A 281,906-nucleotide genomic window follows, 5' to 3' on the forward strand; every position below is an offset into this window, starting at 1 on the left:
TGGCGTTAGATTGTTGTTCATGAACCGGTTTTGTCAACCTGCAGACTTAACTTCTGCAAGTGTTCTATAAGAACTGTCTGATCCACATGTGCAGAAACCTGCTGAGACCCAGGTTGATTAGTTTAGGAATGAGCTTGCTGGGGACTGCTGTGCCGAATGCAGAGCTGTAGTTTATGAATAGCAGTCTCGCAATAGTTTATGAATTCAATATTCAGTGAAGTAGTCATGTGAAAGCACCATGTTGAAGAACGTGTTGTTGTATCCAAGGCGTACCTTGGATGCAGCACCTGCAGCAGTCAGTTCTGTGGTTCAGAGAGCTGACACAGTGATGATGGGGTAACCAGAGAAGTTGCAGATACATTTCACTGATGGATGTCTTCTGATAGAAATGGAGAAAGGCGATCAGGTCGGCAAGAAAAAGGGGTGAGAACGCAGAAAAGAGCCGCTGTGCAGAAAAACGAGTGTTTGACAGGCTGCCTGTGTGCAACTGCATCAGCAGTTCAATGCTGCAATCTCCCAAGGAGGAGGGGGTGAAGGAAAATAATTGTGACATTGGTCTTTGGCTGGAAATTGCTCCACAGCACAATTCAGCCCAGTAATCACAAAGCACTGGGGTGAATAGTCATGGTTAATCAATTCACCCATAATGTCCCCACTTTTCTGGCATGTCCTATATGTTTGTATTGTAAACACACTGGTGGAGGTCTCAGTACATTCTGGAGCGTTGGCTCAGATCAGTGTAAATCACATATGTTTTGTTGCCTGGGCTAGAGCTTTCCATGCTGCTACATTGCTCAAAGACCAGTGTGTGGTGGGAAATAGCTGTGAGGTTGCAGATTGCAGCCAGTTCAATACACTTGGCCTCATATTCACTGTGCAAGCACATAAAATATCTGACAGCAGCCTTTTACACACCTGTTATGTGAAGCCTCTTCTCTAGAGACGGTGCTGTGTATGTTTCATCATACTGCCATGATTATGGCTGTAGCATATGAGGGTGATAAAATTCAGGTAATTAGTAATTCTACATACATACTCCTTCTCTTCATATTTAGATGTGCACTCACCACAGTTCTCTGCTATATAAAGAAATAAATTACCCACATCTTTATTTGTGGATTTAGGCAGCAAGCTAACTGCTTCAGAATATCAGCAAATAAAAGTTAAACTGCCTGCACAACTGGAAAAAAATGTAATTTGAATGCATTTAACCTCTGGAACTAAGCCAAAAATGACCTCCCTAAATCTATTCTTGCTGTGTTGACAGTGGCGTACCACTGACGACAAACAAAGCTATCAGCACTGGCTACCATAACAAATTGATAATAATAAAAAAAAATCTGTAGTTTGACCTTGGTGGGTCAATTTTCCCAGCACATATATTTCACTAAATAAAAGCTATGTCCTGGCTCTCTTTGTTACACCACCTCCTATAAGTACAATACAAAAGGCCCCACAAGGGCACTCTAGTACTCACAGTGCACAATACAGCTGAGCTCTGTCAATCCTACAAAGCTGCTGGTGTTGGGAAATAGCCCCTGGAACACAGAGACCCAGTCTTCACACATAGAAGCTTAGCTTGTACCCTGAGATAAGAAAATCCCTACATCCTGGTGACTGATCTAAAATGATTTGCAATAAAGTATTGGGCCAACTAAAAGAGTTGAAACCTTTACTGATGTTATTTATAGAGCATGACATTAACTAAACACCGATTTGTTAAAACCAGACGCATTTACACAATCCACTTATTAGCATTGTCAGCAGCAGTTAGTCAGCTGACCCCTTTGAGAGGAATAGAACATTAAAAGATAATGGTGCCCAGAAGATAAATTTCCACTGAAATTGCTCCTGCTACTACCAGATCAGAAGTTAAGGAGAAATATTGGATGGATTACAATATTACGCTCCAAATGCCAATATATAGGCACGCACAAATTATTTTAATTTATACAAGCAGCATTGAATGATCTTAGTAATAAGTTGGTCTGGCAGAGGACTGCATGAGGTAGATGTTTAGAGGGTTGGTGAGTTAAGTTGGATATTAAGATGTGATCCATCTAGCCAGACAGCCAGATCTTAATTAATTCATTTTTTTCAGTCTCATTTTTATGCAGTATTTTTATGCATTTCAGCTTGATCTTATTATCTTCCTGAAACATGCAATTAAAATCTTAATTTTTCCTCGTGCAGCTCCCATTCACTTTTGTCCTATTCCCTGTCTGTTATTTCACAGTAAAAGTCCAAAATATGTGAACTTCCAATGAATTCAACTCAAGTTAAGTGTCATCCAGCCCCAATTCATTGTGTCAGAATAATTTTACTCTTTCATCAGAATGATAGGTGCAAATCATATACAATTATTTAAAAAAAACACACACATTTTTTCATATTCTACAAAATGAACCCAGAAGGTTATTGCTGGCATCTTTTATTACTCTGAAACACAAATCCTGTTTATTTGCCAATTTGCAATGACATCAAACAGACCTTTGGATGTATTTCAGTATCATTAGCTACCCTTAAGACTTATTTGTATTAGATGGGATAGTTTAGGTCCCCTAACCATTCTTTTATTCAACTCTCATTCCAGTTTCCTGGTGGTTATTTTTTTTATTATTGTAAATGTAAAGCTTTGTAGCCACACATTATCATTAAATAATTTATGTAACTGTAACTTCACATTCTGCCACAACAGGATAAACCATCTGCTTTCTTTCAGACTCTCTGAAGGATTATTGTGGAATACTAGGAAGCTGCACAGGTCATAAACTCTGGCAGTGTTAAATACTTAGAATATAAGTAATAATATAATATTTGTCACTTTGCTTTCTGTTTAAAAGGGGATAAAAAGGTACTTATGTAAAGACCATTCGCACAACAAAATATCACGCATTTGTCTTTGAGACTTGCAGTAGTTAAAGCTGCAAGTGATAATAATCGTTGAGTGTGTGCCTGAGCTTACGGGGAAAAAAATAGGCTCCTCTATGTACAGCTAAACTCCCTGTGAGCTGAGTCCTGTTGGGCGTTTACTTAGCACAGTGTTTACTGTCTGCTATGACCCAAGGTGTGGGTGGAGAAACACTCACAGCCCTGAACTCTTGGAACCAGCCGGCATGCTGAAAAGAATGTCACAGGGAAGTGGCCAGTGATTCCATGGCTGTGTGAAAATCCATAAATCAGAATTTCATTCTGATTAAAACATGAGGTAGAAGAATGAACCCAAACACTCTGCGCATTTGTCATTACTTCCCATTTCTTTTTTCTTCTTTGCTCATAGCTCTTTAATACTTGCCCTTTTTTTTACAATGACAGTTTGCTCTTTTTATCAGTACTTTTCCTGTAAGATTTTCCACATTTTTCATCCCATCTCTACACAAGAGCAGCTGCAGTCTGGAGGCCTGCCAGTACAAACAGCTTGAGCAAACCTGTTTTCAGAACAGAGTCCATAAGGTGGGATCATCTCAATGCTTAACCCTGGGCTGCTCTGACACCATACGCCCTATGTCAGGACGCACTGCACACATATGCCGTATTAAACAGCTGTGTTATTGATAATAGGTGTGACCCAGGCACAGCATCCAAAATAAGGCCAAAATACCAGCTGCATGTGGACTTCACTCCTAATTATTGGGAACACCTCAAGGTATTCTTAAAAAGAGGACAAAATGACTGTTTGTTGACCAAGTGGAACAATCTGACCTTAATCATAAAAAATATCATGTCACTGAATTTGAATAAGCTAATTAAAACAATAGTGATGGTCATTTCTGTGGTAAATAAGGCTTATTTTGAACACATATTTTGAACATGCACAAGTCCAGTCAAGTACTGGAACCATACTGGTGCTGTCACATTCACATTTATGATGTTTTAACGTCGTGACAAATAAAAGTCAGGGCTGAAACAAAAAGTTAAAACAAAAAAGGTATGTCTGTGTAGATTCTCAATTGTCCAGGTCATAGTTATCCAAGGAAGTTTTCTTTGTCAACTGGACTATTTTTTCTTCTCTTTTGAAGACGTTTCACCTTCTATCCAGAAAGCTTCTTCAGTTCTGAACCTGCTGGGGACAGAGCTTGAAAATATAGCCCTTGTGGACCATTAGCATGCTAATAAACTGGGTGATCACCTGGGAGTCGTTGGTAGGGTCATTCACCTAGTTTCAGTTGAGGTGTCTCCCCTTTGTCTGCTGGTTCACATGGTGGTGAGTCACCAGGTCTCCTGAAATGGTGTGAATGTTTGCTTTGTTGTTGGAAGGAGTGGAGGAATGAATTGTATGTGGGTGATAGGAAGTGCCTTAGCCCACCACCTCTGTTTAAGGATGGTTTTTCCAATTTGACATGGATGGCTTCCTTGACAACCCTCTCAAACCAGTACCCATACTTGGCTGTCCTCAAAGGAGTGCCCGCTCTCCTTTAAGTGTAAGTGGACTGCTGAGTCCTGATCTGAAGAGGTGGCACGTCTGTGTTGTGCCATTCTTCTGTGGAGAGGTTGTTTGGTTTCACCAATGTACAGTTCCTTGCATTCCTCCTGGCACGGTACAGCATAAACAACATTACATTGTTTATGTCTTGGAGTCTTGTCCTTCAGGTGTACCAGCTTCTGTCTGAGAGTGTTGCTTGGTTTAAACTGAACTGGTATGTCATGTTTTTGGAGGATCCTCCTCAATTTCTCAGAGACCCCGGACAGATAAGGGATCGAAATGTTGTGGCATTTGTGTTTCTCTCCTCCTCTTCTTTGCTGGGGTCTCATTTTTTTTAGTTCTTGGTGAAAGCCCAGTCTGGGTAACCACATGTTTTGAGAGCTGTCTTAATGTGGTCCTGTTCCTTCTTCCTGCCTTGGGATGTGGTGGGTATTTTGTTGGCGGGTTGGAGGTTTTTGATCACTCCCAACTTGTGTTCCAGTGGGTGATGAGAGTCAAACTGGAGGTACTGGTCGGTATGTGTAGGTTTTCTGTAGACTTCAATGGTGAGGTTCCTGTCCTCAGTGATCTTGACTGCACAGTCCAGAAAGGCCAGACTGTTTCCTTTTACATTTTCCCGGGTGAATTTTACATGCTTGTCTGTTTTGTTGAGGTGATTTTTTTTTAAAAAAGGTATGCAATCCTGATAAATCGGCAATGGGCTAAATGATTCTGTATTGTTAAAATTATTAATTGAGATCTATAGAAGTAAAACACATTCAGAATTTTGGTCACATGTTGAATTTGGAAAATTGTAAAAAGTATCTAGTCCTGGAGATAATTGTACCTCTTCATCAAGCTTTTTTTTGTATGTGTATTGGGGGGAAAGGAGGGGGAGAGAGAGTAAAGCTCAGCAATCTGCAGCTTGTCTTCACAACTAAACCTGCATCTGTGCTCCTGAATGTAACTGTGCTGTCATTAATGAAAAGTGCCCCAAAAATGAATATACTTATACCACTCAAGCTGTTTTGAAAAACCATCTCCAACAATCATGAATCACCATGCTGAACTCCCTGACTCCTGAGAAAGAGTGTGTTGGGAGGGGAAGGGAGGAAACGAGAATTTGTCACATCATTCCTGTCCTGAATTCCAGATTGTGATTATTATTTTCAATAACATGCTCCATTCTATCCTCCTCTTTCATGCATGGAGCTCTAATTCAGAATTCTGGATCTGTGTCTGACTGAATTTTCATGACGGGATGTATTCCTCTAAAAGTAGTCAGAACAATGGAGATGGTGCATCTTGTTTCATTCAATTCAATCTTTATTTATATGGCACTTTTCATACACTGGGTAGCAAAAGTGCCTCGCAGAGGATAAAAACAACAAAGAAAAACAAGAGAATCAAGAAAAAGGACACACACACAGATACACACACTCAAACACACACACCCACACACACAAACAAGCTGAGACATGGCTGGGCACCGAGACCTGAGGTGAAGGAGACGCCACCTTTGGAGGCCCACCAGGCCGAGGGAGGTCACGGTCCGTGACCACAGGTGGTACTGCCACAAAGACCACCCTGACCCGGAGAGACCGGAGGCTCCACACCAAGGCACAGAGCCCCCTAACCACCCAGTCCAGAGTCGACCACTGGACAGCACCCCCAGCGGTAGACCGGAAATATCTCCCAGCCTGGCAGGCCCCCATGAGGAAACACCATGAGGAAACACTGGAGCTAAAAACTGAAGGACTAAAACAGTAAATTGGATAGAAGGTGTGAAAGCTAAAAACTGAGAAACTAAGAACTGAGTAAAATAAGGATAAGACATAAAAAAAGCATGAGAACATAAAAGAAATTGAAAATAATCAAAAAATCAATTAAAGGCCTGATTAAAAAGGTGTGTCTTGAGCCTCTTTTTAAAAATCTCAACAGTCTCTGCGGCCCTGAGGTTCTCCGGCAGGCTGTTCCACAATCGGGGACCATAATAACTGAAGGCCGCTTCCCCGTGCGTTTTAGAGCTTACTTGTGGAATGGTTAAAAGGCCGGTGCCGGAGGACCTCAGAGTCCGCGAGGGTAGATAGAATAAAAGCAGGTCGGATAAATAAGTCGGGCCAAGACCATTAAGACATTTAAAAACTAATAAAAGAACCATAAAATCGATCCTGAAACGCACGGGTAGCCAATGCGGCGATTCTAAAACTGGTGTGATGTGCTCCCGCCCTCTGGTCCTCGTCAGCACCCGTGCAGCTGAGTTTTGTAATAATTGTAGGTTAGAGATGGTCTTTTTGGGAAGACCAGAGAGCAGGGCATTACAATAATCTAGACGACAAGGTACTACAGCAAACGCTAGTCGTGTTTTCATCATTCATTTGAGGAAAACTGTTCTGAGGAACATAAGACACCTACCCAACTACGAATTCACACTTTGGCAAGCTTCACTTTCAACAGCAGCATTTATCAAACATTTTCACAATCTCAATTTGTGTTTGTGTATCCATGTATTCATTATTGGCACTTGTCATCATAATTGTGTACAGTCACTGGTGCTGTGAGTGATTCCAACACAACTCTACAGTGTAGTGGAGCTGAATAACCACAAGGTAGTTTTGCCCAGCGATATGCCTTTCCTGTTTCCATTACACCTTAGCAATAATAAAGTACGGAGAGGGGTCAAAAAGAGAAATCAATAATGTGTTTCTACTAGAAATCAGAGTCTGTGATGAGAGAGGTTTATATTTCATCAGAATGGGGTGAAACACCAGCCCTGGCCTGATCTCTGTGTGAATTAGGCAGATGCAGGGCTTCATCTCACTCTCCCTCTCTCTCTTTTACCTAATACATAACTAATCCTGGGAAGTTTCAAAACATCAAACTTGTTAAGTGAGAAAGATTTCACATACAACTAAAAAGGATCATAAAATTTAAGAAAATCTAACTCTTTCTGAGTAACTAAATTGACATTATCCTATGCTATGTATTTTCAAAATATCTGTGGCCATACGGTGTCAGGGACCCGATAATAACCCAAATGTGACACACGAGTTTGGCTGAACACCGCTTTATTGTCGGACACAGACAACAGACAGGATTCTCCGGGGAGCGAGCAGAACAGAATAGTCGGGGACAGGCATGGTCGAGATCGGGAAGAAGGCAGACAGAGTTTACAGGGGAGCAGGCTAAACAGAATGGTCAGGAACAGGCAAGGTCGGAACCGGGCAGACAGGCAAACAGGAATACGCAGGAAAGTCATCGGGAATGAATAACGATCTGGCAGAGAGCAGGTGTGTCTCCGGGGTTTAAGATGAGCGCTCATTAAAGTCCTGATGTACAACAGGTGTGCAGGGTGAAGCGGCTCACGGGCATGATTGCCCGCAGCTGTGACAATACGGAATAAATATATTGAATGAATAGTTCTTGAGGAAAAAAGTGTATCTATTTTTTGTGACGTGACTTTGAATAAGTTGACTGTAATGATTTAAGGATGCACACATCTGTGCGTGCACACACATACACATATATTCGAGTGTATATGGTCACTGACTTTCTTTGTTTGCTATTTTGTGCTGTATTGGCAGTGTGTCCTGAAAATGGCTGTGCATAGGAAATAATGTTTACAAGACTGAAAGCAACATGAAAAAGGTTGTGTGGAGCTACAGGGAAATACAGTTTACTATTCACAGTCAAAGAAATAGATCGCTACAACATAAAACAAAAGCGATGTTGGTATAAGAAAAAAGTCTCATTGGTAGAAGAAAGTCTCCTACAGTATATCTGTATCATGTTCACATTCAGCTCTGAGCCTCTGTTGTGCACAGCAAATTAGACTGATCAGGATGTCAGCATTGCATATTAATGTTGAAAATGTAAATTTGAAAACATAAACACATATACAACTTAAGATTTTTTGTTTGCAACACTGAATACAAGCTATATTTATGGCATATGTGTTTGTGAGAGTGTAAGCGGCTGTATGCAGGTCTCTGCATGAGAAAGCAACTGCCTCCAGACTCCCTCCTTAGTTTCCACTCTGTGCTCAGTTTCACTCTATTCCAGAGTTGACTAATTAATCATGCATTATTGAGAAACAGAACCAGGGAGAAATAGCCTTCATCACAGTCCCAGCTTCGCACAGGTGCAGGTCTTAATGACTCTTCTTGGGTGTCTCTGATGCTCAAGGGCACATCAACAATACTTTTGTGAGTCACAAATTCAAACTCTCGAGATGCTTGTCCAAAAGCTTGAGTAGGAGACGTCATCAATTTATATTTAGCAACTGGTGTTATTTGATAGCCATTTCATTGTATCGGAAACTCAGCAATGCTGCTCGGCAGCATTTGCAGTCTTTTGCTCACTCACATTTGTTCATGTATTGTTGTCTGAGGTGAAAAAACCCTGTGATTGTGGTTATAAAGGATGAGTTCTTTAATTCCTCCTCTTCATAATGTTCTCTGTCTGGCTGCACCACAGGTCGCATACATTTTCTGTTTCAAAAATCCCTCTTTTATGATCTTTCTCTTTCAGCACACAACAGGACAGACGTATTACCAAAATCATACTGACAATCGCCAATCTCCGCCAGCACCCATTCCTCGTTTTCCCCTTTCCTAGGGTAGTTAACGTGGTATGATACTCACGTGCCATCAAGGCTACAGCCTCACCTCCTTACCCTTCACATAAATGCTATTTCAGTTTCTGTTTTTCGCTACGAGGACAGACTATCACACACACACACGTACATACAGACACACACAACTGACTGGAGCCAGCATAAAGGCCTTGCTTCAAGGGTTTATTTAGAGGAAAAGGGACTCTCTTCTGCTGGTTGCTGCTCTGAGAAATAAGACATAAAGTAAATGAGGTGCAGCCCATTTGGCATTCACATGCCACTTAGAATACTAATCTCAGACAAGGCAGAAATTTTGGAGGAGGCGTCTGCACATTGATGAGCAGCAGAGAGATCACAGTTCTTCTTGGATGGTGGAAATTACCTGAATATAACACAATATTAATTTTCCTGTACAGCTCAGCTATACCATTTTATTTTACTATTCAGAATATGAAACTACTTTAACCCTTCAACTCAGAATGAGTGCTGTAATATTTAGGACATGCCCACATATGCACACCTGTCAGTGTTAAACTTGCCTTTGCTTGCGTTTTTGCAGCTTTATTGAAAATTGAGAGAGTGCATAGTGATCATCCTGTTCTAAAACAGTGTGAGACAGTAATGCAGCTTTCAATAGCACTAGTATGACCTGTAAATAGTGCAGCAGGCTCCAGAGTGATACTGAGCTGACAGAGTGCAATAAGGGGGATCAATTCTAGATGCGTCATTGGAAAAGTGACCGCTCCAAAAATGCTCTGCTGAGCGCATCTGAGACGACGAGCTGGAGCGACTGTGGGGGCGGAGCTACTTGGGCCTACCAATTTATATTTGGGGGAGTTTTGATTCTAGAAAAGGAAGGGAAATAGCTTGGATTATATCATTTCTTTCATTTAGCTGGAGTGAAGGATCAATGTGGCAATCTAAATTTTAGAATCGTAACATGTGATTAAATTAAAACACTACCTGGACTCAGTTACTATATCGATGACACGTTGTACGAGAACCCCTCGTATGGAAAAACAGTCACCATAATGTTTTGGTCTTTGACATCAACTTCGAATTGGTGAATTTGCATGACCCTGCTAAAGCTTTCTGATTAAACACCATGTTTAAGAATATGGGCATACACATTGCCCACCAACACAAGCCTTTGTGACCCATTTGCCATAAATAAATCCAAGGTGAAAATAAAATGATAACATCACAACATCCATATTCTGGATATTTACTCAATATTTTTCTAAACAAATTATAGAGTTTAATGCAGTTTCGAAAACAATACTAACAATAATGTGCATTTTTCTGTTCATATAAATTTTTTAACAAATATGGTTGATTTTTTTTCTAAGATTTTATAGCTGTATATACAGTTTTGACTGTGAGCTCATGATTGTATCGAGACATGTTGTGAAACTCTTTCCTGACCTTGCATGCTGTAAGGCATACAGCTCTGCTCAGCCCTGGATAATCTGCGGGCAGGGGTCAAAAGTGAACAAAGTCAAGCCCACAGAGAGAGAGAGCGAGAGAGAGAGAAAGAGAGAAAGTTGGGCTCACGGACATGTCAGGCTCTGATTACGTGAGAAGTCAGCCTCACGGTATTTCTGTCGGGTCCTCTTCATCTCAGAAAGCAGTGAAGCAGATTCCAAATTGTCAGTGTTTCACAAGAAGATAACCTGAGGAAAGAGCATTATACTGTATGTGCTGTTGTCATTTGCCCTTATTATATTTGCTTATTATAAGTTCTCTTCTCTGGTTGAACAAAAATCTTAGGTTGAGAGGATTTCATCTTTTTCATTTTGTCCCGTAAATGTGAGTAGAGTGGGAAATCCTTGTTATCAGCAAACATTTCCAGCCAGATTTCTCTTGGGTTACAGAGAACTAAGATACTACAGACATCCTCCTCAGTCAGCTGCTTGAGCTTATGGGAGCAATAAAAGAAAAGACTCAGGCCATAAACTGGTCGGGTTGTAAGCCTAATTGAATGTGTGCAACTTTGGGTGATGCTTCAGACATTAATGAGAATATGATTGATCACATGTGGGATAATTGAAATTGATTAATCATTTGAGATTTGGAACTAAATCTCTCCAGTCTCCAGGAGTTATAGAGGCTTTAAACAGGCAGTAGTGAGATTGTATATTCTCATGCTTGCCATAGGCAGCACAACAGGTCAGCAGAGCAGACTATGATCAATGTGTGCAGACAGACAGCTGAGTTCTAGTCCTTGGAGACCTGATGATTGGCCTTCTTGAATGTTACCTATAGAGAATGCTTGATTTGATGGATGGAATGCTTAGTATGGACAGCAGAATGGCTTTTGTCAGCATACCAAACAGATAAGATATGAGTAACTCATCGTCCACAGCTTGTCGTATGTGCAACGCCACTTCTGGTTCATGTTTTCAAGGCTACGCAGTCTGACAGGAAGTGGATTAGAGTGTCCAATGAGGGCAAGGCCATATAATTTGTATTTCCACAAATTTAAAGGAGATCATGGCTGAAGCCTCCAGTTACATGAAGAGAAGCAAATATGGCAGCCATCTGTGACCGCAAAAAAGAAATATTGCATCACTAACGTTGACATGTTACATTGACTAGCATAGTGTGGCACCCTTTTGCTACAGTTACCTCTTCATGGCAATTAGCTCCGGTTTCATGGGTTTATGTCATAACACACTCTAACCATATGTTGTCTGAGTGCAAACCATAATAGCTGATGCCAATGTATAGTGTCCTCCCAGATTGTTTGAGCAAGTACTTGCATTTCAGTGCTCTTATGTTTTTTCAGTCCTCAGTCTGGTGGCAGAAAATCACACCATAGCTAAAATAAACCATTTCAAATCTATTGGCCCTAATATACCTTCTGTCGTATATGCAGACAAGTTTGACTTTTAATCTGACAGAAGAAAAATCTCATTTGAATGACAAACATTTAGCCTCCAGTACTGTAAGGTGGTGCAATAAAGCAAGGATGAGGAACAGAAGGTGGAAATCCAAGTTTGCTTCACATTCTTTTAGAAATCAGTCTGTGGTGGTTTTGTATAGATACCAATTAACAATTAAAATGCAAATTCAACAGTTTATCACAGACTTACATGGTGATGACTTGAAATTCCTCCTGTCATGTGACATCAGAGACTTTGGGGCAAATAACCTTGCCATTCCAGACAGAAATATCTGCTGGCTCATGATTTGATAAGCGAAACAACAGGGGCTCCCTGCAGGCTGCGAGCGAAGCTGTGATTCTGTCTCCTGTGCAAAAGATGTGAGGGTGAATCAAGCACAGCAACAGGGTGAGTCACAAACCTGACAAAGGCCTGTAAGGATACATAAATGATAAACTCACATATGAGGTAGGGCTGTAATTGGATGGACAGAACATGCTGCCTACCAACAAAAAGATGGAGGATGACTAGAAAGAAACATCACCTAATTCAAGCTTGTGACAGAGAAAACATTTTATTTTATGTTTAAAAATCTTTATGATGCTCTTTCCACCTGCAAAAGTAGTGACAGAAGCCTATATATTTTATATCTATATCTGAACAAGATTGAATACAGCGACCCATGAAGATGGAACGACATCATCTCAATCTCAGTGTCCAGCCAAGGATTCTTTGTGAGGAAAGTTTTTTCTATGTCTGAGCTGTTAGTTGATCAGTAAATCATCATTTTTGACAAGGAATTAATTGAAGGTATGTTTAAAGAGAGAGATGCTAAATGGTGATATATAGCTGGTCTGAGGGACTAGAGCAGTACTCAATCTTGGATTTCAGACTGTCTTCTTGCACATCACCACAGTTACCAGGTGCCTTAGTATTACAGTCAGACTTAAATTGACTTTACACACATTATTTTGTAACAGAGGCACACCTGGGTCCAGCAGTTTTGCAACAGAAGATTATTATCACATATAGGCTACAGGTTTTCTTTATATAGCAGTCAAGATTATTAAACAAGGACTAATAGATAAATGTAAAACATTAAAACTTTGTAGGTTTAATTCTTTGATGAATCCATAGCATCTTTGTCATTGTCTAAAGAAGAACATCTGCAAAAGTGAGTCATTCTCACATCTAAAGTCAAATATGTTCTCCTCACCACTGACACTGGAGTATGCTGATGTTTACCATAATTCATGTGAGGTAAGAAACCCAACATCCACGTTCCACACTCACCGTCACAGACGCACCTTGTTTGTGAAAACAACTTTCACCCTCATTACTGTGATGTGACATGTATAAAAGACATTAACACATGAATGGAGCATCAAAAGAGAAGAGTAAGGAGCCCTGCCATGTCCTCTCTTCTTCCTCCAATCTCATTAAAGCACAATGAAAAAGACATTCCTGTTGTGCGACAGACACCTATAGCACAAGCAATCAGGTTTCACTCTGAAAGCATGGGATATGATTCAGTACAACTTGCTCTTTACATTAACAAAGCTTAAAAAATTGGATTAAAAGATTTTTTTTAAGGTAGTTAGCAAACCTCAAATTTTGTTCTGTTTATATGAAGATCTATTGCACAGATCTGAAATAGATTTTGCTAAGATTGGTACTCTTTATTCAGTATTAAGCATTATTATGGAGAATTTTTTGTTACGATACATGGTGGTAGCGGACCCGAATGCAGGCCAGGACACAGAGGTGGAGAGGTCAAGGGCTTTATTTACAGGGAAGGGGAGCACACATTAACAGAAACGGTCCTCCTGGACCGCATGGGGATCGGGAGGCAGCGTCCACCCGTCCCAGGTCCATCGGCGAGTCCCCGAACCAGACGCAGTCCCCCTGGACTGCCGGGAACTCGAAACACCGGTGAGTCCTCAAACAGCTGCAGTCCTCCTGGACCGGCGAGGACTCGGGAGTCCGGTGCAACACGCTCACCTCACGAACGTGCCCCGAGACACTGGAGACAAAGCAGTCCTCCTGGACTGCTGGCGATTAGGAGGCAGCGTCTGTCCCTCCAAGGTCCATCGGCGAGTTCCCAAACCAGACGCAGTCCCCCTGGACTGCCGGGAACTCGGAACACCGGTGAGTCCTCAAACGGCTGCAGTCCTCCTGGACCGGCGATTAGGAGGCAGCGTCTGCCCCACCAAGGTCCATCGGCGAGTTCCCAAACCAGACGCAGTCCCCCTGGACTGCCGGGAACTCGGAACACCGGTGAGTCCTCAAACGGCTGCAGTCCTCCTGGACTGGCGAGGGCTCGGGAGTCCGGCGCAACACGCTCGCCTCACGAACGTGCCCCGAGACACTGAGGGCAGAGGCAGTCCTCCTAGACTGCAAGGGGGGCAGGAGCGGTCCTCCAGGAGACACGGAACAGGAACAGGAGAGGCCCTCCAGGAAAACCGGAAGCTCGGGGGCAGGAGCGGCCCTCCAGGGCAACAGGAACACAGGAACAGGAGCGGTCCTCCAGGGAAACCGGAAGCACGGGAATAGGAGCGACCCTCCAAGGCAACAGGAACACAGGAACAGGAGCCAACACCAAGGAACCCAAAACGAACAGACTCCCAACACGAACAGACACCCCGGCCCTGACAGGCAGGCACAACCTGCTTAAATAGGCAGCAAGATGTAAATTGCCTACAGGTGTGCCCACCTGCAGTGCCAGGTGCACCCAATTGTGCTCAACACCACACCCTGCAGGCCAAAGACAGACACAACCCAGAAATCCCAACATTTTTATTCTATTGGGACTGCTAAACCTTTTTAAGATGTATATTAAACCCAGTATAATCATAGGTAATGAAAAAAGAGTGTTTCCTGAGGCACGAGGAAACAAAAAACTGACCTTGTTTTGTATGTATTTGCTGGTTCGGTGGACGTCTGAGAACATCCGAGAAGAAAAAGCGCTAAAGGCAAAATCAAGCTTGTTAAATGAAAACATAAATCATCTAAATAAGGCTCATATGTCAGTACACCGATTTATGCCCTGTATCTCTCCATCAGCACCTTACTACAGATGTGTGGTTGTGTAGCTGCTGCAGCAGGATGTGTCTTCAAATGTGTTTTCGGGGATCTGACAGAGAGACAAAGGTTATGGAAAACATTTTCAATTTCCCTACAGGGATGAATAAAGTACATCTTAATCTTAATTGTTTTGTCAAATTTTACTGCATTAAGAACTCTGTTTTCCTGCAAATGCCACATATTTCAGATACTGATATTCCCTTTATGTTTACCTTTTGTTGTTTACAAAAAAGGAAAATGCCACTTGTAAAACAATAGCTGAGCATCAAAGTATCTATCTGTGCTTAGTTACTAGCTAATTTAGCTAAATTAATTAATAAGGGTATACAGACTGCAAGGGTAACCTTCAAATTTGGTTGAAGGTTTCATTGCCAAAGGTTTCATTGTGTGTGTGTGTGTGTGTGTGTGTGTGTGTGCGTGCGTGCGTGCGTGCGTGCGTGCGTGCGTGCGTGCGTGCGTGTGTACGATCTGGTAATCCTTTTGGAATTTGTCTTTAATGCCCGAGTGTCCCAGCAGAGACACAAAAAGATGAATATGACTTTAGGAGTTACATAAGAGATGTGAGGACACACACTTCATCCCACTATCACACTCTTTACCCTTTCCTCCCTCTCTCGCTCACAGACTCCTACATATGCGTAGTGCATGGGACCTGAAACACTGAGAGAGGTTAATATATTATGGCCAATCTACATTTCAACCTACACAACAAACTGAAATAGACTCACAACTTTGAGCATGTAAACGTGCCAAGAATCACAGATGGATGAATTGAAACGATTTGACTGTCTTAAGCATCAAAACTCAAAGGCAGCAATGTGTCGAACTTGAGATGATGAAAATATCTAGTATCTGAGGTCCAGTTTCATTTTGATAATTAAATGTAAAGATGGTTCAATCAATTAAGGGGTCTTAAAAATAAACAAAATACATCTTTTAAATAAAGTCACTAATAATTTGCCTCAATGGTATGACAGGTATGGGTTCTTAGCAAATCAGAAACAGGTGTTTGACAAGTTTTTAGGTTGTAAAACCAAATGAAAAGTGTGACTGATTAAATATAAAAAGATACAAAAGAGCAATGATACTTCATCCTCACCTATCCAATGTTCGGCATGCTACATTTTATAATTTGTCACAAATATATACATTCAATTTTACAGTAGAATAACTTTCTTTAAAAATTACAGAAATAAAATTCAGTCTAATTTACAATTTATAAATCAATGTAATCTGCATAACGTTGCACAATATAATAGTTTCTACTAAAGTTGTGGAGGAGTGAAAGTTTAAAGTAAATTAAAATGATGTCTTCCAGCATAAGCAATTGTAGTTTTTGCTCCGGTTTATGTTCTGTCGTGTGCGTGTGTTTGTATGTCTGGTTGAGGAGGGGCTGCGACCCCACCATGGAACAAGGCAGCACAGTGACGTTGTGAGCCTCTTACACAAATCCATTAACCACACACATACACAGACACACACACGCGCGCACACACACACACACACGCACACACATACGCGGATTAGGTATCATCACGTGGGGAGGCAGCTATTGCAACTGTTGGAATTTGGCCTGGGATTCCTCATCTGAGGGGACTTAAATTAGAAATGAGCATGAAAGTCAGGTGGGGCTGAGGCTGAAAGGTCAGAGATATGAGAGAAGACCTCGCAGTAAGGCTGCTGCCCACACCCAGAGCAGCAGCACCTTCGAGTCCGGGGGTTGAATGTCAAAACATGCCAAAGGTCAAATCTTATTTTTTTGGAAGCACCATGATGGGAGATCATCAATGATCTTAACAGAGAGTGCGCTCCTGCCACTGGTGACAGCAGATTGGGTGGAGCTCTGATTACAGCTCTGTTCTCTGCATGTCTGCTCCTGCTTCAGTGCAGCCGCGTCTTTGCCCGAGGTTTGATGTGACATTAGGGATTTTCTCTGCCTGTCCAATATTTGTCTTTTTTCCACTATTGTCAATTTTTAATTTCTTTTCTTTTTTCATCACTTACAACTAAGTCAAGGCAGTAAAGCAGGATCTTACACCTTCTTTGTAGTGATAGTAGTAAATGAGTTTCCACCCACAACAGTCATAGGAAAACATACACAGTGACACCTGTACTGTTTTGCTATTGATTGGATTTGTAAATTTAAGTTTCAAGTAAGAATGACTCGATGACAAATTTAGAATTGTTATCTCTTACACCACTCGCCTCCAGCTAGATCTTTACCTTCATTGTCAGCATATGACAGAACTACAGGATGACAAGTTATAATATTGGATCAACTCAATCTGAAACAAATTTCCAACAGGGAGAGGGGAATAAGCTAGCTGTACTTTCAGACTACGATTACCCGGACCTGCCAGATGTTTTTTACAAAGAGATTGCTCTTTTAAAAACAGTACCGGTATTTGATTGGATGGTTGATTTTGCTCCAGGGCCAGACAGTGGCCTTATTATCAGTTGAACTGACAATTTTGGTGGATACAAGCTACACAGTTTCACAGTTCATCAAAGGTTCACATACATCTACATGATGTAAAAGTGCCAGTATAGTATAACATTAAAAGCCTGTTTTAAAAAAAAACTAATTACCTGCCAGTTTGCAGGACACCTCGAATGCCATGAAATAAATCTGTTGAATCTAAACTATGTTGAAAGTAAACAGTAAAATGGGATGTGAACAAACCTTCGCACACCCTCCCTGTTGAATCATATACAGTATAAGCTGTCACCCTCTCTAACCAACCTTTCAACTTAACCAAATATTTTATAAGTAGTGGCATAGACAAAATGATGGCAGTCATGCCATCTGCTAATAATCGCCCAGAAAAATGAAATTGTAACTGCAAACGTAGATGCTTATAACTGTGTGTAGAATTATTAATTTTTGGTTAAAAGAAAAAAAAAACCTCAAGACAAATTTAGACTAGAAAATGAAGCAGCCAAAAAATAATATAATATTACTATTGTAATCTTTCTAACATCATAAATGAATAATGCTGGAGTTTATGTGGCAAATAAAACAAAGCTGCCTCTGCACGGAGTGTAACAACTAAATGGAAAGCTTGGCATTAACCACAGCAATAGCACCATAACAAGCTAACATGTCTGCCTGGAAGCCACCAAGATTCACAGGTGGATACATACTGTTGAATGATACATTTTCCAAAATAAATTTTACAATAGTTAGAATGAACTACATGCCTTGATTATCAATGATAAAGTTGTTCGGGTTTTTTCTCCTTTCTGTTTTTCTTCTTTTTGTATTAACAGCAGGTTTAGATGCTTTACTGCCCTGCACTCCCAGGACACATTTTCCACCTTAAGAAAAATGAAAAAGGTCTGCGCTATCACAGTGTTTTCGACTCGGATTACAGCATTCGGTCAATTCAGTTTCCAAACTCCCACACTGAGAAAAACTGATGCAACTCCATGGTTAACAGAACATCTGACATGTTGTGCACAGTTCCGGGTGGCTTAGTTAAGGGAAGCACGGTGGTGCAGCTGTGAGCACTTTCTCCTTACATCACATTGGATTGAGTTGGTCATTTCAGTAAAACAGGGTTTATATTGTTAAAATTGCAAACACTGTGTGTGACATCCAATAAGGTTCAAAAGTTAATTTTATCACATGGACACAGGTTTTACTGAAAACGAGACTAACTGTGGCTGATGCTGAAAGGAAATAAAAACTACAGCTTGTGCTGTACCCCTGTTTTGCCCTTTTCCCTCGGCTCTGCTGTATAAACAGAATATTGGTGGGTAAGGGGGAGGTACTACAGCACTCACACGACTCCTGGAGGACAGAGCGAGTCCATCTCATTGCTTAATTACTGTCATCTCAGAGACCCAGCCGGCTAATAACTGCTTCACTAGTGCGGCAAGCTGGAGACTCCACAGAGCCCGAGCAGATGGAGAGAGAGGGAGCAGCTCTCAGCGTCACAGCCAACAGGAACAGATAGGGCTCAACTAGGCCTTCCTTGACCATCTGGGCTAATATGAAAAGTACTGCTCATACGCACCTACGTGTACTTACTTTATTTTCATAATAACACGGGCCGTGCTGCACCCTGTTCCGAGTCAGCGGTGATTTGTAAGAACATTCATCAACATAATCACCTTCGGTTGCTTCAATTAGAGGCAACCTTGTCACAGAGCCAGCAGCTCAATACATATCTGCTAGAGAAAGTACTGTACATATGCTGCCTGCTGCTATGTATTCAACAATATCAGGCATTAGCGCTAGGCCTATTAGTGCCAATTGTAACGGAGAGTCAGATAAAGCAGTGTTTGCACTGTAAATAGCAGCATGCTACTGTAAATACACACAGCTTTAACCTCGTGAGGAACATATGGGCTGATGAGGATCAATTGCAAATATGGGCCAGTATTAGCACAAGCACTAACACGGCTAATTGACCTAACTTTATAAGATGGATTTCTCTGATGCATGCATGCATGCGCACACACACACGCGCGCGCGCGCACGCACGCACGCACGCACACACACACACACACACACACACACACACACACACAGTGGGCTGACCTCAATCTGAGACAATAGATTCAAGCTAAAGCTTCATCCATGCCTGAACCAACACAAGCAAGCATGAATTGATCTTTTAATCACTAACAGGTACACAGTGTTTGTGTCAGAGTGCATCATGTACAGAATGAGTTAATATGTGAGTTAAAAACAAAATATTTCAGCTTAACTATCAAGGATTTTTGAAATTGTCAATTTATATTTTTATTTAATGGACAAAAAGACCCTTTTCTTTCCTTTTGCCTCTTGTTTTATTGCTGTACAAAATTAGTAACAAGTGGAAGTAAAGACATTGTAGCTCAAAGACATCTTGGACAGACTGTCACACAAACAGAATAGTGTCTTTTTTTATTGATCGTGCATCAGAGGAATAAAACATTCCAAAACTTATGCTACTAATCATTGCAGACAATCTTTTAATTTTTTCCACCTTATCCAGACATTGCTGGACCACTTGGGTTTATACAGTGCCCAATTTTTTGGAATAGGGTTTGTACTCAGTCCAGTAAGGTTTATGCTGTTGCGCTCAAGTGAGACATGAAGCTTCACTGCAGACAGCTCACTTCAATCTACCTCCTGCACAGCATCCCACATAAACATTAGTAGTTTGGGGTGCATGCAGATGAGTCCCATTAACCTTTGTGAACTCATTTTGTATCCCTGAGTCCACACTGTCCTTCACGCTCTTTCCACCTCTCTCATGAATGTTTGATGGTGGTGCCAGCTGCGCTGTAGATGTGAGGGCAGCACGTGTTCTGAGCACAGGCCCGACATGACTGTTGCCCACAGCAGGCTGAAAACAGCAGAGTGTGTTTGTGCTATAATAAATGTGCTTTTTTTTCTGAAAGGTATTTTATAATGGGGGAATAATACGAGTCACACCAATGACTGCCCTGCAACGGAGCGCCATTATTTAGTGTCCTGATGTGATGCCTCATTTCAAAAATCTATCACAGATGAAGTGTGGTCAGATTGCCCTCCAATATAAATTACCCTGAGTGTATTTTTGTGCACAGATGTTTCATTTTCTTCAGCCTTCTATTGAAGGTTTTTTGTTTTGTTGTTTTTCCATGAACAGTGAGAACAATGAAGCATTATCTACTGTATATCTGGTTACACTGAGAATGTGTATGTGTGTATGTGTGTGTGTGTGGGGGGGGGGGGGGGGGGGGGGGGCTTTGCTGAAACATGATGCATGACAGGAAATGTCAATAAAAAAAGAGCAAAACCTTACATTATTGTAAAATCTTGCAATCTAAAAAAAAGAGAGAAACTCCTATGGCTCAATATTGTTACACAGTCTAAAGACCATCATGTACTTCTCTGTGTTTAATACTGACTAACTGACAATACCTATTTTATTATATAGGGGTTTTCTTTTGTACTTTGAGTGTGTGTATTTTCTTCTATATAGCTAACCCTGTAGAGGGATGGCATGGGAGTCATTTCTGGTTCGAAGAGAGGTGCCAGGGCATTTCTTTGTCCTTGAGCAAGATAAAGAAAACCCCAACTCTTCACTATTTATGAAGAGTAAATGAGGTTTTTACACCACGAAGAGAAGAGAAGTCAAAGCACTTAAATAAGTGCATGCAAATAAAAAGGTTGTTGGCATGATTGTAAGTCTTCTCCAGTTTTTATTTGAAGCAATTCAAACGCATTTGCTTATGTTACATGTCTTGTTCTTCCTTGCTAATGTGCACCATGATTTAAGAAGCAAGGAGCAAAGAAGACATATTTTCCTCACAAATGTTCATTTTCTCTACAGTACAGTCTGTGATGTCACCTGTTGTGGGTGTCTAGTCATTTTCCAGCAGTGTCCAGGCAACATGCAGGCAGAAGTAGGGCACCAGCAACCTGAGGCCAGCAACTTCCATTACTTCATCTCCATGGCACGTATCTCCAGATCTTGGACATTATTCAAACACTTTCTGATTGCTAAGAGTAAGATAAATAACAAGTTTCTCTCACAGCCCAGTAATCACTTAAATCAAATTAATTTATTCTTATAATTCAGAATTATGATGCTAAAATGCTAAAAATTCAGAATTGTGAAATGAACAGGATTTTTCTCACTGTGATGTAGGCAGCAGGTCTGCAGTCATTTGTGGCCACATTGTTAATGCAATCTCAGAGCCCTCAGCAGAACCACTTTATATAAAATTGCTGACATGCATTGATTCCTTTTAAAATATTTATAACTTAATATGGTTAAAAAATAAATACTTGAGCCTTTTACACTTCATTTGCAATAATTCGACAACTTACTTTCTTGTGAAATTCTTCTTTCTGAGGCCCAGAGGACCACAGTGACAATGATTTACTTCTTTCCTATCTTCCTTTTCATTTAGAAATACAAGAAAATGATGGTTAATCTTAACAATTTCTAATCAGGCCTTAATTTAATTCATTATTCATAAACGGGATAATGGGATAAAGTTTCATTATTATGCTGATGACACTCAGCTTTATTTATCCATGAAACCAGAGGAGACAGAGAAGTTAGTGAAGCTCCAGACCTGTCTTAAAGACATAAAGTCCTGGATGTCTTCAAATTTCCTCCTCCTTAACTCAGAGGAAAAACTGAGGTCATGGTGTTTGGTCCTGAACCTCTCAGGGATAGATTAGATCAAATGATCACTCTAGATGGTATCTCGTTAACATCTAGTCTCTCTGTGAGGAATCTTGGAGTAACTTTTGATCAAAATCTCTCTTTCAACTCACACATCAAATTAATCTCTAGAAGTGCCTTTTTTCACCTGAGGAACATCGCAAAGATCAGGAAGCTACTGACGCGGCATGATGCTGAAAAGTTAATTCATGCTTTTGTCACTTCCAGGCTGGACTATTGTAATTCTTTATTATTAGGGTGTCCAAACAACTCTTTAAGAAGCCTCCAGTTGATCCAAAATGCGGCAGCCAGAGTTCTGACAGGTATTGATAAAAGAGATCACATTACTCCTGTACTGGCGTCTCATCATTGGCTGCCCGTTAAATTTAGAATAATTTTTAAAACCCTTCTTTTGACCTACAAGGTCCTCAGAGGCCTAGCTCCATCCTACCTGGAGGAGCTAGTGATACCTTATCAGCCCAATAGACCGCTCCGCTCTCAGAATGCTGGTCCACTTGTGGTTCCCAGAGTTTCTAGGAGTAGAATGGGGGGCCGAGCATTTAGCTACCAGGCCCCCCTACTATGGAACCAGCTCCCTGTCCAGGTACGGGAGGCTGACTCCATCGCTACTTTTAAGATCAGACTTAAAACCTACCTCTTTGAAAAAGCTTATTGTTGCTAATTCTGTAGTTCCAGTTACTATCATAGATAGACAAATTATCATACTTAGGGGGTCGTCTAATCGTTAGGTCACATCTTAGCTATGCTGTTATAGGCCAAGGCTGCCGGGGTCCGGAAACATGGTCACCTGACAGGCCTCTGTCACCCCACTGGGTCATGGTTTCCTCTCCTCTCCTCTCCTCTCCTCTCCTCTCCTCTCCTCTCCTCTCCTCTCCTCTCTCCTCTCCTCTCCTCTCCTCTCCTCTCCTCTCCTCTCCTCAAGACTAGTTATGCTGATTCCTGTGTAGTTTTTCTGCTTCTCTCCCCCCTCTCTATTTATTTACAGGTATCGCCGCCTTCGGAGCTGCATGATGACCTCCGGCCCCGCTGACCCGTTGTATAGTGTATTTTTGTGTGTGTTTCTGTGCTCTGTGCCTCTCCTCTCCCTCTCCCTCTCCTTCTTCTTCTCCTCTCCTCTCTCTTTACCCAGCCGGCCATCAGCAGGAGGGTCCCCCTACATGAGCCTGGTCCTGCCCAAGGTTTCTTCCTGTTAAAGGGGAGTTTTTCCTTGTCACTGTTGCTTGTCTGGGGTTAGGCCCTGGGATTCTGGAAAGCGCCTTGAAACAATTTTGATTGTATAAGACGCTATATAAATAAAGATTGATTTGATTTGATTTGAAAACCTGACTAAAACGTTCACATCAAACTTTAACTTCAGTTTTTATTGTGTCAAATAAAAAAAATAACCGAACAATGCAAAATTAAGATTATCTGTCAGTTTGTGCCAGGAAATTTCTAATTTAATTTTGTCAGTTATATAATACATTATAAATTACATCTTTTTTTCTCGTCCATCTTTGCTTTGTTTTACTAGTCTGCTTAACTGACAAAGGGGAGACACACCAAGTGAAACTAGATGAAAGACCCTACCAACGGCCCTGCCAACGACTCTCAGGTGACCACCCAGATCATTAGCATGCTAATGGTCCACAAGGGCTATATTTTCAAGTTCTGTTCCCAGCGAGTTCAAAAATGAAGAAGCCTTCTGGATAGAAGGCAAAACATCTTCAAGAAGAAGAGAAGAAAAACAGTCCAGCTGACACAGAAAACTACGTTGGACACAGAACATAAATTAATACAGAACATGAAATCCCTGTATCCAAATATTGCTTTTCCAGACACACACACACACACACACACACACACACACACACACACACACACACACACACACACACCAGCTGCTCTGTGGTGTCAGCTGATTTCACAGTTTTGCCTGATGTTAGATAAATACACCGCTGGATTTTCCTCTGATTCACACACACCTCACATGTTTCTGTCCTCTCATACTTTCTCATTGATCTTTTAGTTTGTCTGTGACCAATATAACAGGTTCACACAGATTCCAGGGTGATTGACACTCTTTTTCTCTCTCTGCTATTCTATACTTCCCTTTTCTACACCCCCCTGCTATCCTATACCCCCCCCCCCCCCACACACACACACACACACACAGTCACACTGTTGAGTGGTATCTTTGAAAAACACAAAGTAGCTCACAGTACTCGTTTGACTGTTTCTCCCAAAGTGAGATGACTGTTAAAAATCTGTCATTATAAAGGACATCTACTGTGGTTCATTGCACTGCATTAAGTCTGCTTCCAGGGCTCAGTGTGTCACAGACAGTCTACAGTACCAGAGGGCAGATCAGTGAATAGGTCAACATGTAGAGTTGAAATGAATGCACGTATTAGTGGCTCCATGTTGAAATCAGCCTGAGGTCTAAGAGTTCAGCACTCTTATTGTTGAGCCTCAACTGCTCCCTCAAGATGCTGTTGTGTGTGCTGTAAAAATGCAGAGGCAATTGTGCTTGCCCTCTGATTGTGTTACATAAGTTATGGCCAAAAACAAAATTTTCCTGAGGATTAGCCTCAGCAACTTGACATTGGTTGAATGTGGCTCAAAATAAAAGGCTGTAAGAGCCAGAGAGGCTAGTTTTCTAATCAAAAGTGACGGGGACAAATGTAGTGCTTTACAATGCTGGGAGATTGCAGCAGTAGATTGGGCAAGCCTCTGCTGAGGACATGTCCCAGCAATGTAACTGTAAAAATTACATCAGTGCAGGTGTATATTAGTGTCATGAATAAGTCTTTTCACAGCACTTTTCAGTTTCTATTCTAGCTAGCGAAGTCTCCACCAATCTAGAGAATATGTTGGTTAGCAGTTGTTAAAATGGTGTGTGTGTGTGTGTGTGTGTGTGTGTGTGTGTGTGTGTGATTGATAATATTAATAATTGATATTGATATTTTATTATTTTTTTGTCCCCACAGCTTTTGTTTAAATTTATGGAATCATTCCACTTCCTGTAGTTGTCTTATAGTGTTTGGCCAATACCTGTATTACACTGGCTAGAGCATCTCTTCCATTATATAATACAGATTTACACTGTGCCATTTTAACTTCATTTCAATTGGAAATCTTTGCATCTCGCAGCCTTAAATTTAGGTCTTCTTTGTCTGCAGCATGAGGAAGTAGGTGGCTGTTGATCATGAGAAATGTGGAGCTCAGGCTGGCAGCTGTGCAGCAGCTGGCAGAGAAAAATAGAGAAAATGCTAAGGTTCATTCATCCTGACAGTGTTCATGGCACCAGACGGAGAGGACAGTTGGCAACTGCCAGCCGACATTTCCTCCTCCAACTCTGAAGCTTGACTCCACTTTAGAATTAGATGGTTTGAAGATGTTCTGAAGGCCCTAGTTTCCTCATTTGGTGTCAGAATGACCAGTCTGTGACACACATGCTTTTCCTATAGGCGCTGGATAGTTTAAGTACCATTAGTGGTCATTATTTAAAAAAGAAAAAAGAATCAATAGTTACAATAAATTATTTAGTATAATGTACTTTTAATCCTTTTTCTGTTGCACTTCAACTAATGTAATGACTTCCAATGAAGGTACCTATTTCAATTCTAGTAAGAAAATGGGGAGTATAGAATAGCAGAGAGAGAAAAAGAGTGTTAAGAGTGTTAGTATGAGAGGACAGAAACACGTGAGGTGTGTGAATCAGAGGAAAATCCAGCGGTGTATTTATTTAACATCAGACAAGACTGTGAAATCAGCTGACACCACAGAGCAGCTGGTGTGTGTGTGTGTCTAGAAAAGCAATAAGCAAATCTGTCTTCAGAAGGTGAACAACTGTTCCTGGTAAAAGTGATCAGGGTCAGCATCATCAGCATCCAGCTCATTACATCACCTTGACCTTGTGTGGAATAAACAGAAATATACAAGGATGCACACAATTAGAACAAAATTGTATGATTTATGGTGTGTTATTTTTATTTAGTGCACGTATATATAGTGCTTTCAACACTGGACACTTAATTTAAAAAAAATAAATAGAAGAATTGGCGTTTTGTCTTGGATTTTTTTAGCTTTTCAATAAAAAAAACATTGGAAATGTAAAAAAATAAAAATAATACACATACAAGATTGTTTGAAAGCCTTTTTTTTCCATCTCAGTTTTTTAGCTCAGTTAACTCACAACATCCAATAATTCTCCACAGGACCAAAAGGTCATGGTAGTTTGAGGTCTTGAAGCCCCTGACATACCCAATCCACCACCTGGAAGTCTTACATAACTGTACATCAAACAGACCTGACTAGTCCACATTTTCCTTTTTTGTGAGCAAGGCTGGTACAAATGGTTAGGTTTTAACCTTTTGTGTAGCTGCAGACAGTCTTCTGTAATAGACAAAGAATTCTCTTCTGAACTTTGAATAGAAATACTTCAAACTGATAACATTATTTAAAAGACATTCAAAGTATGAGTGGTTCAAGGGTTTGTGGTCTTCTCAATTGCTCAGAAAATTTCTCTAACATCAGCCTTCAAATGGAGAGCTGTTTTTATTATGCTGACACTCTGCTAGCCAGAAGACTCAATCAGTGCTTCAAATCATTTTGCATTAAATCTCCTCCTTCTAATCTTACCTAAAGATGTTTTAACTTACAAACAACAAAATAACATTCCAGTCACTGTCGTGATTTCATCATTTTGCAATGACAAAATGGGTTCTCTATGGACTTTCGTCATTTTTATAGTCAGTGTCGATCGAGTGCGCCACCTAATGACAACATGCAACCATGACATCAGATTGACGTTCAGAGAAACATGATTGATTGACTTGGAAGTTTTTTTTTAGAGAGGCTGCAGAACAAAACTTCAAACAGATGAATCAAGTTTTAGGACAGTAAAAAATAAAAATGGGCAGATTTCAGATTTTGTATGCAATTAGTTCTTATTACTTATAAATCCCAAGAGAAGTGAGAAAGTGAACTTCAACTCAAACAACTTAATAACTGAAAAACAGTAATACATAAATAATTCACTATCCTCTCAGATTTTAATAGTCATTTAATAGTCACATCTAATGTTAAGGAACTATAAAAAACTAAACCAAAAATTGACATTAGTCTTACTATACTACTATATATGATATAATATAATATATATATAATAATAATATATATAATATACATCCACAATTTACAGGCTGGCAGTCATCATTTACAGCAGAGAAAAACAAAATGATACCACGGAAAAGTTTTCCACAAAAGTTGCTTTAATTGACTTGTTTGAAACAGGTAAGGCCAGAGATGCTGCGGGAACAAGATGGTGTGTTTACTGCCCTGATTCCTGCTGAGTGAACAACAGGCATATGCAGAATAGTTGGTAGATGCAGACCTGCAGTAATGTAACACTTTCTCCCAATATGAGGGATATTACATTTTTAAAAATGCATCTGAAGGTCATTGTATTAATAAAGGGCCGTTAATATTGTATCAGCTGGGGGAAAGAAGGAATTAGTTGCTTTGACTACAAAGTGCCAGAACATTTTCAGAAGCTAAAATAAGATACTTGATATTTTTAACCACTGGGAAAAAATAAATATAATAGTTGGAAATGTATTGAATAATTAACTGTTTTGCACAGAGCCATTTTTACCTGGTGGCAAAGAAATAAAAGAACATCCAGAACATCTAGGACACCAGACCAAAGTGGGGAGCAACCAAAGCAAAAATGTCTCAAACAAGACTTTGGTTGAAGGGGGTGAGGGGTCACTCATTCTTCTCACACAAACACATCCCACATCTCTCATACCCAGAATTTATTTCAATCTCCTCATATATGAAAGTCTAAAAATATATCTTATCCAACACATCAGTTTCTATTAGAAAAAATGTGCATGTGAAATAACGTGGAGGCAAATTCATGCATGCTGCCTTAAAATGTCACAACAGCAGCCTGTGATGCAAAAATATCTGTCATAAATTGTTTTCTTGCTTTGGTAGCTTCGAGAAAATAATAAATATGTAGTTGCACTTGGCAAGGAAGTTAGTCCACACCAACCTTCAGATACAATTACAGTGTCTATAAATTTTGTCTAAATTAGAGACAAAAGAGAGTAGCCGAGATTATTTCAACACTGTAACCTCAATGAATTCAAGGCAGAGGCGGGATGGGGGTTGGGGGTATATTTAGAGTGAGGTTTGCAGCTGTTCCTGCCTTTCATTTCATAAGGGCAGGTTCTGTGAAGAGATACAGCGAATTAGATTGCTGAAGATGTCTTCCATTAGTGCTACCTGAAGCCAAGCATTGAGTCACCGAGCCTATAACGCACTAAAAACAGAGTAAATACTCGGTGATGAAGCTGGCTTTCAGCAGAGGAATGATGTGACATGTCAGCAATAATGAGTGTTAGTCACATGAGAACACTGGCAATAATGCAGTTATAAATCTGGTGACAGCATAAGTAGAAAAAGTCAGATGTTTCAGTTGCATCCTCAGAAGCTTTCAAGGTTTTCAAAACGCAGCAGAGCAACAATATGATTTATTTTAAATGCTTAAATCCAGTTGTGTCTGAGAGGCCCTTGAATCTGACTAGTTTAGCTCAGATATTACAGAATCAAAGTTTTGGATGAAATGCTACTTGAAAACAATACAGAACTACGTTTCTTTCAGGCCAACAGGCCAAGTCAGGGCCACAGCTGTCATTTATCTGTGATATATAAAGAATTACAGTATATATACAGTCATCCTCTGGATATATGTCCAGCAATCAATACATTGTTACTGGATATAATCACAAGGTCATTTCTTAACATTTACACCACATGAGCTGAGGAAGTGAGCAAACCTGAAAATGTCAGTAGGAAAATTCACTGTATCTGCAATGGGAACATGAACAAAAACATCTGCATATTGCAGTTTTACCTTGGAAGAACGAACTTTGACATTAAATTCATTATATCAAATAAAAAATAATTACCGTAAAGGAAGGAAAATAAAGCAATACCATGCAATTTGTTCTTAGAGCAGTTTTGCTTGCCTTAAAATGTATTGTTCGTTTCTGAGGAAGAACAAAGTGCTGAGTGAACTGTGCTGAAGAGAACCATCCAACTGGGACCCCCCCCCCGCATCAACTCGGTTCAGAGAAAAGGCAATTCTGGCTTCCTGATGTCAGTGCTTAGTCCTCTCCCATCATGAGCTGCCAGACAATGAGGTGGCTGCGCTCAGCTTTGGCCTGCAGTTTCATGGGGGCGTCCTCACTCTCTTCTGCGTCACCGTCTTCATCACCTAAATACAAAGATCTGTCTTAATGACTTCTGTAGTGATTAGAACAACATTCTGTTTCCCTCTCTGTCCCCTAACTCACCCATTCTGAAGTCAATATAGCCTTCTCCTCCACTCATTACCAACATGGACTTGTTTCCTTCCTGAGTTGAGAGATCTGTTGACTTGTCACCTGATGGTTCTCCTCCACCTATGGATGGAGATGCATGACCTGGACACAGGGTGACAGCTAATAAATAAGTAAATATTGGATTCTCCATAGACAGACACTCCGATGACATATTGATTTAACTTTGAAATCAAAAATAGAACATTAAAACCCGAGCATTCATTCTCTGCACAACAATCAGCCTTTTCTGTCATTGATTATTGCTATTGATTATATACTATTGTTGTTGAGCTGTCCTTTAGGTGTCTTCTGTGTTGTGTTTTTGTGTGCAGTGCCTAACTGTATCACAATTCACGGAGTGCTATGATTGGTAATTGATATATTAAACAATTTCTTATGTTAGCAGTAGGTTTTCTTAACTTTGAAAAGAAGGCAATGAATGACTTATTAAAGATTGAATGCAGAACGATGCTGTTTGGTCCATTACCTGGAACAGCTGTGAAAAACTTGACAGCATCTCTGTGACCATGGAAAGATAGCTGAGCGTGAGCCATAGAGCAGTATGGCACAAAAGTCCCAGCTGTCACTTTGTCACTGCTCTCATCACCATAGACACGGATGACACTTCCTGGTTGACTACCTGATGCTTTGGTTGCCTTGTTGGCAGCTGATAAACAAACATGGATGATCCACATTAACATTTCAAATGATATGTTCAAATGTTAAACTTCCTTTATATATATATATATATATATATATATATATATATATACACACACACACACACACACACACACACAGACACACACACAGACACACACACACACACAATCAAAAACCCACTTTCTGTCAGGGGGATGGAGATGATGACACCATTTCCGGTGCCGATCCACAGACGTTTACATGATATCATAAGAGTTGTGATCCTTACAAATGAGAAACCCAGTTTGCCCGTACCTGTTGAAATGCAAAAAGGCCAAAATCAAAAGCAACTCTTGGACAACCGAATGATTGTCTGAATGAGGGTTCTGTAAAGATTTGTGGAAATCCTGCAGACAGCCTGACCCAGCATCTTGCTGACGTAAGGTTCAATGTCGACATCCTGAAGGTGCTGAAGGGTGTGAGCGTGGAACAGGCGGAGAGTAGAGTCCAGTCTGATGGACACCCAGATACCATCACCGTGCCAGGCCAGTTGACGTACTTGGCTGTCCTTACGAGGGTGTGCATCAAACGACTTCTGCAAAATAAACAATGCACAAAAAAAGCCTTGACAGCCAAGAAATAATAAAAGATCTTGTAACAACAGATAAAAAGCCCTCATAATCCCTGTTATAGACCATGTGATTACTGTGAGAAGTTCTTTTACAGATTAGAACTTTGAAAGCTGATTAAATCTGTTTTAAGATGCTGTGGTAAACATAGAGAATGAGCAAATCTGAGACTAATTTGCATGAAGTATCACAAAAAGAATGCACAAAATGCTCATTTTCATTTTTTTTTTCCTCATACTATATTACTAACTGAAAAAGCATCTCTGCAGGTGCAGCATTTTCTCTGTGCAAACAAAACTGCATTGAAGTAATCAGGTGGTTTAGTCTTATCATACCTCTATTTTCATAGCTTTGGGTTGCACCACATAGATTTTGTTCTTGTAACCACACCAAACTTTGTCGTGTACAACTGTCATGCAGCGGATGGAGTGGTTTGTTTTGCCCAACTCTATCTGATGGTAGTTGTTTAGATCCCACTGCCCATCTGCCACAAGCAAATAAGAAAAATCAGCAGCTACATTAACAGAGAATCTTCATACCAGGTAGATTAAAAGCAGCTAGGTTCTTACCAACTCCTCGATGAAAAATGGCTAAAGACCCGTCGGAAAGGCCGACTAGCACGCGTCCTTTCACATGTCTGCAGTTTTTAAAAAAAGTAAATGAAAATAAGATTTTAAGAAACATCACCAGCCTGTGTGAAACCTCTCTTCAATTGTCTTACACTATGCCGAGTACAGCGTCCTTTAGCTTGATTGAATGCAGACATTTCTTCCACTGGGCCACAGACGAGTGAACGTACACACTAGAACCAGACATCATTCTTTTTTACATTATTCTGCACACAGAAATCGTGTGCAAAAAAACGAAAATTTCAAACTCACTATCCATTCTGGGCCCCCAGCCATATAGTCGGCAGAACACTGCTCATTTTCTGGGCTTCTTCTCTCATCAGATCCGGATCCTCTGCACTGAGGTTTGAACTCACTCCATCTTTCAACAGGTCACTTTCCCTGTACATCAAAATGTTAACAGTAAATAATTTTCAATTTAAATATGCAGAAATAAACAAGCTAATAAAGAAATCCTTTTAGTTGCAAATTGTCTGTACTGCAGCTCTGCAGAAAATGGCTACGGGCAAATGGTTGTGATATAATCAAATGGATGTGTTAGCTAATGGGTCTCTTGATGTTACCTCTGAGAGTAGCCGGTAAGTGCCTCTACTGTGTGCTGAGCTCCCAGAGGATCAGTGAAGATGTGTTCAGTATAGGCTCCTCTCCCACTGTCCTCTGTCACCACAGTAACACTCTCTGTTGGTCTACATTCTGTACAGAACATTATTCCTTAGTTGACACAGCATGTTGAGGTAATATGGATAATGTAAATAGTGTGGGTAATGACTGCAAATTCCTAAGTCTAAATTTCAATGAATGTCAGAAATCTATCAACTACGGTAGTATCTTAATCCATCTTTCTTTTCCACCAGCATCTTTTTTTTTACATTACCTTTACCTTCCAACAAAATCCTCCATTTCTGACTAAATGTTTTCAATATGATTGATTAGCAAATACAAATATTTTATATATATTATGATGTAGTAGGGAAAAGCATTATATGTGGCAAAGTTCCTTAAATCAGGATTTTATTTGAGCTGCTCATGGTCTCATCCTGCACTTTAGGATTTCTTTTCATTCAGAGATAGACCTTACCAGGTGAAACACACCCTTAAAAACAGAGGTCCTTGGGTCTGACAGGCACTGAAATCTCTTCTTGATACTTAGTTGTATTTAAGTGAATTGTTTCTAATATGCCTAGAGGGGGAGGGGCTTTAAAGTGGACCCAAAACATTCCCAAAACTGGAATCAGCCTTATATTTAAAATTTGATGCTGCTGTTGCTGACCTGTGTACACATCATCTGTACCACCTGCCATCTGGGCTACAGCAGTCATTCCTTCAGCTTCACAGCCAACAACAGTAATACCTCCTAGCACGCCATCACCCCCAGCTGAGATGCTATTGCTTGAGTGGGAGCTACCATTCCCTGCTGGTGGGACCTCAGCATTTTGAGTTACTTCCTCACCAGCTGGGTAGTCTGTCTCTCTGGCACCTTAATAAAGACCAGAAAAATATAACATACCAACACTTTCCTGCTGAAATGCATGTAACATGCAATGTAAAGTTACTGACCTGGTACACTGGCAATGCAGAGAACATGGGAGTTACACACAAAGAAGCGTTCCAGAATGTTCCCAGGCTGGTTGGCGTCAATGACCACAGCTTTACTGGTGGACTTGGTACTTGTGCAGATCCAAACTAGTGAGGATATTTCATCCTGATGTCGCAGCTCTTTCTGCTGCTCCTGCACACAAAAGTTGATGCTAATATATTATTTCCTGTAGTTTTAAGTTATTTTTAAAACCTCAAATTACACAATGGAGATTACATGTGTGTACCTTGAGTTCTTGATCAAGTTTATCCAGACTGCTCTGCGATCCTACTGTCTTTTTTGGACTATCTGGTCCAGGCACATCGCTGTAAAATACGCTGGCGCCTACGATGGAACCACCATCTCTGGTTTTCCCTCCAGAGATGTTGACACCAGCAGCACACCAGAGCTGAAGTTACACCAGGCAAATATGTTGAGACATACAGGTGAATGTAGCAAGAACAAGTCCACTGATAACCTGACAGACATACCTTCATAGAAGCATCTTTCTCATCTAGTGGCCTGAGAAAGACAGGAACAGGTAGATTCTTCACTTTACTCTCTGCCTGTCCACCGTTTGCCTAAAATAATAATAAAATAAATAAATAAAAAAAAGCCAATGAGATATATGTAGCTTCTGTAAGAATTTCTTTCTACGCAATTCAGATCACTCGTGGTCTTACTTTGGATTTCTTTGGCAGACTCCAGCCATAAGCCTGCACTCGGCCATCCTCCTTCTGAACATGTGCTTTGACCTGCTGGTACTGAGCCCTCTTTTGTTCTCGCCGGGACACCACATCAACAGCTGGTGTTCTGCAGGACAGAAAAGCAGCTCATTGAAAAACATTTACAAACATATTGTATCTTAGTTGAAAATGACAGACACTAAAATACTGGTTGAAGCAATTTGGTATATTCTCATTTAGAATATGTGGTAGGTTCATGTTTAAAAAGGCAATGTCAATGCCTCAAAGAAAATTAAATGTTTAATATCTTTATAGTTAGCAAGATTTTTTTATTAGGACAATGCACATTAATCAACATTTAAGCAAAAAGCATCAGAGTAAATATGAATGTTCCAACTTTTCGAAAACATAATTGGTCTACTGTTTACTTTAAAGATTAGGCCCTGTTGATTGCTTGTTTTTTCATGATTTAAAAAAAACAAAAGATCCCCCCCACTGCTATTTTGACTACACACACCCTGTCAATTAGTACCATGTTTCACTGTCATACTCACTCCTCATTTAGGAAATCAAAGGCTTTGCTCTTGTCACTGGGCAGCTGCTGCAGAGTGCTGCTCTTCTTCTTGATTGATGGCTGAATCTGAGCAGTGGGTGCATTATACTTTACATTCACAGGTGCTTCCACTGCCGCAGGCTTCTTGGCTGTCCCACCCGACGAGCTGAAAAGACGGCTGAAACTGGAGGTTTAAAGGTGGGGAAGTGGAGAGGGAGAAGAAGAAAGCACACAGACAAAACGTATAGAGGGGTGGTAACATTCAGCAGCTCAGGCAGCAAAGGCAGGGTTTTAACATGTAAGGGTAATTTTAACCATGCCAACACACCATGCTAGCTGTCACACAGGTAGCTAGCGGGCATTCTTAGACATTTATTTTTATTGACAGAAAACATAAACTCATCCTTTAAACAGCAAAGCAACAGAGCAGATGTGCTCCTCCTGGGCCAAATTGCTGGGTTAACACTGAGTGCTGCTTGGGACGTTAGTCAACAACATTGGACAAAGTCTGGACAATAACACTCAAGTTCCTCATAACTATAAAGGACACTGCATTCATCAAGTTACACCAGCCTTTTCTTTTATACAGTGAAGCAACTCTAATTAGCATCTAGCAATGCATAGTCTATGGCTGATACTAAGCTGTACTCATTCTCTGCTCATTCTGTAGAAATTATAAGACAAGTATCTATGACCTGTTTCTCGATCACAGGTATAAACTACTACTAATGATGTTGGTTACATCTGCACTGACTCATGACTCCCCATATATAAACAGAATTTTTGCAGCCAAAACAAGATAATTTGGTCTGATATCTTAATGAACCACACTCAACAACCAATTTTCATATGAATTCCCCCAACACACCTCCTGTACACAGACAAGACATCAGTCAGAATATAGAGAGACACAAACAGTAGAAATAGGGCAAGAGAGATAGAACACTTCTCAGATCAGATATTCTTACACAAATGCACAAATGCCATATCACTGTCACACAGAAATATAATGAAAGCTTGCAGCGGCGATTCATTGCATCCAAACCAAACTCATTTGTCAAAGACAAAACAAAAGAGAAACAGGATAACTGAAATTGTTGCATGATTCTTTCAGATAACAGCTCCACAACCTTAATTCTCTGCCAAGCCTCTAAGAACTGTGTTTAATGATAGTTATTACAAATAAAACAACTGTGACAGCAAAGCAGCTTCAATTAGACATCCAGGATCTGTTTTTATGATCCTTTGTTAAGTTTTTAGATTAAAACAGTTCATGTTGAGAGTAACATTGGCATGTCACTGATTTACCTACATCCTGGAGAGGAACAACCATACCAAATACAATAAAAGGAAAGCAGAAATGACAGGAATAAATAATACAATGTTGTGGCACTAGGAAGAAAAAATAATTTAAAAGAGAAACAAACTTACAACTGCCAGAGGCTGGATTTCTTCTTCTCTTGAAGAGTTGGAGTTTCCATTGAAGCACTGTTAAAACAGAATTAAAAATCAATGAGATTATCTGTTTCAATTTACTGCTCAAACCACATTTAGTATTGCTTGAACAAAAAAAGATCATGACCCAATTACAGTAAAGTTATAATCAAGTCGAGTTCAATGTAAGTAATAATTTTTTAAGCAAGTAGGACCATACGTGTTGATTTTGAAGCTGGAAAGGAATCTTAACTGTTTAATACTCCAACACTACAAAGAGATCACATTTAGCTAATTAATGAGCTTAAGTATAAATGCAGGAATCTGAAAAAGGTCCAAACCAAAAAAGTGACCTGTGCATTTATAGATTTGAGTGAGTATAAACGAGTATAAGGCAGACAGAGAGAATGATAATGTCTATTAAAAAGCCTACTTTGCCAACAGTGTTTCCTACCGAATCATCTCTGTCCATTTAATGGCCTCTTGCAGCGCCATCAGTCTTTCCTTATACTGATTCCTCTCCATAAGAACTCTGGCCATCTCCACCCTGGTAAAGCGCTTCCTTTGTGCTGTGGGCACGTCGCTCTATGCATAGAATAATTTATAATGTTTTCATAACATTTTACTTTCCTCAAGTTATTGTTGATTAGGCACTCACACAAAACAGACATAACTTACATCATCCTCATTTTCATTCTTAACGTTCTGTTTGGCATCTTCAAGCTCAGCTCGAACTCTGCAAAAGCAAATACAAAGTCCTTAGCAACTTTATCAAAGCACACTGAAGTAAAATGAAGACTGGTAGGCGATCAAATGCAGCTCACCTCTTCAGCTCCTCCTCTAATTCCTTATTCTTCTCTTCCAATTTGGTCTTGGCTTGAGTTATGGCATCTAACTCACCTTGAAGACCTTCCTTCTCACAATTCAGCTCATCCATACGTGCTATCAGATCATTTTTTACCACATTCAAAGCATTTCTGGAATCAAAAGCATATAAATACAAGAAATGGGCGGCTGCACTGTACAGCATGTACAATTAGTAAATATACTGTATTCAATACTGTCTTATAATTTGACAAAGAAATCATTTAACAGTAAAAACAGAGAACATGATGCTAGCAATTGCCATGAGATTGAATGTAAGAATATCTTAAGCTAAGTGAGGCAATGGAAATTGTTTCAAAAACATGACATAAAAATGACATTGAGGGGACTGAAGGTAAGTTTAAAGAATCATTGCCACTTGATACAGAATTTTATTGAAGCTTTAAGTGCTTTCTAAAATTACCTGTAAACTTTTTCCAAATTACGATCATTTCTTTCTGTTTGTATTTATATTAAAGAAGACATTTTGTTTTATGATCAATACTAACTTGGTCTCCAGCAGCTGTGTGTTCTCATGGATAAGATGTTCCACTTCCCGACCCATACCTGAAAACAATGATGCTCCTTTTATTTTATTATGGCAGGGACAACATCCACCCTAATCACACAAACACAGGCATTTAAAGCCTTACCGAGAAAGCTGTAGTCTGATAGACATCCAAGAAATAATCAAATTGAATTTATTCCTAAAATATTTTTCACAGAACTTTTTGCACCATAATACTTTTCTTACTGCTACAACACAGCAACTCCAATGACATCTACATTGAAATCACAGACACAAATGGAACTGCAACTCTACAGTACAGAGATTTAGAGGACATAGGTTAGGTGCAAGGACATTAAGTGATACACACCAGAAAACTCATCTGTGAAATGTAATGATAAACCGATAGCAAAAAAACAGATGTAAGGGATGAAACATGTGATGACAAGATGAGAACAAGTCCTTTTAGAAGAAGGCCACATACCCAACAGGTCAGCTCCTTCATCCATATCTCCAATGAGGTCATTTCCGGCAGATGACAACTCCTCAAACAGAGAGTCGGTGTTACGATCAAAAGCTAGATTCTCAATGCCGCCTTTTGTTGGTGTGCTTTGTAAACAGATGAAGGGGAGAAAATAAGAAGCAGATGAGGAATGCAGTCAACAGATACGCTGAAAGAGGAGGAATGATACAGCATTTTTAATACAACTAAGTAAGAACCAAAATATAATTTGATTTGATAGTGAGTGCTTCATTGCTAGATTGTGTCTCCTCAGTTTTCCTGTTTAACATATATTTAAATAAGCATATGAAAAGCAGAAAATTCCAGTTTCATGGCAAAATAGCAAATATGGAGAATCACAGTTTCTTCTACTTGTACAGGTGGTGACTGCAGAATTTTCAATGTCCAATAAGTCATTCAAAATGTTTTCTTCTCCAATAAAACCAAAGTTATACCCAGCATGTTCCATATAGACAGAATACCTAATCCTCAGTATTCTACCTTGTTCCTCTGCAGCTGCCAAGGTCCATATCCAGCTCAGGAGTGGATTCTATAATGGCCTGTACCTCAGACTTTTCCAGTTTGTCCTCTTTATCTAAAAAGAAAGAGAAAAGAAATCCAAAAAGCAAATGAAGCAGAACATTTAAATATTGGAAAATTCATGACAGATTTGCTAATATAGAACAACACTGACCATCACCATGTCCAAACTGAGACTGCTGTACTTCTTGCACAGCTGCAATGGTCTTATTGCTCTCTGGTTTGTCACTGTTTCTATCCAGGTTCTTATTGAGTGGATCTAAAACTTCCTGGTCCCGTGACGGTGTGTCTTTAGTCTCCATGGCTACATCATAAGCAGCAGACAGGGGTGTGGCAGAGGCAGATTCACTTGACATCGGTTTCACTTCATCATGAGAAGACAGTGGTGCGTTGGAATGAGAACTGTTACTGTGTGCATTAGCTTTAGCAGTAGCAGACCGACAGGACACAGAACTGTTGGATTTGGACTGATGAGTTCCAGTCTTTGAGCCTCTGTGGTTTGCATGGGATAATTCATCCTTTGGAAGAGAGATATGACAGAAAGAAGAGAGTCAGAGAAATAAAAAGGTAATTACGGTAAGTAATGCAGACTGCTGGGTCTAATGTAAAGAGGTTTAAGAACTACTACAAATTTAACTTCTTCAGGATTCAGTTCCAGTTCCTTACCTTCTTGAAGAAACTCTATCCTCTAGAGAACTGCACTAAGTTTAATTAGGGATGGGCAAGTAGCTAAAAAGGATTTCACAAGTACTATAGGTAGCTATATCGGTATCGATGAGTACCCAAGCGTGAGTACCGGTACTCAGTTTGAAAAAAAAGTGGTATCAAATATCTCTAATTTTAATAGACATCAATCTGTCCCAGTGTGAGCTTTGCATGCAGCTAAAACAAGTAACAATGCACACTCCTTTACATCCTTTCCAAAGCCTTTGTTCCACAAGTGACCAAAAACCATCATGTGAAATGCAAAATTATGCATTTGTTTTTCTGTTAGTAAACATCCAAATTGTTTTGTTCCGAGTTAAAATAGATTAATGGTATGAAAAGGTCACATCAGGGACATGCAATCTCCTTTACCTATGGGGTAGTGTCTCCATCTTAGTATTATTAATCAATGTGTGAGTCTGCAGCGCTAACATATCTTGATGCTTGGCTTAGTTTCTTCACAAGCAGCAGACAGGACTACCTCATCCTGATCAGCCTTCTTGCCAAGTGTATTCTCCTGTGCAATTTCCCCATCCTTTTGTTTTGGGAAGTGCTGATCTTCAGACTGAGAGATGTTTAGGATATTAATGCCAAATTAAGACAATGAAAGCTGAATGTTGCAGAAAAGTGGTAGAATAAAATCATTGAAAAAACTGATCTGAACATGTCTGAGCCAAGGAAAAACCACACATGATACAGTGAACGTTATCATTTGCTCCCTCTAGTACACCATATGACCTGCACAGCACAACACTACTGTTTAAATTAGATTGATGACAATTTACTTAATTTACAGTTCCGGCACTGTTTCATCAGCTTTTCCTCACCCTGTTTTGTGTAAATCTGTTAATTCCTGTTGCTTCAACCCTATAAATAGCACTGAACCAGATTGAAAAGAATTAATCTAATAATTGCACTGGTGGGAATATTTTTCTTTCAAATCTCCTTTCTGCATGCTGGTGTCATTCTGTTGCTATAGTAGCACTGCCTGGCCAATAGGAGAAAAGCCTTCCCAGTGCTGCTACTCTGCAGATAATGGCTTTCTCTCAACCCCTCCACAAGCATTCAAACATGCCATTTCATGTGGGGAGAGGCAAGGAATTGTTAACTGAACCTATAGTAAATATCAAGACAGACCCCTAATCACAATGGCACTGATGTGGGTCTTTATTGTGATGCCTGGTTAAAGCTGCATATGAATGTTTAGTAGAGCCACATAAAGATGGAAAGATCCAAAAGTGGAAAAAATAATTTTTTTTTTTTTTGAAACAACAATCATTGTCATCTTGTCTTTCTAACAAGTTGAATCAAGATAAAGAATCTTTTTCTTGAAGAGTCTCATAAGTAATCAAGAATCAAACCACTTTTCTTGTTCTACAACTTTCATGTGACCCAGTACAAGTAGCTGAATACTTATCAGGCAACCATTAAAATTCATAGTGGAACCCTTCCTGCAGTATGCTCTCTTAAAGCAACAATGTGCAGACACAGTGCTCTCCCACGAGTTTATAAGGGGGACCTCATATGGTACCACCTCCTCGACTGACTGCTATCCTGTTACACATTCACACAGGCTACTAAAAATTCTGGACACAGCGAATCAGCAATCTATTTGGTGTTTGTTGGCATTGACTGTTTCTACTTTGTTTCCACAGTCTCTTGAGTATACTAGAGATGATGTCACCAGTCTAATCCATGGGAAGTTCTACCAGCCAATAAACAGTGACAAAGTTGGATCGTTCTTTTTTGGTCAGATGAATTCAAAGCCACATGTGAGTATGTCATACCTTCAGGTTGATGTTAGACCGTGGATGGCTGAGGTTGTTGAATCTCCATGGCTCAGAGGGGGTGTCAACCACTTCCCTCTGGATGTCTGGGGTCATACCATCATTACCAGAAAGTTGGAATATTCCCATGGAAAGTGGACGCTCCTTTCTGGAATGAGATTAATGCAAGAAGGAGGTTGAACAAAAGCATCTAACAACTGTGGTCTGTTGGTTAAGTTCCCGTTATATAATTTAGATAGACAGAAAAGCTATGCTAGCATTGTGAGAATACACACACACACACACACACACAGGTGTACAAAATGCAGTGAAAGTCTATATTAGAGGCTGTCAGTTAAAACATGTGATATACAATTTGGCTATTGGATGTTGAAACAAGCTGTTGGAATGAAATTCACATAATCTCATCCTACTGACAAAATATGGTACACTGTGGATGGAACAAAGGCTCCCACGGTGAATAGGGCAGCTGTGACAGGAACCGATGAAAAGCAGCAGCCCAAAAACAATGGTCACACCACCATATTAAAGAGAGGTCACATACAGGCCACTGATTGTGACCAGTGGTGTCTTTTGTTATTTGGACTGAGGAAGAAGGGAAAACACATCATCACTATGAGTCTACTTCTATTGTTTAAATTTATAGATTATATAATTCAAAGAATAAATCCAAATAATAACTGATGACAATACCGAGGTGGTGGTGCAGTCTTTCAATTATGACTGCCATTTTTCTCCTTCTCTCTTGACCTACTTTCAATCTGCAGCCTCATACTGCCTGACGGCAACACGCCCACAGAGCAGCAACACTAACAGTATGGATTCAAACTGGCACAAACTGTTACACATTAACCACATATAGAGAAATAAACATATGGTTATACCTGTTAGATCTGGGTAAGGAGGGTAAGGAAGGCAGGGCAGGTAAGCCACCAGTAGAAACAGAGTAATGAACAAGCAGCAGCACTGACAGAGACACCAGCACAGCCGAGTTGATGACCACAGCACCTCCTACAAAGCCAAAAACAAACAGCAGCATACACCCGGGGCTCATGGCCCCCCAGATCCCGGCTTAATGTCTCAGGAGGGACAACGCCAGAGGTTAGGATACACAGAAGAATAGGCTCAATGAAGAGTCTCAGTCCCCCAGGCAGACTTCTTCAGTTGTTGTCTGTGCATGTAGAGGTAAGGTAAAAAGGCTCTACTTGACCAGCTGAGGGCTCTGTATCACACAGCTGAACATGGAGTGAGAGCAAGCACAATCGCGGTGCTTCAATACAAAAACTACAAAAACATTTAATGTCCATCCACAAAAAAACACAAGGTGCCTTCCTGCAGCAGCTCCTGACCGGAGCATGCTCCTGTGTTTTGTGACTGTGCTGCTTCTGCGCAGTCTACATGCCTCTAATGTGCCTCTCTCTCTCTCTCTCTCTCACACTGTGCAAACGTCAACCCTCCCTTTGAATCTCCCCCTCATGTTCTCTCACCTAAATGCTGAAGCAGCTAGTTTCATAAACTCCACATTATCTATGGCAGCTATTTATTGTCTGCAGACTGTGTGCATGAGAGGAGGGTCTGTAAATATTCTAGTACTCATTATCATTGAAATTTGTGTGAAATGATAGTGATACATCTGAATGACCTTTGACTATTAATCAACAACCAAGATTAGAAGATGTGGTAATAGAAACAAGTAGCAGCAAAGACAATGGATTGAATTTTGAATTAATTCTTGGAACCACTTTGCACACCGATTACACATAACATTATAAACACCACCCTGAAATTAGGTTAATCTCGCTTTTGCTGCCAAAACAGCCCTGACTGGTTGAGGTATGGACTCAATTAGACCCCCCTAAAGCGGTACTATCCAGCTCCAAGATGTTAGTGGAAGATACATTAAGTTCTGCAACTTAGGAAAAAAAAGTAGGTCCTCCTAGGGAATGAACATGCTTGTCCACCGCATCCCAGATACACCAAGATTGGCATGATAAACAGATTTTGTTTGCATATGTTATCATTTGCAGCAGACACCAAAGTAAACAATAACACGTAATGAGTAACCCAATTTAATGATTCTTTGCAGGACATCAACCTGTTTCAATGCTAGCTGATGTACAACGATGATTCCACATCATAAAATGAATGATATAATCTGTCCTAGAAGTGAGCAATCAAGCACAGAGCCCCATCATCCCATCATAGTACATTTTCATTGTTATGCTGATGACACTCAGCTCTATTTATCCATGAAACCAGAGGAGACAGAGAAGTTAGTGAAGCTCCAGACCTGTCTTAAAGACATAAAGTCCTGGATGTCTTCAAATTTCCTCCTCCTTAACTCAGGAAAAACTGAGGTCATGGTGTTTGGTCCTGAACCTCTCAGGGATAGATTAGATCACATGATCACTCTAGAAGGTATCTCATTAACATCTAGTCTCTCTGTGAGGAATCTAGGAGGAACTTTTGATCAAAATCTCTCCTTCAACTCACACATTAAAATAGTCTCTAGAAGTGCCTTTTTTCACCTGAGGAACATCACAAAGATCAGGAAACTACTGACGTGGCACAATGCTGAAAAGTTAGTCCATGCATTTGTTACTTCCAGGCTGGACTATTGTAATTCTTTATTATCAGGGTGTCCAAACATCTTTTTAAGAAGCCTCCAGGTGATCCACAATGCCGCAGCCAGAGTTCTGACAGGTATTGACAAAAGAGATCACATTACTCCTGTAATGGCGTCGCTTCATTGGCTGCCCGTTAAATTTAGAATAATTTTTAAAACCCTTCTTCTGACCTACAAGGTCCTCAGAGGCCTAGCTCTATCCTACCTGGAGGAGCTAGTGACACCTTACCAGCCCAATAGACTGCTCTGCTATCAGAATGCTGGTCGACTTGTGGTCCCCAGAGTTTCTAGGGGTAGAATGGGGGGCCGAGCATTTAGCTACCAGGCCCCCCTGCTATGGAACCAGCTCCCTGTCCAGGTACGGGAGGCTGACTCCATCGCTACTTTTAAGATTAGGCTTAAAACCTACCTCTTTGAAAAAGCTTATTGTTACTAATTCTGTAGTTCCAGGTATTATCATAGACAAACAAATTATCATACTTAGGGGGTCGTCTAATCATTAGGTCACATCTTAGCTATGCTGTTATAGGCCAAGGCAGCCGGGGTCCAGAAACATGATCACCTGACAGGCCTCTGTCACCCCACTGGGTCATGGTTTCCTCTCCTCTCCTCTCCTCTCCTCATCAAGTAGACTAGTAATGCTATTTCCTGTGTAGTTTTTCTGCTCCCCCCCCCCCCCCCCCCCCCCCCGTATTCATTTACAGGTATCGCCGCCTTCAGAGCTGTATACTGACCTCCGACCCCGCTGACCCACTCAACCAGCAGCTTATTCAATTCAATTTAATTCAATATAATGTATTTTGTATGTATTTCTATGCTCTATGCCTCTCCTCTCCATTCTATCCTCTATCTGTCCTCGCCCTTCTCCTCTCTCTCTACCCAGTCAGCCATCATCAGGAGGTTTCCCCTACATGAGCCTGGTCCTACTCAAGGTTTCTTCCTGTTAAAGGGGAGTTTTTCCTTGCCACTGTTGCTTGTCTGGGGTTAGGTCCTGGGATTCTGGAAAGCGCCTTGAAACAATTTTGATTGTAAAAGACGCTATATAAATAAAGATTGATTGATTGATTGATTTATTCTGACAGCTAAATTGCTGCCCACATTCAGCCATTTCAAAGCAACCTTGATCCCATTAAAAGCAAATTGTAATGGTTTAAAGTCTTCATTTTTGCCACCTAATCCCAGATGTCTCATCCATGGATTACTGGATGCTTTTTAATTTAAAATAAAGCATAGTAAAGGATTATCATGTCTGTAGGCTGTGGTGAAGTCAGTGTATGCAGGGGTACTGATTGGCTTACCGTACTCTGCTGACAGATGACCCTGTGTCCAATGGCTCTCCTGCAGGTGCTGCGTTTTGGTGTTTAGTTCGTTCCAGATGCTCCATATAATTGTGAATCATCTAAGTAACACAGATTTAGTATTCCTTACTGTTGTGCATGTAAAACATGTATAATTACAGTTATACTATCACAGTCCATCTATCCATCCATTTTCAGTTAGCCAGGGATCAAAGTGGTGCAAGGTACACACATATCATTCCCTCAGAGTTAAGCAAAGTATAGCTTTAAGCAAATATGCATGTGATTGATAGAATAAACCAGAGAAAGAAACAAACATACAAACAAACACGAAAAAGCAGACAAAACATGAAAACTCCATATAGAAAGTCCACAAACCCAGAAACAAAATCAGAATATTTTTGCTATAAAGCAACTGGTCAGTCTAACCCAATTATAAAAGTATTAAAATTACCTAGAGACATTTTTTCTTTTTCATTTTACAGGAATACATTATTTTTATAGTGAGGAAAGACCAAGATCTCACCTCGGTGTGCCTCTGATGGAGGGCATTGAACTCCTTCTTGAGCTCAGCCTCTCGCTCCTCAAATCTGCTTACTGAATGAAGAAACATTACATTACAGTAAATACACAACACAAAAGAGGAGCAGTAATTATAATCAATACATTAAAGCAGTGGTTCCCAAACTGGAGGATGCCAGTGAAACTGCAGGGGGTGTCAAAGAATTTCCTGCTATACACTCCAGTCCAGTTGAACATTGAACATGAACAGAGAGTGGCTATTTCCAAACAGCAACCCCGCTTTGAAAAAATTTGCAAAGCAAACCCACACCAGTCACTGATTTGATATGTAGCACTTGTAGCACGAATGATGTTGATGCAGATCTGGTTTTCATTTCAGTTTGAAATTTGTTGGTGTTGCACTGTTCCTAAATTAAAATGTTAAAATATGAAGTTAAATTTACTTGTCTGAATGCTGGATGAATACTAGAATTCAATTTCAGAAACAAATATTAATTTTAACTGAGATGCCAAATTCTGGTTAAAACTGTGTTTGTTATTCTGGATTCATTCCAGTGTTCTGGATCAAATCTGGTCTGAAAAGGTGAATTCAGTTTAAATTCCTCACTGCTGTTCAACATGGTAGAGAGTAGGGAACTCAGTGAGGAAGAAGAGTCCCAGTTAAAGCTCTTCATCAGGATGGAGGCTCTCTGCTGCTATGATGTGAGCTCTGTATATAATTATATTTTCAAATTGAGTTGAAAGTTTGTTAGTATTGCTATTTTTCAGCATAACAAACAATAAAAACTGTAAAATTGAAATGTGAAGTGATATGTGCATATTTTAGAAAGAAAACATCTTTATGTATTATTATTGTATAATTAATTCAAAACAAAGGAGGTGTGATTGATTTGGGGTGGGTGGGATCGGGTGCAGTGAGGGGTGGGGGGCTTACAATGTTCTTATATCATCAAAGGGGGGCTTGAGAAAAAACGTTTGGGAACCACTGCATTAAAGTGTTCCAGCATTACTTGCACCTTTGTCGCCACATCATATATTATTAGTGGGGCAAAGGTTGACTGTATTATCATCTTCTTACCACAAGAGGGCCATCATAAATCAACAAGCAACTGGAGTTACCCTGAGCAGCAAGTTTATTTCCCTCAAGCTCAGCAATGATATCAAAATCTAATCAATCATTTAATCCTTTTCTAATAGAAGAAGACTGAAGAAGCCTAGGATGAAGAATTACAATGTTTGGTGGAACCATAGGTATGATACCAAAGTGCACTCTTCTCGAACAAAATTTAATTTCCTCTGGATTGGCCACAAGATTAAAGCAGGAATTGCACAATGTTGCATATTTGTTTAACGGATATTGTCTTGTTAATAATAGACCTAAATCTAAAACTGACTACCGGTAAATACAAAATGTATTTAAGGGAAACTGAACTGTTACATGCATGCATACACTGGGTTACATAGCAAATTCTAATCTGAATCCAAATCCTATGCACAATTTGTGATGGGACCAAAATCTTTGAATCAAGAATTGTAATTTAGAATACTGCCTATTTATTAATTTAGTTCTTTTCCATGCCTTTTAGTATTTGGCATTCGTTTTTAGATTGTGTTACTATTGGATTTCAGTTAGGGGAAGCTCTGGAATTCATATTCCCTCAAGGACATCAGGAAAACATATAGCCACAAGAAATCCATTCTGATCACAGGACTTCTGATGCCTGTGCATGTGGGTGCTTCTTTTGCATAATACAGATGATTCGGTTTAGCCCATGTCAGTGACCAATGTGCAGTATGACAAACTTACTCTGATCTGCATAGTTTTTCATTTTGAGCTCAATTTGACGTGTGTGACACTCCGTTGTCAACAAGCGACACTGCAGGTCCTTCTTTTCGCCATCATGGGAGTCTTCAAAGGCAATGTACCTCTAGGGAAAACAAAAAATGCTGTATTTATCATCAAGCCATGCTTAAACCAGCACAAGTAATAAATTTGACAAATTTGAGATTATTTCATTTAAACAGCACCAGGAAATTGAACGTCCATTGGATCAGGCACTGAATTACCTCAAAATAATCATCATTTATGACAAATTGTTATAGATGAAAATGATCCAAGACTCCTATGTAGATATAACAAATGAAATCAATGCATTTGGGAGGATAATAACCATTCATGCTAACAATGTTAATATCAGTGTCTCAATTTTCTTATCAAAGTTGTCTAACCTCTCTGCAGAACAGGTGTGAAAGAACACATCAGGCTTTGTGTGCATTTTTTCTTTGGGAACTTAGTAACCATAGATATCAATGTCTCGTTTGTTTTGTCAAGCGTTACAGGGCAGCTGTTGTCCGTAAGTACAGTCCTTCTCTCAGGGGATGTTAGACTAAGAGTTTACTGCACAAATATTCTCTTCATACATTATATGAGGAGACACTGTCATACAGAATGGTCTTAAGAACCTAATCTCATTGTCTTAACTGCTTTATACCTTTTAGAGTCATGGGGAGGGTGCACAGTCCTTTAACAACCTTTTTTTTATATATATATACCGTATATAAGATTCGATCGCTGAATCAATGGCTAGTGTATTTAAAGCCTCCACACTTGAATTTGCAGAATCTGAGGTTACTCCAAAAATATTGTTACATTTACACTTCTGCCTTTACTTTCTTGATATAGCCATTTCTGATTTGAAAATGTGTTTGCATCTCTCATAACTGTAGCTAATCTGGACATAACGTTTACCAAAATTGAAGGCCTCTGTACTTTTCCGAGCTCTACAACACAACATGTTTATTTTTAATGGCATAAAAACTAATTAACAGAATAAATAAATGTCAATGTAAAACAAAGAACCATACCCAATTTAGTAGATTTGAATTGAAAGACAAAGTTTTGTCATCTGTTTTTAAGCCCGTGCATTGATAACACTGCTCAGTTGAGTCAGGTGTCCGATAACAACTGAATATTTTGGCATTTGTCTAAATATGTAGTCTTGTGATGTAAGTGCTCAATGAAAACAGCCTTGTGGCAGGGGGTGGGTGTCACCTGCACGACATGAGGATAATCACTTGCCTCTTTATAAATGGCCTGTTCTTCACATGCACGTCACACTGAGGTTGAAGGTGTCTAAAAAAGGTGTTTGTTTCAGATATTTTAAGATCTTAGCACTTGTTTGTGGCATTTGAAAACTAAATTCACTCAGTCATCTTAAATGTTTTCCTCTGCCTTCTCAATTTTGGTGTTGCTATATATTACAGAATTCAAACTATCACAATGTTAATACATTATATTAAGAGAGGAGTGCTTTGGTGAAATAAAAACTACCTTCTGCAGAATGTACAAAACTTCTTCATGGTCAATCACCAATCCTTTTGCATTTCTTTTAATTGGCCTGTCTTATTTTTGTAAGCCCTACTAATTATACAAAATAAAATTATAGATACATCTTTGAAAATCAATTACCTGATCTTGCAGGCCTGTTACCAAATACACTGAACAAAAATATAAACATTTTTATTTTCACTCTCATTTTTCATGAAATGAACTCAAAAGATATTTTCTTTGTACACATAACGCCTATTAATCTAAAATGTTGTTTACAAATCTGTCTAAATCTGTGCTAATGAGCACTTCTCCTTTGCCAAGATCATCCAGCATGATTATTCACTTATTCACAGCATGATTATTGCACAGATGTGCCTCAGGCTGCCTACTATACAAGGCCACTCCAAAATGTGCAGGTTTATTACACAGCGCAATGCCTTAGATGTAGCAGGATTTTGTGGGAGTGTGCAATCAGCATGCTGATGGCAGGAATGTCCACCAGAGCTGTTGCCTGTGAATTGAATGTTTATTATTTATTATTTTTAATGTTTAATATTTATCTACCATAAGCGGTTTCCAAAGGCATTTCAGAGAATTGTGCACTATATCCAACCAGTCTCAACCATAGACCGCGTGAAACCACACCACAATATAGAAGAGATTTCCTTTTAAAATCTGAACTCCATCATCACTCCTCCAATTTTTTTTGTATGCCGCCTTTCTGAAATTTTGTGATTGATTATGTGAGTGCATGTCATTTCATATTTTCTTTGTATAGGTATAATGTATTAGTCATCTGAATTCATGCATGTCGCTTCCATCAGTGAAAATAAGGGTGAGGCATGTGTAGTATCTAATGATCAATTAATCAAGGCTAGTACATTTCCCATTAAAAATTTCCCATTAAAATGTACAAAGAAGAGGGTTCTGATGCATGGTACATGCAAGCAGTAACAGAAATTCAAAAGCCTCAGTTTCTAAATTCAATATCTATTTTATAAAAGTGTTTACAGCCCCTTCTGCACACATTAACACATTCATTTAACCAGCTCCAGTCATCTTTCTCTCCTACTCATCATATGACCAAGAAGATGTGTGCATATGACTGTGCTCCAGAGAATGACTGTTCGTTCCACCATCCTAGCATGCAATCTTCCCCCTTCAATCCTGACAATGCGCTTTTTGTCTCCAAGTGTCAACACACACACACACACACACACACACACACACACACACACACACACACACACACCACACACACACACACACACACACACCACACACACACCACACACACACACACACACACACACACACACACACACAGGGCTCCACTGTATTAGAACTCAATTGACAGACAGGGAGACCAATTCATTTAAGCATTTTTGGCTGTGATCGATACTGCTCATTTTTGTGTGCATGATCTTCCAGACACAATAAAATGAACATAGAAGAATTGCATGTCTGGTGCGATTACTTTTGTAACAAGTATGATATGGTGAATGACATGGATTTTAAGAACCAACCATTTGGGGCATGGAAATAATTTTAGGAAACAGCTATGCTAAAAATGTGTTAATTGAATTAAGCTCACATAACTGGTTGTGAAATTCCTCTCTCAGGAATTTAATTCTTCAGTGCTGGACAGTGGTGCAACAGGTGTTTTATCCATCCCGTCATCCATCCAACATTGTCTATATTGTCCATGACTTTTTTATGCATAACTGTTGGAGTACAAAATAGTAGTGCATTATAACTGTGAAACCACAATATGTGATTACTAGCTCTCAATGTAATGTTGAAAAAATGACAAAGAAAGAAAAAGGGCGATCACACAGGAAGACATGCAAATGTTATGGCTGCCTTGTGCAGTTTGTAGCTAACAAGACATATGACAAATTATCCCTTCTTATCAATCAATTGTATTATAAACCAAAACAGCAGCATGGTTTACCCACTACTGTTTATGCAGTAATGGCACCAAGTGTTATGATTGTGTTAAATGGGACTATGATGCAAAATTTATGCTGTTTAAAAGGATTTCTTTTTTATGATAAATTTGGCCAGTCATATACAAATAAATTTTAGTAAGCACACAGCTGACAAGACAAAAGAACTGAAAGAAGTGCTATTTTATAAACCAATAATTTCTTGCTGATCCTTTTCCTCTCTGCTCAGAAAAACTTGTGAGATGCCATAGGTTCTTCTCAGAGGTTGAACATGTTTATCAAGATGCGCATTTTTGTGAGGCCTTCTGCCGCACAAAAGCCGATTTACTGCTCTTGAGTGTTGTGTCTGATTTATGAAGTTGAATTTCTGCCTGGATAAAGAGACAAACAAGAATCTATGCAAAATCAAAAGACAACTCAAATCATTTGTTGTCCAACTGCCCAATCTCCAATGTTTCTGTTTTTGTCTTTTCTTGTCTGTCCTCAACTGCCCTTTTTTATGCAATATTGTAATGATACTGTGGCAATTACAATGAACAACTCTGTCATTTAACCACCTCCTGACAGTCACAAGTTCCCATGATTCTGACATCTTCACCTCTCCTTCAGACAGAATGTGAGATCATCACAAAAGCCCTGTGAAAGGCAGCATGAGTAACCTGTGTATGTTGTGTAGAGGCTGAGGTATTTCACACACAGATAACAGACAAAAGAGAAATTAGACCAGAACACTTGACTTGAAAATCCTCATCTGAAAGCTCTGACAACATGTTGCAACATGACATAAATTATTAAATCACCCCCATGCTACCTGTCATGCTGGTTTTTCAACATTTACCTGTCAAGTCAAATGTCAGTGTCTCAAATATACCCAAGTGCCTGTGCATACATCGTCTAGTGATTTCAAACCCAAGCAATACACAGAATCATAATGTGTTATCTTCAGACATTTACACTGTTTAAAAGTTAAAATTTACAGTATATAAACAAAAGGTTACAATTAAGTCAAATCTTACTCCACCTTGAGGAATGCCAGGATTACTTGGATTATATATTACAGCCTGAAAAATATTAAACCATCCTAAAGGACTGCTATGTTTTACATTTCAGATTACAAAAACAAACTCCTCCATAACATCTCTTTGAAAAACAGCTTTATGGTGTGTCTATTATGATACTGTTTATCTGTCATCCATCCATCCATCCATCCATCCATCCATCCTCTACCGCTTATCCAGGGTCAGGTCGCGGGGTCAGCAGCCTAAGAAGAGAAACCCAGACTTCCCTCTCCCCAGCTACTTCTTCCAGCTCATCCGGGGGGATCCCCAGGCGTTCCCAGGCCAGTCGAGAGACATAGTCTCTCCAACGTGTCCCGGGTCTTCCTGGGGGTCTCCTACCGGAGGAACATGCCCTGAACATGTCACCAGGGAGGCGCCCAGGGGGCATCCTAACTAGGTGCCCAAGCCACCTCATCTGGCTCCTCTCAACGCAGAGGAGCAGTGGCTTTACTCCGAGCTCCTCCCGGATGGCAGAGCTTCTCACCCTATCTCTAAGGGAGAGCCCAGCCACCCTACGGAGGAAGCTCATTTCGGCTGCTTGTACCCGTGATCTTGTTCTTGATGACCCAAAGCTCATGACCATAGGCGAGGGTAGGAACGAAGATCGACCGGTAAAGCGAGAGCTTCGCCTTTTGGCTCAGCTCTCTCTTCACCACTACGGACCAGTGCAGAGTCCGCATTACTGCAGACGCCGCACCGATCTGTTTATCTGTCACATATCTTTTAAATAAGTAATACTAAACAATAAATTCCTCAGAAACTTGAATCAGTGCGTTGTGTGCTTTGTGTCTTTTATGCATTAATGTTTGTTTATATTCATTTAAATCTGCAAAGCAGTTACTGAATTTGCAGGTCAGGAATACAGCATCAAAGAAAGAAGAGAACAAACCCTGTATTCATTAGTGTAATGGCATGAGCATGGCACATGAGAAGCCAATATTTCATCCAACATCATCTGCAGGGTCAAAGATGTGATGCTTCACTGATGATTTAAGCTAACAATTTCAGCTCCATTATATAACACATAATGCAGAGATTGCAACAACAGGTTAGAGAGGGATATCAGAGCCGTCAACATACAGCAGACACAAGTAAAGTTTTGAAATGAACTAAAGGATGTTGACAGTCTCTGTATATTGGTATTTGGTTGCAAAGACTTTTATATACCCTTTACATATCTGTGAACTCTGTAAATACAAACATATAGATTGATATCATAAACATATATCATTGTGTGTATATATTGTATATACTCATCACAGTTTTATTCGCTACTTAAGCACTTCTGGTTCGATGCTAACTGCATTTCGTTGCCTTGTACTTGTGACATGTGTAATGACAATAAAGTTGAATCTAATCTAATCTAATCTAATATTGTTGGGCCTACTACAGTTTGATGAGATATGTTGCTGTAATGCTTTTGAATTGCATGATGTGTATAGAATAAAAAATTCTATGTACACATGTTTTGTTATACTTAAGTTACTTAGGCTATGGAACAGAGGGACATTAAATTATCAAAAGGTATAGGTAATGGGAGAGAACCTCTTATCAGTCTCCCAAATTCAAGGCAAAACGTTTAAAATAAACTGTACATTACAAGCAAACAATAGATTTTCCATCCTTTTGTGTGAAAATCATATGATATGAATGCAGTGTTTTGCGTTCGGCCCACAACTGCAAATCTATCACTGTGACCAACACAGCAGACACCACTGTGGTTATTGGAGCCAGGACTGTCATTAGTCATGATGATCATAATTAATGTTATCATTTAGATTCGGATTCGTTGGACAGAGACACCTGATAACTAAGTGTCTGCTTTAGTTGTTAATCATATTCCATGACGTACAACTATACATTCCAATTCGCAACGTAAATGGTCATTTAGCGTCTTTGGTGTCAGATATTTGCAGCAGTAAAGTAATATTGATAATATACTTAGCGTGATTTGTAATTCCAAGTACGATGAGTATAGTATCAATATTACTTTACTATCATTTGGATAACGTGTCGATGGGGAGCATCATGTCATTGCCAGATACGAAATAGGATCTGCGGCTAATCTTTTTGAAACTAGGCAAATAACATGGTATAATCCGTAATCCGTGTCAGAAATTAGTTTGTCAGTCGTGCGGGGAAACTCACTTCTTCTGCGTGTTTTCGCAGAGCTTTCTCTCGTTCATACTGGGTGACCAGTTGCTCGTTATCCTCCTTCAGCAGCTCCAGCTCTACTTCATGCTCTTGGTTGACAGCGGACGCCGAGTCCAAATTCTCCAGGACGGCTACGACTAGCGGCATCAGGTCCTTCACCACATCTTCGTCGTATTTCTCAATTAGCCGCTCAAACTCTCTGTATATTGAGCTGGCCAGACCTGAGACCCGCTCGGACATAATGGCTGAGTTGCCAGAGTCATCCGAATACAGGACAACGCCGTCTAGCTCCATTTTCTTGCCTCCACTTGCGACTATTCCCCGGCTAACGTTAATGAGCTAGCGACAAGCTTCAGCTGTCTACAAGCCGTCGCCCTACTACGTTCAGCGAAGCAAAATAGCCTTTCTAAAACATAGTTTAACGCTGTGTAAAATATATAAAAGACATTGAACTTTTTGTCTGTGATCCTGGCTTGTGTAGGGCTAAGTTTCAAATATTGCTAGCAGAGCAGCTAGCAGTACCGAAAAGTCTTAACTTGGCTTCTGATTAGTTTTTTCCTGTCCAACAGATGAGCCCCTGCTGCTGCGTTCAAGTGCTTTCGGAATAAAGGAGTGAAAAAAGGTTAAGCCGTATCGAAAAAGTTATACGCTACATAAAAGTGATCTTACTGTTTACAGCATACTGTATTTTTGTGTAACCAGGTAAGAATTAAACGGCATACCTTCACCAGATAACAGTGATGTAGCTAAAATCTCGATTCAATCGTGTAAATTACTTTTAAATGGGTTATTCTCGTGTGACGTTTAGGGTCATTAAACACACCATACTGTAAAATAATTTGCATATTTTCAACATACTGTAAAAATTTTACAGTATGTAAGATATAAAAATTAAAGATGAAATCTAAAATGGCCCTTGTGAATACTTTGGTTCTTAAACAAAGGTACAAATAATTACACGTATAAAACAAATACGTGTAAGCATATATACGTAATCGTAAATATCATATGCACTATGATATTTATATGCACTATATTCGGTATAATAAACACTAGCTGAAAGCAGTTAGTCATCCTTTAGGCTTTACAATCACAATGTTCTCTGAAAATGGCAATTTACTTAAATTAATTAGACATTGAAATAATAATAATGATACAACTGGGGAGGTTGCTTGAGCCCATTCCAGCTGCATATGGGCAGGGTATACGCTCAAATGTGTGGCCAGCTCATTGCAGGGCCCAATTTGAGCATTTACCTTGCTCAAGGGTACCTCAGCAGTTCTCTGAAAGTGTCCTGACACCTCTCACTGCTGCGAGAACACCCTCCAAAACTGAACATATTTTATCTTAAAGCTAAAATGCTTGCATTGGATCCTCAATAGTATCTATGCATTTTTTACATTGTTAATGAAATTCTTTGTCTATTACTTTGTGTTTGAGCAAAGTTTATATGAACACTAGATTTCCTGTGGCTAACAGAAACGCGCTGTGGAATAAGCTTTTATATATCATTCAGAAAATACTGGAAAATATCTGGTGTTTGAAAATCATAATTTATGAAGATTGTTAGAAGTGGCCATGCTCAAGAAGGGATTCCACATTTAATACACCTGCTAAAAAGAGGATCAAAAGTCTTTATGGTGTTAATTAGTATTTACTGTATGCAGGCATCAGATGAGTTAAACTCTAAATGACACAACCTGAAAAAGGAAGCATTATCCACAACCCATTCCCACAAAATGTGCAATTGTGTTATCACATTTCCAAGGTAGTTTTCTCTGTCAACTGGTCCAGTTGACAGAGAAAACTACCTTGGAAATGTGATAACACAGTTAGTCATCCTTTAGGCTTTACAATCACAATGTTCTCTGAAAATGGCAATTTACTTAAATTAATTAGACATTGAAATAATAATAATGATACAACTGGGGAGGTTGCTTGAGCCCATTCCAGCTGCATATGGGCAGGGTATACGCTCAAATGTGTGGCCAGCTCATTGCAGGGCCCAATTTGAGCATTTACCTTGCTCAAGGGTACCTCAGCAGTTCTCTGAAAGTGTCCTGACACCTCTCACTGCTGCGAGAACACCCTCCAAAACTGAACATATTTTATCTTAAAGCTAAAATGCTTGCATTGGATCCTCAATAGTATCTATGCATTTTTTACATTGTTAATGAAATTCTTTGTCTATTACTTTGTGTTTGAGCAAAGTTTATATGAACACTAGATTTCCTGTGGCTAACAGAAACGCGCTGTGGAATAAGCTTTTATATATCATTCAGAAAATACTGGAAAATATCTGGTGTTTGAAAATCATAATTTATGAAGATTGTTAGAAGTGGCCATGCTCAAGAAGGGATTCCACATTTAATACACCTGCTAAAAAGAGGATCAAAAGTCTTTATGGTGTTAATTAGTATTTACTGTATGCAGGCATCAGATGAGTTAAACTCTAAATGACACAACCTGAAAAAGGAAGCATTATCCACAACCCATTCCCACAAAATGTGCAATTGTGTTATCACATTTCCAAGGTAGTTTTCTCTGTCAACTGGTCCAGTTGACAGAGAAAACTACCTTGGAAATGTGATAACACAGTTAGAAATGTGATAACACAAACTGGTCCAGTTGACAGAGAAAACTACCTTGGATACAATGACCTGGATGATTGAGAATCTACACAGACATGTTATCACATACATCAAACTGTGTACGTTTTAAACAATTGAATAAACAGCACAAAAATTTGACCTGTTTTTTTGTTTCGCATAGGCACTCTTCACCCTGATGAATTTCAACACAATTATACAAAAAATGGTTCAGTCAACATGTTTAGCTAGACACTACTCATCACTGGTAAGACCACTTTTAAAAGGCATCCCCACAGATAAGAAAGACTATACAAGATACATTCAAGACCAAGTGGCCTTGATCACTCACACAACCATGAATTACAGGACAGACATTACACGAAAACTGGAAAGTATATGTACACAATGCACATTCAAATACTGTTCAAAAGATATTTTATGTAGTTCATGGAAAAACAAAGGGTATCATAATTAAAAGTGCAAAATTTCAAATTAAGTACATGCATTCAGTGTTAATAAATCAGGTTGCTTTATAATAATGATTGTTTCATAATGAATACTGTTGTAAGGAACTTGAGGTCAAAATGTCAGTGGATGAGAAGTTTACATGCAGTTGCTTTGTGATAGCTCGTGTTAAATGTTTCATGAAAATTTCCACAAGCTCCGAATCAGTTTCTGCAATTTAGCTCTCCTCCTGAATTGAACAATGAAACAGAAAGAGGGCTGAAGTACTTTTTGCACACACATTTTTCCCACTTTTTTTCCTATTCTGGTGGTAACCACTACCTTCCCCTTTAATTGCATCTAGATATTTACTCCAAGTTCCTTTTAATCTATAATCTTACTTATAGCAGTCTCATCAGTGTGTTTTCCTTCTTGCCAGTCAAGATTTCTAATGATATAGGCGATTTTCCATTGTGTACATGCTTTCATAGGACAGAATCTCCCTGCGAGACAGAATGTGTCTCCCTCCTGTGCAAAAAAGTTGTATGATTCCAAGCAATGAAGCAGTTGGAGGATTAGCTTTTAAAGGCACAATCAACGTAAGATTATTGCATGTAAACCTCTGGCCCACAAGAATTCTGAAAGAATAAGGTATGAATAACTAAAAGGAAAAAATGCCTAGTGTTGCACAAAAAGTAAATATGATAACTAATCTAAATTAATATTTGCTCTAACAAAAATGTTTGGAGTGTTTTTTTGACTGAGCACGTAAAATCCTGCTGTAGCTCTCTGTGTTCATGAGACAGTAAGGAAGCACATTCATAAGGAGGCATAATCGTCAGATCACATTGTGCTGGTTGTCACTGAAAGACGACGGGCAGAGGGAGAACGGACGGTTGCTGATGAGAGTGTTGAGCGCTCGGAGCACGCAGTCAGGCATGTGATCTACAAGCATCCTGGGGCTGATCAGGATACTCCTGAATGCCATTTCATCCGACCAGTCTGCACGATACCGGGGTTTTGAAAAACAGGGTCTGTGGGAAAAGGCAGAGCAGACATTTGGCGGTAGATATGTTTCAACAGGGATTTAACCATGAGATTATTGAGAAGACATTTTTAATCTATGTATTATTAAAATAATAATCACTTCAATAAACAATGAATAAACTGACAATAGGAAAAGACATGTATACAACTTTGTAAAAAAAAAAAATTTTTTAAATCACTCACATAGTGATTAAAAAACACATGTTAACAAAATAGTAACCAAAGGCTTGAATGAAACACGGCATAAGGATTGCGAAAACATTATAATTTCAATATCTATACTTACATTTCTTTCAAACAGACCTACTATGAAGTAGTTTCAAAAGAACTATGTCCAAGTTTTGGAGAAAAAAAATAACTGCATTATCTGGGGATACACATTATCAGTAATTTACTGTAAACTGTGTGTTGTGTGTACGCACCTGCGCGATGGCCCATCTTCTGTAATGTAGAGAACACGTCCAGGCAAGAACAGTGGTAAGTGAACAGCTGTGTGTGCAGGCGAGTCATCCGAGCCCAAGCTCTGATAGGATGAAGAATGGCGAATGATCAGCGACTCCTCTCCCAACAGTGGCTGACTAAGCACCTCCTCCCTCCTGTTGTCCATTTCAGTTGGAAGGTCATTTGGATCCCCTCCAAACAACTCGTACCACAATCCCTGAATGAGGATGCGGTACTATGGCAGAAGCCAACATAAAAAAAAATGCATTACTGCCTGTGACTGTCATACACAGATGCTAGTGTTTTGAGTGGTCTTTACCTTTGGTTTATTGCAATTTGAGACTATTTTTAGTATACGTCTCTTCAGATCTTCCATATTGGGAATGCTTAATCTGGGCAAGGAAATGCAGATGGGTTTAAGGAAAAAAAACTGGAACATGAACAGAAAGCTGCACAACAGAGTAGACTCAAATATAGTCTCCATTACACTGTAATCTGTACAGCATATTCATATACTGGACTGATGAAGAGTCTTGCTAGCACACAAATTAAAAACTTTAGTTAGGTATCCATGTCATAATTTTTTTGTTTTTACTTATACCTCTGTACAAGTAAAAAACTACTTTATCAAAATAAATCTACGGAGCAGGATAAGTGCTATTTGTGATATATCTTAAGCAATCACCATAAAATCTCACTTTAATCAAACAATATACAACTTAACACTTAAATTACCTGGGAACCAGATCCTTTCCCAGCACAACAGAGACAACAAAGTCTTTGGAGTAATCAGCTAAAGCCTTACTGTAAATAAAAGAAAGATATAGTTCTAGTACAAATTCAAAGTATCATTTAAAAAACAAAAATATCATAAAATCATTTCAATGCAGCAGCCTGAAAGTGCAACATTCCATAAACATGACAAGAACTAGAAAAATAAAATATTTAATTTAATCCTATCAAAGCGCTATTTCAATTTGTTTCCTTTTGAGCATCATTAGCACAGTACTACTCAGCCTGGTTTACCTCAAGAGTCCCCCTGGTGGTGAGAAGGCATAACACTGAAGGGTGGGAAAGGAAGTCCGTAACAGAATAGCGAGCACCGAGGCAGTCCCAGCACCCAAACTGTGTCCAGTGATGACAAGCTTATACTCCTGTAAATGCACAAATGCAGAATTCATCATTTTTGGTATATAGGTTGTTTGTGGTATATATCTCTGAATCACAAGGTTCTGTTATTTTTTTGTGACAGTATGAGCTTCAAGAAATCCTATATAGCAATATAAATTTACAACTAGATCAGTCACAGCCACAAAAAACATAAATTACTTTCTCCTTTTTATAGACTAACAATAAAATTTGTGGTTATACTGTGCATCAGGACTAATACATTTATCGATACAATAGCAATGAAAAATATAGCTCAGCCACACCCCATGCAGCTGAAAAGTTGGACTCCTACCGGTACGATGGACAGTGCCTGGTTTAGTATGCCATCGTTCACCAACTTCTTATAGATGTAACCTGCTGCCTGGGAAATGCCCTGTAGTGAAAGGAAAAAATTAACCCTGATTAATTAGGTCTGTGTGAGTAATGGCCTGCATACATAAAGAAAGCGTTTGAATGGACCTTGTGAGCATAGCAGGCTCCAGGAACTCCCTCTACTGGCAAGTTCTCACATTCAGCAGACAAGTCTGTCAGGACATCCTGCAGAAAAGACACCTACACATTAAATCCTAGCTCACTTTAAGATCAAATGCGATCAAATTGCTTTTTGTATCAAATTTTGCTGTTTAGGACTTGCAAAAATAAGATGGATGAGTTGGGAGTAAAATGTAAATTGAACAAAGCATGAGTGATAAGACTTGCGAAACCAAAGGTTATCTTAAAAATAGCAGACAAGCAACAAATCAAATGTTGAAAATCTAGATGTGGTAAAAATGTGAATTTGAAAATGAAAAGTATTTAAATATTACAAAGCCCACTAAAGGTGTGAAAATATATACTAACAATTTTTAAAAAGTAAAGAACCCTCCTAGGTCACCTTTAATGACAGTGTTCCTCTAACAGCCACCAGAACAGCTTCCCTCTTATGGTCCAGAGCCACAAAAAAGGGGATCTCATAGATCTGCAACATAAAGTCTGGCTCAAAGACACTGTTTAAGATTAACTATAAACAGCAGAAAGAAATCACTAGTGAGATTCAGACCTGGTTGTGAAAGCTCACGTAAACGAAGTCTCTGTACTGCAACCCAGTCGTTTGTAGGATAGAGTTAAAATGGCAACCCAGATGGTCTCCCCCAATGATGTCGTAGTCAGCTCCAGAACTCTTGCAGCTGGAACACGCATAGTTTGATAGGGGTATGAAAAACATTAATATTTGACTTTTTCTAAATATTCAGGGGCCATGACTGATATTGCTGTTTGTGTCTTACCAGTCTCCACAGAGTTTGCAGGGTCCAGTGAACAAGTTTGAGTAAATGTACAAAGGCCAGCCATATGCTGCTGCGGCAAACTGCATGTAGTGAGCAGCCTTCTCCAGTTCCACCTCCAAATCTTCTTCCTTTGGACAATAGATAAAGTCAAAAACTCAAGATGTAATGGATATGTAAGGCTGCATCTACTAGGTTGACTTTATCCAATGTCAGCATGCAAATGCATTTTATTCTAGGCTTCAGGGTTATGACAGTTGATACTACAAGTTGATACTAAGATCCCACTGATAAACTTTTTTAAGCAAACATTACAGAAGATGACAACAAACTGTAAATGGAAAACTCTGCATGAATTGAAAACTAATTAATCTGGAGTTGACAAATCACAAACTGCTGACCAGCTGAAATCCTGCATCAAACAAGAATAGGAAAATAACATGCTCTGAATCATTCTTGTTTTTTTATATATAAAAGACAATAATGTATCTGGGTTTAATATATTTTTTCCCACTATCATCACATTCCTGTACTTACAATGGGAGAAGATGGGCTGTGTTCAACTATGGTTTCTGGATCTCGGCTTCTCTCCATCTTGTCCTGGTCTTGGTGCAGCAGAGCCAAACCAGCTGCAATGTCACTGGGAACCAGGTCAGTGTCCTGAAAAAGAGACCTACAACTTTGTAACAGTTATGTATTGTATTTATTTTATATTTTTAGTGATACCTGTATTGATTTAATTCAAACCAGACTGAAACCCTGAGAAAAGGTGATACTTACAGAGAAGAATTTGCTAAAAAGTTGGGCAATGCTTGAAAATGCAGCACGTTGACTTTCGTCTTGTGGCAGGCAGCAGCACAGTAGACGTAGTCTGCTCTCCCACACTTTCACAGCCAAGGAACGAGCTGTGGAGAAGAACTGGGAGGCCCTGTTGCTCTCCATATCCTGTACACCAAGTGGCTCCATGGCAGGTGGCTGATGGCGGGAGTCCCCCAGTGGGTCAAATACAAACACCACGCCCAACCCGGTGATCAGCAGAATGATCCAGCTGTTGTGAGAACAAAAATGAAAATGCTCAGACAAGATAACTCATTAGATATTAAAACAATGAAGCTGGAAACTCAACCTACCTGGCAACCACTGCTGAAATGACAGCACCTACGGTGGCAGGATTGCAGCCTCGGCTGTCACCAGACACCCACAGAGCTCCCAGAGATGCCCACACCAGTTCAGGGATGTAGAGTAGAGCTCGGAGGTACACTAAGGCAGGGATGGAGCGACGGGGACCTGGGTTTGTGATGGTACCTAAAAAAACCACAACAAAACTACATGTAAGCTTTGGCTGAGTAGCTAGAAGAAGTAGAAGTAGTTAGAAGTAGAAGTAGTTACAAGGCTTCATAGGAATACAGAGTCTGTAAGGGTAATGAATGCTAGGACTAAGTCCAACTCTATTCTAAAAAAAGACCTGAAAATTATTTTGACAATGAAGTAAAATGAAAACAACTTCTCGTTAGTATTACCTTAAACTGTTTAAATGCCATAAAGCTGTTGGAAAAATTACAAAAGAATTTAAAAATCCATCTTTGCTCAGCGATTAAAAAATGTCAGCTTGTAGAAACTTGACTTGAAGGAAGGTGCATCTCTCATTGTTATGTATGAAAATGAGTCACACTGAATAGAATGTGTGTTGTAATATGTTTACCTACTTCCTGTATTGCAAGCAAATGGTGTGGCCAGCATTACGTGAAACATGTCACACCCATCCAAATGATGATGTTTAATTGTGTTTTATATGGTGAAGTGCCGGTTGCTTATCTGTGCTGCAACAGATGTGTAAAATTGCTTATCTGTACTGCAATGGACACACCCCAGTATTAGATATTGAAAGCCTAATGGTGACTAGACGAGATACAGTTTCACATGTCAACAACCTAACCTTTGCAAACAATTATTCCAGTTATTGATAGCTATAAGTACCTACCAATAAATATTGGGCTAAGGTAAATCTCTTTAATTTGCAGTGTGCCTAGTACAGATTAAAGATGTCTTAAACTGGAATTGATTCTATTTCTAATATACTTGCGGACATTATTTTTGTAATCCTTAACTGAATTGTGAAGAGATGTAATGGCATGTGCACGAATGGAAATACCTTTCAAAACAATTTGTATACAGTATAGGTGGACTGAAAAAAACTTGCCTTGGGCACTGACATAGACAATAGCACATAGCGACAGGATGATGAGTCCCAGTACAACCAGCAACCCAACCAGATACGTGCGGAGAACTGCACTCCCGTTACAATCAAAATTACCCTTGTGGTAAGTAAACAGGATCATGGTGCCAATCCACCTAAAATAAACACAACACAGATGGTGAAATTGTTATGTCCCTCTACATTGTGCAAATGAATTAATTAATTAATACACATTGGTTTACATACCAAAGTATACGGATAAACAGTTCAAATAAGCCGGGGAAGACAAAGTCGTCACTTGCTATCCCCCAACGCCGATTAAACACCACGAGTCCAGGCATTTTTCAGGTAGATTAGGCCTAAATATCACAAACGATGTTGCCGTTTCCACAACTACGAAGCAGACCTCCTACTTTTAAACAACGAATAGTTTAATTTCTGCATTTCTCCCCAGCCAAAACAGCATCTACAGTGGATACAACCAAACACCACATGTCGTGGTCGCCTCCCCTGCTGTAACTGTACATTGTACTTCCCTGTATTGCGCAATGGAAGTTAGCACACTACCTTTGGTTGCAATGCTAACGACGTGTAAACCTTCAGTACCACATTCAAACAGACACTTAATCCAATTTTGCGATTAATAACACCCAACTGAATTTAGACCTTACAGGTCTACAGTTAGCTAATACAATTAGTTAGCTAATACAGTTAGCCAACCAACGGTTATCATATGAGGAAGACAGACTTCCTCGAAAGCTGAACTCAAAATATAACTAGCCGAGTATACAAAATGTATCTATATATATATATATACACACACACACCAACGACTCGTTACCAGGTAAACAAATGCAATTATTCTAACATTGATAATCGGAAAATTCAGGGTCTGCTTTGTTTTGACCAGCAGTATCCGTCTGCTAAATGTATCCTCAGGAAACAGGAACCTCTTCATAACCTCTGTTCCATCTTCCCCACCTCCATTTTCTCTACTTCAACGTGGTATTACTAAAGGTATTACGCTGCATCATTTTATTAATGTTTTATATTTTGGCATACATATTTTCTTTAATATGTTTACTTTGTGTGGTCTGTAGGTGTATCATTTGTCTACCTTTTTTTTATTTGGCTGTGATCAGAATTCAGATATGATTAGTTATTTATTGTACTAGCAAATTTCGCCCTACGTCCGGTTCCATGGTGTAATGGTTAGCACTCTGGACTCTGAATCCAGCGATCCGAGTTCAAATCTCGGTGGAACCTGCAGGTAATTTTTTCTGCGTTTTATCCCTATCCAATTTTTCAGCACTATTTGTGTTATATTGTCTGACAGGACAGAGAGATCAATTTAAATTATATACGTAAATATATCAATTGAGCTTTTACGCATAACACACAGAGGAAATCAAGCAAAAATGTAAATGAGAATGTAGAAAATTAGGGAATGAAATCCCAGTGGAGGGAGACATTGAGTAATTCGGACAAGTTTGCAAGTATGCATAGTCAAGTCTCTTTGGATGATACCCACTGACAAAAGAAAGAGAGGATTCTACATGAAAACAGAGATGTGCATTCAAAAAGATCACTTTTAGCAGGGGGCGGTGTGCCCCGTTAAAGTCATGGTTGAAACCCGCCAATGAACAGAAGAAGAAGAGCGCCGAGCAATATGGCAGCACACATTGCAAGATATTTGTTTTGTCGTAGAGCCGGATTGAACTTAATTCCTCAGCACATCAAACAACTGACTGATCAGTGTTTGATGGTACATAATAAGAATACTTCACAGTGGAGTGTGGGTTGCAGCAGTCGGGGACCAAACTCAGTACAGGTTAGTTTCCTAATTATTAATGGTCTTTGATATGATATAGCTAGGGACATGAGACTAAATCCCTATTTTTTTTTATTAAAGTAAATGCTTAAATTGCTACTTCTTATATTTTGCAGAGTGCCCAAGTGCAAATTCCAATCGGTAAATGCGCAAGACGAAAGCAGAATGAATATGTTCCGCAATATTTTTACTTAAATGTTCATTTTATCCTTGGTTTCAGAACGTCTGACAATATCCTACAGTAGAAGTAGTGGACCAGGGGGTCAACATGTCAATAAAGGTACTTTTCAAATTTGAACTGTGATATTACAAAAGGCGATATTTATCATATCCGTATTATCTGTGAATGGTATGTTATGTACGTTTTTTCTTCTATTTCTATCTTTATAGTCAGCACAAAAGCAGAAGTGAGATTTAATGTGCACACAGCAGACTGGATCCCAGAGGATGTTCGACAGAAAATCATTGAAAAGGTTTGTCCTGGAGTCATAAACTATGTTTACAAATATTTTACCTTAATTCTAATCTATCATTTTGAAACCATGAATACAGTATATAACCAAAACCCTCTGTGTTAACCTCCAACATTCTGGAATAGAACAAAAACCATATCAATAAGGCTGGTGAGCTTTTGGTGACATCAGAATTGAGCCGGAGTCAACAGAGAAACCTTTCAGATTGTATTCAGAGGATTGCTGCCATCATAGCTAAAGCCAGTGAGAAACCACATGAACCAACGGCAGAAGACGTAGCACTCAGGGCCACCAGGTATTACCATGCAATTAATACAGCATTCCATACAAGCTATAAAAATACAGATGTTACTTCATGAGTAAAAATAAACACTTTGGATATTTTTGAGTGCTGTGTCTATCCACATGAATTAGATAATTTCTTAAATTATTATTGTTGTTGTATTGTATTGTTATTATTGTTATCACCAATAATTGCAATAATTATAAACAAATAATTCAACCAGTTGTACATGTTTATGTGGTGTAATAATGCTTTTGTTGTGATTTTCTGTGTGTGTGTTGCTGCAGATTGGAGAAAAGGAACAAGGACCGTCTCAACCAAAAGAGGATGAATGCAGTCATAAAGAAGAGCAGACGAGTGGATTTAGATTAACTGCTGTTTTGCTCCACAGTACATCAATGCTGTTGTTTTATCTTTCTTATCTTTTTGTTTGTCCACAGTTATATGTTTAATCGGTACAATGCGAACTACAAATTTTATTAATTATTAAAAATTGTAAAATGGAAAATGCTAGCAGAGGATGGTTTCGATCCATCGACCTCTGGGTTATGGGCCCAGCACGCTTCCGCTGCGCCACTCTGCTTACTGTGCACAGAGACTTCGGCTTACTTACTAAAACGTACTTACTAAATGTAGAACTACTTAAAATTGAGAATTCTTTGTTGAGCAAAATTTCTTAGCAGAGGATGGTTTCGATCCATCGACCTCTGGGTTATGGGCCCAGCACGCTTCCGCTGCGCCACTCTGCTAATTTTAAATGTTTTGACGAATGATAACTTGTCATAGCTTAATACTTTTTAGCAGTTACAGAATAGCTATATTGAATCGACACCAAAGCAATTAAAATTAGGATGTTTGTCTTGAAAAAATATATACATACAGATATTATTTTGTATAAAAAGCGACCACGAAGGGACTCGAACCCTCAATCTTCTGATCCGAAGTCAGACGCCTTATCCATTAGGCCACGCGGTCACATGAGAAGACCTCACACTGCAGTCTACTCATTATTGGCTGTGACGGACTGATCGACAGTCAATCGACAATCGATTGATTGATCCCAAGGTAAATAAGGACACATTATTATTATTATTATCGACACATTTATTATTATGATAAGATATTGTAATGATGAACGAATGGATGGCAAAGCACATCAAGCTTTGTCTTTTTAAACGCAGGCCACATTTAAACATGTATTACAGTTAAATCAAATGGAATATGTTCATTGTCACAAAGAGTCTTTAACAATAAAATATAGGCACTGATAAAACAGACATTCACAAAAATAATTATTAACTAACATATATAGTTGCTAAATAGATGAGGGAAACACTTTCAAGTGCAGAAGGTAAGACGTTACAGAAACTTCAACATCTTCATGTCCAGAAAAGTCAAAAACTATTCCATACTGATTAAGACACATTCCCATAAGATTTTGGCTGACACAAGCAATGTGCTGTTACATGCTGACACATGTAAGGTTTTTGAAGCTTGGCTTTGTCTTAAAATATAAAGTCAATACCATACATACAAAAAAGATTTATGCAGAGGGGATAATTGTTAATTCTATTACTTGGTAAGACTGTTGGTGAGAAAGCCCTGGTTTAAAGCCTACCTATACTAGCTTAGAAAAACTCTCATATGCCTAGTTAAAGAATATGACTTAACATTTGTCTACCTTTTTTTTAGTTGACTGTGATTAGAATTCAGAAAACATAAAAATAAAGTTTGTCCAGATTGTCCTACAAAATAGCAGGACCGTCATGCCAGCATTCTGAACTACAGAAAATAACTTTAGCACACATAAACTAAAAAAATGTTCCCTTTTCCCAATTGAACAACAATGTGGACATATATATTAATTGTTTTATTCCCAATTACAGTGCTATCTATATGTAAGTTGCATAAATATTGTCGCACTATCTTAAGAAACATTAAATGTAATTCAGTTATCACAAAAAGGACCAAATTTGTTTAGACTTTTACTTGTTTCCTGTTTTTAATAGTCTTCAATATTAATTACATGAATAACTTCAGCACAGCGTGGTACATTTTAGACCTGTGTATCTTGTTCTGGTTTGCATTTTCACTACAGTGTGTAATGATGATCCATTTAAAACTGTGTGTCATAGTACTGCAACATAGTGAAGCTTAAACAAAGTAGAACATGACAATAAGGAAGATCTTTTTGTCATAATGCTACATTCTGCCAAGTATTTACTCAAATGAAACATGGACAACCTTGAATCCCCACCCTCTGTGTTAACTTCTTCCTAATTAATCCACTGATTGTGATATGTCTCACTCCATCTGTAACATTCAACTTTTTTACTCGTACCCAAAACAATACAAATCACTTTCATTTGAAGCATCCTGACTTTTGATGGTACAAATGCAGATAAATGCGTGAACCGAACTTCTTGGAGGAAACACACTGCTTCAGAGGGAGTATTTCTAATTTTTGAAATATGATCTATGCAATTCTTTTTGGAGATAACATGCACATCATTATCAAGGGTATTCTAGAGGATTTAAGTTTTGGGGAAAAAATTAGGAACTGCATTAATTGTTGAATTAAGTGTTTTTTTAAGTAGCATCCTCTTTAAGAATCTTGACACTGATGCCCTTGTCACAAAATTCTGCACTTGAGAATGAACGATCCCATCCCTACACATCATGGTTTGCTCGACTTGCTAGATTTGCCTGACTTACTGACTTTAGCAGCTTTGGTAGCTTTGATGTCCATCTTGGTCTTCTGAATCCGAGAGAAGATTTCCTTAAAAAGGGCTTTGTACTCTGGAGTGTTCTGTCCCAGCCGCTTATCAACTGCCTCCACCTGCTTGCTGATGCTCTCAATTGCCTCAGGGGTGGAAGGGGACTGGACTGGGGTTGGGGGTGGTGCCGGTGTGGGCCCCATTGCACAGTCCTTCATGGACGGGTCTCGTGAGACAGGTCTGGACGTCTGAACACCAGTGTGGCACAGGCTCTCTTCGTGACGCCTACACTTCCCCAGCAGCTCCTCGTACTTCTCCAGCAGAGCGTGGTACTGCTCATCTACTTCCCTGAGAATGGACATTCCTCTCTTTCTCACACTGTTGGCATGGAGAGCGTAACTACCTCTCCTGCGGCCAGATGCATCACGGGCCACAATGGCATTGAGTGCTGTGTCACTGCAGCTTTTCCTCACTGGGGTAGAGTCAGGGAGGACCTCACCTTGGATGCTACCCCCACCTTCCTTGCATTCCCTCACACCACCTCCAGTCTCTTCAACCTCCACCTCCAGGAAGGTGTCAGTTTCTGGTGTGCTATTGAGGACGGTCTGGGTAAGAGTTACACCATCGTCCTCACCACCTAGCAGGAAAGTCCGAGCGCGGCGTAGCTGCTGCAGCTCTTGAAGCTCATCCTCCAGCTCCCGAACTCTTTCTTGGCAGTTCTCTGCATCCTGAGAACAAACATACACATTCAATGTATTGAAATTGAATATCTTAATAGAACCAGATTGAGTCATTGATTGAGTCTAGTCTTTTGACCCATCCTGCACCTTACCTGAACTCGGGTCTGAAGTCGGGAAAACTCCGCTACGAGCAGGGTGCATTCCCTCTCCACACCCTCTCTACGCCCCCTCTCAGTTCTCACTGCTGACCGCAGAGCCGACACTGCCTCCCTCAGATGCTGGTTCTCCTCTTCAAATGGCTGAGGCTTTACATCAATGGTGAAGCTTTCAACTCTGCCCACAACAAACTCGTCCTCATACCTGTCACATACAAATTTATACAGTGCATGTCAGGAAGAGCAAGTTAACTCCTGCAAGACAATAAAAAAAGAGTACTGTACCTGGGAGCTGTACAGAGCTCCCTCAGACAAGGAAAGGAGTGGATGGTCTTACGACGCTCTCGCTTCTCTCTCTTGACTCTTAGCTGTTCCATGGAGCGGAGTTGCTCCACCTGTTCAGACAGAGACCGCACCTGGTTCTGCAAAGTGTCAATGGTTCCTGTTAACCTGGTCCAGAGGGAAAGACAGAAAGATATTTGGAGAACAAGCGGAGACAGATAAAGGATTGAGTGTTACGAGAAGTCCATGTCTTACTCACATCTCTATCTTTTGCTGTGAGGCCTTACTATCCATCACCAGCGTGCGGTTAGTGCTTTCAAGCTCTCTAGCCGTCCCATCCAGCTGCTCATACACTTTGGCATGCTGCTCATTCATTTCACGAAGAACATCCAGCTGCTTTGAGAGGTACTGTGGGGAAAGGTTTTCAGACAGTCGTTAGTACGTGACATTCACAAATTGTTAACACCAGCCAAGATCCAAAATGTGTTAAAACTCTTGTTTTCAATGGCTATAACCCTGTCCCACACTTTCCAATCTTCCAACCTGTTTTCTGTGTTCCATCCTTGCCTGACTGAGGGCAGGTTTACCTCGATCTCTTGCACTTGTTCTTCATTTGTGATGTACATCTGCTGCAGGGAGTCTTCCAGCTCCTTATTCCTTTCCAACAGAGTCTTTCCCAGCTCGGCTGCCAGGTGAAGGTCTAAGAATCAGAAAGAGAATAAGGACACAAACTACTCTGAGTGGATAACAAAATGATGTGGCTGAATGGAGACAGGCAAACTGATGTAGCATAGGAAAAACTGAGGAAAAGGCAAAAAGTTTTTTAAAAAAAAAGACTTTTGGAGATTAAGATAGAGCATTATGCAGTCGTATTTCAGCTTCAGGATTAATTTGGAACTTATTCTATTTCAGGCAAGGCTATAACAGAGTCCATCAGATTGTCTCAGACTGCAGTGACTTCAATTATGGACAAAAAGTTGGATGCCCCCCCCATCCCCTGCAGATTCTCTTCTCTCTCTGCCAACTGAATGTGAAGGTCAGAGAGAGATGCCAAGAGGCACATCTCCATTAAAATATGAAATAAATGGGTTAAAAGTGAGTAAGGGAGACAATTGTGCTTAATACCATGAATAGCAAGGTACTGTTGATCAAAAAGAAAAAAGAATATTACATAGAGCACATAATATGCAGGTGAAATTGTACGATTAGTCTAACACTACAATGAGTCAGCAGTACTAAAAATCCTGGCTCTGTCCTGGTTAATACATCAAGTAATTACAAGGATGAATGCCAAGTTTGGCCTGTATGACAGCCATATATCAAGTATGTTAGGGCCTGTGAGGGTGTATCACAGTAAAAGACTCATTACTTAAAGAGATGATGACCCAGCTTTTCCATTATTCCTTAATTCTTGATAATTTACACAAAACTGGTAAATGAGGTGTTTTGTGATTATTGTCAGGGCTCAAAAAATGAATGACATAGCAAACTTCATCCTCATCCTTCAGCCTCAACAATAAGAAAATAAAGAAGTTGGAGGAGATTTGATCAATAGAACTAAGTGCATTAGTAAACAACTTAGCGAGTCAATCCATGCCATGAAACGTGGTGTGTTTATTGCGCACAGACCGGCGGCCTGACCCACAGGGAATGAAACCACTGATACCGGAACTCCAGCACAATCAGTTTTCTATTAATGTGTATGGCAGATCTATTTCCTGTATTTCCAGAGGACAGCTGCATCCAGCCTTGACTCCCCTTTGAGCATTTTTAAAAACATCAAGCGTGTCATTTTTAGTTTCTTAGAGTGAAGGGAATGCGATGATGTGTTCCAAGCCCACTGCTTTGTTACAACGTCCACAAGATTTGGAGACATGTGGAAAGCAAGACTCTTGCTTTCTCTCCTGTGCAAGACGTCATGCTTACGTGGCATTAGCAGAGAATCAGAATTTGAGCGGACTAAACAGACGCCTCTCATCAGATGTACGCCAAGCCAGAGGTTTAGAGCAAAGCCGTGAGCAAGCAAAAGCTCTGAGTGACACACAAAAAGCCCAAACTAAGATGGATCACAAATGTGAAGACCCATGCCGTCTTCTCCATGCATCAACAGTTACCGGTAAACTATTACTACCATTACTATCACCAGAAAGACAAGCCGTTTTTCAGCTATTAAGGTTCATTAGTATTCTTCCTCAATTGCAAAGTATGTAAAAAAAACAGTTTTTGCTCAGATGGCACAACATTCCAGTGTTTCCTGTGTGACAAAAAGGCACTGCAACATAAAGGCATCAGTGCAGTCAAGACTATAAAGCCAAGAGAGAATGCGCCATCTGACACAGCTGTACGAGGATACCCTCTTGCCTGTTCCCTCTGCTGCTCGTACGTGGCTGCAGGTACAAAAAGTCTGTTTAATAAATAATAAATACTGCATTGACACCATTTTCTTGCTATAATTAAATTTTACAGACAAGAAGTGATGTGTATAATTGCTTTTATCCACATGAGCCTATACAGAATTGCAAATGATAATAACTAATCAAATAAGTGATTCATTATTAGGAGGTGAGATGGATTAGCTAATAATGTTGGGCATCTTTTGAGCAAAAATTTACTTTAAGAATTTGATTGATTAAAATATGGAATTATTTCCATTTTTTCCAATTGGTTGTAACTGGCACCAAGCTGGTACTTATAGCTGGTACTTATGTCCCAACTGGACTCGTTGTGGCAGAAAAAGACTAATTCGTTAACATTTTTACCTGGAATTGAATATAAGCTTAAATTACACACATTAAATCTTCTGGTGTAAATTGATTTTTTCTTTTAAATGAAGGAAACAACATAGTCAATTGTATATTATTTATGGACAGACCAAGAGATACATGATACTCGCCTAAAAAATGTGCATAGTCCACTTTTAATAAGGAAGCATATCTGCTCATTGCCGGTTTGATTTTCCATATTCTAATTTCCCTGTGTGTCTGATGATCCGAGCGTCTCCTTGCTCACCAGGCCCTGCTAGCAAGTTTTCACAGCATTCATTAAAGATTGTTATATTTTGTGGCCTGCCATTACTAGAATCTATTTAGTCTTTATTTAGCTATCTATTGAATCTATTTTAAACATCAGTGCCACTGCATTAGGAGGAAATTATCTATTTAGATAACAGTTAATCTTTGTTGAGATAAGACCACTTTACGCAGTAGCTGACAGTGGAGATGCTGGAGGGAGGAGGATGATGCCTTACCCTGTTCCAGGTCCTGCTGGTCGTACCACGGCTCTTCCTCTTCGGTAACGAATTCCTCCATTGTCCCTGAGCTCAGCATGGAAAAGCAGAGAAACAGGCTGCTATGTGAGAACAATGGAGCTCCGGCGGGCTGGCTCCTCCAGCAGGGAAAAGGCGCTTCTTCAAGGCGGAGCTGCAGAGAGGCTGCGTCCGGTCTGGGAGAACTGTGTTGTGAATCGACGTGTTTCCTCTTTGTGTTCACTCCCACCTCACACGTCTCATACGCCCACCTCCCAGCACGGGCCCATCCCGGTGCTCTGACCGGCTGCAGCCTCTGCAGCTGCAGATGAGAGACGTGGCAGCAGCGGTGTTGCAACAACAGCACTTCCTCTATCATCAGCTGTGGGCTCACGGTGCATTCACGGGATGCTCAGAAACGGGAGCACTTCTTTCAAACCCCACGACGTTTGAATGTACTGTACCAAAATCATATCCAGGAGAAATCAGTTTAAATGTAGCCAAGATCCTTCCGTGGAAGTTAATATTTACATGGCTTCTACACTTAGTCTACCTTGGTGTCCATAAATGTATGGAGTTTTGTGGGGGAAAAAAATCATATTCAGTTCATTAGTCCACATTTTAATATTGGAAGGGCCATGATAGAATAGATAAATACACTTTGTTTGGGGGTATTTTTTTATACAAAATTAACAAAAAAAAACAAAACACCATTATTCGCCTCACAAATGCAAATATATAATTTGTATTTCATGACTTTAAAAATGTATTTTATTTGATCTGTACTGTACTGTACTGCGGGACCTGTACTTTACAATGGAGTTCAACTCAAATTTGTCCTGGGTTGCAGAGCTTAAATTGACAACCAGGGGACACTCTTTAGCGCTACACCTGTCACCAGTTCATATCCCTCTTGTCTACAGTGAAAATCGGCGTCTCAATTTTTCTTTCAACGGTTCCAACAACTGATTTAAAAAGTTGGGAGCACGTTTAGCCAGAACGTGTCATTTTCATGCAAGCCACTAACAAGGGATTTCTAGAAATTATTTTTATTGTGTTCTATATAAATCGGTTCTTCTGGAGATTTTCATATGGGAGTTGTATAATTGTATAAATGAGTTGTATAAATGAGTTGTGTAATGTTGTACTGTTCCACTTGTCATCAGATGCCATCTGTGCTAACCTCAGAAAATACGCTCAGCATTAAGCAAATCAGTTTCTCACTTGGTTGTTTTTTCACGTGTATTTCTTGCCAATAAAAATAAATTAGAAACAGAAATTTGAAGAAGCATTCTGATTCTGACAGGGGTCATCATACATCATTATACACTTATCATCAGACTTCAAATTTTTTAGCTGTCAGATGTCTGCCCACTGATGAATGTGCTGATTAATAGATGAGTGTGAACATATGCACACATATGCACGCTATTGTCTGAAGAAGACTACAGTACATTTGTGTAAGTTATGTATGAGTATAACAAAGTAACAGTACAAAAATCATGACTTTTTATAACATAAATTCACAATGTTTTTTAGTTGTTGAAAAAGAAATGGAATATTGTATGCATACAGTAATTACTCTTGATAGGGTATAACAACCATAACATTATTTTCTACAGTGGTCTGGAAGGTACATTTTTAAACAAATTTTCAGTCATGAGCCTATTGAACAAAACTGCTTCAGGTTAATGTTGATTCCTGTTGATCACATAGAAACAAAAAAGATATTCTAATGACATCAGTTAATGAATCCTGAAAAGGGTGATTTAACTACAGCTTAACCTCATGCTCATGTCTCTTTTTTTTAATTTTAAAGACATGGCCTCATAGACCTTTATTTCATTTGGCTACAAATCAGAAACAGGTCAAATCTGCATGACTACGCACTGCATATGTTTTTTTTTTCAGGCCAGGTAATTCTTCCTTATTTAGTGATTGAATTATTTTTGAGGTTTCAAGTAAAAGGTCTAATTTCTGGTTGAATAATCATCAAATCAAAAGAGGAATAAAAACTGGCTCAGACATTAAAATTTTCTTCCAGGTGACAAAAATCTCAAGTAACTGATTTAATTTACATGAAATAGTAAAATGAATAAGAAAGTCCAAAAACTCTATAATACCGGTGGTATAAACCCATGCCATCGACGTTGACCAAAGTAAAAATGAACTACAGTGTATTTGTGAAAATACACAATAACAAAGAGGAAGGAAATGTCTCATTGTTCTTTAGCGTGTTCTTTGTGAGACCCTCTCTGGAGGAAGACTTCAGGTTTCTAATAGCAAACACACATACATACAATGCACATGCAATCCTGAGGAACATGGAAATCAGCTGGCTCCACACCAGATGGACCCCTAAACCCCCTTCAATACACACACTCACACACACCAAGTCTTTTTGGCAGGAGCTTCATCATCATGGTAACAAAACACAAAAAAGAGAGGCCCTGGCACAGCTGGTCTATAGCAACCACAGAGAGAGCAGGAAAAAGGAGAGAGTTGTTCAGCTGGACAGCAGAGGCTTGGGGGGAGGAGAGCATGGGGAGTGACGGAGCGAAGAAGGAGGGACACAAGAGCAGGACTTCATGCTCAAAGTTTCAAGAAAGCATGAAACTGTTTTCAGTTTCATGCATTTTTTGTGTGTGAATTGGATCTGACCGAGTAGGACGAATCTGAAATCAGCAGGCAGCACAACTTCCATACCAGTGTGAGAAAAGGGGGCGTACAAAAACAAGAAGACGAATGTGCAGCATTGTGGGGACAGTTGTAAGTACAACAGGGTCTGTTTCTCTTCAAAGTCTTAAAGTCAAGCAAGCTGCAGAGGTAGGAGCCCCTTCCTGACTTTACACAAGCTGTTGGTTGTCAAAATATATCCTCGTGGGAAAAAAGGACAATAAATCTGCAGAATACTAACAGAAATCTGCAGCATTATTCTGGTACAGGTTACTGGGGTCACAAGCAAAAGGCTTCAAGTATTAGATAACAAATGTTCATCTAATCTGAAATTATTTACTATGATACTACTACTATTTGCAAATACTCCGATCCTATAATTTATTTTATAATAGGAATAAGAAACTAGTATATCGAGATCCTTCCACATTTGCTTTTTTCCTTACCTGATCTAATTCTGATGGATTTTCCTTATCCCACTGAAAACAATTCATCTGACCCAGATACAGAATATAATATTTAATAAGCAAAACATTCATGTAACTATATTTCTGCAGAAAAATTCTGATAACAGCCTCAAAAATATATAGGTTCATAAGTTTAAATAAGCCCTAAATCAAATAAACTAGAGTATATTAAAAATAGTTAATATCAAGGTAAGGTATTACATCAAAGTTATTGTAAAACTAGATTGATGTGGATAATAAATATTTAATACTGTGAGCATCAATAATCATTGTCATTATGTTCCCTTGACCATAGTCAAGGTTGAAATTTTAAATGAAATAAGTAATCATATATGAATATTATATTTAAACTAGAAATGATATTTAATTAATATTACATATATTCTCTGTGTAAATTCTCATTCATCCATGTTATAGTTATCCAGGTCAAAGAAATCTTACCTTACCCAATATTGTGTTGCTCAGTGCACCTGATTTGGTTTATGAGTTGAAATTAATAATTAAAATAAATTGAACTTTTTGATGTTACATTAATTAGAATAACCCAAGGAATCTGTCACATTGGCAAGAAATTTTGTTATAAATAACGGGGGCAGTGAAAATCAATTTGGGAAGGCATTTATCAATTAGCATAGCTGTAGGATTATTTTAATATTATAGTAAATTAAAATAATTATGGGGACTTTTAAATCAGTTGCTTCTTTGGTTCATATTTTCAGTGGTAGGATATAAATGGAAATTCATTAAAAACATGTAGATGCTCTTAAGAATCCCATTAAACATCTTCAGCTTGTGCATGAAGCAGAAATAATATCGAACAAGTCTAAAGTCTAAGGATCAAAGAGACTTTCACACTCATTCAAAGATTAAAAAGGCCAAAAAACTATTGATTTCAAACCAACGTACAATAACTGTTAATGAATTTCAACTGATCTCCAGTTCTGGAACCAACTGACTTCATCAGTAAGTGACTATGGAAGAAATGCAAAATACAACAAACTTCTTGAGTCAAAAAGAGTTAAATTGAATGTTGCGTGAGTTACCAAAACTCCAAAAATGTTTAAAAAGAAAAGTATAATGTCTGGCAGGGTACAGATCAAATTTAAAGTTTTGAGGAAATTTGAGGTGCTCATCAAGCCTTGAAACCTCAAAGGCTTTTTGATAGTCCCACTTTAGAGTCCCTCAGAAGTACAACAAAATTATTGTTCAAGCTGTTATGTGAAAAGGTACAGCTGTTGACGTTTACCATTTTAATTAGCCACAAATTGGTTTGTCACTCAGTTCTCTGAGCAACAAGTAAATCTGTACAGTCACAATTTTAAATCTGCATTAGTTTGGCAACAGCAAGGCCCATTAATTCAATCTATATATATTGAATATTCATTATTCACACTATTTTTGTCATATTTTATCATATTTTTATTTTTATCTTAATTTAAGTTTTGGTTTTAGGTTCTTCAATAACATTGTCTTTTTTGTGTCATTTTTACATATTGGTACATTACAGGTCAGGGTCGACTGCTAACAAGCATTTCCTTGAGACTTTTGTTGATCAATATGATTTTTTTACATGGCAGTTCAGCAGGGGGCTGACTTTTGTTCCAACCAGTAAGTGTTCTCATGAATCAACTAAGCCCCGGAACAGATCACTAAGTCACACATGTCCATTCTGAGTATATCTCCATTTATCTTGAGCGTCTCTCGGCATTTCTGTGCAGCTGGTCCCATATCAGCCTGTCACCCAAACACAGCTGCTGATGAGGACAGACTCAGGTCTTCAAATGACAGGCCTGAAATAGTCTCCTTTTAAAGTTAAACATGTGCGATAGAGCGACCGCTGTGCAAATATAAGCACACGCAGGTTGGTAGACCGAATGACCATTAGTCACACATTCCTCCATACACATGGTGGAACAGGAAGTTAATCAGTGGAATAACTAGCGGTGCCATGGTGTAATAAATGCTGACTCGTGGAACATGGAGTTTTAAAGAGCTGAATGGTTTGTATTAACAAGAGCTCTGGGTTAATTGCTGGTAAGACGTTTAAAGTAAAGTTTGGAATTTGAAATGAAAATAACTTCACTTCTACAACATAATAAAAACATTGACTGTTGCTTTTTCTTTTTACAGAATAAGGCCTAGAAAACCAGAGGAAACTTCTCACAGCTTCCAACGGAGCACTCAAACTATGGATGTGAAACAGGAAATCATGGATATAATTCAGAAGGTGTGGACCAAATTGCAGGCTCTTCCACAGGCTAAACCTCTAGAAATTGGAACTTTCGCTGTGGTCATCCTGTTCATGGGTCAGTACAAGCCTTTATTTTCATGCTTATTCAATTTATTTGTTGGAGATTCTACAATTAATCACAAAGGAATTTATAGTCTCCAGTAAAAATGTCCTTTCCTGCTGCAGGTTGCCTTTATTATGAATATAGAGATGTAGAGAAAGGCCTGATTCAATTTTCAAGAGATGCTTCATCAGTTATGTACATCAGGAAAGAAATGAGTCTGGATTCCTGAGATTTAATTCAGAGAATCAGGGTTTCATGACAGAATCCTATAAAAAAAAAAAAAGATTTCCTGTGGCCTCGTTCTACTTTTTTGCATCTGTAATCGCACAGGAGCAGAGAGCAAATGCCTCAGGGCCTTTACTCAGAGTGCTTTTAACAGTTGTGTTTTGTCTGAATACAGTTTAGAAAATTTGTATGTAGTAGTGTGATTGAGTGCAATTCTATAGTATTTTAATGGAAAAATAAGTATCCAACTATATTCTGTCCCTGACAGCCACGGTTGTCTTTATGATACTTCTGGCCTGTATTAACTGCTGCTGCTGTGGAAAACCGAAACATCAAAGCTCCAGAGTACAGCCTCTACACTCCTGCTGACAGCAAGGCGGACAAACCAGCAAATACGTTCTTCCTGATCACCCACATGATTTTCACAGGCTTTGCAAAATGGCCCACTGAACTGTTGTGAACGGAAATGAGATCTGATTCATTCCAGAAGGGATTTGAGTTCCGTCAAACCAGAGTGATGCTGAAATTCACAGATATCAATGACACATGTGGAATCAGGACATTCAAGCACTGTGATGACTTTTTCAAAACATTTTACAGTGGCCAAATGGATAAAAAGGAAAGATATTTTTGATTGAATATCACACCCAATCATTTTTTTAACTTGGTGGTGGTTTGTTGATATCAGAAACGTGGAAAACTTTAAGGTTTTTTTATTTTCAGTTGATCATTACTAAGTGACGGCGCTCTCTGTTGGCTGAGCGAGGTACTGTAAACACGTTTTTATGGCGCAATACTGTATAAAACTACTTGTATGTAACTAAAAAACAAAAAATCCATAGTATATGATGATAAACATTTTTAAATCAGTTATATAATTATCTATCCATTGTCTTTTGCTTATACGAGATGTGCAACAAATCAAGCAAAGACCCCCAGACTACTCTTTACTCGGTCATGTGCTCCCGGTCAGGGTGAAGATATAATCTCTCCACCTGGTTCTGGGCCTTCCCTGAGGGCTCATCCAGGAACACCTCCTTATTAAGGTACCATGGTGGCATCTTGACCAGGTGCACCTCAAATGACCTCTTGATATACACAGGAGCAATGGTTCTATTCTGAGACGCTACTGGATGACGGAGAGTCTCACCCTATCTCTAAGAGAGACCCCAGTCACCTCGTGGAGAAAAGCTCTTGTATCCACGACCTTGTTCCTTCAGCCACGACCATTGGGGAGGGTAGGAACAAAGATTGACTGGTAGATTGAGAGCTTTTCCTTCTGGCTCAGCAATTATTTAATTGTGGTGTTAAAATAGGGTTAAAAAAGACACCACCATTGTTTGGGGGTATTTTTTAAAGTTTAGCTCTTACGGGTCTGTATGTTGAGTAAACAGTTACCAAATTCCTACTTTTATGTTTACCTGTCCTCATTACTGAAACTAACCAAAATGAGCTTATGATAACACTGCAAGAGCCAACATTGGGGCTAGCCTGTAATGTTTGAGCTTTGTGTCCACATAATGCCAGGGCAGTGACTGCATAAGAAAGTGAGCTTTAAAAATCCACACACTGCAGTTACTGAGCTATGAGGTGAGAAGGTAATTTTAGTGGAGCACAGCCATGGCAAGGTGAGTTACTCTCAGTAGGAGTGTGTGGAGTGGCTGTTGTGGCTAATGATCAGATTTATAACATGAAAAAACTACACCAGATTTTAGTTTAGAATTGTTCCCAGCTGAAAACATGGGTCCAAAGCATTTCTCTAGACAAAGATTGCAGTTTTATACTGATATTATTGCAGTTGCTGTCCAGCGCCTGCAAAGAAGATAACAAAGAAGAGAGATCTGATTTATAAGGGATGGAATTGATACTCATTTTTCCAGCCTTTCCAGCCTTTATATAGTGGCATTTTCCACTATCATAGATCTCCTGTTTTGGAAAGTTGTTACCCGGCCTTTTTCTTTCAGTAATTGCTTGGAAAAAATATTTTACATGTTTTACCCTTCCATCCCTAATGTGATGGTCAGCTTTCTTTTTCTCAGCCACTATTAAAATGTTTTTCCATTTTCATTAATCTATTGGCAATGAATAAGAGGCATTGAAGTAAATACCTTCATAGACAGATGGATAAATTAGTTTCTGATGTCCAGAGGGAAATTTTGTTGTCACAGAAGTCCAAGAACATACAGTACTATTAATATGATGCATATAGCTTCCTGATTTAGAGTAACACACCACATTAGCATAAAATCTATGATGAAAACATGATTTAAATTTGTTACTGAGAAAATATGGCATGAAATAGAGTTACATTTTCTTGTGTATTGGGCTATTTCTTATAATAAAAAGCTTAATAAAAAGCTCAAAAGTGGTTTTAGGCATCTGCTTGTGGTCAACATAAATCTGGCAAACAAATACATATGCCATTTAAGATAATATTAATATGCCTGCACACAAACCAACTGCTGGTAATATATACTGCACATTTGTGAAGACAGACTTTATTAGAGTTTAATAATCCAAAAACACATCAAAACACTCCACCGCATTCCTTGACCAAATAGGGACCACTTGAAGGACGTCAACAAAAAGTGTAAAAGTTTGGGACTCAAAAAGTAGACATGTTGAAACAATTTCAAAGCTGTCTCAGCTGAGTGACACTCATCCACAGCTGAGGACGAGTTCTAATCTGGACCTCTGAAAACTGCAAAAAAAGAAAGAAAAAGAAAATGTTTTTAGAAACTGGGACCATTCCAGTCTGCTTTTTATACATGTTAAAACTTTATGGTGAACAGAACACTTTATGGCAGATGACAAACTGGACGACCAAGAAAATTTGGCACATGCATCAACATTGCATGATAAACTCATCGTTGTAGTTGTATATTATTTTGCATTACATTGTATTTGTAATTAATGCAATTTTTTTCCCCACTATTATAAAATCTGAAATTAGTATGTTAACCAGCATATGTCCATATCACATATCATTGATGAAGTTTTGTGCTCCTTTTTTCAAGGGCAAGATTGTATGATATTCAGGGCAGCATAAAATACACTTCAGTCCGTTGTTTCTCTTCTGGTGTTTCATATGAGATCCACGACATTGTGTCTTATTCCAAACTGTCATGTTTAATGAAGAAGGATCTCTCTACAGTTATGCAGAATTTCTTACAAACTATAAACCCAAAAAATGTGACATTAATGTGATATGTCGTTTTTGTGACATGAACCTTGAAACTGTTACCAGTATTTCTTTTTGTCTTTTAATTTTACACACAAACTCTGAAAACAAAACTCACTTTAGCGGCACTATTTTTCAGACTTTAGTCTAAATTACCATGATGGCTTTTTATTACTACAGTAAGTAGGACAAAGTGAAATATTTTCTAATAATTTAATTTTACCTTTTTCAATCTATCTATGTTGTATTATTATATATACATCCTTTTATATATATTCTCTATTCATATTTCAATTTTTTTCTGCGTGCTTTTGCTGCTGTTGCGCTGTAAATTTTCCCGTGTGGGACAAATAAAGGAATCTGAATATGAATCGTGCAACATACAATGCAGAGTAAAATTTGATTTCAACATGCTTGAAAAAATTATGTGAACAGAGAAACTGTGATGCTGGACTGTTGAAAAGACATATTTGCAAAATATGTTTGTGCAATACAGTATTTTAATTTTAATATCCAGTGGAAAGCATGTGGAAAAATGGCTCTTTTTAATCCTTTGCCTTGGTTCTCAGCAGGGATGCTGGCCTAATGGCTGAGGAGATTTTTTACCACACGTACTGTATGTATCTATTTGCTTTTAGTTATTTATTTTTGTCAAAGATATTTATTCTTTTGCTTTGATTACAAATGCATAATGTAGTTTTTCTATTTTAGCTGAAGTCTTTTCTGCCTTTTGTCTTACTCATTGAAAGTGGGAACTACTTTCATTGAAAGTGGGAACTGTCCGCGCATGCGTAAATGTTTGTTTGCGCTTGCGCAGAAGTGATATGGAGCAGTTCAGGATTTGGGTGCAGATTGAGAACGCTTTAAGTTATGGCGAGCGGCAAAAAGAGTGCTCTTCTTTCTTCTTTAGCAGACTATGGAGATGATTCAGAACCGGATTCCGAACCCGACATAGAAGAAATAGGTATGTTATACTACAAACAATTATCTCCTTAAAACTGGTAGAAAAAACAGTCTATTGCAATTCAAGATTTGGCCTAATCAGGCTAGCATAATTTTCAGGAATCATGTAGCCCTGGTGTTGTTTGAGTACGACGATATTAAAACGCACAATATAAGCCGCTACAAAAACATTTAAATAACTTTAGGTCCCATGAAAAATTTGTTGTTTACGGATCACTGCAGGAAAAACAACTTTACGATATTGGGTTGTTTTCCCCCTGTGTCGGTAATGAGGAAGCATTGACCCATCATTAAAACATACAAACGGAAGTTTGTTTAAAAGTCGGGTAACTATTGAAACACCGATTACATTCCAGAATATATAAATGTATGCTATGTTCGAAACTCAGTACATAGGGGAGTTGGATTGAGTCTGAATTTGAAATTCCCTTTAGTACAATACGCCGGCGCAGTTTAAATGACGTCATAGCGTCGCATAATAAATACGAACCCGGTCGCGGCCAGGTCTATTATTTTAACCCAATCAAAATAAAAAACACACATTTGTTAGTGTATTAGTCCCCTATAAGGTAACTTGATATCAATAAATAAAATACTAAAATAATTAAAGTCCAGTAACATTTTTGCACATTGACGTAATGGTATATTCTCAAGTAGTCTTCCACTGTCTTCCAAAATTCAAACCGGCTTTTGATCTGTTTGTCATCTTTTTAAAAAAAATATTTTGAGATCCTGTCCTCTGGCACAGAATCGACATTTCCTTAGAACTATATTTCCTTTGTGATAAAGATTTCATCAAATTGAAAGTGACAGAAAAAACAACAATGGTTGATTATGGTTTTTATTCCCACCTTTATGTTGAAATATTTTAAAATGACTGAACTGCACCCCTTCTGAAAAGAATTGTAAACTTCACATTGATTTCGCAATTGCTGGAGTCTGGAGGTGGGGTTTTTAATCATTTTTAGACTAGTAGGTGCAAGAACCTTCTCAATTCCATGCTCCACAGCCATTGACATCATTCATTTTGTCTCAGATAAAGTACTTGCCCTGAAAAAATATCCAATTATATTTTCTATAGGACAACCTGACGACAATTGCTGCAGGCTTTCAATGCCCGGCTGGATCACCAGCTTTTGCCAAAGTGGTGGCCATTATAGATGGATGCCACTTTAGGATCAAGACCCCTGGTGCAGAAGCTCAGTGTTACTTTAATAGAAAACTGTTTAATTCTATTAATCTTCAATCTACATGTGACCACCAGTGTCTGTTTGTGGACCTATTCACTGGATAGTTAAGAGGCCTGAAACACAGCCCTGTGTATGTTCAGGGACTGTGCCCTCCTGAGGGTTATTGCATCCTAGGAAATGTTGGTTATCCCTGTATCTTCCTAGAAAACAGGTAGTCATTCACCCAGCTGTGGATCAAACTTTGGACATCATCATCACCTAAAGAAATCAGTTCAATAGATGAGCCTGCAGTATGTTTATATCAATCTTAACAATATCTTAAATCTCCATTTAAAGTGCAACAACTCTAGTAAAGTATAATTAAAATGGTATGAAGGAAAAACAAGCTAACAATGCTTATAGTTGCATAAATTCTAATGTCTTTATGGCAAAAACAGATTAGGCAGGAAACATCAATACGTCACTAAAGTGAAAGAAAATTTTACACTTTATAGTAAGTAATGTATCAAACACATATCTGACAATACTTATATTTATATAACATCTCTCAAGGCCCCAGTTCCCCAGCCATCAATAGGTGGGACATATTACCCAAGTTAGGGTGCATCAGTTGAACACTACTTTTTGCAGTACATTGTGGGATCAAGTGCACTAGGGTACAACGATGCTCACTGAGCATTCGCACACTACTTCAATATGGCATACAGACTGCTGAGTGCACTGCATAGGTGAGTACCGGTAGTTTCAGACACGGCATGTATACATACAGCTGATACAAAGCTCAAACTTAAGCAGACCCGCACAAAAACTCAAAATATTTGTCCATTTGTTCCATTCAGCTGTTGTATTTACCCCATGATCTTCAAAGATCATTGTAAACTGTTGGTTTTATTGATTGTAAGACTTTTGGGGTCAGCTCCTTTTTTCAGAAGAATTTTGGGATTAAGGTTTGCGCATTTATAGCATTTGGGTAATTTCCCCATTGTCTTTAATTGCATACATTGGTGATTGTAAAAATGATGACTAAAAAGAAATGCTTGGTCAATCCTGAATTTCCATTGTGATTAATAGATTTAACTTTGTGCCTTCTATTTATCCATCTGTGGATAAATAGTATAGAGAAAATGCTAGAGATACACTTGAGGCATTTGTACAACCTGTGTTGTACAAAAGTTATATTAATTTTGTAAATAAACCACAAATTACAGCACTTTGAGTTGCCAAATTGACACATCTGCTTCTCTCTTATGTGAGTATTGTGTTTTTCTCATTTTCTGACTTGACTGTTGTCTGTCACTTGTAGGGCCAGGGGGGAGTCTGGTGTACAGTTATGGCGATGATGACTTGAACCGGACTGAGGGTCCTGATGAGAAGGAATCTGGAGATGAAGAGAGCAGAGAGAGCAACTCGGTCAGTATTTCCCTTCAGAAGCCACTGTTAATTGGATTCTTTCGACAGCTGTGGCCAGTTCAGAAAAAGTCTGCTGCTTGAGAAAGCTGAAACCTGATATTTGTTTTTCAGATGTGCTTTCTATTGACATTTTAGGGAAATTTTGTGGTTTTACGAACTCCTTGTTGCACCAATGTTTGATACTCTTCAAGGGAAAAACTACTAAAATGTTGGCATTTAGGCAGTTTAAGTATGGAGAGAGAAAAAAGTAATTTGCAGTATGTTTTAATTCTGTTTGGTTGCTCCACAGGTTAAAAGCATAAAATTTATTGAATTTTATGTGATAGACCAACAACATATTGCATAATTGTGAAGTTAAAGGAAAACTTCAGAATCTGAAGAGAGTAGTGTGCTTGTTTATTAATCAGTCATAACAAAATAATCTCTTACCATTAAAACACCAATATCACTTAAATGTTATCATTGTCACTTTCCTACAAATACTTGATTTCAAGGAGACAAGTTAGAGGTCCTTGCATTTCAGGCTCATTGTGGATCTTTCCTAAACCAAACAGCATGACACATGACTGTAGCAATATTGCCAGTCTTTTCTACCTTATGGCTCTTGCCTGTTTGCCTCTACTTTTTTAACAAAGGACGTGTATACGAGCACACATGTATGAACCCAGATTAATATTTGTATTTATATTTAAGACTAAAATGTTTGTACTATTCCTTTAACAATCACTAGTTCTACAGTAGAGACATTTTTGGACAGTCCTGCAGTCCTGATAGGTGATGGATGTCATCTGGCATCTGCTGCTAAGTCTTCTCTTGATCCTTGGGGTGTGTTAACCTTGTGCATTTTTGTTTTCATAGGAAATGGACGAATCTGAAGAGGGGAGGGACACAGATGATGTTGAGGTATTTGGTGGATCTGATTTGGACAGGGGTTACAGCTGATTAATTCCTCACTTGTTTTGTTAATAACCAAAAGACATGTGCAGCACTGGCCCCACATGATGTGAAGGCACATTCTCACTAGATGGTGCTATGTGTAGATCACTGGGACACTTGACCGGGAAGTGAGGCACTTGGTGTAGATAAGAGGAGGACCTTGAGTTTATTATTAAGCTTTGCTTAACTGATGTATTGTACAGTGAGCTAAATCAATGGTGTGGTTAGGTCTGTTGAGGTTAGCTTGTAGGCACTGACTGCTAGTGGAATAATATTGCTTTATGTGTATGTAGAAGTTTTTTTTTCTTGTATACATGTTCCCTTAATATGGTCCATAGTTGTTCTTCTGGTTGTTGAATCATAGCAACTGGACTGTTTGAGTTTCATGAAGATGTTTCACCTCTCATCCAAGAGGTTTCATCAGTTCTTGTGCAGGGCTGTCACCAAGTGAAGTTAATTAAGTTAAAAACACTATAGAAGAACAATGTACTGGATAAAGAAAAGGGAACAAGAAATGGTTATGAAAATATGAAACAAAATTGAAGATTAGAAAAATATTCTATAATAATTAAAATTGCATATTATAATAATGGATAGCAGAGCCATGGCAGATAAACAGCATAACAGTATATACACATAGTAAGTTACTGCATATAGTACCGGTAAGTAGGGTTAAGGTTTTGATGTGTTTTTGTACATTGAGATATCTTTAAGTGTACATATTTGTATTCAGCTGTACCCTGTTTTGGCCATCATTCATACTGTGGCAGGAAATAAGCTGATAAGAAATTGTGTTGTTTGTCGTGAAACTTTACACTCTGCAAACATGTAGCAGGTGTGCAGAGCTACTCTGGCTACTACTAGTAGCAGAGGTAACCTTTGCCTTGCTAGTGTCACTTATGGTGTGCTTCAAAAACAGGGATGTAATGCAATTCTTCTCCATGTTTTTGAAAATGTAGTGCTCACAGTCACATACATTCCAATGGGTTTTGCTTATATATTTAATCAGTGGACCCCCTGCAATCACCACAGTGATGCGTTATTTATTATTGCTCACTCGTAGTTTGTTGTCTGACTGTTTTTATTCTTTGAGTGATTTGTTGTGTATGATGTTTTCTAGCCAAAGCCCTTCTCATTAAATCCAAAGTGGCTTACTGTAAATACAAGTAATAAATGATGCCACTGTTTGTTTTGGATCTATATTTGGGAAGTTGCACAGTGGATAGTCTGCTAAAGTTGCCCTACCTTCTACTGTTTTGGTGGGAAGTTGCAGAGCCAACCTGAAAATAGTCCTCTGCAGGTGAAATGAAAAACTCATCTGCACAGGAGATAGGTTCATGTTCCCAGCAGGCTAAGTAGAAGCATATTGAGACCTATGTCGTTGATGATTTGTCATTTAGGCTAACAGCTGTTTGTTTTTTGGAAAAGAGTCATCATAGGAACTTATAATCACATATGAAAACATAAACTGGAGTTAAAACCTGTAGGCTGATGGGGAAACCTCCCTCTGTATTCACACGACTTTCATTGTGTTACCAATGTATGATCGGAAATCATTTTCATCTGCATATTTCTTGTTTTTGTGGAAAATGGTCTGTAGCACTGTGACTTTGCCGCAGACAAATATTAATTTTGCATGTGCAACTGTAAAACTCTGGTATGTGTTCAGGTGTTTTTTTTTCATGTGTGTAGGTAGGTAGGTCAACATGGAAAATGAAAACATAATTTTGATTAGTAACAATTTATTAAATGAACATGGTCCAGATGTGTTCTATAGAAAAAGTAAACTGAAATGACCTCTGTTCTGATTTGGTGTATAAAATTAAATTATGATAACTTGACTTTCAGGGGCCTACCCAATCTAATGGTAGGAAAAAACTACTGATGCTTAACTGGAGACAATCAGTCCATGCCTTTATTTGCACCTAAGCTAATATTATTAATAAAGTAATCAAGTCCACATTTCTTAACAGGCATTGTATGGCTGTAAATAGGCTGTGGTGATTCAATATCACCTGAGTAAAATGAGTCTATTAGTAGTCATGAAATGGTCAGTGCTTTACATGTTTCTCTCTTTTACTAATCATTAACACCTTTGCAGATCTGCAGTACACTGGAAAGCCAACTAGTTCTTTTACTCTTCATGTTGATTGAACAAAGGGAAGACTGTGCGGAAAAATATAGGGTTCTCTTTAGTGTGCACTCATATTTTTCCCCCTCTCTCCTCCCCTTCTCTTCTTTGTGTTTTGTCCATATTTAGCACAATTCTCTTGATGTGTTTGTGCAGCACCTTGACGAAAATGATACGATGCCTGTGAATAACAGTACTGTTCCTTTGTACTGAACCTGTGTTGTGCCCGCAGTACTGGCACAACAGACAACATAGTTTAGATGCTGTGCTATAATTCCCCTTCTGCTGCAGTGCTCCTTACAAAGCCTGGATTTGCTCAAGTGGCCTGTTTTTTTTTCTCCTTAGAATGCCATATATTTGTACATTTTAGGTACAGATGGGACATTTTGACAGTCAATTTTCTGAAAGGATGCTTTATTGAAATATATACTTTCAAATCAGATGAATAGCTCTTGCTCTGTCCCTCTCCTCCCTTTTCTGTTTCCTTTTCAGATCCCAGAAGAAGAAAAAAAGGACCCCAGTGAGTTAGTTGGTGAGTACATAGCATGACTTAAATCATGTGCTACCACCAGTGCAAATCTAGCATTCTCATGCTGCAAACTATATTTTTTCTTTAAAAATTTGTCATTATAACCAAAGTATAATACTTAAATAATCAATTGTACAATGACAATTCTCAGGTAGGCTCTGACATTTATACCAGACCCAGAGTGTGCTATGAAGTTATTGTCCACAACATTACACCACCCCCAGCAGCAGCCTGAACTGTTAATTCTAGGCAGGATAGAGCCATGCTTTTATGTTGTTTATGCTAAATTCTGACCATAACAATCAAATTTGTAGCGGAATTCCAGACTCATCTGACCAATCCTCTCTTGTCCATTTTTGGTGAGCACTCAGTTCTTAGTTGATTTTTGTGGCAACTGTTTTGGTCATTTTCTACTTCACAGTTTGAGGCATTGAGCATGTATAGAGTGGTTCTTTGAGTTACCGTACCTTTGCCTTCTCATCAGCAGATGGTTTTGCAGAAAAATCCAGTAGATCATTAATTTCTAAAATACTCCGGCAGGTCTGTTACAGTTACTTAAATCATCTTTCTTGCCCATTCTGAGTCTCTTTGAAATTCAAGAGTTTGTCTTGACACATCATTTTGACACTTAGCACTTATTGAGCACTGTGAAGCTGCAGAGAGCATGGTGGAGTACAATCCCTATATAGCTATATGCTGCTATGTTGCATCTTCTAGTGTTTCGAGCATCATTTGTTGTAGAACAATGTTTGGAGATTGTGAACTTTGTCTTTGATGCAATGTAGAGGCACATTACTTAATGCAACGTCATTAATAATTGTTTTAGTAATCGCTGCTTCTTACTGGTATACACCAGAAATTAGTTTTACTTTGGCATTATTGTCCAACGCTATTGTTGGAATTAATTTATACCTTTTGAAAGTTGATTGGGTGTTGGTGCAGGAAATGCCTGAATCAACAAGTAGACTTTGGTAATGAAAGACTCACTGTGGGAGCTGTCAGTGGTTTGGTGAGTAAGAAATGACGTATACAGGTGTGTCTGAACACCAGATCACAGCAGGTGTGAGTGATAGAGGGAGTGGCTTCCGGCAGAATCCTACAACACAACCTTCTGCTGTTTGCCTTTATGGGCTTGTAGGCTGATTATGAATACATAGTTGATTCATTTCAACACTTGCTTGGTAACATTATAATGTTAAATAGTTTGCACTGTAAAGGTGGATTATGTAAAGTAGTCCTTTATTATTTGTTATACGGTAATTTTCAGAGAACCGGAAGTGTAATGTGTGTCTCATAGTTCTAGAGTTAACATGTTGCTGGTGAAGTTTGGCTCATCAGTCATGAAAATCAGTAAATGTCACAGTGCTTTGAGCCAAAGGCCTCAGTCAGCAGGCTGAGCATAGCTCTTTGTCTGCTCTGTGAAGGGGCAGACTTTGTGTGTCTGTCCAGAAAATTCCCCTAGGGCACAGACTGTGACTTTCTCAATGTTGTCCTGGGAGACAGATGGTGACTTTTCTAGACAGTACAATCTTTCCTCTGTCTGCTTGTTACTATGGCTCTATGTCCTTTCTGGCATATCTGGAGGTCTTTCTGACAGGCCTTCTGATATGCTTGATATGCCTCACTTCAAAGTGCTGAATTAGATTTGTTTGCACTTCTACTTCTGTGGAGTTTATGTTGCTCTTTATACTCAAGTTAGTCACCTAATTCCACCTAATTCCTTGTTTAGAGAGGATTAGCAGACTCCCTTGGTGCTAAATATCTCTTAAACCACATATATAAGACATGATTGAGTGTCTGCACACAAGTGAAATAGAAACGATTCCTCAGCTTTGTGACTCAGGCATACCCTGTGAGGGTATTGTCTTGTTGCCATGTGCAACAAAAAAACCTATAGCCAGTCTTTTTTTTCTTCAGTACTGCAGACCTCACTCATTGTTGTTGAAGATATGCAGAGCTTAAACATGCTCACTCTTAGTTATACGTCTTGCCGGCTCAGGCAACGCCCTGCTCCTCATTTTCCTTGGTTGCAGAGATGACCCAGAAGGAATGTGGTTCTGCTCCTGCTTTGAACTCTACAGACATTAGGGCAATGGTGTCAGGTCACAAAGTTATCTCACCTGTTCAGCAGACAGTGGAGAAGAACAAAGATAGCAGAGGGTGTAAGGCACTTCAGGAACAAATCCACAGACAGGCTAGTTCACTGTAGTGCATTTTATCATTCAGTTTGTTATGGAAAGTAACTACTATGACCATGTGAATGATTAAAATGGTGATATTTGGAGTGCATTTAATGATGGAAAATATGATGTATTGAAGACTTTTGTTCATGTTGACCTTCATTTTTCTTGAGTATGAGTGCAAGTATTAGAGTTGTTTCCAGCCTTCAGCCTCACTAAAGTGCAGCACTTCAGAAAATGATCTTATTTTCAGTCGTGTTCATACTTGCTGACTAGCTCTCAGGTCCTTCATACATGAATACACACTCTTGCATATTTTGCAGCATTGACTGAGATCTTGATTGATGGTAGTGAATGACAGTAAACGCTGTGTCGGAGAAGTGAGCGACAGCCAAGGAATGTCTACCCTGCAGGCAGAAAGAGACAAGAGGAGAAGAAAAACATAGTGGGTGGGATGAGAGAGGAGCCTCCCTTTTCAGTTCAAGCCCAAACAACAAGCTCCCTCGCCCTATTGTACATTTATACTGAACTTGTAGCTGCAGAACTACCAGGCAAGGGGTAGAACTTTGAAAGTTATATTGTGTCAGAGCAAATACACAGAAATTTGTTAGTAGTTGGATAAAATCAGGCATAAAATTTTACAACTGGATGGAAGAGAATTCAGGCCACATAAGTAAAAATGAAAAATGCTGTGGAATTTCCAGGGCAGTTTCTTTCCAACTTCAACAGTATACAGAATGCTTACTTGTTGCTTACTTATTGAAAAAAGCATCTTTATTCCCACAAAATTATTTTACATTTGAGAACAACGTTTTAATAGCTGAATCACAAAGTCAGAAATGTTTCATGTCACATGAATATAATTGAAAATACTTCAGTTCCACCACTTCCTAATTCATGATGTTATCCCTCATCTAGCATATAAAGACTTAAAGGTGAGATGTGATGGGGAAAAATAACTTTGTCAACCTGATGTGCAAGTTTCTGACTTTCTTGCAGCTCTGTTCTCGGAGAAGGTGAGGAACATGTCACCAGATGAGATCAGGATCCCCCCAGAGCCCCCTGGGCGGTGTTCTAGCCAGCTGCAGGTAAACACACCTCCACAGCTGTATGCTTATGTTTGTCACTGTTAATGCAAAGTAGTGCATTGTCTGATAATTAGAACTGAGGAGGTGCTGAGTGGGTTGGCTGCTGTTTTGTGTTCGCTGTTGTGTAGTTTTACTATAATTTTCCTACTTCATGAAGACATGCTGCTACGAGACACAGAATATTTCATGTGCAGAGACTCATGTGCAAGGTCTCTTCCAGTTGCCATTTTTAGGTTTGATAACCTGGATTGCTTTCAGGGGCTTATGTTTAACTTAAATTCACCCTGAAGCAGACAAATGTTGCATAAATTCTTCAACTCCTGTAATTACCCCAGCAGTTGTTTATCACACTATTGATTTCATGCTACAAGCACCAGCTATGTCTGCTGTATGTTTCTGCAGTAAAGTATGTCCAGTCCACAGGGGAGGCAGGTCAGGACAGGAGCCTGACTCAGAAAAGAGCTCAGCAGTAATTCCTGCTGCAGCTGGCACACCTCCATGCCTATCAGGCCAACAATGAATGATTCAAATGCACCAGAACAGCCCTGGTATCCATGCCCTACAGTTAAGAAGGTTAGGTCTGAAAGAAAGACAACAATAGTGCTGGTCTTACATGTAGTTGGTGCTGTTATAACAGATTTAATTTAAATTGCCCAGCTTTTGGTTTCAATTGACTAGTTTTCAAAAATGTTGGGTTTTATTTTTTTATTTTTTTTTAAACGTGCCGTCTAGATGTTGTGACTATAATGATGCTGTGTTGTTTCCGTCATTATAGGATAACTCAGAGCAACGACTGAGTCATCCAGGTTGAAGAGAATTCCTGGATCCAGTGGAAGTTTAATATATAATGTATACTATCGTATTTTGGTCCACTTCTATCACAATGGATGACCAATGCTATATCTGCCAGCTCCTGGCCTGGTTCACCCTGGTTGTCAAATAGTTTCTAGATTTTACTTAAAATTGGTCCATTTACAGCAGCCCACACTCCAGCGTGTCATACTGCATATCATTTGTGTTTGTGACAGACACAGCAGATGAAGTCAGGTCTTCATAAGAGGGAGAATTCTTTTTTTTTTTTTAAACAGGAAAAGATAAACAAGCTTTTTGAAAGGAAGACCTATGAAGACTTTGATACAAACAACCACATTCAGAAAAAGAAAGAGTTTAGAAACCCAAGGTATGGAGCCTAGCTGAAGAATGGCATCACATTCATCATTAAATGCATTATTTTCTTTATTTAAAAACTATTTAATTTTCTTTTTTTAAAGTATATATGAAAAGCTCATTCAGTTCTGCCAAATAGACGAACTTGGAACCAACTACCCAAATGATATGTTCGACCCTCATGGCTGGTCAGAGGACTCCTACTATGAATCTCTTGGTAAGTGGTGCCACTACTTTTAACAATTGTGTGATTAAAGCTCACAGATGTTTTTATCTTTGCAGCCAAAGCTCAGAAAGTGGAGATGGACAAACTAGAGAAAGCCAAGAAGGAGAGGACAAAAGTGAGTCTAACCAAAAACAAACAAAAGAATATGTCCACTTTGTACTTTTGTACAATGGACTAGTTTACAGTAGCCACATTTTCCTCATCAGTAACAAACTCAGACCAAACTTTAAATCCACTGTATTTGCATGAACTATGCATCAGTAACTATTTTGTTGAATAACTTTTGATTATATAGCACAAATTCATGTCAGTGGTGGTCCTCAAAGTCGGCTTTCTCATAATAACCTGGGCAAATGAAACCCCAGCAAAGAAGAGAAGAGAAACAAATGCAAATCTGTCCGGGGTCTCTGAGAAATTTAGGCGGATCCTCCAAAAACATGACATACTGGTGCAGTTTAAACCAAGCAACACACTTGGATAGAAGCTGGTACACTTGAAGGACAAGACACCAAGCTATAAACAATGTAATGTTGTTTATGCTGTACAGTGCCAGGAGGAAGGTAAGGAACTGTACATTGGTGAAACCAAACAGCCTCTCCACAGAAGAATGGCACAACAGACAGGCCACCTCTTCAGATCAGGACTCAGCAGTCCACTTACACTTAAAGGAGAGTGGGCACTCCTTCGGGGACAACCAAGTACGGGTACTGGCCAGAGAAGACCGCTGGTTTGAGAGGGTTGTCAAGGAAACCATCCATGTCAAAATGGAAAATCCATCCTTAAACAGAGGTGGTGGGCTAAGGCACTTCCTATCACCCACATACAATGAATTCCTCCACTCCTTCCAACAACAAACCAAACATTCACACCATTTCAGGAGATCTGGTGACTCACCACCATGTGAGCCAGCAGGCAAAGGGGAGACACCTCAACTGAAACTAGGTCAACGACCCTGCTAACGACTCAGGTGACCACCCAGATCATTAGCATGCTAATTGTCTACAAGGGCTATATTTTAAAGCTCTGTTTCCAGTGGGTTCAGAACTGAAGAAGCCTTCTGGATAGAAGGCAAAACGTCTACAAAAGAGAAGAAAAACAGTCCAGTTGACAAAGAAAACTACCTTGGATAATTATGACCTGGATGATTGAGAATATACAGACAACCTGGGCAAGTTGTCAAAAACATGCTATCATAAGCTGCACATGATGAACTAGACCTGAATGAACCTACAAGTTTAACAACTACAACACAAAGCATACTGCAGTATGACTTGAAATAAAAACAGAAACTTTTAATAAAGTAGAAAAATAAATTAATTAAATCACACCTTTACCAGCTCTAGTAGTTGAGTCACTTTTGTGAAATCTGTTTTTGGTCCACAGATCGAGTTTGTCACAGGAACTAAAAAAGGCACCAACCCCTCCAGCACAGCAGCCTCCACCGCCAGTAGCACCAGCACCACCACAGCCACAGGTGAACAGCCACCAGTGTGGCACCCCCCAGTGTGACACCCCCCACCATCACGAGTCTGTTGATTGTGACCCCTGATGGTGGAAATGACTGACAATAGTTACAAACATGGGCTTGCATATGGGTCATGATAATCAACTGACATCACTTGATTTCTGTCCCCATCAGATGCTCAGAAGAGGAAAAGCAAATGGGACTCTGCAATCCCAGTGACCCTGGCCCAACCTACTATCATCACCACTACCGCAACGCTGCCCGCTGTTGTCTCTGTGACAACCACTGCCACCGGCACCAAGACAACGGTCATCTCTGCGGTGGGCACCATCCTGAAGAAGGCCAAGCAGTGAAGAGGCCAGAGTCCGAATGGTGCATTATGAAGCTGGAAGTGTTGTGCCATCATCATCATCATTATATATCTAAGAGGATACAGAGAGGGGACAAACAAACTGATGGACAGTTTTAAAACTCACCCATGAGTCCCCTTCAGACATGCTAGACTAAAGGCGGCACTGCCTTCATTTTTCCGGGATCAGCACTGTAAGAGGAAGCCTTTTATCGATCTGTAAGATGTCTACAAATCTTACACTGGTGAAACGAGACAGTTTTTAAATATGATGGCAACATAAAAACTAGATCACAAAATGGTCACTGGGACACCTGATAGGATTACCTGAAAATCTGTCTATTTTTCTATCTGTAGTTCTGGTTGTGTTATGTTGGTAGTGGCATGTGTAAACATTTTTTACTTGTTTAATTTTTCTCTCCAACATATTCATGTTTCTAATGTAAGATTTTTTTTACACTTGTACAGACATGTCAATGAGGTAAATAAATGGTTCACATGTTGCCTTTTACAAAAGTTTTTTTAAATTAGTTTTCAATTTTATTGTATCTATCTCTATCTCTATCTCCTCCTATCTATCGCTATCTATCCATCCATCCCAGAATTCCAAAGCGGAAACCCAAAACTGATTTTCAGAATTGAATTCTGGAATTAATTACATTGGTATTGGCACCCAATACTGAATCATATCGGCCCCACCTTGATTGAAGACATTGATTAGTTATTTATAAAAAAAAATCTACTTTCTACAGGCACGTGTATGTGTTCTGGTAGACATGTGTTTTTCTATGGAGTTTTGCATGTTTGTATTTTTCTGAAATTACTCAGCTGAGATTCAGGCTGACCAGTTCACCATCCCATGTGTGCTGCAGGTGGAGTTGGAATGTTCCACCTTCACATCTGACTTCAGTCTAAGGTTGCATCATAGGAGCATATGAAAAAAAAGTCCCATGAGCCAGGGTGGGAGGAGGGGGAAACTGGAAGGCGGGTTAGAATTCCTGAGAGGAGAACAAGGTCACCTGCAGCTGTCAGTCCAAAATGTGACGAGCAGGAACCCAAGATCTTTCTTCTGGGCCATAACCCTCCCAGTCAACGAGATACTGAAGGCCTCTGCCACGAACACGGGAGCGGATGATGCGGCGCAGGAAGTGGCTGTAGAAGACCAGACGGGGCCTGATGAGAAGACTTGTTCTGGTTGCAGGTAGGGCAGGCATTGACATATTCCCGGGTGTCCTCTAACGAGGGCCACCAGAAGCGTTGCTGGAGGACGTCACAGGTTCTCTGGATCCCCGGATGACAGGAAATCCTAGAGACATGAGCCCACTGGAGCACTTCTGACCTTAGGGTTGCAGGCACATGCAGGCGAGACAGTGGCAAGGAAAAACTCCCCTTTAACAGGAAGAAACCTTGAGCAGGACCAGGCTCATGTAGGGGGACCCTCCTGCTGATGGCCGGCTGGGTAAAGAGAGGGGAGAAGGAGGGGGAGGGGAGAGGAGAGGCACAGAGCACAGACTCACACAAAAATACGCTATACAGCGGGGCCGGAGGTCATCCCTCAGCTCCGAAGGCTGAGCTCATTTACCTGTAAATGAATGGGGGGAACTACACAGGGATCAGCATAACTAGTCTGCTTGATGAGGAGGAGGAGAGGAGAGGAAACCATGACCCAGTGGGGTGACAGAGGCCTGTCAGGTGATCATGTTTCCGGACCCCGGCAGCCTTGGCCTATAACAGCATAGCCAAGATGCGACCTAACGATTAGACGACCCTCTAAGTATGATAATTTGTCTATCTATGATAGTAACTACAGAATTAACAACAATAAGCTTTTTCAAAGAGGTACGTATTAAGTCTGATCTTAAATGTAGTGATGGAGTCAGCCTCCCGTACCTGGACAGGGAGCTGGTTCCATAGCAGGGGGCCTGGTATCTAAATGCTCGGCCCCCCATTCTACTCCTAGAAACTCTGGGAACCACAAGTAGACCAGCATTCTGAGAGCAGAGCGGTTTATTGGGCTGATAAGGTATCACTAGCTCCTCCAGGTAGGATGGAGCTAGGCCTCTGAGGACCTTGTAGGTCAAAAGAAGGGTTTTAAAAATTATTCTAAATTTAACGGGCAGCCAATGAAGCGACGCCATTACAGGAGTTATGTGAGCTCTTTTGTCAATACCTGTCAGAACTCTGGCTGCAACATTTTGAATCAACTGGAGGCTTCTTAAAGAGTTGTTTGGACACCCCTGAATAAAGAATTACAATAGTCCAGCCTGGAAGTAACAAAAGCATGAATTAACTTTTCAGCTCCATGCGGCGTCAGTAGCTTCCTAATCTTTGTGATGTTCCTCAGGTGAAAAAAGGCACTTCTAGAGACTAATTTAATGTGTGTGTTGAAGGACAGATTTTGATCAAAAGTTACTCCTAGATTCCTCACAGAGAGACTAGATGTTAATGAGATACCATCTAGAGTGATCATGTGATCTAATCTATTCCTGAGAGGTTCAGGACCAAACACCATGACCTCAGTTTTTCCTGGGTTAAGGAGGAGGAAATTTGAAGACATCCAGGACTTTATGTCTTAAGACAGGTCTGAAGCTTCACTAACTTCTCTGTCTCCTCTGGTTTCATGGATAAATAAAGCTGAGTGTCATCGGCATAACAATGAAAATTTATCCCATGCTGCCGAGTAATGTTCCCTAAGGGAAGCATGTACAAGGTGAAGAGGATTGGTCCAAGTACAGAACCTTGAGGAACTCCATGGCTAACCCTACTGTATGAGGAGGGAACACCATGGACATGAGCAAACTGGTATCTATCAGATAAATATGATCTAAACCAGTCTAGTGCTGTCCCTTTAATCCCAATCACATGTTCCAGTCTCTGTAACAGGATGCTGTGATCAACTGTATCAAAAGCAGCACTGAAATCCAGCAGAACCAGCATAGAGACCAGTCCATGATCTGAAGCTATGAGAAGATCATTAGTAACTTTAAGAAGTGCTGTTTCTGTGCTGTGATGAGCTCTAAAGCCTGACTGAAACATCTCAAACAGGTTGTTCCTCTGCAGGTGCTCCAGTAACTGAGTCACCACCACCTTCTCAAGAACTTTAGAGATAAAAGGAAGGTTGGATATTGGCCTATAATTTGCTCATACATCAGGATCTAGTGATGTTTTTTTAAGCAACGGCTTAATCACTGCCACCTTGTAGGACCGGGGTACATAACCTGTCACTAAAGAACCATTGATCTGGTCCAGGATAGGACTGCCTATCAATGGTAAAACATCCTTCAACAGGGGATGGGGATGGGATCTAAAAGACACGTGGTGGTCTTGGATTTCTGAATTAGTGATGATGCCTCAGAAAAATATATAGGGGTGAAGGAGTTTAAGGGCTCGTTGGAGAACCTGTATGTTCCCACAGTCAGCACATCTGGTGATGGTCCAGTTGTTGGGATGGCCTGGTAAGCTTTCTCTGATAGCTAGAACTTTATCAATGAAGAAGCTCATGAAGTATTCACCACTAAGGGAAGAAGGGATACGTGGATCTAAAACACTGTGACTCTTAGTTAATTTGGCCACAGTGCTGAAAAGAAACCTGGGGTTGCTCTTATTTTCCTCAATTAAAGAAGAAGAATAAGCTGTTCTAGCCTTGCGAAGGGCCTTTTTGTAAACTAATAGACAGTCTTTCCAGGCTACATGATAGCTGTCTATTTTACAAGAATGCCACTTCCTTTCCAGTCTTTGCACTTTCTGCTTGAGGGTCCTGATATGTGAATTATACCAGGGGGCACACCTCCTCTGATTTACTATTTTCTTTTTCAGGGGGGCAACAGAATCAAGCGTGATTCTCAGTGAGGTTGCTGCACCTTCCGCAATAGAGTCAACCTCAGCAGGGCTAAGATTATAATGATTTATCCCTGGGGAAACACACGGTGGTCCTGGGATTAGCACAGGGATCGCTTCCTTAAACTTAGCTACAGCATTATCTGAAAGACATCTGCTATAGTAAGACTGTGCTCTGAGCATAGAAGAATCCTTAATCATAAATGTGAAAGTGATCAAAGAATGGTCTGACAGGAGTGGGTTCTGAGGGAACACTGACACATGTTCTACCTCAACACCATAAGTCAGAACTAGATCTAGGGTGTGGTTGAAGTTATGAGTTGGTAGGTTTATCTGCTGGAGGAAACCAACTGACTCAAGTAATGAAATGAAGCCATTTCTAAAGCTGTCATTTACAACGTCTACATGGATATTAAAGTCTCCAATGATAATGACTTTGTCCGTTCTAAGGACCAAGTCAGATAAGAAATCAGAGAACTCAGACAGGAACTCTGAATGTGGCCCAGCAGGGGGCCGATATACAACTACAAACAGAAGTGGCTTTTCTGCCTTCCAGTTCAGATGAGTGATGCCAAGAGTCAGGCTTTCAAATTAACTGGAGCCATATTTTGGTCTAGGATTAATTAATAACTTGGAGTGATAGATTGCTGCCACTCCCCCTCCTCGACCAGTAACACATGGAATATGATAATTAAGATGAGTAGGAGGAGTAGATTCATTTAAGCTAACATACTCCTCCTCCTGAAGCCAGGTCTCAGTAAGACAAAATAAATCAATGTGATGATCCGCTATCAGGTCGTGTACTAACAGGGATTTACACAAAAGAGATCTAATATTTAACAGTCCACACTTAATTGTGATATTAGTTTCTCTAACTTGTGCTTTAGTATTAATTTTAATAAGATTATGGTGATTGACCGCTCCCCTGCTCTGTGCTTGGTGAACTTTTAACCGTGGAACAGAGACTACCTCTATAGTGTTAAATATATTATTGTTGGTGGATGAGGGTTCTATGAAAGCAGCAGAGAGGTGTGTAAGACTACAACTCTGCATCCTGGTCTGGACCCTGGATTGTCAGGTCACTTTGGGTCTAATAAAATTAGCCAAATTACTAGAAATAAGAGAGGCACCATCCTGTGTGGGATGGACACCATCTCTCCTAACCTATGTCTATTGTCATTTGATAAAGTGTAATTGTTCCACGTAGAAGCAATGTGGGTTTTCACTTGAATCGCGTTTGACCACTGAACATTTACAGTAAACAGCTGGTAAACATTGATTAAACATTGGGATTAAAGGGACAGCACTAGACTGGTTTAGATCATATTTATCTGATAGATACCAGTTTGCTCATGTCCATGGTGTTCCCTCCTCATACAGTAGGGTTAGCCATGGAGTTCCTCAAGGTTCTGTACTTGGACCAATCCTCTTCACCTTGTACATGCTTCCCTTAGGGAACATTACTCGGCAGCATGGGATAAATTTTCATTGTTATGCCGATGACACTCAGCTTTATTTATCCATGAAACCAGAGGAGACAGAGAAGTTAGTGAAGCTTCAGACCTGTCTTTAAGACATAAAGTCCTGGATGTCTTCAAATTTCCTCCTCCTTAACCCAGGAAAAACTGAGGTCATGGTGTTTGGTCCTGAACCTCTCAGAGATAGATTAGATCACATGATCACTCTAGATGGTATCTCATTAACATCTAGTCTCTCTGTGAGGAATCTAGGAGTAACTTTTGATCAAAATCTCTCCTTCAACTCACACATTAAATTAGTCTCTAGAAGTGCCTTTTTTCACCTGAGGAACATCACAAAGATCAGGAAGCTACTGACGCGGCATGATGCTGAAAAGTTAGTCCATGCATTTGTTATTTCCAGGCTGGACTATTGTAATTCTTTATTATCAGGGTGTCCAAACAACTCTTTAAGAAGCCTCCAGTTGATCCAAAATGCTGCAGCCAGAGTTCTGACAGGTATTGACAAAAGAGCTCACATAACTCCTGTAATGGCGTCGCTTCATTGGCTGCCCGTTAAATTTAGAATAATTTTTAAAACCCTTCTTTTGACCTACAAGGTCCTCAGAGGCCTAGCTCCATCCTACCTGGAGGAGCTAGTGATACCTTATCAGCCCAATAGACCGCTCCGCTCTCAGAATGCTGGTCTACTTGTGGTTCCCAGAGTTTCTAGGAGTAGAATGGGGGGCCGAGCATTTAGCTACCAGGCCCCCCTACTATGGAACCAGTTCCCTGTCCAGGTACGGGAGGCTGACTCCATCGCTACATTTAAGATCAGACTTAATACGTACCACTTTGAAAAAGCTTATTGTCGTTAATTCTGTAGTTCCAGTTACTATCATAGACAGACAAATTATCATACTTAGGGGGTCGTCTAATCATTAGGTTAACATCTTAGCTATGCTGTTATAGGCCAAGGCTGCCGGGGTCCGGAAACATGATCACCTGACAAGGCCTCTGTCACCCCACTGCGTCATGGTTTCCTCTCCTCTCCTCTCCTCTCCTCTCCTCTCCTCTCCTCTCCTCTCCTCTCCTCTCCTCTCCTCATCAAGCAGACTAGTTATGCTGATTCTTGTGTAGTTTTTCTGCCCCCCCCCCTCTATTTATTTACAGGTATCGCTGCCTTCGGAGCTGCATGATGACCTCCGGCCCCGCTGACCCGTTGTATAGTGTATTTTTGTGTGCGTATCTGTGCTCTGTGCCTCTCCTCTCCTCTCCTCTCCTCTCCTCTCCTCTCCTCTCCCCCTCCTTCTCCTACTCCTTTTCCTCTCCCTCTCTTCTCCCCTCCTCTCCTCTTCTCCCTCCTGATCCTTCTCCTTCTCCTCTCCTCTCCTCTCCTCTCCTCTCCTCTCTCTCCTCTCCTCTCCTCTCCTCTCTCTTTACCCAGCCAGCCATCAGCAGGAGGGTCCCCCTACATGAGCCTGGTCCTGCTCAAGGTTTCTTCCTGTTAAAGGGGCGTTTTTCCTTGCCACTGTCTCGCCTGCATGTGCCTGCAACCCTAAGGTCAGAAGTGCTCCAGTGGGCTCATGCCTCTAGGGTTTCCTGTCATCCGGGGATCCAGAGAACCTGTGACGTCCTCCAGCAACGCTTCTGGTGGCCCTCGTTAGAGGAGGACACCCGGGAATATGTCAATGCCTGCCCTACCTGCAACCAGAACAAGTCTTCTCGTCAGGCCCCGTCTGGTCTTCTACAGCCACTTCCTGCGCCGCATCATCCGCTCCCGTGTTCGTGGCAGAGGCCTTCAGTATCTCGTTGACTGGGAGGGTTATGGCCCAGAAGAAAGATCTTGGGTTCCTGCTCGTCACATTTTGGACCAACAGCTCCTCCGTGACTTTCATCGGCAGCATCCAGATCAGCCCTCTCACAGCATGGTCGGGGGCGTTCCTCGTCGAGGGGTGCGTGCTGTCGGCCCTACTGCGGCTCCAGCTCCTGAGCCAGAGGAGGATTCCCGGTCGCAGACGGGAGATCTGCAGGTGACCTTGTTCTCCTCTCAGGAATTCTAACCCGCCTTCCAGTTTCCCCCTCCTCCCACCCTGGCTCATGGGACTTTTTGGGGACGTCGGGAGCCGTCCCTTGAGGGGGGGGTTCTGTCGCACTCTGCTCCAGCCCATGGACTCAGTACCTTTCCACTGCCCTGCTCACACCACACCCTCTGATCACCACACCTGCTATCAGTCACTGATCACACACCTGCTCTCAGTCACTGATCACACACCTGCCCTCACTCATCAATCAGCTCACCTACCAGTATATATTCTCCAGTCTCACACTCACTCAGTGCCAGATTGTTCTCTGCTATGCATGACTTTCCAGCGTTTACCTGCCTGTCTTCCCGGTATCGACCCTGCCTGTGTACGACCCACCTGTTCTGCCTGACCCCTGGTAAATTAACTCTGTCTTCCGTTTTGACCACGAGCTCAGCCAGTCTCCCTCTGGATTGTTTGCCTGATTCTGCCTGCCTCCCGGTTACTGACTTTTTGCCTGCCTCGACCAAGTCCACTGCCCCGCCCTCGAACTGTTCTTTGTTTGCCAGATTGCAGTTAATAAACCTGTTAACTGATCATCAGTTCATTGCCTGTTTTGTACTGCACTTGGGTCCGTACCATACTCGTCACAGCCACTGTTGCTTGTCTGGGGTTAGGCCCTGGGATTCTGGAAAGCGCCTTGAAACAATTTTGATTGTATAAGATGCTATATAAATAAAGATTGATTGATTGAAACAAGTGCCCATGGCTCAACACAGTGCAAAAAACAATAATTCACCAAGAGGCAAAGCAGCTGGGCACATGAGGTGGAGATGCAGAGGTAGGAGAAAAAGCCACCAAATGCTGAACCATGTGGGGCTTTATAACCTGCAGCTCAATGGCCAGGTGCTCCAAATAGGTTAGCTCCACCCTGCTGGAAACCCGCAAACCAGACAGCACACAGCAAGACAACGCCACAGCTCAGGGGCCCGTCACACATCTAACATAGGCCTTTGATATGATGGTCTATTTTGGCACTTGGTCAGTATTCCTTTCATACTGTATATCCAAAATATTCTCATAAAAATCCATAACATAACAATTAAGTATAATTGTGACTCCTGATCCTAATTTGGCCGATTTCCATAGTGTTAAATATTCAGGACAAATTTGTCTTTAGATAATCTTTAGATCTCTTGAGATAAAAAGATTGTAATGGGCAATTTAGTTAAATTCTTATATTTTCTTTTACATTTACACTTCTGTGTAATTGATTTTTATAACTAAGTTTTATTTGACTCATTTCTTATATAATATTTTTAGATTACTTACTTTAACCCTTCAGTGATGATTGTACTGAGCTAAAATCACGTGGAAATGACTTCAGTGACACTTGTAACGATGATTTGTAAGTTATCATGTCTAAACGTTATAGTAGTGTGCAAGCAGACACACAGATTTTCCTGATGAATCCTTCTTCCTCTGACTCACTGATGTTACAAGATCTGCTTCAGGTGCGTGTTGACTTGAGGCAGTTCTACCCAGTACAGTCTGTTCCAAGCAAGTCAAGACTTTACTCCAACTGTCCCTTGGCGCCACACAGCAACACTCAGCTGCTGTTTGTCAAACATCATTGAAAGCTGATAAAGCAATTTCTAAAAAGAAATTACTCCATGCTAGATGCTATAACTTTTGACTATTTTTGGGATATTTAAACTGTCATAACTTGTTTGAATTACCTTGTCTGAACACCTAGGTATCAGAGAGAGCTTATAGTCCATAGTCGTACAGTTACTAATTCTAGCCATACTAATTTTTTTTGTAGATTTGTTTTCTGTCTCTCTGCAAACCCCATAGTTACAAAATGGCCTGTTGACTGGCCCCACTGACCCCCTCAATTTTTGTCCGTTATAACTAATGCATGAAATGTATTGTTTACATGTCTCCTCCCATCCTGTCTGTTCTCTCCCTTCTCCTACTCTGTGCTACCCATTAACATGTGGTAAAAGGGAGTTTTTACCTGTTGCTTGTTTTGGGGATCTGGGTTTCTTTAAAGGGCCTTTACAATTTAGATTCTAAGAGATGGATCATAAATGAAGTTCTATTGATTTGAATATACTTTTTCCACTTTGGTAGGCAACTCCACACAAAATGTATTATTTAATTTTCTTATTTGCTAAATTGATAAACCATTATTACTTGTGCTGTGATCTACATCACCCCCTCAGACTTTTGGAGGTGAAATTAAAAGAGGAGAGGCCCTGAATGAACTCACTTATCCAAAAACAGCAGTTTTTGTCATGCAAATGGGGGAGCAGCTGGGCACTGGCTGAACTCAGCTCAGAATGAGCTGAAAGGGAGATGAGGGTGGAGGAATTCTGTCTCCAAAAACACATGCACTGTTGGTTGGGTGGGTGGGGGTGGGTGTGGGGGAGGGTTATGTTTTTGGTTTTCCACAGCAGATTTTCCTACAGGTCAGATTTTACTGCTCATAAGTTCAGCTGAACCAGCCAGCATCTTCCTCTAAGTAAGTACTATGTTGCATTTGTGTGTTTTTCAGTGAGAGGCAGTGAAGTGTGTTGATCCTGGAGGGGTAAATATATGGAGCATGTTCGATACTATTGATAATGTCAACAATAATGACAGCTGCCACAATAGCATGGAAAAAATGAAAATGATTAATATTATAGCCATTGTTGAGGGCCGTCTTTTTCAAAATATGATGGATACAGCTTGTTAAAAAGCACTGTGAAGCTCTTATTTCCCAGAATCCTCTCTGAGTTGAAAATGTCTCCACCTCCCATCAGTCTGTAGAGGAGCATTAAGATTTTGTTACAAAGTTCATAGAGGTATTATTGTTTAAAAAAGAAAAAACACATGAATGTTTATTCTTCCACACAAACTCCTCTCCCACACTTGGCTGGTATTCTGATTATTTTGGGAGAAAGAGTTGGGTTAAACGGGGGTGTGCCTTTTCTATTTCAAAGTTGTCATTTTTATGGTCAGTACTTAAAAATTGACCTTTTTGTTTTGATTTAATTGTTGCATTTTAATTGTCATTTAGATCACTTCCACTGGCCCTAGATTAAAACTTAAAAATTACATTACAGTCCAAATTTCAGCCAAGACAGCAGTGTTTGGGGCAACAGTGGTTTCCTCAGAGCTTGTTTTCTGCTCCACAGGCTGCCCACATTGTATCAAAGGCAGATCTGGTTGCCAGGAGCTGAACTGTCAGTTAAGACTGCCCTGTGTGGAATGTACAGTGGCCTGAGAATAACTGGGTCATTTGGTTTTGGGTGGATCACATCCACCCCGGTCAGCCATTAACACCTGATGTGCGGACTGGTGCAGGCCAAAGAAATGTTCTTTGATAACCTATTTCACCCAAAACTGAAGTAATAAATGACTCCTATGTCTTATACAGAATAGATTTGTGATGATACTGACCACATATCTGAGCATCACTCCAGTTATGGCCTAGAAACCTCTAGCCGATGCACCATTGACTGCTGGGAATATTTAAATAGTCGATATTAGGATTTTCACAATATATTGCATGAAAAAATGTAAAGTAATATAAAAAAAAATCCCCCAGAGAACCAGGGACCAATCTCCTCTTCCTGTACCGCCAGCAACAGTATTTCCACTAATCCGTTTTTGATTTCAATTTGTTTTTGTTTTTTTTTGCCTCAGCTCTGTTCTAGAAGCTTCACTGTCCAGTTTTAAACTGAAATGGAGTAATGACATGAAAGAGCATTTTAATTCCTTAAAAATGACTTCCTGTGATTTATTATGTGGCCACAATTTATTTTTTTCCATCTTTTTTAGATTAAGTCTTGGTTTTAAAGAGAGACGATGAATTTTAAAATATTTGGAACAGAACTGCAAATGTTGCAATAGAGTGTTTTGTCTTCCTAAAATATTGGTGCCCTGGGTTTAAGAAGACCAAAAATATTATATGTGATATTTGGTGAAGATGGTATTGAAAGAGTAAGGTGTTCCGCAAGGAACCATTTTCATCTTTAACACACACTGACCTTTGCCAGGAACTTTCATGTGTTCTAAAGCTCTCAACTACACAGGAATAGAAACAAACCAAAATACAAATGAATTTCAAACTAAAGAGTTTGATCTGGAAAGTAAAAGAAAAAAACTTTATACCAAAATGTATCCTTTGATCCTTCTTTTGAAGAATGCATAAATAATCAGCATAACAGCAAAAATCTTTAAAACCCAATAAACCGAGATGTTCTTTTTTTTACACTGAAATTGTGAGATCTGCCTACTAACCCTAAACCCTAACTGATTATAGAAAAAATGACAAATTACATGCTTGGTACGACTCGTGTAGTTCTTGGTTGCATCTCCTTGAGGACAGTTTCATCAGCTGCAGTAAAGCACTGCTTAAAATGTGTTGTTCGGTGACATTTTGATATTGTTAGTCTATGGTGAACCTTCAACTAGAGATATCCTTGATTCAAACCTCTTTCTGAGGTTTTGGTTGCTGTTCAAACAATAAATACACCTAAACTTCAGAGGTGCTTACTCAGAAGAATTTGGTCAATAATTTTGATACAGCTGTTAATATAGTGAATAACTCATTTTTAAGTAAAGTCTTGATTTTATTAAGATGGTTGTACACATCATTAAAACATTAAACACAGAAAATGATTGCTTTCTCTCTTGAAACAATTGTTGAGCGACCTTTAGTTTAGCACCATCAGCACAATTGACTGTTGCTTTGTGGGAACAGAATTGAAAGTGAATGCTAGGGTCACCCTGACACCGTGTTTCCTCAACTTAGGAATGCAGATCATACTGCAACTTTATATCTTCTTTGAAATGAAGGGAGTGTTACTTCGTTAGATGCAGAACATATTGCGCATTCGCATGAGTAGGAAGTGGGCCAGCTAACATGAGCACACAGTTGTGTAAACACTAGAGTCACAAAGCTGTTTCCTATAGCCTGCGGGCACTTTTGCGCTGTGTGCCACTCCCAAGAGTCTGGGAGGAACTGTAGCAGGAAGGAGGGGCCTGGCATACACACAAGCCCAAACAGGTGAACTATGGGGTGGAATGTAGCAGAGGTGGGGGGGGGGGGCACTGACACACAGAGGTGTGGTGCTATTCTAACAGGGTGGAGGACTGCTAGAGGTACAACAAGGGAGTTGACCCTATCAGAGACACTCACCTGGTTGTGGAAGTCATACATGCATGTGTGTGTCTGTGGGTGTAAAGTTAAAGGAGGGACCTAATCACCGCACACACATAGTAATCTTCAATCCGTTGCTGAGTCTCACTGATTCTCCTTTGACTCTCTCTCTCTCTGTTCCACACACTCAAATCCTCTCTCTTGTCTCTCTCACACAACTCCGCTGAGTCAAATAAGTCAATATTTGACCAGACTGGACATTACAGGAGCAGAAGAAACCACAGACACTACAGCTGAACTGGAATTTTTCCCACCTCCTCTCCTTCAGGGCTGTGAACCTGGAGACGAGGACTTGACGGAGTTTTTATTCTCTGCAGGTGGAGAAAACCTTGTCTAAAGCAAGAAGGCTTGTTCCATCTATTCTTGGACTTTTGGACTTGGGCTGGGCAAGAGCACAGTAAGAGGTTTGTTTGATCAGTAAGCTCTTTGTCTCTGGCAATAAATGCCCAAATGGTATTCTCTACTGCCGTTTCACATTTCTCAACATTTAAGTGCTGAACGAGGAGGCTGTTGTTGTTTTACTGTTAATTTGCAAAAAAGACTTATATTAGCTTTATTAAGAATCAAACCTCGCATGTAAAATTACTTTTTTTAAATTTCATTTAAGAGCTGAAGTTTAGATTTTACTATTAATGTTTTATAGAAATCCATAAAAGTCTGAAATTCTCCAGGTGTGTACAGTTGTGATTGAACTCAAAGGAAGGTCACTCAGCAGGACATCTGTCTCTCGGGTGTCTTCAGGCTGACTGTAAACTATGGATTAAACAGAAATGGCTAGAATGTTACTTACTTCTATCATGTGTCTGAAAATATAAAATAATATTATGAACACATTTGCAATATTCTGAGATTGAGGTAACCAATTATTATTGTAGAATAAACGCTACCTTGTTCTGTTTTGTTTTTTCACTGCTCTTTGTGATTTATGAAACATTATGACCTGGAAACAAGTACACTTGGACACCTGTTAGTCTGGTCACAGGGATGTGCGAAGGTTATGTTCCCCCAGTGGTTTGCAACTGTGTTTTTTAACCTGGACAGGTCATTCTCTCACCTCAAGGAGAAATTCCACGCACACACTCAGTCTAGATGTGTCATGGTACACGGAGCTCTATGTTAACTCTGCACCTCACACATGCAGGTTGATCATGTTGATGGCATCCTATACATCAGATTGTTCTCTATCTAAAACCCTTGTTTGAGATATCAGCTCAACATGCCACTGCAAATATTTTCAGCCAAATCTGCCCATCCTGTCCTGGGGTGACTGTTCCATTGCATTTTATTATGTTTGCAAATTACTCTTTTTAGTCTGTAATTTAAAGCTCCTTACACATATGATTGAAATAGAACTGGAAAAAAAAATCAATAGACATGATGTATACAAAGATGAATATATCTGCATCTCCAGACATTAGATTACATTTTGAACTATCAGAGTTTGATTCAAGTGTGAATTTTGATCCTTTGTCCTATGGCTGTTATTGAGCGGTTGAGGTGTTGTTTAAGGAGTGTCTGGCATCTTCACTTTCTCTGAATTTAATTGAGGGAAAGTACAGGTGGCTCAAATTACCCCTGTGATTTCACCCAGGGAGGAGCTATTTTCCAGCTCAGTGGAGAAATGTTATTCACATGCAGCATTTACGGGATTTTATTGTACAGATGTATGCAAATACATTTGTATACGTTTGTGTTCCAGGAAGGAAATGGAGAGATGGAAATGTCATCTCTCTGTAGGGCTTGGGCTTCTTGCCATCCTTTTGAGCTTGTGTCATGCTGAAGGTAAGGGATTATTGTTTATAATTTGAAATGTGGGTATTTGAGGCTATGTTCGGAGGTGCCCACTGCTGGGCAAATCTGCTCTCAAGATGTTCTCTAACATCTGTTCAGTATTACTGCAGTTATTCTAGATATGTTTTCTGGGATTGATTTGCCTTTCCTTCTGATGCCCCCTCTTGCCCCACCCTACTGACCCCACCCAATCTGCCCTACCCCCACAGAGAACTACTGCTTCAGTTCCAGGGCCAAATCCTGCTCAAAGTGCCTGCAAGCTGGAAAAGGCTGTGCATACTGCTCTGAAGAGGTAAGAAGACAAAATAGCAGGAATGAAAGTTATGAAAACAGGGTTATTGGCAAAATGCTACCCTTCTTGAGTATATTGATAAGTGGGGATAGTAGCTAATCTTTTGCAATTTGACTTACATACATTAAAAATAATTGAGTCTAACCACTAGGAAAAATAAATAGGTCATTCATAAAAGAAAAAGAAACTAATGAACCTACTGGCTCAAACAGACCTTCAATGGCCCTCGTTGTGACCTGCAAGAGAATATACTTGCTCATGGCTGCAGTGCTGCGGCTATGATCACGGCTCAGAGCAGCATGAAAGAAGAGAAAGTAAGTCTTCAATATCTTCATTCCACCAGTCTTATGAGCTAATGTGTGTATTGGACTGAATTTTAACTTTGTCCTTTTTCTCTAAGAGGGAGCAAATCAACATGCAGCTTCTGAAGTCTCAAGTCTCCCCACAGCTGATGAGCATGAGTTTTCTGCCTGGAGAGGAGAAGATGGTGGATGTAGAGGTGTTTGCTCCAACCAAAGGTCCCCTTGATCTTTATATTCTTATGGACTTCTCCAATTCCATGTCAGATGATTTGGACAACTTGAAGAGAATGGGCAAAGAACTGGGTTAGAAACTCAAAAGAGAAAATGCTTTGCAAGGAAACATTTGTTTTCATTCTAGCATTGATGGGTAATGTGGTTTCTTATAGCTTCATTAGTGGAGCAGCTGTCAGATGACTACACCATTGGCTTTGGAAAGTTTGTTGACAAAGTTATTGAGCCTCAGACAGACATGAGACCTGCAAAGTAAGAGACAAAATGTGACACCATTACATTGGATGAAATTATGCTTTTGTGCATCTGACCTTATTATTTCTTCAATTTTCTCAGGCTTGCTAAACCATGGGCAAACAGTGACCCTCCATTTTCTTTCCAAAATGTCATCAATCTGACAAGTAACTTGGAATTCTTCAACACCAAGCTCAAAAATGAAACAATATCTGGCAATCTGGATGCTCCTGAAGGAGGTTTTGATGCTATATTGCAAGCTGCAGTTTGTGGAGTAAGTAGGAAACACATATTTTTGAGCAGAATATCTGTAAATTCCAAATGCTTATTATGAATTTAAACATTAACATGGCGTTAATGTTTTCAACCTCGTAATGCCAAGTGGATAAAAAATTAACTAGGGCGAAAAAAAATTGATTTTCAGATTATAAATTCCTTTATTCTGTTAAAATCTGCACAGTTTGGATGCACCTGTTGAATTGTAAATTTTTAATGCAGGATAGGATTGGTTGGCGCAGTAACAGCACGCATCTACTCGTTTTCTCCACCGAGTCAGCCTTCCATTACGAAACTGACGGTGCTAACGTGCTATCGGGCATCGTAAAACGCAATGACGAGGGCTGCCACTTGGATCCAGCCGGGAAATACACACAAGACATATATCAGGATTACCCATCCATACCCACACTGGTCCGTTTACTGGGCAAACATAACATAATTCCCATCTTTGCTGTCACCAACCATTCTTATACATACTACCAGGTTGGTAAACTTTCCAAATGCGCTTTGGTTAAAATTTTACCATAAATTTCAAATTTTTTGTGGTTACTATGACTATATTTTTTCCTTTTCCCCCCCATAGAAACTCAAAGAGTATTTCCCCATTGCTGAGGTTGGTCTGCTGCAAGAAGATTCATCTAATATACTGCAAGTTATGGAAACTGCCTTTGGGGTAAAATTACATCTAATTTTGTGGCATTTTGAATAAAAATGTCTCAGACTGTTTGGTAAAGAATTTATTTGTCTTCTCAGAGTATCCGGTCTAAGATGAGCATCCGTGCTGAGGACAGACCCAAAGCTTTTGAAGCACAGTTTTTTTCTTCCAGTAAAAAACTTTCCAAATATGGAGATTTTGATTTCAAACCTGGAGAAATAGTAAGAAAAAGGTCCTCTCATTAAAATTTGAGGTTACAGCCAACAAATGAATATCTTGAACATGTTTGTTCACAGGGAAAGTTCAAAATGAGACTCAAAGCTCAGAGAATGATCGACGATGGGCCTGTCTGTCAGACTGAACAGAATGAAAGAGAGGGAACAATAAGAGTCAAACCAACAACTTTCAATGATGCTGTCAATGTTAAAGCTTCAGTTTTGTGTCCAACATGCGAGTGTGAGAAGGTATGCGCACAGATTGTAATTGATGGACAACAAATGTTAAAAAGAGGATGCTTTAAAAATCATAACATCCCATTCACAGACAGTTGTCCGAAATGCTACCAGGTGTCATGGCCAAGGTGACCTTGTATGTGGGAAGTGTCAGTGCCACGATGGCTGGTGAGAAGTACACACTGATCATTCTACTTGAGTTATAATGGAAACATTTTTAACATCAGATTCAAGAAATGTTTCTCTCTCCTTCAGGCTAAGTACATTCTGTAACTGCTCAGCTAGTGCTTCGGCTCTGGTCACAGGCCAGTGTATAGGCCCAGGCATGACAGAGCCTTGTTCAGGCCGTGGAGACTGCATGGAATGTGGAACCTGTGTATGCTACAACCCAGAACAGTTTGAAGGACCCTACTGTGAATATGACAAGACCCAGTGTCAGAGATATGGAGGTTTCCTTTGCAATGGTACAGTGTTTGAGTTGTTAAAATAATATATTTTTTAATAAGTTGCATGTATTTATTGATAAATTGTTTAAAGTGTAATTATAAAAGGCCTTTGTTTTTATCTGTAGATCGCGGCTCTTGTGTTATGGGTAAGTGTACGTGCACAGAGGGATGGGAGGGAAATGCCTGCGAATGTCCTAAGAGCAACCAAACCTGTCTGGACAGCAAAGGCGTGAGTAGAAGCAGAAATTGTTCCCTGGGCTAAGATGGGCCTTGGACAGTGCTACCAGACATCTGAGTTTTTGTGATGTCTTTGTCTGCACAGGGTGTTTGCAATGGCCGAGGTAAATGTTTATGTGGCCGCTGTGCATGTCCATCCTCTGGTATTGAGATGACCTCAACCTGTGAGCCAAATTTCCAGGTGTGTGTGTGTGTGTGTGTGTGTGTGTGTGTGTGTGTGTGTGTGTGTGTAATGTCGAGGTATGTTAATATCCGGCTATTCCAGACCATCTTCACTGCAGGTATATTTGGTGTTATTCTAGGCTCAGTTGGGTGCATGTGAGGCTACAAGAAGTTGTGTCCAGTGCCAGGCCTGGAAGACCGGAGAGAAGAAAGACAAGAAAGATTGTGACACGTGCCCCTTCACAGTTGTCATGGTTGATGAACTTAAAAAATGTAAGGACTGAGTCCAAATCCAGTCACTTTCAATTGAACAAAAAAAAATACTTGGGAAAAACAGCAGAACCATTCTGATGGATTTTGATGGACTTGTTTCCAGCGGACCAGGTGCTTGATTCCTGCAGCTTCCGTGATGAGGATGACGACTGTACATACCACTACACAGTTGAAAACCCTAAAGATAAAGACTTGGAGGTCCAGGTGCTCAAAAAAAGGGGTGAGCGGCATGTTTTTTACCTGGGAATTTCAAAAATGACCATAGTTTATTAAGGATTACAAATTTTAAGCATGTAATTCTAAATTTTTAATTTGAATATAGCTTAAGTAGACAATTCTATTCCCAGTAAAAGCAACATCTTTATTTGTCATGAATACACCACACAACACATTGTCAATATTTATTATCAAGACTGCTTTATTTAAATCTTCATTCTAATCTAACATTTTCCACTATAAAAATAGTGATATGTTAAATGTACTGCAATTGTTAATTGGAAGATAACATGATGACTGGGGAACTGTTAATTTTCTGTCTAATTTTCATTTGCAAATTATTGTTTTTATGGCCTGCTGTTAGACTGTCCCCCTGCCAGCCTCCTGTGGTTGCTCCCTCTCCTGTTATTCCTCTTGTTACTGCTGGCTCTTCTCTTGCTCTGCTGCTGGAAATACTGTGCCTGCTGCAAAACCTGTTGGCAGGTATGAACACTTCCATTCACACCCAGAAAGGATCGCTACTTATGCAGTATTTATCAGATCACATAAAACCTTCATTTTGTCTCAATACAGAGTTGTCTTGCTCTACTTCCGTGCTGTAGGAGAGGTAAAACACAGCTGTCCACATTTGAATCTTTTGTACTCTGATATGGGACTATACTGACTTTTGTTGTGTCCAGGACGGATGGTCGGCTGGAAGGAAGACGAGTATCTCTTCCGTCAGTCTTTGCTCACCTCAGATCATCTGGACACACCGATGGTGAGAACTGGCCCCCCGAAAGGAACTGATGTCGTTCGTTGGAGGGTCACCGATAACGTACATCGAGGACCCAATCACCCCCAGGCTATAGTAAAGCCCAACCCTAAAGAGATGAGTGAGTTATCAGATTTTGCTGTTGAACAAAGGTCCTGTTCACCTCTTGTGTTTTTCAGAAGTCAAAGAAGGAGTGGGAAGTGTTTCAGTGGTAACTCAGGCTATTAGGGAACTGGACTGAGAAGCTGAGGGGTCTCAGTTCAAGCCCTGCTACAGACAAAAACATGGCAAAGCATGGAAAGTGTTCTGGTAGTAGAGGGGAGTTGAACACTTTCAGAGCACTGCCGAGGTACCCTTGAGCAAGGTGCCGAACCCACAAATGCTCACATATCATATCATCAGGGCCCCTGTGATGATCTGGAGATCCATTCAGGGCAGGACCTTTTGCCCATGCGTGCACCCTCCCTGTGACCCAAAAAGTGAAAAAGCAATTAAGAAGACAGGAATAAATTTTCAGCCTGTTTCTTCTTTTCCTTTGTAGTCCCCTTCCCACTTTCCCTCCGGCTGGACAAGCTGTTTTTTGACAACTTAGCACACCCAGAATCCAAAGACGCTGAACAGCTCCGCTCTGAAGTGGCTGATAATGTGAGTGTATTTTTTTCATGGCAGGTATATAGTATTTTGCATGTATGACATGCAAAATACTAATAAATAAAATACTAATAAATTAATTAATAAAATTACATTACATTATGTTGCATTTCTTATAAATATGTAAATAATACATTTTGGTAAAATATTTATACAAGACAAATGGCTAAATGAAAAAAGACAGACAAAATAAGTCATTACTGTTTGGCAGACCGATCTGGGTCTGTGACTCTAAATGGAAAATGGAAATTTGATTCCACTATGTTATCCATAAAGAATCGAAGTAGGAAAAAAAGCACATGGATAGTGTATACCCCACCAAGCAGGTCACTTCTCCACATATTGTGGTTTACACATGTAGTATATACAGTACATAGGCTGTTATTAAAAAAAAAAGAATAACATAGAAGGTTGCTTAATGTTTAAACCCCCTTGGGATTTGATCTTGGTCTATGATCTCTGGAAAAGCAATGTCAAAGTCCCTCTGGAATCCAAAACATCACCAAAATGTAATCATCTATTTCTTGGCCCCTTGTCAACATTTCCTGAAAGTGTCATTAATATGTTCACAACATTTTGAGTTATTTTGTTCAAAAACCAGACAGCTGGCTATCACACAATCTTGGTGGAGATGGCAATGGTTATTTGTTGAAAAAAAATTCTTTAGTAAAACAGCAAAAATTCAAAGATGACACTGTTAAAAAAGTGCTGTGTTTATTTTTCCAACCAGCTCAATGAATTATACAAGCAGATTCCTTCCGCCCAGAAGGTACAGAAGACTGCCTTCAGGTGAGATATTTTCACATTGTCCATTTGTCTGTGACCTGTTCTTCAGTGGACCTTCTTGTTTGTTTTTGTAACAAAAGAAATGCAAATTAAATGGATTTTATTTTTGGACTTACAGAATGCAGAGAAATGCTGGAAAAAGGTAACACTGTGATTGAAACAATGCTATCCAATTTAAAACATTAGAGGATTAGATTTTCTAACCTTGTTCTCCGTTGTGCACTGCAGGCAGGACTACACAATTGTAGATACAGTCTTGTCTGCTCCTCGTAGTAGCTTCCCTGATATTGTCAAACTCACTGAGAAGAATGTCCAGTCTGGGCGCATGCATAATCTCAAAGTGGTTCCTGGCTACTACACCGTGGAAACTGACAGAGGTAATGAAGAGTATGCAGTTAAATAAATAAAACCAATGGATCACTGTCTGATCTCTTTTGAACAACTCATAATATTAATCATTATTGCGTTTTTACGGCAAATTTCCCTCTGCAGAGGCTATGGGAGCCATAGAGTTCCAAGAAGGTGTGGAGTCACTAGATGTCCATGTACCGCTTTTTGTTAAAGAAGAAGATGATGACAAGAAAAAGCTACAGCTGGAGGCAGTGGATGTGCCCCTGGGAATTGCTGATATCGCAAAACGCTTTGTCAACATTACTATCATCAAAGATCATGGTGAACAATCTGAGATTACAAGGATTTGCAATCATGAATTCATTTTTACATCTACTCGATTATGTATATTTCTCTCCTCTTTTCCAGCCAGCAGCATTTTCTCATTCCTTCAGCCGGCCTACACCTACAGCAGACAGGATGGTTTGGTCAACATACCAGTAAGCAGAGAAATTATCGAAGACGGACGTACTCAGGTGACTTACCGCACACGGGACCTCACAGCCAGGGATAAATTGGTAAGTTCATATAGTGGGATATCCTTGTACCCTACAAAAAAACGTTTGACCTTTTACCTCCCACTACCACAATCCATGAAGAAGTTAGTCAGCGAGATAGGAGCCACAACTAATTTAACGGCAGCAATCAATTAGATTATGCATTAATACTTGGCATACTGTTTGTATTTGGAATTCTTTTGGAGCACCGAAAAGTCTGGTCCGGTCCGGTCTGACATTCGGACTACTCTGGGCTGATTCTAATTTACCTGCTGCATCCACTGAGGCAATTATATCATAGTTTTGGTGAAATAATAATAATAATAATTTTGAGAACTGCAAAAGGTCTTCACTTGGCTGGACCCCCATCTGCAACATAGCGGCGTTTTAATCCAGTTCTTCTTGTGTCTGTTAGGACTATGTGACAGTGGAAGGGGACTTAAACTATGGTCCTGGTGAGACCCAGAAAACTGTGCCTGTTCGTCTGCTTGAACTAGGTGAGAAGGATGGCCTGATGGAAGACAAGCAAATCAAACAGTTTGTCATGGATCTCAGTAACCCACGAGTCGGTGCCAAACTGGGACGTTACCCAAGAACCACTATCACCATCGCAGATGAACCGGGTAAATTCCACACAAAGCACTTTACATTGTTACATTTTTGGAACATTTTTCAACATTCACATTTCACATTCTATCTTGTTCCACCCAGAGCCCAGTGTGATTATGTTCCAAAAGAGTACCCAGAATTTCACTACATCTGCCCCGACCTTCACCATACCTGTGGCCCGCAGTCGTAACCAGGACAGCCCAGCTACAATAAAGTGGCGCACCAAAAAGGCCCAGCGCTTTGACCTTTCTGGTACACTAAAGTTTAGCCCTGGAGAAACTGAGAAAAACATTCTGATTGATCCAAAGACCCTCCCTGGGCAAATCCAACCAGAAACCTTCCAACTAGAGCTATTTGACCCAAGCAACAATGCTTCCATTGGAGAGAGGAAAACCACCATTGTCAATATCATCGATGGAGGTGAAACAAGATGATTTATTCTTTTGCATGACATGTTTTCTGGAGGTCCTAGTAATGAATCAGATTGTGTGGATTTTTCTCTAGGTCCAGAGATTTCCCAAAAGCAACAGAAGGGCTACATAAGCCCAAAAGCTAGTTTACCTGGTGGTTTTCTCTCTGCACCTTCGAACCCTAAAGCCAAAGCCACTGGACCCAGGAGCATCCACCTAAACTGGGACCCACCACCTGGTAATCCGATGGGGTACAAGGTAAATCATATCCACATCTATCGATCTTTCAGCATGAATCACAAGCTGTCATTTCTAATCAATGCATTTCTTACCTGTGTGTTTTTTCTCCCTGGAGTTTAGGTCAAGTATTGGATCTATGGTGACCCAGAGAAAGATGCTCAAGTGTTAGATGTGAAGAGTCCTCGTGCTGACTTAACAAACCTGTACCCTTTTTGTGATTATGAAATGCGAGTGTGTGCCTACAACACAAAGGGTGATGGCTATGAAACAGACATTGTTACCTGTCAGACACTGGAAGATGGTAATTGCTTTAGGTGGCTTGATTAGAATATTTATATTATTATCAGTAATTTTAGCCATATCTCCCCTAGTGTGAGTCCAATCTTTTATCTACTCATAAAATACATTTTGTTCTCTCTGTGGCTTTTTTTAAAACTAACTTTTAAAAACCTAATAAAACTAAAAGGTTGTAAGTAGTCTAAATCTTTTACCGAGTTTATATTTGCATAATGAATATATTGATGAATGCCCTGCTAAGGAACATTTCCTTTTACATGTCCTGCAGTACCTGGTGAACCTGGACGTCTGGCCTTCAATGTCATAAGCCCAACTGTCACTCAGCTGAGTTGGGCGGAGCCTGCAGAAACCAATGGAAACATAACAGCATATGAGGTCATATATACACCCATTGATGATGAGCTGAGTAAGAACCTGACCCCCCAAACAGAGAAAAAGTTATAGAAATATTTACATTTCATGGTTCTAATTCTAAGCATTGTTCTTGCAGGCCCCGTGGGTCCTCCAAAGAAAGTACAGATTGACAATCCCAAGAAGAGAATGCTATTAATTGAGAACCTTCAGAATGCCCAGACTTACCAGTACAAGGTCCGAGCCAAGAACAGTGTGGGTTGGGGCCCCTTCAGAGATGCTAGCATTAACCTGGCATCACAGCCTAATAGACCGCTGTCCAGTAAGTCAAAATATGAGTGACAGGTCCATCTGTATTTATAGTGAAGATCTAATTCCCCTTCTCTTGCTTTTTCTTAGTACCCATCATCCCAGATATTCCTATTGTGGATGCAGAGGCTGGAGATGAGTATGACAGCTACTTGATGTACAGCAATGAAGTGCTGAAGTCCCCAACTGGCTCCAAGACTCCCAGTGTCTCTGGTGATGGTGGGTACCCAGAAACAAAACCACACTGTGACAGATTACTTGATCTGTATTGGAACTATTTTTGGAACCATTAGGATTAGAAAGATTAGCTTTGTCACTCCCTGCCTTTCTCATTTCCAATTCTTCTGTTAAACACATTTCCATGCAACATCAAGTAGTAGCAGTATGATTTGACTGGTGAGGGGATGTAAGCTCGCACATTTTAATGTCATCGTGGTTTGATAAGTGAGTATATGTATGCGCTGTACATGATAGTATATGGTGTTAAGCACTAAGTATACAATAACCACTAACAATGTCATCTGTAATCATCCATGACTACTTGTGGCAAAGTGGAATTCCTGATGCTGCAGGATATCTTTTGCAAAAATGTGTTTTGTGGGGAAAAATATTCCTAGAACTAATAGTACCTAATTCCTGCCTCTTGTGGGACAAAAAACGTCATCATTGATCATTAAGAAGACAAAGATAAATGCACCAAATCAGTCAAATATTGCGATATATTTATAGTTTTGTACTCTTTATGGAGTATATTCAATATACTATTAAACTAATGATGAATATTAGATTTAGCAATTAGTCATTAATTTTGTATATTTATTACGTAATTATAATTTAATTAAAAAGATTTGTGTTTACTAGAATTTAAATAGTCTTTGGCCTGCTTGCTTCTCTCCGACCCTAAACACAAGGCTGGGAATATGTCAAGTTGGTGGGGTCCAACCTGGATCTCCGTAAGGTGGCGTGGCAAAAGCGAGTGGACATCATCCCCAGTCGACTTAGCAAAGACTCGAGCTCAGACGAAGCCCCCCACCTCAGCCATACCCCCACATTTTTGCCAGGTGAAGATTGCGCTATCAAAGCCACAGATAGATAGGCAGGAGACTGGCATGCTGGCTGGCAGGTGGCATTGAAACCATCCAGTGTTTCTCTTCTGCCCAGCTTGATTTGATCCTTTGAATATTTGTCAAATCATGTAGAACCCCACCGGCAGCTATCCTATCTTTCTTCCCATCTGCCAGTTAGGACCACATCCGAGGTTGATGGCGAGTTGCTTTTCCAGGGGCCTATCTCTCTATTTTCGCTTCATCCCACTGGGAAGGCAGTGAGCATGAACCGGTCTTCAGTGTGTACAGGCTTAGTGGCTGTGCAGCTGTAAGGTAGTAATAGTTTTGCATCTCTACAGGGCAGTGAACAGGATATGCACTCGGGAATTTGCATATTTCTGATTCCAGGGGGTTAAGTTGTTGCTTAGACAAATACCAACACACAAGCATATACACACACGTGTTTGCGCGTTCCCCATGTGTCGTGCGCAAAATAAATTTCATGGAAAATCTGTCTTTGAATTGTTTTTGTGACGTGCCAGATCTACAGGGCACATTACAAACAACAATTGCCTTTTAAGTAGAAATAAGTATGTGCCAGCTTAATCAAATTTCAAAGAAATATGCAGCAAACAGTCACTGTTATTTATAAGGACAGGACAAAGGATCCTATCAGGGAGTCTACAGTGTTACAGTTACTGAAAAAAGAATGTTGGTGCAACAGATATGCAATGATAAAAACATAATGTTGCAGTGATAAACTATTCAAAAGACCATGTTACGTGTGTAAATTATGTATAGTCAAGATACAGTTATAATTAGCATTCAGTGAAGTCAACTGTAGCTCCTGTTTTTCCAGTTGCCTGTAGATGATGCAATTCTAAACAGTTACTTTGATGTGTAAGTGGTCAGATCTCCAGGCCTGAACCCAATGCTGTGACTTCTGTAGCCTGGCTGCGCTTGGTCTTGGGCTGCTTGACATCATCCGCCCTACATGGTTCAAATCGGAATGATTCAACTCTTAACAGTACTACAGTGGTATGAGAAAGTTTGGGCACCCTTGACATTTGGCATTATTTTTATTCACCAATCATTGGCTGTTTTAATTCACAACTTAATTTTGATATATCAAATAACTGATGAACACAGTCATATTTCAGCAGTGAAATGAGGTTTATTGGGTTAACAGAAAATGTGCAATATGCCCAAAAAAACAAAAAAAAAGGCCTGTGCATAAATTTGGGCACCTTAATAGAAAAATCATATTTGTATTTAGTAGAGCCTCCTTTTGCAAAAATAACAGCCTGTAGATGCTTTCTGTAGCCACCAATGAGTGTCTGGATCCTGGATGATGGTATTTTGTCCCATTCCACCGAGCATGGACAGCCTGCTTCAAGTCATCCCACAGATTCTCGATGATATTCAAATCTGGGGACTGGGTACTGGCCACACAGCCCCACAGCATGATGGAACCTCCACCAAATTTTACTGTGGGAAGCAGGTGTTTTTCTTTGAATTCTGTGTTCTTTTGCCGCCATGCATATCGCCTCTTGTTGTGACCAAACAATTCAATTTTTGTTTCATCAGTCCACAGTATCTTATTCTAAAATGATATTGGCTTGTCCACATGTTCTTTCGCATACCTCAGGCGACTCAGTTTGTGACGACTGTAAAGAAAAGGCTTCTTCCGCATCACTCTTCCGTACAGCCCTTCCTTGTGCAAATTGTGCTGTATCATTGACCGATGCACAGCGACACCGTCTGCAGCAAGATATCCTTGCAAGTCTTTGGAGGTGGTCAGTGGTTTGTTTTTAACCATTCTGACCATCCTTCATCTTTGCCTCTCTGCAATTCTTCTTGGCCTACCGCTTCTGGGGTTAACAAGAACTGTGCCCGTGGCCTTCCATTTCCTCACAATGTTCCTGACAGTGGAAACTGACAGCTGAAATCCTTTGGACAGCTTTTTGTAACCTTCCCCTAAACCATAATGCTGGATAATCTTGGTTTTGAGGTGATCAGAAAGTTGTTTTGAGGCTCCCATGTTGCAGCTCTTCAGAGGAGAGTCAAACAGAATGAGAACTGGCATTTGGCCACCTTAAATACCTTTTGTCATTAAGTTCAAGGCTTAATGAGCTCACCAAACCAACTTTGTGTGTCCAATTATCTTGTGATGATTAGGTACAGGCCACCAAAGCAACAAAATGACAAGGGTTCCCACATTTTTGCACAGCCTATTTTTTTACATTTGATTTAATTTCATACAATTGCATACTATGAATACTTAAAATCTGTGTTTGGAAATCAAGCTAACACTTGGCTCTTATGGGCAAATGAAGGACATGCCACCAAGATAATTTTGTGTGAAGTCAGAGTCCATTATTACACAACCTCAGGGGGGGTGCCCAAACTTTCTCATACCACTGTATATTCTCTAGATTAACAGAGCTGGCTTGTGGTGTTTTACAGATTTCTTCATGAATGGGAAGTGGGAACAGAGCCTCCTTTCGCCGGGGGGATCGGGTATCCGCAACCTTTCAGCATCATCCTCTCCCATGTCTACGCTGAGCTCAAACTACAGAGGGGCTGGTGGATCTTTTAACACAGAAACAACCACCACTTACTTGTCTGGACCAGGTAGGATTTGCATAAGACGTTTGTGCAAATGGAGTGAAATTCACCCAAAATGTCAGGGTATGATGTTCATTATCCTTTATTCTTTCCTCCTGTGGTAGGAAGCTCTCAACGAACCAACATGAGTGGAGGACTTCACACATCAGAGGTGACCATGAGGAAACGCTCAGAGAACAGAGTTTACACAGATGAAAACATTCGGGACTCTATCGTCATGGGAGAATTGTCAAGCAAGTTCCCAGATTTTGGTAAGCTTTAGGGGTTTGGTTCTTTTCAAATGACAGAGAACATATTTGGGCTATACAAACAGCTGGAAGGATAAAATTCCTCAAGAGTAGGAATGAGCAAGGGTTTGGGGCTTGTGGCTAGCTGGGTTGGTGCTGTTCACTACACAGAAAGCTTACCATTGCTGACTTTGTGGGTGCTCACTATCACTGTTGCTTCTACCATTTCCCTCCTCTTCCTTCCCTTTACCACCTTCACCTGACCCCTACCAACTGTGTCTTTGACTGTCTGCATTGTCTTCCTCGCTTCTCTTGCTTAATGCGCCATCAGGTGGGTTCAGCTACAGTAGGATGCAGAGCAGTCCTCAGAGCCCCCACAGCTACAGTCTGCTTCAGGGTTCAAGGGAAAGGACCCAGTCTTCAGACGTCAATGAAGCCCTTTTTAATCTGGATAGGGTGCTCCATGGTAAGTTTGTAGCATATGTGCATGGTTGTGTTTACTGGCTGTGATGAATAGGCCATCCTTCTTTGGTGTTTTGAATCCAGCTCCGGTGTTTCCCTTAATACTGTTATTTGCAATTTAGTATTGAATGTGTCACGTTTAAAGCTTGGAGTGTACATATTGTTTTTACCTATATCCAAGATTAATTTTTGCTTACTACTTACTGAATTACTTATTTACTCCTTACCTATTAGATGCACGTCTTTCCCCGGGCGTTCCTGACACCCCAAGCAGGTTGGTGTTTTCTGCTTTGGGTCCGACCGCCCTGAAGGTGAGTTGGCAGGAACCCCACTGTGAAAGAGACATCCTGGGCTACTGCATTATATATCAGCTACTTAACGGAGGTGAGCTTTGCTTCTATTAATATAACGGTTCAAGAATTATTTTATTTGCAGTTATTCTTAAAAAAAATTGGTCACATTTCAATTTAATCTTCAGTGACATTTCATTCCTTTTTATTTCAGGCATTTAGAGAGATTAAATCCGTAGCTAATCTTGAAATGTTTAAAAAATACTCAAGTAATGCAAAATTCAATCAAATCAGTTTACTTAAATAAACTATATGTTTTTCATACATTCACTAAATGTATATACTTTCACAAAAAGATGTTTGCTATCAGAGGTCCATTTAAAATGTAATATACTCAAAATGTTTTTTTAAGGGGAAATCAAATTTAACATTTGTTTTAATGTTTTGGTGTTAAACATCCATGTACGATCTCCAGGTGAGGTGAAGCGCATTAATGTGACAAACCCAGCAGAGAACTCGGTGATCATCCAAGACCTGCTGCCCAACCATTCTTACCTGTTTAAGGTAAAGGCTCAAAGTCAGGAGGGTTGGGGTCCAGAGAGAGAGGGCGTCATCACCATCGAGTCTGCTGTCGACCCCAGGAGTCCACTGTCCCCCATGCCAGGTACAGATTGTGCTGAACTCTTTTGACATCCTCTTGGAGGAGCCATGTCTGTCATCTTATCCTTTTATTCCTGAAGGTTCCCCATTCACACTAAGTACCCCCAGTGCTCCGGGACCCCTGGTCTTCACCGCTTTAAGCCCAGATTCCTTGCAGCTCAGCTGGGAGAAACCTCGTAAACCAAATGGAGACATCCTTGGCTATGTTGTCACCTGCGAACAGCTGCATGGTGGTGGTAGGGCTTGCGGTTTTACATAATCATTACAGATGTATACATTACTGATTTAACTTAACTATAACCTAATTATAGTTTTCCCTTTACATAATTTTTTCTTGGTTTCTTTCAGGAGATGTTCGGACATTCCAGGTGAATGGCGACAGTACAGAGATGAGTCTGACCGTCCCAGACCTGGTTGAGAATGTCCCCTACAAGTTTAAGGTCCAGGCTAGAACTACACAGGGCTTCGGTCCAGAGAGGGAGGGGATCATTACAATTGAGTCTCAGGATGGAAGTAAGCCAAATCCCACTGATACTGATACTCCGACAGATGCACATATGAATAATAATTTAAAAAAACTCCATATGCTTTGACAACAAACAAAAGCAGGCTGTCACATTTTAGCAACTGTATAAGGCATCCTAATGTGTACTTTTTCTGTTTATAAATTTGTATAATTATAAAATCCCATTTTCTCCACCAGAAGACATCAGGGTAATTACCAACAGGTAATTTAACATGTCTGTCCACTAGAATGGCAGCCAGAAGCCCAATTTGTTGCAGATTTTTTTATTCATCTGTTTGAAAAACTTTCCGAGGAGACTTGGAATTACCTTCTAAGAGGTCTTTAGACCTTTTTCCACTGCAGGAACTTTTGGTATTCCCTCAAACTTCTTTCCACTGAAATTACCTGTGAAAATTTTTTCCCCGACCCCAAATAAAAGTACTCACCAGAGGGGTAGGACTTTTCTGAAGGAAGATTACAATTTGAAAGTCTATGGAAAAATAGCTGACAAGCTGGTGCAGTTAAGAAATGCAAGCAAACTTAGTAGAAGCTGAAAGCCCACAACAGGCACAGTGGGTCCAAGCACAGTACCACTCCATCAGCTTAATCTGAGTAAATTTTCTTTGAGGTGAAAACTTCAAAAGCTCTGAGGTGCTGTAGAAATAGAAGTAACACAGATTACCGTACCTGGAATGTTCTACCCAAGTGCTAAAATTCCTGGAAATAAAAGCTGGTTTAAAAGCTGGTGGGAAAGGGGTCGTGCTTGTGGAAACCACAGCGAGCACATCATTTTTGGGGATAAGATGGAGGGCATAAGAGCCTATTAATCAGGACAAGGTATTTTTTTTGTTTTACCATCAGTCATAGAAGAGTAGGGGAATTACCACACCATGCTTTTTAACATTATTTTACAAAACCCTTTAATCATTTCTAATGTACCGGTATGTCTTTTCTTGCTCCCTGTAGGCGCTTTGTCTCAGTACAATAATCAATCAATGGTGAGACGAGATGTTTTCCACATGCCAACAGAGGTCAGCACACGAACTAATGTGTCTCACACCGTAGTCAATGATCCCTTCTTCTCAGGTACAAATTAAGAATTGGTTTAACCTCCATTCTGCTGAAATCCAGAACGTATTTACACACGTCTGTTCACATGTCCCTTCTGTTTGTCGACAGAAGGGATGATGATGACCACACAGCACATGGAGACAAGCGGCACGGTCACCCGTCAGATCACCAAGGAAGTGGTTCAGAGAAGCGTCATGGGAGGAACCACCATCACCAACAAGATGTTTTATGAAACTTAACATGAACCCAATCAGCAAAGATCTCAACAAATGTCAAAATTTCATAGCATTCAAACATGAGAAAAATGTCTCTGTGTGTTGTGCATGTGTGCAGGTGTGTGTATGTGCGTCTGCCTATATGTTAGCAAAAAGGTTTCCATGTAGTGAGTAGGTAGAAGGCCATTATGTCATATCTGTTACACACTGTGGCCTCTATTTGACATGTATTCGCACATTGTCTGCTATCTTTATATTGGTTTCTGTATAAGTGAATCACATCTTGCTCCTCTGGTTAACACAGATAAGATGCACAGGTGTTTTAAACCAGTGCAGTAATCTGACTTCAGTACAGTAAGCTTGAGTGACCTCTTCTCTTCTATTCGTCTGTGTGCCAGCTGATCTTATCCTGAGTCATCAAGAGCGTAAACATTGATTCTGTGCTTTTGTTGATAGATTTGTATTATAGTAAGAGCCTTTTAGCAAACATATTTAATACTTTTAAAGATATTTTTACTTAAAAACAGCAAGAATAAATCACAGGCAAGACCATTTCAAAGTAATTAATAGAATAGAGCAATGGATTTTAGAGTATTTAAGAAAAATATGCAAGTCAGAAAGATTGTTTTCCCAATGATCTATGTTTTGTAATACAGTAAGATTTAAAAAAAAATCACAAACACTGGGTAAATGGGCTACCTTCTCACCAAGAAAAAGAAATACACACATGTTTTTGTACTTGAGATCATTGCTTTCTGTATCCTTTACATATTTGCATGTTTCCCCTTTTATTCAGTCCTAATGCACTTAATAAACTTTTAAAATAAATAGCACAATTTCTACTACTGTATTTTTGCAGTGAAGACAAGATGAAATATTTACATTTCATTTATTGATAAAAGAGGTAAACATAAACAAAGCTCACTCATGACAGATGTTTGCAGTAGGCTGAGACAAAGAATAAATCAGAATGAAATCTAAGTTATACCTGCACTCATCTAGTTTGACTCATTAGTCGACTACATGCATCTATTGCATTTGTGAAATATTTATATTTTCACATTGAAAAGTTAAAAAAGGTCATAAAAATATTTTTTTTAGGCGCCTGTAATAACCCTGAAAATTATTCAGCTATAAACATGGCTGAGTTTTAAGTCCCAGAAAAACAGACTTAAAATGCTTATTTTTACTATAGTCAAAAACACTCTTCATGCAGATTTGCCCACATGTGGGCATATGGGGGTAGATTTCTACCTAGCTGCTCATGAAGGCAAGTAACAATCATATTCATGCAAGATTAACTTAAAAAATACAATAAAAATGCAGATGTGGAAATTGATTTTAAATGTATTTGTCTATAAAGATTGTAGAGTTCCAGAGTTGTATCTAAATTGTTTTGCAGTCACTTTCTCAAACGGAAAGAGGAAAAAACTAACATACAACACAAAACAAAATAAACCTTATCCATGTTTTTATGCTAAATGATATTGGTAAAGGGAATCCTTCAAGATGACACCAAAAACACTCTCACAACGAGAAACAATGCAGGGCCAGAGAAATAGATTTTATACAAGGAGATTTGGTCAGCTCAGTTTCGTACATGATCATAGAGTTCTGACCCATTTATTTTACTGCTGACATAAACATGCCCATTCACTAATGTTGTTAAAGGAGTCCATTAACTTTCATGTCACCGTTGTTTATGAGCATTCTTGTGTCTTGTTATGAGTGAAAGACATTTTTTTCTTTGTTAGGTAAATTTGTGATTGAAAGTTGAATGCAGATTGATCTTGATCCAAACAGAAAAGGCAATCTGCAGATTGGGTTTTTGATTTCACTGAATCAAGAAGCTTATAAAAGCAGGACCAGGTTGTTGCTGAGGGTCTACCAGTCAGGTCCAGAGGCAGGGCCCGGGGCAGAGGCATGGCTGCCGGACATCAGCAGGTCGAACCACCAGGTCATTGAGCACCTCCACAGTTCCAAACAGAGGGTAAAGTTTCTCAGTGAACTTCTCATTGTAGGTGTAGAGGTGTGACCGTTTCTCCACATCATAGAAGGACAACTGGCCTTGTTCGTAGTCCAGGAGCACCCCAACTTTCCTCGGTGTTACCCTCTGTGACAGCTGGGTGGTAGGAACCGTCAGGGCTTTCAGGTCTGTGCCCCTCTCCAGACGTAGGGTCAGGTATCCTGTATCTGTGTTGAGGGAGCGGAAGCCCTGCCTTGCTGCTGATTCTTTTGCCACACCGAGCCGCCAATCCCGCTCACCTACCTCCACCTCCCAGTAGTGGCGCCCACTGGTGTAGCCCACCTTGCCCACAGCACACCACCAGCCATCAAAGCGCTGTCGGCCCTGTGGGACTTCCTGTAGCTCCAGGCCACACCGCATATGCTTTTCATCACTGGAGATAATCAAGTTTGCGTTGGCTGAATTGCTGTCCAGAGTCACATCCTCTGTGAAGAACAGATTAGATACTGTAAGTGGTAATGGATTACAAAGAAATAAGTCCATTTAGTAAAATATTCATGGTATATAGCACATAGCACACTGTACTGCTCATGAAATTACTTCCCTTCATAATTAATGTAATTTCACAGTTTTCATACCTGCAGCATCACAAATCCAGTTCCACACTGTAAAGATTGAGCACAATACATTGTTTGAAGCATGTATTTTTGAATTGGTAGTCTAAATAATATAAACAAGTTGTGTTGTTTACAGCGTTTCTGCTGCCCCGTGTCAAAGCTGTCAATGACACCTTTCAATAGCAAAAACTCACTGAAATCCTGAGTCAATCCATATCTACCACTACAGATTTGCTGCTATTGCAGATGTCTATATATCTTCGAATTTGCTCTAAACAACTAAGTGAAAGAAGATTACCCAGCCTAAAAACTAATTAACTTGTTTCCTTGATTGCCACCATCATTATACAATTTGACATTGCAGTCAAAGCTGTATCAAACACAGGGATTTCATTTAAGGACTCACCACTGTGAGGTATGTAGCGGAGGGCATCTGAAAAAACAAAATGGTCCTTTTGATTGTATCAAGAAGACTGACAGTGCTGTTGTTTGTCTGCATGAAAGAAAAGATAGACCCTTACCAACAAACTGTGTCCTCTGTTTTCTTACCAGCCACTGCTTAGTCACATCCCTCTGTGCACACAAATGCAAAAACATACACACACATAAAGGACAATAAAGACAAAATAGGTCAGGGTGAATTTAAGAATCAAATGATACATTTCAGTTTTTACACCTAAAAGAATGAGAAGTTCATTGAGAATTCTAAAAGTATTAATGTGACATCCCAACCTTGACAGAGCTGTCTGCATTCAGCACAGCCAACATGATGAGCTCTACAGCTGGAAGCAGGTTTGGCAGATGTCCCCGCTTCCACTGGAACTCCAGGTCATCCAGCATCATGAGCACAGGCTCGCCGGGCCACACAGTGGGCTGTAAGGAGAGGATGAGCAGACACAAAGACTTACTCCATTGTTTATTTCCAGTGCCGAGGTGACAATGATTAGGGAGGTCAGGGTTTAGCCTAATCATCTTTATGAGACTTTAGGATGGAAGTGGGTCACGCTTTAATCAGGCAGTGTCCTTATTGTTCACCTATACACTTACCTGAGGTCTGCTTTTAATCTCCCGTGTCCAGTCCATTATCGTCCTTTTGTGTGACACGATGTCATGCTCCCCGCCTGCCTCCAGCATGCACAGCAGGTGTAGCTTCCATTCTTTCTTCTCCAGCTTTTCACACTGGGATTCATACTGGTCAGTTCTTATCTGAACAAGAAACACCCAAATAAATCAATTATTATCAGGTTATAAAAAACAAGCCATTAAGTGAAACGTCTGAGCAGAAAAATAGATTTGGAGCTGTAAATTTAAGACCAAAAACTAGTGTCTAATTATAGGTGACACGAGTACGTACCTGGACCCTGTTCTGTAACTCAGCAGCCCATTCCAGGATGAAATCTCGGCACACACTGGCTGGCCAGATGTCTTCACTGGTCCAGATGTGAGAGAGGATGTTTGACCTCTGTGGTACAATGACAGAATTAAAATACACTAGTGCGATTCGTAAAGTGGACACTTTCAGTGAAATGTCAAAATATAACTAGTAAAATGATCAAGTTTTAATATTCCCAACTGTTTTTTTCCCCATGTACCTTGTGATGTGTCCTACATCTATATCTGTATAGTGAAGATTCAAAGCCGTTGTCTAAGTGAAATAAAGAAAGAGAAGTCTTACCTGGCATACTTTGTTGAGCTCTCTTGAAAGCTCCATAATAAATAACTGACTTTCCACTAGTGGCTCCTTCTTCTGAAGTTTCACTTGTTTACGAGATTCCTGAAGCAAAGAAAAAATGGGGAATTTTCCTCCAGGAAATTGTGATTTTGCAAATCAATAACAACACAAAGTCATTAGATCACTAATTCCTGTGATGTTTGTGACTTCTAATTTTACTCAATACTCAAATTGGAATACTTAAAAAAAAAAAAAAACAGATCAGCAATTTAATTATTTGTTGTCCAGATTTAATTGAAAAATCTAAATTTGCAATAAAACACAAATGTTATGCTGCAAAAAAGGGCACCGTCACAAGAGAACTTAAGTACAAAGCTAGTTTAGTCGGTTATTTGTCAAACCTTGAGTCGTATCTTGAGCTTTTTGGCCGGTTCAATAAGGAACCGCAAGCACTCCTTCATCATGGTGGTAGTTGGGGAGTGAGAGAGAGGTCTTGTGATGATGAAAAGCTTTAGCCTGCTGGCACACAGTCGGTCAAAGCTAAAACAGCTGACTGGGTTCAAATCTGTAATTTATGAGAAGTGGTGAAATGGAAAGTGAGAAAGAGAGGAAAAGCACTGCAGAACTTTCATCCCAGCTCTGCAGAGTCCACTGAGAGCTCATTAGAATCTGAAGCTGCAATAGGAGGAAGCAGGCGCCCACAAAGCAAACCTACTCAGTAAACACACGTTAGACCAAAGCAAGCAGAATAGGCAGCATTAATGCAGAAGAGGGGGATTTGCTGGGATCCGTGGGTCACAGAAATGGTAAAATCATTCCTGAGGAGATCTGAGGCAACAGTCTTTTTTTAAAACACTGCGGAGGGTGCGGGGGAATGTTTGGAGTACTTTGCTGTTGATTCAGCAGTCCGCCTCTGCATGTTTGCTGTTCTGAAGGGATTTGCTGATCCTTCTGGAGTTTAGGGGGTGGCAGTTGAGCTTGAGAGTGCTGAGACTGACAGTAAAGGATGAAAAATGTAAGTGCAAAAGCCTGATACTCTGAATAGGCAATGTAGACTGTCAATCTGACTGATTTGGGGCAAAAATAATGGATGGATGTTTATCTGTTGCACACAAAAAAGAATGATTAATCATTAAATCCCAAGGGAGGGGTCAGGGGAGTACTGTGCCTGGGACAGGCCCCATGCAGTATGGGCCAGCACAGCTTTTGTAATGTTAGTGTATATATTCCAGTCATGGCATTAGTCACACGTCAGTCAACCAGTCAATCATGTGTCTACACGAGTGCTCCAGGATAACGTCAGCTCACTATGAGTTTGTTAACTAATCAAACATTACAGCAAGTATCACTTCAGTAAAAAAAAAGAAAAAAGAAAAAAAGAAAAAGAAAAACGTAGATACGTTTACTAACCTCTTTGTGTATGTAGTGTGTGCAGGGTATTCACACAGTTGTCCTGCTGTGTTTTGGGTTGCAAAGACACGCCGTGGGCAAAAGGAAGCAGATAAGATTAGAGAATATCCAGGATTATCACCGGTGTCACTGTTGTACGAACCCAAGAGGTGGATTTCTATTTTGGGACTGACGGACAACCTCTGCCTGTCAGCATCCAAACAGAAAAACAGCCGTCGCCATAATGAGAACGAATCATTAGAAATAAGTACGCTGTAGCCATGGCTGTTGTCAGGAAATTAGCATTTAATATAGTAATATACTGCAAAAGAATTAGACACCTACAAATGCAAAACGTAAATAGTATGCAATCCAGTCACTATTATTTCAGTATCATAGCCTCCAAAGCAGCACGATTATATGCGTTTCTCTGATTCAAGTTGTTGCTATGCAGAGAAAACATCGATTCTGACCTGTTCCTATGGGGATTTTCTAGCGGCGGATAACTTTGAGCGGCTCTTCTGTTGCCTGGTCAATCATTCAGTCCTCCGCCATCCCGCAACTGCTGCTCAACTGCGACACGAGACACCGTGCGCGAGATAATCTGCGCCCGCGCGACCTGCGTGTCGTAAGAAAGACCGCGGGAGGTCGCTGCTGACTCGTTGAAAACTGGGAGAAATCTTCATGATGGCGGATAAACATTGTTGCAATTCATAGAACGCTTCCAAGCTTCCCCTGATTCTATTCCCTTCCATAATGATTTCGTTCAGGCTCTTGGTTAGGCTTGGTCTTATTTTTAGAAAAATAAACAGAAAAACTAAACTACAATCTATTCCATACTTCGGTGTGTTGCATATACCGTAAATTTGTTTTTTGCTGCATATATATTTGTTATTCCACAAGTCTGTTTCAGTGATCCTGACGGCTGTTTGAATATGTTAACCATGTTTAACACTGTGTTGTCTGGATATGGGAGCGTGTCACGGAAGTGTGACGACATCAGGCGCTGTGATCGCCGATAGATTATGAACGCACCTGTGCGCCTCAATATGGCACCAAAGGACCCTCTGCTCGGCACCCTCAAAGGTAAAGATCAAGAATAATATACGTTTTTACACGCAGGATGATTCCCGCTCCGTTTACAGCTGCTTCCTGTTTTTTCCGCGTATGCCGCGGCTCGTCCACGGTATTTAATCTTGAACACTGTTCAGATGTGAGATGATGGAATAAAATCTCCTGTCTACGCTTGTGTCTCCCCTCAAAGTGTGCGTGCTGAATCTGCAGGCAGATGGGGACGCTGTGACAGACAGCAACCCTCACCTCGCATCCTGCTGTCAGCTGCTGGAACTGCTCCTCAGGAAGGGTCTACAGCGTTAGTCACACACAAAACCTTTCACAATATAATCTCTTCTATATTTATGTGCATATTCGTGTGAGGTCATTGCGGGGCGCCACATCGGTAGTCGTGTGTGTGTGTGTCTGTGTGTGTGCGTGTGTGTGTGTGTGGTGTGTGTGTGTGTGTGTGCGTGTGCGCGCGCGCGCGTGGGTGGGTGGGTGTACGTGCGGGCGTGCGTGTTTGCCTTCTCCAGAGCCAGTTCTCAGTCTGGTGCACAGAGATTATTGGCAGTGTTTTGAACAGATTACCCACCAAGATGCCTGTGGCAGGTAGGTTTTATAGATGTTCCTGTTTCCTATCAGCTGTGTATATAATGCATTTTAAATCATACAAACTCAAATAATATATATATTAACAGAACCAGTGAGTAGTAAAATACTAGAACATGTGCCAATTGCCTTACTCATTTCCAGCTGTAGTTTCCTGACAGGTTCAGACATTTAGGAATGCACAAATAAACAAACACAATATGAAATAACAATGTGAACTATAGATTTATTGATTAAAATAAAACATGTAAAAAGATCGGCTCAAAAATTGCTGAAACCACCAAGTTTGTGGTTAGGTCATACTTAAGTTCATGCTGATATAGGTATTTTATATGCTAATATATTGATATACCATATCAATGCTAGTGTAAATTTCACATAGCTCCGTCATTACAGATTTGCATATTAATGCATCACTTATACATAGAACCTCAAAAATCAGATTTGACCTCTGCTTAACGCCTATTGTGCCTCTTGAGTTGCAGGTTGTCTGCTTTGTCCTTGGCTGTGGAACAGACCAAAGCTTGCAAGAAGTTGATCTCTGCTCAGGGAAGAGGCCGATTCCTGCTCAGGCTGGCCCTCAGCCGCAAGATTCTGCCACAGTTCATTACACACCTGCTGCACACGCCAAGAGTCCTGGAGGTCTGGAAACATTAATATATATGATTGTGACATTCTCCTTAGAATGGAAGATATTTCAAGAGCTGGCTTTACTGCTGTTTCTCTCTTCATCTGCCCTTCAGTGGTACAGTCCAGCCGTATCCATTCTCAGAAATGAGGAGTTTTTAGGTGAGGATTTCAATTTATTTAATCTCACATGTAGTTTGTAATAAATGGTATTGAGAGTCCAACTCAAATTGTCACCTTTCAGAACCTTTCATGTCACTGCTGCTCGTCTTGTCTCACAAAGAGTTCAAACTGGTCATGGAGGTGAGATTAACTTCCTTATTTAATATTTTGTTTGGAAATTTAATGCTGAAAATATGCTCTGATAGTCATCAAATATAACAGCCACCTCTGATCTCTTGCAGAATTGCAGTTTTCTGGATGAGAGCTGGCTCCTTCCAGTAAGACACTGAAACAGTTACTCATAAACTTAACTATACTCACTCCTAACACAGTTCAGTTCTTTGGGCTATCAGCCCAAATTGTTTAATTTATAGGATGAATATGTATTATTTTTATGGGAGAGGAAACAAATGTAAGCTGTGTGTTTTATTTGTGTTATCCTGTGTATAAGAATCTTGGTTTCAAAAAAATCTTAAAACTTTGGAAATTAAAAAATATAAGAATTATAAGAAATCAACAGTAACAGAAGATGAGACTACCAGATGCATTATCATTCACACTTAATCGAACAGGATGTCAACAGAATTAAAAAAGCTTTTTTGCTTTGGTTTTAATGGAATTTATAGGTATACGAGACTTATGATGTGGTGCCCTGCAGAGATGTAGGGTTAGTTTTAAGGTTTGTACCTTTTTACATTTAAGATTGGCACATTTTCATGAATCACTCTCTCCTAAGCTTCTACCTTACCGTCTTTCTTCTCAGGTATCTCAGGGGACGTGTCTTTGTCCTTGACCTGACACCTGGTAGTCAGGCTGACTTTGACAAGTTCATTTGTCGTGGCGATGTCATTGATGAAATCAATGGAACATCATTGAGGAATTCCAAAAGCGGACAGGTACTCTCAAAGGTGTAAACATTGAAACACTGTTGATTCTCCCTCTGTACAAAATCCCACTCTGTACTCTTCCTTCAAGGCAGGTGTTGTTCTGTCACAGCTGAAAGGCTGCCCACTGTCTTTGTCTGTCGTGCGATGGAAGGCTCAGGATGGAACAGTTTTCCGGCCTCTCATCAAACTTCTGCAACTACTGCGGATGGAGAACCCTGATCTGCAGCTAGGGCCAACCCCACCCCAACATCCATCCTCCAAGGGACAGATTAGCTCTCCGACACAATGTCTTAAAGAAGGGAGGCAAGTTGGATATTGGAGCTTTATTAATAGTTTATGGAGCACTTTGAATAACACAAACCTCCCCTCGACAGAATTGTGTACATAGTGCAGTTTATGGGGAAAGCAAATATTGGAATGGTAAATAAGCACTTTTTGCCATCTATCTGTCTGTCTGTCTGTCTGTCTGTCTGTGTATGTATGTATGTATGTATGTATGTATGTATGTATGTATGTATGTATGTATGTATGTATGTATGTGTGTGTGTGTGTGTGTATATACACTGCTCAAAAAAAAATAGAGGAACACTTTTTAATCAGAGTATAGCAACCTATCAGTCAAACTTCTGGGATATTGATCTGGTCAGTTAAGTAGCAGAGCGGGTTGTTAATTAGTTTCTGCTGCTTTTTTATTAATGAAATCAACAACAGGTGCATCAGAGGGGCAACAATGAGACGGCCCCCAAAACAGAAATGGCTTTCCAGGTTGAGGCCACTGATACTTTTTCCCCTCCTCATCTCTTTTGGCTGATTTCTTACTGACTGACTTTCTACTCCTGTAGTTATTCATTTGGCTTGGATCAACATCTCTGTTAATAGCGATGTTTCGGCACCAGGACGCTACAGAGGTTGCACAAGTAGTCCAACTCCTCCACGATGGCAAATCAATACGTGACGTTGCAAGAAGGTTTGCTGTGTCTCCCAGCACACTCTCAAGAGCATGGAGGAGATTCCAGGAGACAGGTGGTTACACCAGGAGCTGGACAGGGCCATAGAAGGTCCTTAAAACCTCAGCAGGATCGGTATCTGCTCCTTTGTGCAAGGAGGAACAGTATGAGCACTGCCAGACCCCTACAAAATGACCTCCAGCAGGTCACTGGTGTGAATGTTTCTGACCAAACAATCAGAAACAGGCTCCATGAGGGTGACCTGAGGGCCCGACGTCCTGTAGTGGGCCCTGTGCTCACTGCCCAGCACCGTAGAACTCGATTGGCATTTGCCAGACCACCAGAATTGGCAACTACGCCACTGGCGCCCTGTGCTCTTCACCGATGAGAGCAGGTTCAACCTGAGCACATGCGACAGACGTGAAAGGGTCTAGAGATGCCGTGGAGAACGTTATGGTGCCTGCAACTTCATTCAGCATGACCGTTTTGGTGGTGAGTCAGTGATGGTTTGGGGAGGCATATCTATGGAGGGACGCACAGACCTCTACAGGTTAGATAATGGCACCCTGACTGCTATTAGGTATCGGTATGAAATCCTTGGACCCATTGTCAGAACCTACGCTGGTGCAGTGGGACCTGGGTTCCTCCTGGTCCACGACCTCATGCCCAACCTCATGTGGCTAGAGTATGCAAGCAGTTCCTGGAGGATGAAGGAATTGATACCATTGACTGGCCCCCACATTTACCTGACCTAAACCCAACAGAACACCTCTGGGACATTATGTTTAGGTCTGTGCTGTGTACACTTACACGTCGTCTCATTAGGAGCATGCCCTGATGTTGTCAGGCATGCATACAAGCATGTGGGGGCCACACAAACTACTGAGAATCATTTTGAGTTGCTACAATGACATTTTGGCAAAATGGAGCAGTCTGCTGAATTATTTTTTCACTTTCATTTTTGGGGTGTCTTTGATTTCCCTCCCTCTATAGGGTGATCATTTTCATTTCTATCAAATTATGTGGCATCATTTTGTGACTAATACATCACCTACCTTTTATCAGAAAAGATATTCAAGATCACCCCCCCCCCCCCCCCCCTTTAGATCTGATGTTTTCGAAGAGTTCCTCTAATTTTTTTGAGCAGTGTATATGCTCCAAATAACAGAACAAAAACTTTTTTTTTTAAATTTATCTTTACAAGTTTGGAGACAAGGAGGTGCTGCAGCATGCTATTCCTCAGGTGTTGCAGAAAAACCTGCAAAGCAAGGTAATAAAGCCAGTCCTCTTCCTGTAGGACAGTTGCATTGTCAGTATCAATATGTCATCTCCTGTTTGTCTTCAGGAGGTGCTTCTGGATTTGAAAGAAACACATCTGACTTGCACAGAAAGAAGCAGCAAAGTGGTTAAGTATTTGAGTCTAATTATTATCTTAATATAATAATTAATCTAAAATGACATTGTGATGCACAAAAAAGTGGTTGACTGTGTTGCTAACATCAGTATTTAGACAATATTAAGCTTTTGTGAAGTGAAAACACCTAAAACCTAGCTGTTTAATTATAGTAATAACATTTTACAAATAAATTTGTCTGAAATTCCCATTCAGGACCTGTTTGTGCATCACTATCCTGAAATCTCATGCGTTGGCAGATTGAATCAACCAGATTACACAATATTTGCATTCTGTGTGGCGTAAGTATCTAAATTTCCAACACGCTGGCTAAATCTTGCATGTGCACCTATTCAGTGAGCCATACTAGCTGCAGTTTAGGTCTCTCCCTGCCGATGCAACGTGCGTCATAACAGCTGTGCTGCAATTGGCTGGATCCAGATGTGATTCTAGCTTGTGATTGGTTCTGTTGGCAGAGACTCCCCAGAAACCCCCTGTCGACAGGCTTCTGCTGTGTGGTTCTGAGAGCCCGCACCATCAAGGAATGTGAAGAAATAGTCTGTCGCATTGGTGAGATACAATTCAGGTAACATTTTTAACATGAATATTATATTTATCATGTTTTCCCTTTTGCAGCCACTGGCTTTAAGCACACAGAGTGGTTTGTATGACTTCATGATTTTTATCTACCTGTAAATAAATTATGCTCCATTTCACCAGTGTTTTTTTTTATATATATATATATATAAAAAATTAAAAAGTACAAAACACCAAGGACTCTACTCATAAAGACCTTTAATAGAAAGACATGTGACAACAATTTCATAAATAGTATTAAATGTAGCTGCCAAGATTTTGCATGATTAAGATGTAAAAAGCAGTCCAGGAAAGTACAGGAAGGTCTGTCACACTTCTGGCCAGTAGCCACTGTGTATGAGCCACAGTAGCCATAACCAAACACAAGTAACCAGTTGAGTGAGACACCCTGGCATTTTGTGGTAGATAGTGAGGAAATCCTGGACCACCAAAAATGTTGCAAGTTTATCCTTGTGCAGAGACAACTCCATCCAAGGAAGTCCAAAAAGGTTGTGACGGCTAAAACACAATGAACCACGACATAGGCAGGTACTGCTACTGCACAAGATTTCCGACTACCCTACATGTACTTGGGCTTTTGGAATGATGGTGAACTGTCCCAGTCTAAGATACAAAATTCCGAAAGAACTGGAAAAAAAAATGTCCACAAAAATGGTTAAGTATGATAAATAGGATTTTCTCTTGATCATGCTGTCACGAGCCACTTAGGCCCTCTCTCCTCTTATCCTACGAGCCAGCTGGATGTCTTTGGGCATGATGGTGACGCGTTTGGCGTGGATGGCGCACAAGTTGGTGTCCTCAAACAGACCCACCAAGTAAGCCTCACTGGCTTCCTGCAAGAGGAGGGGAAGTGCATTAGTTTAAGTAAACAAAACCACCCAAAAGTTTGATTTATTTGTGTATGTATTCTTACTTGGAGAGCTCCAATAGCTGCACTCTGGAAGCGCAGATCAGTCTTGAAATCCTGGGCAATTTCTCTCACCAGACGCTGGAAGGGCAGTTTGCGGATGAGCAATTCGGTTGACTTCTGGTAACGACGGATCTCCCTGAGAGCCACAGTACCAGGCCTGCAAAGAGATGTTTTCCATTAAATATGGTTTACAAACAACAGGGCATGTAGGTGGTGTTCTTTGGCCTATTTGTAGAATTGAATACCTGTAACGATGCGGTTTCTTCACTCCACCAGTGGATGGGGCACTCTTCCTGGCGGCCTTGGTAGCCAGCTGCTTCCTTGGAGCCTTTCCTCCGGTGGATTTACGGGCAGTCTGTTTGGTACGGGCCATGTTGCAGTTGCTAAATACAAAAATGTAATGGAAATCACAGATTATAACTCGTGGTTACTTTGACATAGACCAAGTTCTGAGTGCAGAGCAAGCAAAAGCCGCTACGGTCAGCGCTCGATATAACGCCCCTCCCCCCTGTATAAACTAGAGCGTCGGAAATGGTATAATACGTTGTATTATTATAGACTTTAGAAACATTAAGAACGTGAAAGTGAAAGAATGAGGCGAAGTCAATTCAAAAGGCACAACAGCTTTCAGATGCTCTCGATACCGACAGCGAGACTCTGGGCACTTGGCGCCTGTTCCAACTATTAGAACGTATAGTTTCTGCTATTCGCCATTTTCAAAAGCTGCCTCCACCGGTTTTCGAAGCGACATTACCTCGGTACACCTCAAATACAGCTTTGACACATTTACGAACGCAAGCACCAGCCTCGTCAGGTAGTATCTGTCGAGATTATGTTGACTTTCGGTAACAGGATGTAACATCAACACCAAGCAACGAGATTGACGTAGAAATCAAACACTCGACGGTAAAGGTCTCTATTGTTCTATATTTAGCTAACGTTAGCAAGTGAACGTCTGAACGTCTGTCCATTAAGAGGCAGTACAACATACGCAAATTCGATCGTCTGAGATATCGATTTTTTTAAAGCAAATAACCGCTAGGAACATGATAAACTCACAAGAATTCAATATTACCTTTAGGATAATCCCGCAATGATTCTGTAATCCCTATAAGTATTTGCGTAATCGCTGAGAAGAAATGTGTCGGGAGGACTGTTGAGGTCGACTATTAATACTTTTTGTGACGTCATCTTCTGTGGCCATAACACAATCATTGGCTCCCTTTCCAAAACAGACAAGCAATACAACCAATAGAAAATGTCTACCGAAGAGGAACGCGAGAGAAGATCAAAACAAAGAAATGGCGTCGCGTATTGTTAAAACATCAGTATTTATAAACATACGATGGGCAATGTTATAAATGTTTTAATTTTAGGCTCTATTATCAGTATTGCTAATTGAACTTCATAACCCATAGTTCCGCGTTGTCCAGAGTGGTCCCCTTGCGTCTACTTCCTCCTGCCTTGCGCAAGCTCACATCGTAGAAGAATGCGGATTTTGAAGCTAACGATAATAGCTAGCCAGTAAGCTAAAAACAATCTCCCCGTTATTGGGCGTGAAATTGATAAAATGTCTAAAGCACATTCGCAGCTGCCATCATGTTCGGCAGCGACGACTACCAGGGGACCCTCCTCGTCCTCTTCGTCTTCGCCCGCTGGAGGTTCGACGTCTCCTGCAACCGTTTTGAACGTGCAGCCCGAGAAACCTCAGCATTACACGTACGTCGCTAGTTAGCCGGATTAGCTAAGTGTACACAACCTCACATGTGGTTACCTTTACAAGACTCCAACTGAATTTTTCGCGTACATTTAAAGTGACTAAGACATGTTAAAACCATTTCGAATGACTAAACAATGAATTTTAGGGGCTATTTTATACAGTAACTGGAGTAGTCTCTAAAAGAGGCCTATGGTTGGCCAGTGAGTCTTTGTCAGTATATCTATCTATCTATCTATCTATCTATCTATCTATCTGTGTGTATATATATATGTATGTATGTGCGTATACACACGTGTGTATATGCACACGCGGGAAAGCTTTGCAGTTGAACCAGAGTAATGTAAAAACAACTAAATCCACAATAAAATAAGACAAACGAGAAACCTCTTAAGAAGTTTTACAAAGATATATTTACGTTAAAAAAATGGTTATGCCTTTTACATTTTTGCATCCCTAGATATTTGAAGGAATTCAGAACGGAGCAGTGCCCTCTGTTTGTACAGCATAAGTGTACACAGCACAGACCTTTCTCCTGTTTCCACTGGCATTTCCTGAACCAGCGGCGGCGCAGGCCCATCCGCAGACGTGATGGGACATTCAACTACAGTCCAGATATCTATTGTACCAAATATGATGAAGGAACAGGCACATGTCCTGATGGTGATGAGTAAGTAAACTTTTTAATTCCACCATAATTGCACTTCATTATTTTTATTCATAATGAAGGGGGTTGTTGGACCTAATGGTAGTAATATTGCTGTTGTTGTTTCCTAAAGGGATATTATTAGTTGTTGTACACATTATTGTATAACTAGTTCCACTAAATTTGTGCTAAAAATTGCATCAAAAAGATTTTTAAAAAAATAAAAGTTACTCACACAGGAGGTAAAACACTTCACTATTTATCTGCAACAGACAAAACCTTAATTGGATAGAAAGAAGCACAGCTCCCCCCTCTATTTTTTCACATGGAAATTAAGAAGTTCAACTGAACCACAATGGTGCAGAATATTGTATGTGAATCTTTTTCAAAAACAGTGTTTGTCCCTGTCATCCATTAATGTGATGATTAGGGTCCACTCATAGCTGCCTCTCTTAAAGACCTGCTTGTCCTTGGCCTGTTTGTTTTAAAGGACAACAAGTTCTTTAGTGACAGTTGGACATTGGAAACGTGAATACTCCCCTGGAAGTTGATTGAATTTGAAGCTGGTTTGTATTTTATGCATTCATTTATGCAAGATGATGTGTGAACATTTGGTTTAATCCATCTTGCTGCTCTCACCTTAGAATGCAAAGCTGACGTTCAGACCTCTTGTAAATGTTTCGCTGTAAAATATAAACATTTTTAGTCCTAGAAAGAATTACCCATAATTAAATTAAAGACTGTATTGAATAATGCTAATCTGAAATTAATTGATATTTGATGGTAAATCACAACTTTGTGACATCTCACTCTAATTTTCATCTCAGTGACAATCAATCAATCAATCTTTATTTATATAGCGTCATTTACAATCAAAATTGTTTCTAGGCGCTTTACAGAATCCCAGGGCCTGACCCCAAACAAGCAACAGTGGCAAGGAAAAAGTCCCCTTTAACAGGAAGAAACATTGAGCAAGACCAGGCTCATGTAGGGGGATCCTCCTGCTGATGGCCGGCTGGGTAGAGAGAGGAGAAGGGAGAGGACAGGTAGAGGAGACAATAGGTAGGAGAGGAGAGAATAGGCGTTGATCATAGAAAATACATACACAAATACATTATCTTAAGTAAGATTAAGATGTACTTTATTCATCCCCGTAGGGAAATTGAATGTAAGTAAAGTAAGCTGCTGGTAGAGTCAAGTTGAGTGGGTCAGCGGGGTCGGAGAAGGATTCACAACTTTTTGTGCTTATTTGTAATTTGATTGTAAATCACTATGCAGTTCATTTTTTATCAGATTAAAATGGTAAAAATGAATGCCTGTAGTAGCTACTGTAGTAATGCATGATCCCAAACAATAACAAATGTTTATTAAATGGTAATTTTTCTCTTTGTGTTACAGATGTCCTTTTTTACACCGGACAGCAGGTGATACAGAACGCAGATATCATCTTCGTTACTATAAGACTGGATCCTGTATCCATGAAACTGATGCAAAAGGACACTGCAGCAAAAATGGCTCCCACTGTGCCTTTGCACATGGGTCACATGACCTGCGCAGCCCTGTTTATGATATCAGGTGCAATATCAATTTCTATACTAATTGGAAAAAACAGTCAAACTTTGGTATTGTGCGTTTGTGATTACCAATCTTAAAAACTGTTTTGATTTTACAGAGAAGTACAGGTAATGGAGTCTCAGGGAGGCGCAGGGGCCACAGAGGGTGATGGACAGTCAGGACAGGCAGCGAGTACGGCCCTCATAGAGAAGATACTGAGTGAAGAACCACGCTGGCAAGGTATTCAGTGTTTTAAAATTCACCTACTGAGGGGTTGTGGTTTGAGTCAATATTGATTAAAGTACATCCATTACACTGTGTAGGAGGTTATTCTGTCCATTTTCTACCTTATTTAAACTGTCCGCATATTTCTTTTTAACCCTTTAGATCACAACTATGTGCTGTCCCACTACAAGACAGAACTCTGTAAAAAACCTCCTCGTCTTTGTCGTCAAGGTTACGCCTGTCCATACTACCATAACAGCAAAGACAGGAGGCGGAGCCCACACAAACACAAATACAGGTGCTTGTTATATCGTGTTGAAATTTAGCCCACTGCAGATATATTTAGTAGTTTTCCTGCATGTTGTTTCTACAGAGCACTGCCATGTCCTGCTGTGAAACAGAGTGAGGAATGGGGGGATCCAAGTAAATGTGAGGCAGCCGAGGGTTGTCAGTATTGTCACACCCGAACAGAGCAACAATTTCATCCGGAGGTTTGTCTCTTTCTGCAGAGGTCTGAGTCAAACTATAGTCCAAGGTGTTACATGTTGATTTCTCTTTTTAAAGATCTATAAATCCACTAAGTGTAATGATATGCAGCAGTGTGGCAGCTGTCCCAGAGGGCCGTTCTGTGCCTTTGCTCACATTGAAAGTAAGTTAGCATCTATCTAAGCCTTTCTTAGCAGTTCATTTACATTACAATATGATTGTTGCATTCTTATACAAAACTGGATTTTGCTTTCCTTTTTAAACTACCTCCAGAGCCCCTAGTTTCAGAGGATCCTCCATTCCCCACAAGCTCCCCTCCACCTTCCAGACCTCCAGAACCAATCCTTGCACCTGAAGATTCCTCAAGTCCCAGCAGACACAATATAGGGCCTGTATCTGTATCTGGTTGTACACCAGACCCATTCTCAGTATCAGGAGGCTCATGTGCAGAGGAGCAGGGACTGCTGGGAAGTGCTCTCTCTTTTTGTGATCATGCAAGTGGAGGAACGGAACCCCCATCACCGTGGGCAGGAGAGGGAGGGTATTGCAGGGCACCTGGATTTGAGAGGGAGGATCAGGTAAGAAACCAAGACAAAAATTAATTAGAGTAAATTGTGAAGCATGATAATTTAATGAAAAGTATTTTGAGATAAGAATTCAAAACTTAATTTTTTTTTTAATTCTGTTAAAATTTGTTGATTGTACTTTTCTGAGGAAAGTTTTCAGTTTGTTTCTTCAACCATAATGCTCTCTTTAGACTATTTCTATAGATATATAGAAAAGGAAACATACCTTTTCCCTTTGAATGTATGGAGACCTCCAGACCATTCCATTTATTCTTTGAACTACATTTTCAGGCTAAGCAGAGGTGTTTTGCACTTGAGTATCGGAGCAGGGAAATTGCTTCAACACAAAGCAAACAGGTATGATTTTACCTCAAGCTCACATTTAAGATTTATTCTCTCAGAAAGAGGACTATGTATGAGTACGTAACAAATTGTTCATCTTTCAGGATTTGTTAGTGTGTCTACCTGTTGGCAGCCCTTTGAGTCTGTCCTCCAGTGTCCCTTCCAGTCTCGCTGCTACACCACCCAGTCCTGCCCCACTAGGAACACCTGGATCTGGCATTTCATCCGGCATGAATATTAATGCGCTGCCCTTTTACCCTACCAGTGAGACTGTGGAGTCAGTTGTTGGTAGGTGAAAGTGTATAGCTCTTCACTAAGGTCTAATTCTAAAAATAATCATGTGATACCTCATTGTGTTGTATATTTACAGAATCGGCCTTGGATGATCTCGACCTGAATGACTTTGGTGTGTCGGCGTTAGAGAGGAGCTTAGAGAGCAGTTCAAATTTGTCCAACGTGGGAGTGATGCTTGGTACTTTAAGTTGACTTTAATTTTAATTTGACTTTAACACTTTTGGAAATCAATATAAGTTACAATTTTTGTGTCTTTTAAAGGAGGGAGCCAGTTCCAAAGTTCTGCTCCAGTCAACATCCCAGGATCCTTCAGCAGCTCTGCTCCTTTCAGCTCCCCTTCACCCTCTCCTCCAATCAGGCAGCACACATCACCATTCTTTTCTTCTCACCTGTCTCAACCCAGCCAATCAGAAAGTACCTTCTTAGGTCCATCACATAATTCTTTAGGTCTGTTGGATTATATTTATGTCATTGAAAGTATGTGTACACTGTTTTATTACTTTGCCATTTTTTTCGCAGGCTTAAATGGCATGAGCCCCAATATTTGGGAGCATTTTCCTTCAGGCCAGGGTTCTCCTGGTACACCACCCACCCTTCTGGCCTCTGGCCTCTGTGCTGAGTCTTCTCGTCTCAAACAAGAACTGGAGGAAGCCCAACGAGCATTAAAACAGTGGGGTCACAGCTGGAGACACACAGCTCAGGTTGGTTACTGCTGGGGCATGTTATCTTGACAATAAGTTAAGGGTGACCTTGCACAGTCACATTTACCTTTTGACAAGTATGACCACCTTCATGATTTGTAGTTTCACCAGTCAGAGCAGACCATACAAACCAGTCAAATATGATAACACTTATGATCTGTGTATTTTTCCAGTATTTACAGAAACACTTTATTGTTTATACTCTGTGCCTATTGTAGTCTTGGGCAGCATTAAAAGCAGATGCAGAAGAGTCACGTGCCCATGCAGCAAGGTTAGCCATGGAGGCAGAGAGAGCCAGACAGGCCGAGGAAGAGGCTCAGAGGAAGGCTTCTCTCCTGCAGGAGGCGCTGGAGAGCTTAAGGAGTGGAGACAATCCTCATCTAGCACTTCACCAACTCCAGCTACTCCACCGGCTTCCCTTGGAGTCCATACTCAGTTTGCAGGCTCAACTCTGTAGCTGCTTACAAGCTGTAGAACAGGTAACTTTTATACAGTTCAAAAAAATATTTCATCTTAGAATCAGCAGCACACACAAGGCTGGTGTTAACCTTCATGTGGAACACACAGAGCTTGAATAATCATGTTTTTTGTAGGTAATGTTTGAGGTGTAAATGTTTTGTGTTCCAGGTAGTGTACAGGAAGCAAAGGCGGCAGTGCTGTGTAACTTGTGGAGAGCAAGGCTCAGTGTCGCTGCCCTGTGGCCATGGACTCCAATGTGATAGCTGCTCCACAGCCACAGAGTGCCCACTCTGCTCTGAACAGACCCTGGAGCAGCCACTTTCTTGACTTCACTACCCATTGGGATCACAGCTGTTTCCAGCCCTTAGAGTCCTGAATTCACAGATACCAGCCTTCCATCTAAACCATTACTTAACATTGACATTAAGGTCAAAGAAAGGTCTTAGATTGTTGTTAATGACAAAATGAGACATGGTTTTGTATTTTTATTGATGACGTTCACTAATGTTCAACTTGCTAATCCAGCGCAGGTCACCAAGTGAAAAGCTCTTGTCATGAATTTTCAGTGTTTTGGACCACCGGTACATTTTACAAGCAATTGACTAGGAACTCTTTTATAGATTGTAAAATGTATTTTTATAATTGCCATGATATTTAAGTACAACTTGTATTTTAATGTGTTAAGACATAACAATATCAAATAAGAACGTACACTCACCGCCCGCTTTATTAGGTATTCAATTGCTTGGTAACAAACATCAGCCCGTCACGCGGCTGCAACTCAATGCATTTAGGCATATATACGTGGTCAAGACAACTTGCTGTAGTTCAAATCGAGCTTCAGAATAGGGAAGGGGGAGTTAAGTGACTGAATGTGCCATACAGGCTGGTCTGAATATTTCAGAAACTGATGATCTACTAGGAGTTTCACACACAACCTTCTCTGGGGTTTACATAGAATGGCCTGAAAAACAGATAATATCCATTGAGTGGCAGTTGTGTGGATGAAATTGCATGATTGCTTTGAGAGTTCAGAGGAGAATGTGCAGGCTGATTTGAGATGAAGGAAAGAAAGGCAACAGTAACTCAAATAACCACTCGTTACCTCCAAGGAATTTAGAATACCATCTCTGAAGGGTCAACACAGCCGCAGAAGACTACATACACCGGTGCCACTTCTGCTGGCTAAGAACAGGAATGTGAGGCTGCAAATTGAATAGGCTTGCCAAAATTGGACAGGAGAAGATTGGAAGAGCATCTGGTCTGATGAGTGTTGACTTCAGATGTGACATTCTGATAGTAGGGTCAGAATTTGGCTTAAACAAAATGAAAGCATGGATCCACGGTGCAAGCTGATGGTGGTAGTGTAATGTCCCCACATGTACAATGTACAAACCCTGTTTGTCAAGCCCTTTATGACCACAGTGGATCCATCTTCTGGTGCCTACTTCTAGCAGGATAATTTTGTTGCCAGTTCTCAATACAATAGCACACATTTGGGATGTGATGGATTGGGAGATTGCCATCATCGATGTGTAGCCAACATGTCACTATGGATCAAAATTTTTGAGGAATGTTTTCAACATTCACAGGTTCACATGTTGCAAGTATGCCACAAAAACTTATGGCAGTTTTGAAGGCAAAATCGGGTCAAACCTTTTAGTAGCAAGGCCTCTTTATAATGACCGTTGAGTGTATTTCTGCTGTCATCCACCCTTAAAAACAGTTTCATGATGCAGTGTTGTTAAAAGTCAAAAATCTTGTTAATATTAATATATTATTATATTAATACCTGATATTTCAGTTTTTATTTTACTCACATAATTCCACCCAGGCTGCAGCTAATTATTGTATTGTAATTCATTTATCCAAAGAATTGTCTTGATTTGGCCCTTCTTTAGTCCTGCCACATGGTTTTCAATTGTAAAAAGCCTATTTAAACCTATGTTTTAAATAATAATAGAATATACTAAAAAATACTTTAATTTCCTTAGTTTTTGAAAACCACAGTGGATGATGGGAATGCTAGTTTGATATCTGATCATTTTATTTTTTTAAACATTTAAAATAAACAAATCTTGTATAACATTGTTAACATCCAGGTGGTGAACTATGACATAATTCATATGAACATTAGAAATTTTAACGGTCATAACATGCCTGCAGCTACAGTGCTACCCTCAAAATTCTGAAATGTAATGTTTTTTTAAAAAATTCCACAAAACAATTAGACTTAATTTTCAGCTCTCTTTTAATAGTAAGACAACATAAAAAATAGATGAGCTTTCCCTTCTGAGAAAAGAAAAGTTAATAATTATATAAGAATTACTGTAATGTTGATACTGGAGTGTGTGCAGTACTGAATATATATTAAACCAGATGTGAGAAAAAGTGCTGATCAGTATGAGGCTCTGTTGCCTCATTCAGATGCTCGTGTGAAAATGCAGGTCATTGTTCCGTAAACTGCGGATGGATGGTGTGGGTTTGTTCTGTTTAGAGATTAATTGTTTCAACAAATAACAATCAACATTTTCTAACTGAAACCATCCACATTAATTATTTCTGATGCCTTTATCATCACAGCCAGAATACAGCTGTCATACCAGTCAGGTTATAAGTTTTCCTATTTTCTAAGATGAATATATATTGAATCTTATCAATTCTCTTAAGAATGAACAGAAAACATTTTTAAGAATGTAGTAATATTTGTCTAAAGTGGCAAGATTGGTTTCGATGAAAGCTCTCAGGTTTTCTGTGGTATTCTACACAAACTGAAAGGGGGAAAAGCATGTTAACACAACCAAACAAATGTACTCAGATAAGATGTGTAGTCTTTTTGAATTACATAATCCGTATTTTTACTTTAAGTTTTTAATGTTAACACATTTTTTGTCCAGGGTCATTTTGATAAGTTTATTATTGCAGCATGAGCACAATTTCTCTGCCAAAACTTTTTACATTTGTAGTAATCTTTTACAGCCCAGCGTGTCAAATGTAGTCTCCTATATTTTATATTGACACATAGAGGATTGATATGATACCATTATCTGGTGCACTGAGTAGATTTAACATCAGGAAACGGACAGTTGTGTAATATACAGGCGTTGGAATGTTATCACTGTGATGCTCAGCATATTGTGCACACATGCTTACAGCTCATTCAACGCCAGTGTTTCTATCTTTGTTTTTGGTACAGATCATTAAAACAAATTTTATATTTTTGAAGATAGAAGGGGTTTGAGTCTTCATTACACTTGCTTGCTTTCTTGGGACTGTCTTTCTCTCTGTCTTCGTTTCTTCAGAAAAGCTTGACTCGCACGCTCACCTTTTCTGGATTCCAGCAACCTCAGAAAGCTGTCCTCTAGAAGAAACAATAGTCCTTAGAATTAGAACTCAACTTTAAAAGATGAAGAAAAGTGCAAAAAATATCACTGTCTAAATTTATTTTTAACTTCTAATAAATTAATTTAAAAACATTCTTTAATTTAAAAAAATCATCACTCCTCAGGATTTATGGAAAAATAAAAAGCTATTCTGGCTTTAAATTCCAATTTGCTTACTATGATAAAAGCTTTTATAAATTTTAGATAATTTTTCAGATTAAAAAAATCATTAATCATTTTGGTAATATGCTTTTGCCTTGTAGCATTTGTCAGGTGTTCCATGATGGATAATACTACCATTTGGCTTGGGATGCATTAGCCTCAGTCGAATCTGTTCTGGTTTAACATCTGGCTGTGCAGGGACTTCATTCTCTTCCTTTATTCCTCTGACCCCTGGAACATCCTTGAGGGCCAGGAAGGCCTCACCTTCAAAGTCATCTCTCTTCAGCTTGTCATGATCGAGAACTGTCACAACCAGACAGGCCCCGGGAGCCAGGCACTGATCCGGAAAAACCATGCTGGAGCATCGAACAGTCAGATTTTAGATCATAACAGGAGGGATGCCTGAGATCTGCATAAAGCCAAAACTTACAATTCAAATTCTTCATCAAACAGTGGGTTGAGATCGCATCTTTTGACTTGAGTGCAGCGGGTCTCCACCATTGGAAAAACATGGTTGGGCTCCAGACACAGCTGCACGAACGGATCACTGAGGCCTGACAGAAGCATTAGACACAGTTTGTTATACCAACGTTTCACTACCATAATAATCATATGAACAACAGTGCTGTGGGTGTTACCATTAGAGTCCATTGGAAGGAGGTTGACTGCATTCAGTACTTCAACATGGAGCATGTAGTCTGATTTCCTGTAGGATACGAGAAGGGTAACAGCCCCATATTTCTCTCCACTGTAGCCTTCCTGTCATACACACAAACAAAGCATTTGAACAACTGCCTTGTGTTTGTTGTAGTGTCATCCTCCAACCGACTGTCTCACCTGCTCTGAGATTTTGTTCTCAAGAAATTTCTCCACAAGCTGCTGGCTGCTCAGGCAATTGTGAGTCAGGTATGTTTTGAGGGCCTAAAGTTGGGAGGGAAACATAAAATGTTCCATTACAAGCTGATATTTGCTACAGTGACCATATTTTATGTCCATGAACTCACCTTGTAGTCTTCAGAGTGCAGTGTGTTCAGAGTTAGCCCATTCCCTTCAGCGTAGAAGCACTGCTCCATACACTGATGTTCATACAAATTAAAAGAGCACCAAAAATATGAATTTTAGTTTTTCTAGTTACACAGATTCCTCCACACATTCCTCCATTACAACAAGGTCACAAGCCGAAAAAAACCTAAACATATTGTAATGAAAATAAAATCCGTTATAATATAACATGTTATCAATTGATTTATCGGTAATAATATTGAACACAATAGTTTATAGAAACAGTTAATTCACATTAGTTTTCATGTATGAATGTTCTCAAATTTCTGAACTGTTCTATTATGCTGCAATTAAAACTGGGCAACCAAAAAAGAGTTGTTTATCTTTACAGTGGTATGAGAAAGTTTGGGCACCCTTGACAATTGGCATTATTTTTATTCACCAATCATTGGGTGTTTTAATTCACAACTTAATTTTGATAAATCAAATAACTGATGAACACAATCATATTTCAGCAGTGAAATGAGGTTTATTGGGTTAACAGAAAATGTGCAATATGCCCCAAAACAAAAAAAGGCCTGTGCATAAATTTGGGCACCTTAATAGAAAAATCATATTAGTGTTTAGTAGAGCCTGCTTTTGCAAAAATAACAGCCTGTATGAGTGTCTGGATCCTGGATGATGGTATTTTGTCCCATTCCACCTGGTAAAACCTCTGCAATTCAGTGATGTTTGAAGGACTCCGAGCATGGACAGCCTGCTTCAAGTCATCCCACAGATTCTCGATGATATTCAAATCTGGGGACTGGGATGGCCATTCCAAAACATTGTACTTGTTCCTCTGCATGAATGCTCGGGTAGATTTTGAGCAATGTTCGGGGTCATTGTCTTGTTGAAACACCCATCCCTGGCGCAACTTCAACTTTGTGACAGACTCTTGAACATTATTCTCAAGAATCTGCTGATACTGAGTGGAATCCATCCGACCCTCAATTTTAACAAGATTCCCAGTACCAGCACTGGCCACACAGCCCCACAGCATGATGGAACCTCCACCAAATTTTACTGTGGGAAGCAGGTGTTTTTCTTCGAACTCTGTGTTCTTTTGCCGCCATGCATATCGCCTCTTGTTGTGACCAAACAATTCAATTTTTGTTTCATCAGTCCACAGTATCTCATTCCATAATGATATTGGCTTGTCCAAATGTTCTTTCGCATACCCCAGGCCACTCAGTTTGTGACGACTGTGAAGAAAAGGCTTCTTCCGCATCACTCTTCCGTACAGCCCTTCCTTGTGCAAATTGTGCTGTATCATTGACCGATGCACAGTGACACCGTCTGCAGCAAGATATCCTTGCAAGTCTTTGGAGGTGGTCTGTGGGTTGTTTTTAACCATTCTGACCATCCTTTGTCTTTGCCTCTGCAATTTTTCTTGGCCTACCGCTTCTGGGCTTAACAAGAACTGTGCCTGTGGCCTTCCATTTCCTTACAATGTTCCTGACAGTGGAAACTGACAGCTGAAATCTTTTGGACAGCTTTCTGTAACCTTCCCCTAAACCATAATGCTGGATAATCTTGGTTTTGAGGTATCAGAAAGTTGTTTTGAGGCTCCCATGTTCTTCAGAGGAGAGTCAAACAGAATAAGAACTGGCATTTGGCCACCTTAAATACCTTTTGTCATTATTGGATGCATTTGTCAATTAAGTTCAAGGCTTTACGAGCTCACCAAACCAACTTTGTGTGTCCAATTATCTTGTGATGATTAGTTACAGGCCATCAAAGCAACAAAATGACAAGGGTTCCCACATTTTTGCACAGCCTATTTTTAACATTTGATTTAATTTCATACAATTGCATACTATGAATACTTAACATCTGTGTTTGGTAATCAAGCTAACACTTGGCTCTTATGGGCAAATGAAGGACATGCCACCAAGATAATTTTGTGTGAAGTCAGAGTCCATTATTACACAACCTCAGAGGGGGTGCACAAACTTTCTCATACCACTGTATAAACCCAGTCAAACCTGGAGTTGACAACCAACCTGCAGAGTATACAACAGCCGTTGGCAGTACACCATGAATTGCGCCTGTTGTGGATGCTGAGTAGCCATCTGGTGGAGGATCCTCACAGAATTTTCCCACAGAGGAGTCAATAGACTTCATAAAAACAAAAACATGGTTGTTCAAAACCACATCCTTTTACATGATTGTCACCAAGACAAGTTGTTTGAATTTTTTGCAGCTAACTTCAGTTATAATTCCAGCCAATAAAGTGGATGAAATGCAGAATGAATTATTCCACTTATAAGTCATTATTTCAGCATATCAAGCATTTACTTTTAACACAACTGTTTTTGTAAAAAGGTATATAAATACTTTATAACAATAAGACTAGTAACTGAGCTGCACGGTTAGGTCTCACACCTGTTGAAGTTCTCCTGAACCAGGTTTTCATTCATGTACCCCAGCTCTTTCTCTAGATGTCGCATCAGTGGGGCCACAGCCTAAAACAGAACAGAGGATGGTCATCATGTGCACACTACAATATTGTGTTTAGATTAAATCACACTAATTCTCACTTACATCCTCTGTAGACATGGAGGGAAGTCTCTGTCTAGTGGACATGCTTCTTACATGGCTCTCAACATCTGTGTTTAACTGATAGGCCAGTGCAAGAGGGCTAATCATAAAGATTGTTCCTTCACAAGTATTTTCTGACTGTGCCAAAGCGGATGGTTGATGCCATACCTTTTTTCCAAGTGTGTCTAATGCAGAACGAATCTCTCGACAAAGAAAACTTTGAGCTTGCTCAAGCTGCAACGGCAGGGTGTTGTTGAATTGGCTCTCTCCGATCACATTTTGGGTCTGGTCTCGGAGCACTGCCCACTTCAGCTCTGTAGGGAGTCTGGCGATCACTGACCGTAGGTACTCCAAGTCGTTCACAACTACACACAACTGCACGAAATAATGATTAACAAAAGAAATCCTTGCTTTGTGAAAAACATTTTCCTCTCACTTCGCACTCACCATGTTTATAGCACTGCCATGGTCAGAGTTCTCAGACAGTAGCCAGACCTTGCGCTTTAAGATTTGACAATAGTTCACCACAATCTTGCACACATCCTGTGAAAGCACCAAAAAATCTGTAAGTGCCATACTTTCAGAAGATGAACTCTTTTTTGTGCGTGTAGTCAGGAGGGGACACATTACAACCATTCTGAAGGATACACTTACAGAAAGGACATTTTATTTGGGTTTATTTACAAGACATCTATTCTAAATGAAATTAGTGTATTTGCACATTGTGTCAAATACTAGAAAATCAATTGCAGTTCATTGTATTTTGTTCAGTTTGGGAGAAAAGGAGGGATTTTGTTGAGAGATAGTAGCCTAGAGTCATTTCATGGTTTTGTCTCTATTAAAAAGAATTCTATCTTAGAGGTTATTGTATAGTGCCTATCTACTCCATAGGTACATTAGAGAACATTCCATCTTTTTTATCCACTGGTAAGTGCATGCTTTTAAGTTCCATTTGTAAAAAAGACACCTTAGATGGGACTTCAGTATGCTTTACTTTTACAAAAAAGGCACCGGGGGACTTGTGGTATTCTTGGAATAATGTCAGAACTTGGATTTTCCTGACCTCAGTGATTTTGACCATGAGCATGAAGGCCTCCTCAGGATCAGGCCAGGAGAGCTTCTCCCACAGTTGGCAGATAGGCTGGATACATGACACCAGATCCACAGCTGAAGAGCTGTGTTTTATTGGTGTAGCACCAGTCTGCAAAGGGTGGAGCTGTAAAAGAAAGAAACAAATTGTACAGAAAGAACTGCAAAAGAAATTTAGCGTAAAACTTCAAAAAACTTACCTGGTCTACTTGCACGGCCCTCTCCACCCTCTCCTGGGTTGTACTAAATTCCTGGTTCAGCCAGTAAGGCAGAGCCTCCCTGAAGTCCTCCTGAAAGTTTGTCAGCTCAAGAATTCCTCTGAAATCACAAACACATTGAGGTTTTATCGTCCACTAACTGATCTGATTATGAGTGGGACTGATATCATTTATATCAAATGAAGTGTGTCATTACTGACCTCTTCTGTAAGAAAGCCTTGTCTTTCTGGATATTCTGAAGGCTCTGGTAAACAAGAAACAGGCTGTTGGCCAGCTTCTGTTCCATATGACCCTTAATCAGGGACAGGTTTTCCCTCACTTCCTTTGCCAGCTGTGCAGAACAAAATGAGTTAAATTCAAGTTAAATTGAAAAAAATTGTATTAGAAAAGCTAATAGTTGTGAAAAGACTCACTGGGTCTATTGGGAACTTACTAAAGAATCCAGCTTCTTGTAGATGACAGTAAATGAATCCACCTGCACAGCACTAGGATGATGATTAGAATATGATATTTGATTTGCAAATCACTTTTTGTAATAGTGTAACATTATAAAACCTCAGGGGAAATGTGGCTTCACAGAAAAAATCTATGTAACTACATTGGGGCAGGCAGCATGCTGGGTAGTAAAATTAGCTGTGATCATTGTAACACCATCAGGTCTGTGTCTTTGAAAGAAAAACATTGTCTTTGATCCATCATACCTGACAAACACCCGATTCCAGACATCCTTGTTGTGTTTGACATCTTCCTGTACCTCTCCTATAAACCTGGAGAGAGCATCCACAATCTCCGACAAGTCCTATGAGTGAGTGGTTTGTAAATACACACGCTGTCACATGCACGCTCACATCAAAATTCTATAAAAAACAATATATTTACCTTGGTCATTGGCTGATGTAAACCTTTTTTAATGGAAAACCACTCCTCTGTTCCTGTCTGGCATAAAAATCCTACAGTATTTCATCAAAGATCATCACATGTGCAATCACGTTGTGATGTTACTAACCAGTACGGCCTCCTTGACTTCATCACGGAGGTCAAATTCAGCTGGATTCATTTTCTGAAATGCCTTGGTCTTACAGATCTGGGCCAATATTCTAAAATAAATGTGCAAAAATAATAACTTAATGACCCTTTTAGGAAACCTACAAACACCTTCAGTGCACATACCTGAGCAGTGTGTACAACTTTGGTGTTGCAGTGGATGTTGGAGGGAAAATATCTCTGTATTTGGCGACCAGACAGAGACCATACTGCAGCAAGCCATGAAGCGAGTCACCAAGCTCCTGTTTCTGTTCACAGAGAGAACGTTTTCCTCAGAAAAATCAACAACACCTGGTTTCAATATTTTAGTACACAGAATGTGAAAGACTCTCCAAATCCACTGAAAAATATTTTTGGTACACAAAAATTTGTGAATCTCTATACCTTCTTTTGGTGCAAACGAAAGAGACAAGAGGTGTAATAAGGAGTTAAACAGCCACAACTCACCTGTACAGCAGAGCCTTCTTGAGATGATGCAAATGTGATGTCTAATTGATAGCATAAATGGTTGAATTCAGTATCAGGCTTACCTGTAGATAGGGCAGCTCCTGCTGATGCCAGTGGTATTCTATGCTTGTTAGTTGCTGAAACAGGACAGAAGAGTCTACCTCCAATCTCTGGTAAAGTTTGCTGTAGGCCACCCACTTCCTGTCAGAGACAAATATTAACAAAAATGAGCAGGACAGGGTTTGTGGTTACATCGCTAAATAAAATGTTCCAAACTACAGTCATCACAGTTTTAGCAGACTGAAACAATTACAACATTGTATCCAAGTAAAGTAATATTGTCATTGATGGATAATTTAAGCTAGTGATTTTATAGAAAGTTGATGCTCAAACTTGATAACTTGTAATAAGTAATATGTGATGAGACCTAATCTGTGATGCAGTCAGGGTTATTTTTATTTATTTATTTATTTTAAATCAACTGAATCATCATTTTTTTCAGAACACTGTATACAATTTCATAAAATCACATGCTGAGTTGCCACGGTGCTTACGCTAGGTCCTGAAGAAAAGGTGAAAGGTCATTCTGTGTTGCGTAGAACTCAAGCAGGGTCTGAGCTTCACCACACAGTTCTCCTTTCCAAGGACCAGAGGTCTGAGGGCCCAAGATAGGAGAGCAACATGAAAAAATCATATTTGGAGATTTTTTTTTTTAATTCTAGAGGGAATATATGCTTATTCTTTCCTGTTGCTTGGTGATGTAGGCCTGGACAAACTGCTGCAGAATGCCTGAATAGTTGATGTAAGCGCTACGACCAGCACTCAGGGACCCATCTCTCTGTCAGTCCCCAAAAACAGAACAATCAATAAACCATAAAGAGAAATGTTCCATTCTGAAGTAACTTTAATTCAGTAACAATCAAGTAAATAAAGGGATTTGGATTTTGGTTTTTTTTAAGCTGTATAGGAAAGCATTTTTACCGATTTATGGATGAACTTAAGTTGCAAGTGGCACTGTCCCCGATCAGGATAGGTCTCTGTTCTGGGCTCCAAATCGTACCAATTATCTTCAATACAGTGAAGCTCCTTAAGTAAAAAGAATATGGTTACTGACTGGAATCAGAGAAATATGAAAAACACATCCTGTAGCGTATTACCTGTAGTTTCAGGACCACTTTTCCCAAAAAGTCATCAGTACCCTTTTCCTTTGTTGCCTCCTTAATCACTCTAAAAACACACACATTCAGCGCTTTTGCTTGGCTACCTGGTTATGTGTCATTGCTTACAGACAGTGTGATACCTTCTTATACTGGAAAGGTGGCCTTTCATCTCCTCCAGTATATGAGTGAGGGAAACACCTTCATCTTTATCCCTTAAACAGAAAAAAATCCCTGTTGATATGGGTGCAATGAAATGGGAATGTAGCAGCTTTAGTTCTGGATGGATCCCTCACCATATTTCAAGGTGAAAGCTCATCGCAATGATGTCATCAAATTCTCTAAATCAAAAAGAAATTTAAAAATGCTTGAGGACACATGACAGACAGATAGATAGATAGATAGATAGATAGATAGATAGATAGATAGATAGATAGATAGATAGATAGATAGATAGATAGATAGATAGATAGATAGATAGATAGATAGATAGATAGATAGATAGACTTACAGGATGAAGGTCTGGTTCCATATAGGGTTCAGAGTCTGGACCTTTATGTCAGTCTGGTAGATTTTTTCCACTGAAACAGCGTCTTTTACGACAGATTTAGACGGCTTAGTTCTGGAAAGGTATGTTCGACTCTCATCTTCATCCTCCATTATGGTTAACAGACAGTAAGGGTCACTAAAACCTATACAAAAAAATATAGAACATCATTATGTAACACCTATATCACATTTTCCCCAAATTATAAAGGAAGAACAAGAATGGCTCAGGTGTATGCAGGAGCATAGTCACAAGAGGGCATTTCTTTCCAGCATGCTGCACTTGATGCTGAACTGGGCAGTTAAGTTGTGTTTGGTTCCTTTTTTCCATAGCGTCACTGTAGTTGATAAATGTTTCCTGTTGATGTTGTATACCTCTGCTCATGTATTGCAACATGAGCTTCTCGACCAATGTGACTACTCACTCAAGGTTATGTGAACTCCCACAGGATTGCACAGTCCAGGGTTACCCACTGTAGGTGGGGCTCACCCATCAGCAGCTTGTGTCTTTGTTTTGCTAGCTGCTGTTAGTTATATTCCAGAATATTTCTGGAGCCTGCATTCTGATCCATTAACTAATATACGCTGGTGCTGTGCAATTCTTCCTCTCTGCCAGTATTGCTCACTCTTGTATTGAGCACTTGTTTCAACTCTGTTCTTTCTCCCCTGCACCTTTCTGTATAGTTCTGGCTCACTGCTCTTTGTGGAGGCTGGCACTTAGCCCCAAGCTTTCTTCAACATAGGGGGCACTGCTCCTCTCTTATGTTCATGTAATGTCAATGCTCCTCTCTAATTTCTTGTACTAGATCTATAGAAAGTATTTGGGAAGCCAGGCTTGCTGCTGTTATTTTATTAGTGCTTTACTAAAACATAAATCTGATAATCACTATAAATGCTAATGTTGGCTGCTTACCACTAATGTCTTTTCCCAGAATCCCCTTGGCTTCCTTTACTGTGGCCATCAGGCAGTACACTGGAGGCTGTAAAGGGTTTATTTATGATTAACTGCAGGTTATCTCTTATTAACAAGTAGCAATTAAAATGATCTATTGGTTGTTTTTAAATGCACATGCACTGCATCAAACTTTTCCTACCTCACTGTTTTCTACTTTTTTGAGAAGCGCATCATGTTCTTGCTCAGTCATTCCAAAAGCCTAGTAGGAAAATGGAAGGAGAGATGTTAGCAGCTCCGTTGGTTGTGGTGGTGGTGCAAGTGCAGAGCTGAGCTATTTACCTCCTTGATGTATTCATGAAGCTGGCTGTCGGTAAAAACGTCACCTGAGGACGGGTTGCCCAGTTTATGAATGATGGTGTACAGCAGCTCCTTATACAGAGGCTTCAACTTTAAACACAGATAAAGTGAGAACACAGATGGTGAAAATAAATCATTTTCCTCATCTAGAACATAGCACATAATGATTATACCTCTTGTTCCTTGTGTCTCCTGGCTTTTTCTTCAGGATTTTCATTTTCCATAAAATCCTGAATGAAAAGTTATTTCCTCATGAGATGCATGAAGTCAATTATGAGCTTTGATGATTGCATTGTAGGTGCCACATACCTTCCTTATTCGTATTTTTCTTATCAGTGCTATTCTGCGGGCATGCCCAGGACAGCTCTTCCCAAAGAAAGAAAATAATTTAAACCCTAAACAATCACTGTATATTGCCTTACTGCTCATTTCTGAATATGACCTTTTTTTTAGTTGTTTCTACAGTGTACGAAGTAGAGTTTATTTAAAAACAGAGAGAATAAAAACTTTGATTATTGCAACTGAATTATTCTTTTATCTGATGTAGAATAATTCAACAGCTCTATACTAAGTTAATCAGTACACATTATCCTAATGCAGTTAAATTCAGCTTTATCTATATCATGTCCATTACAAATTAAACTTTCTTTGCAGAATAACTATAACGTAATTATGTCCTTCGTTAAGCAAATATGTTAAACATGTTCACCAAAGTTATTGTTATTTTAAGAGTCTAAAATACAGTAGAAATAGGATTTATATTAATGCTATCCCACTGTAGGCCGATTGGAATTATCTTTAGATATGATGTTTCATCACTCTTGAGAGTCACTGCAGATGGTCAGAGTCATCCACTGTTTGCATGTATTAGAAATAATACTAATTTGCTCCCTCAGTATATGCCCTAGGCACTACAACAGATATAAAAACAGAACACATGAGATAAAATTTGAGATTATTGCATGACTCATTCATCTGTGGATGTTTTGCTGAACCGCCTTCCTGGAAAGCAAAGATTAAAGTGTTTACATTTAATAGGGAAATAACTATTAACACCAGCACATTTTTTCTGGTTTGATGCAGTTTGTTGGGAGATTTGATTGATGGGTGGAGGGTCTGGTCTGGGCCCATTGTGTAATCATGCCTAGATCACATAGGGGCCTGTGATGAGCTGACAACTCATCCAGGGGGGGTACCCGGCTTTCGCCTGTATGTGCACCCTCCCTGTGACCATGAAAGGGATAAAGTGGTCAAGAAAATTACACAAAACCTGACAAATTATCCTATTATGTTGTTACATAATATACTAGAGCCCTTTGGAAGGTCAAAGGTCAAAGTATGTCCAGAATCTGGACATCACCAAAATTTAATTATCTCTTCCTCCTTCGTCCATGATTAACATTTCCTGAAAATTTCATTAAAATACAGTCTTAACTTTTGAGTTATTTTGCTGACAGATGCCAGCTGTCACATAACCTCCTTGGTAGAATGCCCCATCCTAATAGCAATTACTGTTGGGAGAAAGCCCTTCATATTAAGGTCCAATGGCAGTGCCTACTAGTGTAAGGAGAACTGCAAATGAAAATGCCACATGAACAAATAGAAACATACATGACATTACGCAGAAATAGGATCAAACATCAATATTACAAACAAAGGATCTGAGGGACCTTGTGGTTATTGATCTTAAAACAACTGTGTTTGCAAGTAGTCTGGACGAGAGACCCTAAAATCCTCTGTGTAAAAACAAATTTGCATTTATGATATCTATTCTCTCCTGTTCCTCTCCCTTCTCCTCTTTCTTTACCCAGCCAGCCATCAGCAAGAAGTGTCTCTTCTCTCCTACTTCTGTCCTCCCCCTTCTCCTCCTCCTTTGCAGGGAGGACCTCTCATATGAGCCTGGTCCTGCTCAAGGTTTCTTCCTGTTAAAAGGGAGTTTATTCTTGCCACTGTTGCTTGTTGGGGATCAGGCCCTGGGTTTCTATAAAGTGCCTAGAGACTATTTTGATTGTAGCATATACGCCACAGACCACCGAGGCATACCCCGAACAACCGGTAAATGAATATCCGCATCTAAGATTAACGCGGTAAGCCTTTTACTGTCAGCTGGAGGACTGATTTTCGTCCGTTAGCTGATCTTCCTAGCTGAGACACTGGCCTACAGATACATTCAGTGGAGTGTTTTTAGGCTGCAATGACTCAAAGTCACTGCATCTTTAAATAGGCTCTGGACCAACGTGACTCAGAGCTAACATCTTTTGATGTGGCGTTTTTACATAAATGCAAATAACAATTTATAGTGCTTAAGACCTAAATAGAAATGACAAATAAAAGTTTATTTTTAAAAGTTAATTTTCAGAAAGCTTTAAAATCCCCCTATCACAGTGGTGTCATGCTATGAATGTGACAGGAAACCAAACCGGAACGAATATTTAGTAAAATTTTTAAATCATCCAGAAAAAATATTTTCTCGTTACCTTTTCAGGTGTTTGCTGTGGCTTGTCTTCAGCGCTCTGATGCTCATTTTGCATGGACATTATGATTTATATCCAGATTCTGTCTGGTATAATACTGTCGTGTGTGTTAGTGTGCCTCTGTGGTATAGGGAAGCGTTGTCTTGTAGAAAGATCACATAGAAGCCGGAAGTGATCACTTCCTCCTGAAGGTGGTAACATTAGTGGCTTCAAACACTTTCAGACATTTCTCTGGCACACTTGTTTTATCACATTAATATCATCATTGAATAGAATACTCTAATGCAGCTGATTTCCAGTATTCAGGTTTGCATATTAGTAGACTTAGCCTGTGTTACTTTTTATATGTTCTGTTAAGAGGCTGTCTGTTGTGTTTTATGCCGTCTGATGTGGGGGGTTTTTTAAGTACAGAAGGAAAAACTGGCCTGTCATATAGTGCAAGTATTTATATAAAATGTTTTACAATGCAGAAATTGTAAATAACTCTTTTGAGTTGTTTTTTTTAAAATCCTGCATCCTGAATATAATTGTGCTTTGTCTTGAACTACAAATGCATAAATGTTGTGACACAATTTAACACCTTAAAGGTATTGTTTGTGAGCAATCATCCATATAACAGTTCATCTATATTGCCATCCCAAAGAGGAAAATAAATGTATCCAAGATTTAGAAAATCTACCAGCTTCTAAGGATCTAAACTTATTTAAACTAAGTGAATTAGAAAACTTATCATTGAATATTGTTCTGTTTGATATCAGTTTTTGACAAGGTGTCAAAAACAGCATGTTTTTAGGGTACATACCTGCAAATAGCATCATGGTTACCCAGCACAGCCTGCTTAGACACACACACACACACACACACACACACACACACACACACACACACACACACACACACACACACACAGCGAGTATATCACAGGGTCTGTTGATTATAGACCAAAACTATTACCAAGGTAATAAACATAGAGCTTGGCAGTATACGACGTTAATGTTGACGTCTTCTGTTACGTCATGTGGGGGCGGGTCTTAACGTAACGCGGAAGAGCAGGTGCAGTAAGACTCAAAACATCCCTTCTGTCAGCGCAGAGAGGTCCGCTATCGGAGCCTTGGCTCGAATTCTGGATAAATTTTCCTGATAGAAGACCCTCACAGCCTGTATTGTTGTTAAAGAACCCTGCGACATGTCTCTGAACCAGAACAACTCTGAGTCCGGTGGAGTTATCATCAACAACAGTGAAAGGTAACGGAAATAATAAGCTAACTTAGCTAACGAGTCAAGTGTCCACTTTCGAGCCAGACTCCCCCAAAGCTTTAATGTAAAGATAGAAGCGTGCATCTTTTCTATTTGCTTATTATAATAAAATGAATTAACTAGCGATTATCTTCGTTATATTACATCATACAGGTGACGAAACAAATAGTACCACATAGATCATCACCAATATTAAACCAACGGAGATTAAAGGGAAGACTTTACAATAATGAATTGTACTTTTTCCTAAACAAAATATTGTATTGTGTCTAACAAGGACTTCAATGTGATATATCATCGACACAGTCACCTGCGATTACATAAATCTATATATGGATATTTAGAGAGAAATGCTACTTTATCAGAGAATTTTAAAATTAATCAGACTCATGCTTGCTTGTATATAGGCCTCTTAAACTGTAGAAAATGTGTTCCATAGCCACAACCACAGTGATCCTTCTACAACTTGCATAATAATTAAATCATTTTAGGTCAACCTGCACCAGTCCTTACACCTGTCACTAGATAGTCTAATCCATTTTCCACTATACTATTTAGTTCACGCAATTAATGGCTCCTGTTAAGGCACTGGATTGAAATCTAAACCCAGGGATCTCATTTTAATTTCAAAGATATGACATTGAATTTTGATTCATTATGAATATATATATGTGAATATATATATATATGTCGAATGTTTGTTTTTTTGTTTTACGTTTATAAGCTGACAAAAAGATGTAGTGTAACAGGAATGCCTTTATAGACAAAATCTTTAGGCAGTTGAAATGCTTTGTTTTCTTTGTCTGATCAGTGTTTTGATAAGTCGTGAGAACGTGGAGCTGGTTCTCTCCGATGCGGACAGTTTGCCTGAAGCTTTCAGAAAAAGCAAGAAGGGCAGCATCTATCTTACTCCATACAGGGTAAGAAACCAGAAACTCTAATCATTTACCCAGATGAAGATGCTAGCTAAATCTGTGACTGATGACATATCTGCTGGACTTCTCTACTTATAAGCAGCTTTTGTTTTCTCCGTGTCCAAAATGGAAGGCAAAAGAAGCTTTGGCTTAGAGGCCTATATGAGATCTAACACATTCCGTCTTTCTCAGGTGATTTTTCTGGCTAAAGGGCGTGATGTGCTACAGTCCTTCATGATGCCCTTCTACCTAATAAAAGGCTGCGAGATCAAGCAACCTGTACTAGGTGCCAATTATATTAAGGGAACAATCAACGCGGAGCCTGGAGGTACATTTGTGTTCAGTTATACAACTTTTTTGAAATTATTCACAACTTTGTGGATAAATTTCAAATACAAGTTTAAGGTTTGTGCATCACACAACACATACATTGATTCCTCTACTCTGACAGGTGGCTGGGAGGGCAGTGCGACTTTTAAAATCGTCTTTCCTGCAGGTGGAGCAATAGAGTTTGGACAGTACATGATGCAAGTTGCATCTCAAGGTATGTGGGGTTACATGCCAATGATGAAATGTGATATACTTCATTAAAACATTTTTCTTAATCTTTCCCCTCCATCAAATCAAATCAAATCAATCTTTATTTATATAGCGTCTTATACAATCAAAATTGTTTCAAGGTGCTTTCCAGAATCCCATGGCCTAACCTCAGACAAGCAACAGTGGCAAGGAAAAACTCCCCTTTAACAGGAAGAAACCTTGAGCAGGACCAGGCTCATGTAGGGGGACCCTCCTGCTGATGGCCGGCTGGGTGAAGAGGAGAAGGAGAGGAGAAGGAGAGGAGAAGGAGAGGAGAAGGAGAGGAGAGGGAGAAGGAGGGGGAAGAGGAGAGGAGAGGAGAGGAGAGGAGAGGAGAGGAGAGGAGAGGAAAGGAAAGGAAAGGAAAGGAAAGGAAAGGAAAGGAAAGGAAAGGAGAGGAGAGGAGAGGAGAGGAGAGGGGAGGAGAGGGGAGGGGTCCAGAGGAGAGGAAACCATGACCCAATGGGGTGACAGAGGCCTGTCAGGTGATCATGTTTCCGGACCCCGGCAGCCTTGGCCTATAACAGCATAGCTAAGATGTGACCTAACGATTAGACGACCCCCTAAGTATGATAATTTGTCTGTCTATGATAATAACTGCAACTACAGAATTAACAACAATAAGCTTTTTCAAAGAGGAAGGTTTTAAGTCTGATCTTAAAAGTAGCAATGGAGTCAGCCTCCCGTACCTGGACAGGGAGCTGGTTCCATAGCAGGGGGGCCTGGTAGCTAAATGCTCGGCCCCCCATTCTACTCCTAGAAACTCTGGGAACCACAAGTGGACCAGCATTCTGAGAGCGGAGCGGTCTATTGGGCTGATAAGGTATCACTAGCTCCTCCAGGTAGGATGGAGCTAGGCCTCTGAGGACCTTGTAGGTCAAAAGAAGGGTTTTAAAAATTATTCTAAATTTAATGGGCAGCCAATGAAGCGACGCCATTACAGGAGTTATGTGATCTCTTTTGTCAATACCTGTCACAACTCTGGCTGCAGCATTTTGGATCAATTGGAGGCTTCTTAAAGAGTTGTTTGGACACCCTGATAATAAAGAATTACAATAGTCCAGCCTGGAAGTAACAAATGCATGGACTAACTTTTCAGCATCATGCCGCGCCAGTAGCTTCCTGATCTTTGTGATGTTCCTCAGGTGAAAAAAGGCACTTCTAGAGACTAATTTAATGTGTGAGTTGAAGGAGCGATTTTGATTAAAAGTTACTCCTAGATTCCTCACAGAGAGACTAGATGTTAATGAGATACCATCTAGAGTGATCATGTGATCTAATCTATCCCTGAGAGGTTCAGGACCAAACACCATGACCTCAGTTTTTCCTGGGTTAAGGAGGAGGAAATTTGAAGACATCCAGGACTTTATGTCTTTAAGACAGGTCTGGAGCTTCACTAACTTCTCTGTCTCCTCTGGTTTCATGGATAAATAAAGCTGAGTGTCATCAGCATAACAATGAAAATTTATCCCATGCTGCCGAATAATGTTCCCTAAGGGAAGCATGTACAAGGTGAAGAGGATTGGTCCAAGTACAGAACCTTGAGGAACTCCATGGCTAACCCTACTGTATGAGGAGGGAACACCATGGACATGAGCAAACTGGTATCTATCAGATAAATATGATCTAAACCAGTCTAGTGCTGTCCCTTTAATCCCAATCACATGTTCCAGTCTCTGTAACAGGATGCTGTGATCAACTGTATCAAAAGCAGCACTGAGATCCAGCAGAACCAGCATAGAGACCAGTCCATGATCTGAAGCTATGAGAAGATCATTAGTAACTTTAAGAAGTGCTGTTTCTGTGCTGTGATGAGCTCTAAAACCTGACTGAAACATCTCAAACAGGTTGTTCCTCTGCAGGTGCTCCAGTAACTGAGTCACCACCACCTTCTCAAGAACTTTAGAGATAAAAGGAAGGTTGGATATTGGCCTATAATTTGCTCATACATCAGGATCTAGTGATGTTTTTTTAAGCAACAGCTTAATCACTGCCACCTTGTAGGACCGGGGTACATAACCTGTCACTAAAGAACCATTGATCTGGTCCAGGATAGGACTGCCTATCAATGGTAAAACATCCTTCAACAGGGGATGGGGATGGGATCTAAAAGACACGTGGTGGTCTTGGATTTCTGAATTAGTGATGACGCCTCAGAAAAATATATAGGGGTGAAGGAGTTTAAGGGCTCGTTGGAGAACCTGTATGTTCCCACAGTCAGCACATCTGGTGATGGTCCAGTTGTTGGGATGGCCTGGTAAGCTTTCTCTGATAGCTAGAACTTTATCAATGAAGAAGCTCATGAAGTATTCACCACTAAGGGAAGAAGGGATACGTGGATCTAAAACACTGTGACTCTTAGTTAATTTGGCCACAGTGCTGAAAAGAAACCTGGGGTTGCTCTTATTTTCCTCAATTAAAGAAGAAGAATAAGCTGTTCTAGCCTTGCGAAGGGCCTTTTTGTAAACTAATAGACAATCTTTCCAGGCTACATGATAGCTGTCTATTTTACAAGAATGCCACTTCCTTTCCAGTCTTTGCACTTTCTGCTTGAGGGTCCTGATATGTGAATTATACCAGGGGGCACACCTCTGATTTACTATTTTCTTTTTCAGGGGGGCAACAGAATCAAGCGTGATTCTCAGTGAGGTTGCTGCACCTTCAGCAATAGAGTCAACCTCAGCAGGGCTAAGATTATAATGATTTATCCCTGGGGAAACACACGGTGGTCCTGGGATTAGCACAGGGATCGCTTCCTTAAACTTAGCTACAGCATTATCTGAAAGACATCTGCTATAGTAAGACTGTGCTCTGAGCATAGAAGAATCCTTAATCATAAATGTGAAAGTGATCAAAGAATGGTCTGACAGGAGTGGGTTCTGAGGGAACACTGACACATGTTCTACCTCAACACCATAAGTCAGAACTAGATCTAGGGTGTGGTTGAAGTTATGAGTTGGTATATTTATCTGCTGGAGGAAACCAACTGACTCAAGTAATGAAATGAAGCCATTTCTAAAGCTGTCATTTACAACGTCTACATGGATATTTAAGTCTCCAATGATAATGACTTTGTCCGTTCTAAGGACCAAGTCAGATAAGAAATCAGAGAACTCAGACATGAACTCTGAATGTGGCCCAGCAGGGGGCCGATATACAACTACAAACAGAAGTGGCTTTTCTGCCTTCCAGTTCAGATGGGTGATGCCAAGAGTCAGGCTTTCAAATTAACTGGAGCCATATTTTGGGCTAGGATTAATTAATAACTTGGAGTGATAGATTGCTGCCACTCCCCCTCCTCGACCAGTAACACGTGGAATATGATAATTAAAATGGGTAGGAGGAGTAGATTCATTTAAGCTAACATACTCCTCCTGAAGCCAGCTCTCAGTAAGACAAAATAAATCAATGTGATGATCCGCTATCAGGTTGTGTACTAACAAGGATTTACACAAAAGAGATCTAATATTTAACAGTCCACACTTAATTGTGATATTAGTTTCTCCAACTTGTGCTTTAGTATTAATTTTAATAAGATTATGGTGATTGACCGCTCCCCTGCTCTGTGCTTGGTGAACTTTTAACCGTGGAACAGAGACTACCTCTATAGTGTTAAATATATTATTGTTGGTGGATGAGGGTTCTATGGAAGCAGCAGAGAGGTGTGTAAGACTACAGCTCTGCATCCTGGTCTGGACCCTGGATTGTCAGGTCACTTTGGGTCTAATAAAATTTGCCAAATTACTAGAAATGAGAGAGGCACCATCCCGTGTGGGATGGTCACCGTCTCTCCTAATCAGACCAGGTTTTCCCCAAAAAGTGCTCCAATTGTCTATAAAGGCCACCTATATAAAGGTTTTGTCTATAAAGGTTTTTGGGGCACCACCGTGACAACCAGCGACGAAGCGACGACATGCGGCTAAACATATCATCGCTGGCCACTTGCTTTATCCTCTTTCAGCCTCAAGAGGTTGTCCTGTAACTGCTAGCTTTGATGGATGCCCTTACATGGCCAATGGGGCCTGTGCTTATCCTCCTCCGCCTGCTAATGAGATGTACCCCTGTGGTCCCCCACCTGGATACTCTTATCCCTGTCCTCCTGCACCAGGTAGGAACTGTAAACAATCCCATCCTAATTGCTGTTTTTCCAAATCGAGCCATGCAAAAGTGCACCTGTCTCTACTTCTGCCCAGATGGATTTTATACAACCCCCCCACCATTTGATGCCTCTGCTGCCTACATTCCCCCACCTCCTTATTCTGCTCCTCTTGGTCAACAGCCCCCTCATGACCCAGACCTCCCCTCTTCAGCAGCAGGTGATTCTCTTTTGTATCTACTATTAACAGAAGGTTTTTGCCTTTGTTCTTACACATTTGGATTTTTATTATTTTTCATTTTTTAACTCTTACTAATCTTTCCATGGAAAACTATCCCCTGGACCCTTTGAGAGAATTACAACTTTTGCTAAACCATGTAAAAAATGCATATGGTTCCCTCAATGAAAATGCTATGTTCAGGACAGTAGTTTACAACTATCTTGAATGTATTGCTAATAATGAAAGATGTGGATCTAATATTTTCATGTTTCGTTACTTCCATTTTTCTTTGAGTGCTTATTTATGACTTTATCAATTTGACAGCCAATTAGATTGCGCCATCTTGCAAGCCTGATTCATTTGTGGGGAAAAAACAAATTTAAAAAAACCCAATAATAATAATACGCGTAAGCCATCTCTTTTCCAGCGGAGGCCAAAGCAGCTGAAGCAGCAGCAAGTGCCAGCAGTGCCACACTGCCCCCTACACATCTGTACCTGCCACAGGTGAGCTGCCTCTGTTAGTCTGGTTAATATCAGGCCTGATGTTTTAGCAGATGTTGTCATTCTAGCATTGATTTTGTGCTCAAAAATTGATTTTTTGTTTAGGAAAATTCCAGATGAATTTTCTTAAGCCCAGCATTAGCTTCCACTTGGATGACAGAACATTCATCAACATGCTCAAAAATATTTCTACAACACTTTTTACAGCAAAGTCCAATATTGAAATCACTAAATGTCAACACTTGGAATATCTTTGCTATTGCATATCATGTTCTTTAAAATTTGTGTATAATTAATATTTTTTGGCAGTGGGAGGGCCATGTTTACTTTTCAGCCACAAGATTAATTGCAGCTTTGAATAGTTTTTCGATTACGGTACTGGCTGAGGAAGGACTTCAGCTGAATTTCCTGAATGTATTAAATTCTTTCAGCATGCCCATTTTAGTCCCTGGACTGTCTCATTACTACTGTTTTCTACCTGCTTTTGGGTTCTAAGAATTTCTAGGAGAGATGATCTGGGCATTTTATTGAAGTCAACAATATAAACAAAAAGTCAACAGTCTGCTTTTATGCTGTTTGTACTTTGAAATGATTTGCTGCTGTCTTGAAAACTGTTCTCACAGGACAAGCCTCCTCCCTACTCCCCTCCAGAAGATAAGAAGAACCAGTAGAGCTGCATGACTTCATTTCATTCTTGAATCTCCATCCTAACAGATCACCTTGTTTCTCCAGGGAAACCAATTTTCCTTCAATATTGTCATGTTCCCCTTTCCTATCCTACTCTTAACTCCCTCATTTGGCACCTATTGCATTCCTTTACTGTAATTCAGCTTCAATGTCATGAGAAGTATTGAGGATATTTGTGACAAAAGAAGCCAGATAGTTGTGACCACATTTGGAAGTTTTTTCACTGTTTCCCCAAGAATTTCAGTATTTATCTTCAGCTGCATTGAAGCTTCCTAATTTTCTATTACGGTACTGAACCAGGTGGGTTTTAATCACTTGGTCGATCTATTCAGGTGAGTGCAGTGATTTATTTTTCTATGATTTGTGTGTACAGACATTTATTAAATAGATCCAAAAGGGAAAAAAGTCTATTTTCGCAGGAACGCTAATGTGGAGAAGTTTTCACAACAGTAGATTTCTTTAATATGATTCTGCAAGACGAGAAGACCATAAAGATTAGAGCCCCAGGAGCAAATCCTTGATTCTGGATTAGAGCGGAAGGGAACAACGGACTGGAGAGGATTATCGTTTTAATGTGCAGTAGAGTGGAGCAGTCACCCAATGATGTCACTTCCTGTCTCTGAACACTTAAGAACAGCACTCAGTCTACTTACTCTTCCTCTTTTTATTATTTCTGTATTGTCTGAGTCTCCAGTTCTTTCTTACGGCCACCTGTCTGTACAACGTATCTAGTCGTATCATAATGCTATGCACCCGGCTCCTCTGCTCTGTCATGACTGTATGTAAAGCTATATTTATTATAATCTAATTTATTGAATATCTAACTAATTATTATGAGGTGTACATTTGAGTTTATTAAATTTATCTTAATTCATGTAAACCACAATTGTTTTTTTCTGTTTTTTTTTACAACTTTTGCAAAGGGCAGCAATTTTCCAAACATTATTGCATGTTATGTAAAAACAAAAAAGAGAAATCAATTACACCCCCTTAAGTGCTTCTGGCACACAAAGAAAATTACATATGTACAGTCAAGCAAGTTCATCACAAAACACTTTAACAGGCTGAGTGATCAGTTTTTTGCAATGAAGTTCATAGTTATTCATCAATAATTTATCAGTTCCTTCTTTTAACCACACGTTGCGAAGGAGAACAAACATATTCTGTGGGAGTTCATGCCCACATAGCTAAAATTGTACACATATTAGTGTAAATTCAGCATTTATATCCAGCTTCAACATTAAAATGCTAAAAATTCAACAGCATATTGCAAATCTATAGATGCTTTACCATATTCCACTGTAAAAGGAAAATTATTACAACGCTGTAATGACTACTTGAAGTCTCCCTGCCTTGACCAGAAGTTCATACATTTCAGTTTTGTATGAAAGAAGTTTTTATGGAACATTGGTAATCATTTGAATGGATAGCGTGATTCCTGAAGTCACCAAAAAGATTCACATTGATTGAGCTTTAAAGTTTGCAAAGACTTAATGATACCAGAATGCTACCTGTATTTACATGTTTAGTGTTTTAAGATGAGCTGTTCAGCAGCCAAACCTTTTCTTGAAAGCACACAAGAGTCAGCCTGTGAACATGTCACTGAATAGGCTGCAGTAATGTAAGTCTAGTGACAGCTCATGTGCCAAAATGTTAGACAAAACTGTGATATCATCCCAAATGTGGCGGTTCATGTAGGATGAATGTACCGTAGACAGGTTCTTCACAAATGTTTTTTTACAGTTAGGGTAGTGTACAATCCAAGAGTGATTTGATGCATGATTTTCATTTTGAAGAAACCAAAATAACAAATTAGCGAAGACATGTATAAATATTGACAAATATCACCACTAAATATCTGGCAGGATTTCAAGTCAGGTCTGAGAAAGTGCTTCCTGTAATTTCATTATCTATCAATCAGCTTTATCTGGGTTAAAAAATGTTTAAGTATTCTGCTTTTTTTTTTTTAAAAAAGAACCCAGAAAATACTTATACCGAGAAGCTAAAATCTGAAAATCTTTACTTTAAAAAACCTCAAATCCTTTAAATGATTATCAACACAGTGATTAAATGAACAGAGCCATTTTCCCTTGTGGTAGCAAAAATACTATCAGCATTTTCAAGGTAAATCAAATATGCCATTAGTCAGCAACACAGCCCTGAGTAATATCAGACCACAGTTTGTAATTAATTTTCAGGAGAAGTTTGATGGAGCATGTGTATTTCACCATCAGTTCTGCTTCCAAAAATCCAGTCATTGTGCAGCGTTTCAAATGAACAACCAGGGGGTGCTTCCGGGAGGCTACATGATGATGCTCCACTCAGTCAGCTCATTTGGAGCGCAGGGTTATGCTAACTCCCTCTCCTATCCAGCAGGCAGGGAACAGCTCCTGTGTGAAGGCACAGTGGAAGGTGTGGAGTCGGGTCTGGCCATCGCCGTAGTAGGTCAGCGTCCCTGCTTCGTAGTCCAACAGCATGCCAATGCGACTGTGCTGCGTATTGCCCACCAGAGTCTCGTGCTGGCCATTGTGCCATGCACTGAGTTTGTTATCGTCAAGCTGCAGGCTCCATGACAGCTCGTTCATACCCACCATGCACCTCTTCCCCTTCTCCTTCCTGGGAATGGTCTCGTAGGTCACCTGTCGAAACAATGCAGCTGGATTCATTGGTGTAATATTTGAGCATTTAGGTACGTCAGTAAAAGTAATGTTGAGAAATGTACTCTGGTGAAATTCCAAATGACCAATCCAGTTTGCATCCAGAATGTAGTAGAGCAGAAGATTAAAGTAACAGATAAAGGAACTATTGAACTGTAGTCCAAGTACAACCTTAAATTTATGTATAATAGTATATATTTTGTTTTAAATATTATGTTGTGCAGCTAATGTGGATGGATGAAACGACAGTGGTGACTGTTTACCCCGAGGTAGGCCCACGGCTTGGACAACTCCAGCTCCCAGTAGTGCTGGCCGTGCGTAAAACCTTGAAAGCAGAGCACCTGCCATGTGTGATCGAAGCGAGCTTCGTGTGGTGGAACAGGGCGAGGCCCAGATGTCAGATGCTCTGCCCTGCAATTCTCCTGGGAAAGGAACAAGTTTCCGTTGGCTGTGCGGGGGTCAAATGTCAGGGAGCATCGGTCTGTAAAGAGACACAGAGAACAACGGAAGTGAGTTACACGGTTCAGACGCAAACTGCAGGCATCAGAGAGCAAAGATCTAACATCTCACAGGCACCGAGACCCTCTTTTCCGCCAGGGTGACTTGGGGCAGCTGGACTGGGAACCACAGCTAAAACTGGCCTCTTATCCTGAGGAGAACCTGGAGAACAGTGTGAAGCTTGAGAAAAAAAAAATCAGATTTAGACTTAAAGTGTAAGTATGCCTTTTCAAGAGACTGACTACCTTCCTTGTCGTGACCCTCAGTGGAGCTCACAGCCTTGTCCAGGTCATCAGATACCAGCTTGGAGATGCGGGAAAGTATCTCTGTTACGGCATTCAAATGATCCTGGATATTCGGCTTTACATTTGTGGCAACGCCCTTCAGACGTGGAACTTCAATGACCACTGATTCCTGTTGAGAATAATGGTAAATGTGACCATTTCGTTTACAGTCTGAGAGCAGAAATATGCATATAACGTTGCATTAGGCTGTAAATGTTGCTGCATTTAAACAGAAAATCCACAAAAAATGTTCTTAATCAAGCACATCTATTTACTTTTTTAAATTTTAGCCAAATGACAGAAATATCAACGGAGGCACCAACCTTGATGAGCTTTGTGTCAGGGAGGTTACGTACAGCCATTAAGTGGGCCTGGCTCTCTTGCAATATCCTGCTGTGTTCTCGGAGCTCGGCGAGTCGAGCCTCTGCTTCACTGACAGTGATTTCTTGCTGCTCCTTAATAAAGAGCTCCGTTGCCTTCTGCTTCTCATCCAGTACTTTTATCATGCTGGAGAACTTGATGTTGACCCATGTGGATGTCTGCTGAAAAGACACCTGTTAATGAAGAACACAAATTATTAGATGGCTGTTATGAACATGGCAATGTCGTAATGGATGTCCATTTCGATAAAATGTCTAAATGTTCAAGAGTAACCAATAACCCTTTAGTTTAAGTTGATTTTCAGGATGTTGCCAATATTATCTGGCATTAATTACTGACACACAAAACAAGTACAGATTTCCATTCGAAAGGGGAAAAAAGATACAAATACACACAAGTAATACACGATTATTAGCAGCACACAAATTAATGACAAGTTTTAATTGAAAATTTAATGAGAGCACATTTTTAATAGATAAATTATGGATTATAGCCACTGTGATGCAACCTACAGTACACAAAGGTTTTATCCTTCTCCTACTCAATAATTTTCATTCCATGGCTGTTTCACTTGTTTTATGAGCTAATTGTCAGACAATAGGGGACTTCTGGCTGGAATTCACCTTGGTTTGACTAATGTTCTCTGTTAGGCTGATGATCTTTTCCTCTGTCTCCTTGATAAGTTTCCCAACCTCGTTGCTTTTTCTTTCTAGCAGAAGCTGCAACACATGCATCATATGAACACAGCAAAAATGTATATTGTGGCACATGATCAACCTTAACATACACATTGAAGGGGAGAACATTGGAAAGTCCATGCAAAATATCAGCCTTCAGGTGATAAAAAACTAATTTTTCCAGAGTTGTTGGAACTTTAGCTTGGTGAAACTATATTGTCGTATACAATATGTTAACATACCTCTTGATTTTCTCTTTCCGTCTCCAACAAGACCTTCTCGTGATTTTTGCAATCAAAAATGCCACACTCATGGCACACAGGTGTTCTGTCCTGTTTGCAGTAATAAACCAGAGGCCTTTTATGGCGATCACACAGCTGCATGGCCTTCACTCCATCATTTCCCCTTAAAAGTGACTCTCTACAAGTGGTGCTGTTTGCAGCCTCAGCAAGGCCAGACATGGACACATTGCACTTCAGCATGGGTCTAGTGTCAAACTTGGTCTTGCAAAATGGACACTGATATTTATCAGATTTGTTCTCCCAGTATTTACTGATGCAGGTCTGACAGAAAGTGTGACCACAGGGAATGGTTACAGGGATTTTGAAACGTTCCAGACAGATGGCACAGGTCAAGTTTGAATTTTGAGAATCCATTTTTAACCATGAAAGTGACACACCTATGGAAAAATGAAAAAAGGAGGATAATCAAGATTATAGAACTAAAAGCTACCTATACATTATAACCTTATCACAAAATTACAGTTATGTCACTTAACCTTCCTTGATTAGACAAAAGAATAACAAGAATAGATAGCTAAACACTCTCAAAAGTCACATTTTTTTGATGCGTCAGTCATAAAGCTTCAATATTAACAAACAAAATATCAGTAAATATCTCGGTCCAAACAGCGACATTAGCATGAAATTTAATAACATTATTTAGCCAAGTAAAATAAACGCTAATGCTAGCTAACGTTAGCTTTTAAACATTTCAGTCTACATCACTTATAGATCAGCAATAATCAGAACATAGGGGCAAACTGATCTATGTATTTTCAGTTCACGTTTGTATTCTCCGCTTATCAACACCAAACTATTTACTTAATACCGATGCTTACCGCTTCAACTTGAAATCTATATTAGTGGACAGCATCTATAATTAAGCTGAAAGCCGTCAGGCTGGGATAGCTTCACTGATGACGACAATATACAAAAAATGTTGCCTTCACGTGTCGTCGGTAAGCGGTTTTGTAACTATTTATAGTGCATTAAAATGTCGTGGCGACGAAACAAACTAACCAACACCACACGCTGTTGACAGACATATGTCACGTAGTTAATATCATAATTCAAGCACGTCTTATTCACAGTAAACAAATAAGTTGCAAAAGAGACAAAATAAAAGGAGTAGTGTTCTCCCTTTCGGCTACCGTATTTTTTGGAACTCCCTCCCCAACCCCCGGAACTCATTCCAAGATGGCGCTGCGCATGATACGTTCTTTTGCTTTGCGAAATGCAACAGATTTAGTTGTCAATACTGCGAGGACACTTGTTACTACAGGTATTGCTACGATTTATTTTTCAAATGATTACATTGAGTTAAATGTGAAAATTTAGTTTTCGTATTTGTATATAAGCATGTCCTTGCACCATTAACTAGCATGCTGTCGCAGTAGCGTGTCGAAATCGAGATAAAACGTGAAAAGTCAAACGTGGGTGAAATGTTAAGAAAAGAAAACATGTGGTTCGAATTGTGTCAGACTTTATTGTTGTCGATTAAACGGAATTTGTGGAATCTTTTGTTTTAAATTCCAATAAAATATGCAGAAATTAGTTGGATCCTAAATTGGCTATTATAAGGCGCAATTTTAGTGATATAATTGGACGAGCTACTATTTTGTAGGTAGTTTTCCGACATGTATACGGGCATTTAATTTTTTTTTTTACTATCAGACATTGTATGTTTATTCTCTGATTTAAAAATGTGGAAAGTGTGTAATTAAGCATGTGATTCTGTTTCAGAATAAATTTGATGAGATTCCAAGCGGCCATTTAAAAACATAACATCTGTGCATACCACAATTGATTAATTTTAAGGAATTTTTCCATATGCTAGCAATTGTCTGTAAACATACTCCTCTAGGACCAATGCCAAATGATGAGATTGACGTGAAAAACCTGGAGTCATTGGAGAAATACCGCAGCTACACTCCTTACCTGAGGCAAGCAGAGGAGGCTAAAAACAAACAAGTGTGGTGGAAGACCTACAGGGGCTATTTGGAAAAGGCTGATCCTGTAAATGGTGAGGAAGAACAAGGGATTTTCTCCTTCTGACTATATGAAACTGTTATGAGCTATTTAGTCAAGGCTAAACTTTCAAAAATTCACAGAAGGTTATTGTTGCAGATGTTGAACGAGTGGACATTGGAATGCCATTTTATAGACCCTGCAGGACCATTCAAGTGAGGGAGAGGCAGAAAATCATTAAGAACAACAAAAAGAATGTGGAACTGGAAAGGGCACTGAGAAGGCAAACTTGTAAGCTGACCATACACTATCTAAAAGGAACACTTCATGTTTAAATCTATAATTGAGTCAAATATGCTAACTTCATTTCTTTCACAGTCAAAATCCCTCTAGATCGCGTACAAGAGACCTGGGAACAAAGCAATGGCCCATTTCAGATAAAGAGGCTAGCAGATCATTATGGAGTTTTCAAAGATCTTTTCTCAATGGCCTATTTCATACCACAGGTCCCACTCCACATCTGCTATAACCAGGATAACACTGTTCACGTGCATTATGGGAATCGACTGACACCAACCGAAGTATGTTGAGTTAGTTGCAGTTCATTGATGTTCATGGAGTCAAACACATAACTGCTCTTAATATTTCCATGAAGGCATTTAACCTTGGGAGCCTTTTTGAATTTGTAGATATTCACCATTATCCTTTGCTTTTTTTTTTGCCCCCATCTAGACTGCATCTCTACCTGAGGTTAGCTTTGATGCAGAGGAGGGCTCCCTGTGGACTCTTCTGCTTACTAGTCCAGGTCAGGATGAAATTTTCATCCAGTTTTATATAAATGAAGCAAGATAATTGGTGGAGTTATAGTTATTCAAAATTTTATACATAAATGCATGTTTTAATATTCAGATGAGCATCTCTTGGATAATGAAGCTGAATATATCCACTGGCTGGTGTAAGTACGTCTTTAATGTCATGTTGGATGATAAATCTTTATTTTAGAACAAGTTTTTGTTATGGTTAATGTATCTAGATTGCTGTGTTACAGTTGATGTCATGTTTTCATGTTGAGGAAGATATCTTTTGACCTCCATTTTTGCTATACATGTTTACCACAGAGGAAACATACCAGGAAAGGCAGTGCAGGCTGGTCAAGAGCTGTGTCACTACCTTCCACCCTTCCCTGCGAGAGGAACAGGTTTCCACCGCTACATTTATGTCCTCTTTAAACAGGACGCACGCATCGACTTCAAGGAGGATATCAGACCATTGCAATGGTAAGCAAACATACCTGATTATCATTTACAGCATTCCAACTTTGGTGCATTGAAAGGAAGTATGTACAGATGTTTGGTCACAAAATTGTTTTCTGTGAATTGTGCAAAAGACACTGAGCCGATGTCTCTCCTTCAGTCATTCCCTTAAAGATCGTACATTCAACACATTAGAGTTCTACAGGAAGCACCAGGACAGCATCACTCCTGCAGGCCTGGCCTTCTTCCAGTCCCAGTGGGATGAATCAGTCACCAAAACTTTTCACAGCACGCTTAGTGAGTCAATTAATTACATTCTTTCTTGAAGTAGTAGAATTTCAATGAATAATATGTCATTTCTCGCATTGATTCTTGATCCCTACAGGCATGAAGGAGCCGGTCTTCGAGTTCATCAGGCCTCCAGTTTACCACCCTCCACAGGTCAAATACCCTCACAGACGGCCACTGCGCTACCTGGACAGATACAGAGATGGAAAGGAGCACACATATGGAATATACTGATGATACATACTTACCATAATTAAAGCACCCTTTAACCCTGATGTGATTGCATTGTCTACTTCTCAGTTTTTCTAGTACACAAGTACACAAAAAAAAGATGTAAAAAAAAAGGGAAACCAGGCTAAAATAAGACACTAAGTCAGCTGAGACTTTTGAGATACATTGGTTCTGGTCCAGTGCTAAGCTTTTTTTTGACATCTCTTCTGACAACCTACACACTGCAAAATTTCTTGATACGTCTTGGAAATTAAAGAATCTAATGTGTCAGTACATTAGGCTGGTTACACTACTGGAACCCTTAAAAGATAATCACTGCCTGTTGCTAAATTGGCTTAAAAATAATGACCATAATTCTCCCCTTTTAGAATGTTAAAAACACCCCCCTTCTCACATAAACACACACACACAAACTTATTGTAAAAATAAAAAAAAGATTATATGAAGGTGACCCAACAATGCATACATCAGTATTTTGGACATATAAGTATGGACAATTTTTGGTATACTGCTGATGACATGAAATGACATTTTAATGTAGCTGAATGTAATCCGTTCAGTATACTTTAACCAAAAATAGTCTCAAGTTTGAACTTTTCTTTTTTTTCAGGCATTGATGGCTAATGTGAAATAAATGCACGTTTATCTTGAGACAACACCCAAACAGATTAAGAAATTTTATCTATTCTTGTGAGATTGAAAGGTGCCAGAGACGGGGCTCAGTCACAGTGAGGGCTGACTCATGAGGATCAATTTGAGCTCATTGGCAACAGCTGTTCTGCCTGAAGGATGGGCTTTAAAACATGACATCTGAGGCAGAGAGTCTTCCTTGGGACTGGAAGCTCTTACAATGGAAGTAGTTTGGACCAGGTTTATGTCTGTTCTGGCTATTTGGCTGGTCACAGGTGGGTGTATTATTTTTGCATTTTGTTAGATTTTCAATACTGGTAATTTGTAACTGCACTCATTGGGTGAGTAATGGACTCTATAGACTTCAAGACCATATCTGGTGGATACAGCCTTAATTAGCCTGTTTATTTTTGAACAGAACATTAAAGGACTTGTACTGGGAAACATTGGGCACTGCCAAAGTATTTCTTAAAGCTTATAATACAAAACTGTCTAGAAAGCTCCTTGGCTACCTAGATGAAGATAACTTGGCAAATTATATTAAGGTGACGGTAAAAATTGTAATTGAATTGGACTAATATAATTGACACACAAATCGCCACTACAGCCATATGACTGGAGAGATTTCCTCTGGAAAAAAATGCAAACTCCTCATAATTCAAAAATCTGAATGGAGAGGACAACCTACATGCTGAAGAGGCTGTAGAAACTGTGGCAGCTCATAAGAACATTCTGGAGTTGTCCTATAAGTAGCTTCAATGAAGTCTTTGAGTAGGAGTTTAATTTCTTTTGTTTATCATCCTACCTGGGTAATATGTACATAGACTTGTGAAAGAAGACTGCTGTCAAAAAAAATCTTCATGCCAGCAAGCAAAAAAGTCCTAACAAGATTGCTTAACACAATGCCTCCTGTGATTAATCAGTGGGATGGCAAGATGAAAGGCATGTAAACTATAGAACTAACCCTTAGTCTCAAATTTCAAAGTTGTTTCCCTCTAGGAAAATGTAACTATATTGCAAGAGGTGATAAGATGCCTGAAATTTTTAAACATTTTGGTTAGAAAAATACCTTATGCATTTTATGGTGGTGACTTCTTTTGACCCCATGTTTGTTTCTGTGAAAGTATCATGACAAAATGTGCACAATTGCATATGTCTATTAAATATACTGATGCTGTCCATGTTTTTGTCCCGACGTCTTAAAAAAAAAAAAAAAAAAAAACTTGGCAGCTGCATTTGGGGACATGTTGGCACACTTCAGACAATTTAGGAAAAGTTGTTTATGCTTTCAGAGCCATATTCCAAAAGAAACTAACAGCCATTTTTAATGTGCAGGTTCACCATCAGTAGTTGGGGTAAATGGAGAGGTGTTGCAGAAAAAAGGTAAACGATTGCACCCAAATTAAAATGTGTAGTATAATTGTTCCATGAAATTAAAGTTAATTTTGCTTGGGCTTTAGACTCATCTCCCAAAGACCTTGGTTTAGGGAAGGTCCTTGAACTTCTCCAGTTAATGGAGTCCAAGTTGGAGAGAAATGCAAAAGAAGGTTTGATTCTATTCTGAATGTGACTATTTAATATATTTGGCATTAACTGCCAATCACAACTATGCTCTATTGCAACTGAAACTCAACTGTTGCACTGAAAGTGTTTGCAGGTTGAAGCTCAAGTCTAATTTTCATGCGACGAAAGGTCAGACTTAAAAATGTGAAAGGAGTCCACTATTTCTTTCAGTACAAGTGGAAACCATTGAAGTGGAAACACGGGCTTCAATCTTAAAACAACGTGTTGGAAAACTGGCAAACTCATTTGAAGACCACAAATGTAACGCGACCTACGGCGGCGGGCAGCAGGCTGACGCGACCAACGCGACCTACGGCGGCGGGCAGCAGGCTGACGCGACCAACGCGACCTACGGCGGCGGGCCGCAGGCTGACGCGACCAACGCGACCTACGGCGGCGGGGCGCAGGCTGACGCGACCAACGCGACCTACGGCGGCTGGGCGCAGGCTGACGCGACCAACGCGACCTACGGCGGCGGGCCGCAGGCTGACGCGACCAACGCGACCTACGGCGGCTGGGCGCAGGCTGACGCGACCAACGCGACCTACGGCGGCGGGGCGCAGGCTGACGCGACCAACGCGACCTACGGCGGCGGGGCGCAGGCTGACGCGACCAACGCGACCTACGGCGGCTGGGCGCAGGCTGACGCGACCAACGCGACCTACGGCGGCGGGCCGCAGGCTGACGCGACCAACGCGACCTACGGCGGCTGGGCGCAGGCTGACGCGACCAACGCGACCTACGGCGGCTGGGCGCAGGCTGACAATCGGGACCGGCGTGCGGCGAGACAGCAAACTTGGACTGTTGTGTACTAAACATCGTGGGACTTAACATGTACTTCTGGAAAGTTTACCTTTTCCCCCCCCCCCCCCCATGGGTATTAAAGCAACATGGTGCCAACAGATTGGTGTTATCGACCTGACATGTTTCAAATTATTGGACTTCAGGCATTGGCAAATGTCAACTTGAATACTCAAATTTCAGCTCAAGCTTTTGAATCTTGCTTGGCCTACTGTTACACTAAATCTGTCAATAGTGGTACATGCAACATGTCATGTTAAACTTTCTAAACCATGTCTTATGGTACACTTTGGCCAGAACCCAGCATGTAGAAATCAGTTAAATGTTGTAAACAAAAGTATAAAGGACATTTAGTTCATTACAATAAAATACAGCAGATATCCATCAATGCACCACAAACTGTTTCATTCACCTGTAGGTGCTATGCTTGCTTCACTTATGCACAACTTGGAGCATTTCCTGCACAGTTAATATTTTTTCTCTGGGTTTTCCAATGGCTTCACCCTTACTTGTCTCCACACTGTCAATCTTCTCCCAGTCTGAGAAAAGCACTGGTTTCACTCCTGTAGACACAAAACAAGTTATTTCCACATACAATATGTCTGTGTAAATTCTCAGTCATCCAGGTCATTGTATCCAAGGTAGTTTTCTCTGTCAACTGGACTGGGTTTCTTCTCTTGAAGACGTTTCGCCTTCTATCCAGAAGGCGTCTTCAGTTCTGAAATCGCTGGGGGGGGAGAGAGCTTGAAAATATATAGCCCCTATGGACCATTAGCATGCTAATGATCTGGGTGGTCACCTGAGAGTCGTTAGCAGGTTCGTTGGTCGGGTCGTTCACCTAGTTTCTGTTGAGGTGTCTCCCCTTTGTCTGCTGGATCACATGGTGATGAGTCACTGGGTCTCCTGGAATGGTGTGAATGTTTGTTTTGCTGTTGGAAGGAGTGGAGGACTGCATTGTATGTGGGTGACAGGAAGTGGCTCAGGCCACCACCTGTTTAAGGATGGTTTTTCCAATTTAACATGGATAGCTTCCTTGACCCCCCCCTCTCTCCCCAGCGATTTCAGAACTGAAGAAGCCTTCTGGATAGAAGGCGAAATGTCTTCAAGAGAAGAAACCCAGTCCAGTTGACAGAGAAAACTACCTTTGAATCCACATACAATAGTTTGGAGCCACAATCAAACCCTTGAAATTCCATAGGAATACCTGCTGCTTGCTATTTTAACATGCAGAGCATAAGGTTCCAGTGCAGATTCTGGAAAAATGTGATGTAGTGAAACGGAATGAGTACCTCTCTTTTCTAGAAGACCAGTGATGCTGTGAAAACCAGCTTTGGAAGCAGACAGATCCACTGTTCCTGAGGCCATGTCATCCAACAGTGATTTTGCTGTATCAAAACTATTGTTCATGGTGGTGGCTATGACACCAGTGGGACCAGTTTTCAGCCATCCACTACAGTATAAACCTGAAATGAAACATGGCCTCACTGCATTTGTTTCTGCTTAACTTGCTTTTTGTATATTTTCTGAATACCTGCCACTTGCTGCACGCGGCCATTGATGTTGGGGACGATAGCTTTGTGTGAGTCAAATGGTACTGACGGATCAATGAGGGTGCTCTTGTAGCCTATACTGCTGATGATCAGACCACATGGAACATCTTCGAGTTCTCCTGTGAGCACTGCTTGTGCTCTCTCACCTGAACCCTGAAAACAGAGACAAGCTGAAACATGGAAAAACTCAAGTTGTTTCAAGTTTGATTTTACTCCTGTATATTTGACTTAGAAAGACTGCTTAAAAGCCCCCCTTTTTATTTTTTTTAACAAAGGAAAAAACACTTGTGCTGTCAGTTGTCATGTGCATACAATGTGGGAAATGTCACATAATGCACGGATGGCTCCAACTATAATTTCTATTGCCCAGCTGCCACTGGTCCTCACCAATGTTTGGATCATTTCATATGTAAAATGAGAGGATAGACTAAAATATCTGCTCTATAATGATCTCACCAACAACATGAGACTTTATCGGTTAGTCATTGTGATCACAAAGTGTTGATGTTGGTTCTGCCTATCCCGAATGTACTACTGACTTACTAAGCTTATTCTGAAATAACAGATGTATGACTTCACCTTTGTTAAAAGAGTAAAAAATTTATAACAAAACATTCATATTTTGGTAGAACTACTGTTAACAGAAGTGGGGAAGATGACTATAACTGTGAAACTTTAGTGGTGATAAACTGAAAAGGTTTACTTTCAGACAAGAAATTTATCATTTACTGATTGTCAATAATGTATTTTGTATTTATTTGGAACTGGATAATGCTGGATAAATCTATAATAGTGATAAGAGTTAAAAAAGACCATCTAATCACACATGAAAGAGTTCAGTTTACCTCGAGCCTGTTTACAGCCAGTCGGATCCCAGCTGTCCTGGTCTTGTCTGGGCTGGCCAGGACTTCAACAGGGCTCCGGAAGAATTGGAAGGCCCACACACGGGAGGCCTTGCTTCGTCTCTCCTGCTCCTCCTCATTAGGCACCTCCAGAGCAGTCTTCAGCAGAAGCTCTGTCAGACGCTTCCTGGGTCTTGGTACATCTGACATAACAGATATTGTTTATTCCTTGTGTGCCTCCATAATGTACTAAAACTCTTCCAAACACAATTATCATCAGGAAATATGAAATCATGACCAATAGCTACTTATCCTTATTAATAACTGGATGCTAGCACAGCTACCTGTGCATCTCATCGTCCAGTCATTCATCCACTAATGGATGGACTCTACTGGAGCACTTGGATAGACTCTTACTCGATAAGAGAAAGGAATACCATGTCACTAGTCCATCACAGTATACCTCTTTAACCCCCACTCCCAGTTGAGGCCTCCTGTCAGTCTTCCTAACATGCATGCTTTTGGCCAATAGGATGAAACAATCTTGGGCGAACTCACACAGGCATGAGCAGAACAAACTCTCCATAGGAAGGCCCTGAGCCCTGAAATGAACCTGGGACCCTCTTAATATGATGCAGTGGGGCAAACAATTTAACAACAACATTATCAGCAAAAAGGCTGTGACATATTTGGTTTCTTTTGAGTTTAGATGCTAAAAATTGTGTGAAATATTATTGGACATTCCACATTAAAAATCGGAGTCAACAAAACATAGTAATCAAGGCAAGGGAACTTTTATCATTTAACATTTTGAAAGGCAAATGGAATTTAATCCACCAAACTTCATAAATCCACACTTGTGCAGAATTTCACATGCTACATCAGAGCAAACACAGTTCCATATTTTTAAATGCACAGCACCTAAAGCTCAGTCATCACTGCCTGCTTTACACAATGGCCTTTAACCATTGCCTGTTCATGCACTGTTTTTGATGTGCGTCTGTAACCACAAACATTTGCCATAGCATCGCTGTCATCACACAGTCTCCAATAACAGCACTTTCTGCTTTATCACAACATTTAACACAGATGGACAAAAGTTTTATCACCCAATGTCAGAAGAGCTCAGCACCCTCAATCAACAGCACCCTTAATCAATGTCACTTTCAGCCAAGACAACATCTTTGCACAATGGAACCTACAGAGCATTTACCAGCTGGTGCATGTGCTTTTAAACAGTTTCTGCTCATTTCAGCAATTATGAGCTACATGTCATTTTTGGTAACAACAAAATGTTTCTTCCTTCCTCACTACATCTTGAACGGCAACTGCTTCATTCAAAGGTCACATAAACGTGTACTTTAAACATAATTCATAATTATTATGTATACAAAACAAATGTAACCAAGTACAACCTTTGGTTAATATATTGGAAGTGTTATGCATTCCACATTGTTCCAAAGCCTTTGTTGAAAAAATTAGTATGCAGATTAAATGGTGCATTTTTAAATAAGGTATTTGCCAAAGTTATTTTTTTAGGAGGAAAATGCAATAAGAAACAGATTAAGCTTCATTGCTTACTTTTAAGAGCCTCCGTGATACCGTCGAAATCTGCAGCCAACATCTCGGGTCTGGTGCCTGGGAGTTTTGCCATTTCTCTGAGCTCCTGTATATTGAAGAAACCCATCATGGATTCTAAAGACAGTTTTTGCTTAAAACTTAACTAGTGTAACATGATTAATACTGCTGCTTTATGCCAATACTATAGACAGACAAAACATTGTGGATGGCACAAATATGTCAGAAGAACCATTCATCTATAATATATTAACAGCATAAAGCACTGTTGGCACTCTAGCACTCTATGAAATGTATGTAATAAATTCCCTTTGGTAAAATATGCTTGTGAGATCATCATGCTGAAGACAATATGCCAATCTGGAAACATCCTAATTTGACATCTAAAGCCCCTGAACTTGCTCTTCTCAAAATGTTCAAGTCAATACTTACCGTAACATAACACCTCCCTCACAAAACCTGTGAGGGAGGGTGAAGTGGGTGTAATATTAGTGATATCAGTAAAAAGTCGTTAATGCAGAAAAGGCCCAAAACATGAAAAAATGTGCAGATGATTTGTTTGTTAATAATACCTTAATTGTGCAGGCTATCTGGATAGGTCCTCTCCTCCCAACAATCAGCACCCTGCGGACCTGACTCTTTTCCAGGGCCTCCAGGGCTGGTTGGGTGATGTCAGTTTTCTGCAGACAAAAAGAATGATCTCAGGAGTCTCAATCTTCAATGACTGTTAGAGATGCCATAATCAAATGTTATTTAAACCAAATTTCAATTCATTGATTAGGGTTACATTGGGGTCCATTGGGTTTATACTGTATCTTAGGTATATTAGCAACCATAATGCTTATGATTGCTTCAGGGCCATCAGTTGCAAATAGGATCAATGTACGGTATATAAATTATGTATATGTTGAGAATTGGTCTTATATAGTGTCATAGCTACATAGTAAAGTAAAAATGGATGAGAATTGGCATTAAAATAGTTTTTCAAGTTGAAAACATGCAAAAGCCAGACAGTGGGAGCATAAAATGAACTTATCTAAAAGTTCCAAAAGTAAGATGTGATTTTTAATAATCAGAGGAATGTATGAGGGAATCCATTTATTGCCTTTAAGCATTTGATGCATTGTGTTGTGGCTGCAGTATGTTTACTTGAGCATTGCTCACCTTTAAAATGTTAATCGGAGACAGCAGGATCCTTGCTACATCCAAGGCCACATTGCCTTGACCCAGAATGACTGCTGTATCACAACTCAAATCTGGATTCAGCTGGACAGAAAAAGCAGAAATAACCTTGAATTACATCCTGTCATGTTGTTATGCTTCTTTACACACATGCAGGCACACATGCACAGACACATACATACTTTTTTGACATTTTACAAGTCTCTATTTTTAAATATCACACCATCAATATAAGGTTTGGTCTGCAAATCTTCCACCTTTTGACAGCTGGGCAATCCATTGTACCAGCCTACAAAGTCTTTAGCAGAGTAGACACCAGCCAGATCTTCTCCTGGAATGCCCATTTTCCTGTTATCTTCTGCCCCATAACTCTGCCAGAACATTCACAAAGAAAACATTTGTGTGGATGCTCACACCAGTTTTCTTCAATACATTTTTTTTGCAGTGTCCCATTCTTACCAGTACAACTGCGTGGTAGGCCTGCTGCAGCTCTTCAACACTCACATCCTTCCCTACGTTGATATTGCCATAGAAGTTACAGCGAGAATGTTTGGCTGTTTGGGTGAATGTGTTGATGACATTCTAGCAGGAACAAAAGATCCAATTTATTCAAAGAAAATGATTCAAGAACATTTTATGGCTCTGTCTAAAGGTGAGATGACTGCTAAGAATACTTTCTTTATCTTGATTTGCTGTTATTATTGACTGCTTATACTATTTATTTTAGATAATCAGCTTCAGTGTAATGATAATTCTAAAGACTAAAATGGAAGATCCCTGTAGCTTGCTGACTCATCTTGTTTTTACACTGTCTTGTCCTTACATGTGTGTTTAGCACTCTTAACACTCTTAGCACAGACCTTAACCTCAGGGTGATCAGGGGCCACTCCGAACCTAACTAGGCCAAAGGGGACGGGCAGACGTTCATAAATGTCTACCTCCACATCTTGGCGGGCCTGATGGAAAATGAAGAGAGAGCAAGAGGGCAGTGAGTGTGATGATCATAAATACAAAGATATTAGTGCAACAATAAATATGTCTGAATACTTGTATTACTGTAAAAGTGAGACAATTATATTTATTCTGACAAATGTTTTATCAGTTGAATAATGAAAACTGTCTATCTTATCAGCTTTTAAATAAGATCAAAGTGTGTAGTACGCAAATGCATGTGCTCATCATAACTCTAAACCTGCTTGTCTTCTTGTAATATTCTTTTTCATTTATAAAATTGAATTTTGAGGGCTTAACTTTGAAAATAAAACCACTGTGGAGTTTGTTTTTTTTTAAATGAAATTCTAATTTTATATTAGTGCATCATCAGAGAGTACTCTTATTATTTAAATAAGTAACTAAGCACTATAAAACATCCCAAAAATATATAAAAAAAACATACAAAAATGTATACCCGTGCTTCATTTACTTCATTGTTTCCTTCAACTTCAGCTGTGTAAAAATACTTTATTTATTGTTTCATTGAAAAAAGTGTAGTACTATAGATTGACTGAGCCTTTTTTTTAAACACAGCAGTACCCACAATCTGTTAATATACTGTATACTGCTTGACAGAAAATTACTTTTAAAGGTCTAATATAATATATGTTTTTACAGTTTGGCACAAAGTATGGAATTTGAGTAATCTTTATACATCATATCTTCAAAATAGCCTAATATGATCAGTGATGATTCAGTTGTATTTTAAACACTATCATTGCAGAAACTACCTTGATGACATGGTGAGCTGTGTAGAAACCAGCCGGACCGCTGCCAACGATGCACACCTTTGGGCTGCAAGACGAAAAGGACGCCTGACCACGCCCGTTTATGCCTTGGGAATGAATAAATAATTACAATGTGATTACTTCTGAATAAACACCTGATACGGTACTTATTCTATGTCAAATAAATTCAGCTGTATGTTAATACTGAACAGTCTACAACAGCCTGAAGAAAAGAGTCCTATTATACAACTACCATATTTGGAGAACAAAGCCACTCGGCAATAGAAGTTTCCCAAAACATATTTAGAGTTAATTTTGAATTGTATTCGTATCCCAGTAACCTTTTTTAAAAGACACGTGGGTTAAAAACGTCTCACCTTCATTGAGTCGATTAATCCACCGACTTGCAGAAGTCCTTAACCCGGAAAACAGTAATTTTTGACCGATCATGTTTTCACTCGGAGATAGGAAAACTATCCAGCTTCAAGAAACTCTTTAGTCCAGCAGCGTCTCACTTATTTTGGTGAGCAGCTGCGTATATGTGAGGGCTGAACAGAGCTGGAACAAAAAGAGCAAAAGCCAAGGTAAACGGCGTTTGTCGTTCTGGGCTGTGTTCCCAACTAGCTAACTGATGCTAATAGATAACTATTTTCTAAGGCACTTTCCTTTTTCATAACGCAAACACTGACTTAACCAGGAGTGTAGAATATTACATTTTCGCATAGTTAAGGATGAACTCACTTGATTATCAATCACAATATAAACATGTTTTCCAAAACACATTTTGTGCTACACTGAAAGAAGTCCGTGGCGCACGATACCGAAGATTCACTAATTCAGTTCCATAGGAACCTTAAAGTATATGTTAAAAATTTTATTATGGGGACACTTGCACTATCAAACTATGACGTTTAATTTCCATATGTTTACATCAAATGTATACCAAAACCGGATCACTTTTAAAATGCTTTACAGCTGAAAATGTATCCATAGTGGTGAACTAATAATGAAAAGGCTTATGTGTTTCTGTTTTAATTTAATCTATAGGGCTTAATCAGCGCCTGGTGTCTCTATATAATCAATACCCGCACACATGTTATTGAGGACAAGTGACTGGAAAAAGTGAGCTCTTCAGTGGCAAAACAAAAACCTATTACCAGTATTAAAGTTTGAATTTTTCAGATGTATTTAGATAACTAAAGGACAAGACCTTTTGTACAATCTCCACACAACATATCTCTTATTGTACCCATGTTTATTAATGTACATGTACTATATTGATGATTTCCTGGAAAATGAAAATTATTCAATTTTTCCAATATAAAGACCAAGAAGCTAATATAAGTTAAGACTTTGTGATCGAGGCCTTCCAGTCATGGCTGGATCTAGAAATGAGCATCCCATCCCCAGTCTGCTGTACCCCAGCTCTGATGGTTATATCTACTCTTGAGCATCTCATAATTGCTGCTCCAGTGAGGAGCAGCAAAACAGCGATTGCTGATGTGGTCAGACTAATGAATATGACTGTCCAGATTTGGATCCTGCATTGTTCATGAGGACTTTCCTATGTGAAGAAACTCATTCTTTTATTTATACTAAATATACTCCTTCTACCTCTCACCATGATAAAGGTGCCAATAATGGTTTCCATTCCCAATGTCTTTGAAATCTAGATATAGCAAATTGCAATAATACCAGTTGCTGCCAGGTAAGTCCATAACCCTCCTCTGTCCATGGATTTTGGGATACCTGTGTTCGGCCTGTTAAGTCCACAGATGTAGTCTTCTTGGTGACTTGTCCATTTTCCATTTGCAGTAACATTACATCCTTGTCATCTTGGAAACACCTGTGCAGGTAGACCCCCCATGGAGTCAGATTGTAATATAAGGCATTTGATTTTTGTAGATGAGTTGACACACACTAGAGAATAAAGGAGAAATGGTTAAAAATGAATCTGTTAAATGGTTAGTCTTTCCTAAAAACACTTTAAAAGGTCTGCCATTTCATTTTTTCAAATATAAACTTTTGGAAAATATGAAGGTATATTTACAGACATTCTTTGCTTTACATACTAGAAGTATAAAGAATATTTATACTGCTTTGCCTACCAGTCTAAGAAAGAAATTTGTCATTTAAAATTGCAACCAAAGGGAAAATGAGTTAAAACACACCTCGTGCTTAAAACCTCACAGCAATTAAGTATAATTTGTATAAACATTTTATTACTCACATAAAGTCAGTAAGAGGTTTCTTTTCTACACATCACATAGTTACTTAAAAAGCATACAAACAATTAATTGTTATAGTGTCTCTTTTCCATGAGTAAAGAATGAGTAGAAATCATTTGGAAAGAGAAAACAGAATAAGCCTTGAAGAATTATAAAATTAGACCTTTTTTCTTTATCTCATATACACTTACCTGTCCAAGAGTCGAGGAGTACCTCAGCAGGCATGCAGTTTAAAGCCCACAGACACAGACTCTTGTTGAGCTGTTTCTGCTGCATGGGATAAAGTGTAAATGATGCAGGTAGTGTATATGCAATGTGGTAATTATACAAAATCTGTTTTAAAAATATCACGGTTAAAAAAATATCAAGGGTCAACTGCCCCTCAGCAGAGTTCAAAACCTAGCATGTTTCTGAAGGTGTATTTTAAAAGAAAGGGCTTGGTTTCAGCTGGGCTGTATCTAGTAGGAGTCTAGGTGCAGTATGGGGAATGTGTCACACCTGAATACATTCAAATATAATGTGAAATATTATAGCATACTATGAAAATAAAAATTTCAGATGTTCACAGCTGAAAGACCTAAGAGATAAACATTTTTCTGAAAATATTTGAAGATATTGCTGGCAGTGAAAAACTTTTAAAACAATGACGTTGTTTCAATATTTAAGGCCATTCAAGAAAGAAATAATCTTTTTCAATTACCTTTAGAAACAACCACATTTAAACTCCACAATAAACCCCATTAATAATCACATTTTTCTGTTACCATTTGTCATTGTAACACTCAATATCAAATTAACTAATAAAGTCAATTTACATTTACATAATTTAAATACAGCTGATCACTGGGTCTTATTTACAGATATAGACCAGATATCTGCAGAGTGTTTTTATTAAAGAGTTAGCATTTTTGTTTTAACAAGTAGCAAATTTAATATTTTTAAAATGAGTGTGTAACCGGTTCTCATTCATCCTAGTTAATATGTAAAAAGACAATATACAAAAGTTCCAAAGGCATTTTATAAGTCATGATTTATGATATCTTATCACACCAACGGGCAAAAAAATATTTTCAGGAAGTAAAATGTTCAGGTGAAGTAGTTTGTAGAGCATTTATTAATGGAACGCAACATACCAAACAAACAATGAAATTATTGGAATGGAAAGATATTTGAACTAGGATGGATTACAGATCATGTAACTGACTGTCCACTCTGTCAGGTAATAGGTGACCTTTAACCTCTTGTTCACAAAGCAGCTGTTTTCAATGACAGCTGAGTAAACCGCACCCTGTTGCATAGTTATCATAGAACACATTATCTTTTCTGAGAATAAGTGATTGTGTTAATATCACTTATTAGCTTGGACTGAACACGTGTGACATACATCCGATACACTTATGCATACAGTACATTCAGCGTACAGGTTCAGTTTGTCCGCTCCAGTACGGTAGTTGTATGATGTGGATTATTGCTCTAGAAACTAACACAAAATGTTCTTGGTTGCAACAGACATCTTCTCTTTTTAGAAGGGCTACAAAAGCATGTTATATTCATGTTTTTCAGTCTGCATAAAATGTTAAAACGTGTTTTTTGGATTCATTGGCCCGGTTTCAGTTTTGACAAGCGGACTCCATAGCTCAAATAGACATCATCCTCTTGTGGTCCTGCAGAGGAGCTGCAGCTGTGGTTTGAGCTTGACAATTTTTTGCCAGCAGAGTCAAAACATTCAGGGTTCATATTTAACTTTCCATCAATTCTCACCACTGCATGTGTGGGGGCTGTGTTTGGCTCTGAATCTGGCTTTTGTATTGGGTGTGCAGAAGCATGTTGGCCTGTGGTGAGTCCTGGCCCTGCAGCCAGTCATGATAGAGGGTGTGCAGCGCCGGGGTGACCTCTGGGAGATGCACTGGTAGACTACTGTAGACCTCTTCCATCTGCTGGATGAGATTTTTATCCAGCTGGCCCGCCATGGTTTCAGCCTGACCACGGCCGCTTATGCAGCCTGAGTGGAAACACAAGAAAACATTCCTTAACAACTGCAGGAAATTATATTTGAATATTCTTTAAAACCATGTTGCGTTACCTCCGGGGCAAGACAGCACCTCTACCAGCTGATATGGCACACGTCCCTTTCTCATTCTGTGAACTAGTGTCTGGATGTTCCTAAAACCGTAGACAGCAGCAAACTGTAGCAGAGTTTCCCCATCCCTCTCTAGAGTCACTTCTTGGAAATCTCTGTTCCTAATAAAGGATACAAAATTTACCTGAAGAAATAAGATGCTAATCAAAACCTGTGAACACTCATTTGAGTGATACAAGTACTAAAAACAGCAGAAGCTATTTTAGACTTAGATTTAAAATATATATATATATATATATATATATATATATATTTGCCATTTACATTAAGTTTAAATATTGAAAATGCTATTACAAAATATAAAGCGACATGAACATCAACACCTCCAGTCTGTTGCTTTTAAGCCTTCAAATTTTTACAAAATAATCAATAGAAAGAAATCTCTACGAGAGAACAGAACAACAATGTGTTTCAAAGGGTGGCTCACCTGTGGTTCTTATATGTGATCTCATGAACATCCAAACCAAAGAGCTCTTTGGCGGCATATTTGAAAACATGTTCCAAGAAGCCTTCAGACACTCGACCCTCATGTCTCATTAGCACCGCATCTCCAGAGTCTCCTAGTCTGAATTAAGAACACAACCGGGTATTTTTTAGGGAGTTTGGGGACGGTTAATTTTGGTGGAAGAGTAACAATTTTTTCTAGTTCCTGAGTAAATGAAAAAAGTTCCTGTCAAGCAGAAAATGTGGAAGTGAAGAAGTGTGGCACTCATCTGAGACTTGGGAGTGATTCATGCAAAACTATATATTTATATATATTTTAATATATTACCAAGAAGGAGAAAGTAGGTGTTGAAAAGGATGGGTAAAGGTTGAGGTTGGTGATTCATTACTTGAAAAAAATGGGCTACTAAAATCAGTAGAAAACGGTTAAGGAGCCTATGATGAGAGATGACTATAGTGAGAGATCTGGAGATCACTGGCGATCTTCACCACAGCTGTATCAGTGCTGTAAAGTGGACGAAAACCAGAATGAATCTCGGTAAAGATTGAGAGATGATTGTGGGTTGATGGAACAGAGACAGAGGGAAAGGAGGAATGTATGAAGTTAGTGATGAGTGGGGACAGAATAGAAAGAGTTTGATAAGATTTAGTGGTGGAGGATGTAGACTAAGTGCACAGGATTTTGATTTCTTAAGTTCATTGTTATTTCAAAAAAAAATTGGGGATAAGAACTACTTACACATGGTCCAGTGGAACAGAATCCAGCTCATCAACTGAAACCCTCCTCTGCTCCATCAGGCCAAAGATCTCTCCTGTAACACAATAAAAATCATCACTACACTAAAATAACACACCAAATCAGGTGGAGCAGGTGACAATAAATGCTTTTCAGACCAGGGACAATAACGGCAAGCCGCCCTGCCAGAAGTACAGAGTTAACTCGTCTCATATATTCATGGTTTATTGAGGTTCTTGAGCTAACAATTTCCTGTAATTTTAACAACCTTAAGCTTACAAGAATCTATAAATACAACTTAGAAAACAGGTTTGTACATATAATTCTAACACCACATTAAAGCAAAAAAGACCTGACGTAAGGACACAGTCCACATCTCTGGCCTCAAGCAGGCTGTTGTAAAAGTCTTCTCTGACAGCCTCCAGCTTCTTATCAAAGCAGGGGGCCACCAACATGTGGTAGATTTTGTCTGGACTCAACTTCTGCTGGGAGAAAAGAAAAAAAAAAGTCCACTTCAGTAAAGCACATCTCACTTTTGATCTGAATAAACCAGCAGATATACTGTATATTTATTATATGTGATGTGAATTCTCAACTGACTATAAATCATCATTTAATCTAACAAATACTGTTGTGATAACAGCTAAGAGTCTGTCGTTTTCTGACTACAAATAAATAATAAACGGACCAATGCAGATGAGTGAATCTGACACCCACCTGCTGTTTACAGAAGAAGTCTTTGACCAAACAGCCCATGATCTGCTGTGGAGACCTGGCTGTGCAGATGTGAGGAGTGACCAAACTGCCCAGCACACGCTCTGAGTAGCGGATCCACCCTGTAACACACGCGTGCAGAATAGAATCCAATTCATATCTTGCACAGTCTGGCACACTTCTTGATATAACCGGCTGCAAACATCCACATTACTGTCTGTTAATAATAGAATAAGAAAATGAAGCAGAAATGCAAAAACTGTGTTCAACAACATAACAGAATTTAAATTTTAACTGATGAATTTATTTCTCTCTTTTCCACATGACTAAGGGATGTACACACAGCTGTGCATTCTTTACAACTTCTGCTGATAGAGGGTGACAGTGAGAAAGAGAGAGAGAGCATGTAGGAGTGAATAGTAGAGAAAGACTAAAATTATTCACTCTTGTGATTCATCTTCAGTAAAGGGAGTGGTTAAAGATACATGTTGTATCTTTCCTCTGCAGTACCCCTGCTGCTATCTCAACTTCTCCATGTATTCAGCACACAGCATGAAAATGAACTGTGTGCACATTTATCAGCCTTAGAAGAAGCAGCGGACAGACAGAAGAGAATTGCCACCAGGATCTAGAATGTGAGGAGGAAGAGGGCATTCCAGTGGGGCGGAAGTCAATGTTACCTGGGCAGGAGGAGGTGAACATGGGCAATGCATGGGAGTCGTGGTGCTTCCTGCGATACCTCTGAATAAATTCCTTCTGACACTCCAAGATGCTGAAACCTGATGCTAGATTGGTGTCAAACACATAATGCACTCCTGCAGAGAAATCCATACAATAATTCTTAACATATTTATTGAAGGATAACAGCACATGTTAATCTCTTTTAACCCTGTTCACCAAAGTCATTTTTCAGAATAACAAGTGGGATTTTAAGTATGAGTGTTGGTTCGATTCCAACACTTTTGCTCACCTAAACCTTTGAGAAAGCTGCAGAGCTTGTGTGCTGCCTCTGTGACTTCCATTCCAAACTTAACTGCAAAGAAAGGAAGTGACTGTGGACAAATCGATGCCACCAGGACCTTGTACTTTGACGCATCACATTTCTGTCAAATGAAACACCGGGCACAATGTCAGGTTTAGCTTAACATGATGTACTTTTTTTTTTAATATATAGATGGCAGTGTGTTTGCGAACCTTGTTGAGGGCTAGGACATGTTTCACTTCCTCCAGGCTCTGCTGAGAAATCTTCACATTCTCATCATCAGAGAGACAGCCGTCACATGATAAACAGGCACTAAGCAACAACTGGGATCCTTCGTTCACCTGAAAGGAGGGAAAAAAGAATAGTTTGTTTTGTATCTTGTTGACTGAGCAATGTGATGCACTATTTCTGGCCGCAGTTTGATGTGGAAAACATGAATAACAAACACTTTTGTAGGAAGTGACTTACTTTGTAAGGCACAATCAAGCCACCACGTAATGGATACCTATGTGAATAAAACACTACCTTACAGTCCTAAACTATGTACGGTAGTACAAGGGCAACAACCGACACTACAGAGCTACGGAGAGGGGGTGAAGAGGGATATAAACAGGAGAGAAGGAGAGAGGACGTGAGGGCAAAAATAAGTGCTGTTGGAAGAGCAGTCGCTTTAGGAAGAGCTGTGTCTTCAAGAGCTTTTTGAAGGAAGAAATTGTCACCTCTGCTCTGACAGAGCTCAAGATGCCCTACCACTGGGGAACAAGGTCTGTGAATGATCTGAATTACTGTGCCTTTCTTAGCCCCGTAGATGCTACTTTGATAGTGGCTGAACAGGCAGTGTCAAAAGCATGAAGAAAAAGTGAATGTTGACCAAAAGGGGCATAAAGGTAGTTCGAGATTGAGCGAAAATAGAAACAACGCATATAAATTCTGCCAGTGCCTGCATGAGCTCCTCACCGACTGGGATGATATAAATTCCAGTCAGTCAAAGATGATTTTCCCCACAATTCCATCCACATTGCTAACAATGTATATAATGAATAAAATACATATAAATAAAAAATCTTAAAAGATTAAGGACCTCAATAAACAAACAAAAGGCAGCAGAAAATGTAACATCAAAGGTGAAGGATTAAACTCTAACAAGATTTAACAAGCCATTCTAAACAAATACATAACAACTGATCATTGCTTTTAACGCCACTAGATTATTTAAGTAATTAATTAAGTTTATTACAAGTAATTCCAGAAGTAAAGTGTAGTAAAGTCATAAAACATCAACGTAACATAATGAATGTTCAGTTGCAACAAACATTGCTGATCAACCGCTTTAAACACAATCATAAATATCTGAACTCCATTCTAAACCATACCATGAAACAGTACAGATGATAAAAAAATGGGGCTATGCATTTGGAGAAATTGGAGGTGTGAAAGTAGACATCTTAACTCCAGCATAACAAATAATAATCAAGCTAAACAGCCAAATAGGTGATGGAAAAACTTTTATTATGCTAGAAGTGTTATTCAAATAATTTAAATTATTTACATCATCCCTTGTAACGTAAATGTGACAGATGTTATGGATTTCCACTCAAACCATCTAAATGTTCTTTAACATCGACCAAAGCTAATTTAAAATATAATATAACTTTTTTCCCCCCAAATAGCATACATAAATTAGTCAGGATTTAAATTCCCAAGTCTTAACAGTGAACTGAATGTACCCTTTTATTTACCTGTCCACCGATTTCATCTTTTTCTTGAAGAGAGCCAGCCCCATCATCGCTGTTTTTCTTGTTGCACTGTAAAGACAAGGACCAAAACCAAGGGATGAACACTGTAACTCATGATACAGTCATGCTGATTCAGAAATTTACCTGTTTGGTGCAGTTCTCACACTTCTCTTTGCGCTTTGTGAGATTGACCTCTGACATTTTCCTCCTTGCAGATTAAAGGAAACATATACTGTGTAGGATTCTCAGTCTGCCCCACCCTCCAGTCCTATCACAAGCAGTGCGCTAATCACATGCAACAGCTCAATCATGCTGACATCATGTCATTAAAACAAACTAAATGGATAATTATATACACAGGGACAGAGGCAATTAAAAGATTTGTAAAAACAATAAATTGTGCTGATGTTCTGCATATATTATTGCTTCAGGTGTTATTATTAGGAACAGCCGTATATCTGATAAAACATCCCGTATATCTGATAAAAGGTGTCCTAAGTCAAAATGTACACATTTCCATTTAGCTTTCGTTCAATGAAATACGCTACTGCGTCACAGAACCATCTTGCCGACAGTGTGCCATTGATTCAACAGTATGCCAGCGTCTGTGTTGACATTACAAGGTCGAATTTTGAGGCAACTCACCGGACGGTTCCAGACAAAGACGTACAGAGAAAACTACAGGACAGTGAGGACAGCGGACAGCGGTAGCATGTGAACGCAACAGCAGTTACCAAACGCTCGATCACTGGCGACTTATGTCCTCTGTGAGTCAGTGCTCGCTTCAGCCTCGGCGGTTATGTCGCTATGAAGAAACTGCCGATTTTAACACGCTAAGCTTTTAATATTCACCCATAACACACACAGGTCAGTAAACGTTCGACTCCATTGGAGAGCCCGGCAAAGGCAAAGCGCATGCGCAAAACTCTGAAGCGAGGAGAAATCCATCTCGCTAAATTGAGTCAAACCATTTGGCTCGTCTGTGCATTTATTTCAGCAGAGGAGCACCTGTGTGCAGCTGTATAATTTATCTGACATTCTCCTTTACATCATCATTTTATGTTGTTAGGTGTAAATACATATAATTTCCCCCTACAATTAAGAACATTAGCTAAAACGCGTTTTTTTCCTTTAAAATTTGTTTAGTTTTTAAAACAATAAAATAGAAATCTACTAAACTCGAGTTTATATGACATTAAATTGGCAAAGTTAGTCTGACATGGCAGAAACAACACAATATTCACAAAATATATGGCGGATGATCATAATCGGTAAACGATCCAGTACGAACGACTCATTCGAGATTCGCTCATATAGATTTAAGAAACATAGATTTAAGAAACGCTTTTTAAAAAATGTATTAGATAGACGCAAACCAATAAACAAAAATGAACACATATAAGATATGCTGTCTCTAAAATAGAGCTGGGCGATTTCTTTCTTTCTTTTTTTAAATACCTTTTGTGTTAAGTTTTTATTTTATTTCTCAGACGGAAGTGAGGATGAATCTATCCAATCAGGAAAAACCAAACCAGGAAGGAAGTATCGCCCATTCACAACAGTTGCAACAACATCAACTTCCCTGTAATTTAATGCTCGCATTTCTTCGTATAGGAGTTATTTTTTGTCTTTTTAGTGATTGAGAGACATAAGGGCGAATTGGAGGTGAGTGGTAGTACAGGATTATTGTTCGAATCTTTACATTAATTGGGCAGTTTTGAACAACTCTCTTACATTATCCTTTTCTATACAATGTGAAATATACTTCAAAGTTAATTAGATTTCGGGAGACCGACAAAAATACATTAAGATTCAAATAACAGAATCTGAATTAAAATGGTCTATTAAATCTTAGAGTGCAATTCACTTCTTCTGTGTTTAGATGGTTTACATGACAGTAGAGGAGCACAGCCTCAACCTGCTCCACCTGAAGAGGTCGCCAGGTATTCGCTCCTGGTCTCTCCTTGTTGGTAAGCACTGGAACACATTCTGGTTGTACTGCATTCCCAATGAAATGATCTGAGATAGATCTTTTTTTTTTTTCTTTTTTTTACTGTGTATTGTTTGCAGGTATTGCATCTGTTGGTTTTGCAGCTGCATACTACAGCTCAGGTGTGCAAAATTTATTTTACATCAGTTTGAGTATAAATTTCCAGATTTTCTTTCTGAAACTGTTTTTGTCTTCTTATGTGGCGATATAGACAGCATCTTCTGGAAGCTTTTCTATATGACCGGCTGTCTGTTTGTGGCAATGCAGAATATGGAGGAGTGGGAGGAGGCTGTGTTTGACAAAACCAAGAATCTGATTGAGCTCAAAAGTTTCAGTTTGTATGCTTTCTTCCTGACATTATGGAGGAAAGGTCATGAAAAAGGTTGGTGAGATCAGTTTCCTCTCAACAATTAGTCTTGTTGATTTGGTAGCAGAATATTTAATGTTTAATATTATGTCTTTTTTTACTCTCAGTTGTGTTGGATCTGAGGCAGCTGTGTGACATCTGTGTCCAGGAAGAGAGGGTTCGCTATTTAGGAAAGGGCTATCTGCTAATGCTGCGGTTAGCTGCAGGCTTCTCCTACCCCCTAACTCAGAGTGCCACAGTTGGAGGACGGAGGTATACCTTTTGGTGCTAACAGCTTAAATTAACATCCTGTTGAGTAAGGTATTCTACATCCACAGAAGTGCTTCTGCACAGTTCTCCGGATCTGCTTGCAGACATTAGTTTGGTTAAGCTAAAAGAAGTATGAATGTTTGTATAAGAACCTTTTTGTAGTAATTGATGGTCCACTTTAATGACATCACTGTCAGCCTGTTCACCTCATTTTACTGTTCCTGATGTCGGTGTGTATGCAACCAAGTCAACCTATGGAATGGAAAAATTGCTTCTCAGAAGGCAGCAGCCTGGCTAGTTTTAATAGATTTTCCCATAACTGCGTATTGCCATAGACTCAATGGTCAGTCACACAGAAACACAAATGTAACTGTTAATTTTCTCCAAACTGTGGGAGCTTTATTTGCGACACTGCAAGCGATGCCACTGTATCAATCGGAACCCTTCTCCACTAAAAACCAAAAAATTAAAATAACTTCTTTATTCAGCATTTATTGATGCCAGGTACATAAACATTGATCAAGAATCAGAATCTAAATTGTCTAAACATTACCATGTATGCAGCTTAAATGACTGGTTATGTTGGCAGAGGGGTTTCTGTAGAATTCGAAACAATCCAACAATTCCAGGGGGAAAAAAATCAGAAATTAAAATTCTTTAGTAGTTCTTACCTCATTCTTTTTTCTCTCAAATGTTATCTTAAAGATCTCAACTCAAGCAGCTCAAAATCTAGGGTAAACAATGCAAAAAAGACTTATACATTAATAGTCATTCTAAAACACTGCAGGACTAATGCAGTTATTAAGATGATTTCTACCCTTAAGTTATTGTCACAATCTGTTTTTATAATCTATTGTGATGTGAAACAGATCTGTACAAATTAAATTACTAAATGAAAGAAGCATGATTTGCAGAATTAAAATAGGAATTTAAGTTTTCCTCTACCTACTGTCAGTGATGTGGAGGCAGTGGCAGCTTTGCTGAAGCGGTTCCTGGGCCTAGAGGAGATGCAGCACCGCAGGCAGCAGGAAGAAGAGGCTGAGTCTGGAGAGGAGGAGGAAGACTCTTTTGACTACAGCAGTGACTCTGGTGATGAGGAGATGAACTCTGAGTTTACTGTGACTGACAGTGCTCCTGTAACTTTTTGTGGACTAACTAAAGAGACATAAGATCATAAGACATTACCTAATGTAATTTGTAATTTTTACATGCATGTTGGATTGTTGGCATGTGCTTGTAGAATATGGAATATATTTTCTTGGGAGCCTTAATTTGGAAGTGGGCTACCAAATAAGAAGAATGATAACAATCTAAACTGGAAAAACATAAGATCCCCTTTGAAGATTTACCATTCAAATGCTCTAATTAAAATTTCTAGAATTGTGTTAGGTAGTATGAAAAGATGCATTTGCCATAAAGGTTCTTCTATTTTGATCTAATTATTGTTTAAAAGTACACTCCATTTTACAATTTTACATACTAAACTCGAATACATCAGTGAAAAGTAATTTGCCCACTATTCCCTTGAACTACACAGGTGGAAAACAAACAAAAATTCATCTTGTTTACCCCAAATACAGTCTGATCCAGGTGAATAAATTGTAACCAAACATGAAATATTTTTTCAGTTTAGTTCATGTTCATGTGTGTGAAATGTGCTACTTTGCATCTGATTTGTCTGTTAAAATGCATGTACTTTTTGGTAAACCAAATACTGAATCTCAGGTAACCCTTTTTGTGATTAATGTCTGATGATGAATTTTAGTGTGTTCTGTGCTTTAAAGAAAAATTATTTTGGATTTTACATTTTTCATTGTACCTTTAATATAAACACTTTTACAGGGATTATACAGATGACATTTTCCACATCATTTTCTTCATGCAAGTCATGGCTGTCAAATAAAATGCTAAGATTTTTAAAATGTAAATAAAAGTAGTATGTAATTAACACTGGAAACATTGCAACCCCATATTTAACAGCTTATACCACAAAGATAACACCTGGAATTTGAGCTGGCCTACTTTTATTCCCAGTTTATCCTATGCTGAAAATGTTACATTATGTACAATTAAAGGTTTTATTCATAATCTCTTGGTTAAAAAAAAAAGAAAGAAAAGCTACAAAAGAATATGGCCCTCTTTGTCATTCTTAAAAAAATGCTAGTAGCACCCCCCCACAAAAAAAATCAATGACAATATAATCAACTATATCAACTAAATCTACAGTTTTAGTGTGACTACATTTTAAAATTATTAATTTCAATATCATAGCTGATGTCCAAGTACTTCATATTTTAAGGATTTGCAGGAGACAAAATATAATTTCAAGGCACCATTTCCTTCACACATGCCCTAATCTCCTCTGTTATCCTTCGTAGAGGTGCCATTACAGGATGGACGTGTTCCTCCATCCACTCTTGAACTGTTGCCTCATGGAAAAGACACATCATCTCCTCTCTCATGGTGTCCACCTTCTGTTGTAATGTGGTTAGAATCCTGAGGAGGCCAGTTGAGAGAAAAAGTCAGTTCAATGATCTCTGACAAGATTTCACAGAAGTGTTCCTTTTATATAACCGATCTCACCCCGAGGCTTTGCTGTGAACCTGCATGGTGATGAGGGGAGTTACCAGCTTCATCCGCCGATGGTACGGGCTGAACCATCCTCTTATGAACCTACAATACCATGTGAAAAAGTAAAGCTGATCTATGTTCCTCAAAACAGAATTCTATTGTAAAATGCTACAGATGTTTAGAGTAAAAGAGCTTCTAACTCTCACCTTCACATACAGTATTTAATATGTTCCAAACATTCCCCCAAAAAACCTTCAAAACACTTTTATAAGCCCTTGGTGGTTAAATGAAAGTAACCACCAAGCAATTAATTTTTTTTGCAATGAGGAAAAAGTGATGTAATCATTGAGCTACTCTTCTGATTTAGCAAGGAATTGCTTCTGCTTGAATGTCAAATTGTTTCTACAGGTCTGTGAGATGTTGATGTTATCACAGCTCACATGTCATTTTCAAAGAATCGTATGTCGTCAGAGTTCAGTAGCGTATTGAGCTCCACAGTCAGCTCGGCCAGCCTCCTTCCTGGGAACATTGAATCAACCGCAGAAGACCTGAAGGGCAGCATGAAATATAAACCTGTTAGACTGGAGATGCACATTTTACTTTGATGGTGGTGTGTCCAGATCTCACCTTCCTATTTCCTCTACCTCAACTGAGGAAATGCCCAGCTTTTCAGTAACTGCAAACTGGGCCTCAGAATTGAAATGACCAAGGAAGAGCGTTTGGAGACACGATGCTAATGATGGAAGGGCTACAGGCATCAGTTCACACAGCACTGACAGGTGGTCATACCTAAAATAAGGACATTTTGCAAACTCTTATTTATTCGGTGTATTTATTCATTCCTTATTTATTTTTACATGGTAAAACTAGAAAAAAGACCCACATTAAACAAGCAAAACAAAATCAGCATTTATTTGTTGGTATAAGAGTAAAAATGGATTTATAAAAACCATCATAAGATAGAAACTAAGCAAGACTAGTGTGCACATGCACGGTTTGGTATGTTACACATTACCTCCCATTACCCACTGTCTTAGAATCAAATTGAGAATAATCACATCTGCCTTCTACACATACATCACCTAAGAACAAACACTGAGATAAGACTTTCTTCCAACTCTTACCTCTGCCAGCCTGTGATAGCAATTCCCTGCAGGGTTACACCAGCAGATAAAGAAGCAGCCACCCTCAGCCACTGCAGATGATTATCCACGTGTCTGACCGTGCTGGGCACGCATGTGTAAACGTTGGTGGAGCCTTTGAAGGAGCTGGCTGCCCATAGCTCTGTCATTCCAGCACTGTGGTACTTCTCCAACAGAGACACTGAAGAATGCAGGTGAAAAATAAATATCACACCTAAAGCTCTACAAAGTGTGAGTAACCAGTAATTGGGACTACAGAATTCTAACCTGTGATTTCCACATCCAGGTCAGGGGTGTAGTTCCACAACATTGGCTGGACCAGTCCCACTAGATCACTAGCTGTGATATAGATGTTATACATGGTGATTAAAATAGTAATCCAAAACTAGTCCAAATGCAGCAAATATCAGAACATTTATCTGCTATAATACAATAACAAACTTTTGGTTGCTATTTCACCTTTAATTAAACAATACTAAAAAAATGCTAAAAAAATCTATTAATAAATAATAGAATGTAATATAACATATAATATATTTTACTGGGATCTACTAGTATTTTCTACTGACCTATTAATGTTTCCTGGCTCATGCCTCTCATCATGTCATCCCACATTATGATGGTCATGTGAGGCCATTCCTCCTTGATGGCCCTGGCCAGCTTCGTCACATGACTCAGGAAAAGCTTCTCGACTGTACGGTTGGGCAAAGCCAACCACAATTTAGACTCATCCCCCTCACCAAGGGTGTACACCTTACAGGTTTGTAGAGAGTGCTAATTAGTCATTTAAAGCTAATGCATCCTTTTTAAAAGAGGAGTTCAGACCTCATCAGCTCCAATGTGTAGTGTGTTCAGGCCTGGATGAAGCTTCACCACTTGTCTCAGCATCTCCATCACTAGCCTAACACCCTCCTCTTTGTGAGGGTTAAGGGTTCCCACACAATATGGCACCTCTCTTAGATTCCACAACGATCGATGCTTCAGCACAAACTAACAGACAATGCAGGAAAGCAGAGTCAGCACAATGTTCAAGAAATTCTAAATATGAATGAGAAAGGTTTTAGCTTCACCTCCATGTGACCAAAAGTCTGGACAAGTGGAATTATTTCAATTGCCTTTGATTTCGCAAATTCCTGCATAGAGAGTACCTCCTCTGGGCTGCAAAGTGCACACACTTACATTACATGCTTACATTTACATACTCTTTTTAAGCATAATAGGAAAACAAACAGAACTACAATATGTTTATTTCCAGAAGAGCACCTGTAAGCAGGATGCGTTGTAGCCTGCAACAGCTTCAGCTCCCTCTCATATGGAAACGTGTCCTCATACTCCACCAGCAGGCCATCTGCTCCCAGTTGAGAGAACAACTCGATCAGCTGAAAAGATAAAACACACCTCACTGGTTGCAAAACACAACAATGAAGCAAGGTCAACAGAGCTGAAGCGGATGTGATCCAGCAGCAGCTCACACTTGATCCTACCTTATGAAGGTACTCTACTCTTGGAGGGGCTCCTTTCAAATCAAGATGAACTAATTTCTTTCCTTTAGGCCAAGGCGCACACGCCATTCTGTTGTTTGCCAATACAGATTTTTGTGGGCTTGTTTATTAGTGTGGAATGGATAAAAACTGGAAATAATCGGCCTCGCTTGGGGAGTCGAGACTACGAAAATACTACAGTAAGCTGATATTTTGTATGACTGACGCCGCGAACAAGGTGGTACTGTTTAACCAGTTCACTTTTCTGAACAACACCCATTTCTCTGTGCCGCTTCCTGGTTAATCGTTCGAGATGGTCGATTAGTTTAGACTGGCCAGGAAGATAAATAATTGTCGGAGAAATTGGCTGTATTTTAAACCGATTTGAACTAAATGCATTTAACGCCTATAATTTCAAATACGAAATCGAAATACATAATGTTCATTTTTCAACGATTTCTTTTTTTCTTTTTCTTTTAATATGTCTCATAGGAAACTAGGAACGTGGGCCAATGAAAAAACAGTTTCTCTTCCGGGAAGCCAATGGTTGGATTGAAATACTATTAAAACCAGGAAGTGAACGAGATTTCAGGCAGGCAAGCCAAGTTGTTGGCGTGGTGTCCTCTGTGACCAGTTATATCCATATAAAACTGTGAAGTATGAATGCTACGCTGTAGGTATTTATTTCCAAATGGCGCTGTTGCGACAAAGAACTGCACAAGGTTCGAATGCCGCTGAAATAGAGAAAAAGATTAAAAGGTAACCGAACTAAATTGTGGTTGTTTTTTTCTTTATGTGACAGCCGGCGTTTGTCTGTCTTAACAAGATAACCCAAAAAAGTTATAGATTTAGATTTTTAATGGAATTACCATGAAATGTGGACGGTGGACCAAGGAAGAGCTAATTACATTTTGGTGATGTTCTGGATTCTGCAGGGACTTTGCCCTTTTGATCGTCCAAAAGATCAAAGCCAAGGGCCACGTAATGCTACTGTCTATATAGAGTATATGCTATACAAAGGGTGTAAATCAAAATATGTGGGGAGATGGCCACATGTTTGGAGATGTTTAGCACAGGTCTGCACACTTTTGTGCGGAGTTTTTTCCCCTTGGTTATCTGATTGTCATTGCATAGATATATGCAAATATTGTAACTATCTTGTCAATAATAGTTAATTTGAATTCAGAATTTTCTTTGTTTAATAACATGAAAGTACAATCTGCTGCCAGACTATTCAATTGCAATGTCTAAGATACTGGACTTATTTACTGCTAAATCACTTAAAATCAGCATGGCAACTTTTATGCTACTCTAGACCTGTTCAATGGGAATAAGTATTGTGAGACTATTAAATGTTCACCTTATTTTATCTCACCTTATATGATATGTGCTGGATGCATGTGTGGGACTGTCTTGTGTCTTGATGTCTTGACCATTTGTTTTCAATGCAGAGTTCTATAACTCTTTTTTTTTTGTTTTAGATTTATTGTCTCAATATTTCATTTGTAGTCATTACTATCATTAAAATTCATCTGTATGCCAATTAGCACAATTTACAGAATATCCAGGTCAGGTATAGTGCTACGTATCATCATCATAAAAACCTCTTTCTTTCCTGCTTACATTCTTATTTCAGACAGCAGAGAAAAGGGGCAATCCATATAATAATGCACAATAGTCTGAGCAATGATACATGTACACCCTTTTCTCTATTTTTGTAGAGGAAATGCACTACGCCAGGGGTCGGCGTGGAGGGGCTCCCGAGCAACTGCTGCATTGCTCTTGGTCACTGTGTCAGTATTTGTAGCAGCTTTATGGCTGTATGTGACCTCTCTGGACAGTGATGTCACAGAGACGCTGGTGAGCCAAGCCGAGTTTGTCTCTCCACAGCCCAGAGTTTACAACATTCAGTGCTCTGAGGACTACAACAACTACAAGCGGTATCCAGGTGAATTGTCCTTGCCATGTAAAGCATTAGACAATCAGCTGTTAACTTTTAATGTGTTAATCTGATTTAAACAGGAAAAAGGTATGTTTATTTTTTTTGCTACCTATCTGATGTCCACTACACATTTACATGTATAAAGGGGGGCGGGGAGGGGGCTATAGAGTTTACACAAGTGGAGCTAAACTTACTATATAATAAGCTCTTAATCTTCAAAATCAGTGCTTCAAATATGCCTGCCAGACTAACCTCACACAGACAATGCAGGAAATGTATCAAGTACTAAATTATATATCACATAGATTAATCAAAGGTGTAGAACTTAATAATGACCCCCCCACCAAAAAAAGGGATAATAAACATTTCAATTGCAACATTGTTAAAAAAAAAAACCCTGACTCTTTATTCATAATACCTGCTGTGCTGTTTTCACATAATTTAAAAAGTAATTGTAATCAATGTGTGTCATTCATTACTTCTGACTTCACCTTTTGGGTTAATTACCTCACCAAGGAGGTTGTTACAGCCAGCATATTTTGCATGTCTCTCAGCCAAATAAGAAAAGGTTATGAAAGGACATGGAAAACTTTGTATTACTATACTACAGGTGTAAGTCACGTGGGGATATTACCTGTTTGGCATTTAAAATGTGCAAAATAGTTTGAAGTTTAAACAGGCACTAAAAAAATGGCAAAAATTTAATTGAACTGAATTCTTGATTCTTTTGTGAATAACGTCCTTACTATTTTAATTAAGACATTTTACTGTTAAACTTGTTATTTTATTCACTTCTGCAGAAACTATGCATTTACACAACCCTAATCAATTGAATTTTGTTTTTATTATCTGTATTGGCTACAGAGTTCTATTTTGGTTTGTCCCTGGTGTCAGGGAACAAAACAAGCTTTTGAAGGCTTAGACAGTTTCAAGGGATGGTAGTCCTGATTATGCTGCTGTTAATTAGAAGAAATTCTTTAACTTTTGCATTCCCTGAGCCTAAACATTAGAGCCCACCTCAGTGAACTTAGAAATTCATTGTGTCTGATTCTTCTCCGTCCTAGGATGCACTCCTCAGAAGTGTGGCCGTGCTGTCATAGATGCAGTGGTGTCACGGGAGGAAGCTCAAAGCCTGAAGAGGTTGACACTGCCATATAAGCCATATGTATAATCAGCACTCTGCATCACTGTTTTTTTACACTTGTTTCCAGTGCAGCTGTACCATTCTTGCATTCTTACTATATGGTGTCTGTCTCTGACTCACAGACTGGCAGAGAGGGGCCTGGCGCTAGCTGGTTCAGAGGGAGGAGTGAGTATTCCATCAATTTCAGGACAGAACAAAAAGCATAAGTGTTCTTTGCAGTTCAATTTTTGGATGTTTCTTTCTTTGATGTATTTATTACATTTATTTATATACTTAATACATTTATATTTATTACATATTACATTTATACATTTATATTAACCGAAAAATTATCAAATTTTTCCAATAGCAAGCTGACAAAGGTGTTTTGATGTATTGTCACCTAGTGGTCAGTTTAACTATTTATTCTATATACACATCTTGTCTCCCTGGTGTAACAGACCTCTCTTAACACTAGAAAGCAGTGTAATACAATAGCAAAGCTCAACCTTGACAAATGCCAGGTAGAATAGAGTGTTTTACATGTCAATGAAGGCATAAACCAGGGCAGAGAACACATTCTACTGATGCCACTAATTGACGTGCAGTTTATTTTTCTTTTTTGATCCACGCAGGCTTCAATATTGGACTTGCATTCAGGAGCATTGTCGATGGGGAAACAGTTTGTCAATATCTACAGGTAGAAGAGTTGACAGCAGAAATTCTATCCAACATACTATGTAAACATGTATTACTTCCAAAAAAGTGACTTGTTCATCAGTCCTTTATGATGATCCTTGTGTAGTGCAGCCAGTGACTCCTCACAGCATCCATTTATCACTGCCAACAGAAACCAGATTTATTTGAATCATCTTCTCCACTGTGTTTGTCTCTTTCCTCCTAAAGTATATTCCATTATTTATTTTTCCTAGCTTTACCCCTGTCGTTGTCTCACCATGACAGGCAGATGGCTGACACTGAATTCTCAGGACCATTCTGAAATATTTTAATCAGGAAATAATGGCAACAATGCTCCCTCTTTTTATCCCCTTCAAGGGGCTTCCCGGTGTGAAGCAGCCAGCTGGTTGCTATTTGAGGATAGCTGGTTGTCACATGCGTCTGGTGCACTGTGTTGTAGTATGAAATGTACATCTACAGTATTCTAACAGATCCTTTTTCTTGGTGTGTTTTTCTTTTTCTACTGCATTTTTGTTCATTTGACTTTGCTTTGCTTGTAACTGCCTGTTTAAATATGGCCGTAGATATTTTGGTGATCATATTGGGGATGTGTTCACAGAAGAGGATTTTCAGCTTTATAGGTTAGTTGACTTACCGTAATTGTGTAATGCACATTTTTTTCAAAATGATAATTAAATATTACTTTGTGCTTCCATTGTTCATTTTCATCTGTGTTAATGTGTCTGGAAAGTTCAATCACATTAATGAAATATATGGTAGATGTCCTTACTTTTAGCTTGCAATCTGACACAGTTTCTCTGTTTTCCATTATTAAGAGCTGTCCGTGGTCGAATCCAGGCAGTTATTGCTGACACGTTTGGTTTGGACCCAAAACTGATGTACCTCACCAAGCCCACTTTCTTCTCCAGAATCAACAGCACAACAGCAAAGACGCAACACGATGAGTACTGGCACCCACATATAGATAAAGTAAGGCACATAATGTGATTATTTCTTTTGGATGACTTCCAGAATCTTACTAGACATCTTTGGGGTGTACATTATTCAGAAGTGTATGGGAGTATGCACATCAGGAGTCAAAGCTGTGGAATTGGTACTTGAAGAAATTAATTCAGTATTGGCCACAAGGCCATCTGTCCCCATTACACATCACTTGTTCTGGCAGCAGTCATTTCTATGAGTTGCTACCTTCATGAGGTATGGCAATGATTGAAATAATTCAGTTTCACATGTAAGCTTTTTAAATTTTGCAGGATGTCTAGAAAGGCAGTCATGTAGGATCAGAATTACTTGTATACTATTTTTTTTTTTTTCATTTATGGAATTTAAAAAAAAAAAAAATGATATGAGAGAAATTCGGTTCCTCTGGTATTTTGTAGCCCTGTTGCTTTCTCTGGACCAATGTTTATTGCATTTTTGTGATGATGCAGTACATTTTCTTCAACTATATGACATCAATAAGTAGAAACTGCCTCTCACAGCCAATGTGTGTGAGATGTCATCATCATGTCACACTTTTCTTACTTGACTGTCCAGAAAGTATTCACAGCACTACATTTCTTCATTATTTCTTGTTACGGCCTTATTCCCAAATAGATCAAAATAATTTGTCACCTCAAAATTCTACACATTGACTTCTGTAAATGAGCAGGTGGGTTAATCTAAATGCCCATGTGCAGAAGAATAAGTGGCATTCAAACAATGATATCAAGATCTCTCGTGGTGACAGTCAGATCTGAGAGCTGACACTGGAAACTGACACATTTAGGGCATTTTCATGAGTTTGTTCGCTCCTGTAATCATGCCGTTTGCTCTGGCCACACTCCATCACTCATAGAGAGACATTGCCTAATGATTGTTCTCTCAATAAGGGAGGTTTGTAGCACTTTCTTGAAGGTTGACATACATGTTTATTTCACCTTTGGAGCTATGATCAAATGAGATCACTGTGTGTGATTTTTGTTTTTGTTTGAAGAGACACCACTTGTTCCTTTTCAGCTGTCTTTGATGTCTCATTAAGGCTGCACCCTGTGAGCATCAGCCTCTACAGCTGTTTAAGCTCTCGCGGGGTGTAGAGCCTCTGCAGTGCATGACTGCTTTAATCATATAAATGTTATAAGTACCCAACTTGAAAGTGTCTAATGGGTATATAATGTGATCTTTTAAAAAAGCATGATAGCACTGACCTACCTGTGTTATTCTCTGTTAGGTCACCTATGGCTCCTTTGACTATACTTCACTCCTGTACCTGTCTGACTATGGCTCTGACTTTAGTGGGGGACGATTTATCTTCATGGACCAAGATAGCAACAGCACAGTAGAACCACGAGCAGGTAACTACCAGCTGATAAAGGTGAAATTGTATTTTTTTTTAAACCACTTTAGCTTCAGTGTTGATAATAATATTTGTCGTGACTATCAGAGGTAATGCCTTTATTTCCTCTTCCCCTAAGGAATTCCATGAGTAAATGTAGCAATGTATGTGTATATGTGGCTGTAGTAAATAATCTACACAGTCAATATGGACAATTTAAAGTGTCTCACAAATGTTAGAACACAATTTTAAAAACTCAGCCATTGTATATTCTGCCAAAAACATTTGACGGTTATATTACATATTTTGATTTACACCCTTTGTATAGCATATACTCTATATAGACAGTAGCATTACGTGGCCCTTGGCTTTGATCTTTTGGACGATCAAAAGGGCAAAGTCCCTGCAGAATCCAGAACATCACCAAAATGTAATTAGCTCTTCCTTGGTCCACCGTCCACTCTCAATTTGATTTAATCATTCGGAAATATGGTTTAGTTAAAAATAATTGATGTCCGCAGCTCTGGCACAGACCAACTATCTGTTTAAAGTACGATATGGATTAGCCTAAACCTTTGATGATTAATGTTGACAGGCATTAAGAAATCAGCACTGTCTTCATTTGATGAAAGCAGGATTGGTGTTTTTTTTGAATACGGTAAGTTTGTAGCTGAGCTTCCCATTTAGAGTGCAGATTTGGGCCCAATCCGAGTAGTTGTATAAGCTCTGTACTTGCCCTGATGCCTAATTGCATTACAGTAACAGTTAAAAAAAAGTTGTTTGCTCATGTGATTGTTTTCTGTGACTTTTCATGTGTTTGAGGCAATATATCAAGTGTAATTTGCATTAACTTCAGCCTCTGACTTGAATCCTATGGTGCTATATATTTCACCTGCTGTGTATGGCACCGGTAAACATTGTTTCTCCTGAATGAGTGAAGGCTTAGTGAGGCTGTGTAATATGGAAAATCTCTAGAGGCTCAAACCTCCACCTGACAGCCTTGATGCCATTCTGTCACATCTGACAGCCAACCACCGCCCCGCTGCCTCAGTCACCTTGTCCCTATTTCCTATTTTTTTGCAATCTTTTCCCCTTTAGTTTTAACCAATGTCCATTGTTGTCAGCTGTTTAAGCCAACTCCTCTGTCAGATTTAAGCAAAATTCTAAAAGGCCATCCTCTGCCCTTAGTCTTCAACTTTCATTTTCGCTTCAGTCTCCTTCCTTTCCATGCCATTCATCTCAGTTGAGCTTTGTTGGACACCCTGTTTGCCAGACAGAGGGCTCTTACCCAGTCAACAAAATGTGAAACGGGTCCTGGGTCAATATTATTTCAATGGAATGATGAGGAGACACAGTGAGTGAAAGACATTACAAGGGCATGTTGCTTTTCTGTTTTCCAGGGAAAATGACAAACTGGGAGAAAGTGTAATCTTTATATCTGGACAGATGCTTAGGTTGCTGCAATAATCAGGGCTTACTGAGATGGTAACAAAAAAGGTGCAATTATTCCAGTCAGATAACATTTAGGGCCTATTTCTTAGAGTGCACATGAACAGTGGCCTTCCTTAGATGTAGAGGAAGAACTAGGCACAATGGACTTCCTCTGCATGCCAATTTTACCTAGTGGTTACTCATGATAATGTGGAAAAAAATTCACGTGGCCCAAACCGTTTCCCCTTAGGTTTACATTGAAAAAGAGACATCTGTTAAACTGTGGAGAGGACACCTTCTGCTACTAACGTGGTCAATTACTATTCCTTGTATTCTATATTTTTAAGTGTTGGACTTTTTCTTTGATAAACTTTTCCAAAGCTCTGAAAATGCATATTGCATGACAGCGCTCTGTACAATGATGAGCACTGCGCGATCAAGTGATATTGCAAGAAAAAACATTCTTTTAGACAGAGTGAATAGACTTACTTTACACAAAGACACTCAAAGACATATGATTTTTTGGTTTGTATCACATTTATTGGCACTTGGTAATCTTTGTTCTTGAACATAATTATGTTTTTATCAAGATATTATTCATGGAATGAATTAAGTGATATTAGAGTTGTACATTGTTAAACATTTTTTCATAAACATTTTTTTTTCTTTAATGCATGGCAACAAAAAGGCTGTTTTACTCACTATTCCATAAAACAATAACAGGTTTTAACAGAGAAGAACCAAATGTCTTTCCCGGTGTTCCTGAATACAGGTATATACTGCCCATACTGGTACAAACAGACAAAACAGAAAATACACCTGGATCCTTCAAATATGATAATATACTTTCCATTGTCATATATTTGAAGTTCAGAAAAGTCAGATCAGATCATTTCCAGTCATTTACTGAATCTGATAACATGGTGAAGTTGTTATCATTAGAATGACAAAAGAATGCCCTAATAACTTTTCCAATAACCTTATTTTGAGGTGTTAAGATGTGACATTTTGGATTTATATGCATTCTAAAGGATTTTGAAATCTCTATTGTGGGTCTCCCATGGCAATTTAATTCCATTTTAGAGTTTTAATTTTTCATATTTATAACACTAAATTTTTTTTACCCAATTGTGATTTGGGTTGACTAGTGAGTAAAGATTTCTGATAGCTAAATCATGTACAAACTAAATATTTCCATAATTCAAATATCTGTTTTTTTCTCTCCTGCCAGCACCTTTCCTGTTGAGATAATGAATTATTCATTTAGAATTTGGGATTTATGGAAAAATAATTACTTTGACTTCTCGACAACAGCGGTTTATCGCATGATAAAAATGTTGCTTTTCCATTACACTTGCAGAAATGGCTGCTAAATTGCTTCCAGACTTGTTACATGTATATTATATGTAAATATGATACATTTGAAAATCTGTCTGCTGGTGCCACAGCATAGCATCATATCTGCGCAGCAGGATCAGATTATTCATTTGTGGCTCAGTAATGATGAACATGAGAAGGGTTGTCATCATTTGCAGGGATCAGGTGGGTTTTTCAACCTGTTACTAAATATAGTTCTACAACAAACGCAAATCAATCGGTCAGGAGATCATACTTTCTGACAGGTTCATGCCATGCTGCTGATTTTCATTTCTTTGGCTTCTTTGTAAAATTGGGGAAACTATTCAACCATTCATGTTCAGCCATAGGTTGATCTCAGGCACCAAGACGCCAGATGTTGATTTTATCTTTTTCTACGTTCTTTGATTTGCCGACAATACCATTGGCAACTATATAATGGGTGACAGTACTGACAGCTTACTGAAAGCAAAAGATGAGGATGCTAGCTATTCTGAGCAGATTAGACATTGATTCTGGAAAATCAATACCCTCACATGTTCTAATAGGGAAAGTGATTGGCAACATGTAATTGGTGTTGTTGGTTTTTGTCAGAGCAGAGGTCTGATGCAGGTAAACACTTGTTTCTTAGGGAGGCTAAAAGATTCGAGCATTTCCTGAAGTGATTTGTTTTTTGGTCAAAAGACAATAGTTTGAAGGATACTCTATAGAGAAGCAAAGGAGGAATTTTTTGCCTTTAATCCAAAAGAAATAAGCATTTTTTGTTCAAACAAGTCATACTGTTTCTACAGGGATCTTAGTGGACACGTAAAACCATAGGCTCACACAACCTCGTTCAGCTCTGACAGACTTTCTTTTTTATTAAAGATGATGATTGATACTTGGAAAGAAAGAAATTGTTTCCTGTGAGCACAGAAGAATACACTTCCACTTTGTTCTAGCCTTGGTTAAAAAAATGTCTTGGTCGCTTACTGGGATTTTCAATTTATTTCACTTTGCTCTCTCGCACACGTAATGGAAGCATATACCAGCTCAGAACACCCAACTCCTTGTATCCAACAGGCTCAACATTCTCACATCTTTGTACCAAGTTAATCTAGAACCTTGCTGGATTAAGGAACATTTTTTTCCCAGCTGTCATTTTGAGTCAGAAAGGCTCAAAATTCCATCATCTCAAGAATTCCAAATGTTTTTTTGTTGTGATTTCACCCTGTCCAACTTCACCAGGAACATTCTTCTAGGATTCTTCGTGTGGTGTGGCTAATTTCAACAGGCAAAATCAGTGATTCTTGGTGAGAAAGTACAATCACCCTGGCTATATGATTCCAGATTTTTAATGCTGTTTAATCTAGGTGCTGACCCTTTTACAAAGGCAGTTTCATAAAAAAGCAAACCTGAAAACCACTTTAAAATATAAATCCCTGAATCATGGTCACAGCCACAGAGTGGATATATATCTGAATTTGGATCAGGTTGTATTTGATCAGACTAGCTGTTACATAGCAAAAGCTCATTAGCTGGCCCAGTGGAGCAAATCTTTTGATAAATAGAAGTACCCTGAGCCAACCTCTCAGTTTGAAATTCAGAAAATAATCCATTTTGGCATTTGCTAAATCCAAGCATAAATCGAGCGTGTCCTTACAGCTTCACAGGTTCAGGCCCCTGTCTTGGTTCTTTGTATACTATATTTGCACCTTATCTGATTTCTTTCAATGTCCAATGCAACAGGCCTGAGTACACATAAATACATTTCAGTATTTCCAGAAAATCATTTTATTTTTATTTTGAAGAATATTCATCCTTGCTAAAATGGATGAGCATTAAAAAAAATTTACAGGCTGTTACTGGCAATGTTATAATGTTTATTTTCAGTGTATGTTTACATTTCACTGTAAGGAATTCATTTTAAATTTTTAAAGCTTCAACCATTTTATGGTATCAAGAAAAAGATTATTAGCATCAAATTGAGTCACTGGTGGGGAATGAGTAGTCTTACACTCTTACACAGTATGATGGGTGCCAAAGATGTGTAAAAGTGGCAGTTAAATAGTTACCAGACATGTTGGTTGTACTAAAGAAATATACTGTATATGTCCATGTTCACTATATATTTTACCAACAATGCTAATGCTGAGTATTTAAGAAGTACAATTTAAATTGAAAACAATTTTTCAAAAATGAAAGATTTTCATTTTTTCATTTTTCAAAAATGAAAGATTTAAAAAAAAATCTGAATTTTTATTTTTTTCCCCCAATACCTGTAGTTACCAACAGATATTTACTGATGTCCTGTAAAGGTACATTGATGTTACAAATGTTTATTAGCATTAAACAAGCTGCATTCTAATCAGAAGACTCACACCCTGACTCTTGCCATGCACATTATGTGCGCACAATATCGATATGAGTATTTCCCTTAGTGTTCTATCAGTTTGTGTTATTTTGAACCATGTTTGTTTCCTCGGTCATTTCTTCACACAGGACGGGTTTCATTCTTCTCCTCCGGCTCAGAGAACATCCATCGAGTGGAGAAGGTCACATGGGGGACACGCTATGCCATCACTGTGTCTTTCACCTGCGACCCTGAATATGCCATCTCCGACCCAGCCCTGCACTGAGTCACCCATAGGCGACGCTGCTCCCCACTCACTCAGACAAGCCCTGTAACAAAGACCGGGAGGGTTTTATTAGCCACGATAGTCATTACCCAGAGTTTTTTCACCACTTTTAAAAGTTTTAACTTGCAGATTGTGCAGTAAAAGGCTACTGCTCACAACATCACCTCTGAAATTGTTTTTGATGATGTAATTTAATTTAATTTCTCATGAACACACAAGAAGAATGTATAATTTCCCCTCTGCATTCCCAACAGAATATCTTTCTTTTTTTAATCAATAGATCTTTGGTTTGTTTTGTCAGATTTCTTTTCTGTTTGAAAACTTCAGCTGCCATTCTCAGGCTTTTTTTAATAAACCGATGTGTACCATCTGACACTGTTGAGTAATGTCTTTTGGACAATCTTTCAGTTATATTTGAATCTGTTTTAAAGTTAAGTGGTCAATAATAAACACTGCCACATTTAAAAAAAAACTATTAAGTTCTAATACATGAGGCATGTCTGGAGCAGGTTTTGGTTCCAATTGTTACTTATTAGTACAGAATAAATACCAATGATAGCAAAAGTTAAAATAATTCCACAATATTACTACACTCCATTCAATTTAATAACATTTCTAAAGTAAAAATTAATTTGCCATATTCGATAAGTGACATAAGGATACAGGTTTGCAAATAATCCCCAAAATGCTTTTTGGCATGACTGAACACGAGAAAGTGTGTATCGCCTGTTAAAAGACAAACGCTTGATGATGGAGATGCAATTCTCTTCTCAGCTCCTGGGAGAGTTTTTAGTGCATCCATTAGCTCTGACAAAGATAACAGCAACCCTCTTTAGAGTGTCAATAACAGGTGAAACATGTAGATAGTCATTCCTCCACCATCGATCTTCCACTTTATAGTAAATGTCACAATTATTAGGTGCCCAATCCAGCTCCTTTACAGTAAACCATATAGGTTCAACGTTCCACATTTTCTCCAATTTGCATTGAAACCCCAACTCAAATTTACCGTGTAAATGTACCTAGTTACCTTCCAACACCACTTTCTTCTAGTCTCGTATGCTGGTACTGGACTCCAATTGTTGACTGTTAATGAGCCCAACTGGTATTAAAGGCCAGTATTTATCTTTTCTTGTATTTCATTTGTGAAAGAATAGAGTCCCAGGTGAGCAAAATAACAAATGTTCTCTTTGAAATACACGTACATCCTGTTACTGCTTTATAGATTCTAAATTAGCTCAATAAATTCAAGGATCATTACTTTTAAGCCCTAAAACTGACCATCAACAAACTCAACTCATATAGTTTTAAATAGAGATCAGTTAATAAAATGATTTATCTTTTTTTTTTTTATCTCTGCTGGATCCATCATATTGACAAGCTGCTCTGACATGTGACCTGTTGTTTAAAATGTCTGAAGCCTGCATAATTGAAATATCTGTCTTTACAAACGTTTCACTGACTTGTGTTAATTGGAGTCACTCAGGAGACCATTTTTTCTTCAGTGAAAGTCAGGCATGTTTTTGGTTTTTCAGGATAAAATTAGAATATGTTTACAGTCAATTCAAACTATCATAATATCATTAATGATATCACACATCATAATTTACTATAAGAAACAAATTTCTCCAGGGCGGTGGTAGCTCAGTTTTTTGGGAACTGGGCTGAGAAGTGGAGGGTTCTCAGTTCAAGCCCCAGTGCAGACAAACCATGGAAGGTGTTCTTGTACTAAGGAAAGGTGCCAGAACACCTTCAGAGCACTGCCAAGGTACCCCTTGAGCAATGTAACAAACCCACAAATGCTCATATAAGGCCCTGCGATGAACTGGCAACTCATCCAGGGATGAACCCTACCTTCACCCATTGTGTATCCTCCCCATTGGTCAGCTTTTAATTAAAAGTAGCCACTACAGTAAAAATCAAATGTGTGCCAACAGAAGATTTCATGTGGTCAAATTACAACTGGGTGCAGGAGGAACTCCTCAGGACCTTTTCTGACTGTGGTGGCATCAGCCTTTTATGGAGCAGTCTCTTGTAATAATGGCCCCCTTGGAGCTGGAAGCAGGAGACTGAACAGATTGTTCCAGAAGGTCAGCTTTGTGGGTTCCAGGCAGTGGTTGACCGCAGGGTGTGAAACTATTACCCCTGATAACATACACATCTCACTATGAGTCAAAAGAATGTTGTCTTTTGACTCATAGCCTTGTCCAGCATAATGTCAACCATCTGCAGTATCTTTATACACACAGCGCATCTTAAATATCTCAGAGACAGCATCGTTGCTAAATACCTAAATGCTGAAAAAGTACTTTGGCTAAATTAAAAAGTCAGCCATTTACTGATACCTTGAAGCTTATTCCAAGGATCATTGGATTTCACTAGTCTCTTACATATACTGTAGAATAAAGGCTGGCTTAGCATATAAGAGCATATATAATTGAGCTAGACATATAAATACATATAGACAGCTCATCACTACATGGCACACACACCTAAGGTGGATGTTTTTAGAATGTGGGAAAACACAAATTCCACTTGGATAGACCCGAGCCACAATTGAATCTAGGACTAGTGTGCTGCTGAGTTGCAGTTGGGAGGCATTAATAATAAGTTGTCTTGAGAATCCTTGAGTATCTCTGCTGCTGAGGAACCAAAGTCCTTTGTTTTGTTCACTCTCATAATTATTTAGGATATAAAAAAAAGTATGTGCCTGACAGTTTGACTTTGAATTAAAATTCCTCATGAGAGCAATGTGTTTCGGAGTTGGGAATGCACACGATCCATAGAAAAGTTGGTCTATAGGAGTGTTGGACGAGCACTTACAATGCCATAATTTCAGCAAGATATCGTTAACCTTTTTTCTAAATCTTGAGAAACCATTTGGCTGAAAATGATTAAATTGTCCCCACGGACGGACGGACGGATGGACGGACGGACGGACGGACAGACATATAGATAGATAGATAGATAGATAGATAGATAGATAGATAGATAGATAGATAGATAGATAGATAGATAGATAGATAGATAGATAGATCCTTATTGGAACTGAATACTTTGTTGTCAGGCAATGACTTGAATTATTCAAATTTGCAAACACATTTTCAAATTTTACCTGGAACTCGGGGCTTGCTTGTGCATTTATAAGAGAAATTAACACTGACGGGAACATCACCTACTCTTCTCTGTTGAGATGATAATTTAATTAAAGAATCAGAGTTATAATTTAAACAAGCATTTGCTACTGCAAAAATGCAACTGTCCTCTGACAGACACAGATATGAATAACACACCTGAACCGTTGTGTGTAGGAGGGTGTGTACAAATTTAGTAGTCAAACTGATCAATCGTCTTTTGCCTCATCAAGAGACATTTATGGAGAATGGATTGGAAGTAAATGAGTTTTTCTACAGGGTGACAGTGGAGTCTTCTCCAAACAGCCAAAGCGGAGTCACATTTTGGAATTTGGTTACTTGCCATGATGTTCATTATTTATACTGATTAAATACACTTGCGTCAGACAGACTGAGTAGGTGGGTTCAGCATGGTGGTGCAATGCCGCCAACACAAAGGGTAAAGGTTCTGTGTTTGGATGACAGGTGGAACACCTTCAAACAAGAGGAAAGGAATCCATTTGCAAATGCCTGAAGCACTTAGCTACTGTAAGATGGGTGATTGAGAACCTACCGCACAATAAAAATTAACACATATGTTTGTTGCATAACCTATACCAACCTATACCAAACTAAGTTAATACTTTCTACTGCAACTACCGATAGCATGAGAATGGTTGATTTAACTCAATCGTAAAAGCTAAGCAACCTTTATTCTTATTTTCTTAGAATTTCTGTCTGATTGCCTTTCTAATTTTTTAAACATAGAAATCTTCTCATGTAGCTTTCTATTTCCTTCTTACTTGCTTATTTCTGACTGGACTTAAGTTGCGCTACCTTTAAATAAATCCTATCACCTGGCAAGCAGAGGTTGTTGCTTTGGAATAAAAAGCATCATGGGCGTTTGTGCGCAAAAACCTATGCGTATTGGCGGTGCGCAGCGCGTACCTGTTGCAGATCCAGTAACTTTCCGCTCTCTTCTTTCCGCAAACGTCATTTCAGCATCCCCATGACCAGCGTCTCGGAATTGAACTCGAACTGGTTACTGGAGGACGCGGACTTGCCCCAGGTGTAGAGGCTGGGCGGCCGCTGTTTGAACGAGGAGGTGTACCTGTAGAAACTCCGGTGGCGGTTCTTCAGGTACTCCCTGTAGTTCTTGGTTAGCAGCGTGTAAAGGAAAGGGTTAATACAGCTGTTGCTGTAGGTCAGGCTCGCGACCAGGTAGTTGATGCAGGTGTGTGTCTGCGAGGCCAGGCTAAGGGGCTTGGTATGGTACAGAGGTAGCAGCTGCCAGATCCAGAAAGGCAGGAAACACGCCCAGAAAACTAGCACAATTGTGAAGATCATGATCAGCACCTTCTGTTTGGGGGAGCGCTTCCCGCCTTTCCTGATCACAGAGTTGTGCTGTGACTCCAGGTAAGTGCGCGCCAGCCTAATGTACAGGTATCCAATGATGATGCCCGGTGCCATGATGCTGGTACCAAAGAGGACGGTCACGTACACTTTGTAAGCCGAGGGCGCCCATGTGGGAGCGCACATCCTTTTCACGCCCCCATCTGGCGTAATCTGGGTGGTCTGGGTTACCATGGTCATCATTGGCACAGTGAGGACCAGAGAGAGCAGCCAGACGCCCCACGCCAGAGCTTTGCGGTAACTCTTAGAACGGCTGACTGTGTCCAGCGGCTTCGTGACGGCCAGGTAGCGCTCCGTGCACATGACGGTAAGGGTGAAGATGCTAGCGTGCATGGTGAGCAAGTCCAGGCTGAGCAGGATGCGGCAGCCCACATCCCCGAAGTACCAGTCCTTCAGGAAGTAAGTAGACACCACAAACGGGATGGTGGAGAGGTAGAGCAGGTCCGCCACAGCCAGGTTGATGATGGAGATGTACATGGAGGTGGCGAGACGGATCGAGTGGCACATCACCACAAGAGTGTAGACGTTCCCCGACACCCCGACAGCGTAAACAACCGAGAGCAGGGTCCCAAAAGTGGTGGTGATGACGAGTTCATGGTCCACGGTGCCGAGGCTGCCCTGCTGAGCGGGACTGGTGCTGAAATACGTTGTTGCAGACAACGAGTTGTTCATCCCGTCTGATTGTCGGACTCGCTTTTGGAGAGCTCACAAGTTTGGAGTGATGCGCAACGGCACAGGTTGCGTCTATGTCGTCTAATTCTTTGCTCTGCCTTCGGCTTTGGGCTCCTGACGTCAGCAGTGTCGAGACACAGATTGTTTCACAAACGCGTCCAGCACAATTACTACAAAGTGAATTGCTTTATTTTTTTTGCTATATTTGAAACGGCCAACGCATTGTGCACACAAATACTATATTTTACCACCCAAGGGGTAAGTCTATAAGAGACCGTTGTCAAATTAAAAGTTATTTTTTAAAAAGTGAATTCACAAAGGAATGTTAAAGATTCTATCTTACTCTCAGTTTATTAGAATTTTTATTTTTATGCATGATATGCAATGCAGTCAACAGAGGGTTAATTATAATTTCTTGTGTGTATAATCAATAAATAGAAATTTCCAGTACTCTTAATGCAGCTTCTGTGCAATATAGCATTTCCCTCTTCACCACTTCATTCAACATTTCTTTCACACTAGACCCAGCCTATGCAATTTTGGCCTATGTCCCACCACGGTTTGACCAAGTTTATCATGTTTAAATTAACATTACACATTTTTAGCCTGTTGTGAATCATATCACTAAACTGGCACATCCAATCAATAATCTATTGAATCAATACAGGATATTAAATTTACATTATTGATTACAAAAACAAATCACGATGTGTGTCCCTCACACAAATTATGTTAAAATTTTGTTTTTTCTCAGAAAAAAATAAATGGGTCAAGAGCCCTGCCAAATGTGAAACTGTTCAGATGTGCTGCTTAGTCGACTCCATTTTCATTGTTCTAATCCTGGCTGTGGAATTTCACACATATGCAGTTTAGAATTTCTTTGAGATTGAAGGAGAATTTTTCATCCTGGCAGATGATCATAGCTCTCGCATATAATATCCCATGCCAGAGGGAGACATGACAAGACCACATATTTCTGCTGTTTCTGGATTTCCTCAGATTCTCTGCATGACTTGTTACATCACACAGCCGCATGTTTGTCCTTCACATGCTGCAGGTGAAGAAGAGCACTTTCACTAACACACTACAGAAAAATCATGCATTTGCTGTTGTGTAAGGGTTTTCTGTACTGTCTTCATTATTTTATATTTCAAGTTTCTCACAAGAACACAATATTTTGTCTGTACGTTTTTCTTTGAGGTACAACTAATGTCTCTAAATAATAATAATTCATATCTAATATATTAATCTATATTAATACTATTTTCAATATATTAATAATCAATAATCATTACACACACACTTTTTCTCTGTCTCTCTCTCACTCACACGCACACACACACACACATCTATCTATCTATCTATCTATCTATCTATCTATCTATCTATCTATCTATCTATCTATCTATCTATCTATCTGTCTGTCTGTCTGTCTGTCTGTCTGTCTGTCTGTCTGCCTGCCTGTCTGCCTGTCTGTCTGTCTGTCTGAAAAGAGATTTTATTTTTTACTATTTATTTTATTAAATATGTATTCAGATTATGTGTTCATATGATAGGAAATTTTGCATACAAGATTAGAATTGCATGCTGTTGTACAAAAAAAATGGATATACTGCAGTCAAGATTCAACCTGTCTCAGGGTCAGGAATAAAGCATTTGTTGAATTTTAGTAATTAGTAAACCTATGAATGATTGAACCTATAACAGCTATAAAAACAAGCCAATGCCAGCTAAAAATAGCTCTGATAATGAAAATTACATCGAAATTGTTTAATCAACAGACAAAAGCTGAATAAAATTAGGTCAACACTGGAAAAAGCAATAGTTTTGAGATTGCATGTTTATTTTTGACAGAAAAAGAAACAGAGCATTTAAATAATGTTGCACACTAATTAGATTTAACTTGAATTGATCAAAACCTTCAACATCAGAGATAGTTTGGTTGCCTGCAATGAGGCTGAGGTGTAGCTGCTAATGGTTTTTAGACAAAAATGTATCACTAAAGGTTACCAGTTCCCTCAGTGTGAGTGGGAGCATGTTTATTATTTATCATCTGTAATTTTACACTCAATTTTGGATTTCTGATTGCAGTTCCTATTGCTCATCTCCTCCAAGCACTTGAGAACACTGAAGTTATGCTTCTTGACCTGATTTTAAACCAACTTACACATTTCTCACACAGTTTGGGACTGACAAATATTGCTGCACTGCAAATGTACATACAAGTTTAGAATCACATTTTAAGAACATTAGGGCAACAGAGACCTGCTTGCTTTTTACAGTCCACTCTGGGAGATGTACCTCTGCAGCTGCATAAGAAGTGTCCTGATGATAGCAAGACCTCTTTCAAATGGACTGAAGAGACTGGCTGGATCTGGGTTTCCACACATCATCATCTTCATCTCCCAAACTGTAACATCTGTCTTGGTTTGGCATGGTTGTGGTTCTGCTCAGCCATTTAGGTTCTGGCTCTCGTCGATTACTGCTGCACTGGAAATAATGGACACACTGAATTCACTGTTAGTTCTGATATTTATACACTTATATTAGACATTAATAAACTCTTAAACCGCAATGTAATTGGGCAATGTAATAAAAAAAAGGAAGATGAATAAAAATGTTCCCCCTTACTAGCCTACAGTTCATTTTTACATTTCAGTTCCTAAGTACTGTCTTGATTGGATCTCCATCAGCATTTATTTGGCTCTTCCTTAGTTTATTCCCAACCTCCTGACAGTTTAACTGAAATCCTTCAAGCAGTTTTGTGTCATTCTGCTGGGAAAACCAGAAGCTTTTGGTTCACAATACAGACAGTTGGAGTCAAATGAATAGAATGTAATGCAGCTGTGCTGTTCTGACTTGTGCTGCATTCAGTGATTTACATTTATGTCATTATATATTAACAAATTAATTTCAGTCTCAAAATAGTTTCTCTTAAAACTCTTCCCTTATTTTGAACAGCTGGTCACACCACACAAGTGTAACTTCAGAAACCCACAATTCTGAGACCAAATTTAAGGATTTAAAGGAATCCATCCTCATCATTGCCAGTGCTGTGACAGCTATTTAAAGCTGTCCTGTAGCCCTGTCATTTAAGATTATAGGATTACCTGCAAACTTTTAGTAAGGTAATAACACTATGAAGTTATTTGTGGCAATAAACTTTAGGTACAATTTATATATAACGGATCTGTAGACTCAGCTGTGGTTTCAAATTTAAAAGTTGTGAAAAATGCAATTTTTTAAGAGTTTAAGAGGTCGAAAAGAATGTTGGATCAGATATCACGGGTGATTATGGAAAATGTAAATTATTACGTGCACATTTGAAATAAACAGGGAAAAGCACAGCATATGACAAGACTAACAGTCAATTAAAGATAAAGTTATTGTCTGCAGCGTTCAAATGGTTATTAATTAGATCAGGAAGAGGTGATGTCAACATCCAGCTCCCAGGGTCCTTTATAGAGTCAATGCAAACTTTCATTTCTTTCTATCTTATCCTGTTTGACTAATCCTCAGTGTAGATGAACTTGACTTTGATCTGAAAACGAGGACTAAGTTTGTCTGACATTGTATGATTAACTGTAATATGCTGTCTGAATACACTGTGGAGATCTGAGAGGCAGATGCCAGATGTGAAAAAATACATTCCTCAATGTGTCACTCACTTTTGGCTCTGTAATTAGGTCGAGGGGTTCGGCTGCTCTGCCTTTCAATGAATTATCTGTGTTTAACATAACAGCTGCCTAATTTAACTGGTCATAGCTTCCAGAGGACTATGTGGTGCATTGGACTATGTGACATCTAAATTAGAAATGTCTGCATACCAAGCCTTTTATGCTTGGGAAATCATCATTCTTGGCACAGAAAGAACAGTTGTCCACTGAGGGATGGCTGCTTGCTCTGAGATCCCAGCAGCTGGCATGCCTAAGTTCCCCTGAGCAACATACAATCTGTGCAGCAAAGCATTCATCTGCAGTCAAGACACAGCATGTGACACACACCACCAAAAACTAAACAGCAAATCCTCTGAGGACTTCTATTAGTCCTCCTCAGGCTTTCGTTCAGTATTGGTGAGAAATAAGGAAGTCTAAAGCAGGGGTGGGGAACCCTTTTCATATCGAGGGCCATTTCAATTTTATAAAGTCCTCCGAGGGCCATACTATTATGAACACATACCTAGGGATGCAAAAAAAAAGACAAAAAAAAAAAGTCTATAATTACTGTGTTACTAAGTCTCATGATTGCTGCATTTGAGTTTGAATTATTTATTTAGCACACATGCATATAAAAATCACCAAAAAAATAGAATAAAATGACAAGTAAAATATGTTTTCATGATCATACAAAACAATAAAAAGAGGTACAGAGTTGAGGCAAGAGACCCGTAAGGGCCTGTTCGAGGCCTCTACTCACAAAAACTGCAATACAACAAGATAATCAAGAAAATAAATGAAAAATAAAGAAAGATAAAGACAATAATAACAACAACTAGAAAGCACTCGGAGAGCGCAGACCTCCGCCAAGCGCAACAATTCCTGGCATATTGTGATTTCCACCATAAATATTAGTCCCACATATACTTTGACTACATATTTAGATTCCTTGACCATAAAAACATACCGTTAGCCACTGGAATCATAACAATATATGTCTTAGTTCAATAGTTATTCACGAAAAAAAATTCACGCTTTGAAACAATTTCACTTTGTACGGCGCGAGCGCCTCAGCGGCGGCTACGAGGCACGTTCACGAACTCTCCTTCGGCGTGAGGTTTCAGCTTCGTGGCTATTAATTCAGTCACCACAAAACTTGCACGCGTAATATTCTGTCTGTCGGTACATGGTCGTGTGAAAGCTGCTTGTTGAGCCTCCAAACTCCGGCGAAGAGCGTTAATTTTATCCAAACTCATCTGTCCTTTCAACTCGTCGAGTTTAGCGTGTTTCGCTATGCATTTTTCGTCCGTGTCAATCAGTCCAGCCCACTACGTACATCACATGCTGTGTTCACTGACCCTGACCTTGACTCGGACATAACATAACCGTCTGTTTTATCTCAGAAAACGGGAAAATATTTCCTCGTTACGAAAGAAATTTCAGGATACGAAAGGCAAAAATACGCTACCGCTGCTACTCGCGGAGTTTAGCGAACGGTCCCACTGTATAAGTGCACATATAAAATATAAAAATCTTATTGCGTTGTGGGCCGGTAGAAATGGTCTCGTAGGCCATATACGGCCCGGAGGCCGGAGGTTCCCCACCCCTGGTCTAAAGGGATAGTTCAAATATCAGAGTACCCCTGAGGCCAAAGATATGTAGATGTCTCCTCGTTTCTGTCACACCTCAGTTTTGCAGTTTGACCTAAAACAGTTCACTAGATCATCATTCACTGTTGGAAGAATTTTGTGCTAAAACCATAGAAAACATTCTGAGGAAAAGCATCAAATGTGAGAAGACATAAATGTAGTAGGTATTAGCTGCCTACACAATGCGCAACTGGTACACTGACAGTTTAACTGTTAAATAAAACACAAGGCTTATATCTCTTATTTACTAAAGTGTGTCATCCTGCCAGGAGCTAGCAACATTACTCACTGAGAAAGTTAAAGTGTTGCCATGGTTACCATTTAAAATTGTGAATTATAGCACAAACATCATGACATTGTACACTGGCAACATGTCTAAAACTTTGCATTGAATGGCACTGTTTCATTTGAATGCATCACCCCATTTTCATCTCGCTGTGAGAAGAAAAATCAATTGATATTAATGTCCTGCCAGTCACTTTTGTTTTTCTGTATGCAAGGGAGCTGAATATACTGCTAGCCCCCCTGTTGGTAAAAGATGGCAGAAGTCATTTAACTACTGCCCCAGTAAAACAACAGGCACATAAAGTATGTTACGCTAATGAGCTCAGCAAGCATCTTGAGACCAACATTTTTTTTTAAATAAGTTTCAACAGGATCTTTGTGAAAGGGCTCCTTCTTACATTGTTGACAACTGATGTATCAATACAAGACAATTAGGTGACAGACTATGATCAGGTTGACATGCACCTTGAGTCAGCGATGCTACTGTCCTGCTGCCAAAAACAGTTTAGCTTTGCCTTTTAAACAGATCAAGAAAGACCAGACAAACTCCAGTTATATTTTAGAGTTTCTCTTTAAGATGATAAAATTCCTCGGTAGTGAGGAATTTTACTTTAGTTGGTCAATGTTGGGTTCTGGGAGCTTGGTTACAGTTTTCTTCCTGCAGGGGTGGAGCTTTTCCCCTGCCGCAGCTGGAGCCGCAGGCAGACGCACCTGCGGGCTATCAGTAAAAAGGATAAAAAGGATAAAAGACTTTATTGATCCCACATCGGGGAAATTGCACGTTACAGCGGTAGCCCGTGGTGTACAATACAGAAAAGTACTAAAATAAAAAATAAAAATAAAAGACTCTTATATTATGTACACTGCTATGTACATTGTACAGTATATACAAAAATTATAAAAAATTATGTACAGGAGGAGTGTCGGACAGTGCGAAGACAAAAAAATAGGTGCAAATGAGATGTGCAAATAAGACATACCAGAGGTAGGATGATTTGTTAGTGCAAATATGCCAACCCTGGGTTATTGGTGCTACAATTAAGTGTTGTGCATGTTGAACAATCTGACGGCAGTTGGGATGAATGACCTGCGGTAACGTTCCCTTTTACACCGTGGGTGTAACAGTCTGCTGCTGAAGGAGCTGCTTAAGGCCCCCACAGTCTCGTGTAGGGGGTGAGAGGGGGTGTCCATAATTGATGTCAGCTTGGCCAACATCCTCCTCTCTCCCACCTCAATGGAGTACAGAGAGCAGTCCAGGACTGAGCCAGCTAGTCCCCTATTTAAAGGCTGTACTCCTGTTTGCCAGTGTTGGAATGTTTTGTCCCTTCTGCGAAACCCCGACTCTTTGTGATTTTGCCTTTTGTGATTTTGACAATTGTGATTAGACTATCGTGGTGAGTTTCCCCTGTGGACTGTTTGCTGGATTCTTCCGAGGTCTCGGCGCCTCTTGTGGATCATTCGTTGACCTGTTACCCAACCAGGATGGACCCGGCGGATCAGGACACAGTGCGCCGTACGTTGGAGGCTCAGGGAAGGTTGCTGGGCCAGCACGACCAGCTTCTTATGGACATCTGGACCTCGCTTCAGACCCTAAATGCCAGTGTGACGAACCCGCTTTCCTCTGGACCATAGGCGTCAAACTCTGGCCCGTGGGCCAAATCTGGCCCATAATTTAATTATATTTGGCCCGTGAAGCCATACCAATTGACTATTAGAGCTGGCCCGCCGGTATTATCGCTTAAAGCGCATGTGCTAATACTACAAATACCAGAATGCTTTGCTGTTGTTTTGGTGTGAAAATCCACAGTCCACATCAGTTGGTGGTGGTAATGCACCAATATGTGGCTTGCTAACCACCAAGAAAGAGGAAGTAGTCATAGTGACCTTATATGCTAATGCTAATTCTGGCACTACCCCTCTGAAAAATGATTAAAGGAAAAGCAGAAAATAGGACCTATCTGAACAGGTAGGAGGCAGAATATCTGTTTAGGTATGTAAAAGACAGACCTGTCTGTCTTGTATGTGGAGCCAATGTGCATTACAAGGAGAACAATAGATGATGCTATAAAACGCAACACCAAGACAAGCACAAGCACCTGGAAATGACTCAAAGGTGCCAGAAAGTAAAAGAGATAAAAAGGCATTAGATTTACATTACATTAACTTACAATGGCAAAAGATTACTGTTGGAATTTAAAAGAGAATTAATGAATGCCAGTGATGTGGTTTTTTTATTTGAATTTTGATTTTGCATGTGCGCAATATATATTATATAGATATTGTATTGTGTTAAGCTTTGCTTGTTCCATGCTCAGTTGTTGAGCAAAACTAGTTTGGGTCCATACCAAAAGGTTCCGTGTCAGAGCTGGAGGAAGGTTTTTTTCAATAAATATCAATGTTGGCCCATGACTTTGTCCCAGTTTTGAATTTTGGCCCACTGATTATTCGAGTTTGACACCTCTGCTCTGGACGGTCGGAGCAGGGTCCGCCTCCGCCACCCGCGGAGGCGCCGAGAGTCGATCTGCAGCTGGTGGCCGCACCGCGGGAACCCCACGTCCCCATCCCGGAGTGGTATTCTGGTGAGGCGGGTTCCTGCGCCAGCTTTTTGCTCCAGTGCTCCCTAGTTTTTGATCTCCAGCCTCCCACCTACCCACCCGACAGGGCAAAGGTCACCTTTGTCGTAAATCTTCTCTCCGGGAGAGCGGCGTTATGGGCCACAGCCGTTCTGGAGAACCAGACGCCCGTTTCCTCCTTTCCCAGCCTTCACAGCAGAATTAAAACGGGTGTCCGACCACCCTGTCCAAAGCAGTGAGGCGGCCTCCCAGATCCTGACCCTGAACTCGTCTAACCCTGTCAGAACATCAACACCGGCGCACGACAGGTCTGTGCCTTTACTGTGGCCATGCGAGCCATTTCCTCACTGACTGCCCGGTGCGGACAAAAGATTAAGCTCGTCAACACCGGCAGGAGTGTTGGTGAGCGGATCCTCATCCTGTTCACCTCCAGCCTGCCTAACTCTATCGGGCACGCTCCTTTGGGGTCAAGAGTCTGTTTCTGCGGCCTTCCTGGTGGACTCGGGCGCTGATGACAACTTTATCAATCTGGATCTGGCCCGGCAGGCCCGCCTTCCCATCGAGACGCTGCCTGAACCGAAGACAATTCTGGGTCTCGACGGGGAGGTCCTGGCCAGGATAACACACCGAACCCAGACGATAACCCTCGTTGCTTCTGGAAATCATCGGGAACAGATCCGGTTCTACATCATCCGTTCCTCTTCTTCCCCAGGAGTCCTCGGATCTCCGTGGCTAGCTTGACACAATCCTCTGATTGACTGGTCAGCCGGGAGGCTGGTGAACTGGAGTGTTGCCTGCCACACCAGTTGTCTTCGTGCTGCGGTCACCCCCTCTTCAGCGGTCCCGTTTCCCGCCCAGGAGACCTCCAACCTGTCCCGGGTCCCAAAGGAATATCATTGCCTGGGCGAGGTCTTCAGCAAGCAGCGTGCACTTTCCCTTCCGCCCCATTGTCCATATGACTGCGCCATCAATCTCCTTCCCGGAGCCGCCTTACCGTCAAGCCGCCTGTACAACCTCTCTCGGGCAGAGCTTGAGGCGATGGAGAGCTATATTGGGGAGTCCCTTGCATCCGGACTGATTCGGCCCTCCTCCTCTCCAGTTGGGGCCGGGTTCTTCTTCATCCAAAAGAAGGATGGTATGCTGCACCCCGTATTGATTATTGGGCGTTGAACGAAATCACTGTTAGAAACAAGTATCCACTGCCCCTCCTTGACGCAGCGTTCGCCCGACTCCACCGAGCCCAGATCTTTTCCAAGCTGGATCTTTGCAATGCCATTTGGTGCGGATTCGTGAGGGAGACGAGTGGAAAACAGCTTTCAACACCCCGTTGGGACATTTTGAATATCTCTTTATGCCTTGCGGACTTACCAACCATGTTCCAGTCTCTGGTCAATGATGTCCTCCGGGACATGTTAAATAAGTTCCTGTTTGTCTACCTGGATGACATTTTGATTTTTTCTGAGTCCGAGGAGGAACACGTCCAGCATGTCCGGCTCGTTCTCCAACGGCTCCTGGAGAACCGGCTTTATGTCAAGGCGGAGAAATGCGAGTTCCACACCTCCTCCATTTCCTTCCTGGGGTTTGTGGTGGCGCGGGGACAGCTTTCACCGGACCTGGCCAAGGTGAAGGCAGTGATGGAGTGGCCAACTCCCTCCTCCTGTAGACAATTACAAAGCTTCCAATGGACTCCCGAGGCCGAAGCCACCTTCAACAAGCTGAAAGGACTGTTCTCGTCGTCACCCGTCCTTGCTCATCCCGACCCCAGTCGGCAGTTTGTGGTAGAGGTGGACGCCTCTGACGTGGGAGTCGGGGCCGTCCTGTCGCAAAGGAGCGGGGAGGACCAGAAGCTCCATCCGTGCGCCTTTTTCAGCCACCGGCTCTCTCCCGCGGAGCGGAATTACGATGTGAGAAACAAGGAGCTTCTGACCGTGGTCCTGGCCCTACAGGAGTGGAGACACTGGTTGGAGGGCGCTGCTCAACCTTTTGTCGTTTGGACAGACCATAAGAACCTCACAAATCTCCGAAACGGCAAGAGGCTCAATTCCCGGCAGCCTCGGTAGGCCCTGTTCCTTGAGAGATTTCAGTTTACTTTAACCTACCATCCTGGCTCACGGAAACAGAAGCCTGACGCCCTGTCCCGCCAGTTTGCCTCCGACCCAGTGAGGACAGACCCAGACCCCATGTTACCCCTCTCCTGCATCCTTGGGGCCGCATCCTGGCAGGTGGAGGAGAGAGTCCGTGAGGCCCTGCAATCAGCTCTGGACCCAGGTGGAGGCCTACCAAGCCAGCTGTTCATCCCAGAGGCAGTACGTTCGGAGGTCAAAACAAATCAAATCAATCTTTATTTATATAGCGTCTTATACAATCAAAATTGTTTCAAGGCGCTTTCCAGAATCCCAGGGCCTAACCCCAGACAAGCAACAGTGGCAAGGAAAAACTCCCCTTTAACAGGAAGAAACCTTGAGCAGGACCAGGCTCATGTAGGGGGACCCTCCTGCTGATGGCCAGCTGGGTAAAGAGAGAGGAGAGGAGAGGAGAAGAGAGGAGAGGAGAGGAGAGGAGAGGAGAGGGAGAGGGAGAGGAGAAGGAGAAGGAGAAGGAGAAGGAGGGGGAAGAGGAGAGGAGAGGAGAGGAGAGGAGAGGAGAGGAGAAGGAGAAGGAGAGGGAGGAGAGGAGAGGAGAGGAGAGGAGAGGAGAGGAGAGGAGAGGAGAGGAGAGGAGAGGAGAGAAGAGGAGAGGAGAGGCACAGAGCACAGAAACATACACAAAAATACACTATACAATGGGTCAGCGGGGCCGGAGGTCATCATGCAGCTCTGAAGACGGTGATACCTGTAAATAAATAGAGGGGGGGGGGGCAGAAAAACTACACAATAATCAGCATAACTAGTCTGCTTGATGAGGAGGAGGAAAGGAGAGGAAACCATGACCCAGTGGGGTGATAGAGGCCTGTCAGGTGATCGGCCTATAACAGCATAGCTAAGATGATGGTTCCCAATCACAGTCTCTCTTGGGTGGCTCGCCACGACTACTGAACCTCCGCTCTACCTCTACAGAACAGGAGAAATCCCAGTAGACAAAATCTTCTTGCAGGCCTTGAACTCAGGACTCATTCAGAAGAACAGAAACACACATATATATCCACATACATCACAACCTTGGCTTTCAATTTTCCTTACAACTATCCTTACCGTACATCAAATTATCTGAACACATTTCTCAACATTAATATTAAACAAATTGACTGAATCTTAACTCTTATGTTACAATTTCCTTTCTTTGAACGCCACTCACTCTCACAGAAAAAAAAAGAGTGAGGGTAATGTAAATAAAATAGTTTCATATAAACAATTTTCTTTCCGTTGCCAGGGCATGAAGTCTCACAACCTAACTATCCCTTGGCCCAGTTTTTATAGAAAGACATATGTAAATTATTGATGCTAATTTAGTCCAATCTAGTCCTTCTTCTTGGGTGACCTCATCATCTTCTTCCTGCCTCATTTGGTGTTGGTGCAGTCCTTCTTCTCCATTGTCTTCCCAAATGGCCAGATCAGAGGTCATATTCCTGTGCAGGAACTTATCAATCACCAGTAAATTATGCTGTCATATTTTACGATGGGGGTCTACTATTTCCTGTCTGCCTGGCTCCAACTGTCTAAACAGTATTCATGTCAAGGAAGGGTCAACTGACTTGCTTATGTGTATTCCTACTAAAGATTATATACTATCCCTAAAGTCTAAACTACCTGAAACATAAAACAAAAACATATAGTATAACACATGCTAATAAGATAAAAGATGCTAACAAGATAAAATAATTCTCTTCAATCCCCCTTTTGGCCTAGCCTAAGCTAGGCCAATATAACAATTCATTGACCGCTCCCTTAGCGGGAGGGGCCCTGAATCTGGGGGCCTGGACTGGGCAAACGAGTTGAATTCCTTTTTCAACAGATTCGACTGTGCTGCCCCTCCCTCTCCCACTCATCAAAGCCCAGACCTGACTGTGCTGTCACATCACCATCCCCCCTCTCCCCCGGTAACACCTCCAGCACTGGCAGCCCTCTCCTCACACCACGCCACCTCCCTCCACTCCCTGCCAGATCGACCCCCACAGTCCAATCCTCGTCCTCACCCACCAGGAGTCACACCTCGCCTCTCCATTACAGCTGATCAGGTGAGGAAGGAGCTGAGGAGGACCAAGACAAGGAAAGCTACTGGCCCTGATGGCATCAACTCCAGACTACTCAAGGACTGTGCAGATCAGCTCTGTGGAGTACTCCTGCACATCTTCAACCTGAGCCTCAGTCTGGAGAGAGTTCCACTACTGTGGAAAACATCATGTGTGGTTCCGGTTCCTAAGACTACACACGCCAGGGAGCCCAACCACTTCAGGCCAGTGGCTTTAACCTCTCACCTGATGAAGACCATGGAGAGGATTGTTCTCACCCACCTCCGACAGCTGGTGGACAGCAAGATGGACCCTCTACAGTTTGCTTATCGACCGGGCATTGGTGTGGATGACGCTGTCATCTACCTGCTGCACTGGTCACTCTCACACCTAGAGAGCACCAGGAGCACTGTGAGGGTCATTTTCTTTGACTTCTCTAGTGCCTTCAACACAATCCAGCCATCATTGCTGAGAGGGAAGATGGAGGGAGCCGGAGTCGACTGTCACCTGGCTGCCTGGACCACCGACTACCTCACCAACAGACTACAGTACGTGAGGCTCCGTGACTGTGAGTCTGACGTGGTAGTCTGCAGCACGGGGGCCCCGCAGGGTACAGTTCTCTCTCCCTTCCTCTTCACTCTCTACACATCGGACTTCAGCCACAACTCGGACAGCTGCCACCTCCAGAAGTTTTCCGACGATACAGCCATCGTTGGACGTGTGTCGGAGGGGAACGAACTGGAATACAGGGAGGTCATCACCAACTTTGTCGCCTGGTGTGAACTGAACCATCTGCGCATCAACGCCAGCAAGACAAAGGAGGTGGTGATCGACTTCAGTAGGAAGGCTTCTCACACTGCACCCGTGAACATCCAGGGAGCTCCGAAGGCGGCGATACCTGTAAATGAATAGAGAGGGGGCGGGGGGAGAGAAGCAGAAAAACTACACAGGAATCATCATAACTAGTCTGCTTGATGAGGAGGAGGAAAGGAGAGGAGAGGAAACCATGACCCAGTGGGGTCAGAGGCCTGTCAGGTGATCATGTTTCCGGACCCCGGCAGCCTTGGCCTATAACAGCATAGCTAAGATGTGACCTAACGATTAGACGACCCCCTAAGTATGATAATTTGTTTATCTATGATAGTAACTGGAACTACAGAATTAGTAACAATGGGCCAGATTCACGAAACGTTCTTACGAACAAATTTGTTCTTAAGTCCCACTTACGAACATTTTACGAAGATTGTGGCATTCACCAATTTCTTCTTATCCTGGATTTATGCGTAGGTAAGAACAAATCCTACGAACACTCAGTACTCTTACGCACATTTCAGTGCCGACATGTTGGCATGGTTGTGTTTTCTTCTCTTGTGCAGTTCAATAAAATTCAATATTACAATGATAATTCTGTCATATTTATTTATTTATTTGTTTATTTCCTATTTTTGGTGATTTACGGAGAATTTTAAAATTACGTAAATGTGCCAATGACTTAACATTAATCAACCAAATTGGAAACCATGCCAAAACTGTCTTTTTATTTGATTTTATCTTGATTTATTTTATTAGGGGATCGAGGATATGCTCTGGTTGTTGACACCACTGACCAACCCTCAGACTCCACAGGAAATTTTATTCAATCAGATGCATGCGCGCAGTCGCTCCACCATTGAACGCACCATCGGCATGTTAAAGGGGCGCTGGATGTGTTTGGACACAGAGCCACAACCCCGTGAGGATGTGCGTCCTGACGCAATGATGGGGCCAGACTGCAGGCACGTGGTTCACGTTCGAGCGCGATTAATGTGAATAAAATGCATTATTGTCACAATCCGAGCACAGCTTTTACACGTTTATTTTTTTTTACATTCTTATTTTTTTTTACATTCTCGTTGATTTCTTTAAGCGTGTTAGCTATAGTCATCAGGGTTGAGGCAATTTTATCAAGCGTGTTAGCCATCCTTTCTTGATTGTTCAACACGGCGTCAGAAATCAGGCGTGGAGAGGCAAGCTTTGGGCATTTTGCTGCTTTTTGCTCTGTCAACAGGGCCGTGCTACAGTTCCTTTTTATGGGCATTAGTGGGCGGTGACTTATGCTAATCGTATGTTAATTAGACTCACCTGGCACGCGCTTTCAATTTACGAACAGATGGCATTCATCAATCTAAGAACACAGCTGCGAACAATTCTGGGGCTTACGAACGCGTTGATGAATCCGACGTAGGGTTTTCTTAAGAAACTTCTTAAGAACAACTTAAGAAAGAATCTAAGAAGATTCTTAAGAACATATTGGTGAATCTGGCCCAATCTTTTCAAGCATTAGTATTCTCACAGGAGAATTGTTCCTGCAGCATATCATTGATGGAGGAGTGTTTGACTTAAGATAAGATTTGATGCCACGTTTTGAATGCATTGGATGTTGTCATGTTCACACATGTGGACTGCGACAGTGTATATGATATATCTTTCTCTCCATGGAAACCATCTAGAGAATTACAGATTTCATCATGCTGCCACCCTTCACTTGCAATTCAATCACTTATGTGTTCCATTTTTAAAATAGAAAGGATAGAAAAACAGCCAAGGGAGGCTTCAGGGGTCAAAACCAGGTCATTAGGCTAAGAGGTGATCTGACAGAGGTACACGGTCATGGGAATAAACCAACAAAACAGAAACAAAAGTAATAGGAACACAGGATAATAATTTTAAACACAGGATAATCAAAGTAATTCAAAACACAACAGAACAGAGGAAAAAATATCCAAGTCCTGCATTCTGTCAGGTGTTTGAATGTTTCCTACTTCATAAGAACACATTAACAGCATCTGTAGCTTCAGGCTTTTCTTCCACCAAGTGTTAGCTGCCATATTTGATACACCCAATGTTCCCCCACCTGTTCAGTATCAAGTAATCACATCCTGTCCTTGTTCTCACTGCAGCAAATTGTGCTCACTTTAATGAGGTGTGGACACAAAGAGGAGAACAGCTGTCAGTTCAGCACAGGCCAACATTTGGCAGTCAATAACTATTCAAAAATAGGCTTTCATCAGCATCATCACCATCATTAGCAGCAGCAGCAGTGTCTGGTGCTTCTGCCTCCAGAATTATGAAGAATCCGTGTTAAACATTTTTCTGTTTAAAGAGCTGGAATAAATGGTACAATTTGCTGTTTGAAATGTTTCTATCAAATTGAGTTTTGTCAACACATTGTAAATGTCCAAGTACAGGAGGCTGACTCCCACCCTGTTTTAGATTAAATTGACTTAATCAAAAATCGCTAAATCTAAAGTTAGTCAGTCTTATAGTTCTATTAATGGACATACTTAAAACAGACAGTCATCTCAAGTTTATCCATCATCTTAATTTTCCTGTTAAAGGCATTTAACAGCTTCTCTCATTTGTATGTCTGTTTTGTGCCCACACCCCCCCGTCTCTCTTTCTCTCCCTCCCTCCCTCTCTTTATCGATCTACAGCTTGCACTCTGGCCTCTTTACCCCCCTCAGTTTTAGCTCTTCAGGATAACAGGCTATGAGAATTACATGATGAATGTCATTTCTTCTCTTTCTATTCTTCCTCCGTGTATTATCTCCCCCTCTCTACCACCTTTCTCTGGCTATCCAGTAGCAGGAGTGTCCACGCATATGAGCCTGGTCCTGCTGCTAATTGAACATTAATCAAATGTTCTTGATTCTAAAATTGAATAATCCATGTATTTCACCAAGCACTGACTTTGAGGTGAAGGATGACATCTGGTGAATGTGAGACCTTGTATACATCTTCAGTTGGGATACATAACAGCCGTAAATCTGTTTCAATCAGCCTGATATGTGAGTGTTTTTCCTGTCTCACTCCAAATAATTTGCCTACCGTACCTAAATGTCAATGCTCAAATAACCCAAGGTGGGTTTCTTTAGACAAAGATATAAATATTATACATTTTCTTTGTGCTTGGTAGATGCCAAATAATTCTGTTTCATGCATTTCTGATTTCATATAATCATTAAGAGTCTGATATGCTGCAAAAAGCATGTAAGAATCTGAGAAAAAAGTATTACAGTCAATGAAATTAGAGAGCAATAGAAAGAAAATAGTGAGCATGGTATATTGAGCAGTTCTGACTGAACTGCTTAGATCCATTATTCATTGTTAGATGTCTTTAGAGATACTAGTTCCATCTTCTTATAAATTCTCTGGTCCATGTTCTCTACATCTGTAACTTCTTGGAAAGCAATTTGTTCCCCAGAATGAGAAAATTAGAGCAGGCACATTTTTTGAATACAAACAAATGAGAATCTCATTCGCTCTAATCGCTTTACTTCACTATATGGGTTAAGAGATAAACAAAACAGCTATTTGAATCAAAAATCTGATTTTGAAGTGGGTTCTGTCTAAAGGACTGGGGCCAAACTGACTGTTGTATATCCACATTGTTCTCAAACATGTTTTCCGTGTTTAATTTGGTATGTGCAAAACAGCATTTCAATGTTGCTTTTATTAGCTAGCATGTGGAGATTACAATTATGATAATCCCCACATGCACCATGAAGGCATCATGATCAGATAAAGGAGGAGCAATTAATTTGTTATTAAGTAATTACCTGTAGGGTTATGTCTACGATACCATCCAGACTAAATAATGTGCTCATGATCTATATTTTAATGTTGATATTCTTCATGATGGTCTTTTTGAGTTGAGAGGGAACACCTTTAAATTGAGTTAATTGTTGACTGTATTGCACTTAAATGTATTTTAGGCACTCTAGCACATGCTGACAAATCATATCTTAATGGTGTGCTTGGTCTTTGCCATGGCAGTGTCTTGCGATTTAAGATGATCTCCTGCATTTAGCAAGAGCCAATACATAGAAATGATGGAACTCCTACATTGTAGACAAATTATACTTACTGATCTGTAAAGACAACTCGGTGAACATTTAATTTTTTTTGCTGATTTCAGTCAAATAGCAGTGATTGATTGATGTGCTGGGCATGGAAAAAAATACTTCCCCCCCCCCACAATAGTAAAGTGAAAAAAAAGTTATATTTTTTCTAATAGCATTTTCTAGCTTCTCTCCTGCTGAAATCTTTTGTTCTGTTGGAGTGAAATGAAATATGTCTAAAATGAAATTTAAAAGTTCAGACTTAATAGACAACAAGCTTTATTTTCCACAGTTCCCATAAGTTTAAGGCCCTAATGTTAGAATACAACACACATATTAGTCATTCATTGATAATTAAAAACAGTGGGGGTGGGGTGGTGGCACTTGGGAACAATTCCAGAAAGGGGGGAACAAACAGAAAGGGGTTCAATTTGAGAACAAATTGAGGGTGATTCCAGACCTGTGAAGAATAAAATCAAGGATTTGTGAAGTCTTTGGGACCTATAGGGCTAATCCCCATTAGCAAGCCCTTAGCCTTTGTCTTACTCCTTAACCCTTTGTTTTGTGCATTCACAATGAGAAAAGGGGTTTCCTAATTCTCCATAAGGGTTAAGGGATAAGGCAGAGAGAGACGTCTTCTTGTTGTTGGGAGAAGGAGCTGTTCTACCCGTGTTTCTGTGAAAATCAATAATTATGCTCCATTATATTTATGTTTTTTGTCTTCATGTCAGTGGGAATATCTTGAAAAAGTTCTCTACAACAAGAATTCTCTAAAGAAGGTTGGTAAAAGCTTCCCAGCACCTCCATAGAATGGAGCTGCCATCTACGCAGGGGAGGTACAATCAGCTAGGAAGGCCAGTCATTTTGTAATTTTTTTCTAGAGCCCAAATGCCCCGTTACCCTCCCGCACAGACTGAAGTCAGTGAAACTTGTGTTGCCCTGTGTAATTATGTTCCCAGCTCGATCAACTGACTGTTTAAGAAGTCCCAGAAAAGACCCAGTTTTACCCTGTCTGTAGATACATTACCAAAGCACTAACTTTTAAGATTCAGGCCAATTATCTCTTGACTCTCAGTTTCACTTGTGTTGAGTTAGAATTGGTTGCTGTTTCCCTTCAGGATTAGATCACTACAGACACTCAAACCATGATCCATATTCCTCCTCTATTATTTATAGGTCTTGCCTTCCTCTCATCTACATGTCTTATACACATTTCTCTATTTATAAATCAGGCTCATGAGCTTCAGATGAATCACCTGTCATCATGTTTGACATCTGCAAGTGTCAGACTTAAGAGATGGGACACATCACCTACACAATTTGCGCCAGGAGAAAAAGTTGTGATAGATGATTGCCACAACTGTCTCTGACAGCTTTAGTTTGACACTTGATTGACTTTGTCAAGTCCACTGCTGCACCATTGAAGAGATCTCAGATCACAGAGGACCTGTCAATCATGTACTTACAAGGCAAAAATAGCTGATGTCAGCTGTTGAATCTAACTCTTTGTGAAAAGAAATTATGTTATTCAGCTTTTTCCTTTCCATTATAGGTATTATTGTATATTCTCTTAGTGTCCAAATGAATGAGGTGAGCGATAAATGAGGTTCCTGTTGACACCTTAAACACAGATTGATGGTACCTGCTGGAATCAAACACTTTGAAGTACACAAGAACCCTAATTTTTTCATTGTTTTTGTTCTCTTCAAATGCTACATTTTAAAACATTACATTTCCAAGGCAACACCTCTAGAAGGAAAATAACTGCAAATCTTTACAGAACACTGAACAGATGAGACTCAACTGTACAACACTTTACATGCAGTTAGTTTTTAGGATTTTATTTTCCCCATTATCATATACGTTTAGACTGCTCAAAAATGGTAAAAAGCAAATACAGTTGGTTGTTTGACCTCAGTCTTATATACAGCTAATTAATAATCCATATTCTGGCTGCCAATAACTGATAATTACTAAATACAGTTGCAAAAAAAGCAATTTATCAGGATTGCAGAAGAATGTTTTCTTTGGTTTGTTTTTAGCATGGAGTGTATAAATGGACAGAGGGGTTCTGGTATCCTGGGAAGTTGTAGTGTGTGACTTCAGAAATCCAAAGAATATTACCTTTTCTTATTCTCTCCGCTGATGGTAAAACATAATATGCTATCTTCACTCTGACCTTTCATTTATTCAGCCAACCTCTTTTTATCAATATGGAATCAATAATTGATCAGAGACCCACAGAAGCAGCAAGGATTTCTACTAGCTATATCTGTCTTTCGTTGTCCTCAATTTACATCGTTAAAGTCTGTCTCTGATAATAATAGATGGATAAAGTTACCTTTCAACAAAAGTACAAAGTCTTTTGAAGGCCTTTCATTTTTCTTTCTTCAGGAGGTTGAAGTTAAAAATTTACCTTGTCATAATTCTAATAAGTTTCCCCAGAAAGTTACTATGGTCTTCTTTGACGTGTGTTTTATGTCCTTGAAAAGACCTGTCCAATTTCTTTTTCCATTAACTGATTTATTAATGTTTAATGACTGATGGTTGCGACAATTATAATGTGTCGTATTGAATTGATAGCTGGTGTGTCTGTGACAAATGAAACTGAATGTAATTGATGGTAATGTTGCTGCTTATTTTGAAAGCATTCATATACGTGATTGTCCGCCCCCTGAAAAAAAACTCTTTTGGAGGTCACTTTGGATGGCTTGAGGATTTTTTTCATCTGCAACGGCCATTTTGAGAACAAAGTAATATGAACCTGTTCAGAATCTGGACCAGCACAAATAACTTAGCAAATATTGCATTGTGTAACACTAAAATGGCACCAAATGTGAACATTTAAAGACAGTATGCTAAAGCTTGCATTAACATAATAAATGAGTTAAATTAAGAGTTACAGTAGGTGAAAACATAACTAAAAGCTGCAGTATAAGTCATGATGCTTAAAAGCAGGAAGAGAGAAGTGTGGCAAACACCTTTTTCAATTAATTGATCAGCAGTTCTGGTTGACTCTGATCCAAATGAAAGATTACTTCTTGTTTTGCATTTTCCACCTCAGCATTTGGGCCATTCCATTGTGGTAAAACCAAAAAACTGGTGTCTACTCTCTTACATTAATAATCTGTGGTTTGTACACATTGATTTCTTTTTGCACAAAAAAATGTATGTTGGATCTTATACTAGCTGCTTTGTCCAGTCGATTTGTTTAAGGTGGACTGGTACAAGAAGTGAATAAAAGCTGTTTAATGGCTCCTGTCATTCAGAGATTACACTGACATGAGCCTTGATCCAGGTTTTGCAAACAGATGTAAAATATTCCCTGACTAACAGAGTTCAATCATGAAATCAGGATATTCAATGTAGTAAACATACAATTTGATTTTGTATGTATATTATTCTGTGATCATATAATGCAAATATTTCTTACTTGTCTTATTTTATAGTAAATTCTAAAACTTTGGGAGTTAAATTTTGACACAATATACATTTGTATGTATAGGAAAAAGTGTGGGTGGACCTATGGTCTTAGACATACAATGTGCCATGGGGACTCCTCCCCATTTCCTGCTTCTTTTGAAGAATGGATGGCCTATTTGGTAAAACAATGGACGGAAATGTGGAACTGAAATAGGCAAATGAATGTGTGTGTGTAGTTTATAAACCTTTGTCTTAATTCTAAATTAAATCTGTCATAGTTCAAGGATGATATGATTGATGAAACTTAATCTGTATATATGTATAAATTAAGAAATTTTAACGAAAACTTGGAGATTCTTTCTCTTTTGTAGAAATGTTTCTCGAACTGAATGTTTAAGTTCCCAAAATAGATATTGATCATTTTACAGATGAGTGATGGTCACAATCAAGTCAATCCAGTGATGGTTCATTTAGAATGGCAGCTTAGACTCCTGCTCACTGAGGAACATTCTTGTATCGGCTACTTTACCAGTATGTAATGTGATTTTTCAATTTGTTTACTTTTTTAGGGGTTTATGAGTCTTAGTGAAGGAGGAGTGTTATAGCAGTGAAAACCTCACATAGCCCAAAAGCAGAAGTGGAGAGCTTGAAGACTAGTTCTCTCTACAAAGAGAATCAGATGTACCTGAACTTCTCATTGGTGGCAATAGTAACTATTGGCACTAGGCTGGGAGTGGGAGGGTTTATGTTTCAAGCACGAGTTGTTGACCAAAAACCAGGAGTGGCGCCAAGAAATTTTCAAAACACTGCCGACATACCCTTGAACAAGGTAACAAACATCCACCTAAAACTGTTTTCTGTCTTGATGCAGCTAAGACTCTTTACCAATGCCTGTTAATATATATTATAAAATGCATACTTCCAATTGGTATTGAAAGCACTTTTCTGCCAACTAGCGGCAAAGATTGCAAACTACACCCAGATGAGGCCAGACTGAATTCAAATATTAAAACAACAATGTTGCTACAGTATTAAATTTTAAAGCCAACAAACACAGCATCGGCAAAATAATCTACATACCTGAAACAAAAAAATGTTTTCAATTACCATTTTGCCCCAGGGATTGGCCTGCATCTTGTTGAAAGGGAGGTTTTCCTCACCCCTGTTGCTACCGCAGAGATCCTTACCTGATGACACCATATTTATATATTTTTGTCATATGAAATCTGTCAGATATAACATGTCAACTGTATAATGGGAAACCATGGTGGCAGAAAAACCATGGTGTTGGGCTCCAGGGTCCCAGGCTGAGCGTTGTTTGGTTTTTACCTGCAGGGGGCTTAGAGGAGTGGATGATTTGCTGCAGCTGGCACTGCAGGCGGGCGCACCTGTCGGCAATCCACATCAGGCCACGTATTTAAGGATGGAGCGCCTGTCTGCCAGCATCAGAGAGTTTTGGTGTTTTCGCTGGTCTCCATGTTGCCCTGCGGGAGTGGAGAGTGCGTGGGACTTGACTCCTGTGTTGGCTCCGCTCTGGAGCTCTTTGTGTGCCCTGGAAGACTGGACAAATGCTTCCCTGCAGTCCAGGAGGACTGCCAGTTTGTTTGTTAAATAAAAACTAGTTTCTGGACTTCTTATCACTGCATTTTGGCTGCTTTCGGGTCCTGTAAAAACCCAAACCTTAACACATAGTGCACAGAAATTCGTGGTAAAAGGTTTAGCAAAGGAAAGGTTGGAACACTGTCTTAATATAAATGAGTTTGTTGGGAGTCTCTCAAAACGAACAGGTGGGAATTCATTTTAGCCAAGAGGAAAACAAAAATATCGTTTTCGTGCTACAGGTGAAGTGCATCAGTGATTGTCAACAAGAGGCTGCACAGCATCTAAAAAGTGGTACCATGTGTGAGCCATATTTGAAAGCCTGATGACCAGTCGAGGTGGTCAGAAATTAGATAAATCAGCTCTGCAGTCAAACCTGCCTCCTTCCAACTCTCTAAGGTAAAAATTCCACTCTCATTGGCCTTACTTGGAACAATGACTTTGCTTTATTGTTTGCAATTATGCTATATTTATGCTATATTTTACAGCCAACTCTGGTTCTTTTAAGTGTGCTTAATGGATAAAGTGGATTGAAAAATGTATTGCATTCAGTAGTCTGTAATAAGATACTTGAATGTTTTAAATTTTATTATTTTTTATGTTTTTATCTTATGTTAACTGAACATTTTATTATTTTCTTGCTTAGTTACTAAGCAAGGAAATAATAATATTTCATCTTAAATTTCCAATAATAAGCCTTAGTTTATTGTTGGCAAGCAGATTTCAGTGGTGGTTTAGTCAGTTCTCAAAAATAGAGCAGAGCATTCTCAAAATGAAACCCATGTGTGTAATCAAAGCTGCTTAAACAGAACTCAGATATTTTGGGTCACTGGCACTTACTCTTAATTCTTGAAATCAACGGTAATAGAAAATGTAACAGGGAAGTCTCTTCCTGCCACAGGGAGCTGGGCATAACCTACCATAGAAAAATGAATTGACCCATTTCATTCCAGTGAATTTATCTTTGAGGAAAAGTATTTTAAGTAAACTCAACTTTAAATTGGACTTTGCAAAATTCTGCAAAACGAAATTCCTGGCATAATTCCATGCTTTGACATCACCTATGAAAAACTAGAATATTTCCAATATTTTCACCAATTCATCCAACATCCATTTTTGTGGGGGCATGGAAAATTCCACTGCTTTTCCAAGACAGAGCAAAACTATTTTCAAACAGCATGCTGGGAGCTGGCCTACCTGGAAGCATCTTCAGGAATTATAATCATTCCAACACTAAGCAGCTGGTGTGTCTTCAACACAGCTTTTCTCATATCGGTGGTAAGATATGAAAATAAAGGTTGAGATCATAAGACCATAAACTGAATAAAAATAAGGTACAGAACAGAGAATTTGGAAATTCCATTCTGATAAAAAAAGAACCAAGTCTTAAAAACAGGTGAAGTAAGACATGAGCCAGGAGATGGTGGAACGTTTTTCACATGCTACTGTGTCACAAACAGAAGGTCAGGGATCAGATTTCGGTCCCAAACAATGATGATGTCATTTAGTTGAAAGAAATGTATAGCTATAGAACCATCAGGATATATTTTACATTTTGTGGGGAAAACCAAATAAACAGTCACCAATAAGCCAATAATAGATATGAATGTGCTCTTCAAAATGTTCTAACATAATAATTAATATGCTAAAAATAATAACGCTTCAGATGCAGCTAGTTATAGGGATGACAAAGGGATAATAAATCAGATTTAAATACAATTTTAAGATATAATTGGTTTTAAATATATCATGGTTTACCAAGCTTCAAAGAGGTATAAGTATAAATCTCTTCTCTCAGGATTGTTAAAGTTTAACACTCACAAAAAAAATGCAGAATCTCTTGTTTAATTTGAAAATCTTTTCAAAAATGCATTTTCCAGGGATTTTGCAGCACAAGACTTGCTAGCAACATCTGCATAAGAGTTGTTAATGTTGACTTCCACAGAATAATCCTGCCTATACACTCAACATGACTGCGCACAAAGTCTCACACTGTGGATGTCATTCGAGGCCGAATAAGCAGATTATTTGTATTTTAATGACCTAAGGTTGGGACACCTGCACCTTTTATTTCCTCCGCTGAGTAAGGAGCAGCACAGCTGTTTCAACTTTTACATCAATATTTAATTCAAATTATTGTAATATACATGCAACTATACACATACACTATACACAATACACACATAATACAGCCCAGTATTCTACAGTAAAGTAAAGTTTATGAATAAGAATGCTTTGTGTTCTAACCAGAAATATGGACACAAGTGTCACACACAAGTCTGAAATGAGTAGTGTCATTGGCCCCATTTACACTCACATTTCCAAGAACTTTATTTACATGGAGTTTATTCACCACCATCCATTTTTAACTAATTTTCCCTTACAAGGAAACAGTGTGTCTGAGCCTACTCTCTCACCGGCTCATTGTAGGGCTGACATAATATCCAGTCATGGTCAGAATCACAATCTAAGATCAATTTACATTATCTAAATCACCTATGCCAAAAATACATGTCTTTGGGCCATGGAAGGAAGCCAGAGTTCCAGGCATGGGGAGTAAACTACACACAGAAACCCCCCATAACCCTGAGGGGATTTGAATGCTCTTGCTGTAAGGGCGATATTGCTGAATTTGTTTATCCGGGTAAAGATCAATCCTGGTAATCTCTGTGGTTCACATTTTTACTACACCTCAAAGTTCCATAAATGTTATCTGATGCTGTACAGGGGAGAGGTACATTACTTTACTACCAATTTTTTCCATTTACCAGCTTGAAATCCCGGTAAATAAATTCTTCAGAAAACACCTTCAATACAGCCTGGACCTAATTGTTTTCCACCTTCTCCTTACTTCTCGTCTTGCACTCATTTCCTAAAGGATCAAAATACAAATGCAAAAAACTGAGTTTGACCTATACTGAAAAAATATGCACACAAAACAATGGAGATTTCAAGAATATAGGTCAAAATATTATGAGAAATTAGTTAAATTGAGAATATTTCTGTATTTAAAAAAATGTTTGCACTCTTGTCATTACGTTGACATGCAGGTTCTTCATGGATGGCCTGTGTCAGACTTCGCAATCAGATTTATTCAGTTATGAAAATAACAGCAATATCTCACACTGCAGAGAGGAGCAAAATGCTTATCTAGATAGCAGTAGATTCTTCCCTTCTCGTGTTTACATTCAATCTGCATCCTGCCTAATGTTCTTCCTGTTAATCAGAAGGAGTAGCACTTTTGATTTCTACTGTACTTTTTCCTCTTTGAGAATATGTCCATGCTTGATTTGGGTCCACTGAGAAAAGTGTAGCTAAAGTGGAATTAGTCCCACTTTGGGTTTAGAAAAATTTGAGTTTTGTGGAAAAGAAACTGCAAAACCTGGCAGAAGCTGCCAGTTGGACTGTTGGTGCTAAATACATGTTCATTTTTTTTTTAAATTGTGCATGGTGCATTTCCTTCTGTGATGGATGGAGTAGGAAAATGTCCAACAAATGAAAAGCAACATAGGTGCATGCTCACAGCTGCAGGTGGAAATGGTATTATAACATTAAAATGACGGCAGGCTTTAAAAATGTCGTTGAAATTGTATAAAAATATATGCAAAATATTTAATTTAATTACAAAGCCATGACAATTAATTTCTAATTGAGGGTAGTATAGCTTTTATTACTACTGCTACTACTACTACTACTACTACTACTACTACTACTACTGGCTAAAACAGTGATTTCTCATCCCTCTAATCTCAATTGTGTCCTGCAATAAACAGGACAGCGATCAAAAACTTGGGTGGGTCCAGGCCAGTCTTTATCGATTTGTCAAGTTTATTTGAAAATCATTTAATTTTTGGCTTTCTTTACATTCATAGCTCTGATGAAAACAACAGATCTAGTCGGGGCTAGCTACATCTGTAAGCTGCTCTGCATGGATGAACTCTTGAGAGACTCTTCTTGTCTCAAGTTTATTATCAATGACAAGGTGTCATGCAGAGGTGTCATGCAGGGGGTGCCTGCATTATTCTGTAATATAATAGTAATACAGTATATCTAATATACTATATTAAGTATGACATATAATTTTAATTAAACCAAAATGTAATTCAATATTACACTACTCATGCTTTTATGAGAAACATTTTAAGCTTAAATTGTACTTACAATCAACAACATTATTCAACAACAGTACATGGAGGAACTCTGTTGTTACCATATTACCCTAAAGCTGTGCTGCACAAAGTCCTATATCTTTATTGACACGTAGACAGTATTTAAGACAGTATTAACATTCTTATTAGTTGGGTTTAAATTTCTGACTGAAGCAGAGGTGTGTATTGATCTTGTTGCCTCATAATGAGCCCCGGACCAGGAATCCTGAAGAGAATGTCATGGGAACCTGATAGTGATATTTAATAGTGTGAGGCTTTAATGGCCTGGCCTGTACAAACAAGATAGTAGAAGCCTTAATTAAAGCTGTTTCTCTCTTCCAGCAGCTTGGATAATGTGAAATATAAGTTGCATTTAGTGCAATACATAGAGAAGTAATACATAAAAAAAGTAAAGTCTAGCATTCCGGATACCAGACATCAAAATCCCATTTTTAATTCCGTCCCATTGAATTCACTCTTCAAAGGATGTCCATGGACTTCATTACAGTGATAAATGGACATTAGAATATGATTTCAAAAAGCAATTGAAAAGCCATTAAAAGAAATTATGCTGTGATGTGCTTAGAGATCTAATTACTTCCTGACTGGTTATGCGACACATTGTTAGATAGGTCCTGGAACTGGATGAAGGTCACTGCAGTGTGTGAGACAACATAAATGAAATTTTGTTACATCGTTGCTGTGAATAGTACATGAAGTACAACCCATCACAGCAACTCGTGCTAGACCTAACCCAGCAGAACCTTTGCATGAATATACTTTTAGACACTGGGGAGATAGGGACAAGGAACACACACCCACATGGGGGAGCCAGCAGCTGGAGCTGCAGGACGTGATCATGAGGTTCAGTCTCATTAAAGAAAGTTGATGTTATTTTGGGATGTACCTGAGTGGTTTTCATTGCTGTCAACCAGCGGCTTAACTTTTTATCTGCCACAGAGTCTCTCTCCATTAGTGTGTGCCCTCAACCACTTTCTGATATCACTGTCACACTGCACCACCCAATCCTGCACATTTCCTAGCTTCAATTTAATGCTTTTTATTTTCGGAATGATTGACAACATTCCATTCTTCCTCTGGTCTATACTATTACTTTCTCTTTTCCTGTTATCTTTAATACTCTTTCCCACTTCCCTGCTCCTCTCTGACCTCAGCACACCTCACCTTTTATTGCTGCAGTGAACCTTGAGTGAGTCTCAAATAAAGGCAGGACTTTGTGACTTCACCTTCCATTAAAGTGGCTGTGAAGTTTAAATCATTATGCTTACAACAAGAGGATTAAAAATGGTAAAACACTTGTTATACCTTAAATTTACCCTTTACCGTTTCCCTTTTAGTTATTTACATTGTCATGGCATGAAGTAAGTTGAAGTGGCAATATAGTATTCAGATTCCAAATACCAGGATTATCAAAGAATAAAATGGGACAAAAGCTGACTCACACAAACAGCAATGGACAATTTATCCACTGAACAAACTGTGCTGAACTGGTACTAGTTTATATTAATCCAAATGAAAAGACTCCAATCCAAAGATCCATCTAAATCCCCCAGTGTTGTAGTTGTCACATGAATATCGAGCCACACAGAAAAGCTGTGAATGAAATATGATTCCACGTGTACCCTTGCTGCGACATTGGTCTTCCTGTTCTGGGACAACCACTTACACCAAAACCATCCATTTTCATGTTTAGAAAGGAAAGAGTGACTCCAGGCTGTAATATCAGTAAACAGAGGAGGAATAGATTGTTCAGGAATAATTTTTTGTGCATGAAGGGAAGGTTGCAGCTAATTACTTGTTTTTTCCTCATGCTAGCTGTTGTCCTTCCAACTGTGCCATTGTAGACTTTAGCAAGGTTTTCTTATTATTGGTGAAAAATGTGCCAGTTCATTTGTAGCTCCAGCTGGAAAAAGGTTAGTGAAACTGAACAATCAATCCACACACCTCAACCAATTCAGTACAAAAGGACAGTCAACTCTCCTGTCCTCTGCATGTATACTTGTATCATCAGTTTCTCACTGGAATTCAGTCAAATTCAGTTAAAATTAGAGATGGGCTGAACAGCTAAATAGTAATAAATACACAAACAGAATAGAGTATCTTTCACTGGGCATGTGAATGAAGCGACAAAAGATGCCCATATTATGAAAAAGTCAGGATTTTAAATGATTGTTACCAATAGATTTGCCAAATAAGCTACATTTTATGGATCTTCATAATTTTTCGATCGGCCTATTAACACTTAAGGATAAGGATAAGCTTTATTGATCCCACATCGGGGAAATTCACGTGTTACAGCGGTAGCCCGTGGTGTACAGTACACTTATAGAAATAGATGTAATTTCAAGGCATTCATTCAACATTCTAAAAATCACTTGAGTGACTGGAACAGTCAACTGGAACTTCCTGTTATTAGTCTCCTGACATTTAGAGCTCACTTTCTTTTGACTTGATTTTATTAACTTCAGTTTCATTACTAAGACAATTTTCTACAGAGAGCACCATCCCATCCTGTCAGTCCTTTATTAGTGTGGAAGAAACTTGCAATTTGTGACAGAAGTGACAGAAAAATGCCCACATAAAATTTTAATGATATCAGTCACATATACTGAACAAAAAAGCTACACAAAGCAGTAAGAACGTCCGTGGAATTGTTCCATTATTCAAATAAGTCACATCACTGACCAGTCATGTTACATTAGACAGAGGTAACCATAAAAGTACACAAGATTAATTCTGACTGGTTGTTAATTTATCTTGGCAGATTTGACAGAACCAGAATGAGCCAATTCTCTACTTAGCTTTCCAGGACCACATTACTTGTCTCTGATGATTTTTTTATTACCAGTAGTTAAAATTAACGTGGTTGACATTGTGGTCATAGGTGTCTCCACCACGCCGCCATTACTGGATGGCGATCCTGACACTCAAGCACCTTCTTCTGCTGCCGTGATTAAATTATTACAATCTGTCAGTCAGGATTTGGCAGGTGTGGGACCACTTGATGGTTTATGGTTTGACTCAGATTGACATTTTTTGTTACTTAGTATTTTTTAAAGAAAAAAATAACCAGAATTTACATCCTGTTATTCAAAAAGTTTTGACTGACAGTTAAGGATTAGATGTCAGAGTACAATATTTACAGTACAGTGAAATTATTACTTTGGTTATTTTCTGACACACAGATATTGTTCAATCTATATTGCTTGAAACAATAAAGGGAATACAGGGACTCTTTTTTCCATGTAGGATAGGTATTGGTGGATGTTGTGTAGCAATGTTGAGGCAAAACCCTAAAGGTAAATACAGCAAAAACATTTAATTACATATTGTCACAGCCCCTTTTCTCCAGTTCCCTCCTGTCCCAGTACTTTTCCACTGCCCTGCTCACACCACACCCTCTGATCACCACACCCACACAATTTAGAGACTCTGTCCTCCCTGTCATCCGAGGCTTCCAGCGACGAGGACGAAGAGGAAGCTGAGACGGAGGCCTCTGAAGAATTTTAGCCCTCCTCCAGGCCCCCCTCCACCCACCCGGCTCAGCTTGGCCTTTGTTTTTGGGACGTCAGGGGCCGTCCCTTGAGAGGGGGGTTCTGTCACAGACCCTTTTCTCCAGTTCCCTCCTGTCCCAGTACTTTTCCACTGCCCTGCTCACACCACACCCTCTGATCACCACACCTGCTCTCAGTCACTGATCACACACCTGCTCTCAGTCACTGATCACACACCTGCCCTCACTTATCAATCAGCTCACCTACCAGTGTATATATTCTCCAGCCTCACACTCACTCAGTGCCAGATTGTTCTTCTGCTCTCATGCAAGACTTTCCAGCGTTGTTTCCCTGCCGGATTACCCGTTACCGACCCTGCCTGTCTTCGTTCTGCCTGCCTTGCCTGTTCCCTGGACAACCTACCAGCGTTCTGCCCCTGACTACGACTTCTGCCTCAGCGTCTCTGGTTCCTGTCGGTTCACCTGGTTTAGACTTCTCCGCCCGGCCCCGACTTCGCTACTGCTCGTCCCACTCCCCGAGCCTGCAACTCATAGACTTTGTGCGGGCCCAGAAGAACGGACTATTTCCTGTGTTTCCTGGTCTGCCTGAGTTCCTGTTTGCCCGTGGGTTAATAAGTCATTACTACGGTCCAGCTTTCCAGAGTGCTGCTTTTGGGTCCTAAACTGCACCCGTCACACATATACCGTATAACTATGCAACTTTAATTTCAGGGCATATGCAATAAATGATAAAAAAAATATTTTTATATAAGTATATAATAGATTGGGCATTTCTCTGCACCCATAAATCTGTCTTTTTGACAAGCACCTACTTTTCACTGGAAACTGATGCTCAGCAGGGGCTTAGAGCCTCATTTAAGGGATGGTTTTCGACCTCTTATTGGAAACCAGGCTGCTGCTAAAATGAAATTCTGACTAATATTCTGGGATGTTAATGGGTAGATATGCTTTATATTTGTTTGTTTTTTCCATCTATCCTGTGAGGTTATTTATGTTAAAAGTACATTACAGGCTATAATAAATTCAATTCCTGAGATAGACCAGAATGCAAATTAAGTTCATACTATTTCTCAAAATATTATCATTTTAAGACACTTGTATGATATTCAGCATTCCCCATCAGGTCACACTGGAGCAGTCATCCTTCACTAAGTAGCGTAAGTGCTACATAAATAAAAAAAAATCTCACTTCTTACATGCAACACGATAAAGATTTATTATTGTATTTTGTTCAGTTTGACATCCTTATTGTAAAAATCTTCAGAATAAATGCATAGGCACAAGTATAAGTTTTTTTGTTTATAAGTACTGATAAGTGGAGATAGTTGGATAAGAGATAGAGAAATACATACTATAAACAAAAAGGCTTTTAAAGATTTGTATAATAAAGTTTTTTTTCCCGAAAAGTACTATAACCAATAGCAAATCAATATATTACTTGACAGCAGTAAAACACATGTAAAACACACCAAACAAAAGAAAAATGAAGCAAATAGTGCTTCCAGATTTAGGTCTGAACCCCTCTTTTGTACATTTGGTTTTTTAATACAAGTCATCATATGTGGATTTCTATCTCTCTCATGTATTCTCAACAGTCTGCATCAGTTAGATCTAGGTTATTACATTCTACCTGTGAACTTGAGCCCCAAAATGCATCTAAAGACCAGTCAGCACAATCACAAATGTGCCATTCACAAAGCACACAGACACACAGCTGAGCTGGGTTTCCACTCACCAAATTGGAAGATATAGAAGATAAAGTATGGTGTCTGCTTGTTCGCTGTTGAGTGTTTCCCATTTCCTTGGGCTTAAGAGATGACTTAGAGAATGACAATAGGATCTGAGGAGCTGTTGTCGAAGGCCCATTGGAGAAATCTCATAAGTGCATCACAGTCTTTATCACAGACAAGCCAAAGTCTTCTTAATAAACACAGCTTGGGGAAAATACAGATGGTTCAATAACTATTTCACAAATTCTGAACATAAAATAATAATGACTTCCAGATATAAAGGTCAAGCTAATGAAGGATGACAAACATTGACAAATGAATCAATCTCACCTTGACTTAACACAACTGATTTTTCTTGTTGATTTGTGAGAATAAATGGTGATAGTATCGAAGTGTTGTTTTGATAAACTTAAAGTTGCACAGCTGATGTGCATGCTGGGTACTAGAGCTCTTTAATGAAGAACACAGCTGCAGAACATTACAAAACAGTACAGCTGTTGACCTGGAAGGGAAACAGCCATGCTAATACTGATGCTATTAATACAGAGTTGCTGCAAGTTTGCTTGCATGCACATGCAAATAACCTGCTGAAGGAGAGAAAGGATCAGGCATCTGCAACAGCAGATTCTGTTTTGCAAACTGCAACCATGTTATCCTCTTTATAGATGGTGAAAACAACTACATCAGTGACCTCACAGCCTACAGCAGGTGTATCTTCTTGATGCCTTTTCTTCTTAGTTATTGCACCATATACAGCATTAGAATGTATACACTTGCTTAACATGGACATTATGTTCTATTGTTCTTTATTGTCTGAAACTGTAATATATTTTTTATACCTATAAATATCACCCAGTGTGAAATATTACATGTAAATGAAGCCATATACACTTAAAGTTAACAGCAATGCCCATAAAATATACAAACATCCACATCACAAAGGTTTCACATCACATTTCTTTTCAACTTTTATGAACTCCTGCTCGCTACATACTGACCTCTGACGCTCCAGTGAACTCCAACATTTAGATGTACATTTTTAGCAAAATAATTACACTCAAGGTTACTCTGATTATAATGATCTGGTGATTGTGATTTCTGCTCTCTCTAGCCCATTTCCTCTTCTCCTCTTCCTTTTCCTGGTGCAGAAATTTAGTTTAAAAATATTTTACATTTTACGTAACAAAATTACAAAAACAAAAAATATTTTACATTTATAAAGCAAATTGGTATCTTCCATAAAGTGTTTCATTCACGCCGTAATATTTTAATGCATGCCCAATATGGTCTGGAATGATCTTTTTCTGTGTTCAGCATTGGCTGTAAAGCAAAGAAAAATAACCAAATTGGTCGGTGCAAGAGCAGTAGTGATGCAGTGGTGCCATTCGGGCTTCAGGTTCAGATTGGGCACTGACAGGTTTTCTTCATGTTAAAAGGTCTTTTCTCCTTGCCTTTCCTGCTTGCTCAGGGCTCAGGCCCTGAATGACCTTAGAATGCAATCATGAACGTGAACAGATGCAACATAAATTCTGTATTGAACAGGATTGCTGTACTGACATGAACTGACCTTTGAGAAAGCTGGTTTTTGTGATGATGTAAGGTTATTTCACTAGAATTTCCAACCCCGAATGCCAGCTGCAGCCGCACACAGTGAGGAAGTCGCCACAGACCTTGAATCCTCTACTCCAGCACTGCGGCTTTCTTATCAAAGTCTTCCGGACCTACAATCATGGCAGACCTGAAGAATTTTAGGTCGGCTGAGCAAACAGACTATTACACATAAAAAATTGTGTGACCACTCCTACGCTGGTGGGAAATGTGAAGAGATTATTGGTTGACCCTCTGCACGGAGATTTACAACTGAGTGTTATCCACCACAACTGATAACATAAAAATTAAGGATGGTGTCAAAAAGACCGAGGAGAAACATAACACCCCGTGGAGGGAGTAAGCGAAGAAGGTCAAAGAGAGAATTATCAACAGAGCAGCACACTTGAGAGCTGAGCAACATGAAATAAGAGAAAGAAATACAGACCACTGAGGGAAAACAGCAATGGCAATTGCAACACTCAGTACTCAATGTCTAAGTCTGACCATGCAGTTTCTAACAATCTGCAAATGCAACATTCTGCTGCCCACAAACAGATACTTATTTTTATTCATAAATAGTTACCCCATGGTGGGAAATTGACTTGAGCCATGCAAATTCCTTTTGTAGAAAACAGCTGACTCAGTGAATTGACCTGAAGGAGTGATACCCCCCCCCCTAAATAAATTATTAAGTAAATAAAATAAAACAAACAGAAAAACTTTCTAATAACTCCCATACATGCTGTTAAACCCCCAGCCGCTCTATAAAAATGCTGGTCGAATTTAATAACTCTGTATGCTTTTCCGAGGTCTGCTCTGATCTTTGCCTCCTCATAGTTCCCTAGTTTCTTTGTCATCTTCATAATCTTCTCAATCCGTTCTGCTGTTTCCTAAAGAGTGATGTCAAAATGTGATTTTGTCACAGGTCAGTCCTACTAAACAAGAAGAAATGAATCTTCTTTTTAAAGCCATATGTATTCCATATTTGCAAATCTCGTGGCTCCAGCTAGATTGCTTAAGATATCTTGGTGTGTGTATTTGAGTGTGTAAGTCACAGAAATGCTGTCAACACTTTAAGTAAGCCAATTCCAACCAAAAAGCATTAAGCTTTTTGTCACAGTTTACCTTATATTGTAGGTAAGTCCCCTTAATATTTTGCAGGTCATCGAAACTTGGCTGACTAATAGACCAATAGGACCAGTTCTTTCTGAATTTGGTAGTTGTAAAATAAACTATACTTCTGTTTTAGTAACCTGCATACCTGCTGTCTAAACTCTTGGTTGGTGCTCCTGTAACTGGAGAGAATATCACATTCTTTAGTTTTGTCCCGAGGAGAATCCTTTCTAAAGTTCCACTTGCCAATGCTTTTAGAGGGTTCAGATGTCTAGATGTCCAAACAATTCTTCAAGAAGCCTCAAACTCATTCAAACTGCTGCAGCTAAAGTTTCATCAGATGTTGACAAAAGAGCTCAAATTACTCCCGAATTGATCTCTCTTCATCAGCTGCCTGTTAAATCTAGAACACTTTCTAAATTTCTTCCTCTGATCTATGAGATCATTGGAGACCAAGCTCCATCCTACCTAGAGCAGCTACTAGCACCTTATAATCCCAATAGACTGCTTTGCTCTCAGAATGCTGGTATACTTGTGTTCCCCAGGAAGTTTTAAAAGGTGAATGGGTGGCTGAACATTTAGCTACCACCTCCCCTGCTGTGGAACCAGCTCCTTGTGCTGGTATGGGAGGCTGACTCCATCTCTACTTCTAAGAATAGTAATTCTGTATTTACAGTCATTATTGTAATCACACTAACAAGTCTTCTCATTATTAGGTTATCATCTTAGCTATGCTGCCATAGGCCGAGGCAACCCTTCCGTAGATCAGTAAAGATGTCGTTAACACATTTTCTTGTCTAGTTTTTGTGCTTGTCTTCCCTCCTCCACCTCGCTGTATCCACCCACAGGTATCTATAACCTCATAGCTGTGTACTGATCTAACAACACCACTGGCCAGCTCATTTCTTATACTGATACCTTATTGTTATTAAAAGGTGTAGGGTTTCTGCAAAGAGACAATTTTGATTGTACCAAGAGAAACAATTTTGATGTAGATGGTACTTACAAGATTAAATGCTTCTTGGTGTCACACTGCCTATCCACAAGAATATCTACCTTTTCATGTTAGCTCTTTTGGGGTAAGTCAAATATATAACCAAAAGGTGCAGAGATATCCCTATTGTAAGTTCAGATCTCACAGCCACCCTATGGCTATGAGCGTGATATAAATCGATACTGGAAATGGAACAGTGCAAAGCCCAGGGGCTTTGGGCTTTCAGCTTAATCATGGTGAATTTGTGACACCAAGTTTGTTCAGGTCAAACATCCAAGAAAAACAGTGAAGGTTGCATTCCTGTGAGCCCTGTTAGGGATTATCTAAATAACTTAGTGATAATATCAGAGGGACTCAGAAGAGACACATTTCTTGCTAACATTTTTCTCTTGTCACTTATGTCTTCCAGTTTCCCAGATGTGAAAAATTAGCAAGTTACTTTAGTTTCATATCCAAGATTCTATAAATAAAACAAAAAAGTGGTAATTGTTTTGGGTTAAAATGATTTGATTTTGTGGTTCATTAGTTTTTAAATACCATCTTAATAAATATTTATGGGAGGCAAGAAGTAGATCTCTTTCTAACTTTGTTTATCCTTTATTACAGCCTATGGGAAAGTGCTCTGTGATTGACATCTAAACCTTAAATGATACTCAGTCGGCCAGAGACAGACCAATGAAAATAGTGACGAGAAAGCTCGCCACTGTCCTTATATCAGTCACAGCAATCAAATTCTTACTTTCTTTCTTCCTCTTGATGAAGTAAGCTCCTTAAGGACTGTCCGTCGCTCCTTTGTCTGAACCGAGACAGCTCCATGCTGTGGCGATATTTCATATCTGTCTAGCAGTGTCACACCTGCTTCTGGGCATGTTTGCAAGTTTTGGACAGGCTGGCAGGTTAGCCCCCTAACCTGTTCTCCATCCAGAATAGCTAACACGTCAAAGCGATCTCAAACTGCTCACTTCTCCTGCAACCCCAACAAGCTAGTTATACTCAGGATTACCGGCATCATAGTTTCCATGCTATTTGGGCCAGGTCCGTGAGACCACTCTGGGCAGCAGAGTCCATACAAGGTGCTACGTCTTTTTCTACATGTTCACTTTAAAATGCTTTGCGGGGCATATTCAAAGACTGGTGCAAAATGAAAATGTTTGTCTCTTCAATGGCCCATGCCAGAAGTGATGTGCTTCTTACAGGACATGATAGACACCAGGATAGCTTTTGCCAAGATTAAGGTCTACCCCTGGTTTGTGTTTTCTTTTGAAAAGCTATTGTTGGTAAACATCTGTTGGTATGCTGCTTTATGAAGGGCGCACTTTGGAGGCTGTTTGTTTCCAAACCCCTCCTCCTCCTTCTCTCTGGTGCTCAATGCACTGTGTCGGCAGCAGTTCAGTCAATAGATGAAACTGACATCAAATCACTTTCACTCAAGACTGCTTTGCTTTCATTTCAGTTCAGTGTTTTGCGTTTTATTTAATTTTATTTTCTCCTCCTCTCATTTCAAAATAATTCCTGTCAAGCTTCTGGCCAGTGTGATTTTAGGCACTGCCCTAATGTGTTGTGCCTGTGTCTGGTTGTCTTCCCTCCCCTAGTGTATTTAGTCTGTGTGCTCCCTGCATTCAGTGCCAGTTTGTCTTTGTATTATGAAATGGTCCAGTCAGAGGGTCATGCATTTGGATCTAATCCTTGAGTGTGTCAGCATTCTCAGCCCATGCTACTCGGGTCATGTTTACCTCATGGGCTTTGTTTAATGGTGTCTCTATTGAAGAAATATGCAGGGCAGACATACTATTGCCTGGTTTTATAGACTGGATGTGACAGCACCCTTTCTGGCTCACTCTGGACTCTGGATGAGTGCTGTCTAACCAGCTCCTTGTGTTTAATAGATGTTTCTAGGATTTGACAGATCGGATTTGGTGAGCATGGCGCAATTTGGGAGTTGTATATATCTTTCATAGGCCGTTACCAGGCCTTCGTTGGCATTTCTCTACTGTCACTCTTTCCATATAAAGGTATTTTAATTATTTCAGGACAAGAAATGTCAAGTTGCATCAACGCAATGAATTGTCAGCTACAACTGTTGTATACACATAAAGTAGTGGATCCCCGACAAGCATTTGATTTTGAAATAAATCCGTAGCTGCTAATGAGCTTCTGCGACAAAAAAATGAAGAAATAAAACAATCAAGCTACCAAGGTTTTGCGCTACCACCCTTAGAAAAGCAACTTCTTACCGAAAACAAATCCATCTTATCAGCACCTCTGTGGATTAGTAGAAAATTCTTCAGCAAGCATTTGAAATCCTGTGATAACAATAAAACATTAGTAAAAGTGGAAAAAACGCAAAGAAGCTGTGAACAACACTGAAATACAAAGCAAAGGATAAAACCCTCGTATGATTATTTTGATGAGTTCAAGCTTAAAGAAATTGCTGCTTGGATGGAAGAATGCACCAATTAAGTAGAGTCACCTATACTGACATTATGAAATCCTTCTTGGTGATTTACATCAAAGCTCTTGGGAGCTGAAACTGTCAGCATTTTTGTATTTAAAGATGTCACCCATGAATCTCTAGATGGTCATGCAGGTCCTGCTGAGAATGATACATCCGCTTCAGTGAATCACGTCCTCATATTAAAAGTCATCTGTGATGTGTGTGAAGTGACAGAATGGTCAAAAAAGGCAATATACACAATTTCTGCCTGACCATGTGCCACGTCTTAGGTAAAAGTGAAGACAGTAACAATAAAACCCATTTCCCCACAGTGATGATTCAAAGGGTCTCAGGGTTGCCATGGCTATGGAAATTATTATCCAGCCATTATTAATGGCTGTATCATGCATGATTGATGAGTTGGATTAGATCAGAAAGGGCAAGTGTAGCTGAAGAGGCAGTTCTGCACTTAAGTATTGAACAGGGTTGCATGTTTAATGAGGATCAACTGCCGTGTTTCTGTAAGGGACACAAAAAAGCCCAGTTGCTACCATGAATCAGAAACTTTGAGCATTTATGTCAATGTTACTTTGACATGTAATGCCCATATGGATATGGTGCACAGTTGCAAGAAGGTTTTGGGTTCTATTTCAGCTTTGGCATGAACATGTAAACCTCACATGTTCTACCTGTGCCTGTGTGGGAGAGTGTGAGAAAATAACTAGACAAGATTCCTCTTCCCACACCCGACTGGTGAGAAAAGAGGGAGATCAATGCAATGTTTAATTATCTGAGGTCCATTAATGTTGGGCCATGCATTGCAAATGTTCTGTTCTTGTTTTATAAGTTTCTGGCAGCATCATCAAACCTGAAAAGGGATCAAGTCTAAAGTGCTTTATTTTTATGTGGAGGTGAAACATGTGGTTTGACATAAAACATGTTCACAAAGTGTATCTGACAGTTAACAGGTGAAAACAAAACTTCACATAAAAAAAAAAATCCATAAAAGTGCTATCTGAGTCATGTTCCCTAGACGGGCATAAGAACAATTGGTTAGGTTTCCTGCTGTTGCTCAATCCTTTGAACCTTAATCTCCCAAAGGAATGCTGGAGCACACAGTCACTCAAATATTTGCTGCACAACAGTCCTCTAAAACACACAGCTGTTCTCACCTGGGTTTTGTGGTTCACAGCCTTTGAATTACTTTCTCTCTCTTTCTCTGCCTCCTCCTTGCTCTCCCACAAGTTTAGTGGCAGAAAATTATTGCCACTCAAGTGATGACATTCATTGCATGACTTCATGCTGTTTGTCCTATGTCTACGCCACATGAAGCGTCACAGTGATGTAGTTACTACGATGATCAAAACAGTAGAGTGGACATACTTGATACACACAATTCAGGGGGACTGAAGCTACTTTGTAAATTGTGATTTCCTGTTTGGACTGAGTGATGTTACTCGTAATACTGTTCTTTTTCTATTTTCGGCAGGCACTGTTTAAACAAAGGGAAATTAGCACTAGGTTCAGTTCATCATTGGGCTCAAGTTACAGTTTTATGTTGAGAGGTGCCAAAAATACTGTCATTACTTTCAGATAGGCTCATCTACATGTAGATAGAATGCCTCTTTGCCAAATGATGATACTACCCTTACAAGTTGCACTGACTGTTCCTTCCATGTACGAGAAAAATATTATGAAGCCCTATTTATGCCCCCTGCATTTACACGTGAAGGAGTGTAGTAATAAATCAAGCCACTCATTATTGCTGTAGCAGAAAATTCTCCACCCTTCACTGGTTCTTAGCAGTCAATATCATCCACTGCAGAACAGGAGAAAACGGAGCAGCAAACTACCTACAGCCTTATAAAGGAAAATGTAACCTTTGGCGAGTAGTAAGTAAACCAGAAAAACAAATGGATAAGTAATTTCTCTCCATATTCAAGATATTAAAGTAGAGTAGACACACATATATATACACATTTAGATTGACTAAAATGCTGCTAGTTATTCATCAATGTGTTACCATTCATGTCATTCTAAAGCTAAACAGCTAAAAAACAATCCATGAATAACAGTCACCTGAAATTATGCAATCAGTTGAACATGCTTGGGTGTGGACACATGCTCATGTAGATGGTTAGAAAACTAAATACATTTTCACCTGACATTTGGCTGCTGAGTCATTTCAATTTTAATGCCTTCATCCCAACCAACCTTACTGGTTAAACTTAACTCAGCACTCACTTGACAATCATATTTGTCGTATTATCCTTAAGCATTATTCCTGTCAGCTCATAGGTTCTCTTTCTATATTCACTCGTTAATCTACTTTTCTATCACATTTCGGTGTATCCTGATAATGAATATACTGTACATTACTGTGGATTCCATCACTGCTCCCTATCATGACTCTAGTGTGACAACTTATCCACGAAACCTCAAACAAGGTCAAACTCAATTTTAAATGTAACTCTCAAAGCAACTTAATACAGTAATTTTCCCATTAAGGGAAAAGCAGTAGATGATGGATGGGTGGGTGGATGGATGGATGAGTGAGAATGAAAAGGAAGGACTTTCTTTGTTCCAAGCCAGAGACAGTATTAGAAATTCAGTTGATGCACGAAACAACCCCCCTCGCCCCACCCCAATTTTTTTGTTCTGATTTTGAGCATTATAGACTATCATTAGTGGTCGTTGGTGGTAATTTGCACAACTAAAGTGATGTTGTGTCCAAAGTATTGTGAAACTCTGGGGAAGCATCCCAGGATAGCATTAAGTGTAAGTGCTGTCGTATGCCTCTTTTGTTCAGTGAAGGTTTTTCCCTGTTTAACAATATGTCCAAACGTATTTGGCCAGAGAACAAAAGATGGTTTGAAAGAAACCAGCAGAGTATGAACAACTCTGAGATTTCCACCAGTTGAACTAAAGAAGCCTCTTAGATAAGGAGGTGAAACCTCTTTAAATAACTGAAGGAAGTTTAGTTGATTTTTTTTTAAGCTAAGAACTTAAAAAGGCTTGTTTAAGAGTTAAGGGTGGGTTAAATGTTCAGTTGTGTGCTTTGGGTTATGGTAAGGGGCTTGAGAATGTATTATGTCAATGAAGGTCCTCATCTAGATACAAGTGGAAACATTTTCGTGTGTGTGTGTGTGTGTGTGTGTGTGTTTTAGAAATGTTATTATCTTGAGACAGGTAGGGGTACCAGTTCTTGATAGTGATGTCGTTGAGACCCCGGTAATCGATGCAAGGGCGCAGGGTCTTGTCCTTCTTGTCCACAAAAAAAAAAAAGAATCCTGCCCCTGCAGGGGATGAGGACGGGCATATGATTCCAGCAGCCAGAGAGTCATTAATATAGTTCTCCATGACCTCCCACTCTGGACCAGACAGAGTAGAGGCGCCCCTTAGGTGACGTGCCAGGCTTCAGATCAATACAGCAGTCGTAAGGGCGGTGGGGGGGCAGCGAGGTAGCTTTGGCCTTACTAAACACCTCCCTGAGGTCGTGGTACTCAGCAGGGACTCTGGCCAGGTCCAGGCAGGTGCTGGGGAGTGTAGTCTGGCGCGGCATTGATGCATCCCGAAGGCAGACCTGGTGGCAGAAACCGCTTCAGCTGGGGATAGTGGCTATGGTCCAGTCGACATGCGGGTTGTGTTTGTGGAGCCATGGAAAGCCCAGGATCAGAGGAATGTTGGATGAGGGCAGGAGATGAAACTGGATGGTCTCATGATGGTTACCAGAAATCAGCATGTGAACAGGGGCAGTCTGGTGGGCAACCGTTCCCAGAAGATGACCATCCAGGGCCCTGGCAGGAATCGGCGGGTTGAGGGGAATCCTCTCTAGCCCGAGTTGCATAGCCAAGCCCTCGTCCATAATATTGCCATCGGAACCGGAGTCAATGAAGGTGGCCAGGGTGAGAGAGTCATCGGCGAGAAGAAGCTTGGCTAGAAAGAGGGGGCGTTTAATCTGAGAGGAAGATTTCACTCCCACATGACTCACCAGGACTTCCTCATTCACTGGGGAGCTCTGCCTTTTAACAGACAGAGAGATAAAATGTCCATATTGCCCGCAGTACATACAGAGGTTCCCCATCTGGCGACACTGACGCTCCTCTGGTGTGAGTCTGGTGCGACCCAGTTGCATCGGTTCTGGGTCAGCAGGAACAGGGGCAGAAGCGGCGGGGAAATTCAGGCGGTGAGCTGCCGTGGAAAGTGCAGGGTTCTGTCTCCTTTCTCTTCTCCAGGCCCTGACACGGAGATCCAGTCGAGTGCTGAGCTCGATGAGTTCATCCAGTGTGGCAGGTAGAGGATAAGAAACCAGTTCGTCCTCGATATATTCTGCTAAACCATGCAGAAAGGCATCCCAGAGTGCAGCCAGGTTCCAGTCACTCTGACGAGCCTTGGTCCGGAAGTCGATGGCGTAATCTGCCACAGACTGATTCCCCTGCCGTATGGAGAGGAGCTCAGAAGTGCCATCTGGACCCGTAGCTCCCAGCCCGAAGACCTTGCGCAGCTCCTCCGAGAAGGCCTGGAATGAAGCACAGGCAGGAGTCTGACTCTCCCACTCTGCAGTTCCCCAGAGGAGAGCTCTTCCTGTCAGGTTGCTGATGACATATGCCACCTTGGCTCCCTCAGTGGCAAATGTGTGTGGCTGCAGACTGAAGAGCAGAGAACAGGAAGTCAGGAAGGGATGATAGAGCTTGGGATCCCCATTGTAGCGCTCTGGGGCCCCCAGCCGGGGTTCTGATATCATCCTCGACAGCGCTGGAACTGGAGCAGGAGGTGCAGGTGCAGAGACCGTGGCCTCTGGAGAGGAAAGGGTGGAGGTCAGCTGTTGCAGTTGAGCTGTGAGGGCTCTGGCTTGGGCCTCTGCAGCTTGTCGGGCATGGGCAGCCGCCTCCTCCATCCACTGCTCATAAAGCATGAGCAAGCTCTCGATTCTTTCAAACCGATCCCGTGGTGACGGTGATTCTGCTGGGTCCATGAGTGGCCAGATTGTACTGTGATGGGTATGGTATGGACCCAAGTGCAGTACAAAACAGGCAATGAACTGATGATCAGTTAACAGGTTTATTAACTGCAATCTAGCACACAAAAAACAGTTCAAGGGCAGGGCAGTGGACTTGGTCAAGGCAGGCAAAAGTTCAGTAACCGGGAGGCAGGCAGAATCAGGCAAACAATCCAGAGGGAGACTGGCTGAGCTCGTGGTCAAAACAGAAGACAGAGTTAATTTACCGGGATTAGGCAGATCAGGCAGGGTCGATACCAGGAAGACAGGCGGGTAAACGCTGGAAGGTCTTGCATTGCATAGACCAATCTGGCATCAAGTGAGTGTGAGGCTGGAGAATATATACTGGTAGGAGAGCTGATTGATGAGTGAGAGCAGGTGTGTGATCAGTGACTGAGAGCAGGTGTGTGATCAGTGACTGAGAGCAGGTGTGTGATCAGTGACTGAGAGCAGGTGTGGTGATCAGAGGGTGTGGTGTGAGCAGGGCAGGGTGGAAAAGTACTGAGTCCATGGGCTGGAGCAGAGTGTGACAATAGCTAAATATAACACTTATAATGTCCATTCACATCTAATGATAGAAAGCAAGTTCTAAAATGTGCAGGGTCTGCAATTGTGCACATGTATTGCCCAATTTAGCAACAAAGAACTACAAGGTTGAACCTCATATAGAGCTCATTATGTGAGGGATGAGTGGTTTTCTCACAGCCAGCATTATGTAAAACCAGTGTCCGCACACTAATGACGAGAAAGTGCAGCTGAAGTCCCAAATTACCAGCCACACCAATCAAAATGCTTTCAGTTTTGTCTCTTTATATTGTTGATTGAAAAGTATCTCTGCATCTCATTGATGGTTAAAAATAGTAAATGTAATGCACACTGAGAATAAACACCATGGCCCATTTTTTTTATTTGGTCTGTTACTAGCACAGCTAATATTTCCAGAAGCACCATTTCAGCATGTGGGGTGTCACCCCAGCGTTGAATCCTCTTAATAATAGCTCGACAGTTCTCTGTACAAGTGTTTCCACCTGAAATTGAATCATTATTGACACTTCAGAACGTCCTTCTGTCACAATCCTTGTAAGCTTTCACCCACAGGTGACTTCTTTAAGCTGTGAAACTGTTAGATCGGTATCAAGTGACAGTCACTCAATGCTAAGTTCTGGTGACGTGAGGTGTGTCAAAGTCAGGACCACCATGAAGTTCACATGACATGACTTTCCTTTCTTGTGACTGGTGGCAGAAGTTCATGGGCAGTGGGTGAGATGACGCAGGAAGTGAAGAGATAAAGTTTCTGTGACAGACTCTTGGCAACTGCTCCGATATTGTGAAAATGTGAATAATGCCATCAGCACATGTCTGTTCTACCGATTAGATAACAGAGCGTGACTTGGAGAGAAAAACACACAACCCTGGAGGTGACCCTAAGTTGAATGGAGTATGTTTTGGTTGTGATCCAGGTTAAAATCTGTTTTGTAGAACATCTGCTTCTTGAATATGAAGTTTCAAAAGACTGAAGTTGCCAAAAACAGCAGATTGTTTTTCTGTTTTACAGAAAACAATAATCCACAATGAGCTGCCTCTGTGTATGACATTAAGCTTGGTTACCTAAAGGATTCAAAATAAGTGGTTGAAGCAGATTTCCACAAGTGCATCCTGGGTCAAAAAGGAACAAATCAATATTTTTTTTTATCAAACTATTAAAGGCTGCTTCTAGTTTCACTACAGTTTAAAATATATTTTGTTTACATCTGCCTAATAAATATGTGACTTAAGTGTTCTTCCTAATGTCTGTTTAAAATCTATATTCTGGCCTATTTATTCAGTGACAAAATGGTAAGAAAAGTAGATGCATAGTATAGTATCCCTTAATAACTGCAGAACTGTGCTCTGTATATTGAGTTATTTATGTACATGAAGCATAGCTAGTACTGATTTCAGGGCTGATTTGCAGAAGAATACCCTAAATCCCTGGCTAACCCCATGTTTCAGAACTAAAATCACATCATTAGAAATAAAAAAGATTTAGATTTGTAAAGCTCTAAATAGCTGACATGCAAATAATCTGTAAACATGTTACATAAAAGGAAATACCGTATTTTCACGACTATAAGGCGCACCTAAAACACTGAGATATTCTCAAAAATTGACGGTACGCCTTATAACATGGCACACCTTGTGTGTGGACTGAGTTCCAAAATCTGCTGTGCGCCTTTGGTGGGTGCACTACGGTAAACGCTCCGCCAATCGATTAGTGGCACACCTACGCGTGAGGACAACTGTTGCGCAGCGGCTGCCTGCGGATTACCAGGAGAGGGTGGCCATCTTCCGCACCTATTGCCACGACAAGATAACCGCGCCCAGCCACATCACCAACATGGATGAGATCCCTCTGACTTTTAACATCCCTTTGACCCGCAAAGTTGAGAAAAAGGGACCAGCACGGTGGCGATACGCACAACGGGGCACGAGTCGTTCACCATGGTTCTCGGCTGCCACGGAAACGGACAGAGCGCTGGATGACGGAAGGCGAACACTCCTTCACAAAGACTATGAGGCAGCGGCGGGCAAGTTATGCCACCGTATGTGGGTGGATTGTAGATGCATGTGCTATGATACCGTCTTCATGTATTGTAAGAGCTTTCACAAAATCAACGCTGAACTGGAACTGGTCGGTGAGTCCAATTCAGAGGATTAAGAAGAGGAATTCGGGATGTTGGACATTGAAATAGTGCAGCTGTTTAATTCAGATACAGAAGATGAAAACTTTGATGGTTTTGTGGCGGAAGAATGAATATTTTGTTCAATAAATGTGTCGAAACTCACTGTTTTACTTACCGTTGTCATTTTTTACTGTATGTTTCAGCATGCGCCTAATAATACGGTGCGCCTTGTGTATGTTTTAAATACAGAAATAGCACCCATAACTGAGACTGCGCCTTTTTATACAGTGCGCCTTATGGTCGTGAAAATACGGTAAGTCAACAAAAAATTTAAGAAAATGGACATCATGAATCAATGATAGTCTTGATTTGACTTCTCAAAATGAGAGACTGAGGTTAGCTTTTACCTGCTTGAGTAATGTGTCACTTTTCTACATTAGTGAAGATCTTCATGGGCAAAGCATTGTGAAAGAAAGAAAAGAAAAAAAGAGCCAGGCAGGGACTGGTAGGCTTTTTCATATTTCAGAAAAATATGTTTCGTAACACATTGGTAATGTAAATAATGAGGCAAAGTATAGATTGGGACTCATTTGTGTGTAAACACAAAAATGGTTAAATCAGGCTAAAGAAATTGCACCTCTTTTCAAATGACCTTTAAAAGTGGTCATATGGCTAAACTGAAGATTTTTTTTTCCTGCAATAAGTTTAAATATCACTTTGATTGTTTTAAAAACACTGATATAAATGTTGTGTCCCTCCATGTTTGCTGACTCCCTTAAACAGTACAGATACATGGACACTACTGCTGTCTGCAACCTCAAACTACAGAAAACAGTTTCTATTTCAGCTCCTGCTGCTGTTGTGGAGTTCAGGGTCAACGTCAGCCTGCTACTGTTTGTGCCATCTCCAACAGGTTCTTGGTGTCCTTTATTCCACTTCCTTTGTAAAGCCCAGTCATAACTGTGAAAGGGAGACAGAGGACCAGCAAAAAATACTCCTGTTACATATATTCCAAACCCATTTCTATCACTTCTAACCTCTGTGGAAATACTATAATGATAATAGCAGAGGCAGAGTTTGTATAGGATTCTATTTTAAAATAAAGATATGACACATTTATGTGTATTCCTACAGACATCAATCCATTTTCTGTTTGATTTAAAAATGAAAAAAGCTGCTTATTACTAATGACTCCATCCCAGCAGGCAATGGGTGAAATATAGAGGGCACTCACTCACTCACTCACTCACTCACTCACTCACTCACTCACTCACTCACTCACTCACTCACTCACTCACTCACTCACTCACAGAGAGAGAAAGAGAGCACGTGAAAGAGAGAGCACCCTCAAAGGCATGGGAGAACATGCATAGAACACAATCAATAAGATCCAGCACCTTTTTTCTGGAGAGACTGGTCCCAGCTATCAATACCTCTGCTCTAAAGATTAAAAATGAATTATGAAAGCATATAACATGGTGTTGGTAGCTCAGTCTGAGCGGCGGAGGATTCCTAGTTCAAGCTCAGGATGCAGACCAAAAATTGGAAAAGAGTGCTGGTAGCAGGAGAGGTGCCAGGACACCTTCAGAGTACTGATCCTTTGTGAGATCAATAAATTATATCTTCATCTAGATATCATGTATTTATATTAATTGAGAGCAAAACTTGGAAAAGTAGGACAAAATATTAAAAGGATGAACACGGCCACAACAGAATATTGACCAAAGATTTAAGGATACATTTGCAAAAAAAGTACAATTGAAATATATACAGATGTTATGTTTGAACAAAGGAAGAAGACAAAAAGAGAAGATAGAAATGGAGAGACATTTATAAGTCAATATGATACCTGGGACCCTGAATCATCACAGATTTTGGGGGAAAAATATGTTAGCTGTTGTCCTGTGTATTCATGCTAGCAATAACATGACCAAAACAATACATGGCATAAAGAGGCCACATTATCATATTACTTAGAAAAAACATCCAAGCATTTATTTTTAAAGAATAATATAAAGTTAATTTGGGAGCTGCAGTGATGTTGATGGTGACTCAGGCAGGCTACGGTGGGTTATGGGAGCAGAGCCTGAAGAAAATATCATGGAACTCTAATCCAGTGATCTTCTGAACTGCAAGGGGAGTTTTATTTTGATGTAATCTGGGATCTCCTGAATTCAGCTGTGCATTGACTGATTCCCTAGCTTTCTTACCTTGTTTTAGGGGGGAAAATTTGTTCTGTATTTTCCCTTAATTCAACAGCCCAGTTTGATTATTTAAATCAGATGTAAGTGGGTCAGATGTAAATCCTGTCATACTCAATGTAAATACTAAAGACTTTTTTCACCAACTTTATTCACCAAGTGTCAAATGAAATGCAAAATCTTCTACTTCTTTGTCCCCAGAAACAATTGAGTTTTAAAGCTGCATACACAGCAGACATTGACATCTTTGCATGACAATAAATCCCCTAAAATAATAATCCTTAAATAATAAAATGTGGACTGCTCCTGGGGTATTTTATGGATAAGGTTTCTCTTTTACATCTGAAAGAAAGCAAAGAAAAGCCTTTAGCACAGTAGATAAGAAAAGGGAATTACAAATTCAATGCAGAATTCATAATGTTGCCGATCTACATACAATCACTTAAAATAATATAAATGGAGAAATTGACTAATAGTTGTTTTTGGTATAAAACAAATGATTGTGACACATGGGGACAATGTAAAATATATAAGTGTCATTTATTCTGTGCTAATACTTGCTCAAATATTTCTGTCACATTATGCGTTTCTTGCATAAATTATTCAGGAAGTCAAATTTGGTGGGTGGAGATAAGAGCTGCAACAGTCTTGGCTTAGTTTAAATCTGCAGTAAGTTATTCTTCTCCCTTGCCTTCATTTTACAGTATATTTAATGTAGTTATGCATTAATTTATGATTGTACCTAGGATCAATTTGAGCCATTTTCAACTTTATTCATATGGCATAAGTTACAGTCAAGACAGTCACTATAAATTCAGAACAGGACATCCCAGCAACCAAAGACAAGAAAACCTCTCTTTCACTGGAAAAAACCTTTGAGCAGGATCACTCTCATATGAGCAGAACCTTCCACTGATGGGTAGAAAAGGAACATGCACCCATAATGACATGTCATTACAAAGAAACCCACTTATTAAAGGAATTGAGTTGACATGTCTGTGGGAGAGTGAAGCAGCAGTATTTTATGGATTCAGTGACGCATAAGCAAAAATTGAACCACAGAAATATTGATGTTTTTTAACCATATGCACATGTGGCATTACATTTATGCCAGTCCATTATTTTCTCAGGCTTTCAGCTAATTTACAGCCTTCTTCCCTTGGCCAAAGTAACAATTAATTTCTGTTGCCCACAGAATTTGGGATGGCATGTTCACACACACACACACACGCACGCACACACACACACACCAGAATATATTCATCTGTGGTTTTGCTCTGGAGCACTATTTCTCCCTGAAATTCTGCAGCTTTGAAAAACTAAGTTTGCTGACTCTCCTCCTTCTCTACAACACCAGATCGTCAACAGCCCTGCTGTTTGAAGAGCAGCAGACAGAAAATACAAACAGTGACTCCGTGCGCCAGGTCATCAGACAAGCTATTCACTGATCATCCCTTCAAGAAATAGACCAAATCTTGCTTAACAGCAATCTTCAGGCCACACTTCATCATCAATATTCATTCAGAGACTCTCAGTCTGCAGAGGAAGTAAAAAAAATGGTGTCTGCTTATGGTCACACCACACAGGAAAAAATGTTATAGCTGTAGGTCTATAAAAATTCTTAATGCAGCCCTTTCTATAGGTGATATATGTGGAAATATGTAAAAATTTCAATTTGCATCAGTTGTATTTTATTATTTGGGGAATATAACAACCCAACAGCAGTTAATGAATTCATCTAAACATGCAGCTTTAGCATAGAGTATTGGAATACCTACTTTAATTGTGGATTTATTGCAATCAGTAGTTATCATTGGCATATACTGTACATTAACAATCTTGTGCACTCTTAAATTTAATTTAAATGGATTTTTTCTCAACATACTATAGAGCAGAGCTGGAAGAACTATTTACAGTCAGTTGCATATATTAACTTATTGTAGTTTATGGTCGGAAGGTTAGACGACTGTCATCCTGAAATGCACCAATTTACGTTTGAAATGGAATCCTTAGAAACCTATAGAATTATCCTCTTTCTGAAAGGTACTACTGTGCAACTTGCTGTCTGAAATGGGTTTGTTTGTGGCTAATAACGACTGACAATGTAGGGAAGCATACAAGGTTAGTAGCAGAGTAGCTGCTGCTGCTCCTGCTGTTGTTGCTGCTACTGTTGCCGCTGCTGTTGCTGCTGTGCTTTACATCTCACTCTTTCCCTTTTTGGCAAGATGCACATTCCTGGATAATCCTGTTTGCTTTAGCACACAACCCATTAAGTGGTTCTCTTCTTGGGCTTACAGCACTGTGGGCCATATCTATGTGCACAAAGTCCTACAAAAGGAATTTTGATAGTTGATGATTTTGAAATTTCTCATCTTGGGACCACTGTACTTGGACCCCTACAATTCCAACATACTGCTGTAGACTTGCCGTGATCAACATTTATATTAATGTATTTTCAGGTTAGCATGACAGAAGTACTCTTCCTAATCTTTTGTATAGTCTATGGCAGCAATCCAATAATCCAGTCTTTCAGCTTTCCACAATTTATGCATTTATTTTTCATTTCTGATTAAAAAATATCATCTTTCTTATCATCTAAACATCTTTTAAGTGGTTTTTAAGAGTGGCTTTTCAGTAGATAGTATATTATCTAATTACAAATCAACATATTGATTCAACTTTATCATTACACGATAATAACAATGAAATGAAGTTTGCATCCAACCAGAAGTGAACCAGAAGCAGTCATTACTCACATACAATGGGGTGCAGAATGATGTATTACAAAATGATTTTTTTGGCTAGAAAGCATTGAGGTAGATCAGTCCAGGGGGTTAGAATATCATTTTGTGTGAATGTATGTGTAATGTGGGGTGGGGTCTTTCAGTGGAAAGTTCAGTTTGGAGCTGTGGAGAAAAAGCTGTTCCAGAACCTGCTTCTGATCTGGGATTGGGGGGAGGGGAAGTCCTGCAGCAACTTCTAGAAAAGAGCAGGGCAAAGAGACAGAATGGCAAGATTCATCCATCCATCCATCCATCCATCCTTCCTCTACCGCTTATCCGGGGTTGGGTCACGGGGGCAGCAGCCTAAGAGGAGAAGCCCAGACTTCCCTCTCCCCAGCTACTTCTTCCAGCTCATCCGGGGGGATCCCCAGGCGTTCCCAGACCAGTCGAGAGACATAGTCTCTCCTACGTGTGCTGGGTCTTCCCGGGGGTCTCCTACCGGACAGACATGCCCTGAACACCTCACCAGGGAGGCGCCCAGGGGGCATCCTAACTAGGTGCCCAAGCCACCTCATCTGGCTCCTCTCAATGCGGAGGAGCAGCGGCTCTACTCCGAGCTCCTCCCGGATGGCAGAGCTTCTCACCCTATCTCTAAGGAGAACCCAGCCACCCATACGGAGGAAGCTCATTTCGGCGGCTTGTACCCGTGATCTTGTTCTTTTGGTCATTACCCAAAGCTCATGACCATAGGTGAGGGTAGGAACGTAGATCAACTGGTAAATCGAGAGCTTCGCCTTTCGGCTCAGCTCCGGACCGGTGCAGAGTCCGCATTACTGCGGATGCCGCACCAATCCGCCTGTCGATCTCCTGCTCCATTCTTCCCTCACTCGTGAACAAGACCCCGAGGTACTTGAACTCCTCCACTTGGGGCAGGATCTCCTCCTTGACCCGGAGAAGGCACTCCACCTTTTCCCGGTTGAGAAGCATGGCCTCGGATTTGGAGGTGCTGATTTTCATCCCAGCCGCTTCACATGCGGCGGCAAACCGATCCAGTGATCGTTGGAGGTCACAGGCTGATGACGCCAACAGGACCACATCATTTGCAAAAAGCAGAGACCCGATCCTGAGGTCACCAAACTGAACCCCCTCAACACCATGACTGCACCTAGAAATTCTGTCCATAAAAATTATGAACAGAATCAGTGACAAAGGGTTATTATCATAGACAGACAAATGATCATACTTAGGGGGTCGTTTAATCATTAGGTTAACATCTTAGTTGTGCTGCTATAGGCCGAGGCTGCTGGGGTCCAGAAACATGATCACCTGACAGGCCTCTGTCACTGGGTCATGGTTTCCTCTCCTCTCCTCTCCTCTCCTTTCTTCTCCTTTCCTCCTCCTCATCAAGCAGACTAGTTATACTGATTCCTGTGTAGTTTTTCTGCCCCCCCCCCCCCCCCCTTCTCTATTCATTTACAGGTATTGCCGCCTTCAGAGCTGCATGACGACCTCCGGCCCCGCTGACCCGCTGTATAAATACTGTATTTTTGTGTGTGTTTCTGTGCTCTGTGCCCGTCCTCTCCTCTCCTCTCTCCTCTCCTCTCCTCTCCTCTCCTCTCCTCTCCTCTCCTCTCCTCTCCTCTCCTCTCTTTCTCTCCTCTCCTTCTCCCTCTTCTCTCCTCTCCTTCTTCTTCTTCTTCTCTCCTCTCCTCTCCTCTCCTCTCCTCTCCTCTCCTCTCCTCTCCTCTCCTCTCCTCTCCTCTCCTCTCTCTTTACCCAGCCGGCCATCAGCAGGAGGGTCCCCCTACATGAGCCTGGTCCTGCTCAAGGTTTCTTCCTGTTAAAGGGGAGTTTTTCCTTGCCACTGTTGCTTGTCTGGGGTTAGGCCCTGGGATTCTGGAAAGCGCCTTGAAACAATTTTGATTGTATAAGACGCTATATAAATAAAGATTGATTGATTGATTGATTGATTGATCACTCTAGATGGTATCTCATTAACATCTAGTCTCTCTGTGAGGAATCTAGGAGTAACTTTTGATCAAAATCTCTCTTTCAACTCACACATTAAAATAGTCTCTAGAAGTGCCTTTTTTCACCTGAGGAACATCACAAAGATTAGGAAGCTACTGGCGCGACATGATGCTGAAAAGTTAATTCATGTTTTTGTTACTTCCAGGCTGGACTATTGTAATTCTTTATTATCAGGGTGTCCAAACAACTCTTTAAGAAGCCTCCAGTTGATCCAAAATGCTGCAGCCAGAGTTCTGACAGGTATTGACAAAAGAGATCACATAACTCCTGTAATGGTGTCTCTTCATTGGCTGCCCGTTAAATTTAGAATAATTTTTAAAACCCTTCTTTTGACCTACAAGGTCCTCAGAGGCCTAGCTCCATCCTACCTGGAGGAGCTAGTGATACCTTATCAGCCCAATAGACCGCTCCGCTCTCAGAATGCTGGTCTACTTGTGGTTCCCAGAGTTTCTAGGAGTAGAATGGGTTCATTTACAGGTATCGCCGCCTCCGGCCCCGCTGACCCGCTGTATAGTGTATCTCCTCTCCTCTCCTCTCCTCTCCTCTCCTCTCCTCTCCTCTCCTCTCCTCTCCTCTCCTCTCCTCTCCTCCCCCCCCCTTCTCCTTCTCCTCACCCCCTCCTTCTCCTCTCCTCTCCTCTCCTTTCCTCTCCTCTCCTCTCCTCTCCTCTCCTCTCCTCTCCTCTCCTCTCCTCTCCTCTCCTCTCTCTTTACCCAGCTGGCCATCAGCAGGAGGGTCCCCCTACATGAGCTTGGTCCTGCTCAAGGTTTCTTCCTGTTAAAAGGGAGTTTTCCCTTGCCACTGTTGCTTGTCTGGAGTTAGGCCCTGGGGTTCTGGAAAGCGCCTTGAAACAATTTTGATTGTATAAGACGCTAGATAAATAAAGATTGATTTGATTTGACTACTATTTAATTACAGTATCAGCAAAGAGACTGGTTCAGATGAGGGAACATTTGATTTGTCTTTCAGACCCACTATATGTGTTTTTTGCATCAGCACTTATTTCAAAAACATGAAGTGAAGTCTCCTCACGAGATTCACAATGGCATACTATGCCCACTCCAGGAAGTGAAACCATTGTTTTAGTGTAATAGGGATCACAAGAGTATTCATGCATGCCTATGTATGCCTGGATGCACTTACTGCCATGCTATGACTGCAGTTTGTATTAGAGAACAAAGAGAGGTAAGAAAAGGTTGCTGGAGGAGCATTCTTTCAAGAGAGGAAATCATTTAGTGATGATGCCCTCATCCAGAGAGTATGGGATAAGGTTGAGAGCTGAACTCTTGCTTTTCTCTCTCTTTTTTTCATCCTATCAATAAAAGACAGTTGCAAGAAAAACGGGACTCTAATATTGATACTTTTGAGGCTAAATAATGTATTAGACTTTCTTCCCATTGGGAAGCAAATCACAGACTGGTGTGAATCACTGCACTCTTTCATTTCAGCTTAATTTTCTCCATCAACCTTAAGGCAAACATCTGTCTTCTGGTCTGGTAAGTGCTACATTATGTCACAAGTATGCTTTTAATGGCTCACCACAGGAAAATGGCAGTTTTGAAACAGAGCTGGCTAAATGTCAGCATTGCATCTGTGTGAACCCAAAAATGTGTACTTTTCACTATGGTCCATTCCCAATTGTGCAATACTTTATATTTTTTCTGCCTTATATGTTTCCTCAAATTTTAGAGCCAGTCAGAGCAGACAGTTTAGCAGTCTTGTACACCAGTCAGTAAGGGTTTTGTCAGTATGGAAAGGTAGCTGACAAATGCTCATGATTTCCATCTGCAGACAATCACACAGATGCAAACTACTTACAATGTAGGACATGTTACTTTAAGTGATACTAGATGGTTAAAACAAATGCCCAGACTGGTTTAACTTTGGACTAGGATGGCATTATACCACTCCCTCAGTGAAACACTCCATTTGTACACACTTTTTTAACACAACCTGAAAACAGTTTTATCGTAGATACTGCAGAAATTCTTGAACGCACCTCCCTTCCCTCCACTTTCTGATGCATGTGCGCAAGATAGCCACGTGCCCTTATCCTCACTTTCACACCTCCTCCATGTGCTCTGTGGCCTGCAGCACCTCATCTAACACCCTTTTTTGGGTCCTGGAAAATGAACACAACAGCCGCTGAGGGGGTTAAAGCCCAGCTTATCCCCCACACATTATCCTAGAAAGAGCATCATGTTAAAATTAAGAATCCATAAAGACCCACACATTTTTGGTCTATATCTTCGATGGAAAACAAATCAAGCGGAAAGAGAATACATCTGCTCAATTCTTGTGTGTACAGTTCAGAAATTAACAGTTCTTTTGTGCATTAACATTCATATTACAGGGTTAACATGGCATCTTGTGTTATATATCTGGAATTTCAAGTGATAAATCTCATAATTTCTGTTTTGTTATTTAGATGAAATGTTAAGCCTTCTCAATATAATCTCCTTAGATATTATACAAAGCTTACGGCAAAGTATACTAGGCGGGGCTTGTTAATCACAAAATAGGGTTGAGGTTTCTAAACATTTAGTACAATATCGAGAAAACAGTTACATGATCAAGGCCAGGTACGTACATAAGTGGTCGTATATAGTTCCTTCAATTTCATTCGAGTAATGTCTGATTTTCAGCCAAGCTGCTTGCTTTTAAAGATACAGTTTGATCACGTATTTGTCATTCCGCTGTCATTTTTTACTGTATGTTTTAGCATGTGCCTAATAATACGGTGCACCTTATGTATGTTTTAAATACAGATATAGCACCCATAACTTAGACTGCGCCTTTTAATACAGTGCGCCTTATGGTCGTGAAAATACGGTAAAATGAACTCCCCTCTCAGATTATAACCCCATTCCTGTTGAAAAACAATTTTGGAATATTTAGAATAAGTAGATTATTTATTGATACATGATTTGTACTGTATGAAAATGAGCCAGGTAAGTGAAATTTAAAGTTTTTGAGTTTAAGAAGAGCAAATTTGTGTGATTTCTATAACCAACATTAAAATGATTCTTATGGTTCTTTTCTTCAGTATGGATAGTGATTGTACTGTATATTTGTAAGTATTGCCCCAAACCTCTGCACAATAATGTAAATATGATAAAATCAGTGAAATGTAGAGAATATGGAGTGATTTCTGGCCCAGAATGTGTTTTGCTTTACTCAGACCTGAAATACTTCCTATTATTTTGTCATCAATTATTACACCAATAGCCCTGATTTAAATTGTCTTTTAATATCCACCCCATCTATTTGCATCTGTACTTATGTATTCCTTTAGCAATTTCCAAATAAAATGAATTTGCCTTCACTTAAATTTAGTGGTAATTTGTTTCTCAAAGCAAATTTTCAGTTTGTAAATTTTGGTCAGGGTTAGCGTAAACCCCCACAATAAATAAATAAAAACTAATTCAAACAATTTTGCACTGTGTACTTACCCCTGGGGGAAGCCACAGCAATGTCCAATTGATTGTGTTGAAAAGTAAATACACACAGTAATAGTTACTATGTAGCTTATGTTTGTATATTGGCTTTGCTCTTGTGTGAATAATAATTGCATACGCTGTATCACTGGGAACATCATTTGATGGGGTGCTTTTGGACTACTAAATATGAATCCTCTAAAATATTGATTAAATCTTAGAAGAAAACCACACAAGAACAGTTTTAAAGTGGTAACAGTAGATGTAGACACAACTAAGGTAAAAGCAGCAGGAGCAAAAAAATTCAACATGGCAGCAGAGTTCGGTCTTTTTCAGTTTCATTGTATATGCAGAAAAGTTTAAGTATAAAAACGGTGGAATCAACCAGCAAAATCAACAGTCAAAGGGCAAACTCCCTGTGGAATCTGGAACAAAACCAACAATGAATGAGCTTTTCACTTGCCTATTATCGACATTTCCTGAAATTTTCATCAAAATCTATTCATATCTTTTTAGGTATTTTGCAAACTAGCAGACAGACACTGGCTGTCACATGACCTCCTTGGCAGTGGTAAAAATAAAACCTGTTGTCACCTTTGTAATGCCTGGCTGAAGATGGAGAGACTGAGATTATGGATAAACAACAGACCTATCTATGATTTAATAAGATCTGAAAATACTAAATGATATATTTACAGTGTAAATTATTTCAAATCAAAATATGGTAAGCTGAACTCTTCTGAGGCTTCTATGATGTCATGACTGTGCAGCTAAATAGATGTTTGTTCTGGGTTTCAAAGCATCTCTTTTGGACAAAATATTCTGTGTAGTGACAACACGGTCAAGCACAACTTCTTTGCTCTGTGATCTGACTGTAATAAGTCCTGCATCTGTTTAGCATCTCCCCTCCACCTTCTGCTGTACATTCATCTTTCAACAGGCTCATCCCACCTCTGAACATATGGTCCTGACTGATCAACGTCACAACTTAATTCTGATGGATAATCTCCTTGTCTGCGTGAAGCAAAGATTAGTGGGATATTTATGAGATTTCATCACGTTTGAATTCATGTGGACAACTTTTGCCCTCTTGTAGCACATGTGCAGCCATTACTTAAAGGCAACATGCTGGGTGTCAACACATTTATAGTTGTGGTACAAAATTTCTACACCTGCAGCATCTTTTTTAGGGTAGTGTTGAATCACTTTTACTGTAACCAGGCCACACGATGCTGGGTTTCCACCTGAAACAGCCATTTACTAATGCTAATATTTATTAGATTCCTGTATGCATATTTATTATATTCAACAAAATGTTTAAGTCTAAATCTAAGGCTTTTAAAATTTCATAATCAACAACAGCCCATCTGTCAATTTCCCTGCAGTGAAGCAAATTTACATATTAAAGATTCAGAGGTTTTCCACTATATTCTGTACCAGTTTATATTGGCAAACTACAATAAAATAACATTCCTACATAATCTCCATCACACATATGACACAAACCTTTACATATGTTCCAGTTTACATTGTTTTCTTTATTCTGCAGTTTTTGGCATTCTTCACTGCTCTGGCCTGAGTGATGATGTTTTGCGATTAAAAGATCCATACAAATGGTTGCTCTGAGATCATTTGTCTTCTGATTCGAGCACCAGCTCTCATACTTGTTATTTTTGGAACTTTGCTACCACAAAACAGCCAAGTGTGTAAAAAAGAGTGTATGTTTGTTCATACATTCCCCATTAACCAGCTTGATGCAGAAAAGCACTTCCAAAATTAATGAAATTCTCTTGGATATCAGTAATTCTCACTTTAGCATATTAAATTCATTTTATCAGACTCATTCAAAAACTTTAAGCTGTGAAACATCTTTGTGTTTGACAACCAGCTGGTGCCCATACTCTATCAGAATGATTAATGCCTTATTTTCAAATAAAGCTGTACCACAGAGGGAGGTGACTGAGAGTTGAAGCTTCAGCGGGTCCATAATGGATCAGAAGTAATTTTACTTAATAGGTTGATTAATGGTGCTCGCCCATGTTCCTACATGCATCTTCCCAATTCTAAAGTTGAACAAGATAATGAATGTTGTCTAATTTAATAAACATCAGTTTTAGCATTTTGCACATTTTTACAGCAGTCTTGAAATTGTTCTATTGCTCTAGGCTATATAAACTGTGTTTCAGTGATTCAAGTCAGAGCAATCTAAGAAATTACTGCAAAATAGCTACTGGTCAAATTGAACCGTAACACTGCAGGTGAAAAAGGCTGTACATATCTTTAATTACTGTCCATTTATCTTGGGGTTTCAAAAGTCAAAGCCAAATACTTCACATCTGCTTTAAATATTCAGCGCGCACTTTAAGCTATTTAATGCAATCCATTAGCTGTTGATGAAAAGAAACAAAAAAAGTATATTTGTGTTCTATCACATTCCTGCTAGAACAATGCCAAACTGTAGGACTGTAGCATGATGCAGTATGTGACATAGAAAAGAGAGACCTAAGACCCACAGAACTCCAAAAGGCAGAGATCAAAGGATCAGAGAACTTTAATATGAGAGAAAAATGAAAATCATCTTTGAGCAGATTAATCAACTAATGACTGATTAAAACAGAGAAAACAACAACAAGATGGAAAAGGTATCACTGAGGAAAGTGTTCTTTGATTTGGTGGCTCAGCAAATAAATTAAATTACCGTACAGAATAGCTTAAATGAAAGGTGAACCAACAGCAGGAGAAAACCTGTGGAGAACAGGACTGCGGAGGTGGCTAAGAAAAGGGAGATGCATGTAATGATCCTTCATCCTTGTGGTATACAAGAGGACAAGACGTTGATGGGGTTTTTAGAGATCATTTGTGCTCGAATTGGACAGAGCAGTACAAACAGATATCTTCAAACAGATATCTTCATCCAACTGCAGTGATTAAAAGATATAGCTACTGACAACAGCTAAAGTAATACTTGCATTTAGATTTCAAACAGTGCCAATTTAATTTTTAAAAAGAAAAAAAATCACAAAACACACTCAAAACTGTTTTATGATTGGCTAGTTTAGCTATTTGAAATTTGTAACATTCTGACACAGCTTGAAATGTGGACGTTATTTTTTTTATTTTCCAAATGTGTTTTTATTTTTTTACATTATGAAAATTAAGTTTCAAGTTTGGGATGAGCAGTAAATTAATTTTGAAGTACATGTATAATTGGACTTCTTTCATTCTTTATCCTCTAATGCCAATGAGTCTTCTCTGGTGGCATTTATTTTGTGACCATTTTAAGGCAAGTTCTGTTGGGATTGATTAACCTCACAAAGGCAGTGGACAAAAAAAAAAAAAAAAATCATTCTATTGGAATCCACAATCTTGATTTGTTACCCTTTGCCATGTGTAATATATAAACCTCACATTAAAAATAAATATACTGCTGTATTTGTTTTCTTTCATTATATTTATAATCGACCATTTGCTGCTATTTTTTGCTGGAAGTTTATAAGTAACAAATGTTTCCTCAGTTAAAAGGTCCATGCAAACAGCTGAGGCAGGTCTGAGTTTATAACTGTAACACAGCTATGAATCACTCTGACAGACACCAAAAAATAATTTAAATCACATTAAAGTTCTATTTGACCCCAGTCTTCTCTTCTCGTTACATTTATTAACAACAGCAATTATAACGTCCAGTGAGAAATGGATGTGTGGTTGGGTGGAATGAATGGGATGAAAGGTGAGGTAAGATGAGAGGTAGTGATGATAATAAATCATTTTCCACTGGCCAGCCTCCCAGGAAGTGATTCAGAGATAATTAAGAGAATAGATTTGTCTTTACTAGAGCCACAATTTTAAATCAAATCAAATCAAATCAAATCAAATCAAATCAATCTTTATTTATATAGCGTCTTATACAATCAAAATTGTTTCAAGGCGCCTTCCAGAATCCCAGGGCCTAACCCCAGACAAGCAACAGTGGCAAGGAAAAACTCCCCTTTAACAGGAAGAAACCTTGAGCAGGACCAGGCTCATGTAGGGGGACCCTCCTGCTGATGGCCGGCTGGGTAAAGAGAGAGGAGAGGAGAGGAGAGGAGAGGAGAGGAGAGGAGAGGAGAGGAGAGGAGAGGAGAGGAGAGGAGAGGAGAGGAGAGAGAGAGGAGAGGAGAGGAGGAGAGGAGAGGAGAGGAGGGGAGAAGGAGAGGGAGGGGGAGAGGAGAGGAGGAGAGGAGAGGAGAGGAGAGGAGAGGAGAGGAGAGGAGAGGAGAGGAGAGGAGAGGAGAGGCACAGAGCACAGAAACACACAGAAAAATACACTATACAATGGGTCAGCGGGGCCGGAGGTCATCATGCAGCTCCGAAAGGCGGCGATACCTGTAAATAAACAGAGAGGGGAGGGGGGGAGAAGCAGAAAAACTACACAGGAATCATCATAACTAGTCTGCTTGATGAGGAGGAGGAAAGGAGAGGAGAGGAAACCATGACCCAGTCGGGTGACAGAGGCCTGTCAGGTGATCATGTTTCCGGACCCCGGCAGCCTTGGCCTATAACAGCATAGCTAGGATGTGACCTAATGATTAGACAACCCCCTAAGTATGATAATTTTTCTATCTATGATAGTAACTGGAACTGCAGAGTTAACAACAATAAGCTTTTTCAAAGAGGTAGGTTTTAAGTCTGATCTTAAAAGTAGCAATGGAGTCAGCCTCCCGTACCTGGACAGGGAGCTGATTCCATAGCAGGGGGGCCTGGTAGCTAAATGCTCAGCCCCCCATTCTACTCCTAGAAACTCTGGGAACCACAAGTAGACCAGCATTCTGAGAGCGGAGCGGTCTATTGGGCTGATAAGGTATCACTAGCTCCTCCAGGTAGGATGGAGCTAGGCCTCTGAGGACCTTGTAGGTCAGAAGAAGGGTTTTAAAATTTATTCTAAATTTAACGGGCAGCCAATGAAGCGACGCCATTACAGGAGTTATGTGATCTCTTTTGTCAATACCTGTCAGAACTCTGGCTGCAGCATTTTGGATCAACTGGAGGCCTCTTAAAGGGTTGTTTGGACACCCTGATAATAAAGAATTACAATAGTCCAGCCTGGAAGTAACAAAAGCATGAATTAACTTTTCAGCATCATGCCGTGTCAGCAGCTTCCTGATCTTTGAGATGTTCCTCAGGTGAAAAAAGGCACTTCTAGAGACTAATTTAATGTGTGAGTTGAAGGAGAGATTTTGATCAAAAGTTACTCCTAGATTCCTCACAGAGAGACTAGATGTTAATGAGATACCATCTAGAGTGATCATATGATCTAATCTATCCCTGAGAGGTTCAGGACCAAACACCATGACCTCAGTTTTTCCTGAGTTAAGGAGGAGGAAATGTGAAGACATCCAGGACTTTATGTCTTTAAGACAGGTCTGGAGCTTCACTAACTTCTCTGTCTCCTCTGGTTTCATGGATAAATAAAGCTGAGTGTCATCAGCATAACAATG

The 281,906-nt window shown here is 39.9% G+C and overlaps 21 protein-coding genes and 4 non-coding genes across 63 annotated transcripts; 11 read left to right on the top strand and 14 right to left on the bottom strand.

Annotated features, from left to right (window-relative positions):
* Positions 1-27,395: 27,395 nt before the first annotated feature.
* On the bottom strand, positions 27,396-54,103 carry spag9b (sperm associated antigen 9b). 4 transcript variants are annotated; one of them, XM_057055903.1, is made up of 29 exons: positions 53,525-54,103; positions 46,846-46,966; positions 45,043-45,113; positions 44,517-44,617; positions 40,593-40,740; positions 38,255-38,618; positions 38,062-38,155; positions 37,543-37,667; positions 37,060-37,117; positions 36,511-36,663; positions 36,365-36,422; positions 36,141-36,271; positions 35,687-35,740; positions 34,254-34,436; positions 33,697-33,826; positions 33,505-33,594; positions 33,261-33,422; positions 32,995-33,166; positions 32,708-32,914; positions 32,001-32,130; positions 31,690-31,818; positions 31,530-31,610; positions 31,378-31,445; positions 31,144-31,292; positions 30,603-30,774; positions 30,381-30,494; positions 30,025-30,204; positions 29,511-29,639; positions 27,396-29,431 (listed from the first exon to the last, which is right to left on the bottom strand). In XM_057055903.1, the coding sequence occupies exons 1-29, from the start codon at positions 53,822-53,824 to the stop codon at positions 29,322-29,324; spliced, it is 3,984 nt and encodes a 1,327-aa protein (XP_056911883.1). In that variant the 5' UTR covers positions 53,825-54,103; the 3' UTR covers positions 27,396-29,321. The 4 variants fall into 4 exon arrangements, with proteins under 4 accessions (XP_056911883.1, XP_056911894.1, XP_056911873.1 ...); XM_057055914.1 differs by having other exon boundaries at positions 34,254-34,430; positions 35,684-35,740; XM_057055893.1 differs by having other exon boundaries at positions 35,684-35,740; positions 53,525-54,102.
* Positions 54,104-55,830: 1,727 nt separating this feature from the next.
* daglb (diacylglycerol lipase, beta) lies at positions 55,831-63,568 on the bottom strand. Of its 4 annotated transcripts, none has more exons than XM_057056354.1 (16): positions 62,929-63,558; positions 62,686-62,837; positions 61,616-61,790; positions 61,266-61,533; positions 61,023-61,145; positions 60,489-60,616; positions 60,263-60,389; positions 60,098-60,181; positions 59,683-59,760; positions 59,516-59,596; positions 59,080-59,207; positions 58,789-58,857; positions 58,373-58,445; positions 58,035-58,288; positions 56,191-57,599; positions 55,831-56,081 (listed from the first exon to the last, which is right to left on the bottom strand). In XM_057056354.1, the coding sequence occupies exons 1-15, from the start codon at positions 63,021-63,023 to the stop codon at positions 57,404-57,406; spliced, it is 2,031 nt and encodes a 676-aa protein (XP_056912334.1). In that variant the 5' UTR covers positions 63,024-63,558; the 3' UTR covers positions 55,831-56,081; positions 56,191-57,403. The 4 variants fall into 4 exon arrangements, with proteins under 4 accessions (XP_056912334.1, XP_056912344.1, XP_056912325.1 ...); XM_057056364.1 differs by having other exon boundaries at positions 55,831-56,072; positions 56,185-57,599; XM_057056345.1 differs by having other exon boundaries at positions 56,185-57,599.
* A 308-nt stretch (positions 63,569-63,876) lies between these two features.
* Positions 63,877-63,948, top strand: trnaq-cug (transfer RNA glutamine (anticodon CUG)). The gene has a single exon. It is a non-coding gene; the product is annotated as a tRNA-Gln (tRNA).
* Positions 63,949-63,991: 43 nt separating this feature from the next.
* mrpl58 (mitochondrial ribosomal protein L58) lies at positions 63,992-65,777 on the top strand. Its single transcript, XM_057057492.1, has 6 exons — positions 63,992-64,513; positions 64,630-64,654; positions 64,734-64,793; positions 64,904-64,986; positions 65,112-65,281; positions 65,557-65,777. Exons 1-6 carry the CDS (start codon positions 64,322-64,324, stop codon positions 65,639-65,641), a joined length of 615 nt encoding a protein of 204 aa, XP_056913472.1. The 5' UTR covers positions 63,992-64,321; the 3' UTR covers positions 65,642-65,777.
* Positions 65,778-65,780: 3 nt separating this feature from the next.
* trnam-cau (transfer RNA methionine (anticodon CAU)) lies at positions 65,781-65,852 on the bottom strand. Its single transcript has one exon. It is a non-coding gene; the product is annotated as a tRNA-Met (tRNA).
* A 94-nt stretch (positions 65,853-65,946) lies between these two features.
* trnam-cau (transfer RNA methionine (anticodon CAU)) lies at positions 65,947-66,018 on the bottom strand. Its single transcript has one exon. It is a non-coding gene; the product is annotated as a tRNA-Met (tRNA).
* Positions 66,019-66,171: 153 nt separating this feature from the next.
* trnar-ucg (transfer RNA arginine (anticodon UCG)) lies at positions 66,172-66,244 on the bottom strand. The gene has a single exon. It is a non-coding gene; the product is annotated as a tRNA-Arg (tRNA).
* A 105-nt stretch (positions 66,245-66,349) lies between these two features.
* LOC130538686 (cerebellar degeneration-related protein 2-like) lies at positions 66,350-72,727 on the bottom strand. The gene is made up of 6 exons (XM_057056534.1): positions 72,351-72,727; positions 69,691-69,803; positions 69,363-69,511; positions 69,107-69,271; positions 68,819-69,026; positions 66,350-68,714 (listed from the first exon to the last, which is right to left on the bottom strand). Exons 1-6 carry the CDS (start codon positions 72,724-72,726, stop codon positions 67,947-67,949), a joined length of 1,779 nt encoding a protein of 592 aa, XP_056912514.1. The 5' UTR covers position 72,727; the 3' UTR covers positions 66,350-67,946.
* A 9,263-nt stretch (positions 72,728-81,990) lies between these two features.
* sap30bp (SAP30 binding protein) lies at positions 81,991-95,340 on the top strand. 2 transcript variants are annotated; one of them, XM_057057354.1, is made up of 10 exons: positions 81,991-82,154; positions 84,647-84,753; positions 85,612-85,656; positions 88,313-88,352; positions 91,529-91,617; positions 92,706-92,797; positions 92,889-93,001; positions 93,067-93,125; positions 94,394-94,484; positions 94,650-95,340. In XM_057057354.1, exons 1-10 carry the CDS (start codon positions 82,061-82,063, stop codon positions 94,826-94,828), a joined length of 909 nt encoding a protein of 302 aa, XP_056913334.1. In that variant the 5' UTR covers positions 81,991-82,060; the 3' UTR covers positions 94,829-95,340. The 2 variants fall into 2 exon arrangements, with proteins under 2 accessions (XP_056913334.1, XP_056913338.1); XM_057057358.1 differs by lacking the exon at positions 85,612-85,656 and having other exon boundaries at positions 81,994-82,154.
* A 9,213-nt stretch (positions 95,341-104,553) lies between these two features.
* itgb4 (integrin, beta 4) lies at positions 104,554-126,158 on the top strand. 6 transcript variants are annotated; one of them, XM_057055784.1, is made up of 44 exons: positions 104,554-104,669; positions 107,672-107,758; positions 109,054-109,136; positions 109,355-109,437; positions 109,650-109,751; positions 109,838-110,042; positions 110,126-110,222; positions 110,307-110,478; positions 110,703-110,966; positions 111,067-111,156; positions 111,237-111,359; positions 111,435-111,602; positions 111,682-111,758; positions 111,846-112,054; positions 112,162-112,265; positions 112,359-112,454; positions 112,576-112,708; positions 112,812-112,928; positions 113,289-113,407; positions 113,498-113,531; positions 113,605-113,799; positions 114,220-114,323; positions 115,060-115,118; positions 115,234-115,257; positions 115,344-115,492; positions 115,608-115,787; positions 115,875-116,023; positions 116,418-116,625; positions 116,714-117,031; positions 117,116-117,279; positions 117,382-117,562; positions 117,827-117,964; positions 118,049-118,231; positions 118,309-118,437; positions 119,130-119,279; positions 121,731-121,898; positions 121,997-122,143; positions 122,451-122,585; positions 122,816-122,965; positions 123,347-123,535; positions 123,612-123,767; positions 123,880-124,044; positions 125,003-125,122; positions 125,216-126,158. In XM_057055784.1, exons 3-44 carry the CDS (start codon positions 109,061-109,063, stop codon positions 125,344-125,346), a joined length of 5,961 nt encoding a protein of 1,986 aa, XP_056911764.1. In that variant the 5' UTR covers positions 104,554-104,669; positions 107,672-107,758; positions 109,054-109,060; the 3' UTR covers positions 125,347-126,158. The 6 variants fall into 6 exon arrangements, with proteins under 6 accessions (XP_056911764.1, XP_056911775.1, XP_056911753.1 ...); XM_057055795.1 differs by having other exon boundaries at positions 107,672-107,751; XM_057055773.1 differs by lacking the exon at positions 104,554-104,669 and having other exon boundaries at positions 107,342-107,758.
* A 39-nt stretch (positions 126,159-126,197) lies between these two features.
* On the bottom strand, positions 126,198-131,590 carry zgc:194990 (uncharacterized protein LOC568410 homolog). 13 transcript variants are annotated; one of them, XM_057056753.1, is made up of 12 exons: positions 131,440-131,590; positions 130,988-131,173; positions 130,465-130,570; positions 129,979-130,093; positions 129,581-129,679; positions 129,260-129,367; positions 128,953-129,111; positions 128,638-128,778; positions 128,427-128,478; positions 128,312-128,338; positions 127,927-127,953; positions 126,198-127,773 (listed from the first exon to the last, which is right to left on the bottom strand). In XM_057056753.1, the coding sequence occupies exons 3-12, from the start codon at positions 130,494-130,496 to the stop codon at positions 127,214-127,216; spliced, it is 1,320 nt and encodes a 439-aa protein (XP_056912733.1). In that variant the 5' UTR covers positions 130,497-130,570; positions 130,988-131,173; positions 131,440-131,590; the 3' UTR covers positions 126,198-127,213. The 13 variants fall into 13 exon arrangements, with proteins under 13 accessions (XP_056912733.1, XP_056912709.1, XP_056912718.1 ...); XM_057056729.1 differs by having other exon boundaries at positions 129,979-130,096; XM_057056738.1 differs by having other exon boundaries at positions 129,979-130,096; positions 130,988-131,033; positions 131,440-131,579.
* Positions 131,591-131,758: 168 nt separating this feature from the next.
* Positions 131,759-137,363, top strand: si:ch211-250n8.1 (uncharacterized). Of its 3 annotated transcripts, none has more exons than XM_057056877.1 (16): positions 131,759-132,052; positions 132,231-132,338; positions 132,556-132,631; positions 133,111-133,273; positions 133,375-133,420; positions 133,503-133,561; positions 133,663-133,698; positions 134,047-134,099; positions 134,184-134,316; positions 134,396-134,610; positions 134,682-134,727; positions 136,459-136,524; positions 136,600-136,659; positions 136,864-136,949; positions 137,124-137,217; positions 137,284-137,363. In XM_057056877.1, the coding sequence occupies exons 1-15, from the start codon at positions 131,992-131,994 to the stop codon at positions 137,170-137,172; spliced, it is 1,257 nt and encodes a 418-aa protein (XP_056912857.1). In that variant the 5' UTR covers positions 131,759-131,991; the 3' UTR covers positions 137,173-137,217; positions 137,284-137,363. The 3 variants fall into 3 exon arrangements, with proteins under 3 accessions (XP_056912857.1, XP_056912866.1, XP_056912876.1); XM_057056886.1 differs by having other exon boundaries at positions 133,117-133,273; XM_057056896.1 differs by lacking the exon at positions 136,459-136,524.
* Positions 137,364-137,425: 62 nt separating this feature from the next.
* Positions 137,426-139,499, bottom strand: LOC130539329 (histone H3.3A). Its single transcript, XM_057057601.1, has 4 exons — positions 139,230-139,499; positions 138,400-138,537; positions 138,158-138,311; positions 137,426-138,077 (listed from the first exon to the last, which is right to left on the bottom strand). The coding sequence occupies exons 2-4, from the start codon at positions 138,525-138,527 to the stop codon at positions 137,949-137,951; spliced, it is 411 nt and encodes a 136-aa protein (XP_056913581.1). The 5' UTR covers positions 138,528-138,537; positions 139,230-139,499; the 3' UTR covers positions 137,426-137,948.
* A 140-nt stretch (positions 139,500-139,639) lies between these two features.
* Positions 139,640-148,376, top strand: unk (unk zinc finger). Its single transcript, XM_057056321.1, has 15 exons — positions 139,640-139,873; positions 140,332-140,541; positions 141,916-142,092; positions 142,190-142,311; positions 142,459-142,594; positions 142,670-142,787; positions 142,861-142,945; positions 143,056-143,360; positions 143,640-143,705; positions 143,795-143,978; positions 144,061-144,162; positions 144,246-144,431; positions 144,504-144,685; positions 144,904-145,164; positions 145,313-148,376. Exons 1-15 carry the CDS (start codon positions 139,725-139,727, stop codon positions 145,469-145,471), a joined length of 2,442 nt encoding a protein of 813 aa, XP_056912301.1. The 5' UTR covers positions 139,640-139,724; the 3' UTR covers positions 145,472-148,376.
* unc13d (unc-13 homolog D (C. elegans)) lies at positions 147,378-161,441 on the bottom strand. 3 transcript variants are annotated; one of them, XM_057056003.1, is made up of 34 exons: positions 161,304-161,441; positions 160,505-160,686; positions 158,337-158,393; positions 158,201-158,257; positions 158,010-158,117; positions 157,870-157,929; positions 157,689-157,755; positions 156,741-156,921; positions 156,526-156,570; positions 156,373-156,444; positions 156,230-156,299; positions 156,054-156,158; positions 155,818-155,910; positions 155,627-155,727; positions 155,156-155,273; positions 154,752-154,873; positions 154,588-154,678; positions 154,461-154,517; positions 154,283-154,380; positions 154,015-154,066; positions 153,782-153,912; positions 153,564-153,681; positions 153,338-153,490; positions 152,722-152,817; positions 152,443-152,649; positions 152,278-152,352; positions 152,119-152,198; positions 151,737-151,851; positions 149,694-149,765; positions 149,527-149,610; positions 149,328-149,448; positions 149,120-149,243; positions 148,825-149,045; positions 147,378-148,505 (listed from the first exon to the last, which is right to left on the bottom strand). In XM_057056003.1, exons 2-34 carry the CDS (start codon positions 160,562-160,564, stop codon positions 148,393-148,395), a joined length of 3,324 nt encoding a protein of 1,107 aa, XP_056911983.1. In that variant the 5' UTR covers positions 160,565-160,686; positions 161,304-161,441; the 3' UTR covers positions 147,378-148,392. The 3 variants fall into 3 exon arrangements, with proteins under 3 accessions (XP_056911983.1, XP_056911992.1, XP_056911996.1); XM_057056012.1 differs by lacking the exon at positions 161,304-161,441 and adding an exon at positions 159,835-159,949 and having other exon boundaries at positions 160,505-160,667; XM_057056016.1 differs by lacking the exon at positions 160,505-160,686 and having other exon boundaries at positions 161,304-161,402.
* A 95-nt stretch (positions 161,442-161,536) lies between these two features.
* wbp2 (WW domain binding protein 2) lies at positions 161,537-169,641 on the top strand. Its single transcript, XM_057057429.1, has 8 exons — positions 161,537-161,746; positions 162,570-162,678; positions 162,865-163,000; positions 163,124-163,216; positions 167,213-167,359; positions 167,445-167,567; positions 167,995-168,071; positions 168,692-169,641. Exons 1-8 carry the CDS (start codon positions 161,688-161,690, stop codon positions 168,737-168,739), a joined length of 792 nt encoding a protein of 263 aa, XP_056913409.1. The 5' UTR covers positions 161,537-161,687; the 3' UTR covers positions 168,740-169,641.
* Positions 169,584-174,638, bottom strand: trim65 (tripartite motif containing 65). Of its 2 annotated transcripts, none has more exons than XM_057056590.1 (8): positions 174,373-174,638; positions 173,495-173,931; positions 173,199-173,294; positions 172,518-172,748; positions 172,156-172,324; positions 171,983-172,072; positions 171,676-171,893; positions 169,584-171,394 (listed from the first exon to the last, which is right to left on the bottom strand). In XM_057056590.1, the coding sequence occupies exons 2-8, from the start codon at positions 173,906-173,908 to the stop codon at positions 171,086-171,088; spliced, it is 1,527 nt and encodes a 508-aa protein (XP_056912570.1). In that variant the 5' UTR covers positions 173,909-173,931; positions 174,373-174,638; the 3' UTR covers positions 169,584-171,085. The 2 variants fall into 2 exon arrangements, with proteins under 2 accessions (XP_056912570.1, XP_056912562.1); XM_057056582.1 differs by having other exon boundaries at positions 171,983-172,090.
* Positions 174,639-174,669: 31 nt separating this feature from the next.
* On the top strand, positions 174,670-177,317 carry mrpl38 (mitochondrial ribosomal protein L38). 2 transcript variants are annotated; one of them, XM_057057006.1, is made up of 9 exons: positions 174,670-174,815; positions 175,371-175,556; positions 175,661-175,792; positions 175,880-176,082; positions 176,234-176,306; positions 176,411-176,456; positions 176,620-176,778; positions 176,915-177,051; positions 177,140-177,317. In XM_057057006.1, exons 1-9 carry the CDS (start codon positions 174,731-174,733, stop codon positions 177,274-177,276), a joined length of 1,158 nt encoding a protein of 385 aa, XP_056912986.1. In that variant the 5' UTR covers positions 174,670-174,730; the 3' UTR covers positions 177,277-177,317. The 2 variants fall into 2 exon arrangements, with proteins under 2 accessions (XP_056912986.1, XP_056912996.1); XM_057057016.1 differs by having other exon boundaries at positions 174,678-174,815; positions 175,398-175,556.
* On the bottom strand, positions 176,453-187,978 carry fdxr (ferredoxin reductase). 4 transcript variants are annotated; one of them, XR_008953972.1, is made up of 14 exons: positions 187,518-187,939; positions 187,144-187,247; positions 186,280-186,375; positions 185,879-186,001; positions 185,677-185,790; positions 185,402-185,503; positions 184,810-184,917; positions 184,241-184,325; positions 182,663-182,862; positions 181,799-181,970; positions 181,557-181,730; positions 180,680-180,830; positions 177,291-177,347; positions 176,453-177,228 (listed from the first exon to the last, which is right to left on the bottom strand). XR_008953972.1 is itself a non-coding variant. In XM_057056620.1 (13 exons), exons 1-12 carry the CDS (start codon positions 187,588-187,590, stop codon positions 180,700-180,702), a joined length of 1,482 nt encoding a protein of 493 aa, XP_056912600.1. In that variant the 5' UTR covers positions 187,591-187,939; the 3' UTR covers positions 176,453-177,228; positions 180,680-180,699. The 4 variants fall into 4 exon arrangements, 3 of the variants coding, with proteins under 3 accessions (XP_056912600.1, XP_056912591.1, XP_056912583.1); XM_057056620.1 differs by lacking the exon at positions 177,291-177,347; XM_057056611.1 differs by lacking the exons at positions 176,453-177,228; positions 177,291-177,347 and having other exon boundaries at positions 180,335-180,830; positions 187,518-187,698; positions 187,882-187,978.
* LOC130539206 (uncharacterized) lies at positions 178,067-180,651 on the top strand. 2 transcript variants are annotated; one of them, XM_057057418.1, is made up of 4 exons: positions 178,067-178,178; positions 179,239-179,286; positions 179,364-179,445; positions 179,636-180,651. In XM_057057418.1, exons 1-4 carry the CDS (start codon positions 178,124-178,126, stop codon positions 180,279-180,281), a joined length of 831 nt encoding a protein of 276 aa, XP_056913398.1. In that variant the 5' UTR covers positions 178,067-178,123; the 3' UTR covers positions 180,282-180,651. The 2 variants fall into 2 exon arrangements, with proteins under 2 accessions (XP_056913398.1, XP_056913396.1); XM_057057416.1 differs by having other exon boundaries at positions 178,068-178,178; positions 179,364-179,450; positions 179,638-180,651.
* A 2,486-nt stretch (positions 187,979-190,464) lies between the features above and the next one.
* Positions 190,465-197,039, bottom strand: narf (nuclear prelamin A recognition factor). 2 transcript variants are annotated; one of them, XM_057056701.1, is made up of 12 exons: positions 196,766-197,039; positions 196,265-196,328; positions 196,124-196,189; positions 194,597-194,725; positions 194,373-194,505; positions 194,083-194,217; positions 193,406-193,524; positions 193,041-193,170; positions 192,692-192,764; positions 191,936-192,073; positions 191,452-191,609; positions 190,465-191,370 (listed from the first exon to the last, which is right to left on the bottom strand). In XM_057056701.1, exons 2-12 carry the CDS (start codon positions 196,319-196,321, stop codon positions 191,126-191,128), a joined length of 1,383 nt encoding a protein of 460 aa, XP_056912681.1. In that variant the 5' UTR covers positions 196,322-196,328; positions 196,766-197,039; the 3' UTR covers positions 190,465-191,125. The 2 variants fall into 2 exon arrangements, with proteins under 2 accessions (XP_056912681.1, XP_056912674.1); XM_057056694.1 differs by having other exon boundaries at positions 193,041-193,173.
* Positions 197,040-197,628: 589 nt separating this feature from the next.
* LOC130539251 (cytochrome b-245 chaperone 1 homolog) lies at positions 197,629-200,343 on the top strand. The gene is made up of 6 exons (XM_057057472.1): positions 197,629-197,785; positions 198,003-198,090; positions 198,191-198,232; positions 198,322-198,492; positions 198,585-198,729; positions 199,682-200,343. The coding sequence occupies exons 2-6, from the start codon at positions 198,003-198,005 to the stop codon at positions 199,893-199,895; spliced, it is 660 nt and encodes a 219-aa protein (XP_056913452.1). The 5' UTR covers positions 197,629-197,785; the 3' UTR covers positions 199,896-200,343.
* Positions 200,344-200,515: 172 nt separating this feature from the next.
* hexdc (hexosaminidase (glycosyl hydrolase family 20, catalytic domain) containing) lies at positions 200,516-204,194 on the bottom strand. Its single transcript, XM_057056658.1, has 11 exons — positions 203,924-204,194; positions 203,703-203,818; positions 203,510-203,597; positions 203,265-203,429; positions 203,009-203,192; positions 202,707-202,778; positions 202,422-202,620; positions 201,925-202,086; positions 201,738-201,845; positions 201,310-201,399; positions 200,516-201,222 (listed from the first exon to the last, which is right to left on the bottom strand). Exons 1-11 carry the CDS (start codon positions 204,008-204,010, stop codon positions 201,051-201,053), a joined length of 1,443 nt encoding a protein of 480 aa, XP_056912638.1. The 5' UTR covers positions 204,011-204,194; the 3' UTR covers positions 200,516-201,050.
* Positions 203,979-215,776, top strand: uts2r2 (urotensin-2 receptor 2). Of its 4 annotated transcripts, XR_008954036.1 has the most exons (11): positions 203,979-204,120; positions 204,413-204,679; positions 205,642-205,868; positions 206,927-207,002; positions 207,129-207,171; positions 207,621-207,685; positions 208,248-208,304; positions 208,500-208,653; positions 209,894-210,017; positions 214,013-214,077; positions 215,267-215,406. XR_008954036.1 is itself a non-coding variant. In XM_057057264.1 (10 exons), the coding sequence occupies exons 2-10, from the start codon at positions 204,612-204,614 to the stop codon at positions 215,401-215,403; spliced, it is 951 nt and encodes a 316-aa protein (XP_056913244.1). In that variant the 5' UTR covers positions 203,979-204,120; positions 204,413-204,611; the 3' UTR covers positions 215,404-215,776. The 4 variants fall into 4 exon arrangements, 3 of the variants coding, with proteins under 3 accessions (XP_056913244.1, XP_056913254.1, XP_056913268.1); XM_057057264.1 differs by lacking the exon at positions 214,013-214,077 and having other exon boundaries at positions 215,267-215,776; XM_057057274.1 differs by lacking the exon at positions 214,013-214,077 and having other exon boundaries at positions 208,593-208,653; positions 215,267-215,776.
* Positions 215,777-219,067: 3,291 nt separating this feature from the next.
* LOC130538987 (urotensin-2 receptor) lies at positions 219,068-220,742 on the bottom strand. Its single transcript, XM_057057056.1, has one exon. The coding sequence runs from the start codon at positions 220,599-220,601 to the stop codon at positions 219,510-219,512; it is 1,092 nt and encodes a 363-aa protein (XP_056913036.1). The 5' UTR covers positions 220,602-220,742; the 3' UTR covers positions 219,068-219,509.
* Between the last annotated feature and the right edge of the window lie 61,164 nt (positions 220,743-281,906).

Source organism: Takifugu flavidus, chromosome 1 (genome assembly GCF_003711565.1).
Source record: "Takifugu flavidus isolate HTHZ2018 chromosome 1, ASM371156v2, whole genome shotgun sequence".
NCBI lineage: Eukaryota > Metazoa > Chordata > Actinopteri > Tetraodontiformes > Tetraodontidae > Takifugu > Takifugu flavidus.

Excerpts from the sequence above, each read along its gene's own strand:
- LOC130538987 (XM_057057056.1), bottom strand. The coding sequence starts at position 220,601 with ATGAACAACTCGTTGTCTGCAACAACGTATTTCAGCACCAGTCCCGCT.
- unc13d (XM_057056003.1), bottom strand. The coding sequence starts at position 160,564 with ATGTCCATGCAAAATGAGCATCAGAGCGCTGAAGACAAGCCACAGCAA. Across the intron at positions 154,679-154,751 it reads AAGTTGTACACACTGCTCAG|AATATTGGCCCAGATCTGTA; the intron begins GTATGTGCACTG and ends CATTTATTTTAG. Across the intron at positions 148,506-148,824 it reads AATGCATCCCAAGCCAAATG|AGGACAGCTTTCTGAGGTTG; the intron begins GTAGTATTATCC and ends TGTTTCTTCTAG.
- hexdc (XM_057056658.1), bottom strand. The coding sequence starts at position 204,010 with ATGGCGTGTGCGCCTTGGCCTAAAGGAAAGAAATTAGTTCATCTTGAT. Across the intron at positions 203,598-203,702 it reads ACAACGCATCCTGCTTACAG|CCCAGAGGAGGTACTCTCTA; the intron begins GTGCTCTTCTGG and ends TGCACTTTGCAG. Across the intron at positions 202,621-202,706 it reads CCTGGATGTGGAAATCACAG|TGTCTCTGTTGGAGAAGTAC; the intron begins GTTAGAATTCTG and ends TGCATTCTTCAG.
- mrpl38 (XM_057057006.1), top strand. The coding sequence starts at position 174,731 with ATGGCGCTGCGCATGATACGTTCTTTTGCTTTGCGAAATGCAACAGAT. Across the intron at positions 174,816-175,370 it reads GAGGACACTTGTTACTACAG|CAATTGTCTGTAAACATACT; the intron begins GTATTGCTACGA and ends TCCATATGCTAG. Across the intron at positions 176,779-176,914 it reads GATATCAGACCATTGCAATG|TCATTCCCTTAAAGATCGTA; the intron begins GTAAGCAAACAT and ends TCTCTCCTTCAG.
- LOC130538686 (XM_057056534.1), bottom strand. The coding sequence starts at position 72,726 with ATGATAGAGGAAGTGCTGTTGTTGCAACACCGCTGCTGCCACGTCTCT. Across the intron at positions 69,804-72,350 it reads CCAGCAGGACCTGGAACAGG|ACCTTCACCTGGCAGCCGAG; the intron begins GTAAGGCATCAT and ends TCTGATTCTTAG. Across the intron at positions 69,027-69,106 it reads GAGCTCTGTACAGCTCCCAG|GTATGAGGACGAGTTTGTTG; the intron begins GTACAGTACTCT and ends TGTATGTGACAG.
- zgc:194990 (XM_057056729.1), bottom strand. The coding sequence starts at position 130,496 with ATGCAGAGGCGGACTGCTGAATCAACAGCAAA. Across the intron at positions 130,097-130,464 it reads ACTGCTGAATCAACAGCAAA|CAGGCTAAAGCTTTTCATCA; the intron begins GTACTCCAAACA and ends ACTGTGTGCCAG. Across the intron at positions 129,112-129,259 it reads AGTTACAGAACAGGGTCCAG|ATAAGAACTGACCAGTATGA; the intron begins GTACGTACTCGT and ends TTTCTTGTTCAG.
- LOC130539206 (XM_057057416.1), top strand. The coding sequence starts at position 178,124 with ATGGAAGTAGTTTGGACCAGGTTTATGTCTGTTCTGGCTATTTGGCTG. Across the intron at positions 178,179-179,238 it reads GGCTATTTGGCTGGTCACAG|GTTCACCATCAGTAGTTGGG; the intron begins GTGGGTGTATTA and ends TTTAATGTGCAG. Across the intron at positions 179,451-179,637 it reads GGAGAGAAATGCAAAAGAAG|TACAAGTGGAAACCATTGAA; the intron begins GTTTGATTCTAT and ends TATTTCTTTCAG.
- fdxr (XM_057056620.1), bottom strand. The coding sequence starts at position 187,590 with ATGATCGGTCAAAAATTACTGTTTTCCGGGTTAAGGACTTCTGCAAGT. Across the intron at positions 187,248-187,517 it reads GATTAATCGACTCAATGAAG|GCATAAACGGGCGTGGTCAG; the intron begins GTGAGACGTTTT and ends TTCATTCCCAAG. Across the intron at positions 180,831-181,556 it reads TGGTCTTCTAGAAAAGAGAG|GAGTGAAACCAGTGCTTTTC; the intron begins GTACTCATTCCG and ends TTGTGTCTACAG.
- trim65 (XM_057056582.1), bottom strand. The coding sequence starts at position 173,908 with ATGGATTCTCAAAATTCAAACTTGACCTGTGCCATCTGTCTGGAACGT. Across the intron at positions 173,295-173,494 it reads CGGAAAGAGAAAATCAAGAG|CTTCTGCTAGAAAGAAAAAG; the intron begins GTATGTTAACAT and ends CATGTGTTGCAG. Across the intron at positions 172,325-172,517 it reads CTGACACAAAGCTCATCAAG|GAATCAGTGGTCATTGAAGT; the intron begins GTTGGTGCCTCC and ends TATTCTCAACAG.
- si:ch211-250n8.1 (XM_057056877.1), top strand. The coding sequence starts at position 131,992 with ATGAACGCACCTGTGCGCCTCAATATGGCACCAAAGGACCCTCTGCTC. Across the intron at positions 132,632-133,110 it reads CACCAAGATGCCTGTGGCAG|TTGCAGGTTGTCTGCTTTGT; the intron begins GTAGGTTTTATA and ends GTGCCTCTTGAG. Across the intron at positions 133,274-133,374 it reads ACACGCCAAGAGTCCTGGAG|TGGTACAGTCCAGCCGTATC; the intron begins GTCTGGAAACAT and ends TCTGCCCTTCAG.
- daglb (XM_057056354.1), bottom strand. The coding sequence starts at position 63,023 with ATGCCTGGACTCGTGGTGTTTAATCGGCGTTGGGGGATAGCAAGTGAC. Across the intron at positions 59,597-59,682 it reads GAGCCTGCTATGCTCACAAG|GGCATTTCCCAGGCAGCAGG; the intron begins GTCCATTCAAAC and ends CTTTCACTACAG. Across the intron at positions 58,289-58,372 it reads CAAATTGCAATAAACCAAAG|TACCGCATCCTCATTCAGGG; the intron begins GTAAAGACCACT and ends CTTCTGCCATAG.
- LOC130539329 (XM_057057601.1), bottom strand. The coding sequence starts at position 138,527 with ATGGCCCGTACCAAACAGACTGCCCGTAAATCCACCGGAGGAAAGGCT. Across the intron at positions 138,312-138,399 it reads AAGAAACCGCATCGTTACAG|GCCTGGTACTGTGGCTCTCA; the intron begins GTATTCAATTCT and ends ATCTCTTTGCAG. Across the intron at positions 138,078-138,157 it reads CAGCTATTGGAGCTCTCCAA|GAAGCCAGTGAGGCTTACTT; the intron begins GTAAGAATACAT and ends CTCCTCTTGCAG.
- mrpl58 (XM_057057492.1), top strand. The coding sequence starts at position 64,322 with ATGAACAGAAGAAGAAGAGCGCCGAGCAATATGGCAGCACACATTGCA. Across the intron at positions 64,514-64,629 it reads GGGGACCAAACTCAGTACAG|AGTGCCCAAGTGCAAATTCC; the intron begins GTTAGTTTCCTA and ends TATATTTTGCAG. Across the intron at positions 64,794-64,903 it reads GGGTCAACATGTCAATAAAG|TCAGCACAAAAGCAGAAGTG; the intron begins GTACTTTTCAAA and ends CTATCTTTATAG.
- spag9b (XM_057055893.1), bottom strand. The coding sequence starts at position 53,824 with ATGGAGCTAGACGGCGTTGTCCTGTATTCGGATGACTCTGGCAACTCA. Across the intron at positions 31,819-32,000 it reads CTTACCGGCTACTCTCAGAG|GGAAAGTGACCTGTTGAAAG; the intron begins GTAACATCAAGA and ends TTTGATGTACAG. Across the intron at positions 31,293-31,377 it reads CATTTTTCATCGAGGAGTTG|ATGGGCAGTGGGATCTAAAC; the intron begins GTAAGAACCTAG and ends TGCTTGTGGCAG.
- uts2r2 (XM_057057264.1), top strand. The coding sequence starts at position 204,612 with ATGGCGCTGTTGCGACAAAGAACTGCACAAGGTTCGAATGCCGCTGAA. Across the intron at positions 207,003-207,128 it reads GAAGCTCAAAGCCTGAAGAG|ACTGGCAGAGAGGGGCCTGG; the intron begins GTTGACACTGCC and ends TCTGACTCACAG. Across the intron at positions 207,686-208,247 it reads CAGTTTGTCAATATCTACAG|ATATTTTGGTGATCATATTG; the intron begins GTAGAAGAGTTG and ends ATATGGCCGTAG.
- LOC130539251 (XM_057057472.1), top strand. The coding sequence starts at position 198,003 with ATGGTTTACATGACAGTAGAGGAGCACAGCCTCAACCTGCTCCACCTG. Across the intron at positions 198,233-198,321 it reads AGCTGCATACTACAGCTCAG|ACAGCATCTTCTGGAAGCTT; the intron begins GTGTGCAAAATT and ends GTGGCGATATAG. Across the intron at positions 198,493-198,584 it reads GAGGAAAGGTCATGAAAAAG|TTGTGTTGGATCTGAGGCAG; the intron begins GTTGGTGAGATC and ends TTTTACTCTCAG.
- wbp2 (XM_057057429.1), top strand. The coding sequence starts at position 161,688 with ATGTCTCTGAACCAGAACAACTCTGAGTCCGGTGGAGTTATCATCAAC. Across the intron at positions 163,001-163,123 it reads AATCAACGCGGAGCCTGGAG|GTGGCTGGGAGGGCAGTGCG; the intron begins GTACATTTGTGT and ends CTACTCTGACAG. Across the intron at positions 168,072-168,691 it reads CACATCTGTACCTGCCACAG|GACAAGCCTCCTCCCTACTC; the intron begins GTGAGCTGCCTC and ends CTGTTCTCACAG.
- unk (XM_057056321.1), top strand. The coding sequence starts at position 139,725 with ATGTCTAAAGCACATTCGCAGCTGCCATCATGTTCGGCAGCGACGACT. Across the intron at positions 139,874-140,331 it reads GAGAAACCTCAGCATTACAC|ATATTTGAAGGAATTCAGAA; the intron begins GTACGTCGCTAG and ends TTGCATCCCTAG. Across the intron at positions 143,979-144,060 it reads GACTGTGGAGTCAGTTGTTG|AATCGGCCTTGGATGATCTC; the intron begins GTAGGTGAAAGT and ends GTATATTTACAG.
- sap30bp (XM_057057354.1), top strand. The coding sequence starts at position 82,061 with ATGGCGAGCGGCAAAAAGAGTGCTCTTCTTTCTTCTTTAGCAGACTAT. Across the intron at positions 84,754-85,611 it reads AGAGCAGAGAGAGCAACTCG|GAAATGGACGAATCTGAAGA; the intron begins GTCAGTATTTCC and ends TTGTTTTCATAG. Across the intron at positions 92,798-92,888 it reads AAAGAGTTTAGAAACCCAAG|TATATATGAAAAGCTCATTC; the intron begins GTATGGAGCCTA and ends CTTTTTTTAAAG.
- narf (XM_057056694.1), bottom strand. The coding sequence starts at position 196,321 with ATGTCAGAGGTCAATCTCACAAAGCGCAAAGAGAAGTGTGAGAACTGC. Across the intron at positions 194,218-194,372 it reads CAGCTTTCTCAAAGGTTTAG|GAGTGCATTATGTGTTTGAC; the intron begins GTGAGCAAAAGT and ends ATTTCTCTGCAG. Across the intron at positions 191,371-191,451 it reads GGTGCTGTCTTGCCCCGGAG|GCTGCATAAGCGGCCGTGGT; the intron begins GTAACGCAACAT and ends GTTTCCACTCAG.
- itgb4 (XM_057055784.1), top strand. The coding sequence starts at position 109,061 with ATGGAGAGATGGAAATGTCATCTCTCTGTAGGGCTTGGGCTTCTTGCC. Across the intron at positions 110,223-110,306 it reads ACAGACATGAGACCTGCAAA|GCTTGCTAAACCATGGGCAA; the intron begins GTAAGAGACAAA and ends CAATTTTCTCAG. Across the intron at positions 112,709-112,811 it reads GGTTGATGAACTTAAAAAAT|CGGACCAGGTGCTTGATTCC; the intron begins GTAAGGACTGAG and ends ACTTGTTTCCAG.